A 261,026-nucleotide genomic window follows, 5' to 3' on the forward strand; every position below is an offset into this window, starting at 1 on the left:
GGGCACAAGAGAGCAGAGGGTAAAATAGCCAAATGAACCCAGGCATCAAAATCTAAGTTGATACTGAAAGCCAAACGGAGGCAACAAGTTATAAGCAGATCAGACCAAGATCAGGTGGAACTGGAGCAAGGGAGGATGGGAGGTAACATTGGGGCAGAATGAAGCTCAAGGATACTGAGATGGGGGACAATGTAGGCCAAAGAAATGTTACTGTGGGGGCATAATCTAAAGGGATTCACTACGTAAATGGTAGAACTCTAGTTAAATGCAGTGGTAGCCTATGTCATTGTTTGACATTATTCCGTGTTCCTTTTTAGGAAGGACTATATACCTCTCAACCTATTAAATTCAGATGTGGCCATGAGATTTGGCAGTTTAAAGCCATTTGGTAGAGTTTAAGAGCTTAAGAGCTAGCATATGCTCTTCCATGATCTCTTTTTTCTTTACCCCAATATCTGCTAGATATTGGCCTCTCTGTCTGGGTCTTAGAATGAGTATAATGAAGACATTGGAACAGAATTTCCAAATAATCCTCAATAAACCTGTACCAAGAAATACATTTATGTTATTTTCTGCCACTGACATTTTTTTTTTTAATCACAGCATTATTTAGCCTATCTTGACTGATACGAATGAAAATACTGGTTGGAAGCTAATAATTAATGGTGGTGTCTGGTTATACTTATTTTAATATGACAGGTAAAGTATGGCAATGCTGTTGCAAGAGAAAACAACTAGAAAAAAATATGACTTCAGTGTTTATTTAGGATGATTTGTAATAGAGAGTCAAGTCTTCAGGTAAATTTGTTACATATGATAATATCATGGCCAGTCAAGTGAAAAACAAATGAATAGGAGACCCAGCTTCCTTTATTCTCATACAGCACAACAGAAACTCAGTAAAATCAAACACACACACACACACACACACACACACACACACACACGCACACTTTCACTGTATTAAAAGCATGTAAAAGGGTCCTTTTCTTGTCATTTAAGAGTTCAAAGTCTAAGAACACCAAACATACCAAGTTGATGAGTTTTATAATTGTGATGTATTGTTATCCTAACTATCTTCATCATTATTATCATCATCATCATCATCTTACTGTTGCTTGTGTGGTTTTAGATATTAGACACAAAGAGTGGCTGTTGATTTGAGTTGCAAAAAATATGTGTCATTGTTTTTTGTCATATTTAGTTTTCTGAGCCATATATGTAGCCTTTAAAGGGAGAAAGGTGGTAATTTATTATTTTACATATACAAATGGCTTAGGAAAAGTGGTTTTGAAGTGATGGAACTACAGAATGAGGAAGGTTTAGAAAAAAGGACTCCACCCTTAGAGGAAACTCAAGACAGAGCGCAGGAGCTAGCAAGAGCTCATCTCAGATCCCAGAGGCAAATTCTCAAAAGCAGGCCCAGGGAAGGGGTGACACTGTTAGAGACGAATGGACCCTTCAGCCATTCTGACTTGGCCTAGGAATGTGGGCCTGTACAGAGGACAATACAGAGATTTTTCTTCATTGTTTTTCCATTTGCAAACACAGCTTCTCATAGCTTCCACATTAGTAATTCACTGAATATTGTATTGGCATTTGACCCAAGCCCTTCACCATATCCATGAGATGCAACACCAATTGCCGGGCTGTTGGCAACACTAACTGTTCATTTTTCTCAATTGATCACACATCTACTTTTGAATTAAGAAAAATGCTGAGAACAAAGGCAAGGAGCCTTTCTCAAAGTAATGCTGAAGGGCATTCTTAAGATGAAAGCAAATGTGAAACTTAGCAAATACATGCTCTGGCTTAGGTTATTTTAAAGGTGCTATTCTTGAGCATTTTATTTTACTTTTTATTTTATTTTATTGTTAATCCTCACCTGAGGACATATTTCCATTGATTTTTAGGGAGAGTGGTAGAGAGAGGGAAAGAGAGAGAAATGTTAATGTGAGAGAAACACACTGATTATTTGCTTCCTGCATGCGGCCTCTCTTTGGCTGGGGAGGAGTCTGCAATCAAGGTATGCATCCTTGACTGAATCGAACTCAGGACCCTTTGGTCCACAGGTCTATCCAATGAGCCAAACTGGCTAGGAGCTATTCTTGAGCATTGTAAATGAAGAGTTGTCTTTCTCACAAGCTCTTTGAAAAATTTTCCTGAATTGTATTCAGTGCCTACTAATTTACCATGCAGATTTTCACCTTTGTGTTAACTATGTACATTGAATATACTTGGGTGTATGCTATTATGTTTGTTTGCAAAATAAAGTTTATAAAAGACATAGGTACTTTTTTAGATTAAATAAGTTATCTACTGCTTCAGCTAAACCACCATTCTAAAAAGAGTTTATTCTTCAAATACCAAAAAGTACATCCAGCCTTTTATCAATTAGCAAAAGGAAAATTCATTGAATACATAATAGAAATGATATTCTGCTCCTGCTAGTTCATAACTTTCTTCAAACATTTCTGAAATGTAATGGGGTATAAGTACATACTCATAAATAAATAATTAAATAGAAGTTGGCTATAAAAATTAATAAATAGCCTGACCTGTGTAGCTCAGTTGGTTGGAGAATGGTCCCATATACCAAAACATCATGGGTTATATACCTAGATCATGGATTCAATCCATGTCAGGGTGCATAAGGAGGCAACTGATTGATGTTTTTCTCTCACATTGATGTTTCTTCTCTCTCTCTCAAAAATCAATAAGCCTATCTTCAGGTGAGGACTAAAAAAATGAATAAATATAAAACACATAAAATAATAGATGATGTTTGCATAATGTGGGAACACTAAGGCAATAGTCTAGATTTTATTGCACTATATGCAGTTATAAAAAATCATATTTTAAGTGTGGTAAGATATTTGAGGAGTCCAGAGAAGGATTAGCTTTACTTACATATAGAAAAGACCACAGCCCTTGAGGGGATTCTGGGTATTTGAGGAAGTTTCTATTCTCAAAAAATTAACCAGGCATTTCCTAGTAGTATCTAGGATGTCATCAGAAGAGACTCCTTTCCTGGATTTCAAGCAAGGTTTTCTTTCTGTCTTCCTTCCTTTCTTTCTTTCTTTTTCTTTCTTTCTTACTAATAAAAAATTGAATTTACTTAGAAGCATTTAGAATGTCAACAAAATAGCTGCAGCTTTTTTGAAATTACAGAGTGGTATTCAGTTAACAGAACAACAATTATTTAATATAAGCTGCATCAGAAACAACTGAAGATGAAAAAACTACCATTCCCAAAGATAACTAATTTGTGCTGTGCACCAACAAGGACCTGCTTTAAATTTCCATGCCAATTTACAACCCCCATACTGTAACAGGCAAGGTTAGTGGCTCTTGAAAATACCACCAGGACAGAGCTATCTAAAGACACATTCGGTAGTGTGTTAACCGCAAACAAAGACACTGTACAGTTGAAAAACAAATCTTACACAGCCTTACATTTCAATTTTTTTCTTTAAAAGGAGTGAGTTGTATACAGGGAGCGTTAAATGCTTTATAGACAAGAAAAAAAAAACTGCGCTAGAACCAACTTATTCATCATCATCATCTTCATCTTTCTCCTCACCTTCTTCTTCATCTTCCTCATCTTCCTCATCTTCTTCCTCTTTCTTTTTTTTCTTGCTTTTTCAGCCTTGACAGCTTCCTTTTTGGCAGTATCAGGCTTTCCTTTAGCCCGGTATGCAGCAATATCCTTTTCATATTTCTCCTTCAGCTTAGCAACCTTCTTTTCATAAGGCTGCTTGTCATCTGCAGCATTTTCATTTTACATTTCTCCCAGCTTCTTTGCAACATCACCAATGGTCAGGCTGGAATGCTCTCCTTTGATTTTTGGGTGATACTCAGAACAAAACAAGAAAAAGGCCGAAGGAGGCCTCTTGGGTGCATTGGGATCCTTGAATTTCTTTTTTGTTTCCCCTTTAGGGGGAATATATGTTTTCATTTCTCTCTCATAATGAGCCTTGTCTGCCTTTGCCATGTCTTCAAATTTTCCTTTCTCCTTAGCAGAAATGGTCCTCCACCTCTCTGAGCACTTCTTAGAAAACTCTGAGAAGCTGACTGAAGCATCTGCATGCTTTTTCTTGTGTTCCTCCCGGCAAGTTTGCACAAAGAAAGCATACAATGACATTTTGCCTCTCAGCTGCTTAGGGTCTCCTTTGCCCATGTTTCATTCCTTTCCCTCAGTGAGCGCATAGTCACCCAGTGCCCGGCCGGCTCTCACTTGCCCCAGCGCTGTCTCTATGGAGCTCAGTGTACTGCAATTTTCTTTATTTTTTAATCGTTTACTTTTACTAACTACACTGATAATTTTTACAAAGTGAAATTTCACACAGTTAAGCATTATGCACATGGTTAAACAATCAAATTGCTTGGAAGGGATTTTAATGAAAAGTGGCAGCTCTGTGCACTGCACCTCATCTCTCAGGTCTAACCCGAGGGAGAATAAAGTTTTGACAGTTGCTCTTTTTAGTTCTCTTGTTATTTTCTTATTAACAATTTGACCCCATCTCTTGTCCATTCCATCAGTGCTGACATTCTCTCTTCTCTTCCTGCTATCAGAAGTGGTAATTTTAGCGCAATCTTCACCACCACCACCCCTGCTAATAGTTGTTACATCAGATTCCTGGCCAACTGGTTAGTTGTACAACCTTGAAAGGCAGTCAGGTCAGTCATTTGTCCCCAGGCCTCCCACTTCTTCCTACTTCTTATCCTGACCTTAGTCTTCCCTGGCAGACAGTCACCCCCTTGTAGCTGTCACTGCCTTAGTAGCTGTTGCCCCCTCTGCATGCCTTCTAACCTCTGCATCACTATCAGCACTCCTCCATCCACCTTCCTCTCCCAGGGATAGACATGTTTCTCTCTGCCTCTTGTTCTCTATTATCCTTATCACCCTGGGCTTTTATTCTGGTCCTTGTTTGCTACAACATTAATGCGAGGTCAGAAGGGGAGGACAAAAGGCAGGGAAGAAGAGAAGATGCATGAATTTTAAGTAGGAATTCCAGGTAGCTGTTCTCAAAGCAGGGTATATGCAATTTCTAATGATGGGTCGATAGATTGCACCAGTTTTTCAAAGAGGTCTCTGATACCCCAAAATTTAAGCATAAGGCTCTTTAAAAAATATTTTTATTAATTTCAGAGAGGAAGATAGAGTGAGAGAGAGAATAAAACATCATTGATGAGAGAGACTCACTGCTGCCTCCACTTAGCTATATCAACAGGTTCCATACTGGGCATCTTGCCCACAACCCAGGCATGTGTCCCGACCAGGAATTGAACCAGGACCTCTTGGTTCATAGGTTGAAGCTCAACCACTGAGCCATGCCATCAGGCAAGCTTAAGGCTCTTTCTTCACAGAGTTAAAATACCTAAATCATTTCAAAGTGTAGATTTCATATACCCTACATTATTAACCATATAGATTTTTATTCAAAATATAGATTCTTGGCCTTACTGAATTAAATAAGCTGGGCCAAATATGCATCTTTAACAAGCTCCTGAGGTAACTTAATATCCTATATAATGAAGAGGTAATATGAAAATTGGCCATCACTCCAACACAAAGATGTCCACCCCCATGTGGTCAAAGATGGCTGCCACAAGATGGCCAGTAGAGGAGGGCAGTTGTGGTGATCAGGCCAGGAAGGAAGGGAAGCTGGGAGGGACCAGGCCTGCAAGGGAGGTCAGTTGGGGGCAATCAGGCCTGCAGGGGAGGACAGTTGGGGGGGACCAGGCCTACAGGGAAGGGCAGTTAGGGGTGACCAGGCTAGCATGGGAGGGCAGTTGGGGGCAACCAGGTCAGCAGGGGAGGACAGTTAGGAGCAACTAGGCCAGCGGGGAGAGCAGTTAGGGGCAATTTGGCTGGCAGGGGAGCATTTAGGCATCGATCAGGCTGGCAGGGGAGTGGTTAGGGGGTGATCACGCTGTCAGGCAGGCAAGAGATTGAGAGCCAGCAGTCCTGGATTGTGAAAGGGATGTCCGAGATTGGGCTAAGGAACAATTCCCCCATGCACGAATTTTTTTGCATTGGACCTTTTACATATAACAGAAATATAGATGATGTTATTATATATAAATATAAAATATATATATTTAAAGGCAAAATTGTAGATGGGAGGCCACCCCTTTCAGTTTTGAACACAGATTGGAAGAGAAAGATGTACCCTTAAGTCTGCCTTTTTAAAATCATGTGCTATATTACTAGAACTTCTGATTGATCTCGTTGAAATATTTATAAATTTAAAATAAATTTTAAGCAGCAACTTGATTGCATCATTCATAAGATATAGCATTGAGGCAGCTGGAGCAACCATTCAATGATCATATATCATAACTTTTGTTATGACCATTCCACAGCCTCTTTCCCACCTTATCCACAAGCTTAAATATCATAAATGAAGATTGGTTTTCCACAATTTTTTAAACAAGTATTTGTTTTAAACAGCTCCATACGATTAGTTTTGTCCTGTGGTTGTTTTCAGATTGATTTTTCTGTGGCAAGATTTTTAGCTTCCAGAATTCTGTCAGCTATAAAAGGGTCAGTAATTCTTGGGTACATGCTATTTCATTTTCTAAATCATCTTAATATTGTAAGCTGCTTAATCCTCTGTCTACACAGTACAGTTTCTCTTCTAAAATGCAGCCATTGAACAGAAAGAATGGTGCCAAGATGACAGCATAAAAATTTGGAAGGATTTGTATAAAACCTTAATTGGCACTTTCCATGACATTTTAAAGGCATTAAGTATTTCAAAGTCACTTTAAAAAATTGTTGTTACTATACCAGTCATTTAAAAAGAATAAATTTACCCACTAGGCTGTTAACTTCAGTATGAATTTCCTCGGAACAGTGAATAATTCACAGTGATGCTCTTATCCTTTCAAACTACAATTAGAATTAACAACTAAAATTTTGCAGACGCCGATTCTAAATAGAACGACTGTGGGACATTTTGAGAAGTTGCTCCTTCTTAGGAGTGGACATTGGCTTCCTCCTGAGCACAATGCATTCCCCCCCTATGGCTTTCTGATGTTTGACTTAAGAAGAAAGGAATGAACAAACTCGTTAATTTGTAGGGCAACCTGTAATCCTCACAAGTATTACATCCTATCAGTTTTTTCTTTGTTTCGGATACATTTCCACTGAGTTGCAGCATTGTTTTCTCCTCATTTTCATTTCGCATACTTCTCTGTCCAGATTCATCAGCTACTAATTGAGCATTCAACATGTCATAGAAATACATTCCAGAAAAGACCAAACCAGAAGGCTTCCAATTTGCAGTTGGACTTTACCTGGTGGCTTGGTTTTAATAATGTTTGAATATAGATTCTTATGTATAGGCTTGGTGTGACCATTATTAAACCATCCCCACTGTGGCCTGCTGTTTCCCCCACAGGCCCACTGGCCTGTGAAGAAAGCTAAGTGGATAAATATGCTCATACTTAGACCTGGCAAGTCAAAGGGATATTGGAAACTGAACTAATCTTGATGAAAAAAAAACACAACCCTGTAAATTACATGATATTTTTTTAAACAACCAGGAAGACAGAAAAATAAAAACATTGTACATAAACTGACTTTCGCTTCTTTTTTATGAATTAAAAGAAAGAGGTGGAGTCATTAAGGAATATCTTACCCTCAACTTCACATTGACTGCTGGTTACACAAATTACACTTGGCTTTCACCTTGGAAGGCAAACGAGAGACTATGAAGGGAGAAGGCACAAGGGGACACAAGGGAGAGGAGTCTAAGGGCTGAGGTATCAGGTCCTGCCATTCCACCTTCCCAGTGTAGTCGTCTCCTCCTTCTTCTTCAGATAGGAACACTACTTTTATTAATGTGTCAATTCATTGAAATTATGCAGAAAACATTATTAATATAATCAAGACTATCACAGTAATCCTCAGAGGAAAGGGGGGAGGATTAACCAAAGAACTTATATGCATATAGGCATAACCCAGCGTATTCTTTCACTGGACATTCCTTGAAAAGAGTAGTCAGCCATGTCCAATGCTTCCACAAAGAGCAAGGAAGATAAATGCTGAAGGGCTTTTCCTTTTTAGCTTGAGACAATTGGAAGCCACAGTTGACCCTGAGAGTTGAGGACAATTCAGCTGTCTGCTGGTGAGCAGTAAAAGGAGGTAAGGAAGTGGAAAGCAGTGGGGGTGGGCTAATCAAGAAGCTTAGCAACCACTGCTGGAAGTTGAGTGCCACTGGGCCCTTACCAGGGAGCCTTCTGGAATTGCACAACCTGAACAATTATTCTTTGCAATGCCTAACATAGAACATAACTGACACTTAAGTGAATGAACTTAATGTTTCTTGAATATCTGAAAGAAAAAATCTACACAAAGGAAGAAAAGATTTTTACAAAGAATGTAATGATGAAAATGAAATCATAATTGCATTTTGAAGATTATACCAATAATGGATTCAATTTTATTTTGAGAATTGCGCAGAGTCAGAAAGAAAGACAATGCTGATGATAATAATAACACTGCCTGTAATGGCATAAATCTGGGTGACTCATGAAGCCTTTTTCATATTCATTGTCTATTTCTTCATGGAAAAGTGCAGTGTAGGACATTTAGGAAAGAACTGTAACCTAAAGCACATGACAGGTGAGACTTGAAATTAGAATGTAGGGAAAATTCCTAAAATAGATTTCTAACTAGCTGAAGTCATGATGCTGTGTGGTTAAAAAGAAAGACTGAATTAACACACAGGAATAACACGAGATCAGAATGGGTAAGAGAAGCATAACAGGTATAACCTGTGAGATCATCCCATTTCATCACAATTCCACGTTAGTCTGAGCTTTATACAGCTCTGTGTAGCAGTCTAGGCTCTCCATTTAAAAACTGGGCCAGAGGGCAAAAATTTAAGGAAGAATTCACTAAAGATTATTAAAGACTAAAGAAATAGGAGCTACTATGAAATAGTCAAAGAACTAGTCTTTCCCAAATCCTTAGTCATTGTTTCAGAATTCATGATGATTCACGTAATGTAATTCCATGGGGGAAGGGCTGATTCCAATAATCCAATTACAATTATTTTATAAAAGAAATGTCCAAACTCAGCTGTACATCTTGGTATCAGCAGATCTTTGCCCAAGGCTTTTTGGTTTGCCTGGTTCAGTTTCCTTTGGGGAAGAGCATTCTAACAAGATTTTGTGGGGGTGAATGACTGTGGGGGTTTTGCAGCGAGGGTAGAATAAAATGAAAATAGGTTTATTTAGACTAAGTAAGCAATGGAGAAGTTAGTTTAAACAGAAGTTGTCAGAGGGGGTTGTGGAGCCTACTTCTCTGGAGAGTTTAAAAATAGGCCAAGCACTCATCTCTCTGGGATGGTTTCAGCCTGCAGAGAAGCTAGAGGACAGCCACAGCCCTCTCGTGTTCCCTTCCACCTCTCTGAAAACAGTATCTGAGGAGGCCTCCTGGGCAGGGTCAGTTGTTCCTAACTAGAGTACTTTTTGGCCATGTGGAATGATCAGTGACTAAGCGAGAGTGGGGTCAGAATGTTCCCTGAACCGCACTCTGTTGGCATTACCGAGACAAGGTCTTCCACCTACCAGCACCATCTGCCGAGAAGCACAGAGGATGCCAGTTAGTATTAAATGATACTGCTCTGTCGGCTTTATTTGTCCCACTGTAGTGTGAGTGAGTGTGTGTGTGTGTGTGAAAATTCAGTAAGAAAAACTAATTGGAAAGGAAACTCAGTTAAAAATCCAGAAAACAGACCAGTGGGTGTGGCTCAGTGGTTGAGCATTGACTTATGAACCAGGAGGTATATTGTAGTTTACTTCCCAGTCAGAGCGCATGCCCAGCTTGCAGCTCAATCCCCAGTGTGGGACGTGCAGGAGGCAGCTAATCAATGATTCTCATCATTGATGTTTCTAACTCTCTCTCCCTCTCCCTTCCTCTCTGAAATATATATATATATATATATATATATATCCAGAAAACATAAACGTGGAAAAGACCTTCATGTCCTTTTGAGGTTAGGGTCTAATGTCAAGCATTAGATTCTGACTTTAAAGCCTAACATTCAGTATTTGAATTTCCTTGGGTTTGAGGTCTGTCTAGGACTGTTTTCTGTTGCCAGCACAGGGGGGTTTCCTCTTAGAAAATGAGCTGTGTCCCAGTCCCCGAAGGCTGTTGGGTAATGGCTTCACTCGCACCAGCTGAAGAGGCAGCAGAGCCACAGGCACAGAGTTAGCTTTAAGTATCATGTACCCCCTCATTTGGTGGGTGGGTGTTGTCGCGAACCACACTTCCACCTCAACAAAGAAAGTGGTGAGTTGCCAAAAAACAAGGATGTTCCAACTTAAGGATTATGCTGAATTCTTTCTAGGGGGACCACTTTTTATAAAAAGATAAGTTTTATCCTAAAACATTTCCTAAATTTACTTAGGTACTCTATCCAAGGAAAATAGTTTAAGTATTGCAGCATGTAACTACTATCTGCAGAAATGGAACAACTTTCTCTCAACAAAGGTCTATCTTTATTCACCGAGTGGTCTCAGACGGCCTGTGTGGGGTGGGGGACCTGCCAAGGTCACAATTATGCAGGTTGACCCAAGGAGACACTGGACAGGCACCCTGCAGCCTGGCAAATTTATAAACAGGTGGTGAAAATATGATTTTGTTCTTTTTAAGTTGTTCTTGTTGCTTCCCATAATTGCTGCTTTTTCTGAAAGGTCAGTTTTGTTTCTTTTAGGAAAAGGAGACTTTTTTTTTTCCCATCTCCCAAATGCTAAGTTGTGCCCTTCCCTAGAAGTCTTCCCATTAATTAAGTTGGCCTGAAGGTCATACCAGTAAACCATAATCAATATGGAGGCTGGTGGCTGCAAGGTGCTTGCTCACTGACATCCCCAAAAAGGGAGAGTGTCCACAATCAATAGGGAAGAGCAGGACCCTGGTAGATTTATGGCTTTGATTTTGAAAAAGGGATGGGAATGCCCTGTGATGCTCCCCCTCCACCCCTGCACTCCTTCTGAATGTTAATGCTTTCTTGGGGATGATTTCAGACACACTGCTAGGATACTGCCTCTACTCACTGAAGCAGAATCCTCGGAGGAGTTGCTGAGGCAGAACTGAAATCATGGCTCGCCTCCGAGGAGCAGCCGTGGTGGCCGCTAATGACGCCTCACTCAGAAAGACGATGCTCCTTTAACTCGAGGCTTTGAATGGGAAGTTTCTAAGCCTGAAACAACCGCGGTAGATCTGGGGTGTGCCGCCAGCTGCGTGCGGCTCCCACTGTCTCCTGCTTTCACACAGCCGGGTCGGGGAGAATGGAAACTAAAGAAGCTTGTAACTACCTGTAACTGTTCCACCAGGAAATGGACCGAGTGTTTGCTCAGCCAGACTCAGGTACCTGACCCAAACTGTGTCTGTGACAGGCTAGTTAAACGCTTCTCTCTAACTTTGTGCATGGGCAAGAATTGCATCGATGCCTTTTGGATCTCAGTTCTGAATTCAGAGCTCGCTGTCAGATAAAGTGTAATTAAACAGCTGCGAGGTGAAGTTAATGTGGGGGCGGCGGCGAAATGTAACGATGCCTTTATTTTTAAAGCATGCTTTAAGTTTATAATGTTACTGACACTGGGTAACGGAGCAGTAAAATAGACTTATTTCTTGGTTAAGCTGCAGTAAATTATTCTTGAAAGCTATTTGGCCACGGCAGTATTTTCCCCTCCTTTACCTAAAATATCCTGTCTTCCAAAATGTCATGGGGATGTTTTAATTTGTTTACAAAGGTTTGCAACTCAACAACTCGTAATGGCAGTGCTGACTGTCCCTGGGGTCCCCGGGTGAGGAGCAGCCTCAGCCCTTCCAGTGTCAGCACGTAAGGAAAACTGGGTAGCCTAGTCATGTGTGTGGCTTGAAGTTAAAAGTTCCAGTTTGCTAAGGGTGCCCTTTGCTACCCCCGGTTACTGACCGAGGCTAGGTGGTATTTTCCTGATGTTCTCAGCGAGGCTGCCGGCTTGCCCTTCTGTCCCTTTAAGACTCTTCAAGCAGATGGTAGGAAGAAGAGGAAGATAGAGAAGAAGGAAAGCTGAGGTTGGGGCTCAGGCTGAAGAGAAAGGTCTCCTGCGGACTCAGAGCTGGCAGGGTCCACTCCCAAACCCAAGCCGACCTGCCTGCGGGCTGACTTTGCAGAGGCGCCTGGCCGGCGGGCCGGAGGGACTAGACCTCCCCTGCAGCAGCAGGGGCTGCCAACAGTTCCCAAACTGCCTGTTGACATTTGTAGCTGACCACAGTCACATGCCTTTCAAGGCACCGTTTGCGGGCTTCCTAGTAGCCTGGGGTCTGTGATCGGAGTGTGTAAACTAACGTTCACTCTTAGCCGTCCTGTGAATTCTAAAGCACCAGGGCTATTGTAATGGAACAGGGGAGCTGTATTTGGAAAAAGAGGAATAGGGAAGTTGCCCTGTATTTATGTGTAAAAAAAAAAAAAATGCACGAAGTACCTGGAAAGAGGCAGGAAATCTTTCCCGGAAGTTCTTGGCTGGTCACCAAGAGGGCCACACATTGCATGAATGTATAGGAAACATTTGTATGCATCTCCTGGAAGGCAAGTTACTATTCACAGGGCTCACACACAGAATTGCTGCCGGAGTCATAGGTGTCCACAAGATTCATTTGCTTCGAAGTGATTTGATCGCCTTAGATGATGATGAGGTGGATTTTGTGGAGAGCTCACAACTGTGGGGAAAGAGGCACAATAGCCTTGCCTGGGATGTTCACATGTCTTGTGGCGGGGAATGGAGGGGGTGGACCTCCTGAGGCGCCAGTTATGTAAACGGCAATGCAGCCGAGGCTTCTTTTAGCTCTGAACGTAGAGAACAACTCTATTGAGCATCAGTCTCAGGACATGTATTATTTTCATCACCGAAATGTTAACATTTCAACAGTGAGCTTCAGAGCCGTGGCGGAATAATGCTGCATTTTGAGTAAGGCTGTCTCTGCCAGTTGTTGCAAATTTAGTCCTGCTCACCTAGTCAGTTCCCTGCCTGCAGCAGCCCAAGGCAGGGCTCACTCCTCGGCTGGGTAAACATAACTGAGGCACCCAGGGTGTCTTTGCAGGACAAAGCGTCCTGTCTGTCACATGGGAGAGTAAACCGGACAAGCCTGCGAGTGCTCTTGCTCAATGGGCGGACTGTTTTTACACCTACTTTTGAAAACATGTCAAGTCACATAACTAGGTTTCTGGCCTAGAAGTTTTAAAAAAAAATCAGGAACAGCAATTATGTGGTTGAGGAGTACTTGAATGCATGCTGTTAGCGGCCCAGAGAGTTCGCGGCTCGAGAGATGACGACTTTCTATTTGCTCCAACGTGCCACAGAGAAACTTGCAAACCAGCAACCTTAGGCCGATGCTGCTCTTTTGGTAACGGATGTTTCTTTTTATGTGGGGCAACTGACTTAGAATCTCTCTTGCTTTGTGTGCTTACTTACTTGCATAACAGAAGTCAGAAATAAATCTTATTTTGCACAATAATGGTCTAAAGAGACTACAATCATTTGTCTTCCCCTGTTTATGGATCACTCACTATACCAGGCAGGACTGCACATGCGTTGCATCTGCCGCAACTATTATTGCAACCGACTGCAGGAGGGCTGGCACTCAGGCCGATGACCACAAACGTGAGATGGCGGAATGAAATGCCAGTGTGTCTGCCAAACGCACTCAACGATTCTACTGCTGTCACTTCAAAAATGAAAAGAAACATGTCACTGCTTTAAGGATATGTTTTCTTCAGATAACGTATGTCTCCTTACTGTGAGATTGTTTCTTGAGATGCTAATGAAATGAAATGGCCGAAGGAAGGACCCAAGCTGGAGAAGGTACATGTTGACATTTATAGTTTCCATGTTAGACATTTGCGCTGGAGATGTTTTAAAATGGCTGCCCTTCCAGACCAGAGAAGCAGAGCAGGGTGGAAAGGGCTGACCCCTTACATAGAGGGAAACGGCTTATCTCCAGTCGATTTCTATATTCCAGACCCCACCGATCAACACTGAGGCCAAGGACAATTTAAAGGGCCGAACAACTGCTTTTCAAATCATGAGATCTGTGACTATGAAAGTGCCATTGTGGCTCAGACTACCTGTGATTCTTGGAAACAACCTCTGACATCTTACTTTTACCCCCTGTCTGTGCCAGCCGGACCCTGAAGTTTGAATCCAGTTCCCTGGGCTGTCCGGGGCTAGAGATTTGAGTCAGCCTTTACTGAAAGAGGCAGAGACCCCAGAGCAGCAAGGGTTCCTCAAGGGCCTGCTTTTGACGAAGGGGAAGGAGGTGAACCCCGGGGAGACTTGTCCTGTAGCAGGTGCTGCCGCAGAGACGCGGGTGAAGTGCTCCTGGAGGTCAAGGGCCAGATGTGGGTTCCACTGAGGAGGTGGTGTTTGGGGTGGCCCCAGGGAGAGAGGAGAGACCGCAGGTGGGAAGAGGCAAGGAGGAGAGCATCTCGACTGGAAGCTCACCTCGAAGGTGGGAAACGGAGGGGCTCCAGCCCCAGCAGGTGCTGGAGAAGCTGCAGGGCAGGCCACCGAGGCTCTCTCCCCAGGTGTCTGCAGATTCAATTACATGTCGGTTTGTTCTTATCAACACATTGGTCATTTCACTCAAAGCCAATGTGATTTGATGTTGGCTCCTTTTTTTTATTGTGAAAATAAATTAATATCTTAGAATCAGAATGTGACCTGATTTGTGATCCAAAAAACAGGGGTATCAGGTCCAAAAGGGGGTTATAATGGGTGAATTAGGGTCTTGGCCATTGGAGGACAGAGGCTTTCGGAAGGGAGGAGAGGTAAGATCCGAGCACAGAAAGATGAATCCTGATGTGGGGATGGAGAAGGATGGGAAGGAGAGAGCCTCTTTGCAAATCACCCTGAAGTGCGTGGGTAATGGAGAGAACAGCTGCGGCTAAGTGGACGGCTCACAAGGGTCTCCGTAAGTAATTGAAGGTATTTTACACTTTGTGAATATCAGGGTCCGGGAAGCCTGGCTTGAGAAAAGAGATATATTATAGGTTTTTTTTTAATGGCATGTTTTAATTAAGGTTTCCTTGGCCCCATATTAAAACTAGACATTATTTCCCGAGCACACACAGACGGATTAGCAAAGGGAAGACACGGAGGCACTGAGGGAGGGGGAAGCCAGTCAGGATTAAAGTGCTGCTGCAAGTAACCGCTCCTGCTTATCCCGAAATAACTGCCTTTGTTATTATTAACACAGGAAGGCTGCGTCAGAATCTTCGGCAGTAATTTACTCGCCCAGATTCCACTATTTATCTAAAAGGAGATTTCAGTATTCCGCAAAAAGCAATTGTGAACATTTCCTAAGAACCATTTGTACCGAAAAGGGACATTTTAGTCCAAGATGGACGTTTTTTAAAGTGCACGTTTTTAAAAAAAAAAAAAAATGTTTTTGTATTGTGACTACATGTAATTCTTTCTGTGCATCTTATTATATCTGATGATGTTTCCTTTAACTTAAAACATGCTGCTGAACTTTCCATACTTGTACATTATTGATTAGCTGGTTTGGGGATTTTGGAAAGAAAAACAGCCTCTTCCAAAGGATTTCAATCAGACCTGGGCAACACTATGAAATAGCTGGCATTTCTTTCCGGATCTCTGTGTCCTTAAATCCCTTTAAACCGTTTCCTATTTTCCCATCTGTACCCGTCATCTCCATCCTCCCCGGGGCTCTGCAGCTGGGCCACCCGCTCCCCCCCAGCCCTCTCCAGCAGCTCCACTCCCAGCAAGATCTTCCATCCCCTTTCTGTCACCCATTTCCCTATCCTTCAGGTTTTCACAGACAAATCCCTACTGTGCTAATGTGTCACTTTCCTTGGTAAACTATTACAATCCAATACCCTTTAGTGGTTTGACCGAATGAAGTAATTTTAAAAGGAACTTGGGCGCCGCAGTTTCCTGGAAGGGAAGAGACTTGTAATGTATAAAGAATGATGGAATCGTCAGGACACATAGTCTGGCTGCGAAGAGAGTTAAGCATATCCTTGCATCAGCCTTTCAATCAGAATAAGGTGGTAAAACTGCAAATTAAAACTGATTTTTTAAATCATTCCCATCAGAATCAGATGACGAGGTTATTTGCTGGTGCTTCCTGGGATGGTGGTCCATCACCGAAGCCCCCAAGTGAATAGCGCATCAGCTCTAAAACCGGAATTGTGGGAGAAGCCTGGGAAGTATGAGATGTTGCAATAGGAGAAAAGAATTTAGCATTTGCCTTGTACTAAGGACAACGCTTGGGGAAAACTGCACCTGGGTGTCAACATGGCTCTTAACAGGTGGAGGTGAGGGGTGGGAAGGGAGGGGCTGCACAAGGTATCACTATCCTTGTCAGCCAGCCCATGGATCGGGAGTAATTATCACAGGCCCAGAAGGCCCTATGCCCCATTCTTTACTTTGAATTCCACAAATCTGGGAATATATTTTGTACATTTATCCGGGGGTGGGGAACATCCAGCCAGCAGGCCGTATAAGGCCCATGAAATCATTTGGTCTGGCCCTGCCAAGGAGTTAGGGGTGAATTAATTAAATGTTTGACCAAATGCAACAAGTTAATTTTTAAGTTAATAATTCTGTATGGCCCGTGAATTATATAAATATCCAAATGGCCTTTGACAGGAAACAAGTTCCCAACCCCTGATGTGCACAGTGAATGATCTTTATTTTTTCCCCCTATATTTCCTTTTTTATTTATGGAGTGTTCTCATAAGGATTTTCTGAAAATGCATACCTGTATTGAGAATAGACAAAGAAGGTCTCTGCCCTCATTTGGGAAAACGGACCTAGACTAGGTCCTAGTAAGTGGGCGGGAGGGCAGGGATGGAGGTACAAGGATCCCCAGAAGGACATGGAAAGGCGAGAGGGAACGTAGCTAGGACATCTATTCTTCTGCCACGACATGGCTTTCTCTCGACCCAGCCCTGGGAGTAAGTCTGAGTAAGTCCAGCCTGGGCACTGGGGGAGAGGACAGGTGGCCCAGGCAGAAGCAGTAAGGGGAGCTGTCTGGGAGGCGCTGGCCACATTTCCTGCCCCCTCCCCACAGCCTCAGTTACCTAGCGATTAGCATCCAAGCAAACCAAAACCAAGCCCAACCCATGAACATCCTCGATAGTCCTAAGGAGCTTATTTTTTAAAAATACAGTCAAATTTTATCCCAGTCTTACTTCAAACTAAAAATGAAGCATAAGTGAATCCATTGTAACTATTTCGGTCTGAATTAAAAAAAAAAAAAAAATTCAGTCATGGAACTGCAAAATAGTCTTTCCCCCCAAACTGGTAACTCCTCCCACGTACTGCTTGTCATTCCCTTTATAAGCTGGCTTTTAAAACTGTGATTTTTATTAACTCTGAAGTGTCAACAGTCATGCAAACTGCCGTGATAACTACTGCCATACTTCAATGTAATGATTATAAGTTAGCTAAAGAAATATCGCATTAATGCCTTAGGTCATCATTTCTAGTTCTATTTAGTTGCTTCTTTTCATTGAGCATAATTTTTTGAATCCATGTTAATTTTCATACCTGACTACTCTGCTATGCAATTTTTCCAATAGACAGATTTATAAATCAATGCATCATATGATTTTTCTACAGAGTAGTGTGTAATAGAGATGCTCTTCTTTACACAATTTGAGTTAAATAGATTGAGTTCAATATCTGGAGCTTTTGCAGTCCTTGTGTACACTTCAATTTGTCTTGCAAGATGAACAGTAATACCCATAATCCTTAATTTTACTCCCCACCAGTAAAATGTCCTACTCTCTTCTCTCCACCTAATGGTCTTGCACAGTAGGAAGCCACTGTAAGCTTTAACAATAATGGAGTCAATCAATTCCTTTTTCCTAGCTCAGTTCTCTGAGTGCTTTCCAGGGTCGGGTACTGAGCCTGGCCTGGGCTTTCTGCAGAGAAAAAGCAGCAGCAGGAGCGTGATGGGTTGGAAGTGTGAGGTGCCTTCTTTCTCTCTTGGCTCAGGCAAGGGAAAGCGAAGAAGCACCGCAGCTCTTAGTCATGTCCTCAGTGAAGCAACACTTTGCTGTTCTTCTCTGTGTGCTTTTCAGAGGCATTCATCCTCATTATAGCAACTGGAGACACACAGGCACTTCTTCCATCCTCACAGTTTGGCGACCTCTCCAAGGTCCCACACTTACTTAGCAATAAAGTTGAGGACAGAGGCTAGCGCCTAGGGCCTAGAAATAATTTGTTATCTATTTCCTTTTCCCCCTCTTTCTTTTTTTCCTGCAGAGAACTCAGCCTCTCCCAGGTGCAAACACCATGCTCTCCGCAGACTGACGATGGAAGGAGAGGACGCTGGGCGATCCTGCACTCGGGTTTCCCTGGACCATGGATGGAGGGCAGCCTGCCCCTTCGCCCCCAGTGCCCTTCGGGAACACGTTGTCAGATGCTAGCATGTCTCTGGAGCAGAAAACCACATTTGCTTTTGTGATTCTGCTGTTTATTTTCTTGGGCGTCCTCATCGTCAGGTGCTTCCGGATTCTTCTGGACCCGTATCGGAGCATGCCAACCTCGACCTGGGCTGACGGACTGGAAGGCCTGGAGAAAGGGCAGTTTGACCATGCCCTGGCTTAGCAGGGCGGGAGCAGGACCCCCTACGGAGGAGGAGAACTGCTTCGTGTCTTGGCAAGGAACTCTCTATCGTCAATGTTCTCAGCAAATAATCAAGTTTTAGTGACATCTGGTCCTAAGACCACAGCTCAGTCAACATGCTGTTGGGTTAAGATATTTGAGCATATTGGAAATGGAGACTAATATTACTAACCCAGAATACAGAGGTTTCAATTTCTGTGTTTACTCCCTGAATGAATGTTGAAAAATGTGGGATGATGAAACCAAGAGCATCGATGCTGACATGAACTTGGCCATAAAATGAAGCACTATCTGACCTGATTAGAGACTAAAGACTAGGAAAGGTCGGACCTGAATCTGGTGACAGGGCCAAGAAGAGAGAGACTTCCTTGCTTTAATCGTGCCCCTCACATTATTTTATTTCCATGGACATCTGGGTCCCAGGTAGAGAGTGAAGAAGATTATGCTGAGTGGACCAAAGGCAGGTACTTGTTTTTGCCTAAAGCAAGGAGTATGGGCAAGCCATGGGAGGGCTGAGAAGACCTGGTTCCATCCTGAGAAAATGTTGAGGATTATATTTTATTTTTAAAATAAAACTGAGTTCAAAGGCTTATAGAGGTTTAAAACTATTTACCAGGCCAGGTACATTCTATATATTCATATAAATAACAAGTATAGAGGTAGCTATACATAACCTGAATTTACTTTCTTTATACAAACAACTGAAATAATAAGCTAGAAGGGAAGCTTCAAGTTGTATTTTTGTGTTTTGTTTTTTTTAATGTGTGTGTGTACTTTTTTTAAATAAAAAGTTAAGTGTTTAGAGGAGGAGACTTTTACAGTCTCAAGAGAACTGTGTGTTTATGACTGAATATAGAAACCAAATAAAACTCTTCAAGGCACAGAAGTGTCTCTTCTTTTATTTCTCTGAGACTACGTGCCTGGAGGCCATGTGGTATATCCAATGCTGAGTGTCTGAGTGTTCTGAGAGTGAGAGGAAAAGCAAAGACCATGAAAGGTCATTGGATTCATCCCTCTGCCCTTTCAGGAAAGGCTCCGGCAAATGGTCTTGAACCTATAAAACCTATTTAAGCACTATTTAATTCCACCAAAAAGAGAGATGTAAAAACCTCTTATTCTGACTTCCCTTGGTGAGAAAAACCTTGTGTTTAAACTAAACCCCTCAGGCTGTATTTATAGTCTATGTCTTCTAATTTTCTCCTCAGCTAGCCATCATTTTTTAAATAAAAAAATTCAAAAGATAATTATGCCTAAAAAGGCAGCCCTTAGTAAAATTGCTTTTTTTTCTTCTTTTTTTTAAAAAAACATTCTTTGGGGATTCTGCTGCCTAGATTTCTCCTTCCCCATGTTCCCTTGATTTTCTTCTTTTACTTAAAGAAAATAGCTTTATTGCAATATAATTTGCATACCATAACATTTACCTTTTTAAATTCTATAATTCAGGCCCTGGCCACTGTGGCTCAGTTGGGTGGAGCATCGTTCCATGTACCAGAGGTCATGGATTCATACCTAGTCAGGGCACATGCCTAGGTTGCAGGTTGGATTCCTAGTCTAGGCACATATGGAAGATAACCAATGTCTTTCTCTCTCTCTCTCTCTCTCTCTCTCTCTCTCTCTCTCTCGCTCTCGCTCTCGCTCTCGCTCTCGCTCTCGCTCTCGCTCTCCCTTCCTCCCTTTCTCCCTCCCTTTCTAAAAATCAATTTTAAAACATTTAAAGTATACAATTCAGGTCTTTTATTATATTCACAGAATTGTGCAATTATCACCACTAATTCCTGAATTCAGAATTCTATATCTACTAGCAGTCACATCCCCCTTCCTCACAGCCCCTAGCAATCTCTAATTCGCTTTCTGTCTCCATGGATTTGCAAATTCTGGATATTTCATACAAATGAAGTTGTAGAATATGCAGCGTTTGTATCCGGTTTCTTTCACTAGCATGTCTTCAAGGTAAGTTAATTTATATTGTACATGCTCAGTATTTCTTTCCTCTTTATGGCCAAATAATATTCCATCGTTTGGCTATACCATGTTTTGTTTATTCATTGGCTATCCGGTTTATTCATTGACTAGTGTGAAGAATGCTGCTATGAACATTTCTGCACATTTCTGTATGGATATGTATGTTCAATTCTTTTGTCTATTCCTAGGAGTGGATTTGCTGGGTGATAAGCTAACTCTGTGTTTAACTTTTTGAAGAACTGTGAGACTATTTCTCAAAGTGGCTGCATCATTTTACATTCCCGTCAGGAAGGTAGGAGAGTTTTGATTCATTTCTAATCTCTCTCCAACTACTCAAATTTCTTAGAATTTTGCTGTAGAATTATAATTGAACACATTGCTTCAAGAATGAGCCCAATGAAAAAGAGCAAACCACCTCGTGGGTTTCTACGTGCTAAAAGTTGAGTGATGCCTTCCAAGATCCTTTGCTTCTAGATCTAAAGCAAAACACTGATGCTGATGTGTGGTCATCCTGTGGTTGATTAAGCCACCTGAGTATTTTTGGTGTCTTAACAATACATAGTTCCTTAACCCACTAATTATACCGTTTTCTTCCCCCGCCCCTTCAAATGTACCAAGCCATGTATGTCCTTATTAATTATTTTCTTATTTTATTGGGGGGGGTCAAATCAAACCCAATCACATATTTACTGAGCACCTGCTTTGAGCCTGGCATTTCTAGCCCTGGAGAGAGAGAAAAAGCAGGGGGCTAGTTCTTGCTCTTGAGTACCTCTCTACCTTGTTGAAGAGCTAAAAAGAAGGTATGTGCTTGAATCATGGTTCAAATGATTAAGATGGATCTATGGCTGTCGTATCATTAGAATCATTTGGGAATTATATATATCTCCATAAACTAATTTTTATTTTACAAGTTGTACACTGTCATGGTAAAAAAAAAAAAAAAAAAAAAGGTAGAAACAATACGGAAAAATAGCAAGTAAATGGCAACAGTCAAAATTTGCTTCCTTAGGTCACTCCTGGGTTTCTCCCAGGGAGCTTGGTGGAAATGTAGATTACTACAGCCTCCCATCCCTAGAGGTTGATTCTAGTAGAATCAGGTCAGTGAACAAATGGAATATGGGAAAGATGGATGTAGGCTAAGACAGGCAAGGAACTGTTGTGGCTTGGATATGACAGTCCATATTTAAGTGTTTGGTATAAAGCTTTATGCCTATGCAAGTTATCATTATGGAAAAAAAATATTTTGACCTAGGAGATGGAGATGTTTCAGGTATGTGCAAAGGAAGAATGGAGGTAAAACCAAAGAATAAGGAAAAGGAGGTTAGGTTTACAGTGTAACTAGAGAGCATGGTAGGAGGCATAGCTGGAGCTCATGTGGGAAGGATAAAGTGAAGCTGAACATCAGATGCAAAATAAAGTGTGGGAGTCGCTGTAGATTCCTGAGAAAGAACATGACATGAAGCGTGGTTGTCAACTCCAGTTTCCACCCTTCCTCAGGGCAGCACTAGAATCCACGTCTATAATGGGAACACACTGAAATAGCCGCCCGCCCTCTATGAGGCCTCTGAGCACAGGACCGCCAACAAGGGCCATAAGGCCTCCTAAAGCCTGCTCTTCTTTCTTTCCTCCCTTTAGTCCCCACTCTATTTTTGTTTGTCCTTCTCCAATTACTGCTCCTTGTTCAACCTCCCCTCACTGGGTCTGTCTCCACCCCTCCCTTGTCCAGATCAAGAGTACCATCACAAGAGAGAAAAGGCTTTTGGCTATTCAGAGTAAACCGATCCCTCCTGTGTGAAGTGCTAACACTATTTTAATTACTCAGGGCTTCTTGGGGTGAACAGAATATTCTGGAAAGGTCACATAAGCTGTCTCTGTCCTGGCTGTCTGGCTACAGGAGTTACAGTACAGTGTTTTGCCTACCTTACAAGATATTTATAACGAGGACAGCTGCCCTCTACCGTTTATATCTGCATGCCAGGATGAAAAAAAAAAAAGTACTTTCCCAAGGTTACTCTGGAAGACAGCTGCCTTTTGATTCAGAAAAAATGTGGCAAACTCATTCTCAGTCTGAGTCCTGGACTGGTTTATGCCCCCAAGGGACCCCAAGTTCTAGGTCAACAGTGCTCTCTCCAAGAGAGCTTTTTAAAATACCTTAAATATGGAGTAAAGTAAGTCTAACACGAGGTGTGAAAGAGATTAACTTGACTCCTGCTGTTAAACTAATGAACATTCCAAGCCAGATCATTCTCTCACTATGTCCAAGGGTTAAAGCTGAAACAAAATAAGCAACCGTTTTAGGAGGCAGATGTTAGAACAGATGCTTATAAATACATAAGAAAGAAAATGCATTCAAGTTCCTTTTTATTGGACTCATTACATCATCTTTTACTGAAACACTGAGGCTTTTGTATTGTAAGTATATTGATAAATTTGATGTGATGAGAAATTCTGCTGGTCCACCATAAATCATCTTTTAAAAACTTTGTAGTGTCAAGATGTCGTCTTTCAGAATTGACATGTAGAATACACTGAAACACAATTATTTTTAAAAAATACTTTAAGCCCCTAAGTATTGAGTAAATTGTGAGACATGATCTGTGGCATCTGTGATGTGTGTCTTCTGAGACAAACTGTGCAAGAGGAGTCCCTCAATTACTGATTAATCACAAAGTTGTAGAGGACCGACATGATCTCCAGAAAAAGTACCCAAATTACTATATGTGCACATGCAATCTGAGAGCAAGCTGGCCTGTGTCAGAAGAGGTTGTTTGTTTTGAGATGCAAAAGAAGGACCCTGTAAACTTTGTATCTCCTGTTTCTTAAAGGAATAAATGAATTCTTTTCAGAGAGATGTCTACCTCTTCAGAAGCAAAGCATCCCCATCCTACAAGGCCCAACACGTCAGCCGGTCTGGGGCCTGTTCCAAGGGGCTTTTTATTTTGTTTTGTTTTCAAGAATAGGATTCCCTGTGGGATTTAATATACAGTGAAAATTTTGTTTCTTGTTTCATTTCCTGACATAAATTGCACTCATGCCTTGTACTAAGCCACTGCAAGAAACTCTATATCCCCCCATCCCACACAGCCTTTCCCAGTAGCCTGATGGATGTTCCTATGCTTTAGGATAAGAGAGATTCCTTTTAAACCATAATTTCCATCCGTATTTTCTCCGAAGCCCTGTTACCTACATCCCTATTGCTCCAAATTTATGGCAGCTTTTAAGAAAAGGTAAGTCTTGCTAGATCCTTTGGAGTTTGAAAAGCTGGAAAGAAACACTGCTATCATCTATTTCAACTCCTTTACTTTACATATTAAAAAAATAGAGAAGCAAAGAGGTCAAATGGCATGCCCACAGTCTCATCACCACCTATTTGTTATAGTTGCATCATTTATATAGGTGCTATACAGTTGTCTTTAAAGAGCATGAGTAGTTAATGAATCCATGAAGTGAAAAATGTACATTTTCTAATTGACAGGACAGTTATTCTTAAATCATATCACTCTTTCTCTGTTTTTTATTTATTTATTTATTTATTTATTTATTTATTTATTTATTTATTGGGGGGGGGGGGCACAAATGTGTTTTGTTTCCTTAAAATATCCCTATGAGAAATCTATTTTCTTTTGAGATATTTCCAAACTTTGGTTTAAGTATCTAGATTACCAGAAGTATTTCCAAGTAACTATAAAGAATTCCTTAGCAAAGATTCTATTTCTCAACTCCTAGGATAATCAATCTAGAATAAAGCTTCAGACTTCCTTTATTTTCAAATAGAACTTTGAGCTTTTTATCTTTTTTAACTGAAGAGGCCTGACAAAGGAGATGACAGCATGAAGTTCAGAAAGGCTATGGATGCTGCTCTGTGTCTAGTTTATCAAAGAGATGTCTGGATCCTCTTGGGACACAGATAGAGCATCGGAAGACTGACAATAAAGTATTTAAAGTTTGGAAGAAGCCCTTTTTCTTTTCTGTCGTGCATTTTTTCCTAGTTACTTCATTTCTTTCTTCCTTCTATTTTCTGAAAAGTGGAGTGCTGGAAGAAGCTTAATATAAATTTAAATGCAGGATTTCTTTGGCATGTGTCTACTTTCTCAAGTCACAACAAATGGCTGCCTGACTTCTACCTGAACATGTCTAGCTTCTGAAGGAGTCCATCCCATTCTGAGTTTGTTCTTTTTTTTTTTTTTTTAAATATATTTTATTGATTTTGTACAGAGAGGAAGGGAGAGAGATAGAGCGTTAGAAACATCAATGAGAGAGAGTCATTGATCAGCTGCCTCTTGCACACCCCCTACTGAGGATGTGCCCGCAACCAAGGTACGTGCCCTTGACCAGAATCGAACCCGGGACCCTTCAGTCCCCAAGCCGACGCTCTATCCATTGAGCCAAACCGGTTTCGGCTGTTCTGTTTTTAATAAACTACTAGAGTCCCAGTGCACGAAATTCATGCATGGGGGAGGGGCAGTTCCCTTAGCCCAGTCTGCACCCTCTGCAATCCAGGACTCCTTGGGGGATGTCTAACTGCCGGTTCCAAAGGATTGAGCCTAAACCCTAAACTGGCAGTCAGACATCCCTCTCACAATTCAAGACTGCTGGCTCCTAACTGCTCACCTACCTGCCTAATTGATCTCACTTAACTGCCCCCGCCCTCCCCCCCAGCAGGCATAGCCGTCCCCAACTGCCCTCTTGCCATCTTAGTTGCCCCATATAGCTGGCTGCTCAGTTGTTTGGTTGCCCCTCACCAAACCCTGCTGGCCTGGTTGCCCCACGCAGCCTTCTACTCAATCATTTGGTCACCCCTCACTCACCCACCCCCTACTGGCCTGGTTTCCCCATGCAGCCTTCTGCTTGGTTGTTTGGTCGTCCCTCACTAACCCCTCTACTGACCTGGTCACCCCAGACAGCCCGGTTAGTCATTCTTTCAGTTGTTTTGGATGTAATGGTTGCTTAGCCTTTTATATATATAGATTTCATTATCTGTGCATCTTTCAGTAATTTTCACCAGTTGGCCATTGCGGTTTTTTTTCCCCCCCCTTAAGTGACAGAGTTCTACTACGCTTTAACATCACAACCCTTGAGGTCTTTCCTCTTTTTGCAGGTCTTTTCAGCAGAGGCCCAGATAGCATTTTGTTCTTTTAGACATTTGTTAGAGATAGTAGATCCCTTCCCCTAGGGGGAAAGATTTGATTGCAGCCTGTTAAAAGAAGACTAGAGGCCTGGTGCATGAAAATCATGCAATGGGTGGGTCCTTCAGCCCTGCTAGCACCCTCTCTTAGTACAGGACCCCTTGGGGGATGTCTGCCTGCTCACTTAGGGCTGCTCCCCCTGGGGATCAGGCCTATGCTGACAGTCAGACATCACTCTTGCAGTACAGGACCCCTCACTCCTTACTGCCTGCCTTCACTGCTGCTCACCAGCCATGAGCCCAGCTTCTGGCTGAGCAGCACTTCCCCATGGGAGCACACTGACAACCAGGGGGCAGCTCCTGAATTAAGCATCTGCCTCCTGGTGGTCAGTGCACGTCATAGCGACCGGTTATTCTGCCATTCATTCAATTTTCATATTACCCTTTTATTATATAGGATTGGGATTTCCTAAACTAAGGGTTCCTCTCCACTAATGTAATAAACTGTGTGTACAAGTGTCATCTGGTCTTTCTTGTGTTGTCCTGTGGGTATTGGTGCTTAAGGACCTGCTATATATTTGGGTACTGTGATCACTGTGAGTAATAAACTGTCCTCTGTTTCCAAGTCTTGTGTCTTCCACCAGCATCCATACAATGGTGTCAGGCTAACTTGTCAGCTTGCAAATGTGGTAAAATCTTAGCTCCTTATAGTTCTTGACAGTTATGATTAATCCCCAGGATAAAAAATTCCAGTTCCTTCAACCATACTTTATATTGTCATCGCTTTTGAATCATCTCTTGTTCTTATCAAACACTCTGGATGCTCTTCAATTTAACTTTGCCCCTTCTGCATAGAAAGGAAAATAATAGTCCATATGTGGTCTGACTAAGATGAGTGGAACCAAATGATCATTCATTTTGTTCTGAAAACCACATTTATTTAGTTCTGCAAACCACACTTCAAGATGAAATGCTCTCTTTTACATCCATATTACTGTTAACTCATAAAATTCACAGTCAGCCTAAACTCTTGGGCATTTTTACCTATGCCAAAGTAGAAATTTACCTATGCCAATGTTATGTCAAACACAAGTTCCCATTCTATCCTTGTACAAGTTTACACATTTTGTACTTAAGTCCAGGAATTTAAAATTTGCTTTTCTTAAAATTTCACTGTATTATATTTGGCCCATATTGTAGACTTTTTATGACCTGATTCCCTCATTATCATATTCATTGTGCTCATCATCTTTGCGTCATCCATCAGTTGGCTCAGCAAGCCATCTGTATATTTATCCACATTAATGATAAAACTTTGAACATATCAGAGCCAAGGAGAAAGCCCTGAGCCCGGCTGCAGAGATTTCAATGCATTTAAGGAGTCCGTGGCAGCAGTAATTGTAAGCAACTGTTCCCCACGGGCAACTCCATGGAGATGTTTCGTGGAGATACCACCGAGGGGAAATCCATGAAGCCTGAGGACTCATTTTTGCCGCAAAGCTTCAGGAGACAGGAAAACCACCCAAGTGATGCTTGTGTAACTTTCTGAGCTCTGCTGAAATGGTATGCATCCAAACTGGCAAGTGGGAGTCACACAAATGGTAATGAGGGACTTGATCCACATTTGCTAGAGCTTAAAACGCAAAGGCAGTAAACAGACTTCTGTCCACACCTACCTCTCTGCCCAGCATGTATCTCTGGTTTTACATAAAATAATCATGCAATATCTGCCTGAGGAAAACTTCTGGTGACAGAGATCATCAATCATATACTAATGTACTTCAAAATAGCACGGGGCAATGGGAGAGCACATGCCGGGACTCTGGTAGTGTGGGTTCATTACCAGTTCTGCAAGGAGCTGCTGAGGGGCGTTTTAAAGTCACTTCATTCCTCTGGGTTTCACTTTCTTCACTTGAAAATTGAAATGCTGGGACTAGTTAATCTCCAAAATACCCTTCCTAAAAAAAACCCTTGTAGCTAGAACTTTGGGAATCATTCGCTGAAAAATAACATGAAAGGGACTTGAAGAACTTAGATAATATGCCCCAGATCACATGGCCAGTGTGAGGCAATGTGAGCATTTGAATTCAGTTTGCCATGAATACTTCTCTATCTACAAGATGACAGTAGGTAGAAATCAAGCCAATAGCAAAGACTCTGGCAATAGACATAAGGGTTACTAGACATACTAAATTGAATCAACATTCTGCTGAAGTTTTTGTTGTGATTATTGTTATTTTTAAGACACCACTTGGAAAAGAGGTTTTATGGGCTAAAATGTAGCCTTTGACAGGGCTGTGAGGTTGACTAGATATACTGAGTTTTATTTTGTTTCAGAGACTCAGCTTGTTTACATTTGGCTTCCAACCCTTGCTAATTTTGTGATTGTGGGAAAATGAGCTAATTTTTTATACTTAATTTTTACATCTGTAAAATGGGCATGATATTAATAGCATCTCTCCCACATGGTTGTTTTTTGTTTTTGTTTTGGTTTTTTCACAAGGACTAAATGAGATGAAAATAGCAACTGATTCCCAAGCTTTCAACAAATATTGGCTTAATATTATATTGCAGGAGGGGCCTTTTTAAAAATGCATTTTTATTGATTTCAGAGATGAAGGGAGAGGGAGAGAGAGATAGAAATATCAATGACGGGAGAGCATCATTGATCGGCTGTCTCCTGCATGTCCCACACATGCAACACGGGCATGTGTCCTGACAAGGAATTGAACCATGACCTCCTGGCTCATAGGTTGATGCTCAACCACTGAGCCCTGCTGGCTAGGTGGGGATGGATCTTTTACATGCATACCTCTTTGAGATACTAAGTTATTTATTTATTTACTAGAGGCCAGCTTTCATGCATGGGAGGGAGGAGGGTATGGGGGAGGGGATCAGGCCTAAACCGGCAGTTGGACATCCCTCTCACAATACTGGACCACTGGCTCCTAACCACTCACCTGCATGCCTGCCTGATCATCCCTAACTGTTCCCCCTGCAGCCAGATTATCCCTAAATGCTTCTGCCTTCTGGCCTGATCGTCCCTAGCTGCTCCCCCTCCCAGCCTGATCACCCCTAACTGCCCCCCCTGCTGGCCTGGTTGCCCCTAACCCCCCCCCCCCTCCCCCTGCCAGCCTAGTCACCCCACGTAGCCTGCTGTTCAGTTGTTTGGTCATCCCTCACTGCCCCCCTTGCAGGCTTGGTCACCCCACGTAGCCTCCAGTTCAGTCAAAAGGTTGTTTCAGTCATCATGGTCACTGCCTTTATATATATATTTCAACTCAGAAAGTTCCAGAGGCAATAGAAGGGCTCTTGACACTTAGGGGAGAGAAAGAAAGTCTAAGTTATTTAAATATGTGCCACAGACACAAAATATTGCCATTAAAAATTAGACTGTTAAAATTGTGCTTCTATAATTATTTAAATTGCTTTTTGTTCGATATTAGGATATAATAAGGAAAATGGCCAGCAGAAGTGAAGATTAATTTGAGCTTGGTGGCTAAAATAAAAAAGCTCTATCTTTGCAACTAGTGTAGACCTCTAGGCATCGAGAGACAGGTTTCTCTTTTTCATTCCGAGAAGTGCTCTTTCATCACACAATTGTTTTTCTTTACATGAGCCAAAATATTTCAAAATATTTGGAAGCAGAAAAAATTCACTCTCAGGTTTCTTATCATTGCTCTGCTGCTGACCTTGGTAAAGTCAATTGAATTCCTTCATGTTCTCCATAGAATGGAAATAATAGGACTTCTTAGCAAACAAATCAATTATCTTTTGCATACTGATAAAATATTAATTAGGAAAGTATAAATATTTAAAAATTACTAATTTTTGTTCCTTATTTTTATGCTCCCAAAAGAAAAACTAAGTATACATTTTGTTGATAAAACGAGATACACTGCACATGTGACAAAATGCTACGTCATAGTCCCCGGGTAACATATTCATTGCTAGAACATTGGAGAACTTTCTGTGGACATTCTCTAGCACAGTGTTTTTCAACCTTTTTTTGGGCAAAGGCACACTTGTTTCATGAAAAAAATCACGAGGCACACCACCATTAGAAAATGCTAAAAAATTTAACTCTGTGCCTATATTGACTATATATAAAGTAATTCTCTTGAATAGGAATCAAATAAACACAAAGAAAGTATTTTATAATTACTTTATTATGAAATATTAAGTAAACAAAATAGTGAAAAATTATAAAATTCTTGTCTTGTCTGCACCTACGGCACACCAGGCAACATCTCGCGGCACACTAGTGTGCCGAGGAACAGAGGTTGAAAAACGATGCTCTAGCAGTATCATCCCTGCCTCATGCCAGTCTGCGTCCCCTCTAAGATAAGAACAAGCAGTTGCAGCTATTTTTAGTTTTAAGTTAGTTTTAAATAGAGAAAATATTAATCTTGTAATTACCCTCCTCCTAGAGTTCCAAGCCTGAGCTCCCATGAAGTTCACCCTGTTCCTTTGAGTAATCTGTAACTGAAGTTTCAAAGAATGCCCAGCTACAGGAGTGAGTACAGGAGTAAAACTATGTGTTTATTTAAGTATCTCATCAAGGAGGGTAACATATGAGAATGACATGTCCTCTAACTTCTGTAAAGGAATTCTTGGCAATCAATCTCGTTGATGCTTTAGAATTGGATAGCTCCACTCAGCATGCTGGACTGTTTTTCCAGAGTATCAGATTATTGCCACAGCTTCTGGTAGTGAGGCCTGTGGGGCAAACACCTCTGGGGGGAGATCAACAACTGGTGAGTCCTTCAGGACATCACTGGGGGTTGAATGGAGTCACCCCTGCTGTCAGTAACCTTCTCCCAGCAACTTTTCTCAAAAAATATAGCTTCTCTTTTTTGCCCAGAAGAACACCTGCTTATTTTCTTAGACTCTTATGCTTTACTGAGACATTCTCTATTTGTGCTTACTTTTCTGGATAAAAGAAGTAAAAGTTGCTAAATGCTGCAAAGCATCAATTCATTCATTCATCCACATACATTATTCAGTGCCTGTGGGTATCAGGCATTGTACTAGGCCCTCGTTAGGTTCACAGAAATAAAAACAGAGGACCTCCTCTTGGGGAGTATATATTCTACCGGGAAAGCAGGAAAAGCTTCAGCTTCTGACTATTTACTACTTAGTAATTTTTGAAGAAGCTACCATTTTGATAAAATTTTGCTCAAGATGCCCTTTAAGTTTGATTTGTGTTTTCACTTACCTCCTAGAAACAAAATTATTCTCCAGTAGTTTTTCAGTAAATATAATTTTAAAGCATTTCATAAAACATAATACATGAGTAAATATTATTGAAATGTAAAAATATCTAAAATGAGGTCTTTTCCTTTTGTCAACCCTCACCTGAGGATATGTTTTTATTGATTTGAGAGAGAGAGAGAAAGGGGGAGAGAGAAAGAGAAAGAGAGAGAGAAACATCAATGTGAGAAACATTGACTGGTTGGTTACCTCGTATGTACACTCTAACTGGGGATTGAACCCTCAATCTAGGCATGTTACCTGACCAGGACTGGGACCCACAACCTTTTAGTGTACAGGACGATGCTCCAACCAGCTGAGCAATGAGGCCAGGCCTTAAATGAGATCTTTAGATCCCAGAACTATCCAATGTTTCATTCCCGGAAATGTCTTTTAAGATAAATTTAAAGAAAACCCTTGGATTTAAGCCAAATGAAGAACCATAGTTCTAGGAAGCTAAGTTAAGTCAGTTAGATGGTGACAACAAAGACTCACCCAGGTAATTCAGAGCCCTTCCCCCTCAGGAATCACTGCTAAAATCTATATGGGGACGGAGCTGTTATTCAGGTCAGCTGATGTATAAACAGTATCCACACTGCGTGAAACCCCTGGTTAATCTGAGGATATGAATTAGTTGTAATCATCTTTATTTACACTGACTAAGATATAAGGATTATTCATTAATTATCTGTCCCATATCATAGAAGTAAATTTAATTAAGTGCCCAAATATCTTCTGATAAACTTGCATACTCCAGATTTGTAGGTCAAAACGTGGGAAGCCTGTCACTGCCTTTTTCTTTCTTTCTCTTCACCCCTGTCGTAGGGCCTCTGTGAGAAGGTCTTGATTTTCACATGGGGATTTTCCTCAGGCCTAATTTTCACTTGGGAATAAGTTTTACTTTCTAACTACACCGTAAACCCCATGTAAACAACATTTTAAAATAGAAATAAATTGATGGTTTTGTTTCTTTTAACCCAATCTTATATGAAATTTCTGCTTTTTAGAAGTCACCCCCTCACTCTAGTTTGAGGTAGAATTTAGTATAATAAACATTTACTTAATAAGTACACCAGGGCAGAGGAACTGGGGTGATGGATGATCTCACAGTTAAACATCCACTGGCAAAAGCTAACCCACTCTTTTTCAGTTTAACTTGCCTGAGTATTTTTGGCCGGCAGCCTTTCTACACTCAGCTAACTGGCACTCTTCATATTTTAAAGAGACACATGGATTTCCAAACCGAATCTTTAAATCCCTAATAACTTGGTCTCTGCCATAATTCACTAATTCCCCCCTGCTATTGTTCTATTGAAGGGAAAGGCATAAAGAGTAGGTATGAAATTATTTTTTTAAATCAATAACAAACCTTGAAATGAATGTGGAGGCTTTTTTGTTCAAGGAGATGAAAACACATTACATTATGGCTTATAGTTTTTTACATTTCCATGCATCCATTTTCTCATATGACAGATTGAGTAGCCAAGGCTCCGAGTTGCTATGTTGCTTTCCTTTGTTCAATTGTTTACTTGATGAAAATGCATGGAGAGTGTCCTATGTAGAAGGCATTTTAGAGGATGTACATTGTGTCAGATAGCATCATGGCTTCCATATGTTTAAAATCCAAGAAGGGCGCCAAGGATCACAACATTCAGCAAGTTACAGGCTGAGTGTGGGCAAAGAAGGATGGGTCTCTGTTGGTTAATCACAACAAAGGAGCTGCCATTTATCTTAGATCTTGAAGAACAGGTGAGACTTCAACATACAAAACCAGAAGAAAGAGGAACAAGGAACGATACAATGTAAAAGGCACAGGACTAGGAAGTGGCAGATCTGTCCGGGTTCTGGCCACTGTGAGAAATTCACTTCATGAGCTCCAGGACCTCAGGGTCTTTATTTGTAAAACTAGAAATTGGGTTAGCTGAACTCCAACTTCCTTTCTAACTCTACCATTCTGTGGCCTTGAATGGTCTGGAAGGAGCAGTAATCAAGATGAGCTGGTAAAGGAAAAAGTGGTAGGTTTTGGTCTTGGAAATCAAACTGAATCAATTACCTTAAACATAATAATAACAGAGTCCACTATTAAAATGGTATTAGATTTTAGTTTAGAAGAACAAAAACTTTTGAGTCTGCTCCAACCATCACTGGGCATTCAAAAAATAGTACAGAATAGTCAGATATTTGCATGAAGTTTTGTCACTCTCGCCTTTGTACTTCCAGTTGCTCCAATTAATTGTTTAAGAAAAGTTGGGTTATTTCTTGCTCTTCTTAGAGAGGAACCAGTCCCACTGGTGAGTAAAATTTAGAAATTTTGGACCTTCAAGACACAAGGTTATCAATTTTGGCATCTCCAAGGAGGATCCAAGCCCCTTTAGTGGCATCAGGAATCTCTCCTTCTATGCTGTTTTTATAAAAGTTGCTGGTTTTTGTGAACAGGTTGGTGGCTTGGGAAACTCATGGAAGAAAACATTATTTCAGCTTATAAAATATTTACAAAAGAAAAATTTCTCTGAGCCAAGTTAAAGTCATTGACCAGCCCTTGTGGAGATGCCAGTGAATCGCTCCCCCCATCTCACTCCCGCCCAGTTGGAAAAAAAAAGTCTTCAAGCTAAGCAGAGCTCCATCTTGCCTTGTATTACCTTGTTATTCCAAGGCATCACAGCTAATATGTGAAAGAGCAACAAGCTGGGGGCTATATTTGAGGACAGAGAGAAGCAATTGGTTTGTATTTTTTAGTAGGAAATGGTTTGATTTGAACCTTTCATTAGGAAGATGGATTTGGAGCCTGCATGAGCATGGATGAGGACGCTGGAGGAGAGAGACTGTGCAGGCAGAGAAACCTGCAAGATGTACTATAAAAAGCTGGAACAGACATTGGTATAAGACTGAAATGGAAGAGATCCAAAATATGTTGTGAAGGAAGACGCTACCCAATCCTACCTAATAAAAGAGTAATGTGTAAATTAACCATCACTCCGCTACACCCATAAGCCATGCCCACCAGCCACGACCACCAGCCAATCAGGGCAAGTATGCAAATAAACCCAATCAAGATGGCTACAGCCACAGAGAGCAAGAGGGAGGCTTGGGTTTCCCAGGCGACAGTGGAAGCCAACCTTTCCCCCTGCCCTTGCCAGCCTAGGCTTCCACTCAAGGTTACAAAGTTTCAATTATAGAAGGTAAACAAATCCAAACAGAAATGGCTGCCACCACTGAGTGAGAAGGAGGTTTGGCTCCGCTCCAGGTTACAAAGTTTCAATTGTAGAAGGTAAATAAATTCCAGATACCAGGGCCTCTGCTTGGATTGCCAGGGGGTTTGGCCGGCCTGCAAACCACCACAGGACCCTCACTCAGGCTGCCCATACCCCAAAGGAACCCCTATCCTGATCTGGGACACCCTTCAGGGCAAACCAGCTGGCCCCCACCCATGCACCAGGCCTCTATCCTATCTAATAAAAGAGTAATATGCAGATTGACCATCACTCCAACACACAAGATGGCTGCCCCAATGTGGTCAAAGATGGCTGCCCCCATGTGGACACAAGATGGCCATCACAAAGTGGCCAGCAGAGCAGGGCAGTTGGGGGGAGAGGGGCGTCCAGGCCTGCAAAAAAGAGCAGTTGGGGGCAATCAAGCCTGCAGGGGAGGGCAGTTAGGGGTGACCAGGCTGACAAAGGAAGGAAGTTGGGGGCAAACAGGCTGGCAGGGGAGCAGTTAGACATCAATCAGGCTGGCATGGGAGTGGTTAGGGGGTGATCAGGCTGGCAGGCAGAAGCAGTTAGGGGCAATCAGGAAGGCAGACCAGTGAGCAGTTGGGAGCCAGCAGTCCTAGATTGTGAGAAGGATGTCCGACTGCTGGGATTGGGCCTAAATGGGCAGTCAGACATTCCTCGAGGGGTCCAGATTGGAGAGGGTGCAGGCTGGGCTGAGGAACACGCCTCCCCCCCCCCCCCCCCCGCACTGGGCCTCTATTCCTATATAATAAAAGCCTAATATGCAAATCGACCAAATGACAGAACAACCAGAGGACTGACTGGTTTCTATGATGCCCCTTGGCCACCAGAGGACAGACGCTAATGCAGGAGCTGCCCCAGCCCTCAGACCCCAAGCCAGCCAAGGTGGGTGCCAGCAGGAGCCCCCCAATCATCCTGCCGTTTGCCCCACAGATAGGCCCTGATAACAGCCCAGGCATAGGGACCCTACCCATGCATGATTTTCGTACAGCAGGCCTCTAGTAAAATAATAAAAGGTAACACATATTACTTGGTTCCTCTTCTAGGTGGCAAACACTGTGCTAAGAGCTTTATAAACATTGTCTTATTTAGCTTTCACAAAGGCCTTATGAAATACATTTTAGGGGTTATGCTGTGACATGGCACTATTAGATGATGATATGGCCAAGGGACCCATTTACAACTTATCCTGGACAACTTTCCTCTGAATAAGGCTCTCAATTAGCAGACAGTAACACATGAGATATGACAAATAGCAGATTCATAAATTTGTGAATTTGTTATATAAATACACATATATAGAGTGTCCCCCCAAAATGTATACATACTTAATAGCTGATAGCTCAATTGATGTTTCTTTCTTTTCAGATTTAATCCATTGGAATTAATCATTATTAAAAATGTATATACATTTTGGGGGGAACATCCTATATATTTTATCCCCTCCCTGTAAAAATAAACACCATTCTATCAGCTTAGCTACATGCTTTCTTAGGCTATTAGGCATATTAACCCCCTAACACCAAGTTATTATATTTGGGTTGCTGCTGAAATCAACTTTGCCATACTGATTTGGTCTAAACTCTCTTAGGTAAATGTCTAGGCCTGAGGAAATGAATGCCATTTTAGGCTTTTGGTACAGGCTAACATTGATCATTCTTGCCTTGTGTTTGACATAAACTTCCTATGATTAATTCAGACATCTCTTCCCCATATCCTATTAAATAGATTATTTATATTCTAGAAACTGAACATAAAATAATATTGTTTTGTTCAAATCAGTAATAGCCGACTTTATGCAAGTTGCCAATCTATATATATAAAAAGCTAATATGCAAATTGTCCCTGTGGGATTTTGACTGAAAGACCGATCACTCACTATGATGTGTGCTGACCACTAGGGGGCAGCACAGAATGAAGGAAGGCCCTGGCCGGCAGCTGGGGAAGGGAGGCCCGGACTGGCAGCCAGCAGCCGGGGAAGGGAGGACCCTGCCGGCAGTCAGAAGGAAAGCTCTGGTGGGCAGCTGGAAGGCCTTGATCGGCCCTGATTGCTGGCCAGGCCTAGGGACCCTACCCAGGCATGAATTTCATACACTGGGCCTTTAGTTTATAAATAAATAAATAAATAAATAAATAAAAACAACACATGACTTTCATTCAACCATGGCAAAATAGTCGGCATCTACTGAGTGCTTTCTTTTTTTCTTTTTCTTTAAAAAAAAAAAATAAATAATATATATATATATATATATATATATATATATATATATATATATATATATTATTGATTTTTTTACAGAGAGATAGAGAGTTAGAAACATCGATGAGAGAGAGTCATCAATCAGCTGCCTCTTGCACAACCCCTACTGGGGACATGCCCGAAACCAAGATATGCTTGACCGGAATCGAACCGGGACCCTTTAGTCCGCAGGCTGACACTCTGTCCACTAAGCCAAACTGGTTTTGGCTGAGTGCTTTCTATGTACCACATATTCTCTATGCTTAGTGTGAATTATTTTGTTTAATTATCCCATGATTCTGTGAGTTAGATGCTCTCATTATCCCTTTTTTATAAAGCAAGTCTAGGCAGATGACATTTATATTACTTGCTCAAGATCAAACAATTAATAAATTGGAGAGCTGGGATTCAAAAATAGTGAGGCTTTAACCACTAAACTATATTGTATTTCAAATTAAGAACATGGGTGTCTGAAATGAATAGAAACATTCTAAAAAGTATAGGCCCCAATATAAGAACCAATTATAATTACTTAATCAAAATTACAAGCTCGTCAGAATTTTGTTATTTTATTACATCGATGCTCATTTATTTAGCACCCATGACTCAGCATAGCAACAGAGGATGTGACAATGCATAATAACAATACTAAGTGCTTGCCCTGGAGTCATCTATGATCTGGCTGTGGAGACAAAACTGACACATAGGACATTCATAGAGCAATCAACGCGTGTAGTTAAATGCTAAGTCATGTGTCATATTAAATTGTATATTAGCAGGGCATCAAGAAGAGGAAGAATGCAGAGGGCCAGTGTGGGTTGGAAAATACTTGCAAAGGATCTTAATGATTGAGAGAAGCTGGATGAGGAGAGGGAGTAGAAGGATACACCTGTCAAGAAGAGCAGGATGAAGACAAATGGAAGCTCAGAGAGAGAAATGAGCATGGTATGCTGGTTTCTATGCTTCACTCCTTCCTTTCCCTCTCCACCCCCCTCCTCTGCTCTGTACACACACATACAGAGTGGGATAAAAGTAGGTTTACAGTTGTTTTTATGGAAAATAATACAACAATTAATAAATAATACAAGAATAGCCTCTGTGTTTTGCACTCACAACTAAAAGCCTACTTTTCCCCACCCTGTATATACACATGCTTTTGGCTGTATATGAGTGTGCATATATATATATATATATATATATATATATATATATATATACACATAGATTTACCTCCAAATAATATTTGCCTTCCTTACACCAGTGTCAAAATGTTTCTGATAAACTCAGAAATATGATTAGTTGCTGGAGATAATAATTTCTAATTCTTAAATCTGCAATAGCTCACGCATAAATTAAGAGGATAAGAGAGAGAAATGAGGTATTAGTTACCCTTGACTATATTTAGCAAAACCATCCTCCTTTTGGAAATTGAGGGCAGGTCAATACTCATACCAGGAAGATATTTTTACTAAAAAAATAACTCTTTATATGGCACATTTAATTGTTTTTTGATTGACACTCTTATGTATACACATTTTGGGTTTATTGTTAATATGGGAAATAAAGAGAAAATTGTTCTGTAATATTATTCCTCTGTGTTTAATAATAAAATTCAAGAAAAATGAAATATTCCTCCAGTACAGTGAGTTGGGTGACTAAGATGAAAACCCTGAGTTTTATAAGTTGAAGTAGAGTTCTGAGTCACGGCTGTTGTTACCAAAAAAAGCTAAGTTTCTAAGACCAGGATAAGCAATTCTTATATAAATCAATGTTTTTGCTATCTCAATTTTATAAAACAAAGGAACCAAAATTCTGGTTTTTAATTTTGAGACATAAGGAATCGGATTTGTTTTCTATAGGATGTTTACAATTGGTAAAAATATGCTACTTCATATTTAACTGAAAATAATTATAATTCAAAGATAGGACTTAGAAGTTATCTATTCTCATGTCAATTGAATATAATATTTTTGTTTTATTATTATATGTTTAACGATCTTCCATGAGCAATTTGTGGAGGAATAGTCACATCTGTATTCTGTAGACATACTCAACCAGGCCAATTCTGTTTGGGCACCATCATATCTGGGAGTTCACTCATATAGTAGAACCAAGTGGCAAAATTGATTCTCCCCTCTTATTTTTTACAAAACCCACCATGAACTTACAGATGTGATCAAAAGCGTTAGTAGTAGCATTGATTCTGATTTCATCAACAGAAGGTGTATCTGAATGTGAATCTCTGTGTCTGGGTGTGTACCCAAGACCTTCACCTCTCAGTTTTGATTTCCCAAGCCACTTTTTCTTTAATATTTAACAAAAAGTTCATGACTCTTCTTCTCATATATTGTTGGAAACCCAGCATATTTTCCAATAGCTACAATGACATCTGTTGGGTTGATTAGTAAGAGATGTCACTTATATTTTTATGCTGACTTTTGACTTCTGGTTAGTTCTTGCTGCATTAAATTCTCGATCTTTTCTCTGCCCTTCACTTGCTATCTCTCAGGCCTCTTTCCTGCACTACTTTGCTCTGCTTTTCATGGTTTTAATTATTGTACTACTAAAATGACATTGTCTAGGTTATATGTAGAACAGGGTTGTTGGTTTTTTGTTTTTTTTCTGAAAAACTTGGGGACTAAAGAAGAGTTATATAAAATATGCAGCATATTTGATGAAATCTAACCTCCAAGGTTAGACAGGCTTGTTCTTAAATGTGATCATTCCCATACAGACCCATGAAACTAAAGATCGAACTTATCTGCTCCTCACACACTCAACACACACTAGTGGAATGGTCATGGGATAACCATTATAAACATTACTGGTCAAAAAAGGGGGGAAATAGGAGCCATAAAGGAGGCTTTGATACATAGCAGTTCTGAAATCTAAGCAGAAAATGTTGAAATGTCCTAATTAGGTTCAGCGATCATTCTTTTGGCTCAGCCCTCTGGGCGTGTATTAATTGGCTCAGACTGCCATAACAGTCCTACAGACTGGGTGATTAAGTAACAGAATGTATTTTTTAGCACTTCTGGAAGCCAGTGTCCAACATGTCTGCTGAGACCTGACTTCCTGGTGTGCAGATGGCGCCTTCATGCTGTGTCCTCACCTGGCCTTTCCTCTGTGCTCATGTAGTGAGAGAGAGAGAGAGAGAGAGAGAGAGAGAGAGAGAGAGAGAGAAAGAGAGAGAAAGAGAGAGAGAGAGAGATTTGGTGTTGCTCCCACTTTTTAGGAAGATGCCAGTCCTATCTAATTAAGCCTTTTTTTTATGACCACATTAAACTTTAATTACCTTCTTAAAAGTCCTATCACCATATTGAGAGCTAGGGCTTCATATAAATTTGGGGGACACAATTCAGTCCATAACAGTGCTCTTCTTGGTTCTGCCTGAGTCACCTTCCCTTCTCATGAAAGACATCACTTTTGCCAAGGACTAGTTTTCCCAGGCTACTTTCTGATATTTTGGGGGATCCAATTGCCTCCTTGTTCAGCTACTTTTCAACTTAAGGTGGCAGTGGCACACCTTTACTTTCAAAGGAAGGGCCTTTTGTATGACTGAAGAGTTCTCTGAGGTCTTAAGGAAAGATTTTGCAGTCACACCCTTGGCTTCATCTCTAGACGAAGGGCACAATATCATGTCTTTGATATTTTTTGCCAGACATGTGCAACTGTATTTAATCATGAGGAAACATCAGACAGTCTCAAAGTGAGAGATATTCTATAAAACAACTAGCCAATACTCTTCAAGAAGGTAAGGTCATGAAAGATAAGAGAGACAAAATATATGTGACAACTGAATAAAACATGGGGTCTAGATTGGATTCTACACTAGAAAATTGTCCAAGGAATGTGTAATCTCAAATTCAGTTTAGGTTTGTGCTGTTATTCAATGTTACTCACCAATCTGATGAGTCTGAAAAAGGGGGTGGGGGGCATTTCTAGATAGTCCTGATTCAAAATCGGAGTCATAGTAGGGGTTAGATCAATGTAAACTATCCAGTTTAGCCAACTGGGAGAGCACGGTACATGACTGTGTTATTTCCTGGTGGATAATAATTAACTTAAAAAGGGTAGGCAGGGGGTAATGAAGTATAGAATAATCATTAGAACAATTTTATTATCAAATTTGGTTATGCCCCTTTTGGATATGACCTTTGGAATGATAACTATTAATTTTCTTTAAAACAAAAACAAAAAAACAAAACAAGCCATTTAATTGTGTGGTATTCTCAACGAGTTCAGAAGGGTCAGAACTCAGAGGTGTTCGAGGAAGAGCACTTTTGGAATTCACGCATTCCATTTAGCAATTTTGCAAACTGCCAGAAACAGACCCTAAGAGTCTTTTGAGTTGCGAAAAATTCAACTCCTGGTTTTACAGATAAAAGAACGAAGAGCACCAAAAATGTGGTTTACTTTTGTCACACAATCTGAAGCCTGAGCTGTCATGATCCTAGTTCATAGTGTCTATGCTGCAGTTTAGGTAGGAGATCAGTCCCTCTCTCCATTCACTTCCACGTAATGTCACCGCAAGAGTGACCTGGGGCGAAGAGCTCTTATCAATACAGCTTTCTAACACAAGCACTTAAATGAAAAGAACCCTCTGGTGGCACACAAGTTAGTTTATAAGATTTTAATTTACTAATTAAAAAGTTACATGTTTTATTGTTTCTTTTTTTTCTCTTATTTCTTTATGCCACTCTTTCTCTTTCTCTTTGTCATCTTTTCTATCCTTTATGCTCTCTTCTTTTTCCTGCCATTCTTTCTTCTCTACATCCCGGTTGGCAATCTTGTTGATGAGGTTGTGCAGGGCTACCACTGAATGGATCAGGGAGGCCAAACACACCACAACCATCTGGTCATTGGTCTTTAGGTAAAAGGCCTTGACAAACTCCTGCAGACTAATGTCTGACAGCAGGCTGAAGACATCCTGCAGCTGGTAGATGATTTGGTGGTTGATGGGAAGCTTGCCTGTAGCCACTTTCTCCAGGTAGCCTTTGATACCCAAAAGTTTGGAGTTCAGTCCCTTCACACCATGCACCTGGTTTGTGATCACAGTAGTGTCTTTGATGTCTCTTAACAAGTGTTCAACGCCAACTTCTTCAGCTTCCTCTGCTCCAATTTCACTGGAGTGTTTTTGAGGTTGGAGTTCCATCATGAACTTCTTCCACTGAAATATATGCTTGTGTGGGCAGTCCCAGGTCCTTTGGTTTCACAATAGTTATGGCAGTATCTTTTCATGAGTTCATTGATGGCTATGTCATTCTTGTGTAGTTTAGGGCCTGTGTGGTACCATCTAACTATTCTATCTTTTGGCATTGACCTTCTTAAACATTCCATACATGTTTTCCAAATAATCATGGTCTAAAAGCCAGATGGAATCATTTTTGTCATCTTCATTAAAAGGGACTGCAAAACTGTTGGGTACATCCAGTACTTTCTTTTGCCATGACCCCAAAAGCACACCAACAACACGCTTCTGGTTTTCAACCTTGCCTATTTGGTTAAAATGATCCACCACACTGAGCAGCACCAGAGGTGGACCACCACCTTCTGTACTGCCAGCTCCAGCATCGTGAAACCCTGCCAGCCAGGTTCTGCTCTCTGCAACTTGCAAACACGGCAGCCACAGCGGCAGGGACACTCCTGGCAACTATTAATTATGATCCTTAGCTTTAGCATAATAAAACCTACCTCAAAATGTTGTACAGATTAAATGAAGAGTTGCATATTAAGAGCGTGAAACATAGTAAGCATTCAATTAAGGACAGGCTTTGTTTATAGCATGCTGATGCTGATAGTGATGGAAGGCCACCTGGAAGCAGACTAGTATTTTGGACAGAGGTAACACACAAAGACACTAGATAACAGTACAGATAAAAGGAAAAAGTCAAAAGGATTTTCATGACAATTTGTGAATATTCTAGGAGTTAAGGGCAAGAGTTTTAGGCTGATGACCTTGGATGTTTCAGGGTTCCATTCTGACAATACAGATATTTGGCTGGATCCAGAAAGACTATTTCTGGTCTCTCCACCCACAGGTAGAAATGGAACTAATAGGCTCATTTTATCACTCAGGAAATGAAGAGAAATTAGCTACAGCAGGGTTTCTCAACAGCAGCACTATTGATATTTTGGGTTAGATAACTCTGAGCCCTGGTCCCCTGAAGGGTGTGTGGGTAGAGAAAGCCAAAGGGGAGCATGGAGTCACCAGCAATTGAGGGGCCTTGAAGATGAATTTAGCAGGCTTGCTTTTCAAGGGCATGGACTGAAGTTATAAAATGTAACACTATTTTCTATAATCAAAATACATTTTCTGGCTCAAACATAATCATAATTTAGTCTAGGTATATTCTGTGAAAATATGTAATTTATCAGGCACTCTTAGTTTATAATCAGGACACATTTTGGATGAAACTTTATCTTTGGCTTTTCTCCCTGGATTTGAGTCTAAATTGGAGGAATGGGATAGGCTGTTAAAGAATCTTGCTCAAAAGCCATTCAATAGGATTGGGAAAGAAGCCAGTTGCTTCTTATCTTGATGTGTTTGATCCTATGCAGATATCGTTGAGCATTAACAAATCTGCTTTGATTTTCAGGCACACATCATGTTTTTCACCTAACAAAATGTTAATCAGAGTTTGGCCATCAGCATCTCCCCAGGGTTTACCTATTTAGAAGTTTGTGAGTTGCCATGTTTGTTCTTTGGTTGTCATGCTGCATTTTCATTGGTCCAACCTTTTGGTCTCCTTTTCCATGTCCTAGTTACCTCCCCACATCTCCAGATTCAGGGTTCAGGGATGCTGAAAGGATCTCACTGTGTCCCTAACACTGTCTCTTATCCATCTCTGCTCTGTTATCAGCAATTCTATGTTCATGAAGAACATTGGCTTGATCACTAACCGGAGTTTAGACTGAACCAGTGAGGTATTTTGTTTCATCATGATGGTGCCAGGGACTTCCCTAGGAAGGTTGCTCTTTCATTGAGTCTCACCCAGGGTGGGAGAGATGTGTCTATTTTATTATCAGAAACCAAAATTTAAATGACAATTCTATTGTATCCTTCTCCACCTTTGCTGTGGGGAGAATGATGGAGAGTCAGGGCCAGGGCACAAAGGAAAAATCTATAGGTTCTTGATTCTCTTCCAAATTTGCTCCCATTTCCTACACAGCTTAAATGGTTTTGTGGTCTGACAACTGGGGTAGAAGTATGGATATATTTTGCCATATTGCTTTTTCTTTCAAATCTGTTTGAAATCATACTGCACTTGCATTGAAGCTTTTGAATTTAGAAGTCAAGAATTCAGAGTCTTTGCTCTCCAGCTCATCAGAGAACTGGTCCTAGGTGAATGACAGCCCATATGTCAAGACCCATAATGGGCACAGAAGGAAAGAAAAAAATTAATATTTCAAATTACTTCCCTGATAAGTGAATGTTGTTAAGGTTTAACTTGGCTTCCAATAGAAATCTTTCCTTTTGTTCACAACTCTGCTAACAATAAATAGATGATAGCATGCTCTAAAAGGAGTTCCAGTATCCCATGCACCTTTCTGATAAAGCACCACCAGTTCTCCCTGGGCCAGTATTCTTATTTCACTCATGCCATATGCATTCCCCTCTCTGTTGTTAAGTTCCTTCTGTCTAATGTGCCAGACCTCTTTTCATTTTCTTGGATCATATCCATAAGACATAAAGTCAGATTCAACCACCTCATGACATCTTTCCCAAGCATCTTCTACCCCCCCTAATTAGCTAAGACTTAATTCCTTCCATTTTGAGTTGAATTTTTTGCATAATTGTCAGTTACATTATTTTTGCCCTATAAGAAATATATTACCTGAATATACTCTACATACTGTGAAGTATTTAGCATGGTACATAGTAGATGATAAATATTGATTCATTGTTCTACACTGGTTTAAAAAATATGAAAGTTTAAGAACTATTCTAAATTATTTTCTGAGTTTTTACATCAGTTTAACTTCTGTTTCTAGAGACATAAAAGGCTTTTGAAAAATAAAAATTAATAAACCTAATTTTCTAAATTTTCATCATATAATTTACAATGAAATAATGATCATAGATAGGACAAGTTTTAAAATTGCCAAGCAAACAGTCTGGTTTGCTTTGTGCATTTGCCATTGCTATTTTTCAGCATGTTATGTCATTTTCAGAGTCAGTTGTCCTCACCATTATAAAGTTCTCTTTAACAGAGATGAGTCTGAAAATATGTTTAATAAAGAAAAAAAAGGCCAGTACAGATCAAATACAGAGATTAGAAAAATAATTAGCTATATTATCAATATCAACCATAATAGTTTCCTAGAATATCTTTCTTGTAAAGATAAAATCACTAAAAATTTACTAGATAAATAAAAAATCATGTTTAATTATAAAAAGAATTATATAATTGTATTATTATTTTATTATTTATATCTTACTAATAAGACTTTGATTTCATCAATATTCCATTCTTCTATTAATCCACTCAACAAATGAATATTAACTTACTACTTGTTGGGTATTAAAGTTACAATGATCCCTGTTTTCACTGAACTTACAAATTTCAGTTCTTAATTCTATAAAGTGATTTAATTTTATGTAAAAAAGAACTATAATTGAAATAAGAACTTTTTCAGGCATCTTATAGACCCTCTGAATTAGGGGTGTCGAACTCAATCAGAGAAGGGGCCAAAATCTAAAATCCAGCCTAAATCGCGGGCCGAATGGTTTACTGAACAGTCATAAACTGACAATGTCATAAACTGACAGCGGAGTGCAGTGATGACAGCGCGGTGCGGGCCACATTGCAAGGCCTGGCGGGCTGGATTTGGCCCGCGGGCCTTGTGTTTGACACATGTGCTCTAAATGGTTTCATTTTTGTACATATTTTTAAAATCTTATTATTTTTTAATTTTAAAAATATTTCATAATCATGCCTAAAAATTAAAAGGACAATAGATATATAAATATATTTTATTTTAATTTTTAATATATTTTATCTTTTACTTCTGGCCAGGAAGACACTTGTGATTTATGTTGAAAAAGTAGCACAGTGGTTTGTAAGGTAATTTCCCTTATAGAAGACTTGAGAAGAAGAGACATGCTCAGAAACCTCCTGGCTCACTGTTGCCTGAATCAAGAGCTTCGGTTGAATATTAGCACTCGGAAAATAAACACTAACCTCCAAGAGACGTGATGTTCACTGGATATCATCTGACTCCACGTGAGAGGACAGAGAAACTACTCAAATGTTGACAAGCAGTAGAAAACAAACATTTATACTAGAAATGTATGCACTTACTATCATAATATCATCCCTACTCCTCTGCCCTGGTAGGTAAATAGAGATTTTTAGATTCCTCCCAGAAATATCATTCGTAGGATTTAAACTTAAATAGCTTTAATATCTAATAATTCTTTGGATAACTTAACAGAGCCTCACCCAACATTCCTCATGGCCAGAGACTGGCATTTGACCGGGCGAGACTATCCCCAGCACCTCTGTTCTTGTCAGCATGCTCTGCTCTGCTAATGTCTGGCACACAGGGTGCTCTGCTGACCTGGGAGAGTATTACTAAATACTGGGAGTGACTTGCTACCCTACATTCATTTTGACAAATAAAACACAGTCCTAGAGGAAAGAACTGCTCTCCCGCAGTCCCATCATCTGGGCCATTACTGAGTGCCGAATCCCTCTTTTCCCTTTGCTACAATCTCACATAAATTGTTAATCTCCCTTCTAAAATTCTAAAGTGATCCAACAACTAAAATGTATCTCTGTTTAAAAAGTGTTAGAGCCTAATTGCTCAGCTTTTTTCTTTTTTCTTCAAAGCTGAACTATGTGTTTTTACATAGTGTTCTCATTAGAGGATTTTTTTTTTGTAAACTTGCTTTGATGCTTGCCTTTGATTCTCTGGATACTCAGTTGGGCCCCTGGTCGAGATATTTTAGTTCATTTAGCAAAGCCCACATAATGATGTTCTCAGTGTAGGTAACGAGTTCTAGTTAACTAATCACATCCATGAATTGCATGCATCGCAATTACTTTTGAGATGTGACGTGCTAATAACAATTCGTTTTTAGAACCACATTAAATGGGTCATGAATGAATGTTATACCACCTGATACAGGACTATGCGAAGGAGGAAAATATGCCACAGGAAGGTGGCTAAAGAATAGAGACATTTTTCTTGAATTTATGAATACTGGTTGGATTCTTTGGTGGGAAGTATTAAATATCAAGTTGCAGGAGCCTTAATATGGCCAACACTCTTCCCCTCACTGCAGCCACAGAAGAACAAAGGACGGATCCCCAATTCACCTGAGAGGTGGTCTGCATTTCTCATCGCATTTGAATGGAACCACAGGTAATTTCTTTCAATCAAGTCTTCACTTTGCCAGATATCTTAGAATGGAAAAACAAAACAAAACTGCCATACAAGTCAGGGAAAAGGAAACATTAGTTTCTCATTGTATAGGTTGTGATGAGATCCTCTGTTTTTATCATAAATGCTACGTAACCTAAAATGACTGGAAGACAAATTACCAAATGTCTCAGAAGCCCATTTGAGAAAATATAAAATGAGAAAAAGCTTTTTGAAACCTCTCCTAATGTATCTCTTAGGACTAAAAGAACTATAACTGTTTTAGGCCTGCCCTTCTGACCCCACTTTCCTTCTAGCAAGTCAACGGAATTCAATAATCACATGCTTCAAAGGATGCCAGGAGGTCTGACATCATTCCCAGGGACGGTTATTGCAGTTGCTTCTGGGGAGAGACAGAAACCAGAGGTGTGTCTTGGTTGCATCTAGGTCTGACTCAAAACCAGAGGAAAACCATAAAAGCATTAGGCCAAGAAGACAAATGTATGTTTGACCTTCCTGTGGAGACAATGGTAGAACTATTAAGCTTCCACATTTTAAAGCAAGTCTCTGGATTTTATTTCCCAGAAATTCCATTTCTGAGACTTTCAGAGCAGCACACCTTCAAGGACAAGATGCCGTGAAAAAAATACAAGATTTAATTAGGAACTCAGGAGGTGGTGAAGATTTAGTATTATGCAATCAAATTAAATATTCTTCCACAGCGTTTTGTTTTCTTAGCAACTTAGGAAAGTTACTTAGAATTTAATAAATCCAATGAAGAATGAAACCAAGCAATTAAATCAATAATGGCAAACCTTTTCAGAGAATACTTGGTTTTCCATTTTTGCATGGATCCATTCCAAGATGAAATAATGTGGAAAATTATTTGATCCAGTGTGTAAAACTCAGGGTTTTGTCAGAAAGAATGAAATTATGCCTTTATGTCTGAGAATTTAGTGAGCACCATTTCAGTGAGTTAACCTTTAAAAGTTTTAAGTGTCCACTGTTGAGTAACTAGGAAAGCTCTGGGATCGAGTTCTGACTTCGTTCATTAATTTGTTTATTCACTCATTCATTCGTTCACTCACCCACTCACACTACTGTGTGCCAGTCACAGAGCTAGGCACCAGTGATACCATGTTGATAAAAACAGACAGCCTTGCCGAAACCGGTTTGACTCAGTGGTAGAGCATCGGAATACGGACTGAAAGGTCCCGGGTTCGATTCCGGTCAAGGGCATGTACATTGGTTACGGGCACATCCCCGGTAGGGGGTGTGCAAGAGACAGCTGGTCGATGTATCGATGTTTCTAGCTCTCTATCTCTCTCCCTTCTTCTCTGTAAAAAATCAATAAGATATATTTTAAAAAATAATAAATAAAATAAAAACAGACAGCCTTTGTCCTTCAGATTTTGTCAGTCTAATGAAGAGAGAACATGTGCTACCAAATGATTACTATATTATAAATTTCTTTAAAGGAACATGAGACTGGAGACCTCAACCAGTCTGGGCACCGATAGGTTTCCTTGAAGAAGTAAGATTTAAGCTGAGATCTGAAGAATGAGTAAGAAGAGTTCACTGTAGGGGGGAGGGAAGAATGTTCTAGGTAGAGGGAACAATGTATACAAAAGCCTTAGGCCGGAGAGAGCATGTGTTTTGGAAAAGTTAAAAAAAAAAAAAAAAAAGCCCAGTGTGATTGAAAGCAGGAACAACCCTAAAAGTGTATGGATCTTGGTTTCTAAATACCATTTTTCACTAACAAAAAACAGGACTCTCTGGAAAAATGGCCAGTTCCAGGGCTGGGGAAGAGAAAGGACACAATGAACCCAGGACATTTTGCTGTGTCATAAAGTAAGAAAGTGCTCAGAGAATAGAAGGTATTATCAAAATAATGCTGAGGCAAAGCCAGCATTTCGAAGTTCCCTTTGACCAAATTCCTGGCAACTGGAATATTAAAATAAATAATGAAAATAGCATATTACAAAGCATTGAGTAACACAGGAAACAAGTCCATACTGATATAGATGCATGAATAAATTGAAAGTTTGGTGAGGAATGAGATATTTACATAGTTTCTTACTTTCCAACAAAGTATTTGTTAATTACAAAGGGAAAAAGAACACTTTATAATGGAGAACCTTGGCAGACACCAACTTAAATAATCAAAGTTAACATGATTAGTAATCATAAAAATTGAAATTACGTGCTATTTTATAGTAATCAATGAGAACACAATATTATTTCTTTAGTATTTTTGCCAACATGAACAACTATCATACTTACAGACCAATCTAAATTGAGGGACATTATCCAAAATAACTGGCCTGTAATCCTCAAGTTTCAAGATGATGAAAGCCAAGGAGAGAATGATAAATAGTTCCAAGTGGAAGGAGATTAAAGAGGCCTGACAACTAAACCCAATATATAGCTCCAAACTGCATCTCCTGCTCTAAAGGAAATTGTCTGGATACTTTGTGAAAATGGAATGGGATCTGAGAGAGGAACTGACAATGCAGTTCCTGATTTCAATGACTATATTGTAAGTATGCAGGGGAATGTCTTTGTTTATAAGAACCGCACTAAAGTATCATTGGGCAACACGTTAGCAATATATGTACCCACATGGTTAAGAAAAAAAACAACAACACACCTTCCAACTTCATTACAAGTTTGAGATTGTTTAAAACTAAAAAAATTATTCAATTAATCAAAAAAGGAAAAAAGCCACTAGTACTAGAAATCGTGGCCCTCTATTTCACCATGTGGACAATAAGGAGGGAAGTTGAAATCTATGGATCTCAGTTAAAGTGACACTGTATTGTATTAACTAGTTCCCAGGAATAACATACAAATGAAAAATTCCTGTGTAACCAATGAGCACAAGCTTTAAATAATATTCTTTTATTACCTCACAGTTCTCTAATCCATAAATCTAGATGGCATGACTAGGTTCTCTGCTGATGGCTAAAATCAAGGTGGCAGCTCTTTATTCACACCTGAAGCGTGGGGTGCTCTCTTACAAGCTCATTCCTGTACTGTTGGCCGAATTCAGTTCCCTGAGGATGTAGGACTGAAGTCCCATTTTCTTGCGAGACTGCTCTCGGCTCCTAGAGAATGCTCTGAGGTCCTTGCCCCATGGCGCCTTCTATTTCAGCAACGGAGAGCCTTTCTCTCTCACGTTTGGAATCTCTCTCACATTCTGAATCTCTTGGACTTTCTCTTCTGTGACTATCTGAAGAAATATGTTCTGCTTTTAAAGGGTTTATGCTGATTAGGTTAGGCTATCCAGATCATTTTTCTATCTTGAAGTCAATAAATTAGAATAACCTTAACTACATCTGCAAAATTCCTTTTATAACAAAACACAATCATGGGAGTAACATCAGGGGGCAAAAGTGTGAGATTATCTGAGAATTCTGCCTACTACAAGATGGAAGAAAGAAATGTGTTTGAGTTTGTTGTTAGAAAATATATATAGGTAAAGACGGGAAAGTAAAAATCTACTTCCTGATTCATAAATCAGGGGTTGGGGAGTTCTGGACTTTGAAGACATCTTCCCCAGTGAATTCTTTGCTTTGTGGTTATGAGGCTGTAGGAGCAGGCACAGTGTGTTTCTGATTTACTATTGCATTCCCAGCACTGATACATAGTAGATACTAAAAATATGTTGAGGGTATGAAGAATAAGTGATGAGTGAATAATTAGCTGTAGCAGCCAAAGATTTATTTTCTTATTTAACTCATCAAAATCATAATTCCTGATCCCTCGGTGAGTTATTCTTCCAGAATAGCCAGGATAAGGACAAACCTGACAGTTAATTTCTAGTTCCCTTTTGATTGATGGTATTTGTGTATAGAGAATTTGAGATGTGTGTGTGTGTGTGTGTTTTTTTAAGTAAGTATATGTTTCCAAGAAGCTTGGAACATATTCACGTATCAACAGTAGTAGCTGTGACATTCAGAATGAAAGGATCTCATGATGCTATGTGGTTTTGATTAACATATGATAAAAGCTTAGGACATTTATATATGGGGGTATAGGAGGAAAATGTATTAAATATTATGTTGAAAACAGTCCTATTGCTTTGTTTCATTATACAATGTAAATATGTTCAAAGTAAAAATACAGGGAAGTATGAAAAAGAAAATAAAGATTATCCATAACCCCACAACTAAAAGATAAACACTATTAATATTTTGATCGATATCCTTTCAGGTTTTTTCCCTGTGCCACAATGGGCGACACCAGCACACTCATATATAGTTCTACATAAATAATTCTGCCTGTCACAGGATGGAAGAGTTTTTATAATCTGCCTTTTTTTTTTTTAGAAATACATCATCATAGACATAGTTCCATGATTATAAATTAAATATGAACCACTTTTAACAGTTGCAATATATCTTATTATGTGGGTGTATTAACATGTTTTATTTAGCTGATCATTCCTGATGGACTTTTAAATCATCTCCATTATTTTTTTAGAAGTATATAGATCACTGCAACAAACAGCCCGGTACATAAATCTTTATACATTGGCTTCATGATTTCTGTAAAATAAGTACCCAGGAGTACTATCGATAAGTCAAAAGGTATGCAAATCTTGATGTTACCAGATTGCCCTGAGCTGTATTTAATCTCACAGGCAGATTATATAGTATCTGTTTATCCTTGCCCATGAGAATTATCAATTAAATATTTAATCTTTTTAAGCTTGACACATAGAGATAATTTATTGTTTCAAATGCATATCATTTTTATATAGCTTCTTTACATCTTTATTTTTCTTTGGAGTTTTAGAATATATTTTAAGGTGAGGTTGTTAAAATGGCTATTAGGCATTATTTTTCTTATTCTTTGTCAATCGTATATTTTTTACCTCTGTAAATATTTAAGTCATTATCTAGGTGATTTTTGAAATGCATTAGTATGTTAGGCAGCCCATAGGATGGTCTTCAATGATCCCAGCATCTGATATTCACAACCTTCTGAAATTTTCTCAGTTTGAGTGTGAGCTAGCCCTGTGACTCTCTTCTTTGTCCTGCCAATAAAATATGGCAAACGGGGCCGGAGGAGGGATTCCACTTCCATGATTAGGTTATTAAACACCGAGACTTCCATCTTGTGAGCAGATTCTTCCTATTACCTCTGGGCTGCCTGATTGGATGAAACAAGCTGCCGAGCTGTAGAGACCTACCTGGCAAGGAGCCAAGGGGACACTCTGGCCAAGAGCCAACAAAGAGCTGATGCTGAGGAAGTGAATCCTATCAACAACCGAGTGGGCTTGGGGGCAGATCTTCTCCCAGGTGCGTCTTCGGATGAGACCACAGGCCTGACGGACACTTTGACTACACCCGTAGCTGTACCACTTCCGTTGTACTCAACTGTCTCACAAGGAGACTCCCTCTGTGGCATGTTCTCTCTCCTTACTTTACAATGTAGACTTTTCAGTGTATAGAAATGTAACTTTAACATGCTGTATCTTAAAGCACAGAGATCAAATATTGATTTTGGAATTCCTATGTAATATTATCATATACTGTATGGCAACATGGGGATTTTAGAATGCCAAAAGGAAACTTGGTCTCAGGTTTGTTTATTTTTGACAAAGAAGAATGATGACAGCTCTTGTATCTGTGCTTGTTATTTTAAAGAATTTAAAATATTATCAATTAAATAGTTAATCTTTTTAAGTGCTTGTTATTTTCCTTTAGCACCAGGATTCTTAAGGATGCTCCTCTGGTTTGATTTCACAAATAAGGATTAGAAATTCTATACCAACTTATTTGCATGTACTTGTAAAGATTTAAGGACCTCCTTATATATGTCCTGGCTTGTGTAGATTCTCTGATAGATAAAAAGAAATAAATATCTTACTTCTTGATGCTGGGATGCACGATCCCACTAGGAAATGTTTCTTAGGGCAGGCTGGGTGTTGTATAAGGCACACGCATTCCGCCTCCAGAGGATCTGAGGGCGCCTCTGATTCCTCCTCTAGAATAACAATACTCATTCACCAATTCTGTGTTAATGTGGGTGAAAGATTAAAAACTTTAAGGCTTTTCCTAACCTAATGCAAGGAATTGATCCACAAATGTCTCATTTGGCCCTTTGCTTATGAGGCATCATCAGGGATCTAGAAATTGTCATTTTGGGGAAAAGAAAGTTTCTGTTCCCATTCCACATTGCCTTCACCTCCTTGACTCCTTGACATCTGCCTTCTCCACGTTAAATGCCATCTTAACAGATTCCTCTGGAAGGAGGATAGCATTATTTTCTTCCACTTATTTAAATGTGTTTTATTATGTGAGTTAGAGGAAACATTTAATAACACCCTCTAGGGATTTTATTTACATATTCATTAAGTTTAGTAAGGCACCATATTTTCACAAAAACAATGAATTCAAGTAGTGAACAAGTTAATGCTTTTATCAAACAAATATTATTTTCTTAAACAAAGGAATGTGACAACACAAGAATTTGAAGGTGAGAGTTAGGGGATGGAGGAAGATCCCAGATTGGGGAGATGGATGGAAAAGGGGGAACATACCACCTCATTTGCAACATTACCCTGGTCAAGGCACATTTCAGTGACAGCTACACATTCTGTTTTTTTGTTTTCTTTTTAAACAACAACAAAAAACAGAGCAGTTGCTTTGCCTTCTGCCCCAAGTCTGATTCCCTATTCATATGATCAATTTTTACCATCTTATTTTGATTAAGAGAAGTCCAGAAATATCTGTGAAAGGCTAAGAGTGTTCCCAGCCTTGGAAATTAAAAAATAAATAAATAAAACTTAATGATGCCTCCTATGGAGGAGTTGATAGATTATTTTACTTCTAGACATGAGCCACAAGTACGAGGGGACTGAGTGTTGTCGTGGAAAGTTCAACAGAATTACACCTCATAGAAGGCTGGGGACCGGCCCACTGAGAGTAGCTCCCGTCCTCATTCAGAGCATTTAAGTGGTAAGACAATCATTCCACATAAGAGAAAAGCTGTCCAGGGTTTCCCCTGAGGAGTGATGCAGATCTAAGTAGGGGCAATCAGAGTTTTACCTTTTCTTTCTCCATTTGGTGACTTTCAGAATGACCAGATATGCCATGCAATACAGGGAGAGAGAGGATATAACTTGGAATCAGAATTCTTAGATTCCACCCAGTACTTCTACCTGGTGAGCAAGTCACTGAATCTCTTTAAACCTCAGTTTCCTCGTTAGTTATACCCTCACCAGGTTGTTTAATAATCCATTGAGTTAAAAGGTGTGAAACATATTGTCCTACAGATTATGCTTTTGATTTTTACTGCTACATGTGTGTACAAACTCCAGAAGATTCCAAGAGAAGGAGCATGACTTAGCTGTCCAAACACAGACGCTATCACAGAAATGTAACACTGCCACTCATAAGCAACATGAAGGAATTAAATCTTCACTCCCTTCCTTTAGGATGCATCCAAAGATGTGCCTGGCACACAGGATCCCTGGGAGGTTTTTTTAGTTGACATGAAAGAAAGTCTTTCAGGTTCACTATGTAAATTTTTTAAAAAAAGGAATTTAACTAAAATAATCTTCCTTAAAGTGTATTTATTTAATTCTACAACACACACACACACACACACACACACACACACACACACACACACTCCAAACAAACACAAATAAATCTGACCAGTTGTTTACCTAAATGACAACTCTTTTTGATGACATAAATTTTAAGAGAAACCTAATCTGGAATTAAGTTGCCATGCCTTTTGCCTCCAACAGAAAGTAAGTGGGGGAAAAAAAAAAAAAAGATACGTGAGGTCATACGTGCTAATATTTGTTCCTGAAAAGATGTGAGGGGGTGGATTGGAGGGAAGGAAAATAAAACCCGCTTCTCCGGTTCCAGAAGAATATATGTACTGTGATTATCAGGCCTCTGATTAAATATTCAGTAGATGAATTTGAGTACTCCATCACCTACAATATCTGCAGTAATATTTTGAGTGATGGAGGGCTGTAGGAAATGCTTAATAGCAGAGTGATGAAGAGTATGGATTTTAGTTCCACATGTGGTATATCGGAATTTCAGGCCCTTTAGTTACTAGCTATAAGATCTTAGGTGAATAGTTCAACTTCTGCAGGTCTTGGTTTCTTCATGATAATGGGAAATAATTGTAATGATCATCACAATAGTTTCAAGATTTAAAATGAAATACTATAAATAGGGGTAGGAAATGTTTTTTCTGCCTTGGGCCATACAAAATTATCAACTTAAAAATTAGGCTGCTACATTTGCTCAAACATTTAATTAACTCACCCCTAATGCCTTGTGGGGGCCTTATACAGCCCGTGGGCCAGATGTTCCCCACCCCTGCTATAGATAGAACTAAGTCTGGCATATTATATATTGTAAGATCTCAGTAGCTCTGCTTATATTGCCATCTTCTATGCACCAGTAAGAATTATGTTTAAAAATAAGATGTTGTAATATATTTTAATGATGTTCCGAATGTTTTGAGTTCATTTGTTCTCATAATCAACGCACGTATATATATTTTTTCATTTTATAGCAGCATTTTTTTTTATGTAAGTATACTCTGTTTTGCAAAACAAATCAACATTTTGTAAATTATATTTGATGATGAGGGGTGGATATTACACTAAAGAAACATAATTCTTAAACTTTATTGAAACATATAATCTCTTTAAAATCCGATGACAACAATGTATACTCTATCTGGCCAAATGTACAAATCTTCATGTGCAAAAAGTTTGTGAATAATTAAAAGGGAACATGGACCTCCCTGGAAAAAGCTGAGATTTTTAAGGACATGAATAAACTTTCAATACTGCAAATAAACCAATCCTTAATTTAGCTGTTGTATAAATTCAAATTTCTATAAAGTAGCTTTTAATGAAGTATCTTATATAGATTATCAATGTTTAATGTGGCCTGAAACATAGTTATATGCCACTATGTTTGCTACATAAAGTTATTTTCAACCCAGGCTTATTGAGTATGCTGTACTTAGCAGTTTGTACATAGTGAAAAGTCACTGATAAACCATTAATATTAGTGTCAGGTTGTAATATTGAATTACACCATATGGATGAATGCTTTTTTTTTTTAATGGTTTTTCTGTATCAAAGAACCAGCAAACACAGTGATTGCTTTTCCAGAATAGTTTTTTTTTTACTTTATATTTTCAATCAGTATCTTTTAGAAATTCATATAAAGTACTTATTTCCCTAGCATTTCAATATCTAATGGGAGTAATTGAACATTTGAGTCATAAAATCAATCAGGAAAGTGACAAGTTTACCATTAGATTCCTGGCTTTGCTCCTGCGCTCAATACTATCTTAATGTAATGCAGTGTTTCAATTATTTTAAAACAACAAATGGTTAATAGATCCTGAAGAATTCCCTGCCAGCATAATTTGATGTTTCTGCTAATAAAATAAAATAATAATATCTTCTAAATAAATGTTTAAAGATAAGTTTCAAACGATGTGAAAAAAAAGTCTTGAGAAAATATAATTTAGCTATTAAGCAGTCCAGAAAAAAAATTTATTTCTGAAGTTTTAAATTAACCAGAAAAATGACTTACTTTGATGAGAGGTTATCAATTTGGGATAACCTACATTATCATCTCATTTGTGATTTTGATCTCTTTTATATCTCCCAACTTCAACTAATGGAATGCTGGTTATTTGTTCATATTTTTTTTATAAGTTATGGGATTTTCGTAATCCATTAATGGTGTTTTTTTTGTTTGTTTTTAATATTAGGCAAATCAAGAGGCAAGTGCAAGCAGTTCCTGTAGAGGCAGTGAGAAACGACCTCCACCAGCAGAGTTTTGTCTGGTTGCTGATCGGCCGCATCTGCTGTGTGTGAAATGACAGACGGATTATTCAGGAAATTCTATACACCCACAGAGAGAAGCCAAACATGACAGCTTATTTTGGGAACCATTCTATCATGAGGACACATTTGTTCTTGGAGCAGCCTCAGAAAGCCTCCCTTTCATCGAACTAGGTCTTGATTAAGGGGACTGCTGATGCCTGCTACATAGAGAATGATTTTCTCTTGACAAAGTTGTCTCATTTTAATCATTTTTTTTAAACTATTGTAAGGAAGATGTTTCATTGTTAAATATTTGGTGATTGTTTCCAGTAGCGCAGAGTGGAAGATGATTCCTGGAAGGCCATAGCCATCATCTGATAAATGACACATAGTAAATCTTTTTAATAATGTTATGGCATTTTTTTCCTGTAAATATGCTTCTGAAGGGCGCATGGCAATGTAATTGCTATATGTTTATATATATTTTTTAAATATATTTTATTGATTTTTTTTTACAGAGAAGAAGAGAAAGGGATAGAGAGTTAGAAACATCGATGAGAGAGAGAGTCATCAATCAGCTGCCTCTTGCACACCTTCAACTGGGGATGTGCCCTCAACCAAGGTACATGCCCTTGACTGGAATCAAACCCGGGACCTTTCAGTCTGCAGGCAGACACTCTATCCACTGAGCCAAATCGGTTTCGGCAGTATGTTTATATTTTTATTTGTAATCTTTATACAGTTGTAATATAGTCCATAAACATTTATTTAGTTACTAAAATTTAGAAATCAATTCAGAAGCTATTGTGTTTTTACCAGGACATTTATATAACAGCAAATAATAAATAGTATGTTAGTTGTAGCTAAAAATTAAGAATGATGTCTGTTAAGGCACTTAATCATGCTTTTTGCATCTTTCATTCTCTTAAATGGTTTTCTTTCTTTTACCTCAAATTGCTGCTCAGTCTTGGGATTTATTGGTCATGTAACTTTTGCTAATGCAGGTCAGGATGGCCCAAATAATTCTTTGTAAATTATAGCAAATGTGAAATATTTGAAGTAGGTATGTCGCTCTATCTTACCAGTTTCTGGGACTCACACTTGCTGAATTGCTTTCAAATTCAGCAAGCATCTCACAAACCTCACTGAATCATAAATAATAATCAACATCTTACAAGCACAGCAATAATTCATTGCATTGAGATGTGTTGGTAGGTTGTGAGCATAATGAACACTAAGAACACTGACAAAAGCACTTGCCTTCTTGAGTTGGTCTATTTAAAACCCTTTTCCTGGTGTTTGACTTGCCACACATGAAACCTTTCCAGGGATCAAATTTCTTCTCCTTTGCCTGTGTTTCAATTAATAATTCTCTTCTTCCCTAAAATTAAAGCTACAAATACAACTGTTCTCAACACTTTTTTAGTTATTTCCATTTTCCTGACTTTTGAATAATTTCCATATGTTGTCTATGAAGCAAATTCTGTCTGTCCTGTGCTGAAATGGGCAGATTCTAAGAAGAATCTTTTTCTCCATCAGGCTGATGGCTCAGAATGATTAATACTTTTAGAATAGCGAACAAAACGTTCCCGCATTGAGGACATACAGATGGTGCTGATTGTCTTTCCTGCCTGTCATTTACTTTCCACTCACATTCACATCAGGTCCTGGAGTGCTGTCGTCTTGGTGGAGGATAATGGTGAGGATGTGACTTCTGGGTAAGGAAGCAACTTGTTGGTCGTGTTTAGACTGGTATTTGGAGTTGAGAACTCAGCAGCCTAGCATTAGCACTTTTGTAAGGGACATACCGATACGTGTACTTTTTTTTTTTTTAATCACATATCTATTCTCTCCTGATTCTGAATTTTCTAATCTCTCCTTTAATGTTCTATGCATTTTAGCAAGGGTATAGGAACTCTCAAAATCCATGTCCATCTATGCAAGCAACACACACACACACACACACACACACACACACACACACACACTCAGTATCTAACAGAGTGCCTGGCACAGAGTCAGTATTCAATCAAGGGAATAAAGTCAATGAATGTTGGAAAAAATAAATGAATAACTAATGAAATAAACTACATTGAAATCTGAAGAAACATTTCAGTGAAATTTTGAATTGATCTAGATGTTTCATTTTGTTGCTGGTTCTATGAAGGTAAAGAAAAAGACTCAAAATTCTTTGCAAAAGAGAGATTAAAGTTAATCATTTTTAAGTTAAATAAACACATCATTAGACATAAAAATATTAAATTCATTTCTAAACTATTAAAAAATATTAAATTCATTTCTAAACTACATTGATTTGTAATTTCATAAACATAATAAGATTAGTGAGTATAAAGTATTTTAATGATAATATTATATTCTGAAAATAAAGTATATGTAAGCTACTATTAGTTACTGATTATTGACTTTATAGTTTTGTATAACACAGAGATTCTCAAATTATATTTCAGATAACAATTGTAAGTGTCCTTCTCACCCTTTCTTTAACATTTTGTTTCCCTTTACAGCATATACCTTATTAAGAAAGAATAAAAATACAGAAACAGGGAAATAATGACCTATGAGTTTTAATAATAAATTAATCTTATTGAATATTTTCCTAGTCTATATAATATGAAAAATATGTAAAGCACTTAAATGATAACACCCTAAATTAGTAAGACATGATCGCTATTATTTCTATCATTAAATAATCAAATAAGAAATACGTATGTGAATTATACACAGATTATATATGCAAATGTACACCTGCATTGGATGGTGTTGGAGACTCCTTAATATATTTCATCCTTCCCCACTATGTAGTAGCCACAGAATTTGAATGGAATCCATCCCACCCCCAGTTCTAATCCTTTTCCATTGCCACAGTGTTTGGTTTGGGTGTGGGCATATATTTCAAATTTAAGTCAATTAACATTTGCCAGGTGTACTTATCCAGCTATTTAGAATCACCCGATTAGAATAAAACATATGACTTTTGTTCCAAGGTTATGGAAGGCAACCCTCTTTCTCTATCTTTAGTCACGAACAAAGTCACCTCCAGTCTCAGTTACCACTGGCAGCCATTCTATGCCCACGAGGAAAGCAAGCCTTCAGAAGAAGCCAATCCTGTTGACAGAGGAATGGCAAGATGGAAAGATACTGTGTGTGCTGATAACATCACTGATTAACTCTGAAGAACCTTGAAACTTCTGGACCGTCTGGTCCCATGAGCCAGCATTACTTATAACTTAACTACTATGAGTTGCTCTTTCTGTCACCTGTGAAATATCTTTCACAGCACAGTATACATCAAAACATGTTCATTCATTTGGCTGTGAGCCACGAGAAAATCCTAGTAGAGATGACTTTTCTGAAAATGGCTTAAGATTCCCTACCATCACCTTGTTAAGTTTTATTTATTTGACACTAGATTTTATACTAGGATTTTTAGTAAAGAAATAAAAATATAATACTTGGGTAAATTATAGTATTTAACACTATGGTTAATGAATCTCTAAGAAATTTTAATAGTGACATAAAGAGCATAGATCCTATTGAGCTTAGAGTAGCAAAGCATTAGGGGAAAAAACCACGTAGGATATTTTAAAATATAGTAACAATAGAAACAACCTAAAAGAGAAATTTCTCAATAGTATACCAGTCTAACAAATATGTCTAGGAACTATGGCTTTTATTATTATTATTATTATTATTATTATTATTATTATTATTGATTTCAGAGATGAAGCGAGAGGGAGAGGGAAACATCAATGATGAGAATCATTAATCATCAATGATGAGAATCATTAATCAGCTGCTTCCTGCACGCCCCGTACTGGGGATCGAGCCTGCAACCTGGGCATGTGCCCTGGACAAGAATAGAACCTGTGACCTTTCAGTCCACAGGCCAATGCTCTATCCACTGAGCCAAACTGGCGAGGGCTAGTAACTATGACTTTTAAAAATTATACCAATATCTAGCATTCTGATAGGCTCATCCATACTAGTTAATACTTTTAAATGAATAAATCTCAAGAAGTGAAGAAGTGTAAGAAAGCACTTGAGAGTGAGAATCATTGATTGGTTACGTCCTACACTGGGAACTGAGCCCACAACCCTGGCATGTGCCTTAACCAGGAAGCAAACCAGGACCGCTTGGTTCATAGGTCGACACTCTACCACTGAGTCACATTAGCTGGTGAAGGTTGCCTTTTGTTACTGCTACTTAGCATGTTTTTATGACATTGGCACTGAACCACTGGCTAGAACACTCTTCCCTGCAAAAGTTCCTGGGCTGCTTCCTTCCCATGCTTCATGTCTTAGTTCTTTTTATAGCTTGCTCCTAGTTGTGTACCCTTGTATTTTTTGTACAGAACTAGTCCCTGTCTGAAATCACCTGTACTTGTTTTATTGCCTCCGTGGACTAGAGTATGAAATTTACAGTCTGGCAGCTTTGTCTTGTTTACCACTGTACCAGCATCGAGAGTAGTACCTGTCACGCAGCCAAGCCTCACTAAGCATTTGTCAGGTAAATAAATAAGCAAACGATAGCTAGAAATTCAACTGTTTCATCCATTCTTCTCTCTTATTTGAGACCCAAAGTCCTGGGATCAAGTTGCTAAGTAGCCAAGTTCAGATGCTGTGCAGTCCTTTGTCTGGACAGGGATTTTCCTTCCTTGGGTTATAGAGTGGGGCAAAAGTAGATCTACAGTTGTTCTTATGGAAAATAATACAATAATTAATACATAATAGTACAAGAATAAACACTGTGTATATGAATTTACTGTTCTTTCAAAGCAGAATATGTATCGGGAGAGGCAATTCCCTCGGGGAAATTGAGATTTCCTGTGCTCACTGTAGTACACACTGTAAGGAGGGAGAAGGACGGTATTTCTTCTTGCCATTAAAAATGCCATAGATGAAAAGTTTGCATTCCTGCCCACCAATTAACAGCTTTCAATTTCATTCCTTTGCTTCCTGAAGACAGCCTTTAGGACCTGGGCTAGGTAAGTCTCTCTGCTCACCCTGATAAACACTCCTCTCCATTAAAACAGGCAGGAAGCCTGGAGGTAATTGGACCCTCCTGTGTCAAGCAATCAGCAGCACAGGGAAGAGGTCACAAATAAACAATGATAAAGGAGCTGGCTAATTCTTGAGAGAAACAGAAGGAAAACCCCTGCAATCAGCTGAAAAGTGTCCTGGTTGCTGTGGTTCATAGACTGATCTGTTATTTGTATAATGTAACTTTGGTTTCTGTCTCACCATCACCATCTTTTCTTGTCCTCCTCCAGCAAAGACACATCCAGACACCCAGGCATAGGCATAGTCATCCTATGTCCATCACAAAAAAAGCATAGTGAACTTCCCTCAATCAAGCAGTCACTTACCTCCACAAGAGGAACACCTATGAGGTATTTCTTTTTGCTTTTATTTCTTTACTAGAGGCCCAGTGCATGCATTTGTGCACTGATGGGGTCCCTCAGCCTGGCCTGCACCCTCTCACAATCCAGGACACCTCGGAGATGTAGCAGTGCACGAAGCAGCAGGTGGTCAAGGAGGAGCCCAAGCCGGGGCAGGTGCCACACAGCTCCCGCTCATCCCAGCCCCACTGCACCTACTGCTGACTTCTCTCAGTAGTGCTGCTGTGGAGGCAGGAGAGCCGCTGCACCTGCACTCTCCAGCCATGAGTGCAGCTTCTGGCTGAGCAGCGCTCCTGCTATGGGAGCACACTGACCACCAGGGGGCAGCTCCTGTTTGGTCATTTGGTCGTTTGGTTATTGGGTTGCTTAGGCTTTTATATATAGAGACTAGAGGCCTGGTGCACGAATTCATGCACAGGTGGGGTCCTTCAGCCTGGCCAGCGATTGAGACCTGTTAGGGGGATGGGTGGTTGGGGAGAGGGACCACAGGAGTTTGGCTGGCTGCCCCCCCCACCCCCCCGTTGGGGCCAAATGGGGAAGCTGGCCAGGGGGAGAGAGGAGGGGCCGAAGGAGGTTGAGCATCTGCCCCTTGTGGTCAGTGTGCATCACAGCAACTGGTAGACTGGTCATTCCTGTTGTTTAGTTGTAACAGTTGCTTAGGCTTTTAAATTATAGATAGCTTCTTTTCAATGCTTGGGGTATGTCAAGTTTAAAGAGCCCTTCAAAAATCCAAGTCCTGCTTCCTTTATTCTTTTTTCAATAGAACATTCATGGCTACTAGAATGATAACCTTGATACAAATATCAGCTCCACAAAATCAGGGACAATAAGGTTTTATTCATGCCTAGCACCATGCTCTAGGAGGCAATGAGTTTTCAGTAAACATTTTGTAAATATGTGCATAAACAATGGAAAGCCAGTGGACAGATGAAGGCCACAGGGCTATTTCCCAAGCAGAGATTCTATAGACCTCCACTTTGGCTTTCTCTTCTCTCCTCAGCCCCACATCTTTATTGCAAATCTGCGGTTGGTCTGTCTTGATCTTTCCTCAATGCTATTTTTTTTCTACCTTCCTTTCTGGTCTTACTAATACTTTGTCACCCAACTTTGACAAAGAATCCTGATAAACATTAGCATAAGAGCATACCAAGTATGCATATTCCTTGAGATTTTTTTCTTGTTATATGCACATATATGATTTCTGATTCCAAGAAAAGATGCATTTTTGAAAAACCACAAAGTAAGTGTTTAACTTGTGCAGAGTAGTCTACAAGAGACCCAAAGAATCCAGTCTTTTTAATTTAAAGTACTGTTAATGGTGGAAGTGCCAATAATTTTTATGTATTTCTAGAAGTGTTTTCTTTTAATCCTCACTGAGGATATGTTTTTATTGATTTTTTTTTTTTTGAGAGAGAGAGAGGGGGGAAGAGAATGAAACATTGATTTGAGAAAAACACATCAATCTATTGCATCCCATACATGCCCCATGAGGGATTAAATTTACAACCTAGGTATGTGTCCTAGGAATCAAACCCACAATCTTTTGGTGTGTGGGATGATGCTCTAACCAACTGAGCCACCCAGTCAGGGCTATTTCTAATTTTGTTATAATATCCCTGTTTACATTAGAGTTAAAGGGAAAAAATATAGTTTTTCTTAAAATTCAGTTCCAGTTTTAAAAATAAGACCATTCAGTGACTTTCATTCATAAGTAAGTACTTTTTCTTAACTTGATCATAAAATAAGTTATTGTTAAATTTTATTATTTAGCCTCCTCAGCCAAGAATTCTATAGACCAATATGTCTACGATAAACCTAATTAGTTCACCACCTTCTGAAATCATTCGCCCATAGCATTCATTTAAGGAGAGGTAACAATGGAAAAGTCACTCTATTTTTTTTTCAAGGACTTTTTGAAAGTCTATGTTGGTGTCAGCCAATCTCCCCACCTCTCCTTTTGATTAGTGAGATGTAAGATAAGAGCAATAACCATTATAAATAATTAGTGCCTACACTACCTTTCACCAACCATTACTGAGATGACCTTCCTTTCATAAACTATTATGAACCAAATGCCTGGTGAACATCTGCACATTCTTCTATCACATACTAAAGAGTAATCAACTCTGGGGCTGTTTTAATAAGATGGGCTACTAGGGAACAGAACAGAATGTTCAAGCTGGAAGAAATGACAGAAACAGCTCAAGTGAGACTTTTATAAATAAGAAAACTAAGGCCTAGACAGGGAGCTGACTTTCTGAATTCTACACTGGCTGCTAACTGGGTGCAGCACCGCAGTCCTTATCTTTCTACACCTACCTAATTGTCTGATTTTTCCAGTCATACACCAACTGCTCAAGGTTCATAACTTTACTCCTAGGATTGTTCTACCAAGGGGCTGGTGACTTAAAGTTCCTTTGGAGAAGTAACTGCTAATTACACTCTTTACTAATAATTGGTCAGTTCTAACTATACCCATTACTAGTGTGGTTATTTGATCTATATGCTCTATCCCCAGAAACAAATTCTGTGATTTAAAAAACTGCTAACCAAGCCAGTTTATTTTGGTTTGGGCTGTGTGACTAGGTTTGGGTGAGCTCAGGAGATAAGGGAGTGATTTTCACCCATAGACTGCAGAGCTCACACATGTACTTCCTGCCAGAGCAGGAAGTGAAGTGACTATAGACTGACCTGGATCCACACGTGTGTCGGGGAAGAGATGTAGCAAAAGGCTGGGAGCACGTGGCTGCTGTCTTCAGATGAACAATAGGGCAGTGGCTGCAGATGCGTTGTGATAGGGAGCAGAAGTCCAGCTAATCGGGCATAATGCAGCACCTCTGCAATGCTGTGTTAAGAAAGAAGTTTTAATTAGGACATGGCCAGGTAGGGTTTCTGTCTGGGGCCAATGGGTCCCAGGGAAAATCATCACAATTAGGGATCTGTGGCAAAAACCACTGTCAATAAGCCTGTCATTCAGTCCATTTCCGTATCTGCACCTTGCTCTAACAAGCAGTATGACCATTTCCTTAGCACCAGTCCTGGAGGTAGCAGACTAAGGTTTGAGCACAAAACCACTGCTGCTGGCCACTCTGAATGCTTTTTTCATAAATAATGAGGCAGTGATGCCTCATCTATAGTCATATCTGTGTCTGATTGGTGAGGGGTTTCTGAGGCTTTGCGATTGGGATTTTTTTTTTTTTTTTTTTTTTTTCCTTTGAGAAGTTAACTGTCTTTTCCACAACCATTCTGGTCGCCTAGCAACAGAGGACAGCAGAGCAGTGACAGGGATTCTAAAACTCTAGGGAATGGAGATAGTTGATGTCTGTCCCACTGACAGGTTACCCCCGTGGGTCAGACTTGAGATGGGACAATGTTATGGTAGGAGATCTGTGGCCCCAGAGTCTGAAACCCCAGAGAGAATCAGGTGAGTCCACAGCTCTTCCTTTCCCAAAATAATTTATAGGATTTTGAGATAAAGTAGTTTTTTGCTCAGTGCTTCCAGGAAAACCTTTCTGTAGAACCTGGGGGAAAACATTAGACAGACTTTTTGTCCTTTCTTGGGGAATGACCCCATTATGTGAACCAGGCTGTCTTCCCAGGTCATAGGGCAGGACTTGAACACACAGTAGGTGTTCAACAAATATTTGTCAGATAAATAAGCTGTCTCTCCCTTGCTCTTCTCAAAACCACATCCTCACCCCAACCATTTTACTGGTGAGGGAAGGGAGGTGTGTGTGTGTGCGGGGAGCTAGGCGTAGGCCTTTTTTAGAGCCACACCAATAAAATGTCACCTTCACTGCTCTGTTGACAGGAGATATACACAAAAGAAGACAGGTCATTCCAACACTCCCCAAGTAAAAGCCCAAACCAAATCTAGCTACAAATATGGAAACACAGTTCACCTCTATAATTGGTCTATGGTTAATCACTGGGAAAGTTTCACGTTGGCACCATATTCATTTCCCCTTCAAACATGGAAATAGCTTTCATTTTGAATTTTCTTACACACCTTGGATGAGAGCTGGACCCAGAAGGGCAGTATCCTGTGTGTTATGGTCACATCCACCATATCTGCTTTGTAAAGCTTTAAAATGTATTTTTTTATTATATGAAATTGTGGGTCTTGTTTTGTATTTTTACCCTTGAGTCTGCCATCTGTGGGCAATGTGGGAAATTCACAAAGCTCCCCAAATTTTATGTGGAATGTTTCCATGTGCAAAGGAGTGCATGAACCTCAAAAAATTAACCTTCTTGGAGAGGGAGGAAATTTTGTCTGTTTAAGAAAATGAATTTAGCAAGCACTCATATTCTTTAAATTTCCCTGGACATTGCACCTAAAGAGAGAAAATGTCAATGTGCTGACAATTGGAGAGGTGAGCATGTTACCACATGGAAGAAAAAACGCCCTGTGATTAACAACTTCGAAATGAATAGCCCAGTGTTCAGCCAGCTGGGCAGCCAGGTGGAGAGTCCAACTTAGCTCTCACTGCAGACATCACTGGTATTTTTGTTTACTGGTATATGGAGCTCAGTGTTCTGTGCAAGGAGAGAGCAGGGCTTTGAGGCAGGAGACCGTGGATCACGCTACCTTGGTTAACCTTTAGGTAGGCTCAGTTCAGCTCCTTCACTTCTAAGCAGGAATAAGCGGGTCCCATTATCTACTTGCCTGCCCCACTTTCTTTCCCCTCTTCCTTTCTTCTCATGCCCTTGAGACAAACCTTCTTCAACATTTATACAAACCAAATGGGAACTTGCTTCTAAGTTGTCAACATAAGGGAAGGGAAGGGAAGGCCTGGGATGCAATTAACCTAGAGAATAAAAAAAAAAAAAAAAAAAAAAAAAAAAGGCATCTTCCCACGAAACTCTTTCCTATAAAAATTGGGTACTCAATCGTTATATTTTAAAATTTTATTAAAATCATTTATTCAGAGGGACTCCATGGTGACTGATTACCAACTTCAACTCAGCACTAAAACCATAAGGTCAAAGGATTGGAAAACAGAAAGATTTCACTTAAAGGGAGGAATAATGTTTATGTTTGTATCAAACGTGAGAAAAAGAACTGTAAGGTTTGCTTACAAGTCATATTATTATCCCCTTACAGTAGAAATTTAAATAAGTTTTTTTCAGTTTTCCCTTGAACAGTGAAGAAAACATTGCAATAAAAACAAGCTTTGTAATATATTTGTTAGTTTTAATTTTTCTCTCAGGCTAATAGGCTTTACAAAGCTTTCCTCCCCCCTACCCCCCGCCCCCTAATTATGGTACAACATGACTTGTACTGTGTATGCTATGCTGCTATGGATACTCTGAGGCCATGACTCATGACCTTTAAATATTATTGTCAGGAAGCCAAAGGTCTCTCTTCTTCTTCTTCTTCTTCTTCTTCTTCTTCTTCTTCTTCTTTTTTTTTTTCTCTCTCACTTTTAAACCAGCTGTTTTGTTTCAGGCCCTATTAAGAGAAGGCTGTATCAAATAGTTTTCTCTTGTATATTTGTAGCACACCTGAATATGAATATGCACATAAGGGTTTTGTACTCAAATGTTTTGTTTTGTTTGGCTTCATTTAGACATACTATGAATTTCTTGTTTGGAATGTCATTGGGTCGCAAAAAATATAAACAAGGTATAGTCCTCATATTCCTATGAAGGTGTCACTGAGAAATGCAAAGACATAAACAGACAAATAATTATATTCATGGTGAAATTTAATAAGGGATAATAAAACACAAACATCCAAAAACTACAGAGACAAGAAATACATCTGATTGGTAGGGTCAAAGAGGCAGCTTTTGAAAGTTATGGTGTGAAGAATGGATAAGGTTTTGACAAGCAGAGAAGAGAGCTTGACCATTCTAGTTGGAAAAAACAACCTGAGAAAAGGATAAATACATACTCTGGAACTACTGGATAGAGTTTGGTGAAAGTATCAGTTTTGTGAGATGCACTTACTGATAGAAGATAAAATTAGTCAGAAGGCAAGAGGGGTCAGCCTAGTAAGGTCTTTCCATTTGTTGTGTTATCCAGCAACTGTGATAACTCTTTATCCACTTCATGATAAAGAGTTACTGTCAAGTAGAAAGCACCAAAATACTGTTTTTGTTTTTTTTAATTTAGGTATAGTGCAAGAAAAGTAATCACAGCTATCAGAACCCCAGTGTGTCCTTTCACTAAGTGGGGATTTCATTAATTTTGTTTAGTAGTCACTGATTACTTTGTGAACATTTTTAAATGAATTTAATTTATTTTTTGAAAAGTGAGAGGCATGCACAGAAATATAGAAATAAAATAATACATTTATTAGGGAGATAGTAGAATAGATAGTAGAATAGAATAGTAGAATAAAAGTACCCCTGATCTTTAAAGTAAGGCTTATTGGTTGGCTAAAGTAGAATGAGATTTATTAAGATTTAAGACTTATTAAATCATTTATTTATTCATTCATTGAACAAATATTTATAGACCTTCTTAGTCCTCTTCAGGATGCTAAGAAAAAAAATTCTATTTTCAAGGAGTTTACATTTTCAGTAGGGAGGACACACAATAAATCTAATAAATAAGCAAAAGATATAGCATGTCAGAAGGTTTTAAGTACTTCAGGAAAAAAATAAGCAAAATGATGAGGATGGATATTTCAATTTTCAATGAGGTGCATATGGCAGGCCTCACTGAAAAAGTGATATTTGAGCAAAGAGATGAATAAAGTAGGAAAGAACCAAGTAGACAGGTGTGGAGAAAGTATTTCTGGCAAAGGAATTTGAGATGGGAATCTATATGGGTGACTGAGGAAGAGTGAGGAGGCCCATGTAACTTGCAGGGGAGGGGCTGAGAAGGAGAATATTATATAAGGTTAAGAGGGATTGGGATGGGGCCCTATGGTGGATGGGAAGGATGAATGGCAGAGACATCTGTAGAACCTTGTAGACCACATGTGTCAAACACAAGGCCCGCGGGCCAAATCCAGCCCGCCAGGCCTTGCAATGTGGCCCGCACCGCGCTGTCATCACTGCACTCCACTGTCAGTTTATGACATTGTCAGTTTATGACTGTTCAGTAAACCATTCGGCCCACGATTTAGGCTGGATTTTAGATTTTGGCCCCTTCTCTGATTGAGTTCGACACCCCTATTGTAGACCATTATATGGACTTTGGATTTTATTCTGAGTGACATGAAATCTCTCGTTTGAAGGTTCTGAGCACAGGAGTGAAATGATTTTCCTTATGGTTGATATATGGAAAACAGAATGTAGGGGGCAAAGGTGGAAGCAGAGAGAGCCATTTAGGAGGTTAATTCAATAGCCCAGGCAAGAACTAATGGCAGCTTGAACCAGGGTGTTAACAGTGCCAATGGTGAGAATGATTGGTTATTGAACATATTTTGATGGTAGAGCCAAGAATTTCCTGATGGATTGGATATGGGTTCTGAGACAAAAACAGGAGTCAATATTTTAGCCTAAGCAATGATGTCATCAGCTGAAATGGGGAAGACAGGTAGAGAAGATTTGGGATTAGGGATCAGGAGTTAGGTTTTAGAAATGTTAAAATTAAGCTATCTGTTCTTATCTAAAAAATAAGATGTGAGCTGTCTAGAAGACAACTGAATGAGTAAATCTGGAATTCAAGGAAGAAGTCTGGACTAGATATATGTATTTGGGAGTGATCAGCATATTGATGATATTGAAAGCCAAGAGGTTGAATGAGATCACCAAGGGAGTGAATGTAACTAGAGAGCAGAGGACGTTCTAGAGCCCGCCAAAGTCCAGTGCTCAGGGAGATGGGAAAGGACCATCAAAGGAGACAGGAGAGCACAGGAAAGAAACCTAGGACTTTAGGGTGTCCTGGAGCCAAGTGAAGGAAGTATTTCCAGGAGGGAGTGATGAATCATGTCAAAACTCTGAAGTGAGGTGAGTTGTGATAAATGACCCTTGACCCTTGAATGTATATAGTAATGTGGAGATCACTGGTGAATTCAGTAAGTGCAATTTCTTTTTTTCTAAATATATAATATTTTATTGATTTTTGTACAGAGAGGAAGGGAGAGAGATAGAGAGTTAGAAACATTGATGAGAGAGAGTCATTGATCAGCTGCCTCCTGCATACTCCCCACTGGGGATATGCCCGCAACCAAGGTACATGCCCTTGACCGGAATCGAACCCGGGACCCTTCAGTCCCCAAGCCGATGCTCTATCCATTGAGCCAAACCGGTTTCGGCAGTAAGTGAGATTTCTATGGATTATTTTAACAAACTGAATTGAGTGGCTTTAACAAAAATTAGAAGGAAAGAAATCGGAGACAGTGAGCATATAGTTTTGCTATAAAGGCGGGGGGAATATTCAGGCAAAGACTAAAAGGTTAAGGGGGTTTAAGATGCAAAGAATAACGGTATGTTTGGAAACTATTACAAATTATCTGAAAGAAAGAGAGATAGAGATAGAGAGAGAGAGAAAGAAAGAGAGAGAGAGAGAGAGAGAGAGAGAGAGAGAGAGAGAGATTCCCCAAGCGTGCTATTTCATAGAATAATATGCTTCCTTCCCTTTACTTCTTTTTTTAGAGGAAAGACGAGATTTCGCAGGTTTACAGAACAGATTGTACTGTTTGGACTGCTTATTCTCAAGAGAACTTTTAAAGACTATTTATCTTCTCTGAGTAAAGTTTACATTCCATAGTTTTGACTTCCTTTGGAAATGTTCAAAAATTGACATTTGGAGGAAATACTTTAGGAAATTTATCTTCAATATTACAGTATAAAAACCTATTTGATGTGGTGTGTGTGTGTGTGTGTGTGTGTGTGTGTGTGTGTGTATACAAGTGCATAAGCTCCTGAAATAAAATGTTGAAATTAAAACTCTTTATTTCAGCATCACATCTGGAAGTTCTAAGTCAGAGAAACAACAAAGAAATAAACTATCGGTAAGAAATAAAGTTTGTATAAACTATTTTTAAAAATATTAAAGTTAATAATACTGTAACTTCCTTAATTAATGTTGAGATTTTCCTATGTTTCATTTTCATATTTTACTAAGGGAAGATTTAAAAAAATAAAACATGGAATTTTCTTTCTCAAGAAAAACAAGGTAAAGTGGGCAGGTGCCAACTAAGGGATGTTATTGGGCAGCAGGGAAAGCTGGGATGTGTGGTGTGGCCTTTCCCATTTTCACTTGGTCTTGGTGGCCCTATGATGTCACAGACATCCTGGGTTACTTCAAAATATTTTCTTGTATATGAGGTAATCCTAGAATTCAGACATGATACAGGTAGGGTAAATTACATTATTTGAGTTTAAATCACAGTCTACCCCAGAGAGTTTCAGCTCATGCTTTTTCAACTTAGCTGATGACATGCCTAGTTCTGACCTCTGAGGTCTTCTCTCTTCCTGAGACAACTGGGTCCTTTCTACCTGAGCCTCATCCAGACCCTCCTTAGGCCTCAGGTAACAACTGTGGAGGTTGCTGATAAGTATTCAAGCTGAGTGATTGCTACATGAGGCTCATTATATAGTTCTCTACTTTTAAGTTTGAGAGTTTCTCTTACCAAAAAATAAAATAAAATAAAATAAAATAAAATAATAATAATAATAATAATAATAATAATAATAAAAAGCTATCTGTTCACTGTGGATTCAGCTTTGGTAAGGATCCCCTAGACTCCAACCATAGACAATTCTGAAACAACCCTTTCAACTCTAATGTGGAGGCAGTGTGATATAGAAGAATAATTGTAGGACTAGGAAGTAGGCCCAAATCAGCTACCTCCAAGCTGTGTCATGATAGCCAAGCTAGTTAAACTCTCTGAGCTATTCTTCATCCATAGAATGAGGATTATGAGACTTTAATAGTCTCCAGCGATACCTTGGAGATACTGCAGCTTTGGTTCCAGACCACCACAATAGTAAAGTGAGTCACATGAAATTTTTGGCTTCCTAGTGCATACAAAGTTATGTTCACACGCTACTATAATCTAGTAAGTGTACAATAGCACTATGTCTAAAAAATGTACATACTCTAATTTAAAACTACATTATTGGTAAATGATAAACATTATGTGAGTTTTTGGTGAGTTTAATCTTTTTGCTGGTGGTGGGTCTTGCCTTGATGTTGATGGCTCCTGACTGTTTAGGTGGTGGTTGCTGAAGGTTCGGGAGGTGCAGCAATTTCTTAAAATAAAACAACAATCAAGCTTGCCACATCCATGGATTTTTTTCATGAAGGATTTCGCGATAGCATGGTATGCTGTTTGATAACAGTTGGCCCCCAGTAGCAATTTTTTCCCCTCAAAATTGGAGTCACTCCTTTCAAACCCTGCTGCTGTTTTGTCAACTAAGTTTATGTAATTTTCTAAATCCTTTGCCATTTTAACAATCTCCACAGCATCTTCACTAGAAATAGATTCCATCTTAAGAAAGCACTTTCTTTGCTCTTTCATAAGAAGTTTAAGTTTCTTAAACTTCATTGGTTAAGGCTTTATCATGGGATTGCAGCAGTTAAAGTCACAGCTTCAGGCCCCACCTCTAATCCCGGTTCACCACATCTGCAGTTACTCCTCCACCGAAGTCTTGGACCCTCAGACTCGCCCTTGAGGGTTGAAGGCAACTTCTTCCAAACTCCCGTGACCTCTTCCCATGAGTCACGAATGTCCTTAATGGCATCTAGAATGGTGACTCCTTTCCAGGTCTTCAATTTGCTTTGCTCAGATCTATCAGAGGAATCACTATCTATAGACTAATAATGAATTTCTTAAATAATAAGACAAAAGTCAAAACTGCTTCTGATCCAGGGGCTGCGGAATGGATGCTGTGTTAGCACATGAAAGCAACAATAATCTTATGGTGCATCTCCCTCAGAGCTCTTGGGTGACCAGGTGCATTGTCAGTGAGCAGTAACATTTGTAAGAAAATGTTTTTCCTAAGTTATAGGTCTCAATACTGGACTTAAGATATTCAGTAAACCATGTTGTAAAGAAATGTGCTGTCATCCAGGCTTTGTTGTTCCATTGTTACAGAGACACTTCTTTCCTTAAACTTCATGAACCTACCTCTGCTAGCCTCAAACTTGTCTTCTGCAGCTTCCTCACTTCTCTCAGCCTTCACAGAACTGAAGAGATTAAGGCCTTGCTCTGGATTAAGTGTTGGTTTAAGGCAGTGGTTGGCAAACTGCGGCTCGAGAGCCACATGCAGCTCTTTGGCCCCTTGAGTGTGGCTCTTCCATGAAATACCACGTGCGGGTGTGCACGTACAGTGCGATTGAAACTTTGTGGCCCATGCACAGAAGTCGTTTTTTGGCTCTCAAAAGAAATTTCAATCATTGTACTTTTGATATTTGGCTCTGTTGACTAATGAGTTTGCCGACCACTGTCTTAAGGGAATGTTGAGACTGGTTTGATCTTCTACCCAGACCACTAAAACTCTATCAGCAATAGGACTGTTTCACTGGAGTAGCACTTTTCATTTCCTTCAGGAACTTTTCCTTTGTACACACAAGTTGTTTGCACAAGCGGCCTAGCTTTTGGCCTGCCTCAGCTTTTGACCTGCCTTCCTCAGTGAATTAATCATTTCCAGCTTCTGATTTAAAGTGAGAGCATGTGACTCTTCCTTTCTCTTGAACATTTAACCATTGCAGGGTTACTAATTGGCCTAATTTTAGTACTGTTGTGTCTCAGGGAATAGGGAGACCAGAGGAGATGGAAAGAGATGGGAATGGTGGGTTAATGGAGCAGTCAGAACACACATTTATTACTTAAGTTTGTCATCTTATACGGGTGCTGTTTGGGGAGACTCAAAACAATTACAATAGGAACATCAGAGATCACTGGTCACAGGTCACCATAAAAATATAATAACAATGGAAAAGTGAAATATTGTGAGAATTATCAAAATGTGACACAGAGACAGAGACTGAGCAATGCTGTCAAAAAAAGGACACTGATAGATTTGCTTGATGCAAGGTTGCCACAGACATTCAATTTGTAAAAAGTGCAGTATCTCCAAAGCTCAATAAAGCAATCTGCAATAAGATGAGGTATGCCTGTACCGCAAATGAGATATTTGGAATGTGAAAGTTATTGGTGAAGGACCGAAAGTGGAAAGGAGTACAGGAGTATAGTTATTGGAAATCTATAGCGTTCAAATGGGCTCTCTTGTGGGCCAAAGGACCTTGCTCTTTGAACACTCTGCTTCTCTCTGGATTCAGCAGTTCTGTGCTCCCAGCATCACCAGCCAAGAACAACAGATCTAGTGAGGTGCATATCCAGAACCTCACTTCTGAGCAATTATTTTGTTTATAAAATGTTAACATCTCTTTCTAGGTATAGTTCATTTAATCTGACCCCAGAGAGAATGGATATACCTTTCAAATCCACCATCATTTTCAGAAGGAGGGCTTTTAGATATTAAATAAAAGTCCATTAGATTAGTAAAATATGACTAATTAAAAATGTATTTTCTAACTTGGAAGGTAAGTTTAATCTTAGATTGCTTTTATTTTTCAGTTATCAAAAGAAAACTTAATGAGTTTTTATTTTATGTAGTGGACCTTCTTATGATCCCATTGCTCAAAGAAGGAATATCCCCTCACTGGTGGGGCATGAAACATTGATCTCTGGTTAGAACCCTTGGGCTAGCAGTTGAATTGGGGTTTTGGAAATGGGAGACTTTAGCTCTCCCATCTGGTACTGCCTTTTCCTCTAACAATGCTAATCAATTAGCATCTAGAGATACCCTGTCACTGAAAAGGACCAGGTGCCAACCACCACACTGAGGATTTTTGCCTAAGGCCCCCAATTAGCTTCCAGAGTTCAGAATCTATTTCCTTTCAATTTACATTTAACATAGTTGGGAGCCCTGGGGCTTGAAGTGGCAGGTTCTGCTTTAGTTACTGTATTTTTATATTTCTAAAGGAACACATTTAGCTAAAGGAAGCTAGGATTAAAGGCCTCAAGACCATAGGATGTCCACAATTAGTGCTGTTCCCTCATTGCACAATCCTCTTTAAATTTTGGAACTCATAGAAGGATCACTCAGCAGAACCTATTCTGCTCTGTGCCATGAAGAACCAAGTTGCAGGTGGACCTCAGATGCCTCTTTTAAATAGTTCTAGTTAGCTTTGGTAGGGAGGATTGAGAGGAAGGGTGAAATTTGTTCAGTGCTGTAAAGAAGTCTTGAAAACTCACACACAATGAATCACACTCTACCTGTGGCACCACTGTCTGGAGACCTTGGTTCCTTATTTTCCTTTTCAGCACTGGTCTCAGAACACTGTTTTATCTTTTGGACTCCCCTGGTAAACAGTGCATTCTTAGAATGAGGACTGGTCTTCACTCATCTCTGTGTTCCTGGGACAAAGTTTCTGATACTAACAGCACTTAATGAGTATGGTTTGAAATAGAACAAATGCATTGCAGTAGGTGATTGACAGATACCATCCCTCTGAATGCTTATACCAACAGACAGGGGTGATTTCCAGAATCATCAGCTATTATATTGATACATTTCTTCTAATTATTATTAACATGTTAGAAATTAAGTAATTGAGATACAGAGACATTGAGGGAGATTTCAGCTGTTGAATGATCAATGAACATGTGTTCACTATACAGTATAGTAGGAATAATATGGGACAATCCAGTGAGAGTTAGTTTATTTATATCCACTTCTTGAGTCCCAGGTTGTCCATGTTTATCTGGACCTTATTCCTTTGGGCCTGTTGAAGGATTAGAATTTTATTTGAACTGTTGCCTTTGCCCCATTTTAACATCCTTTGACAGAAAACAGCCAGTGCATGTAGATAAAGCATGTCAAACTTGTGGCCCGCGGACCGCATACCTCATTTATTTGACCCATGTTAGCCTTTGAGTTTGACATGCTTGATGTAGATTGTTTCATTTGAAACTGTTTAGGAAATAAAAATTCTATTGCAAGGAGGCATGGCCTCAACAAGATAGCTGGCTCAGGATTTCTCCCCCTGAACTATTCCTGAGGACTGTGATGCATAGAAGTGAACAATGTAAAACACATGATGTCACTGGCCTTAGGAATGGCACACAGTGAGAATGAGGGTATGAGTTCATTAATACTAGAGTATGTTAGAGTACTTCACTCATTGTGCCATTTAGCTTTCCAGTTATAATTTAGTGATGACTTCATTTTAAAAATCATTATGTTAAGTGACAAATATATGAAAGCACTTTCAAATATTTTAATTTGTAAGTCAAATTCATAACACACCGTATAGGGAGTCAGCATTACAAAATGACCTTCAAGTAGCTAAAACATTTTACATTTGATAAACTGGGGAAGGCAAGGCAATGCCTTCAATTGTGTCAATTTTTATAAATTCTGTTCTTCTTTTAGTACTTGGTATAATATTATACAACATTATTTTTTAGGAAGCATATATTTGATAATATTTCTCACATTTCTAAAATTTAGCGTTCTAAAGTGGCTTTTAGAAGATTTCTCCTTTTGATGAGCAAACTCTCAAATCATTAATGAATCACAGTTAGTGTATCACTTGTGCTTTCAATTGAACATTTCAAGTGGTTTAAGATGACATTCCTATTTATACGTAACATGAGGCCAACATAGAACTTTATTTCTGTATATATTCAAATACAAAGATTTGCTGTTGTTATAGGAAATAGTTTATTTATTTACTTATTTTGCCATTCTGATAGGTGAGAAGTATCTCAAAACTTATTGTTTTGGATCATTTTTCCTACCTTTCTTCTCCCCTCCCCTTCCCTCTCCCCTTTCCTGAAGCATTCTTGGCAAATTTAAAGTGTACAAGTTAATGAGCTTTGACATATGTTTACACACCCTAGTCAATCAAGGTAATGAAACTATCCATCGCCCCCAGAAGTTTCTCATTTTAATAACATTAGCTCTAGAACTTCTCATTTTAATAATAAGGTCTATTTAATTTGTGAGCAGGGACCATAAAAAAGACCTTAGCAGCTTAAAATGAGGCTGGCCAAAAACTAAAAAGTGTCCTTTAGAAAATGATCCTTTGCAAGCAACCAGCAAGATGACTTATTTTGTTTTTAACTTCTATAATAAGGTTAATGAATAAGTAACAAAAGGTCCTGTTTTCACATGCAGATGTGTTCCTTTATACTTTTTAAATGTCAACAGACAAATAAATTTAGAAAGCATGGGCATTGAAGCAGATTGTTTACAGATAGGACATTTTGCAGAATTTCCCCAATAGGCTTGGGTGGCACAAAGGACCTCCATTAACTGAAGCATTTGAGTGTCTGCAGATTTGTTTAATCAAATGCCCATGACATTTTTTCTCCATTTGGCTCCTTCCAATGGTAAATATTTCCAGACAACAGGCATTATTTGGGAAAAGCATGCTAATTTGTGCTGTGTAGTGCTGACATGTTTCATTTTCTGTGCTGGTGAACATGTTAGTTGAGAAGTTTGGGTGTAGACAAGGAAAGGAAGTGATGAGATGTAAAAAGGCGACAGAAGTCAAATGTGCTGTATACATTTAGATACATAAAAGTTAAATATATATAGTTAGTTGAATTTAAGGATTACTCTGAACTAATATTCTGGATAAATTCAAAAGTTTCCCATACAATTTTCTCATCTTCTGAAACCTGAGTGAGTAGATCAGAGCAAGGGGGAAGTATGTTTTGGGGACCATCTGATCAATCAGTCTTTTACAGAACACATCAATTGCTGTCGTCTGAAGAAAAATACTTTCCCACACTTGCAAGTGTCCTTGGGAGAGAATATCCTCCAAAAGGCCTAGGCAATTATTCAATCTAGTCTTTCCCCAGGGAGTCAATCTCCCCCGGGAGGTGCTCTTTGGATGCCTGGAGAGAAGGGAGAGCCTGGGGTGACCTTGGTGTGAGGAGCTCACGGATGCAGGCTCTGAGGTTAGAACCGGCCCCTGGCTGCCTTCGTCTCATCAGGCAGATTGGATAACACAGACTTCATTTGTTTTGATAGTTTTGTTAAACTAAAATTTGCTGCTGGAATAATAGCCCCAAGTCATCATGTCAGTAGTTGAGCTGTTTGTGTTAGATCAGGTATCAGAGTCAGTCAGTTATTTCAAAATATTTCTAAAAATTTGAATCATTGTGGTGTGATATCTGTACTTAAGGAGGTCTAGAGAAATGGAATATTTCTCCAAGTTTTGGCTAGAGTTTGCTTCCTGCAAAAGTTGACTTTCTTCTCAAATAAAAGTGTGCATTAATGCACAGAGATGAAAATATAATTTAGTCCTGAAAATTCTATACTTCATAAGAAAACTTACACTTACCACTATTTCAACCCATTTAAGAAGTATTTAATATTCAAAATACGTAATAGAAAATATTTGTAACATTTATTACAATATGATATTTTTAATATACTAAGTTCTCATAAAAATCAATGAGGAAAAGATTTACCCTTAAATAAATAAAAAATTTTAAAAAAGGAATGGCTGAGTGTTGACCTATGAACCAGGTCATTGTTCAATTCCTGGTCAGGGCACATGCCCAGGTTGTGGGCTTGTTCCCCAGTGGGGGGCATGCAGGAGGTAGTCAATCAATGATTCTCTCATCACTGATGTTTTTATCTCTCTTTTCCTATCCTTTCCTCTTTGAAATCAATAAAAAAAATTTTTTAATGGACAAAGGACACAAATCATAATTTACAAAAGACATATAAATATCCAATAAGATGTTCAAACTTGCGTTTACCAAATAAGATGTCCAAACTTAATAGAAGACAAAGATATTTAAAAAAATTTAAACTTAGATGTCATATTTAACTGTAATTTTGGCAGCTATACAAACAGCCCATAGATATATGGAAAGATGTTCAACCTCACTGGCAATTACAGAAATGCAAATAAAAACTACAATGAGATACCACCTCAGACCTGACAGAGTGGCCATTATCAACAAGACAAGCATTGGAGAGGTGGTGAAAAAAGGGAACCTTCCTTTCCTACTGGTGGGAATATAAACTGGTATACAACCACTATGGAAATCAGTCTGGCAATTTCTCAAAAAAAAAAAAAAATGAGAACAGAGCTACCATATGGCCCAGCAATCATCCTGGGTATATACTGAAAAACTTTGTTTAAAATATATTTTATTGATTTTTTACAGAGAGGAAGGGAGAGAGATAGAGAGCTAGAAACATCAATGAGAGAGAAACATCGACCAGCTGCCTTCTGCACACCCCCCACTGGGGATGTACCCGCTGATTTCTGAAGGAGAGAGCCCACTGATTTCTTCTCATAAAGACATGCCCTTGACCCAGGACCCTTCAATCCACAGACCTACGCTCTACCACTGAGCCAAACTGGTTTCGGCTATACTGAAAAACTTTGAATGCATTTGCAAAGATATATGCACCTCTATGTTCACTGCAGCATTATTCATGGTGGCCAAGACATGGAAACAGCCAAAGTGCCTGGTGATAGAGGACTGGATAAAGAAGATAGGGTGCAAATATACAATGGAATACTATTCAGCCATAAGAAAGGATGAAATAGTGTCATTGCAACAACATGGTTGGACCTTAAGAACATTATGCTAAGTGAAAAAAGTCAAAGAAAGCTAATAACTATGTGATTTCACTCATATGTGGGATATAAAACTGAAACTCATGAACACAAATAGCAGTGTGGTGGTTGTCAGAGGAAAGGGGTGAGGGGAGAAAAAGATGCTAATATATGGTGATGGAAGTAGATTTGACTTTGGGTGGTGGCCACAAAGTGCAATATACAGATCTTGTAACATAGAAACCCATACCTGAAACCTATATGACCATGTTTATCAATGTCACCCAAATAAATATAATTTTTAAAAATAAATAAAATTACTTTTTAAAAAATATTGAAAATATTATTATAGGAAAATGTATAAGAAAACTATGATCCTCAAATAGTATTGGTGGGAGTATTTTGGAGATGCAATCATAAATGTGTATCAAGATTATATTGATAACCGCTTTTTTATATGTACTAAATAAGGAAGCAAATTGATAGATATGTATAAATATGCTTATTATAGGGTTGTCTAATAGTAGGGAAACTGATTTGTATCCAGTAAAATTTATTGGGAACATAAAAAATTATGGTAATTTTTAAAGTTAAAAATTATAGAAAATGATATCTATCATCATTCACATATAGATTGTATCTATGATATATTGTTCATTAAAATTATAATTTAATCAGATATAACCATGTATAGTATGAATCAATGTTTTATATGTTGTGCATCTTTCAGGCACACACATACACACAGGGAAGTCTATAGAATAAATGCACCAATTGTAGGCTTAGTCAGCTCAGGCTGCACTAACAAAATACCACAGACCGGGTGGCTTAAACAACAGACACTTATGCATTTCTCATAATCCTGAAGTCAGAGATTAGGGTACTACCCTGTTTCACCGAAAATAAGACAGTGTCTTATATTAATTTTTTCTCCCAAAGTCGCGCTAGGGGATGTCTTATCTTTCCATGCGCTAGGTCTTATTTTCAGAGGATGTCTTATTTTCGGGGAAACACGGTAGCATGAGTGGGTCCTGACTTGCAGATGGTTGCCTTGTTGCTTTATCTCACATGGGGGGTAGGGTGGGAGGCATTGGAAGAGAGAGAAGGTAACAGAAGGAGAGAGCCCACTGATTTCTTCTCATAAAGACATCATGAAGACACCACCCTGTTGACCTCATCCAAACTGAATGACTTCTCAGAGGCCCCAACTTCTAATATTATCACATCAGGAATCAGGGCTTCAACATGTGAATGTGAGGCAGCAGGTGACACAAACATATTACTTCTAAGTCTCTGTCATCTCAACCTCAGAAAAAGGATGATTCTCTCAACTGGACCGTTTCTACTTGGCATTTGTTCCATATCCCTTCCTTCCATACTCAAGTCTCAGGCTGGTGTGTCTGATTGGTGGAGACACATGTTGTAAGAGGGAGTTCTTAGCTTATACTTTGGGGAGATGGGCTACATGAAATGGGAAATTTTTCAGACAGGGAAAGACTCTGGACTGTCAAAATGGAATGGCAAATGCCGACCAAGAGAGCAAGATGAGTGAGCTATAACAGGCCCACTGAGTAGCTAATGTCGGGCACACTGCACCACCTTCTCTGATAACCTGGCCCTGCCTCTTAGTAGTATTTTGACTGTGAGACCTTAAAAAAAGTGGAAATTCACAGCAAAAGAGAGCTCTCTCCCATCTGTTCTCTGCTTACCTTATCATGTTGGAATGCACTATGGAAATTGTTGCTAAACTTTTATCTGATTTAAAAGAATGCCTAACACATTTCTTCCTTCATCATATCTTGGTAAAGAAGGGAGTCTGTGCAAATGCCAGGCTGGGTCACAGGGGAGAGGTGTCTCATGGAAAAGGTTTCTCATGAAACATCAAGTTCATCAAGTTCAATTAAGGATTCCCTTGGTAGGTTTTGAGAACAACATGATTAGAGTACGAAATTTCTTATCATTGCAGTTAAATTTCTTAGATCTTTTATTTTAAGTTTTCTTATTTAGAGCCTAAATTTTACTGGCAGAAATATTACCTTCATTCTGAATATTGTTAATTATAAAATATTTGATATTGGTTATACACAGTTTAATAATAATTTATTCATAAAGCTAAGTTGAAAAGCCTGGGTTAAGGTGGGTAGTAAAATTCTACCCCTTTACTTTTTAAATGACCTAAAAATCCTAGAGGCATATACATTTCCTAAAACATTGGGATTCAAGGGGAGGATGGAAACATTGTTGTCAATACATCTAGGTACTCAAAACCTAAACTTACCTAAGATGTGTGAAAAAATAAATAATGCTGTCACAAAGTACTAAACTAGTCAGAACACTGTCTTTACAAATGGGAAAAGTATTTGCATTATGATATGCTCCACTACTAATAAACCAAAATTTTATTTAGCACAAATAGTAGTTTTTGATTGTTTTCTTTATCAAAGGATTCAAAATTCTTCCTTCAGTAAGAGTACCTTATTATTTTTTTCTTTATAATGTTTTATTTTATAGTTCTTAGTATGTTCAATCTTCTTGTTTTATTTTGTTCGCACAACTATCCTGTGAAGTAGGTAAAGAATAGTTTAATTAATTTTAAAACATTGGTTAATTCCTTCACCCTGTAATTTGCCTGCTTTATATTTATGTTTTTTAATGTGGTAAAATACTTATAACATAAAATTGACTATTTTAACCATTTTAAGTGTGTGATTCAGTAGTATGAAGCATGTTCACATTTTTTGTGCTACTAATCTCCATAATGTTTGCATCTTGCAAAACTAAAACACTGTATTTATTAAATAATAACTTCTCATTTCCCTCTTTCCTAATTTTTTAAAGAAATCAAGTCTTTTCTTAATAAATTGGAATGCTCTGAACTGAATTAAAATAAGAGTTGGCCTTTTCAGAGTTTTGGGTAAGCCATTATTTATAGTTATTTATGAAGCTATCAAATGTCACGCAGTCATTCCTCTTTCATTTCTACGCCAAGGATCTTTTTATAGGTTAAAATCTGGGTCAACAATTTCTTTCCAATACATGTTTCCTTTTTTTTTTTTTTTTATTAGTGATGCTATAGAAATGGAAAAGTAGTTAAATCTTTTGTGAAAGTCTGACCATTGGAAACTTGTTTTTTCCTGGAAAAATAGTATCTTGGAATCTTATTAAAGTAACTTGATAATTAATACAGGTCCATCTTGAACTTGAGGAATATAGGAACCATAGTTCTGGAAAGACCACCTGATAAGACACTCAGTTCATTATTTAACAGATGACTTTAGAGGGTCTCTATACTTTCAGATTTTACAAACCCATAAGAATTTTTATCCCCCAAATAATTAGGATTAGGCTAATGGGACTGCCAACTTTTCCACTTTAACTCTAAAACACAATAATTTCCATATACCATCATCATTATTTTTGTTAAATAAGCATCCTTTTAACACCAAAATATGTAGGATGATCAAAATTCCAGAATAAAGGACAGTTCTCTAAATGGAATAAATTGGGCTTCATGAAAACTTCAAGTTAGTCTTTTTAAATCTTCAGTTTTGTCTTTTTCTTGCTAACTGGTGAAAATGTTATCATAATCCAACACTGATCTATGGGCTGGCATTTGGGATCCACTAATATAATTAAACCCCTTCGGCCTGAGGTGTCCATTTTCCCTTCCAGATTCATTTTCTACACTTCCACCTCCACCTCCCTCCACCCCCCAGCCTCCTATTCCCCCTCTCTCCCACTTTCCCACCCCCACCCTCCGAATATTTTCTAGGGAAGCTGGTCCTTTGGACTTGTCATTCAGGCTCTCTTGTCCTCTGGCTTCTTGTTGGATACAGACAGAACAGAGGGTGAGAGATGAGGTGGGGCTATTTATTCCACTGATCCACCCACTGCTACTGCCTGGGCCAGGGTGGCAGGGGCTATATCCTCTACCAAAGGCTCAGCTCATATGGGGTCCTCTCTGCAGGCTCCATCCTGTAATAATGCTCCCCCCTTACCTCTTCCCCTACCTCTTTAAGGTAAGGCAAATAGTACCTTCATTTCTAGGGGCTGCCTCACCATTCTTTGTTGGTGTCCTTAACTGTGTCCATACCTTTGTGCATAGTCCCTTCATCAAATTCCCCTCAGTGATGCCACTGGAATGGCCATCTGTTTCCCACTGGGACCTGACCAATACATCCATCATTTAAAGATGAAAAACTGAGGTTCCAAGAAGTGCAGCCCAAAAGTCACATAGTTCAAGTGAAACGCACAGCGAAGTCCAGAATGTGGCCGTCTGGAGTCCAGGGTTCTCCTTAGTCAGTGCTCATCTCTGTCACCCGATGGCCATCTCCTTCAGTCACATTGATGAGCACTTTCTAGAATCTTCTTTTTACTAGGCTTTGACAAAAGTTGTAGTTTGTTCAAGTTTTGAATTAAAAAAATACCTCATTAGGTAACTACCTAGGCAACCCCAAGCACAGAGGAAGACTGTTTTCACTAGCACAAACTGACATCTGGAAAACTGAGTTTTTAAATTGTTGCTTAGATAGAAATTGAAAATTTAGCCTAAGAAGCTATTGCAAAAGGTAAGCACAAAAGGGCAAGAGGCTGATGAAAATTCTACTCTAACATCAATTCTGATCACCAAAGGTGGGGGAAAGCATGACAGCAATCTGCCCGGGGTAAGAGGCTGAGCCAGGGCCCTGGGGGAAGACTTTAACCTGTGTGAGAAATAGAAACTGGTTGCAGAAGAGTAAAGAATTTTAGAGCCTCCGGTGCCTGTCAAGCAGGGGGAGGGAGCAATAGACTTTGGTGGTGAGTAGAAGCTTGACCATTGCAAAGTGTGGTGAAGGCCTGTGTTATCTGGCAGGAAGTGACTGCATTACTGAGCAGGGGCTGCTGGAGCCCCGGACACTGGAACTTCAGAGGGCTGGAAACATTTCACTGGAGCAAGCTGACCCATGTCAAATGCTCTTCTGTAAAGGTGAAATTGCCTGTAACCACATCTGTATTTAGCAATCTTGCCTTTAAATGACTACACACATTTAACCTATTAACTTTGTTCTGACTGCATACTTGACTGGATTTCCCACTGCTGTTGTTTGATCGTTTGCTGTTACAAAAGTGTCTCCCTGGGGAATTTCTTTTACTGGGGTTTAAAAAATAAGCTAGCAAGTTTTAATGTTAAATTATTCTCTTTAAAGGAGCTAAGATGATGGAATTATTGATAACAACATGAATTGAACACTGCACCTGTCTAAGCAGTTACCTGCTTTACCTCATTTAATCCTTACAACAACCCTGTCATCATCACCCAACTTCTTGCTCTCTGCTGCCCTGTCTTGCACCTGGCCTTGGCAAGCAGAATTTCCCAGGCTCAGAACCCTGTCAGTGGCCCAGGCTGATGCATGGAAAATATTTCTCATAGACATAGCTATGATAGCTTCTCCACATGACTGCTCCTTCTGGTGCAACTACCTTTTTGACTGCTGAGCCTTTAATCAAGAACAGCTATTTTTTAAGATCCTAGCAGATACTCAGTGCAGTGCTCAGGGGCCTTTATGAGTGTCACACAAGGATTCAGAGGAGGGTGGAGGATGTGGATCAATTAGAAACCATGAACCAGTCTCAGTGGGTAAAAGGGGTTTGTATAGCTGAGAAAGGAGAGCAAAGTCATTGTAAGACAAAGAAACACTAATGGGAGATATCTACAATATAAATATATTTTAAAAAAGACAAACACTAGGTTAAAAGTAAGGAAGGGTATTTGACACTGGGTGGTAAACACACAATACAATACACAGATTATGTACTTATAGACTTGTGCACTTGAAACCTATGCAATTTTATTAATCAATGTCACCCCAATAAATTTAAAAAATAAGAAGGGGAACAATGAAAAGATACTGACATGGGTTAGAGAAATCAAGGAAACTTAGAAGGAAGAAAAAGAGGTTTTCCTTCAAATTCTCAAATGGAGAACCTGTGCAGCCAAAAGATAATCTACTCCTACAATCTTGTATAAGATTTGTCAATTTGTAGACTGTCAACTTTAATACACATACTGTGATCAAAGAGTTTATCGAATTAATACTCTGTAGTAGTCATTTAGTTTGATCATCTTGATTATCTTAGCTGCATGCTACCCGGATTACCAGCTTGATATTTAGGTAGAAAATTTTAAGACAAAGAGTAGAAGTTAAAAACTAAAACTTCCATTGAATTGCTGGGATTTAACGTTTCAAAATGCAGACACAGGCTCAATCCCCACACACCTGTGTATATCATCTATTTTCAACATGTGATGTCATGTTGAATATAATTTATTCATTGATTATTTTAACCACCAAGACAGATTCATGTTGATAATAGACACAGATTGCTTTATGTAGGGTGTGTCCCCATGTGCCTGAAGCAGAATGAACTTAATGGTATCAGTCCCGCCCTTCTGCTCATCTGCCATTGCATCCCGCAAAATTGGGACAATGACTTCACCTAACTTTTTGAAGATCCTTGAAACCACACATCTACCTCCAAGACTCCTAGCCCCAAGTGTTTACTTTTTTCTAAAATTATTCTTAATTTAACTTTAATGCCTTTGTTTGGCTAAAGGGAGTTTCCCCCTCCTGTTAAAAAGCACTTACCTTTGTATAAGACATTTTTACCTCGGTGAAGATGCATTTACGGACCTTTCCCTTAAGGGACAAGAAGGCAAGTCAGAGGGGGAGAGTGATAGCTTGCAGCTGGGTAAAGAAGACCGACTGCATTCTTCACTGTTTGCTCGACTCTCTCTGTTGTACAACACATGACAATTTCTTAACTCTACCTGTACAAAAAGTCCTGTTATTTCGTAACAGCCTCCAGTCAAGTCTGTTTCCTTTGGCATTATATACAATGCTTGTCTCACTGGAAATGGTAGTCTTTGGCCAGGGAAATTTGAGGTGTTTGGAGAAAAAAGACCTAGAGAAACAAATTAGCCGATCTTACTTGGTCTACTCACAAAATATTTTTAAACTTTCTCCAAAGACCCGACACAATACCAGAAGATTCTTCTTGAAAACAGTAGCCTACCTCTGGGATTCCCAATCTTTTTGGACAAATTTGGCCTCTTGACAATTTCCCCTTTCTGCATATAATGTTTTTATAGCATGAACTACCTGTAAGTGTAAAGAACTTTGCATTGAGGCTAGTTTGTTGTTGTTGTTTTTTTTTTATAATTTCTTTAATGACTTCAAATTATTGGAGTCATCATGGCATGATGAGGATCATCGGTTCATCCCAAGTATCACCATTCTAGCACGAAATTCTAGCCAACTTTTGTAGATTTGCAGCCACTGGGAGCCAGGCTGTTTGAGAGCTACTCCTTTGTCCCTGATCTCATAAGTATCATTTATACCTGAGGCCTGTGGCATGGCCGACCGGTCAGAGTGCTACAAGAACAACTATAAGAACTGAATGAATGCTCTATTTTCATGGCTGGTTCCATTTGCCACCAGATGGCTCTATTGTATCATCAGGAAATGCACATACATAAAGTTGGTGGGTTCCTAAAGCAAAGGGAAAAAAACAGAGGAGCAAGTTTTCCGTTTTAACTTTTCATGTTGTGCGTAACTTTAATTAATTATCTCGGTAGCCACCGAGCAGGCAGTAAGCACTCCAGTCTCAGTGGGGCCAGCAACTGCTATGTCCATACCAATTTTGCATACTCTTCTGCTTTTAAATGAGAAAAAGCAACTTTGGGACCATTTTACACATCTGCTGATTTGAGCCGTTATTAGCTGTGTTCTGGGAAAGGATGGTCTGATTCTAAACAGGGTGGTATATTTCCTTCAGTGAAACCTCTGATAAGAAAATGACAGGAAACAAGAGCGTCTCTCAAGATAGGTGAATGTTTAAAGTTGTAAGCGTCCTTGGTGACATCTCTTATTAGGAATGTAAAATTTTGGTTGTAACCTCGTTGTTTGGTTGGTTTTGTTTGTTTGTTATTTGTTTTCTTGTATCAAGAATAAAAGTTGCCAAACGACCCAATTCCAACATGAGAAATTTTATTTAAACTTTTAAAAACTATTCATTGTTATACTTCAATATGTATTTTTACCCTTCCTTTAGAAACTAAAGGCTATTGCTTTTGTAATGTTTCATGGTTCTATTACTGTGTTGATGAAGAAAAAGAGATGATGTGTATGAGTTTATGAAGCTTATTTTTGTCCATAAAGTTGTTGGAGACATGCTCAGGGAATTATCCATGTCAAAAAGTAATACTTGGTTGTTATTTTAAAGAAAGAGTCCCTGGAAACTGGACAGATGACGTTTACTTTGGCACATCTCAAGTCCTTGGAGGTCTGCCTGAAGGAAGCGGAAGAAAAGGCTAAAGCTTTATCTGAGCAGGTAATGCCTATCAATGGTGATGGAAAGATGTGTTTCTCAGTGTTCAGTACAGCAAGTGTCAATCTAGACACGTGCTGTAACCTCTGCAATTATTCACACACTCGCGCACACGTGCACACACAATCATAAAGCATTTCATTCATTTTACATAAGCAATAATTACTTTAAGGACCTTTTCACCCTTTACAAGTCCTTTTACAATTATATTTTAATTTTTGTTCACCACAGCCCATGAGTTAGGCAAGTGGTCTTGAAGCAAGTGGTTTTCCTGAATAAGTGAAGCATTTTTGCATTATAAACAGATAAGCCCAAAGGTAAAATAAAAACCTATAGAAACCACGGGGAAGAAATTTTCTCAAATTATTTAAGGAAGGAGAATTTTCCAAAATCTGACTTCCCTCTTGATCTTTAGAAACTCACAGAAGCCAGGCAGGTCCTAGGAGGAGCCCGCTCATGCTGGGCAGCCTGGGTACTTTATAGGGGACCTGCGTACACAGCAGGCCTCTGACGTCAGACACGGGGAGTGTGGGTATCAATAAAGCTCAGCCCAGGGCCTGGACCATTTCCCAATAGGATTACACTTTGCAACAGCACAGTGTGGTGCAAATCCCACGATTACTGTTGTCCTTTCTCCTGGGCAGGGAGCTCAGCTCCAGAGAACAAAGCTACCTAGAGCCTGAGGCCTTCAGAGCCCACTGCTCACTTCTGGTGACAGGCAGTGGAGGAAAATGGGCAACAGACACTCTGACATGTTATAAACGTCTGTAGACTTATCGTGGATTGATATGTTTTAATAATATATTCTTAGAAATTTTTGAAAAACAATGTTGAGTTGCTTTTGTTTTTCATAACCAAGGTTTGCCCAGCAAAATTTGATTGCATGACATTTTACAAGAATTTTTGCAGAAACTAGGCGGAAAGATGCTTGTGTTGTGAGAAAAATAAGTATAATTAACATGGAAGGTAGTGGTACACACACATATGGCCTCTGTTTTCTTTTTCAATTTACCAAAAGAGTGCATATCTTCATTTGGGGTGTGTTTTTGTGTGTGCGTCTATTTTCATTTATTTTATTTATTGATTTTAGAGAAAGAGGAAAGAAGAGAGTGGAACATTGATTTGTTGTTCCAATTATTTATGCTTTTATTGGTTAATTGTATGTGCCCTAACCAGGGATCTAACTCACAACTTCAGCAAATTGGGATGATGCTCTAACCAACTGAGGTGCCTGGCCAGGGCCAGGATATGTGTATTGTTTACTGACTAAACGTGATTGATGCAAAGGGTCATGGGGACTTACATCATTTAGTGAAAGGTGCTGCCCTATGCCCAGAGCCATTTGGGAAAGTTTCCATATCAGCAGCAAGCCGTTATAACCCTGGCTTGCCAACTGGTCTTTTCTCTAAAGTAAATAAAAACAAACCTTAAAACTGTGGCAATATTATGAAAAAAATAATAATAATGAACATAGGCACCATTTCAAAGTGGGGGGAAAAAACCTAAGAATTTCTTAACCTCCATACTGGAAGAAATTTTGAATGGCTAACTAAAAGAGGGCACCCCAGCTGGTATTAACTTTTGCACTAAGATATATGTTTATTGTGTAATTGAATGTCTTTTAATTATTTCTCATTTAAATCAGTAAAATTCAATTCACCTATAAAGTACTCAATCCTCTTATTCTTTATACAATATTTTATTCAATACAAAGAGCCCCTAATATTTAAGATACTTAACTTAATGATCCCTTTATGTAACATCAAAAAATTGGATCCATTTTTTTTTTTAGCATTTAGAAGATTCAATATATGAAGTGGAAATTGGATTTTATTTACCTTCTTTATACCTAGCATGAGTAAGATGCTAGTTAGGTGTTTCAGGAAGGATGATATATACTTGGGGCTTCTCTACCCAAGAGGTTCACAACCAAAACAATCAATGAAAGATGTAGAGACTAAAAATCAGCATTTGTATGGCTCCCAGATAAACTGCACAATATCATTAAGTTTCAGAATTTATATTATTTCCCTGAAGTATTGTCCTTGGAGTTGCCAATTTGCATAACCAAGTGAATCTGATTGAAAGTTGGCAATGTTTTGAGAAAAAGGAGGGTATAATGTGTAAAAAAACAAAAGCACATGGCAAGCATTTTCAATATTACATTTTTAATTAAAAGTTGAGTATTTTACTAGGTTTGGCTGTCTCCACTGTTACTGTTGAAATGGGTTAATCAAATATAGACACTGTTCTCAGATGAGTTAATCCTGAAATTGTTGCTTCTTCCAGTGTTTTCAATTAGTCTTATTTTTTAAAATATATTTTATTGAATTTTTTACAGAAAGGGAGAGGGATAGAAAGCCAAAAACATCGATGAGAGACATCAATCAGCTGCCAACTGCACATTCCCTACTGGGTATGTGCCTGCAACCAAGGTACATGACATTGACCAGAATCAAACCTGGGACCCTTGAGTCCACAGGCCAACACTATCCACTGAGCCAAACCAGTTAGGGCAGATTAATCTTATTCTTGAAAAGGTAAGAATTCTAAAAATATCCCACCCCCTCCCCATATTTAAAAATTCAGTAGATATTTTTAAAAATGGGAAGACAGAAGGATAGTGAAAGGGAAGGAGAGCAACTGACACTTCTTAAGGTTAAGATACAAGAATATTTCAGCATGTAACACCTGTCTCAGTCAAACATTTGTCCACTGGGTGCCACTGTCTTCCTTAGCAGGCTATATCACTAAGTGGTTACAGAAAGAGAAATTGTCTTTAGTATTCAAGACAATGATGTGTGTGTGTGTGTGTGTGTGTGTGTGTGTGTGTGTAGAAATACTTATGCCTGAATACATGTATACATCTTCAGGCTTCTTTTAAATATTATGATTTGTCACAAAGACGATGAGAATGCTAGCTGGCTATCACCGGTAATAAAAATTGCCAGCCCTGTGGCTGAGCACAGGCCGGATACGCCAGCCTAGTGGGCTAGAAATGGTGGGTAGAGGAGAGCAGAGGAAACGATGGGAACAAAGATTTGTGCTGTAATTAGGGAGTTGGAAGCTCATGGTGTGGTCAACCAGTGGATTCTGCCTTTGACAAAAGGGAAATCCCACTATCAGCCACAATGTTACCCCTGGCTTTGCCTCTTAGAGAACAGAAAATTAACTCTGAATAAAAGTATAGAAGCGTGAGGTTTCATCTACAATAATCTGTTGGTCCTGGGCCTCAAGACCAACATTAAACCTTTCTAAGGTAACTTTTAGCAATGTCTCTTGTTTCACTATGATTTTTTTTAAAAAAGGAAGAAAGACGCTTAGAAATAATGAGACAATAAAGAGATTATGAGGTCACATAGTAAACAGAACTCCTGTTGGCTCCCCTCTAGCTAACAATTATTCTTTATTTCTCTGCAGTCATGTCACCATTGTCAAACAGAAAAGAAATATGAGATCAGGATAATTTGCAATTATGGATTATAATCTGGGCTATTCATAGCTATAATAAGCGAGTTTTCAGCAATTTAGTTGGACATAGTAAAAAAGGGTCATAAAAATCCAATTCTTGTCCTGGGTTACAATAGTAAAGAACACAAAACATTCCCAAGCTTTGCTAAAGAAAATACTTGATTGTATTTTTTATCAGAGGCCTAGTGCACGAAATTCGTGCGGGGGTGGGGGGGAGGGGGAGAGGGGGGGAGGGGGGGAGAGTGGGGAGAGGAGGGTTCCCTCAGCCCAGCCGGCACCCTCTCCAATCTGAGACTCCTTGGGGGATATCTGACTGCCAGTTTAGGCCTCATCCCCGGGACATCCCTCATAATCCTGGACCCCTGACTTCTACCTGCTCACCTGCCTGCCTGCCTAATTGCCTCTCACTGACCATTCCTCGCCCCCTCCCCCCCCCCAAGCCTGGTCATCCCTAACTGCCCCCCTGCTGACCTGATCACCCCTAACTGCTTCTGCTTGCTGACCTGATCATCCCCAACTGCCCCCACCCCCCCCTTTTCCACCGGCCTGGTTGCCCCATGCAGCTTGCTACTCAGTGGTTTGGTCATCCCGCACTAGCACCCCTGCCAGACTGGTTTCCCCACTCAGTCTGTTCGGCCGCTCATTCAATTACAATGGTCACTTAGGCTTTTATATAGATAGATAGTTTAAGATCAGTGAAAGGAAATGCCTGGAAATGAGTAGTAGATAAAGAACTTGAGTGGGAGGAGGTAGTAAAAAGGGAATAGTGTTAAGGAAGAGAAGGAAAGAAGAGTAAAAAGGTTTTTGGAACAACTCATAGCAGTGGTTTTTGCATGTGTGCTGGCATTTATCACCTGTGCAATGGAGGGACAAAGTCTCACTGGTGGGCTGCATTTTCAGCCTTACACAAACAAACATCCCACAGCTTTTGTGCTGGGAAAATGTCAGGAAAATCCCACGTTTCACAATGGAACAGAGATGCAGAGACACTCCAGTGCACACAAGGCGCGGGTGAGATAGTTCCTGGGGTGCTTCCGGTTCCCAGCTTCCAGCCGCAGGCCCCAAAGAGCACAGGCTTTGTTCCTACTCCATCTCATGCTAGCTTTATGCCTTGGACAATTCACGTAATTTCTCTGAGTCACGGCTGTTTTATCTGGAAGGGGATAAACTTACTGGTTTCATAGGGCAGTTGTGAGGATTAAATAAGTGTATCTGGCTCTCAGTAGGTTCTCAATTCAGGTTCACTTTTCTGTACTCATGACAGTGGTCATAATGAAACTGTGTGATTCTTCATGTCATGGGCAGGTGTATGTGAATGTAAGACATTTCTTTTTTTTTAATTTTTATTAATGTCTCTCAAAGTGTTTGAAAGCTACCCAAACATAACACAACAATTCTTCCCCAGCCTTCACAATCTTACAGTCTTTCAAATAAGGAAAGTCACCCTCCCTACCCCAGCTCCCTTGCCTTGATTCTCTAACCACCTACTCTCTCTTCTTTTTCTCAGCTTTTCACTTGGAAAAGGGACTTACGTAGCTAATCTTGTTCTTTTCTGCATCATCTTTGGCCTTTTGTTTGTTTTTCCCATTCTCTGATTTTGCCCAGCCTGGGAGCTGAATGGGCAGTGCTTGTGTCTGGTCACTGCAGGGTTTTCTTAAGGAAATTAGAGAATGGGGGAATCTGTGATCATCCCCCACCAAGGAGGTGAGTCCAATAACAACTATGTCGTCAGAATTAGCTTCAAGCATCTTCTAGATACCATACCCATCAAAATAACAGTTACATATTTATATGAGAAAGGAATGTCATGATTTGACACAAAAGCTAGGAAGTGGAATGTTTGGGGGAAGGGGGATTTGAACTTGACCTAGCCTTTTATTTTCAGGTAGGAATGAGGCAAGACACGGCAAGGAGAACCTTTATGACCTTGGGAGCACAAAAAATAATGTTGCCCCTTTTGTTGTCATAAAGAGAGATGTATTAATGAAACCCAAAACACAAAGAAATTTCAATGGAGATGACTGTGATCGTTTTATTTCCCAATTTTGGGAAAAACACCTATGAACCTTTTTCTTACTTCTTAGTAATAGCTTATATGGCAGTGCAGTATAATGTTTTTCCTTACCTGGTGAGGAACGTTGCCAAAGGCCAAAAATAAAACTTGTAACAGCGCCTTCCTGTATCCTCACTCTGTAGTGAACTTGACCATTTATGTAACATTCGAAGAAGATTTTTTTTTTCTTATCCTCCCTTCCCCCTGCCCCCATCTCCCTACCTAAGGTTCACCTCCATTTTAAAGAATAATAGGAGCAATAATGAGGACAAAGAGTGAAAGGGGATGCAGTGAGGGGGAGTCTAAGCTCGGATCCTGCAGGAATGTGAGCCTGCTATGCACCATAAATCATAGACAGTAAGTGAAGCAACTGACATTTATTAAGCATTTACAGTGTCCCAGGTACTCTGCTGAGATTTAAAGATATTCCATGTGATCCACACAATAACCCTCTGAGGGGCTCTATTATTATAACCCCAGGAAGAAAATGAGACTTAAAAAAATTAAGTCATTTGCCCAAGCCATACAGGTAATAAGCAGTGAAGCTGATGTTAGAACCTAAGTATTTTTAAAATTCAGTGCCCCTATTCTTAAGAACATGTGGTCACAGGCCAAAGCCATTGAAAAAGAAGTTTCCTACTCAAGCCATTCTGAACAACAAGAACTTACCTCGATTCCCAAACTGGAACCTGGAGGGCTTGCTAGACTGGGCTCTATTCCCAGAGTTTCTGACTCAGGAGATCTGGGGTGGGGGGTCAGGAATTTTCATTTCTAGCAAGTTTCCACTCCAAAGTTGAAGCTACGTTCCAGCCCTAACACAATCCTACAGGCCCAGGTTCCTCTTCACCCTCACCCTGAGCCCCACAAACACAGGGATTGATGAATTAGGTAGGGTTAATCTTGGGTACATAAAGCAAACAACTCAAATAAAAATGGCCTGAACAAGGAGACGTCTATTTTTCACTCATATAAAGTCAGTCTAGACACAGGCAGCTAAGGACAGGCGTGGTGGCCCCGCAATGCTCAGAGGCCTGGGCCGTGTCTCCTCAGGTATTCACAGACAAGGCTCCCAGCCTCAAAGTCCAAGATGCAGCTGAGGCTGCAGCCATTCTAGTCACATGTCAGGCAGCATGAAGAAGGAAAAGGCAAGTGCAGAGAGAGACAGCTGAGCAGCCCCTGGTAGAGCTTTTCTCAAAAACTCCCTTAGCAAATTTTGATATATCCCTGACCACTGCTATTCCCGTGGACTAAAAAAATGTGGATATTTGCTGGGACACACTGCCATTCCAAGAGCATAGGGATTGTTTTATTATGAAGAGCCTGGCAAGTTGCAGTCTCTGCCTGGCTCATTCAATCCCTTGACCATACTGTTGTACATAGTGCTTTGTCCTGGTAACTTCAATGTTCTTTGGCATGTGGATATCCAGTTTTCCCAGAACCATTTGTGGAAGAGATAATTCTCTCCCATTGTAGGGTCTTAGCAGGCTCATCAAAACTCAATTGTCTATAGATATATTATAACAGGTTAGACTCTCGGTTCTATTCCATTGCTCCATAATGATGACTTTCATGAGGCATTCTTGTTTGGAAACCCCAGGTAAATTTTTGAGGTGGAACTTATATTCAGTCTCCCAGGTCCTTTACCCACACCTTTCTTAGCGTGAGAATCACAATGAACCTCTCCTACTTATGCAATAGCTGGGGTTTGAATAAATCTTCAAACTGATTGTTTACCTTTAGCACTCAGTATAATAAGCAAGCAAACACAAAGACAAAAGACTAGTATGTTTGGCTCTAATAACCAAAAGTTATTCATCATTTTATACCTAAGACTCTAAAACAAACTCCCATTATTTGCCTCTCCATATTCAATCTATACTTTCTTTTTAAAATTTTATTTTTATTGTTGAAAGTATTACAGATGCCCTTCTTTTTCTCCCTTTGCACTGATACACCTCACTTCTGCCCCCCTGCAACCCCCCCCCCCCCCCAACGCCGGCCTTCACCACACTCTGCTCTGGTCTGTGTTCATAGGCCTATCTATGCATATAAGTTCTTTAGCTAATCTCTTCCTACCCCTCTACCCCCAACCCTTCCCTCTGAGATTTATCAGTCTGTATTTCCTTAAGTTTAAGAACAGAAAGAATATAGATCTCCAGCAAATTTTTAGACTTTTGAATATGTGTATAAGTGGCTCAAAGAGATTTGCTGCATTTGATTTGAGATTGTCCACCCCACACAATCCCCCAAAAATGTCCTGGTTCTTTTTCATTGTTTAAGTGCAACAGTGGATCTGTTGATGTCAAGTTTGTTTGAAATAAGTACTGTGCCCTTGGTAGGAGTATTCATTTCTGCAAATGCTCAGAAATTATGCTTGATATGCCAATCTGAAATCATGAGTTTTTGTGAATGAGTTTTTGTTTTCCAATCTATTTGGAAGTCTACTTCAATGCCATAAAATCACAAGCCATTTGTTTGACCTGGCATGGGTTTCCTTATCACCATAAAAATGTAGTTATTGGTAATTTCGTTAAATAATTTAATTCTGATTAATGTTACAGCAGAAGAGTTTCATTTTAAAACGTGTGTGTGTGTACACACACACACACACACACACACACACACACACTCCTATTTAAGCAGATGTCAATCTTCACCCCCTACTGATTGCCAGACATCAATTGGCAGCCTCAGAGAATGTAAGGGAAAAAATCCAAGCTAGTGAAGAGCTGTGTTGTTTTGAGTAGAGTCAGGCACAATGACAAATGGGCTTCTGTTGTTATTGTTGTTACAGGCGGGATGCACGGACTGCTGGTTTGTTACATAACTAAAGACTTCCTTTTGCTTGTAAATGTCAAGATCAGAGGTTAGTTTAAAATAGCTGACTGGGTGCTAATAAATGTGACTTTGTTGTCTAAGAAAAAGCAAAAGGCCTTGTCCCTTATGAGTCATGGCTCTGTTGATAAAAGTAGGGATCATTTTGCATGGGCATTACCTGTATTTTCTTCACAAAATTTTTTCAAAGATTAAGCAAACTTCCTTTTACTTTGCTTAATCTCTACAAGGAAATTAGTAAATTAGGTATATGCTTTGGTTCAATTATTCACATATTCATTCAATAACTATTTATTGAGCCTGTACTATGAACTAAGCATTCTGCTTTGTCAGTTATGCATTTCTCCTAAAATTCCTGGAAAATAGTGTCCCTATTACGACCCTGATGTCTGTTCTTTCTATACATTCTTCCTTAGAGACCTGCCTTTAGGGCATACAATCTGTTGAGAAGAACCAAGTCGTCATCATTAGTCTGATCTTCTTCCTGACCCCATACTCTGCCTACTAAATATCTCCACCAAGGTCACAGTCAATTCAAGCTCCACCTGCGCCTTAGCTTCCTGCCCCAGATCTGTTCCTCTCGCATTTCCCCTAGGCCAGGGATAGGTGCCACCAGCCACCCTGTGGCTCATATTAGAAATCTGTGCTGCTTTGATCCTTTTCTCTTCCTCACCCGACACATCCAATCAAGTCTACAGGGAGGTTTTCCAAATGTCACATGAAAGATCAAATACTGAGCAGGTATGAGACTCCAGCATACAGACATTAAGGAGGCTTAAGTAGAGAGACCCCTGAGAGAAACTCAAGGATAGTAGAATACATTTCCTGAGTCAACCCTGAGAGTCCTACCAACAGGGTAAGTCTGTGCCCTATCCCAAAAAAAGTGCTCTGAGAATGTGCTGCAATTAGAGGGTCTGGCTACACTATTTGAATGGATCCCAGGCCCTTGCAATTGTTGGCTTCAATTTCTCAGAATCTGACATTTATTGCTTTTGGACGTTTATATCCCAGCACTTAACCTTTACATCAAAGCCAATGATTAATTGCCTCACGTTTTCCCATGTCTCATTTCTCTCTGGTATTCTTATCTATTCATAAGGCCCAAAGAATATCTTTTGAAGATTAAAGGAATCTTAAGACTCTCTATACATGGGCCCTGCCACTATATTTCAATTACAGGCATATCTTATTTTATTGTGCTTTTCTTTGTTGTACTTTATAGATATTACATTTTTTTACAAATTGAAGGTGTGTGACTACCCTATATCAATCATCTATTGGTGCTGTTTTTCTAGCAACATTTGTTCACTTTGTGTTTCTGTGTCACATTTTGGTAATTCTTATAATATGTAAAAATTTTTATTATTATTACATTAGTTATGGGATCTGTGACCAGTTATCTCTGATGATACAATTGTAATTGTTTGGGGTAGAATATCACAAATCTTGCCCATATAAAACAGCAAATTTATTTGACAAATGTTGTACATGTTCTGACTACTCCACCAGGCCCTCTCTCTCTCCCTCTTCTTGGGCTTTCCTATTCCCTGAGACATAAAAATATTAAAATTAGACCAAGTAATAACCTTAAAATGGCCTCTAAGTATTCAAATGAAGGGAAGTGTTGCAGGTTTCTCACTTGAAATCAAAAGCTAGAAATGATTAACTCAATGAGTAAGGCATGTCAAAAGCTGAAATAGGCCAAAAGCTAGGCCTCTCATGCCAAACAGTGAGCCAAGTTGTGAACGCAAAGGAAAAGTTCTTGAAGGAAATTAAAAGTGCTACTCCAGTGATTACACTAATGATAAGAAAGTGAAACAACCTTATTGAAACAGGAAAAAAGTTTTAGTGGTCTGGAGAGTAGATGAAGCCAGCTACAACATTGCCTTAAGCCAACACCTAATCCAATTCTGAGAAGGCTGAGAGAAGTGAGGAAGCTGCAGAAGACAAGTTTTGAAGCTAGAAGAGGTTGGTTTGTGAGTTCTAAGGAAGGAAGCCATCTTCAGACACAAAACTTGAAGGTGAAGCAGCAAGTGCTGATGTGGAAGCTGTAGCAAGTTATCCAGAAGACCTAGCTAAGATAATGAAGGTGGCTACAATAAACAAGGGCTTTTCAATGTAGACAAACAGCCTTATATTCGAAGAAGATGCTGTCTAGGACTTTCATAGCTAGAGAGAAGTACATGCCTGGCTTCAAAGCTTCAAAGGACAGTCTGACTCTCTTGTTAGGGGGTAATGCAGCTGGGGACTTTTAAGTTGAAGCCAATGCTCATGTACCATTGCAAAACTCTTATGGCTCTGAAGAGTTATATTAAATCTAATCTGCCTGTGCTCTATAGAAGGAACATCAAAGCCTGGATGACAGCACATTTCTTTACAACATAATTTACTGTATATCTTAAATCCAGTGTAGAGACTTACACTCAAGGAAAAAAAAATTTTTTTAAAATATTACTGCTCACTGATAATACACCTATTCACCCAGAGTTCTGAGGGAGATGTATAATAAGATTAGTGTTATACAGCCCATGGATCAGAAGTTTTAACTGTTAAGACTTATTATTTAAGAAATACATTTTGTAAGGCTATAGCTGCCACAGATAGTGATTCCTCTGATGCACTGAAAATCTGAAAAGTAAGTTGAAAATCTGGAAAGGAGTCACCATTCTAGATGCCATTAAGGACATCATGATTCATGGGAAGAGGTCAAAATATGAGCATTAACAGGAGTTTGGAAGAAGTTCATTCCAACCCTTATTGATAACTTTGAGTTGAAGAGTTGTGCCATGCCAGCATGGCCAAGGGTGAACCTGAGGAGAGGCAGTGAAGGATTGAAGACAGACAAGAGAATACCGCTGGGGCTTGGTAGATCTCCCATGTCTGGATGAAGACACAAAAGACCCAGCCTACAAGCCAATGCTTTATTTCATAGTCTGATTAAAACAAGGGTGGATTAACATGTATACAAATGCTCTTGTTTTGGCAACACTTGCTGCACCTCCCACAGCCCATTTGCTACGTAGGAAGAAATTAGGGAGGGCTACAAGGTCAGGCTTAATTATAGTAGGAGAGCTCTGCCCTCTGGGCTGGGACTTGTTTGTGGCTCTGCCACAGGCCAGCCTGAGGCTTGACCCTAGAACCGCTCCCTACAAGAGTAACTGCAGATGTGGTGGAAATAGCAAGAGAACCAGAATTAGAAGGGAGCCCGAAGCTGTGGCTGTATTGCTGCAATCTCATGATAAAGCCTTAACCCAGTGGTCGGCAAACTCATTAGTCAACAGAGCCAAAAATCAATAGTAGAACGATTAAAATTTCTTTTGAGAGCCAAATTTTTAAAACTTAAACTTCTTCTAATGCCACTTCTTGTCAACATCAAGACAAGACCATCCACCAGCAAAATAGACTCGTCCAGGCCATGGTATTTTGTGGAAGAGCCACACTCAAGGGGCCAAAGAGCTGTATGTGGCTCACAAGCCACAGTTTGCCAACCACAGCCTTAAAACAATGAGGAGCTGCTTCTTATGGATGAGCAAAGAAAGTGGTTTCTTGAGATGAATGAAGATGCTGTGAAGATTGTTGAAATGACAACAAAAGATTTAGAAAATTGCATAAACTTAGTTGGTAGGGTATTGTAAGGATTGACTGCAAATTGAAAAGTTTTACTGTGGGTAAAATGCTATCAAGTGGCATTGCATGCTATACAGAAGTCATTTGTGAAAGGAAGAGTTGATCAAACAGCAAACTTCATTGCTGTCTTATTTTAAGAAATTGCTGCAGCCACCTAGTCTCAGGCACCCACCACACCCATTAAAAGCAGCCATCAACATTATGTCAACATCAAGACAAGACCCTCCACCAGCGAAAAGATTTCAACTCACTGAAGGCTCACATGATGGTTGGCAATATTTCTTTTAGCAATAAAGTATTTTTAAATTAAGATCTGTACATTTTTTAAGACACAATGCTATTGCACACTTAATAGATTACAATATAGTATAAACATAACTTTTATAAGTACTAGGAAAACCAAACATTTGTGTGACCCCCATTATTATGATACTCACTTTATTGCAGTGGTCTGGAACCGAACCCAGAACATCTCTGAGGTATGCCTATATTTACAGACCTCTCATTAAATATTTCTCTCAGTTTTCACTGAGAGCTCAAATATTCCTTCATTATCTTCTACAATTAGGGGTGTTATGGGTTCAATTCTGTCCCCTTCAAATTCAATCTCAGAATATGACTTTATCTGAAAATGGGGTTGTTGCAGATGTAATTCATTTAGATGAGGACATATGAGAGTAAGATGGGCCTCCAATCTACGATAGTAGGGCTGTTGTCCTCATTAAAGTTGGAGATTTGGACACTGAAATACAGAGAGCCATGTGAAGATGAAGGAAGACGAGGGTCATGCTTCTACAAGCCAAGGAACACCGATCCCCAGAAAACCACCAGCAGCTAGAGGAGGGACAGAGAAGAGATTCTTTTACACAGCCCTCATAAGAGACCAACCATCCTGACACCTTGATCGTAGACTTCTGGTCTCCAGAACTATGAAACAATAAAGTTATTTTGCTTACACCACCCAGTTTGTGGCGCTCTTTTACAGCAGCCATAGCAAACTAATCCAGGTAGTAACTATGCTTCTAAATTATAGGCATTTGGAGGTCTATTTTAAGATATTCATGAACCTCAAAATGGCTGGAAATAACTTTCTAAAGGCAGAAATATTAATAAATGTAAAAGTTTGCTCTGTCCAGGATTGGGGTAGGATGAGGAATCTGTTGTTTGTTTTTAGCTGTAAAATTAAAATGAGACCAAACCAGTTCTGTGAACTAAGTGTGTATCTTCAGCGCAAGAGGTTCCTGCCCATTCCACAGATAGGTTAGGTCATTTTTAAAGTGCTGGCTTCTGTTATTTATTGCCAAAGAATGTCATAGTTTGTAGTACTAGTCTAAGTCAGCTCGTGAAGCACTTAGCACAAGGGAAGGCTTTGTTTTTAAATGAAGTCACTCTTTTCTCTGTAGAGCTCCAAAAAGGTTTGCCAACTCAGTTTGTTTTTGAGTGGTTTCTGAGTGACACCAGAAACCTATTCTGCAGTATTAATTGCTGTTTATGGGTGTGGGTTTAGAGGAGTACAAGCAATGAAAGGAGATGAACATAAAAATTTACATTACTTAATGGTGAGGTTTTAATCATTGTACTCTGTGATCATCTGGATGGATGGTGAGAGAAAGAGAAGTTTCAGCTATATTGTGGTTTAAATAGATATGTATGGATGGGTGGTTATACTTCTTGAGAGAGAGAAATTTGGGGAAGATATATGGTATGAGTTCATTTTGAATACAATAATTTTTAGATGCCTAGTATACATTCAAGTGACAATATTACTTGTGTGTGTGTGTGTGTGTGTGTGTGTGTGTCTGACACTATGTAAAAAAATTGAGTCATAAACATGTGACTAACATTTAAATCATGGCATGTAATGAAATCAGCTAGAGAATTAGTGCAGATAAGGGAGAGAGTTGGGCTAAGGGCCAAACTCTCAGATTTCGATATTTAGAGGATTGGAAGAAATGGGACATCTAGCCAAGGAAACTGAGAATCAGGAAGAAATCCAGAGAATCATATCCTGGAAGCAAAAAGAAGAGAGTGTTTCAAGAGGCATGGGACGCTCAAATGTAATATTTTACTGGGAGGTTAAAAAAGATGACCAGAAATCTGTCCATTACATTTGGTAAAATGAGGATTATTAGTTACTTTAACAAGATTAGTTGCAGTAGAGTCGTGGAGGACAGAAGCCAACTGAAGAAGTTAGGAGAGAAATATAATTCAGGGTAGCTCTCTTCCTGGACACTAGAAACTTTTTTCTGGAGAGAGAGAGAGAGAGAGGCCAATGATGGTAGAGCAAGAAAATTCTGAGAATCTAATTTGAGATTCAGAATCAACTGTGCCTCTACTTCCTAGCTAAATGGCCCAATAGTTCTCTCTTTCATCTAAGGCAATGTATACTGTGTTTCTGTAACATAACTGAGATGGTCCTGACAAATAGAGGAATTAATGACATACCAAAATCCAAACTTAGTACAACCCCCACCAAAGGAATGCCCTCTAGCCTGTTTCTTGATCATGGCCATAGAAGGAAAGGCTCCCTGAGGTCAGCAACAGAATCAAACATCAGAAACCTCTGTCACTGCACTGCCCGGACAGGCTCTATTATCTCTGACTAGTGGAATATGGTGCTAGCAACAGCCTGCCACTAATGTAAGTTGTTTCCCTTGCCTTTTCCTGAAGGGGAATTTTAGACATATTAGGGAGATACACTTTCTATTTAATCTTTAGGTGCCATGTGATGATGAGACTCATTGGATTTCAGTCAGGGAGTATCACACAGAATTTGGAGATCTAAATGTGAAGGTAGATGCAGTAACTTGAGATGACTTTGGGTTGTGTCCTTTCAGGAGGAGGTGAGTGCATTTTGGATTACGTGCGATAGATGCACCATATTATGCGGGAGCATTTTAAGAACTGAATATACTTATGGACATAAAGGTGTAATTGTGCTAAAGTGATATTTAACTGGCCTCTGTTTTTATGTCTACATTGACTGAAGAATTGCTCCTCCTGGCTTCAATCTTGTAATAATTCTGTGACAATCAACCACAGTGTTCCTGACTAGAAGGAATGATCTTTGAGCATATGACATAGGCCCATTCAATACGATATTCCATTTTCCTGACCATAAATATTGACCCAGGAGAGGTCCTACAAACAGGCATGGGCCAAACCAAGTTCTTTTTCAATTTGTTACTGGAGGGCAAATTGTCTGACACGTGAGGTCATGAACCGGGAAGGCCATGGGTAACGTTTCCCACTGTGTGAAGGAAGTTTATCTGCACTGGGAAATAATGAGGCCAACATATAGGAGCAGAACCAAGATACAGAGTTAAAAAAGAGATGATACTATGAGTTCTTTGGAGTTTGTGAAATCTAGTTGTGAGTTAAACAAAAATCTATTTCTGACTTCCCAGTTATATAAGCAATATTCTTAAAGAAAAAGAGTGAGAGTATGTAAGAAACTGTGGAGAGGCAAACATTTTAAGAAGTTTGAGTGGGAAAAGGAGCATAGAAATTGAATGATTAGAGATGGCGATGCGGAGAGTTCAACGGACAGCTTTCATACCTCATGAGACTTGCTGTAACAGAATCATCCAGAAAGAGTGGAATAGATAAATGCAGAAATGGATTGAGGGAGCAAGGTGAAAATTCTAGAAGCAAAGGTGTTGTGACAAATGAGATGGGATTCAAAACCACTTGGAAGGATTGGCCTTTTATAGTCAGAACTCCTTCTCCATTTGTTCAATAAAGGTGTTTTCCCCTTCCAGTAACAGAAGCCAATGTAGTGTCAGAAAGACAGCTATCCTCTCACAAAAGAATAAGCCTGGAGGTGAGGCAGTTCCAGGGCTGGTTAATTCAGTGGCTCAAGAATGTCACCAAGAGCACAGGTGTTGGCCATCCTTGGCTCTGCCATCCTCAGTGTTGACTGTGACATACTTGTAAGACATCTGCAGTGGTTTTAAGCATTATATTCAGTCAAAACATCCTGAGGGAAGGGATGTGCTTCCTCCTGTGTGTCTTTTTTACAAATCTGATAAAATTCGTCTCCTCAAGCTCCAAGGATGACAGGCCCGTGCTTAAAATACTCTTTTGCTAGTGTACCCGGGAATGAGACCAACATGGCTGGCTTAGTTCATTGTGATTCATTCCCTGAGGTTAGACAAAGCCAAGTTCCTCTAAACACATGGCCGCTCGCTAATCCAAATCTACTGTCTGGTAGCAAGGGATAAATGGGAAACAACTCTTGGGAAACAGATTAGCAGTGTCTGCTGCAGCAAGGTTTATATACTGGTTGGTGGGAAGGTGAGGGTGTAGCCAGCCATCTGGCAGCTTCAATTTTTTCTGTGAATTATTGATGAGGTGGTCCTCGGGGTGAGGGGTGAAGTGGAATTTTGAAGACAAAGTATGAAATGACATTAGATAAGAGTAGAGAGTAATAGTTATCTCAGGGAAAGTTAGTTTACTAGGAGAAAAACAATTATATTTTTATTACAGAGCATCGTTGACTGCCTGAGATTTGTGTTCATTAATTTAAAATGAAACCAGTCAATTCAATTTTGTTATTTTTTTCTAATAACATTCAATAAATGGATGTAATGCTAACATTTTTCTTGACCACTGAGAGCTAATTAGTAAGTCATTTTCTTTTATTTTTATGGAGATTAAGTTCACATAATGTACAATTAACCATTTTGAAGGATGCAATTCAGTGGCATTGAGAGCCTTCAAATGTTGTGCAACCAACACCTCTCAAAAGTTTCAGCACTTTGTCACCTCCAGAACACTTTGTACCCATTAAATAAACATCCCCCACTCCCTTCCTCCCATTCCCTGACAACCACTAATCTGCTTTATGTCTCTATGGGTTACCTATTCTGGATATTTCATATGAAAGGAATAACACAATGTGTGACCTTTTGTGCCTGGCTTCTTTCACTTAGCATAATTTTTTTGAGGTTCATCCAAGTTATAGCAAGTGTCAGTACTTCATTCCCCTTTGTGTCTGAGTAATATTCCATTGTATGTATAAGACACAATTTGTTTATCATTCATCTGTTGATGAACATTGGATTTCCACCTTTAGGCATTATAAATAATGCTGCTATAAACATTTGTATACAAGTTTCTGTGTGAATATATGTTTTTATTTCTCTTGGATACATACCTAGGAATGGAATTGTTAGACTATATGGTAATTCTATTTTTAACTTTTTAATGACCCACCAACCTGTTTCCCACCAGCAATGGACAAGGGTTTTTATTTCTTCATATCTTCACCAACTTCTTTTAGTTTTCCTTTTTTTTTTTTTTTTTTTTTAATTTCCAGCCATCATTTTGACTGTGAAATGGAATCTCATTGTGATTTTGATTTGCATTTCTTTAATTAATGACCAAAGATGTTGACTTTTTTAAATTAAGAAACATTTCCACTAACCACTACACTGAATTCCTGAAACTAATAAAATAATATTGAATATAAACTGTAATTGAAAAAAAAAATTTAAAGAAACATTTCCAATTCTATTCATAAATTATTAATGAAAATGGGTTTATATAGTTACATATTAATAACAAAATGGGAAGGAAATGAAAGATTCCAGAGATATATTGCAAAATTAAACTTCATCGCGACATCTACTGGGCATTGGGAAGGCTCTTGAACATCTTTCCATGTGCTTTTGGCCATTTATTTAACTTCTTTGGAGAAATGTTTATTCAAGTTCTCCCCCCACTTTTTTATTGGATTGTCTTTTGTTGTTGGATTATAAAAGTTCTTTGTATAGTCTGGAACATAAATCCTTATCAGCTATATGATTTTCAAATATATTCTTTCATGCTATAGGTTTACTTTTACTATCTTAATAATGTCCTTTGCTGTACAAAATTTTGAAATTTTGATGAAGTTCAATTTAACTTTTTATTTTGTTGCTTGTGCTTTTTTGATATATATTTTAGAGAAAGAGGAAGGATGTGGGATAGATAGAAACATCCATGAGAGAGAAACATCTATCAGCTGTCTCCTGCACGACCTCCACTGGGGATCGAGCCACAACCTGGGCATGTGCCCTGATCAGAAATTGAACCGGAGACCTCTTGGCTCACAATGGGTACTCAACCACTGAGCCACACTGGCAGGGCTTTTAGTGCCAAATAAAAAGCTGTGCTTTTAGTGTCAAATAATCCACTGCCAAATCTGAGAGCTTAAAGACTTTTTCCTGCTTTCTTCTAAAAGTCTTTTGGGTTTGCTCTTAAAATTAGATTCATGTTAGTTAAAATTTGTTTATGGAGTGAGGTAGGGTACATCTTCAGTATTTTGCATGTGGTTATCCAGTTGTTCCAGCAGCATTTATTGAAGAAACTCTTCTTTGCCTATTGAATGGTCTTCGCACTATTGTTGAAACTTAGTCAGTCATAAATATTTGGATTTCTTTCTGTAATCTCAATTCTATTTCATTGGTCTGCATGACTATCTTTATGCCTAGTAAGACACCGTTTTGATTACTGTAGCTTGGCAGTAGTGCATTTTGAAATTGGGAAGTGTGAGTCCTCCAACTTCGTTGTTCTTTAACAAGATTGTTTTGGCAATTCTGGGTCTTTGAGATTCCATATGAATTTGAGGGTTGGCTTTCCATTTCTGCAAAGAAAGCCATTGTAATTTTAATAGGGGCTGTATTAACTCTGTAGTTTGCTATGGGAAGTATGGCCATCTTAACAACATTAACTTTTGCAATTCAGGAACATGGAATATCTTTCCATTTATTTAGATCTTCATTAATTCCTTCAACAATGTTTTATAGTTTTCACTATATCACTCTTACACCTCTTTGGTTATTTATTACTTGGTAATTTATTACTTGGTAATTTATTCTTTTGGGTGCTATTGGGGATAGAATTGCTTTCTTTATAGTCATATCATTTTATTGTGCTTTGCTTTACTGCATTTCACTGATACTTTTTTTTTTTTTTTTTTTTTTTTTTTACAAATTGAAAGTTTGTGGCAACCCTACATCAAACAAGTCTGTTGGCACTATTTTCCAACAGTATTTGTTTACTTTGTGTCTCTGTCATATTTTGGTTATTTTTATAATATTTTAACCTTTTCATTATTATTAGATTTGTTTTGGTGATCTATGATTAGTGATTTTTGATGTTACGAATGTAATTTTCTGAGTCACCATGAACCATGCCCATTTAAGATGGCAAAGTTAATCAACAAATATGTGTGTTCTGACTGCCTTGCCATCTGGCTATTCCTCATCATTCCCCTTTTTTGGGGGCCTCCCTATGCCCTAAGACACAATAATATTGAAATTAAGACAATTAATAACACCACAGTGGCCTCTTAGTGTTCCAATGAAAGGAAGAGTCACAGATTTGCTCCTGATGAAAATGCTATAAAGACTTGAAATGACAACAAAGGATTTAGAATATTACATAAACTTAGTTGATAAAACAGCAGCAATTTACTCAAAATCTGAAAGAATTTCTACTGTGGGTAAAATGCTATCATATAGCATAACATGCTATAGAGAAATCTTCATAAAAGGAAGAGTCAATCAACACAGCAACTTTCATTGCTGTTTTATTTCAAGAAATTGCCACAGCCACCCATCCTTCAGCAACCATCCAACATTGATGCAAACATATTACAACTCACTGAAGGCTCACACAATAGTTAGCATTTTTAGCAGCATGCTTTAATTAAGGTACATACATTGTTGTTACTGATTTCTAGTTTCATTTCACTGTAGTCAGGGAAGTTACTTTTCAATCCTTTTAAATTTATTGAGAATTATTTTATGGCCTAACATATGGTTTATCCTGGAGAATGTTTCATGTACAATTGAGAAGTATGTATATTATGATGTTGTTTGGTGGATTGTCTTTCATATATTTACTACATCTAGTTGGTTTGTAGTATTGTCCACATATATTTCCTTATTGATTTTCTGTCTAGATGTTCTAGCTTTTATTAAAAGTTGGTATTAAAGTCTCTATTACTATTTATTACTATCTATTTCTTCTTTAAATTCTGTCAATAATCATTTCATATATTCTGGGGATCTGTTGTTTGATGCATATATGTTAATAATTATAGTGAATTAACCCTTTTATCAATGGTGTTTTGTAATGATTTTGATTTATTATCTATTTTGTTTAGTATTAGTATAGTCTCTCCAGCTCTTTTTTTTTTTTTTTTTTTTTGGTTACTACGTAGTTGCATGGAATATGTTTTTTCAACTTTTCACTTTCAACCTATTTGTTTCTTTGAATCTCAAGTTAGTCTCTTGTAAGCAGCATATTTAAATCATGCTTTTTATCCATTCTTCTAGAACATCTTTTTTAAATTGATTTAAAGAGTGGGAAACATTGACTCACTGTCCCACTTATTTATTCATTCACTGGTTGATTCTTATGTGTGCTCTTTGGGGGATCAAACCCACAACCTTGCTGTCCTGAGATAATACTCTAATCAAATGAGCTGCCTGACCAGGGCCTACTCTGTGTTTTTGTTTGTTTGTTTGTTTGTTTGTTTTAATTGGTCAGTCTAATCCACTTACTTTTAATGTACTGCTGATAATGAAACACATACTTCTTTTCCTTTGCTATTTGTTTTCTCTGGGTAATTTTATCAACTCCTCCAATGCTGCTTCTTTTGTGTTTGATTTTTTTTTCTAGTATACCATTTTGATTAGCTTTTACTTTTCTGTATCTTATTAAATTACTTTTAGTTCTATAATATATATGTTAATATGCTTTGTAGTATCCCATAGGTCCCTTAGGCTCTGTTCATTTCCCTTAATTCTTTTTTTTCTTTCTGCTCCTCAGACTGGGTAATTTCAGCTATCATATCTTCAAGTTTGCTGGTTCTTTCATCTGCCTGCTTATATATGCTAATGAACCCTTCTAATTAATTTTTTTATTTCAACTATTTTTCTTTTCAACTCCAGAATTTCTACTTGGTTTCCATAACTTCTATCTCTTTATTCCTATCCCCCTACTTGCTCATACACCATTCTTCTTATTTGTTTTACTTCTTTGCCTGTGGTTTACTTCAGCCCTTTGAGCATATTTAAGGTAGTTAAAGTATTTGTTCAGAAATCCAAAAGTTCAGTGTCTGGATTTCCTAAAAAAATAATTGTTTATCTCTTTCTTTCTTTTTGTAAACAGGTAATACTTGGCTTGGTAAGAATTATAATTTTTTGTTGAGAATTAGAAATTTTAAATGTTGTAATGTGGTAACTCTGTAAATCAGATTCTCTTCCCCGAGAATTGCTATTATTGCTTACTGAGGGCTGCAGTTATATATTTGTTATTTTTCTAAAGTAATTTTGCAATTGCTTATCATGTGTGGTCACTAAAGTTTCCTGTTCCATTATCTCTATAGTTAGCCAGTGACCTGATAGAGGTTTCCTTGCTTGCCAGTCTCTTTACTCATAAAATTCTTCCCTGAATGCTACAACTATTCTCCTAGACTCTAGAGTTCTGAAATGGTTAGTTCTGACAGTTCTTGTCAGCTCAATAGTTGTTTAAGTGGAGGGATCAATTTCTGCAGCTTCCTACTCTGCCATCCTCTGTGAAGTTCAATCATTTTGTCTTAACTATTATCTTGAGTACAATTTTAAAATATATCAATACCCTTTCTTGACTTTATCAATACATTGTACAGCAGATAAAATTTATCTTCTTTTGGTTTTAACTGTATTGCAATCTATATATATAAAACCCTAATATGCAAATAGACCAAACGGCGGAACAACCGAACAACCGATCGCTATGATGTGTGCTGACCACCAGGGGGCATGCAAAGAACATGTCAGGTGTCAGTAGCAGGCAGCAGAGTGTGAAACATGGTGAGCATCGTTGTGGTTGGATGGTGGAGCAGGTGAGCGAGGGTGCCAAACCAAGGTGGGGCACCAGTCACTGTCACTGGGATGAGCCTCTGGTTACTGAAATTCTTTACTCCCACAGGCCATGGTCCCACCAGGCAACTTGCACCTGCCACCGGCACCAACGCGTTCATACCCACTGCCGGCACCTGGCACTGGCTCTGATAGCTTGGTGCTGTCAGCAAGGTGCTGGAGCCGCTGTTCACACACACTGCCACCACCCCACCCTGCTTGCACCTGCAGCCAGTGCCAGAGCCACTACTTGCACCTGCTGCTGGCACCTGGCACTCGATGCTGTCAGCGGGTACGAGCAATGGCTGCTAGCCCCAATCGCCCCTGAGGGCTTTTCCACCTCCCTCTGCTCCTGAGAGACAATCTGGGCATCAGCCATGGCCACTTACACCTGCTGACGGTGCTAGCCCTGCTTGCAAGCACTGCTGGCACCAGCCCCAATCACTCTGTGCCATCAGTGGGTGTGAGTGGGGCCAGCACTATCAACATGGGAGCGGCAGCAGTAGGGGCTGTTGGCAGACAGGGGACTAGGGGCCACGGTGGGAGGGGCCAGGCAGAGGCACAGAGAATGAGCTGAGATCCTCCCTTGTACCCACTGCAGGCTCATGGCTCACAGTTCCATTCAAGGTGCACTGGGCCCCTAGTATTCTATAGTGATCTTTATTGAACATTGAGGTATATATTGAAAGTTGAAATTTTTTTTTATGAATTTGCACAGCTTCAAGTATATAATATGAAGTTATCTATTTTACACAATTCTTAAGACAAATGTTGTTATGCTTTCTTAAATCACCTCTTCACTCCATAGTTGTTAGGATCATGAACAGAGGGGAAGGGGTCCTTGTCTTCAAAAGGAGAGAAAGGTAGAATATTCTCTTCCCAGCATCATGTTAACTGTCTGTTCCAGCAAAACTGGCTAAGTAGGATATATAAAAAACTATCCCTTCAAAACTAGGAGAATTTCTACTCTTTCTGTAAGCAGATACTTGATTCTAAGTTGGACTGAGCTTTTATTTCTATGCTCTTTCAAAACTGTTACTCTATAAAACAAAGTAGTTCTTATGGAAAAAGTAAAAAAGAACAGGAAAGAAAAAAAGAAAGGAAACAATGCCCAAGGTCTCCAGAGTTTTAAAGTTCAATTGTGATATCTTGTCGCTTCTAACTTGAATTTCCTCTTACTTACTTTGATGCTTTGTTTTCTATCCCATAATCTGAATTTAAATTTAGGCATAGATCTTAAGGGTTTCCTGAATTGAAAATTAGACTTTGAAAAGTTCTAAACCCCCATCAAAACAATGAAGTGAATTCAAAGTTTTGGCAGCTAGCATTGTGACTTAAGGTAAAGCACAATCTTTTACGCAGTGCTTACATTTTAAAAAAAAAAATTAAATGTGTACCTTTAATTTTATTTTCCTCTCGTCTCTTTCCTTTTGGACTATCAGGTTTATTTAATGGGCCGTTTTTTCAAAGGGACTGGGGAAGTACCAATTTTCCTATGCTGATAAACAGTTTCACTATTATGTAATGTAATCCAACAGTAAATTACTAGTTCTTGCTCCAACATTACTATTCTTGCCCCACATGAAGAGGACACAATATCCCTTTACCCTGCTTTTGTGAGGTGATGATACATTTGCAAATTAAGACTCATAGTTTAAAAGTTAATAAATGGAACAATTTTAGCAAAAATTGTTCCTGGCCAATTTGATTATGTCTCGTTGTAAGTCTTAACTGAACTCTCCATTCAACCTTCTAGAAAATTTACAATCTAGTTTGAATACATATGACTAGCATGTAAAAATATTGAAAGGTAGCACAGTAAAACCTTATTATGGTACCAAGGTCATGGTGTCAGTGAATTGTTGGGGGGAAGGCTAAAACATAGCTCTCCTGACTCCAAGTCTAGATGCTTTAGAGCTAAGCTGAACTGGAAATAAATGTGTCTGAGTCAGAGAGATATGAAGGCAGAAGTTCCTGACAGGTGGAGAGGAATGAGATGGGGTTGGTATCCATATAAAAAGGAAGTAAGATGACAGGTCAGAATTCTCAAGCCTTAAAAACAAAATTGATTTTCTTCAGGTAAATAAGGAAACAAACATGTGAGAAACAATGCTGAAGGCCACATAGTAAGAGGGATGGGGAGAATCACAGGCCTCAGAATTAGGGTTTGAATATAATATAGAACCCAGAGGTAGAAGCAAACCAATCTGTATCCAAATCAACCTCTTCTTATTAGCTATGGGCAAGTTAATTCATCACTAAAAGCATCTAGTCTCTCAATCTTTAAATAATGATAATAAGAACAAATACAAATAAAAGTTCTTCTAGGGTTTTGAGCAATAGAATAAGGTAGCACGTATATAAATAGCACATATATAAGTAGCTACCGAATAAATGTAGTTATTGCTGTTTTTCTATGGATTTTACTGACTTGTTGTCAAGAGCATGGAATTTTGGAATCAGACATCGAGTATTCTATTAGTAGAATGCAATAGAAAACTCAACTCCTACACAATAAGGAAATGTATTATCTCATTAAGTATAAGTCTCAAGATAGGACATTCTTCAAGATTGCTTGATAAAATATTTCAGTAATGGTGAACCAGACCAGATTTTTTCCATTCTTCCATTTAGAGTGTGGTTCTATCACATAACTGCCTTCCTGATATTAATAGGATGGCTACAGTAGCATTCATATCTGATGGATAAGAGAGAGTACTTCTCCAGATCATCAAAGTTCCTCCTGTGTAGTGAGTGGTCCAAGTCAGATCGCATCTCCTTATACGAGGTTAACTGTTGCCAAAGAAAAGCAAGGCTCTGATTGCTTTAGGCTTTGATTCCTGAACCAATCAACAGCAATGAGAACAGGATTGTTGTGATTATCACGCCCCTCGTCTTGAGCTGGGGTCAAATTTGGGTTTAGAGTATCAGACCCAATGTCCACTACCACAAGCTTGGGTTCTAACATTTACTTGATACTTCCTTGGGCAAGTTATACAACCAAATTGAACTTCTTGATTTTTTTTCTCATCTGAAGTCTTTGGATAAAAGACTTGGCAGAATGCCTGAGATGTACCCAGTAAATGTTAATTATGATTATTACTTACCTATACACTTTTATCTTATATAATAGTTTTTAAAATATTTGGTACAGTGTGATGTATTTGAAAATATGAACATCAGGTGTTTGTTTGTTTTTTTACATTTTTTACCTCCAAAGTCTTACATATAATAAATGTCCCACATATATCCTTAACAAATGTCCCACATATATCCTTAACAAATGACTGAATAAATGAATATCTATTGAGTGAATGAATAAAAGCCTAAAGCAATAAAGAATAGATAGACAACCAAATAGTGACTAGAGGAATTACAGGATCAGGAGAAATATGGAAACAAAATAGGCCAGACTGAGAAAGAATATATTGTGAAAAAAATATACTAGACCTAGAGACTTTTCCCCCTGATGTCTTGAATGGTTGCAGGAAGTAAACAAAGCAAATACAATTTGAGTTTAGGGTAACCAGCTCATTGAGGCTGTGAAGTCTTCAGATAATTTTGTTTTATAATTAGACTAGAAGCCCAGTGGACAAAATTCACGCATGTGTGGGATCCCTAGAGGTTGCTGGCTGTCAGCCAGGGCCTCTCTTCACACCTGCCTTGGCCTGCCACCACCCACTCACCTGCTCCACCATCCCACCGTGGTCCCACTCTCATCGGGGCTCATCAGGGCCAGCAGTGCCTCCACTGCCGCCTGCCGCCAGCGCCACATGGCCAACACCCACAATGTTCTGCGACACCCCCTGGTGATCAGCCCACATCTAACTCCCAGTCTGTTGAACTTCCGTCCATAGAGACAATTTGCATGTTAGCCTTTTATCATATAGGATAACTAATAAATATTTGGATAAAACCCATTTGAGTGCTTACTGCAATCTAGAGGAAGCAGCTGAAATAATAATAGCTACTGGGTACTTTATGTTCCAGACATTTTTAGTGCTTCCCTATATAAACTCAAATAATCCTCAAAGCAAACCCATAAGATGAGTACAATTTTTTCATCCCCGTTCCCATGTACAGATAAGAAAATCAAGCCCAGAGAGATGAACAACTTGCCCAAATCACATAGATAGCAAGAAGCAAACAGATTTTTACCCAAAGGGTCTGACTCAAGCGTCTGTATGCTAAGCTGTTACTCTAAACTGTGTAATCAGGTAGGGTGCTCAGAGAAACTAGATTACATTCCCAAACCATCATGCACCCAAGAGTTAAATGTGTTAGTGCCCCCACGGTGCACCACAGGCCCCCTAAGTCACCGAGAGTAGAAAGGCATGGCCAGTAGTACATGACATACATGGTCCTTACATTTTGCTTTCGTAATCCCTAGCTGCCGGGGCTGACCAGCAGCCCCTGAAGGGTGGATGAACAGATTACTCGGACACAGTTTCAGTGGTGGTGGTGGTGGGGGAGGAGGAAGGATAGGGCTAAGGGACGGCCTGCTGAAGGAGCCAGGCCACCTTGATTACCTGCCTCATTGGCCTTTTATTGTAGTTCTTATCTTTAGATACCATCAGTAGGGTGAGCAATCTTGGGAGGACACATGTGCTTACATTGTCCTCTAGGCAAGGGCATCGAGGGATTAAGCATAAGGATTCCAGTAAACACCCGGGGGTCTGCACACGTATAGACTTGTTTGGAAAGGTCGAGGAATAATTAGGGGCACCGCCTTCCACACTCCCCTAAGTCTCCCCTAAGCTGGAACTCCGATAAACAGGGCAGGCGGCCTTCCACACACTTCCCTTTTCTCAGAATGTCCACCTTACAACTTCCCCACCAAGTCTCAGGTGCTCCCAACACCCAGCATATAACATAATGGCTGCGGAGAGAGCCAACGAGACAAACATTTAAGTGGATGATTTGTGTCGATGGATGGATGGATGCCAGTTCCCGCCTGATTTCCAGAGCAGACCAACCTCTTCATGTTTGGTACATTGTCATTAAATACTGGCTGCACTTTTCGAGATAAGACAATATGATTCACAATAATGCTTAGAGGAATATGAAAGCGGCATGCATCCTCTGAGACGCCTCCCCCCCACCCCCCCAGGGGTTACGCTGCACCTGGAATGAATGCAAGGCTGTGTGTCCCTTCCCAGGCACTCACAGTTGTTGCTGACCTACGGGGAGGAAACGCACAGCAAGCTGCCTGGATGAAAGGAAAAGCTGGTCCAGGCTCTCCAAGGGAATCAAGGGACTAGGGACTATCAAACTACCACTTTCCCAAGAAGAATCTACAAACAAAGGCAGTCACTTCTAGACTTGGTTGTTGTTGTTAAGTTTAGCATAGACTAGCCTTTGATCAGACTTCAACTTGAAATTCCTGCATGTTTTCCCTTTAGCCCCATCTACCCAGCTGCTTATATGGTAATCATTTAAGGGGGTCAGACCTCCTCCACTTTCTAGAGAGCTGTAGTCCCCCAAGAGTTCCCTTTCAAGAGCCACGTGGAAAGCACAGTGCAGATTTCAGATACAGCTGTACAAATAAAGTGACCTTGAAACATAATAAAGATGATGGTTGAGATGACTGCATCAGAAATCTCTCTGCCTGCTATAACTATTGATCTCATCTCTTGCCCAAAAAATCTTTATTATGAAAAAATAAATAAAAGCAATGTTATTTTCCTCTCTATGATGTTGTTTCACCTGCCATCAATGAGGAATATTCAAGAAGCCATTTTCATATTTAATAGATATTGGTGGAGGTAATTAGTTTACATATTGGACTTTTAAGAAGAAGCTTTTTAAAAAGTCACTGTGCCAGTATACCCTTACAAGCAAATGTCTTTAGCTTTCAGCCTCTGAAGAAACAAAGACAAAACTGCTGGAGCAAATTTCCTGGCTGGAGGCAAAACTAAAGGCTCTGGACCACAAGGAACACAGTGGGGGACCGTACGAGAAAATGGTTCTTGAAAAAGACGAGGTATGTAGAAGAAAGATCACCTTCATTTTAAAAGTTACCTGCATTGATATGAACTGACAATTCTGCTGTCCTTACTGGTTGAGTTGGAAGTTTGGGTTTAAGTTCAAGATGGCAAATAATATTTGTATTTGCTAAACATACTAGTAATTGTACTCCCTGATAAATATTTACATAGTAATATTTTTAAAGTTTGTTTGACATGTATCCCTTTTAAATGTCTTATCTTAATACTTTATTTAGTAAATGGTATTGACTATACAAATATTTCTTAGTTTTCAAGGTTTCAAGGTTTCAATCAAGGAATAGTTTCTATATAATATAACAGTACATCAGAAGATTTGGCAAATGCTTTTAATCAATTTCTTTATAAGAAGTTATTATCCTCTGTATCTCTGGACATTTATATATGATTATTATATAAATTTATTATATATATTAATATATATTCTTAGAAAAACATATCCATATATATAAAATCTATTTGGCCTCATATATATGTATATAGAATATAAGGTAGGTTAGCATTACCTACAGTATATGAGCAGGTATTATTTTTTCCAGTCAACTCTTAACAAACTCATGTATAATACTTTATCATTGTGCTCTTCTATAGGATGGAAAAGAAATAGGGATAGATGCAATAATTTTTTAATGAAAATTTTCAAAACCACTAGCTGAGATAATGCTATTCAGTGACTTGAGACCTCATACATATTTATATTTGGAATACTTTGAATATGTAAAAAAGAATAGTTATATACTTAGTTTCTAAACTTTTCTCCATTTCAGTACATTGAGAAATTACAAGCTGAAGTGAAAGCTTCCCAGGAGCAACTCACAGCCCATGTAAGCACTTTTTTCCCTTTTTCATCTCTTAATTTATACTATTGTTATCCTGGACGTGAGCAGAAAATTTTCAGAAGTTTTAACTGTGGTCATTCAAGCCCTGTCTGGGTAGTTCAGTTAGTTAGAATGTTGTCCCAATATGCCAAGGTTGTGGGTTCAATCCCCAGTGAGGGCACATACAAGAATCAACCAATGAATGCATAAGTAAGGAGAACAAGAAATCAATGTTTATCTCTCTCTCTCTTTCTCTCCATCTCTCTCTCAAAATCAATATATAAAAATAAATACATAAATAATAAAAAATGGTGTTTTTATTGCAAACCAAATCACAAAACTAAGAATCAGTATTTTTATAGAGTTGCATAAAAGAATTCTGATTTATGTGGATGCTAAGACATAAAATTGAGTTCCTATATAACCAGGTGGTCTGATCAGGTGCCACCAGGATAAAACAACTGGAAACAAAAAGTTGAAAGACAAGGAAAGCAGGCCAGTTTAGTGAGTTACAGGAAAGTAGAAATTTTCGACACATTGAATATAGGTCTACAACAGTTCTTCTTAAATCTTAGTATAGCAAGAATTATTTGGAAAACTTTTATTTTTCTATTAATTTATTTTTAATGTAGAAGATTCTTAAAAGCACATTGCCTAGAAAGTCTGTTTCCTGTATACCTGGAGTGGAACCTGAGGCTTTGTACTGCTAGGTGATACTAGATTCAGGCAATGCTGAAACTGCCAGTCTTTCAACACTATTTCAAGCAGCACTGTTGACTGTTCTATATATATATTCATTCTGCCCCAATCTTATGATTTTTAGCTGATCATAAAAACAAATCTGATACAGAATTGTCTATCTTAAACAGCAAGTGCATCCCTGAGAGAAACCCTATGACTTTCTAGGGTGGATTTCATTTATATTTTAGCTAGGTTTACTCAGAGAACAACTAATGAGCATCTCTTGCCACAATACCCTTGCATATGCATGCACACAAATCAGCCATCACCCTGACGCTATCCCTTCCCAAGGATCTGAACAACTTTGATGCCCTAAGCGCTTCCTCAAAGACCTCCTTAATGACCTCCTCTGTCTATATCTTGAGTGTCATGGGATGGCTTCTCAATTAAGGACATTGGCCAGTCAAGTTAAGTGGCCAATATGAACAACAAACCCCTCGGGGGACTGAGTGAGACCTGAGAGGCTGCAGTCCATGAGTCCTACAGGGGAAAAACAAACAAACAAACAACAAAAAAAAAAACCCTACAAAATAATAAATTCTAGTCACCATCCCTTTGGGATTTGAAATGAGCTGATCCAGATAAAACCACAGTAATTGTCCCAGTTTTGTGCTGGGATGGAGAAGAGCTAACTAGCTGTGGCAGTTAGCAGAGCTTTTAACTCTAAATTCACAATCTTATTTGACCTTGTATACTCATTGACCAATATTGAAAGTGACTGAGGCTGCTTTTGTGCCACTGTGACATCTTCAGACAGACAGAAGCCTATCTCATTAGTCCAAGGTTCTGTCCCCCAGGCTCCCTCCCCTGGCCTGCCCCTGAGGATGCTGGATAATAGCTCTTATCAGAGGATGTCTCCTCTGGCCTGATTGATACCTACAGCCAAATGCCCAGTGGGGGTTTAGCTAGAATATTTTAGGGAGAGCAAATAATTCACTAGGATTGAATATTAGTTTCCAACATCTCTTCATGAAAAACTGATGAAAAAAACATAGTCATGGGTGCCTTAGAAATTCCTGTGGTGTCTTCTTCCCTCGCCTAGTTCCTGTGGATGTTATTCCTGGCCCCCGCTGTTCCTGTCCCAGGCTTGTCTGAACTGGGATTGCTTCCTTGTTTGAGGGTATTGATATCAATGACTGAGATTTCTCCTACATGGTTGTTCCAACATTCAGATTCAATAAAGCAATGTGGTCATAAAAATTTTGCTTCAATTCAACAACAATACTTAAATACAGATAATATGAATAACACTGATTATTGAGAGTGGATTATGTGTATACTATGCGGTAGGTGCTTCATATATTCTATTTTAAATCTCAGCACAACCCATCAAGGTAGGCGTTATTTTTCAGATAAGAAAACTTAGATTTAGAGATTAGATCACTTCTCACACGTGTTAATCCTGAAACCCATACTTTTTCTCTCACAATTTGGTGCCTCTCCAAATTATATTCATACATGCCATTTGCAGCATCAATGAGTGTTTATAAAGATTTTTATCTCCAATCTTCTTTCTCTCTGGGTGTCTCCCCAGTCATAAAGCTTCAATTCTCACTTCTATGCAAATAACCCCCTCCACCCCTTCCAAGTTCTTCCTATTTTAATCATCCCATGATTACAGCTCCTTGGTGCTCCAATAAGCATTTTTAAAACATGGTTCCTGGGGAAAAAAAAAAATTCCAAGTGATGTTAATAGATATTTTGGGGAAAATATGGGAAAGGCATTGGAAATTAAGTTAAATGGGTATTTTCCTACAGGACTTACCAGTGTATAATCAATCTTCAAGAAAGGACCAAAGCGTAATATTTGTCTTTGGTGTTTGACCATAAATGGCATTTTAAACACACAGGTTTGGAGACTGCTGGTCTATTACATCCAATTAAAGCACTATGCTTGCTAAATATCACCTATCTTGCTGACATTCCAAGCTCAGCATATATAAAGTCAAAATTATCATCTTCTATTCCGATCTCTTAAATATGCTCCTCTGTATTCCCTGCTCATGGTGAATAATACCACACTGCTGGCATTTATTCTAGATGGAAAAAGCAGTATTAGAACCCTACCTCCCTCTGTCTCCATGGCCAATTTAGCCTCTCGCTGTGCCCTCCCCTCCCAATCACAATGTAGCCCACTCGCTTTCACATCACCAAGCCCTGGCTGCAGAGGAGAGAAAGGCTAAAATCACCATGGAAAGATTTGGGATGGGGCAGAAAACTAAACAGAGCCAAGAATTAGCACTCACAGGGAGAATGGGTGTCCCATGGGAGTAGCAGGAAGGAGAAAGGGGATTAAGGAACCAAGGCGGTGGGAATGGAACCCCATAGATGGAATGAAAGCTCTTTTGGGAGACTGAAAGGCTCCTGGTAATAAAACAGGATGCTAACTGGATGCTTGAGATTAGGAAATAACGGAGAATATTAATAAAAGTGTCAGGCAGTATGTGTAGTGTGTAAAGTTTGGAATTCCCATTTGGGCCATGCCTCCTAAATGTAACACTACTGTAGGCCTTGACCACTCTAGTAGTCTCCTTGTTTCCTTGACTCCACTCTGAGTGGTGTTTCCAAAAGACCATCCCTACCCCTCACCTCCCTCTTCTCACTCACTCCCCTCTCTCTGACTCATGCTGAACAGGCCAGTAAAATGGACCTGCTGTCTTTACACATCCCATGTCAGCTGGTGCTTGTGACATTGCTCTCTCTCTTCTCTTGGTCTAGACTATCTTTCCCTCTCCTCTTTATACAAGTAATTCTTACTCTTCTTGCATGGCTCACATCAGGGATCAACTTCTCCCTTCTCCCCCGAGGTACCTTCTGTACGCTGCCATAGTCTCCTGTACATACATCTCTATTAGCTCAAAATATGTTTTATTGATGTTATCTGTTTATACATCCATCTCCCCCTAGACTTGAAGGTCATTATGGGCAGCACCAAGAATATGTTTCTTATTCACTACCCCAAGTGCTGAATTGAACTGAATTTTACTCTGACTTTGTCGTTTCCGGTTTCAAAGCCTAGAGTAAGAAAACCTTTGCCCATTATCCCAGAATAAAGTCCAACCTCCTGAAAATGAGGGCCTGACTCCTTTTCCTGCCTCTTCTCCATCACACATTTGTGACCCCCCAAGTACACCCATGCAATCCTGTCCTGGAGACTTGGCTCTTGGTATATTTTTCTCTTGGAATATCTGTTCCCACCATTGTGTTTTCCAGAGTTTTCTTATTCTTCACTGAGATTGTTCCTTCCAGGAAGTTTTCCCTCACCATCAAAGTAGAATTAATATCTCCTTCCTTGGTCTTCTCATAGATCTTCTCTGTCCCTCTCTTCTGTCACGCATCACACTATGACCCCCAATAGATTGTTTGATGTGGCCTAGCTCTTCCCCAAGACTGTGAGCCCCTGAAGAATAGGAGCGAGTATGCTTATCTTTACTTCTCTCACCGTGTCTGGCTCAGGGCCCTGTACAGATTTCATTGAAAGGAAGTGTTAAAATGGCTAAATTAAAAGTAATGTTATTTTGGCATTTAAAAATCTGAGAAAATTACTTTATGATATTTTATTCCTTAAAAATACCAGTTACATAAACCATTACTTTCATCTGAAATTGATATTTTGAAAATATAACATGAAAGAAAAACAGGGAATGATCTCTTAGAACAGAAATAAAAAGAAAGATAACACAGAAAGAAAACACAGTTGTGGGAAACCCCTCTTTCAGCAGCAGTAAGAATATCTAAAGGAAACTGTGGTCTTAACATGAAAATGGTACTGACTTACTTTACTAAGAGTTCACTTTTCTAAAATCCAGTAATTGAATTACATTATTGTATAATTAAATTGAGAGCTGTGGAATGAAGAGGAAATACAAGCCTAAACATTTCAGAGTTGTCACTGCTAATATTTTGATGATTAAATTTTCTTTCCATTACCTTTGCTTATATTTTCAGAAGATTACAAAGGGTTGCCCTTCCCAACGCATACATGGGTGCTCACTCTGAGCCACCCACAGGGCTAACCTGCCTGGGTGTTTTTATAACTCCCTCCCACATGATTACTTATCTGCTTAGAGACCTAGAAAGCTTAAACAGTATTTGGAGTGAATGTTTACAATCACTTAAAGATAATTGTCTTTGTCGGGGCAATTTGAGTCAGGACTAGGAATTTTTTTTTTTTGGGGGGGGGGGGGCGGCGGGGGAATTCTTTTAAAATAAATGCCTTCCAAATTGTTAAATCCATTGCTTGCCTATTTTTAACATTTTGGGGGTATAAATACTCAGCCCTGTCCCTCCACTCCATCATTGATAATCTTATTATCTGCAGTAGTCCAGAGGTTTGCCTTCCAATTCTCACTTCCATCCCAATGGCCAGCTACCCCCAAAACCTGACCAGTGCCGAAATTCCTATAATATTTGATGAGAAATCTGGGTAAGTTGGGTGGTAGACCCCGAGTGTTATGTTATTCTCTACACCTTTCTGTATCCTTAAATATTTCATAACAAACTAAAATTTTGAAATGTCCTGAAGAAGGAACCCTTCCAGTGAATAATACAGCGTGCTTCAACACAGGGTAGATGAGTGTGTCTTTGAAGTGAGAAGCTCCTGGCCTGCAGTTCCCGAGGACATATCATACTTAGACTTGGTAGCAATGGTCCTGAAGCCCAGCATCAGGAATGGAGGAGCTACCAGGAAGACCCCAGAGGGTTGGTTTGACTTCTTCCTTTCCTTCTCAAAGGAAGTTCTCAGCTGTCATTTTGCTTTCTAAGTCAAGCATCTATAAGAGCACCCAATTTAGATCAAATGCAGACTTCTGTCCTCTAGAATTCCCAGCCCTCTGCTAATTGGTCTTTTCCTACTATGACAGAGGAGATGGGCTTTCTTTGCTGTTTTTGGTTGCTACGTATCCACTTGCACGTTTAGCAACATTACTCTGATATTCTTTTCAGTGGCATCTCTCCTGTTCTACACAGCCTTAGAGGGCCTGTCCTTCAAAGTGTCCTGTCAGCCCTAAGTCAATTGGACTCTAAATATTAATTTAGACAAAGCAAGAAAGGAAAAACAGTGGTATATGTTAACAGTGATGCCCTGGCATTATGACAAAGGAGTGGTGCTGCTCTAGTTCCTATTGTAAGGTTTGAGGTGGAGGGAACTGGAGTCAGAGACCACCAAGATATATTAAAAGAAGGTTTATTCCACAGTAATGATCAAGATTCATTACGGAGGTAGAGAAATCAGGATTAGAGGAGGAGGGGGAGAAGGAGGGAGACCTCAGCCGGATTGCCAGAAGCGGAAGCGACAGTGACACGTGGAAGTATGGAGAGGGCTTTTCAGGGAAGGAAGAGGAAGGGGTTGGGCCCAGGGTGGAACTTGAGGGGTGGGCCCCAGGGCAGGCACTGATTAGTGGTTCGATGTCTTGGGGATGTCTAGGCAGCAGATGCCGGAAAAGTCATAACTCTGCCCACCAGTTGGGGGGAGGAAGGATCTCACACCTCTCTATATCTAAATCAGATTCCTGTCCTTTTAGGAACCACCCAATCACCCTAGTTGGCTTGAAGAAAATTCCCTTTTTCTTTAAGCTAGCAAAATCAGATTCAGTTGTTTACTGCTGAGCGATATAATTCTTAGGGAGAGAAAAAAAACAATGAGAGAGAATCATTGATTGGCTGCATCCTCTATGCCCTTAACTGGGGATGTAGCCCACAAACCGGGCATGTGCCCTTGACTGGAATTGAACTGCAGGCTGACATTCTAGCCACTGAGCCAAACCAGCTAGGGCTCTTATGCTATCTATTTAAGTTGTTCTCAAAGTGTGGCCCCTGGATCAGAAACATTGGAGTCACCTGGGATTTGTTTGAAATGCAAATTCTGAGGCCCTGACATATACCTCCAGAACCAGAAACTCTGCAAGTGGGGTCCAGCAATATGTGTTCTTAAACTCCTCCAGGTTATTCTGATCATGGCTAATGTCTGAGACGCACGGCACTGTCCAATAAAGTCCCCACCAATTTCAACCTAAACCCTTTGTTCTCACCAGAATCATTGTGCCTGGCCAGCATCTCGCTATTGGGAGCCAGCCTCTCTGCCCTCGTGCTCCTGGCTCTGGGAAATCTCCAGGCCTGATTTTTAGTGCAACTATCTGGGATCACAGCGTATAGGACATGTTTCTTCAACTCCTGAGCCAAATAGGAATAATCGTCTTCCTCCTTTCCCTTTACTCCCACACTTCTGTGTGCTCTAGAAGCATCACTTCGTTCCCAAAGCTTGGCATGACTAATTCCAAGGTCATGGAATAACACCTTATTGTCATATAATAATTTACAGTTTCCTAAATGCTCCCACCCACATTGCATCATTTATTTTTCACAATAATCCTGTGAGGCAGGTATAGCTCCTCCTCTATCAGATAAAGAAAGTGAGAGTCAAGAGAGACAGTAAGAAGCCTGCCTATTCACTGCAAACAACTAGTAGGTAGAAAAGAAAAGAGTCGATTGTAGCTATCCTGACTATAGGTCCCGTGTTTCATAAGCTTGATTTTACTCTTAATTCAGATATTTTGTTGAATGTACACACCAGTATACCTGCTGTTTGTGTCAATTATGTTTTATGATCTTTTAACTTTATTGTAATCTGCAGACCTAGTGGCAAAGCTAATGAGCCTGAGAGACTTTGGTAGTAGAATTTAATTGAGCATTATCAGGAGTCAATGAGGAATAAGGAAATTCCTTGCCAACGGGCCATTCTTTTAGAGCCAGACATGTCAATCTAAATGGAAAATTCCTCAATGATTATTTATGAACAGAACCCATTGGTACTGGTCAGCAGCACTTGGGATAAATCTCAGAAATATTTCCACAGTGTTAGTTGGTTATATTACAGATAACTCCTCTCTGCATTCCACCCTCACAGGTTGGATTATCTGGACTGGATGACTATTTGCTTCTTTACTTTAACCCTTTAGGTCAGTGGTTCTCAGTCTGTCTAATGCCGTGACCCTTTAATACAGTTCCTCATGTTGTCGTGACCCCCAACCATAAAATTATTTTTGTTGCTACCTCATAACTGTAATTTTGCTACTGTTAATGAATCATAATGTAAATATCTGTGTTTTTTTATATTCTTTATATTAGTTGTTATTAATGGAATGGGAAAATTACAGTTATAAAGTAGCAACAAAAATAACTTTATGGTTGGGGGTCACCACATGAGGAACTGTATCAAAGGGTTGCGGCATTAGAAAGGTTGAGAACCACTGTTTTAAGTAGCTATTCCATGGCTCACCTCCCACATGCTTGACCTGGAGAGGCTAAGGCTTTCAAATCCCATTGTGATTGTTGCTGCCAAGCATCTCTGTGAGCTTAGAGGGGAAGGGGTCCAAGCTCTCACTCCACACAAGCGAGTTGCTCATAACCCAGAGCCAGTTTTCTTGGAGCTGCTGGCATGAAACACATCCTGCCTGGTAAGGTGTGGCTAAATAGCTAATCTCTAGCACATTGATGAGCAATATTAAAACTTTGGAGCTTTACCAGGATCTTATCTTATTTAATTAATTCTTTCTTTCTCTCTCTCTCTCTCTCTCTCTCTCTCTCTCTCTCTCTCTCTCTCTCTCTCTCTCTTCTTTAAAAAACGAAGGCATATAAATTGCTGTGGGACCCACTAAATCTTAGCTGTAGGATCAACCAGTAAAGGCAAATTGAGGGGCAGGGACCCAAAGCATCAGTTTGGTTAGCACATCACCCAAGCCTGGATTCTGGCTCACATTTTTCCCCTTTCTGACCAGATTTGAGTCTGTTTTCTTTATTTTCTATAGATGACATATGAATTCAAGCTGAACAAGTACTCAAGGACAATTCTTGTTGCCCCAGCGACTTTAGAACCAATTCATGTGTCTGAAATTTGTTTAGCCACCTGATTGCACAGGTGGTATAATCTTTCCACTTTTTAAATTAAGTACTTATTAACTAACTATGCGTGTGTTGTTTTTTTTTTCAAATATATATTTCAGTTTATTGCTTTATATACTTGGACTTCTCAAACCAACATCCTTTATAAAGAATATAAATAATTTATTCCCAGTGGGCATGGCTCAGTAGTTGAGCATCAATCTATGAACCAGGAGATGCTGGATCAATTCTTGGTCAGGGCACATGCCCGGGTTGCCAGCTCCATCCCTAGTGAGGAGCATGCAGAAGGCAGCCGATCAATGATTCTCTCTCATCATTGATGTTTCTGTCTCTGTCTCTCTGTCTGTCTCTCTCCCTCTCTCTCTTCCTCTCTGAAATCAATAAAAAAATATATAGTTTTAAAAGAAAGAATATACGCAGTTTAGAGGCCCAAACATTCCAATACAGGTTTTTGGTATAATCTCTACTTGTCAAAAAAATCAGGTGGAAATAATGTAATATTGTTCACAGCATTTTTTCCATTTGCTAATTTATATAAATTTGCAGCTATTAGTGCTCACAGAGAACTCACCCTATACTATCACTACAGCATCTATCAGAAATCATGTTTTTATTATTTGTTTTCTTAATAAATGAAATCACTTTAAGATGAGTGAGTTATACCCTTTCATTATGGAGAATACAAAGATAAACTATTTATATAATCATGAGGGGTTTTTAAAGACCATTGGTCCTGTTCCCCAGTTATCACCAGAGAGGAGAGACATGGAGAGCCAGGCACTGGGCTTGAGCCTCAGGACCTATAATGGTTACTAAAGTTCCATTCCTCTTATCTGTGGAAAGAAGCTAATTAATATCATAACTTCATCTCATAGGGTGATCTGGAGGGTACAAAAACTTGTGAAATGGGCTAATACATATGAAATAGAGCATCTGATATATACTAACTATAGTTCAAAACCTTTATTAACAGTTGTTCCAGAATGAACGGTTTCAGTAACTGTCCCACAATATTTATGGGGTTGTGGTTAATGATCTGCTAGCATAAAGAACCTTAATTCAGGCTGCCAGTTTATTTTATAGGAGAAGCTAGGAAATTGAGTAATCAAAGACTCAAAACTACTTTCTGAGAAGAATCTTGTCATGTCTTATCAGTACTTCCTCAGCTCATTTCTTCTCTTGGAGAATGTCTTTTTATGCCTTTGATAGAACTATCTCCTTATATTTGTCATTTTACTTGTCTTTATCCCCCATTAGGTAAGTTTCTTTGGAGTAGAGCTTTGGTCTAATTTATGGTGTCTGCCATGTAGTAGGTTCTCAGTATGTATTTGTTGAATGAATGAATGACTCAATCAATCAATGAGTCAGTGGGGTAATGAAGTGAGCAGCCTTTCAATTCAAGAAGTATCATTTCAGGCCCCACAGTTTCTAAAAGAGGAAGTCACTTCCCACCCAACCAGCTGACCATTTCTACCAGAGAGCTTTGTGCTTAAATGTACTTGGGGGCTAACAGAAGTATGATCTTTGGCTCATAGTTAGCTTTCTAAAGCTTGAATGGAAGTACCCATACCACAGAGAAGTAACTGAAATACAGTTCTTTTTTGTTTTTCAAATAGATACCCCCAAATCATTCCTAACTAAGTGAGGTCAGCAGGAGCCACATTTCTAGACTGCATCAAGTTTCCCTAGAACTGGTTTTATTGAATGTGGGGGGGGGGGGGGGGAGGGTTGGTTTGGCATGATGCTAATGACTTGGTTTAGGGATATATTATAAGAAACTGTTCTCTGGAGTTTATTACAGTTTTTGTTGTTAGATTGCTATTGAAAACACTTATTATTATATCAGAGAGTGTGCCTTTCTGCATCAGGAATATTGGTACTTCAACTGTGCACTGGGCTTGCTTTTACCCCATGGGTTCTATGTTTTTATGAATGGTTATTCTGACTATCAGAAAACCTAGAGTCAAGTTCTCTGTGCCTTACCTCTAACAAGTGGATACATAGGATGTCAGGGCATGTATTGTTTGAATCAACCTTCCCACTTGCTTCCCTTAAATTCCCTTTCAAGTTTCTATGTTAGTGGCTTCTAACTCGTTATATACATATCTTTTAAACTACCCTAAATTCTTTCTGAAACATGTCAGTACCAAATTAAATCAATGAATCATAAGTGAAATAACCAGACTATCTCCCTAAAAGCCCTGGGCAGTTCTTCAGAGCTGGTTCCATGTTCCCCTTGTTCAGCAGTTTTCAACCAGTGTGCCACAAGCATTTTGAAAACATTCAATACCTGACCATTGAGCTAGGGCACTGACCTCTTTTCCTTTAGGTTGTCAAATAAAAAAGTTGACAACAGCCAACACAACAATAGCTTATCTTAAATCATAAATATATAGGTCTTATAATAGAGTTGCCTCTTATTGGTTACATTGCATAATACAGTTGTGCCTGATTAGTTAATTTTTGGTACCAGAAATTCTTATATACAAGTATATGTACCTGATTTTTAAAAAGTCACAAGTGTATTAGTGGTGTGGATTTTTTGTTTTTTGATAAAGCAATCAAAGTTATACCTTTTTTTGTGTCAGACCAGTAAAAAAATCATTTTTTGGTGTGCTGCAGAATTTTAATAATTAGTTTATATGTGCCAGGAGATGAAAAAGGTTGCAAATCACTACTATATTTTATAGTAAATCATCCAGAAAAGACACCAAGAAATTACTTATTTGTAATTTTATCCAACTTTCAAAAGAGAAGAAACAAAATTAAATAAAAATTTGTGTCTTAAATGGATGTAGACTGGCATTTTATGAATAAACTTTGTTTTCTTACTATAATTGTATACTGTTATTTAACATTAAAATTTAACCATACTTATTTATTTATACTCTAATTTCACAAAGAATTTTAGGTATCCCATAAGAAATGCAAGTATGAAATTGTCAAGTTGAACTTCTGAAAGTATATAAGTAATAATTGAGAATACATATATTGAAACAACATAGCAATAAAAGGAGAAAACTAGATATACATGTTTAAATCATACCTTCCCATAGACTGTAGTAGAAACAGAAATAAACTTTGATCTTCCTAATAGTCAAAAGGCAAAATAGGAAAAATAATCAGATAAATAGTGCCCATCATACTAGGTGAAGGAGAGGTTAGCAATTATTTTCTAATGAGTTAATTCTGAAATGAGATTTTATGTTGGGTTTTATAGAGAGAATATTGAAAAATACAGGGGAGGGGGACATAAAAAATATCAGATCAGCAAATGCAATAGTGGGTTTTATATGCAGCCAAAGGCAAACCATGTAAATAGTGAAAGTAATCTTTTCTTACTGTAATTATAGTCTAGTTGGTATTGCATAGTTTTTTTAATCCCCAACTATTTATGATAACCTAGCTGGCAAATTCAGCTGCATTCAAAGGCTGTGTAAGTAATGCAGAAGAGGGAGGAGGTCAGAACAAGTCAGAGAGGGAAGAGGTCAGAACAAGTCATATGGGTCTGGAGAGTGCATGACTTACATAAAACAGAATAAAGTCCAAGTTGGCCAGATTAGCCTGTTTTTCAGAAGATGAAAATCCATATTTTTGTGTGAAATTTCCTCATTTATAAATATTGGCAACTAATTCAAATAAAATAGAACTCTCTGTGTGGTAAACAAGACACATTTATAAGAAGCCTAACTGTGAACTTTATACTGGATTTTAGGCTTAGAATGCTATTTTCTTACATCTTTGACATAAAGATTCAGTTGGCCAAAAAAGAAGAGATAATGGAGGCATATGCCTAGGAGGTTTCTAATGGGGTATATCTAGAAGTGGTACCTTACTTCTGCACACATTCCATTGTCTAGAACTCAGACATGAGGCCACATTAATTGCAAGGAATGTTGGGAAAGGTGTTCCAGCTATGGACCCATGAAGAAGAGGGGAGCATAGATTTTGACTGTCATTCATCTTCTCTTGGATCTATAAATATTGACAATTTATCCTCAGAGAGAAGGACCTTAGAAATTGTTTTATTATTATTATTCCTGTGAAATCTAGGATTAAAATGTATGCCATAAATAACAATCAAATGTTATGACAGAATTACATAATATCCCTTCATGTCTTGCTCCATGATATTTAATGGACAAAAATATCACATTCCTTTCTTTTTAAATAAATCAAATCTTATGTTATTGTTAGTAGGAAATTTGGCCTCAGTTATTTGGTGGAAACAATGGCCTTCTCTCCTCCCCAGGGTTCGTCATCCAAAAGTTGAGGAACATTATTTTCAAGTCAGTTGTAGCTGCCTTTTCCTCTGCTCTGTGCCCATGCTGATGAGCCCATTCAAAGACCTGTGGCTCCATTTTAGATCAGTGCTACGTCTTAACAGATTTGTAGGAGCTATCGGTCTATATACATAGCACACAGAGTCCAACCATTTCTCTGAACACCTGCCTATTTGAGGTCTTGCTACCCAAGAGACCTGGGTAGAAGTGAAGTACGGTCACTACTATCTGAAGAACCCCCAATACTTCATTTTCTTTATTTTGGATGAACCAACTTCCTCAACCTTAAGGCTGTTTATTTTCTTTCCCTTCTCAAAGCACCAGACCTTCCTACTTGAGGTATTTTTAGATTTTATTAATGAGACCAGGCCTCTCAACCAAAGGCTTTCCAGGTACTCAAGATTACATAAATGAATGTTAATTTCTTCTTCTTGAATGGGAGTCAGAGGTGGTGTCACTGATGAAGTAGGGGCAATTTCTCTTTGAAGTTTCCAGATTGATTTATTTGAGATGTAAGGGATTGTCTACTACTAACTAAAGAGTTATGTAGAAATGTATGTCTGGGTTGTTGAGTAGAAATATAATGTATCTTGTATTTTATTTCATTGATAAATAAGTATTAAAATTATTAAGTGAAATAAAATCTGAGCTGTTAACTTAGCCAGTAGCCTTGAGATTGATTTTTGATTGTTTACTTACATATTAGATAGCTTCTAAACACCAATGATCAGGTCTATTATCCTTACTAGGTTTATTAGGTGGTAACATCTTAAAGAGGAAATGTGAGTTTTTACCCAGTAATCATGAAGTATAATAGTGTCACTGACAAGTTCTGAGAAGAAGAGAGACAGGATAAACACCTCTCCTTTCCCTCCTTCTTCTTTACAATACCCCCACATTCCACACACACACACCCCTTCCCACCCAGTAAACCAGGGAAGTTGACTAAATTTAAGAAATATTTGAGCATCAACTGTATAAGACATTTTCCTCTCTGAGCATTCACAACAGACTGCCCGGGGTTAAAGCCCCACATTACTAGCTTACTAGTAGTGTGGTCTTGGGTTAGTTGCTCCATCTCCTTGAAACGCAACTTCTACATCTTCAAAATGATGATCATAAATGTATCTTGCTAACAGAGTTGTCATGAGGATTAAATGGGTTAATATAAAGTCTTAGATCACTACCTGCCACTTCTTAAAACTTATATAGGTGCTTGCTAACTAATAAAACAAAAAACAAAAAACAACAACAAAAAGCCAGCAAACATTCCTATGGTGAAAAAACGCTCTGAAAATTTAGCATCACGATTATCTGTAAAACAGGATAATCATAGAACCTGCCTCAGTAGAGTTGTTGTGAGGATTAAATGAGATGATCCAGGTAAAGGGCTTAAAATTCTGCCTGGGACATAGCAAACGCTCATTAATATTGAGGTTAAATAAATTGCTGCTGCTGCTGTTACTGCTTTTGTTTTATCCTGGTTATCATTTGAAATACATGCTTTGGCATGTATCTAACAGTTTAAAAGCATAAATTTTCAGTACCAGACTCCATTTTGTTGAGCTTAACTCTTTTTTTTTTTTTTTTTTTTTTTTTTTTTGGTTTTTTTCCCCACTTATTCATGCATTTATTGGTTGATTCTTGCATGTGCCCTGACCAGGGTTTGAACCTACAACCTTGGCATATCAGGCTGATGCTCTAACCAACAGAGCTATCTGGCCAGGACTTGAGCTTAACTCTCAAGTACTTTACTGTATTCACAATAAATACATGTCCCTGTGAAAGCCAAAGATTTACTAATTCTTATAAGCACTAATTCTTAAAAGCACTTATTCTTTCTGCCCACGAGAAGAGTGTGCAGGAGACTGACTGCACCTGCCAAGGGAGGCCCAGAGGAACTAATACTGGCGTCTTTGCTTACCCTCACCTGAATAAGAACACTGTGATTGTGCTAGGCAGCTGTTGATGCCACAGGGAATGGAAAACTACTGCTGAGGAGTTTTCCAAGGGAAAGAGATTATCTTTGATGCTTAGAGGTAATTCTGAACACACTTTGTCCCTCCACCTTTGCCTCCCTAGTTTTTAATATCTCAGGCCCCCTGAAAAATGTCTTTCTGCCTCATTCTCTCTAGTTCTTGCTTGACCCCATAAACAAGCATCCCTACTGGGAGTTCTGGGGATGCATATTCCCCCTGTTGGAAATACAATGCAGCTAGCTGACTTGGCTAGAGTTTCTTTGACATTCATTTTTTGAATGCACATTTCTGGAAACTTGAGTGCATCTTTCATGGGGGAGCCAGGAGAGGGAAGAGGAGTTTGGCTGGCAGGTACTTTCCAAGAGATCTTTTTGATGCTATTCTTCACTTTCCTAATTTCAGTGCCTAAAATAGGGCTTAAACTGTCCCTATTGTATTCGTCTGTCCCTTTTCTGCTTTGGCTTTCCCATTCTCAAATACTCTGTCAGGAATTTCTCTAGAGTAGAAGCTCCTTTAATTGAATTGAATGAGGAACTTCAGAATTGTGGAGAATTTACTTTTAAACAAGTAAATTTTAATATCCTTTCCTAGGATGTCAATCTTCTGTTTTGAAAAATAAAAGAGGGAAGTTGTTTCTAATTTGAAATGTTAATTTGAGTAACTGCTTATATGCAGATGTTTATCACATGTAGTGTTTCAAATATAAATAATTCTATCTTTTGCCCAATCTCTTCCCTTTGTTTTAAGTGCCCTTTATTGAGAGCTGACATAAACCCCACTGAGAGCCTGCAGGGAGAAAGAAGGGATCCCGGAGCTTTCTCTTGAACATTTATAACTGAGAAGGTATTACCATCACTTTGGAACTTTACAGCAATCAGCAGTCAAATGAATAAATGATTTAGACAGGCTTGTTTAAATGGGTATGGTTTCTCAGAGAATAATCAGGCCGAGTGTTGTCAAATGGTTTAGGAATCAGTTATCTTAAAAATAAAGAAGATCTAAAAAAGAATAATTTCACACCTTTTAAGCTTTTTTCATTAAATGCTGTGGCAATAATGTCATGCAGGAACTAAGGAGGACTTGAGCTTCTCATAGAAAGGATACAAGTCAGTCACAGGATTCCAGGACAAGGCCAAGGAATGCAAAACCAAAGGAAATAGTTATTAATTGTTCTCTCTTCAACTATTTTTGCTGATCCTAACAAGCCAGTCTCTTATCCTTTAGGCTTAATAGGTGCAGGGAGGCTTGGTTGTGAGTTGTTATTGTCAATCCTCATGGAAGAACCAGTGAAGAGGAAGGATTCAAGGAGAAGTGGGAGGAGGCGGCTTGGCGGTCACACAGAGAGACTGCTGCCAGCCTAGGGGAGAATGCAGAGCACCCCAGGGTGGGAGTAGGAGCAGGAACAATGCAACCAGTCAGACTGGAAGTTCAGAAGAAGGAATAGGCGGAAATGAGAATAGGAGGCATTATTCTGCTTTGTGGAATTGCTCATGAGAATACAGCTACGTGTTTACATTAAGCATTAAAACAAGTTATGTCCAGTTTGAGCTCATGAAAATGTTTCCCCTCAACACTCTTCCAGCCCTGAAACACACCCATCCCCAGAAATAGGGTTCATGAGGTAAACAAAGGAATTAGAGCTCTATCAGAGTAACCCTTAAAAGGCCACAGTGTTCAGCTAGTCATTGTAGACAGAAATTACATTAGATGGAAACCTAGGATTGAAGAGTTCAGCCTGAACAACTAGCATGTCCAATGCTCATAAATGTAGTTTTTGGTATGTTGGAATAGTTCAAAGTAGGACTGGGGAGACACCCAGTTATATACTGAGGATAGTTCCAGGACCATTGCCTAGGGTGCTCACTTTGCCTTTGGCCACAGACTTATCTAATTAAGATAATTCTATCTTTTGCCCAATCTCTTCCCTTTGTTTTAAGTGCCCTTTATTGAGAGCTGACTTAAACCCCACTGGGAGCCTGCAGGGAGAATGGCTCATGGAAGATAGTTGAAGAGGTTTGCTAGGAAGTTTGCTAGGAAGAGGAACCCTAGAAAGAAGGGTTCATGAAATAACCAAAGGAATTAGAGCTCTATCAGAGTAACCCTTAAAAGGCCGCAGTGTTCAGCTAGTCACTGTAGACAGAAATTACATTAAATGGAAACCTAGGATTGAAGAGTTCAGCCTGAACAACTAGCATGTCCAATGCTCATAAATGACTTCCTAGCAAACCAATCTCTTGCCAGTCAGTTTCAAGTCTAACCCCAATGAAATGACATGGCTTCTTGACTATCACTGATCTCTCCATCATGTCTTATGTATGTGCATTGTATTAGATAATTGTATTCAAAAACTGCCTTTCGGTATGGCAGATTGAATTAAATTGAGAGCTTTAAGAAAAAAAATACTAAATCCTGGTTCCCATCCCCCAGAGACCCTTATTTCACTGGTCTAGAACGCAGACAGGGCATCTGGACTTTAAAAATCTCCTTAGATCAATCTAACGTGCAACCAAAATTTAGAACCACTGCTATAAAGAAAATATTAATTATGAGTAGGTTGAATTACATATTATACCAGATGGTATATTGGCAGTAATCAAAAAATTATTATGAGAACTCAGAGTTGGGGATGGGGATTGCTCAGGGAAGCCTCCAGGTGTGGGGTTTTACATGAGCTGAGTATTAAATTATGTACAGTAATCAGCCAAGTAAAGAGGAGTATGAGAGAGATCTAGGCAGAGGAATCGACCTTCAAAGGCAGGGAGAAATGAAAGAAAGGACCTAAATGAAAGCCCAACAGACATGCCCTATAGTCTATAGCTGGCTGCAGCCATTGGACGTTTCTTCAGAAATCCACTTGAGTTGGCAACACTGGTATTTTCAGGTCATAGCATCTTCTTACTTTCTTACATCTGAGGAAGGGCAGCAATATCCTAGCACTCTGTATTATGGACTCTCAGTGGAAAAAGAAAATCTAGCAGTGTTGGCCTTTTCCAGTGAAGTTAATAGCTGTTGAAATGTATCCCAGAGTTATTTGTTTTGTATGGTGTGTAATACATGTCAACTCATATCAGTCACAGAGTCACTTTTCTAGAAGTGCTTGAGCCCATCATCCCAAGTAAAGATCCCCTACTGTCCCTAAATTAAGTAACTTTGAACAGCAGGGAGGGCACAAACTAGGCAAATACTAGGAAACAAACTGAAAAAGAACTTCCTTATAGAGGAAGAGGGGCCTACTTCTTACTTATCTGACAAGAACTTTGGTGTTGGATTGCACCACCTAATTATGTAAACAGACCCTGTTTTAGGTTCCCAGCCCTGTATTCTTTACTATCTTTCAAGTGTGATTGCCATACAAATACAGGTGGTTCTCAGGTAAGATAAACAATCTAAGTGTTATCTCCAGAGGAATATTTGAGATTGTAGAAAGATTGTCTTTACCTGATGTGATGGAGTCACTGATATGACAACCTATGTTCTCTTATACTGAGTCTGGGTGGTCACTTCTGTAATGTGACTTTAGAGATCTGGAATGGAAGAAACTTTATATCTTGGCAAATGTTTAACACCACAGTGAAAGTTAGCATAGAAGGCAGGTCTTCTGATGTTGTTTTTTTTTTTTTCCTTTTTAGAAATCTATATAAAATGTATATATTATATATATAGCATCATGGCTTCTGATGTCCTTTCACAAAAAAAGTTTCCTCTTTGCTTGGGTACTCCCAATTTATAAAGAGTCAACACCTGGTCCAAGGTTGAAGAATCATTGGTGTCATACTTAGAATAGGCAGAAGGACAATTAGGCTCCAGCTCCTCAGAATAAATGAATAGTCCATTGTTTATAATGTGCTTGAGCTTGGTCAGGCAGCCTTAGTCTCCACTTTTTGGGATTCTTCTATCCTTTTTGGTTTTTATGAAATATTTTAAGATTTGCATTTTAAACTTAAGCTTAGCATTTTATGTACAATCATCTACATATTTTTATTTATTTGTATGACATGCAAACAGTCATAAAAAGTTCAGCTCAGAACCTACTGTCTTCAGCATCTGGAATTCAGAATTATCGAGAAGAAAACTTTGGAGATCAACTACCTTCTCAGTGATGTTTGATTAACTTTGCTAATGGATGACTATTTTCTCCATGACTATAACTGCCATAAAAACCTTCAAACACAAGATGATAACTCAGAAACCATGGGACAGGAGGGCTAACATAAAATGCAATTGGTTATGAATCTTTCTAAAAAATTTAATTTTAAGGTAACTATAAATATTTCCCAAGCTCTATCAACTCCCTTCGTTTCAGAAACTTAAATCAGTAAAGGGAAGATTTAAAGAAATTTAAATATAGAGAAAAGTCAACAACTATTGGATTCTGATGTTTTCTAGGGCCACGTTTGAATTTGTTGTCCTGATTCTTTTTCCCTAAGGACAGGAACTTGCCCTTGCCACTCCAGGGATAATATTCAGGGTCAGTAGGACCCTGTGTTGAGAAACCTAGTCAGGAAACACTGAAAACTGCTTGCCATTCTGAGAGTAAAGAAGCTTTCCCTTTTCTTCTTGGGTACATTGATTAGCCTTGGGACTTGTCCCATTCAGGTAACATCTTTTTTTTTTTTAAAGCCTTTTGTGTCGTTTGCCTTGGGGTCTGAACTGCCCATGGATCTGAGAAAACTGAGATCAGACAGAGTAAAAAGCTTTACTTAAGGACTCATTCATTCCTTTCACAAATATTTACAGGATGCCCATGGTGAAATATAGCAGTAAACAAAATGGGCAAAATCCCTGCTTTTATGGGACGTACATTCTAAAAGGGCAAGAAAGATGATAAGCAAATAAACTAGCAAGAATATAAAGTATCAGATGGTGAGAAGGCTCAAGAGACCAATAGAATATGGAAAGGGGATAATAATCCTAGGTAGGGGAGCTATGTTATATAGTGATAGGGAAAGCCTAAGAGGTGGCACCCGGTGAAAGTGAGAGCTCTGGGAATGTCTGGGGGAGGGCATTCCACCAGAGGTTCCAGGAAGGGCAAAGGCCACATGCTTTGCTTCAGAGCACAGATCTCTGCATATGAAGAGTTCCCCAAGAAATGCACGTAGCTTCAGGGTTAGACTACTTCTGTGTTGCAATCTGGATAGTTCAAGGTGACATGCCTGAAGGCAAGATTTCCAGGAAGAGAAGTAGTGTGTGTTCCTCAACACTCCTCATGAAGTGCCTGAAATCCAGCAAAATACCTGCCTATCAGCTCTTCATTGCAAGAGGAAAATTCAGGCAAACCTTCCCTTCTCCTAAAGATGACTATTATGGCATTTGGTTGATTTGTGGCTGTCCTTTGAGTAATTACTGACAATAGTGCAGATGGTAATTTGATCATACCCACACTTTGTGTGGGTAAAGTCTGTCTTTTCAAGTCTGTGGGTACAGTTGATGTTGACAAAGCCTGGGGCTGTTTGCAACCACACCTCTTTCCTCTACCATCTGCTCAGTCCTTTGGTCAGAAAGACTCTGCTTTTTATTATCAGGTGCCAGGTTAATATATGCCCTTGGGATAGTCCAGAAGTCTCCATTATGCCACATTATTGGAATACACATTTTAGTATGTCCATAACATATTCCTCCCCTTTCTCTACTGATTTTCCCAATTCAATTCCCCACAATGAACATTATTTTACTAGTGAACTGGCTTCTCTCTACCTTATGGGTTAAAGGCTGCAAAGCAATATGGGGCAAAATTTCCCTCTAGTTAGCCAATACATTCTATCCTCAAGCCTTGCTGAGATCTTTACCTTACTTCTAAAACAGTTGATGAGAAAAATAGAAACTGCTCTCATTGGAAAAAGCCATCACCAAAGCTCCATTCCTTGTCTGACCTCTAGGGTCACCCTGAAAGTCCTTCTTATATGTTCCAAAACGGTGATAGGGTTTCCCCCAGAGCCTCCTTACAATCATGTTTTAGAGGTTTTATTAAAATTGGTGAAAGGCTTTCTGTTCCAAATGTGTCCATACAAAAGGATCATTATTGATTTGACCTTAGTTGCCAACTAGCCAGTTTTTTTCTTTGTTAATGAAAATCTTGGGCATTTCCAAAATGTTCATTCCTCAGGTCACCCAGCACACCAGGCCAACCAGGTTGTCACATCAGCCGTGCGCACTTCACCCAACAGCAAGACTCCTAGCCAGGAGCATACTCCGGAAAGAGGTGAGAGCAAACAAATGGAAGACTACCTTCTGAGAAATGGTAATAACACCAAGGAGAGCTGATCTTCAAGGGCATGACCAAGGCCAAAAGCTCTGCTTCACTTAAGAAAAAAGTGAGCAGCTATAGTTTTCTTTGAAACATTAACAATAATATCAACAACTTCTTTCCTAGCTTCTTGGAAGGAAAAGATAGAGAGAATAATGTGACCTTTAGTTTTCATTGAGGAAGGTAACAGAATTGCTCAATGTCCCATGAAATTCATTTGAATGGATCCTGTTTAAATGTGCCAGCTGGAGGAAATATTATTTATCAAAGCAAACAACCAAAATTCAGTAAGGAAGTGGAACCTGTGAAATAATATGGAAAATTTTCCCCCCAAAAAAACTCCTGTTAATGCTTTCCTCAATGGGGGTTTATATAAAATGAATTGACTTTATTTGTTTCCAAAACTCTCCAAATCTTTTTTTTTTTTTTTTTTTTTTTTTAATGGAGCTCTTTTTGAGGATTTTTCTCATGGAATTTCACAGACCTAAGGACAAAGTCACAGTTGCCTAGAGTTTGAATAACATTTGATCTCAACATTGTCTTAGTTGAGGGTGTAATCAGAATGTGAATTAAAAAGTCAATTGTGATTCATGGAGATGAGTGCCTGTGTGTTACGGGGTTACTACATAACTCACCTACCTCTTCTCCTGCCCCCGAGGTCATGCTGTCCTCCAGTCAGGGTCACTCCCTTTTGGAAGAGGGAAGTTCAGGAAGTCACAGAGCTCCTTATGAAGCAGCCTCTCTTTTCACCACCTATGTGAAGATAAGTGAAAGTTGTATTGGTGCCAAATATTTCAACCCAAACATACTTGTTTCAAGAGAAACAATGGAAGTTCTTATCAAAGTTTTAATATGGGAAAGCACATGAGCTGATCTTTAAGATAATCTGGATATTTTGACAGGAATACCACAATAAACCTGTCCAGCTCTTTGACCAGATTTTTTAATATTATTTTTTTTTAAATTTTTTTTATTGATTTCAGAAAGAAAGGGAGAGAGCAATAGAAACATTGATGATGAGAGAGAATCATTAATCAACTGACTCCTGCACGCCCCTACCAGGTATTAAGTCTGCAACTTGGGCATGTGCCCTAACCTGGGATCAAAGCATAACCTCCTGGTTCATAAGTTAATGCTCAACTTCTGAGCCACACTGGCTGGGCTGGATTTAATACTCATAAAACTAAAAATGCAGTTATTTTCATTAAATGTTTGCTTCAAGAGGCTTGTGGAGGATCGACTAAGAAGAGACAATCACTTGGCAAGGGATAGCTAATAGCACTTCAGTTTCCTCTATTAAAACTCATTCCCAATTTACGAAGAATATAAAAATTTTACCCAAAATGACATCAGAGAACAGTTCAGGGACAGAGAGACCAGAAGCCAGCAAATCCATTAGCGGCATCTCTCTCTAGAACGTAAGTGAACTTTGAAATACAATGAACTTCAGTGATGGGGGATAGAGGAAAGTGGGCCAAGATTTAAAAAAAATAGCAATAAAGTAGAAGAACCACTGCTTTAAATCACAACATACCCTGAAATGTATTAAAATCAGAGAGATGTGAACATTAGGGGTTTTTTGGGGGTAGAAGGGTTGTTTTTGCTTTTACTAGGGACAGTGTTGGCTTGCCAAAGAAACCATTTTAGCCCAGGTGAAACTAAATGAGTGACAAAATTATCATCTTGTTTTGACTGTCCTATGCCCAACCTGAGTGTTTTCTGAACCACAGATAAAATGAACCGTCCATTACTCTTTTAAGAGTATTTCGAAACTTTAATAACTAGGAGTTGGCTTCAAGTAAATCTAGAAGCTATGTCTTCAGAGACAACTCTCTTCACTTCTCCCGAGATTTACTAGTAAACCTGGTTGCTCTTTTCCTTGCTGAGTTTTGGCCCATAATGATTTTGAAGTAAGTTCTATAATGAGCTGAGAAATAAGTGCCTTTTACTGGAGAATAATGACTTCTCCAGTTTTTCTACCTCCAATGTTCTGATGACAACTTGATGATTGCTTTAATAAAGTAATTTTTTTAAAAGAACCATGTTTTGATCAGTGTCATTTTCTACAATCAAATATTAAAACATTTATACTCATTTTTAAAATACGAAAAATCAAGATAAAATGGAAATGCGGAATAAACCACTATTTGTAAAGTGGATGAAGTAAGTCACCTATGTTGTCTCTCCAAGGCCAGCGTCCCAAGACCCTGGTGGTAGTAGAAGCCATGTGTGTGTAGGGATGGGCAGGTTCCTCCAAGTAGCCGTGAAAACTCCCCAGGTGCAGAGCCTTTCCAGAAAAGTCCGTTTGTTCCTTCGTTTCTTCAAGAAAAGTAAAAGGAGCACAGGTGTCTCTGTGGACACCAAATACTAATTTGGTTTGACAAAGCACTTCCTGGTAGCAAACTTCAAAGGGTGACTTCTAGTTCTTTCTTTTATCATTTGTTTTTCTGGGCCCCACATCACGTTACATCTACTCTGTAAGGAAGAAAAACGATGCCCTGGAGTTCTTTCCACTTCAAATGCTCTTTTTAATGTTTTTAAAATGCATGAAGATGTTATTATACACTGTTTATAATAGTGAATCATGGGGGAAAATTAAATTTCTGTCAGAAGGAATCTGATTAAACAACTAGTGCTGCATCCCTAACAAGGATACTATACAGATGCAATAAAGAATAATATTAAAGAATCCAAATAAGCTAAATGCATCAGTGCAAATATAGAATGTTCTCCATGATATATCAGGGGTGGGCAAAAGTAGGCTTACAGTTGCTCATGTGGAAAATTAATGCAATAATTAATATATAAGAGTATAAGAGTAAACTGTGTTTTGGGAACTCAAAACCATAAACCTACATTTGCCCTACGCTGTATTCAGTGGCAAAGCAAAAACAGTTATTAAAATATGAAAATACTATGTTTACTTGCATATATACCTAGACTATGCCTGGAGGACACACGAGAAAGTGGTTCCTGACAGCTGGCTCTGCCAGTCAGATGTTCTTGATGGCAGCATCTAAAAAACTCAGGTTCCACTTTAAAAAATTTGTTTATTTTTATTATTATAATGGTGAATGATTAGCCTAAAGTCTTAGAGATGTTTGACATTTGAAAACTTTTCGATTTAGACTGGCACAGTTCACTGCGTCGTCAAACACAGAACCTTTCTCTCCCTAAATATTTAATCAGTGTAAAAGAATTAGGCGCGGTCAGCAGAAGAACTCCTTGTGCCGCTGGTTGTCATTAATGCTGGCAAGCGTCCCCAGCACTGGCCACAGCTGTGCAACGTACAAAGACTGACCCAACACACTGGAACAACATATAAATGTCAAAACAATAAAGAAACGATTGCCTTCAACTTATCTTTCTGTCCAATAATAACTTCCCACTCGTTTGGATTATTCCCAGTGTGCCAGGACAGAAAAACAAGAGGTGCATATTATGACTACCTGACATTTGTAGATAAATTAGCTATAATTTCACGCTGAAGTTGCTAGAGCGCCAGACCATTATAAATAGGGAAGCAGGTTGTTTACCAAGACAGTATAAGTGGTTATTTTTCTGGTGGGGGCAGTGTTATGGGTTGGGGCATGTCTTCCTGGCATGATTTGGGCCCTTTAATTCATGTGGAACAATGTCTGAATAGCACAACACACCTAAGTATCATTGCTGATCAAGTTCATCCTATCATGATGATGGCGTATCCCAATGGGGATGCTTCTTCCAACAACACAATGCGCAATGCCATGGTGCTTGTATTGTGCAGGAGTGGTTTCAAGAACACGAGGGATTGCTTTTGTGGCCCCCAAAATCACCACATCTCAATCCAACTGAGCATTTGTGAGACCAAGTTAAAGGAGCCATCAGGCAGCTGGTTCCACAACCATCAAATCTCACAGAACTGGACAGTGCTATTCATCGGGCATGGCGTCAGATTCCTTGCTTCACCTTTCAACATCTTGTGCAGTCAATGCCAAGAAGAATCACCGCAGAATTGAAGGCAAAAAGTGACCCAACGAAGTACTGATGGGGTGGTCATGATAATCTGACCACTCGGTGTATATGTGGACTCTCTCTATAAAATTCTTAACCAAGGTTGCCAATTTCCCATACTTTTATTTGCTAAGAATTTTCAGGCTTGACTCTTCAACTCATTTTTTAAATCTCTATTCAATTTTTTTCAAAAAAAATATTAAAGTATCTTTCACCTTCTACACATGTATTCTGGGGGGGGGGGGAGGCTAGATTTCTCTTAATTAGAAACTATTAGGGAAAATACATTGCACTTGAGAGGAGCAGTGAGTCATGGCACTTATTTATTTGCTCTATTATTAAGTCACAGAAATGGCCTAATGAGTCAACATTCTGATCCACTTGGAATCAGTGCCACTTAACTTTTCTTCCCTGCCATCACACTGTCCTTGAGAAAAAAGATCAAGGTTCCTTTAAGGTGACTTCTGGATTTTCAAGCACATTTGTGTGCTCTGTTATATGACTAAAACATCCTAACAGAAAGACAAAATCAGGGGTCCATCAGAAATAGCATAATCTTTGTCTACTAATTACTTTTTATTTATTTGTTCATTTAATAAATACTTATTAGTCATCTATTATGTGCCAGGCTCTGTGCACATACATCAGTGAGCAACATAAAGATTAGATTGCCTCTGTCTTCAGGCACGTTCAGACTGGTGGAAGACACAATCAAGGCAGAAGACATTTGCAATGTCGTACGAAATGACATAGACATGGAGACATGAAGCATGCATAGCAGCAGAGGGGTATAATGTTCCTTTCTTCAAGGAGGAGCATGGGCATTTTCTGGAACAGTAATGTATCCAGAGATAAGGCTGGAGACGTAGGCATTACCAAGAGTAGTGGTAGCCACTGGGCAGTTTTGGATAAAATCAGATTGATATTTTGAAATGTCAAACTGGCAGCAATGTGGAAAGTGGCATGAAGAAGATGGGCCAAGGGAACCTACTGCAGCGACCTGGGTGGGAGGGGGTGACTTCCCTGGGACAGAGAAAGGAAGCAGCACAGCTGGGACCCCAGGAGACTGAAGATGTGCAGAGGGAGTGGGGGTTTGGGCAAGAGGTTAAAGGTGGTGCTACTCACTGAACAAAGGAACTGTTGAGGAACAGGTGGGGAGGGCAACGGAATTAATTTGATTTTTGTACACAGTGTCTTTGATTTGCTGATGGGGCATGAAAATTACACATGGTCAGAAGTAAGTTGAAAATGCAGATCTGAAGTGAAAAGTGGAAACAGGGCTGAAAACGGTTTTAAATACAAGTCAAGTAAACAACAACAAAGAAATTTAGATCCTCTTTTGTGTTTTTTTCTAGAATTATTTTGGGGATAGTTAACCGTACTCTTTCACCTTTGTCCTTCAAATACGTGTGACAGCGCCATAATTTCTAATTATTTTATTTGTTTATTTTTTTTACATTATTGCTGGTGACCAAAGAGAAAATATAGCAATAAATCCAGCCGGTGTGGCTCAGTGATTGAGCATTGACCCAGGAACCAAGAGGTCACTGGCTCAATTCGGTCAGGACACATGCCCAGGTTGTGGGCTCAATTCCTAGTAGGGGGCATGCAGGAGGCAGCAAATCAATCAATGATGTTTCTCCTTCGTCAGTGTTTCTATCTCACTATTCTTCTCTCTTCCTCTCTCTCTAAAAATAAACAAAAACATATTTTTAAAATTTTTTTTAAAAAGATAACAATAAGACAAAAGAAATTGCTACAGGATGAGTTGAGTGAAGAACAGTTTTGTATTTCTTTAAATACAAAACATGAAATATTCTAATTTCATAAAATTGTTGCAATGAAAGTGAGATACATTACACTTGAAACCTATATAATTTTATTAACCAATGTCACCTCAATAATTTTAATAAAAATAAAAATTTTAAAAAATTAGATGCATGAAGAAGTACAATATTTTACTGGGTTTTTACTTTTCAGTTCTTTAAAAGTTATATTACTTCTCAGATTAATAATGTTCAGAATTAGTGCTTTGTGTCTATTGATTTCTATGGAGGCAATGAAATACACAAATATGCAAGATAAAATCATTGCATTTAGTTATAATGGTATTAGAATAAGCTGTATAAAAGCAATTAAATTTCATTATTTGTCTCTCAGGCGATTTCTTAATTTCTAACCAAGACAGAGACCTTGAACATCTTCATCACACACACACACACACACACACACACACACTTACCCATATTTTACAATGCATCCAAATTTAAGAGAAAATTAGAGATGAAGTCAAGAAAATGAAAATCACAATAACAAAAAGTGACACTTTAATATCACTTGTTACAGTACTTAAACAAATGTTACTAGCATAAACCATACAAATTTGTTCTATACTGTAACATGTTTTAATCATAGCATCTTTGCAGGCAAAGATTCAAATTGAAAAATAAATCCAAATTCACCACCAGCAGAATTTTTTTTTTTTTTTTAATGAGCTCTCCAATGAAGGTAAAACAGCTATGGGTGTCTTGAACCTATAACAATAACACTGCCTAATGAGTGAAGAAAATGTGTTTGCACAAAAATAAAATGGGGTAAATGTGGTGTTCTGTGCTCCAGTAGCTTAAAGTGCCTAGTATTTACTGACTTTTAAGAAGTAGAGGGAGGAATATTTTAAATTACTGGTAAACTTGATATAAAAAAGCAAAAACCACATAGTTTCAACATTTCTCTATCTCTTCAGCCAAAGTCTACCAACTGCACCTTGAGGAAGGAAATAAAAATCATGATCATGACTTTAAATCCTCTTTAAACTAACATGATTGTTTCTCAAGTTAAGCTTAGTTCTTCCTACTGGTTTCTATAGTATGTATTAGGTAGGCATACACCTCATCTTATTTCACAAGAAATTCAGATGGATTCTGAAATAAGTAGCATGTTTCCTGAAATTGAAATATGAGAGGGAAAACTGGTCTCATGTACATATCAGGAAATGTTCCATATTACTCAAGCAGCCAATCCAGAATCTTCAGAGTTGCCCAAATTCACTCTGATATTTTCCTTTTTGGAGTCTTTTCTCATCATGTTCCCTTTGCCAATTTTTGAGGGATAAATTTGTAATAGGCTGTCATAGTCAGATTCCCAGTGAGCCCCCCGTTTTTCCTCCCTTTTGAATGTTGGATCTCTCCCATTGCCCTCTTCTGGTGATGCCCATGTTTTGGTGATTGTAGAGAAATCTCTCTCCCCTCATTGGAACGTGCATGCTTTGTGCAGAGCAATTAGGCTTTATCTCTGCGTAAGAGCCACCCCGAAGAGTGGCATCCATTAGTCTCCAAACAACTATTCATTATTTGATAATAAATTAAAAAATTAGGCCAGAGTCTAATTTAAAAAAAAAAAGTTTTAAAATGTGAACTCTAGAAACTATTAGTAATACAAATAAATTTTATCTGACTTTTACCCCTGTATACATAAAGCAACTCAATTCATTCTTGTTTTATCTCCCTGATCCTGAATAAACTCTCAAACTTAGCTCAGGATAGCCTCTGGGAAAGCAATCTTTGGACTTGGTGGTCCGTAGAGCACCTAGCACAGTGGCACACATATAGTTTGTATCGACGAGGACAAAACAGTTACAGATAATGGGGTACACTTCAGTTTCACTTAGAAAAAGTTCTGGTTATTTACAGAATTCTAGATTGTTTAATTAAAAATTAAAAGATGTTACTAAAAACTTTTAATGCGGGGTACTGGGAAAATATCCCTTAGTTTTCAAGAGACATTCATTTTCAAGACACATTTTAATCACAACAGTAAACATGAATGTACCCAGGAAATAAAGACCACAATTGCTAGAGGTTATTTTCTGAAGGCGGAAATATGTACAAATGTCTTTCTGGTGATTAGTGGATGGTGGTCAGGAATGTGCAGTCAGTCACCCTATGGGACCTCGTAAACCTCCCTTTCTTAAAATTGAATTTATTGGGGTGACATTGGTTTGCAAAGTCATACAGGTTTCAAGTATACACCTCAATAAAACATCGTCTGCCCTCTGCATCATGATCCTATTGCCCCAAGCAAAGTATCTCTCTGTCCCCATTTCCCCCCACTTTATCCACCTCTACCTAGGCTCTACCCTCCTTTCCCTCTGGTTATCACCACACTATGGTCTGTATTTATGTGTTATGTTGGTTTTTTGCTTAATCCCTTCACTTTTTTAAATATCTTCATTGTTGAAACTATTATATATGTTCCCCCATTGACCTCTTCTAGCCCGCCTCATTTTCTTTCATCCAGTCCCCAACTCTCCTCCTCTCTGATAGCTGTCAATCTGTTCCATGTATTTGTGCCTCTATTTTGTTTATCAGTTTATTTTGTTCATTAGATTACACATATAAGTGAGATCGTTTGGTGCTTGCCTTTCTCTGACTGGCTTACTTCATTTAGTTTAATAATCTCCTGGTCTATCTATGCTGTCCCAAAAGGTAACATTTCCCTTTTTTACAATCAAGTAAGTACTGCCTTGTGTAATGTACCACCACCTTATTTATCCACTTCTCTACTGATGGGCACTTGGGCTTTCCAGTTTACTGTGATCTTTTTTAAGACTCAGTTTTGCTGTGATGATTACTTGCTGAGTTTTCCTCTCTCCTATCAGTACTGAGAAGAGGTAGAAAGAAAATAAGACTAAGAAAGTGAAAAGCTCTGAAGGTGTTTAGATCAGATTTCCTAGCCTACAATTTCCATATCCACTGTTTCTATACACCCTGCGTTCTGTAACACATCATTGGAAAGCAGTATGCTGTCCTCAAATGATGTGACCAGAACTTGTATGGAGCAAAGACCTGTTGCTATGCTAACTCAACCTCAAACACACTGACTGCCGGGGCCTTTTCTAATGAGGATAAAATCCCCTCCTAAAGATGCTGAACAATGCCAAGTAGCAACTTCCTGGGAATCTACTGATGTTCTCTTTAGGAAATGTTTCCCATCTGAGCTCTTGATTTGGCAGAGACTTCTTCTATGGAGGAAGCACAAAAAAGTTTGAGATTGAGTGGCTGAAGTATTGTAGTTATTCTACTGATAAGCTGAGAAGAACATGATAATTTAAAAAGAAGTAAAACAGGTTTTGGAACCCTCAGGCAATGATAAGACAGTGTATTGCATGTACTCATAGTGAAACCTGACAGCAATCTAAGTGTTCAATTGTAGTACACCTCTACAATAATAAATGAGACAATCATTTAAAGTCTTGTGTTCATAGAGCATGTAATAATGCTGGGAAATGCTCATCACATAATACCAAATGAAAAACAGAGGAATGCAACTGTATCACTGGTATGTTGCCAATGCTATAAATATATTTGAATGTGCAAAAGAGGAAGGAAAGCCAGGGAGAAATATCCCAAAATGTTGGCAATAGTAATAGCTTAGTAAGATTCAAGTCGATTTACTTTCTTCCCTAAATTTTCTGCTTTGACAGTGACTGTGTATTAACTTTTAAATCACAAAATGAAAATAATCATTAGGGTTTTTTAATTGATACATTTAAATATAATCAAAAAGAGGAAATTACAGAGAAAAAAATAGCAGGGCTGTGGTCAAGAGCTTGCGCTCTGGAATAAGACTGTATGGCTTCATGTCCTTAGGCTAACTGCTCTGAGCTTGTGTTTCCTTATCAGTTGGGTGGGGATATATATAATCAAATCTAAGAATCCATGGATTGTAACATGTACATACCATCATTTTATGGGCCAATAAGGTTTTTAAAATACTGCCAATATTCTATATTGAGTCGCATTCCTATTTCAGAAATGTGAAATAAAAAATGTCCCAGAGAATCAATGAAATATCATATTTGTAACTACTTCATAAGCTTTTGTAAAGAATGAGTAAAGTAGTATACATAAAGTTCTTGGAAAAGTCTATGACAATCAATGCTTAATAACTGTGAGCCATTACGGCAGACTCATCTAAGAGGGCTAAGACAAACCCAGAAGGTGAAGGCAGAGATTTCGGTTTGAGAGGTCTGAGGATGGCAGGTAGACTGACATGGGAAAAGGTTGACGATATCTGAGCACTAGAGAAGAGTGTCTAGTCATGAAGACCAGAAGCCAGAGCATCCTACCCTTGCTCAATTGGATGTGATAACCACCAGTAGAAAATAGAGCCATGGTTTTAAAAAGCAATATTACATGGAGTCCCAAAACTTGAAATTGTCATATAACTGGGTAAGAAGTTAAATGCTGAGAGTTGAAGTGAGAAAAAGAGGAAGAGAAAAAAAGTTTGAGATTGAGTGGCTGAAGTATTGTAGTCATCATATTATCTATCTCATTCATCCACAGAGTAACCACAAAACACTGAGCTCCCTGCAGTTGCATGGGTGTAGGGAGATAAAATTCAAGGAAAAACATATTCAGTGTTTTTGAGGACTTTCCTAACAAGTGAACAAAATGAAAAAATTCATATAAGAATACGTGCAATTTGCATGCTTGTGATAGTACTAAGCATAAATTACAGAACTGAATAAAGATAACTGCAAAACTGGAGACATGCTAAAAAATATTTTCACATTTCCTAAGCTACAACAAGGCTCTAGGAAATCAATGCTTTTCTTCAAGCACAAAAAAATAAATAAATAAATAAAAATTAAAAAATGACCTACTGTAATCAGAAATCAAGTATTCATGATTATCTTGGCTTAAAAGCAACACAATGAACAAGAATTATTAAAAGCACTAAAAAGCAATATGTTTCATCATATTGGTCACTCAAAGAGTAGATCTGTTACGTTTTTATTTACTCATGTATAAATTAATTACCAAATATTTACCATGTGGTTGCTTAAGTTAGATGAGTGTAAAAGTGCTGGCACCAGGCGCAGCTAGGAAATGAGGTAAAGAATGTTGACCAAGAGGGAGAAATCTAGCAGAATGAGTCAACCAGAACCCTGACCATTGAACCTTTTCAGGTTTCGTATAGAACAAATCTTGTATAGAAACAAGACCTGGCCTGGAGATGGCCCAGAAAACTAAAATACTCTGTCGTGCCAGGAACTGCAATGAGGTCAAACAAAGGGAAAAGGAAAGTGTTGACAGAAAGATATTTTTATGTGTGCTTAGCAGGCAAGTCCATTTTAGAGCACAGAACAGCAGCCATAGTGGGGTCCGTAATAAACTTCAAGCTGATAGTGAATTTTGAGGCTCAAGAGAACGAAGCACATGATTTTGGAATATACGAGCATTCAGGAAGAGCTAAACTCTTCATATATATCCTCTAACTTCCCTAAGAGCATGATGTTCATTTGTTTGTTGTTTGTTTGTTTGTTTTCAGGAGAGAACTTCATCAGAGTACATCAGATGGGGGTCAAAGGGAATGACTGATACTCAACACTTTGCATAGGTGTTGATTTTAAAAGAGTAATTTTAAAACTAGCCTTGGTGCTTGCCAATTTTATGTTTTGTTTTAGTTTTTAGGGCAGAATCTTTCAAGTTTTCATAAAATGGTAGACTTTTTTGAATGCTACCTAGAGTGAGTATGCTTCGTTCATCTTCCAGTATTGCATTATTCCATGTAATTTCCCTGGGGAAGGAAAGGTATATTGAGGTCATGGTGGAAGGAGACCCCTATGAGTCGTGCTGAGATAATTTAACATATGCTCACCCTCCTTCCTGGATTTAGAACAAAAGAAAAAAAAAGTGTCCAATCTGTGTGTGGTGACTCACTTTCAATTAGCAATAAAAGCCTTGTAGTGGGTCACTGCCTCCAATATCTTTGTATGGTCAGTTTTAACCATAGACCAGAAGGCACAAACTCACATCCCTACAGGGACCAGACAAGTCATATAAATAAGCTCAGCAGGTCAGAGTGAAAAAAACTCAATTGAGCAAGTACAGTGATGAACGCTGACTGACATTGCCTTAATGTAGGAGATAGAGAGAGTGACTAAAGGGGTAGCCACCACTCTGCTCCCATTTATTGCTATCAGAAATGTGGGCCCAAGGCCAGCTCCTCTGAATTTTCAACTGATGCTGACTTCATGGGCATGCCACTTGTGCAGTCATGCCAGACACGCACTTAGAAGGGCCCACACTTGCTTTGATGCTTCACTGTCATGAAATCATTAATAATTTTTAAAAATATATATTTTTTATTTTTAGAAAGAGGGAGAGAGAGAAACATCACTCAGCTGACTCCTACATGGCCCCCTGAATGGGAATTGAACTGACAACCTTTTGGTGCCCAACCTACTGAGCAACACCAACCAGGGCCTTAATAATTTTTGAACAGGAGTGTCTGCATTTTTGTTTCACACTTGACTCCCAAAATGATGTAGCCAGTCCTATTTTAAGAGAATCTGCATCTATAATTTCTTAAAATATATTCTAATTTTTAAATATTGGCAATTACTTCATATTTTAAAATGTAATGAATATTATACATTTGCAAGGTGAGCAGTCTAGGAGCAGGCATATTCTAGAATTTTGGAACTTGGAGCTGTGAGATCTTCAATGCAACCTGGTCAATCCCCTGGTCCTGCAGATGAGGGAAGAGACACTAGTGATGAAAACAGAAACAGGCTGTTATATATAACACCCACTATATAGGCCTGCTGGAAGCAACTTTTCCTGAACATCCTTCCCAGACACAAGGAATCTGGGTTATATGGCATCTTGGACAGTATACTCTCTCAGTTTCGTCACTTTAATTTTTTTGGATGGTGATTTTACTAAGAAAGATTCTTTCATTTTTGGGTGACATACTTTTTCCCAGTGATTTTATTATGACTTACATAATAAATGCCCAAATAATATCTCTTGACTTAGCACATTTTTAGGGCCAATCTACTGCAAGAAGTACACTACTAGATCCTACCTGAGAACTGCAGGTTTTTATGTGAGCAATTATTTCCTTTTCTTTTTAAAAAAATATGTTTTTATTTATTTCAGAGAGAGGAAGGAAGAGAAAGAGATAAAAACATCAATAATGAGAGATCTTAATTGATCGGCTGCCTCCTGTACACCTCCTACTGGGGATTGAGCCCAAAACCTGGGCATGTGCCTTGATCAGGAATCAAACTGTGACCTCCAGGTTCATAGGTCAATGCTCAGCCATTGAGTCACACCAGCTGGACTGTGAGCAATTCTTTTCTTTAGTCCTCTCTGAATGCCACTGGTTTTGGTAACATACTATGTGATATAAGAAGGAGGGAAAGCCAAAACCGGTTTGGCTCAGTGGTAGAGTGTCAGTCTGTGGACTGAAAGGTCCCAGGTTCGATTCCAGTCAAGGGCACATACCTGGGTTGAGGGCATGGCCCCAGTAGGGGATGTGCAAGGGGCAGCTGATCAATGATTCTCTCTCAATGTTTCTAACTCTCTATCTCTTTCTCTTCCTCTCTGGAAAAAATCAATTTTATATATATATATATATATATATATATATATATATATATATATATATATATTTTTTTTTTTTTTTAAAGGAGGGAAAATAGCATGCATAGATGCATAATCATATTCTGCCATGACTTTTAATTTCCTTTATTACTGGAACATTAGAAATGCGCTCATTACTGAATAACTAGATATTACATAATTGCTATCTTTATAAATTTTCATTTTTTGTTAGATTCAGCCCTGTTTTTTAAGAATGTGAAATAAACAACAATCTCTTTCAAGAGTTCCCTTTTATACTTCTTTGCTTTATGCTCCCATTTCTGTATCTTTCTCCCAGCCCTGCTCTATGGCATCCTATTCCTAAGCAAACTCTGGTGGGCTATCACTAAATGAATATGAGTTTTGACAGATCCTGGCATGAGCAATGATTATATTTCTAATAGTGACATTTTACTGTATACCTGAAGCCACTGGTATAATCATTTCAGCACCATGTGCCTCAAAGTCTCATTTTCAAAGTAGATTAAACTTTTTAATGAAGTAGTAGGACTTAGAGACAACTTAATTAAAAGATACTGTGTTAGATCAGACAGGAGTTTTCAGGAATGGATTTGACAGACCTCAAAGTACAATGTCAAAAACAAATAACCTGTGCCTTGAATAGAATAGAGCCCTAGTCCCTGCCAGATGAAGGGTGTTATTTAATTGAAACAGTTTTTCTTTGGAATGCTCACCCTGCCTGTGAGGGTCTCTGTGCCTCCCCAGGTCACCCTGAGGGATCCAATGGACCTTTTACACCCAGTGCTAGACTGGAGTTCCCTCTCTCAGAGACAGAGGTGGGCGGAAAGGCTGTGCAGCAGACAAGCGAGATGTTTTGGGGACACAGCAGGATGTAGATGGGGTGGCTGCTCTTTGTTCATTCATGGTCGCAGCCCGCCGGGCAGCCTGGCCAACAGTGCCCTGTGTTTGCTCCTTTGTTGTTCCGTGCCATGTGGTGCCAGCAATATCCTGGCAGCTGATACCGTCAGCAGGTGCCCCCAAAGTACCCAGTAGCCCTGGGAAGACAGGAGGAAATAAAGCTTGTGGCCACACAGGGCCATGTGCCACCATTTCACAGGAACTTGGCTTCTGTTGTTTGTTTATTATTTTTAAGCCAAAGGGCGCCACCCTTCTCTTTGTGGTTCTTTGAAGACAGCAAAACTTCACTGCTTTCCTCTGTTTCTAAGAAGGGTCATGTATGCAAGATAAATAACCCCAAGATAATGAGAGGGAGCTGGACAGACTTGAAAAGGCCACGTTTGGAATAAAACAAGTGAATAGCGCTGTCCAAGCAAAGCAGGAAAGATAAGTTTTCATTTTAACAAATAGCCGCTATCATTTAAAAACATGAAGTGATGTGTGTAGTTCTGGGTGTGTGCAGTGTGCCACTCTTCAAGGATGTATGATGTTCACAGACAGACTATAAGAAAGGCTGCATTCAGGATCCGGCCACAATAAGCACACCCAAGTCATTGAGCACATGCATGACTAGCAAACTCTTCCTATTTACCTACATGGTTTGGCCTTGTTTTATCAGTGAAAACTACTGTAGTTCATAATAAGAGTACCTTCGGGCATACCTGTGACAGGTAGTGACTTCTTCTGGAAGATAATGACTTGAGGTTGAAAGCAATTTCAACCATCCTTGGTTTAATCCCATCTCCGCATTCACTTCTATGGAATGGAGTCATCTTTCAATCAAACTCTGGTCTATCAAAGGATAGCATTTCTTTTTTCCTCTAAATTTCATTAAGTGATTGGTTCTGAGAGAAAAGATTCTTTACATCAAAAGAATGTAATCAAGTATTTAGGATGACTGACCCAATGTCAATCGTCCCCAAGGAAGAACGATGCTCTTCTATACTTATGGAAAAACCTTATTAATCTTACAAATTATCTAAAATATGAAAGTCACCTGGGATATTTGATTTCATTCAAGCAGTCACTCAACACCTTTGGATCAGTTGAGGAAACTGGAGCCATTCTGGGGAGGGTTGAGGGGTGAGTGGGAGATGACAAGTGGAAATAGTGAGAGTTGACAACTTTCAAAAAGTTTGGTTTTGAAAGGATAGCTAGAAGGAGATGGAGGATGAGCACAGCAGTTCATTTGTTAGTTTGTTTTTAAAACAGGGAAGTCTTATGCATATTTGGTAGGTGTTAAGAATAAACCTAGAGAGGGACTCTTTGAAGCTATGGAAGCAAGGATGATCAGAAGGGAAAAGTCGGGCGGTAAACACACAATACAATATACAGATGCTGTATTATAAAATTGTACACCTGCTATGCCATCCCACTATAGCCAACACCCACCATATTCCACACACATCATGGTGACTGGTTGTTCGGTTGTTCTGGTTGTTCTGCTGTTTGGTCTATTTGCATATTAGCCTTTTATTATATCAGATGTCACCCCAATAAATTTAATTTTTTTTAAAGGAAAACGTCCCTTTGAAAGTAGGAGACGGGACCCAGAGCATCTAAGGACAATGGGAGGGATGAGCCACATGCAGATGGAAGGCACCTCTCCCACTACAAGGCCAGGAGGAAAGGCTGGCGCCGAGGCAAATAACTCTGTGGACTTTGTGACCTGAACTGGAGGGAGCTTTTGTCTGAGTTGTTTACCTAAGTGGGTTTTTGTTTTGTTTTTTTCCCTTTCTCTGTGTAGGTGAGGAAAGTCATCTGTAGAGAATGAAAGGAGATTGATCAGTTTAGGATATTTGTGAATAGTATTGATGGCCTGACCTGGCCACTGTTAAAATCAGAACAAGCTGCAAGAATTGCTGGCCCACTTTGAGAAGTCAGTTGAAATTAGAAACCAATACTACACATTGTCATTAAAGTGCAAGATTGTGAGATTTTTTTCCCCACAGAACTCAGCAGCACCAATGTGATAAAAATCAAGGGAAGCACCAGGGATGGAGGACAATTGAGGCTGATATTGAGAAGAGTTGAAGTAACAAGACAAAGAAACCACACTGGACTTGACTTAGCTAAGGGAGGTGGCGTTTGAGGTCATTTGCACAATCTCCTTAGTTAACAAAAAAGGAAACGAAAGCTTAGGGAGGTATGTTTAACCACCAATTTTTCTGAAGACTTTGTCATAAATCAAATCATTATAATATTATTTCCCAGTTTCCAATATGACTTTGTAATAAATGAGGATGCCATTGCTGAGTTAAACCTTGGCTTCACGTAGGTAAACAGAAACAGCAGTATGTAATAAAAGAAAACTATAAATCTTCATAAAATTTTGATATACAAAAATTATGCTAAGTCAAGAGAGACATATATGTGCTATCCATATTGATTGTACAAAAGGCTTCCATGAACTTTAATAATCCCAGGGAGTAAAATGTACTTCTTATGAATCTGAAATTAATATTCTAGCTACTTTCACGTAGGATATAACTTCTGTAAAAGCCAGGACTTTGTCTTACCTATAACAGTATCCCCAAAACCTATAATAGAACAGCACCTGAGTAGGAAGTTAATATTTGTTGAATGAATAAATATGTTAAACAAGCTGACTCTTCCCCTTAACCCCTTATCGGTACCTTACAGACAAAATTGGACGTATGTTGTACCCTTGCTCACCCCACACACCCTTAACCCACAAAACAATCTGATCTTTTTCTGTGTTACTTATTACAGTTAAAGGAGTTTCTATCCACCTTAATAAAAAAGCAAAAAACAGGGAAACATCAGGGATTCCTCCCTTATTCCCTAAGGGGACTAGCTGGTTCCCATAGTCTGTCAATTCTATCTTGGGAAACATCTAATCAATACTTTCCCCTCAGAGCATTCCCTCAGTCCTGCTCTGTGCAGGCTTTATTGTTTCTCAATTTGATTATTAAATTGATTCTATATTTATGACCCATTTTTTTCCATCATTGGTCCAGAATTATTTTCAAATTCCCATCCACTGGATAAAAATATGGTCCATCACTATTTTCTATGGATTAAATTTCCTTTGTGTGCCCTTTAAAGATGCATAATCAAGTCCCTTGCTATGCTTTGGGTTTTGTCTACTTCATACTGTTGCCATTCAGTATTTGTCAATAGTTTTATAATTCTATTCCCTTTCTCAGGCTGGCTTCCTCTGTTCAAGATACTTTTGCTTCCTAGTCCATCTGATAAAAATCAAAATTATTCTTTACATTTTCCCTCCATTATTAATGCATATTTCAATGAGCTACTTCCCTTGAAATGTATGTAGTGATTACTCAATTACATTTTTGCTACTAATATTTCTAAAAAAATACTATTTTAAAAAGATATAAAATATTAGTGATATATTAAGAGTAAAATGGCCATTTTAACCTAATATTTAAACCCAATATTACAATGGACATAAACATAAAGAGATAAGACTTTTTACTCTGTATTATTAGATTAAAATAAGTCAATAACTATAAATAGGATGTCATTTTGTTAGTTGGAAAAATTTTAAAAATTTGATTTTTAAAACAGGATAGGCTAGGAGATAGGCACTCTAAATACATTGTGAGATTGTAAATTGATAACACTTTTCCCAAAGGAAATTTAACACCCTTCAAATTTTTAAATGCAGGCACCAACTGAATTTAAGATATTCTTTCTTTTGTAGACCTGTTTGTTTTTAACTTCCTTATTGCCCCATTTTTTTCCCCTTCTCATTAGAAATGGAGATTCAGACAGAAGGAGCATCCTAATGGGTACATGTAGGTGCTTCAGTGAATAAATCTTGGTTCACTTTGGTTGCGTGCCAGAAATTTTCTCCCCAAACAATGTAGTTTGTGTTTCTAAAAAAAAATAAATAAATAAATAAATAAAAAAATAAAAGAGCTCCCATTACGGTTCAAGTGAACAAGCTAACCAGAGCCAGAAGATATAGAACGTCTGGCCAGGAACTGTGAAACAGGATTTGTCTTCAGACAACATGCATTAATACATATATGCTCTTCATATCTGAGAAGATTTGAAGAAAGTGGTTAGGAGACTGAAGACATTCCTTTTGCAGTGTTCATATCCGTGAAAGCAGCAAAGGGTAGCTTAGAGAGTAAAGATCCCTCACCCCCCAAACCACCCGTGATAAAAACAGGAGCTAACCTAAACCCTTGTGCTTTCACCAGTGCCCTGGCCACACCCTTCCATCTGGATAAGAAGTTCCAAAGCCTCATCTAGAAATTCTGGAGCCACTAAGACCTGAGCTGACTCCTCTAAAAACATCACTGGAGGATCAAATCAGTCACCAGAAGTGATGGAGGGAGGTCTGAACTTTTTTACTGTCTTATTTTTAGTCTGATGTGAACAAAACACAGGAATTTTAACTTGGGAAAACATACATCCTTTAATGTCTAATTTATTTTCCTTTAATAAGTCCACTGTAAAAAAAAAAAAAAAAAAAAAAAAAAAATCCTTTCATTCTTTTCTATTTTGATTTTTTTTTTTTTCTATATATTTGATGACCAAACTATTGAGTGACTGCTGGGGTTTTGTTTTTGTTTTTGTTTTTGTTTTTTTTAATCTTTGCTGGTTCTTTCTTGTGGTTACCTTTTAGGAAGCATTTCTGCATCCTCCTAGAAGCGTTCTATAGTAAACCCTCAAACCATACTCTCACTCTTCTTATTCTGAGGGTCATAAAACAATTTCACAGCAGATGGACCTTGGAGGAGTTCAGCCATTGTCAAACTTGAGAGCTAATTCTGAAAGCCCTAGTTCCCTGAATCAATTTCCATTTCCATATCTTCCTCGTTTGGGCCCACGTTTGCCTCACATCCCTTGGATATCCAATACTTGACCTTATGTACGCCTTCACCTTTTCTTCCTGGAAAGCCTGGGTTGCTCTTCTTCCTAGAGCCAGTCTGTCACAGCAATTAAAAGCCTAAACCTGGAGCCAGCATTCTATACTTGAAAACCCATCTCTGCCACTTAGTAAGTGTGGTCTTTTACTTAAACTCTGCAACTCGCTTTGGCCAGTCTTCTGTACCTCAGTTTCCTCAACTACAAAATAAGGATGCTAATGAGTTTCCGCCATGTCGAATTCTTATGAGGTTCTCATGAGTTAATACGTGTAAAGTGATTAATGCAGTACCTGACATAGAGAAAACACTAAGTAGGTGTCAACTTTTGTTACTTCAAAGACCCTTAGTTCATTCTGGGAAGAAAGGTGGTACCTATTGTTTATATAGGAAATTTCACTTGGAAGATAGAACACACAATAGGAGCAAGCCACTACCTACCCTGACATAAAGGCTTCTATATAAGCTTTAGATGTACTTATCTACCTCTTACCTTAAATTTACTTGAAATTAATAAATATAATTGTTTGATTATGCCCTAATACTATAGCCAGAATTTCCACCTACAATTCCCCTTCATGGCACTCCCAGCCCAGCCACAGCCCTCAACCCACAGGACGGGGTGCTGATGGCAGCTGGCTCATTGCTAGGGGCACCCTGTGATCTAGGGCAGTCACAGGTCCAGCCAGCCCTGGCTCATCTCCATTCTAGAGAGTTTCCAGAAGACTGGTAGCCTCAGCAACCCAAGATGTAGAAAAAGCTGACTTTCCTGTGATGTGGCAGTGATTCCATTGGCCCTGAGAGAATTTTTTCTGTTTCCTACTAGTAGCTTAGGCTTCTATAGCTTATCAAAGTAAAAATGCCATCAAATTGCTGAAACCAGTTTGGCTCAGTGGATAGAGTGTCGGCCTGGGGACTGAAAGGTCCCAGATTCGATTCCAGTCAAGGGCATGTACCTTGGTTGCGGGCACGTCCCCAGTAGAGGGTGTGCAAGAGGCAGCTGATCAATGATTCTCTCTCATCGATGTTTCTAACTCTCTATCCCTCTCTCTTCCTCTCTGTAAAAAATCAATGAAATATATTGAAAAAATAAAAATTTTAAAAAATGCTACCAAATGATTAATTTATACCTGGCTCGGGTTGGAGACACATAGACTCCTGTGAGGTGGGGAGAGGTACAAGATAGACAGAAAGGAAACAAATCTTCAATTTCTCAGCAATACATTTTCCTAAAACCAGGCCTGTTTCCTAGACTGACTCAAGACCGACAGCTTGGATTTTTTTAGGCTAAGAAAAATTCCTTGTGAAGAGGAATCTCTCTAGACAGGACTCATAAAATACCTTCAAATCTTGAGTCAAAATAAGATTACTTGAATTTATCATACTTGGCCAGACTTTTGCACTTGCTCTGATAAGGACATGGATAATAACAATAAAAGACGTGAAAAGGGGAGTTTATTTGCCTTTTCTGATAACATCTGGCAATTGACTATGGAGCAATATTTTATGGCTTTAAGGCTGATTGTAAAATAAAGGACTTCTGAATTATAGAATTTGGGATCAGAGCTGCCGCCTAAATCTGCCACTTGTGTGCATGTGGTTTTATGATCACATTTAATCCCCTTATCTTTGGCAGGTGCACAGCCATCAGGAACACTGTATATAATTGGATAGGTTATAGCATGAATAAGGATGCCCAGCTGAGGGGCAAGGTGTTGGGGTATGGGGTGGGTGGAGAGCAGGGAGCTAATATCCAGCTGCATTCTGCTTGCCTAGCTGAGCTCCTTGACTGAGGGAAAGATTCCCATAGAGGAAAGGGTACTTTAAAAATTCTCTCAAAGGTATTCCAATGGCTAATGCACAAAATGCATCTACCTCCATGGGACATCTTTTAATAATGCAAATGAAAGTGCTCCAGGAGATGCAGCAGTCTTGGTGGACAATTTTAGCAACCTAAACTCCTTACCTATGATGGAGGAACTCTCCATCATCTAGCTCTTCAAGAGAAGCAGGGCCCACCCTGAAAACCAAACAGACCAGGCCACTTTCTGGCTTCCTTTGCAGCCACAGTGAAAGATCATGACCAATCACATATACATTCCCTGGATGGGGACTGGAGAATTGGAGCTGCTCAAAGGGGCATGGAGAGTCCCTTGGGGCAGCCTCAAATTCCAGTTTCCAAAGCAGCAGAGGCGGGGGCAGTAGGAGCTGTAGAAAGCATCCCCCACCCAGTGCCGCAGGGAAGACTTTGCAAGCTGAGCTGCTTGTTCTGTCAGGTTTGGTTGTTGTCTGGCCACTGCATTGCATTCCCTTATGTCCAGCCTGTTTCCAGTCTGATACTCAAATTTCCCAGCAGTAAATTATTTTTGTATTTAAATTTTGGTCTCGGTGGTTTACAAATGGGAACACTGAGTGCTTTGATGCTGATACCTCTATCATTTAAAGCTAAATGATAGTATCAGAGAGCTCTTCACTTTCCTACTACCACACATACAAGTGTACCTACTTCTTCTGGGCCAACACTCACCTAGCTGGGGATCCAATTCTCTCCCATCATCTCAGGAATCTTAGAATAACAACTAATTATTTATTTCTTGTATATTTAAACCCCTCCTCTCAACTAGATCCTTTCTATCAATACTTAAATATGACCACATAGCTCCCAGCTTAATAAAATGACTTGCCTTGAGCCCACAAGTCTAACTATATTGTTCTAGCTCACCGTTTACCAACTGAAGTGCCAGAGTACTGTATGTTCCAAGACCGGGTTATAGGTGTACCATTAGATAATGAAGATTGTAAATATTTATGGTAACAAATATTTGGTGAATTAGAATTTCTAGGAGTAAGGCCCAAGGTGCCCATTTTAAACTTTTCTTGCTAGAACTCAATGAAATTTTTAAGTCTGAGGAGTTACATTTTCCTTCACTTCTGGAAATTTCTGTTCAAAATTTGCCTTTCCCTCATTCTATTTTCTTCCTTTCCACAAAGCATGTTAGGCTTGCAATGGAGATTCCCCTCTCTATTTTATGTCTTTTAAATGTTCTTCCACATTTTCCATCTTTTTTTTTTTTTCATTTCTATAGGTTCTCATGATTTTCCCCAAATTGTCTACCAATGCCTTGAGTCTCTTGTCTGCTATACTTATTCTACTTTTTAGCACAGATACTTTTCAATGATTATATATTTTATTTTCAAATGTTTATTTGATTCTTCTTCATACTTGTTTTTCTCCCATAATGCTGTATTCTTGCCACATGATTTTCAAAATTATTTTGAACATTAAGAATCCTTCGGGATTATTAGTAGTTCCTGGGTATGAGTTCTTCTATTTGTTATGTATGCTGACACTCCCTCTCAATGCAGTGTCAGCTTTCGTGCTTTTGTCATTTTAGTCTGAGAGTTTATCTTTCAAGGAGGATTATTTCCATGGGTGCTCATAATACTCAGTTCTAAGGGTACCTCTCCAAGAACCCTCAAGTTTCATTATTTCTGAACAATTTTTTTTTTGCTCATGGTTTCTGTACAGCAAGATACAAATGAACCACAACCACAAACCATACACTATGTGGATTTGGGATTCAAAATTCTCCAGGATGTCTTCTTTGCTATTCATTTCCCACTTTCCTGTGATATTTTTGAGTGAGTGGGTAGTGTATTTTTTTTTAAACCATTTTTCCCAATGGGGAAGCCTCTTCCTATCTCAAGTTTATGTACAGGGGAAAAACAGCCCCACCCTATTCTCTTACTATGCACAAGGCCTCCACAGTTTGACTTCCATTCCGGACAGACCATTACAAACTATAAAGTTAATATCTGCTCACAATGTTCCTGCTTCATTTCCATTTGTGTCCAAAATTCCATTCTTGCTTGGAGTTCCTATTGCACTTTAAATATCCAGACATTTTACTTTTCTGCTTTGCAGCTTTTTATTTTATTTTTTATTTGTCAAGGTCATTTTTTCCCATTGATTTTTAGAGTAGAAGGGAGGGAGAGAGACAGAGAGAGCAACATTACCGGTAGTTGCCTCCCTGCAACTGAGGTACACGCCCTTGACCAGAATCAAACCCGATATCCTTCAGCCTGCAAGCCAATGCTCTATCCACTGAGCCAAACTGGATAGCTTTTTACGTTTTAAAATCTGTAATGTATTTTTCTGTGTTATCATATAAATTGTCATTTTAATCAACAGTGTGGACATTTTTAACCAATTTACTAAGTAATCCTTACAGACGCTAACATTTGTAAATCATACATAAAAGTTTGAAAATCACTGCCTTTAGGAATTCAATACTTGTTTTTTTCACCACGACTCATTTTTCACCACTCCACAAAAACCTACAGCTGATCACCCAAATTCAATGTTAGTTCCTAAATATTCTTGTCTTCCCACTACTCCTCAATTCACTTGAACTACTGAAATCCTTTCATAACTGAAATCCATACATCTAGACTTTCTTAAAATTCCACCTCATACTGTCAGAGTGATCTATCTATAGCATGCATTTGTTCAAGCCTAAAATTCCTTCTATTCCCTGCAAGAAAAGCCCAGATTTCTAGAATTATACAAAAGTTTATCCATGATCCTGCCTTTATCCCTCCTGCTTTTTATCTTAATATCTTGAACTTGGCCTCATGAGGTTTTCTACATAGACAATGTTTATGAACTTTCAGTCTTATGCATGCTGAAATGACCTTATCTCTGTACCTGTTTCTTCCTAAACTATTGAATTCCTATTCATGTTTCAAGATTCAGCTCAGGGCCTGGCCAGTTTGGCTCAGAGGATAGGGCATCGGCCTGCAGACTGAAGGGACCCAGGTTTGATTCCGGTCAAGAGCGTGTACCTCAATTGCAGGCTCCTCCCTGGCCTGGGCCCTGATCTGAGCTGGTGCAGGAAGAAACAAATCAATGTGCTTCTCTCACATTGATGTTTCTCTCCATCTTTCCCTCTCTCACTCTCCCTAAAAATCAATGAAAAAATATCCTCAGGTGAGGATTAAAAAAAACAAAATGATTCAGCTCAGCAATATCCCCTCTAGGAAACTTTCTCTGAAGATATGGAAGCAAGCTAAGTGCTCATCAATAGAAGACTGAATAAAGAAGATATGTTACACATATACAAAGAAATATTACTTTGCCATAAAAAGGAATGAAATCATATCATTTGCAACAACATGGTTGGACATAGAGCATACTATGCTAAGTGAAATAAGTCACAGAAAATAATAAATACTATATGATTTCATTTATATGTGGGACAAAAGAATAAAATAAATGAACAAATAAAACAAAAACAGACTCATAAATCCAGAGAACAAACTGATGGTTCCCAGAGATGAGGAGCATTGGGGGACTGGGTGAAAAGGTGAAGGGATTAAGTACAGATTAGTAGTTACAAAGCAGTCAATGGGGATGTAAAGTACAGCATAGGGAAGATAGTCAATATTGTAATAACTATGTATGGTGGCTTATTGGGGGGATCACTTCATAAATTATATGTCTAACCACTATTCTATACACCTGAAACTATTATAAAATAATATTTAATGTCAACTGTAATTGAAATATATATTTCAATTATATATATACATATATATAATTGAAATATATATATGCAAAGAAACCTTATTTGGTCCTCTAGGCAGTGCTAAGGGCCCTTCCTCTGTGCTCCCAGGGGACCTATATCTCCTGTGCCATAGAACATTATATTGAAAATTTATCTCTGTCTCTTTCAAAAGACAAGAGCTTCCAAAGGCAAGGGATTATGCATTATCTTTGTATTCCCAGCATGTAGTTCAGAGGCTGGAACACAGTAGATAATGTTTGTTGAACTGAACTAAATTATTGGGAATCTCAGAAAACCAGCTCTCTCTGAGCTGGATTCTCTTTTAAAATTTTATCTGTTTTGGAATGTTTGACCTGGTCAGAAAAACATATCCGAAAAAGCCCTAGACTAAAAAGATTTTCAGTAGATTATGTGCTTGGAAACTTGGGATGAGTCTAGTAGAAACGTTCAACCCTTCTTGATATGCTCACTTGGCTCTCACAGGTCAATATAAATACCACTTCTAGTATAATTCTTAACTAATTTACAGAACCTTTCCCATTTGCTCCATCATAGAAGATAGTAATAACAGTCTTGTTGATAGATGAAGAGACTGAAAAAAGTAATATAGAAGCAATTAGATACGATATTTTCTTGCGTTAAAAATATGCTTGTATGACTCCAGCTTTGGATAGAAAAAATAAATAGAAACAATAGAAATTTGGTTACTACCAAAGCCTGGATAGTAACTATACACCACATTAAACCTCTTCAGATGGCTTAATAGTCTTTCTTTTCATATATTGGAATACCTTGGAGTATTTTGCGGTCTCATATATTTTTCCCTCTATGATAGACAAAAATTAGACTAGCTCTCTTTAAGGTATTTTATGCCACAAAAATAGAATTTTTTTTTTCTTTTCTGGGATGTGTGTGTTAAGTGCACATGGAGATTATCAATGGATTTAATAAATTTGAAAAGTAGGAGTTGCTTTTAAAAAAATCTTAAGTTACATTTAAATAAAGAAAAAAATACAATTTTAAGGCTAAAAAATGATTTTTTTCAAGAAGCCTTTTCATTGTCTGTGTTCTCTACCTCACTTTGAACATTTGAAGCTCAAAGCATTTAATCAGGATGAGTTTATTCATTCATGTGTAAACCCTGAGGTGGTTTTAAAAAATTCCACTTGTCATTAGAGAAAGTGAACATCAAGCCACTTGCCTCAGATTCGTGTGTTGTTGACAAAGTTGCAAACAGGATTTAGAATTTTCCTGCTAGATTTCCTTGGAACTATGAAAGTCATTGAAATAACTTCGAACAATGTAATGAATTTGAAAGCAGGTATGGGAATTTTTCTTAGCAATTATAACCTACAAAGAGTTCCAAGGAAGTTCTGGGTGGGAAATAACAATTGGGCTGGGATTTTTTTTCCAGGTAAGAGCCAGAGTCCCGAATGTCTTGGTACAGTATGGTGCTTTAGTTACTGTCTCTTCATACTTACCCTTATAAAGAAAGCTAATGAGGCCCACAAATTCCTTAACTGTATTCCTATACTGTAGTTTAATTTCCAAAACCCGAGATTCCTTTGCTCCAACTAATTCTTTTTTTTCTTACAGCTGTAATTGGCCATCTACCTTTAAAAACGCAAACATGTTACATGAACCAACTCCCACAGACATCTCCCCCATTTCTGGAGTTGCTGTGTCCACACTTGCCCAAAGCACACCCCTACCCGCCTAAGTGCCCTCTTATACACACGCATGCACAAGTCCACAGGACACTCATACTGCCTTTGTGGCCAGCACCTGGCTCTTGTCTACTGATATTCCTCCAATCGACCTTTACAGATGTGCACATCAGAACCTACTGGAAGACTTTAAAACAGATTACAGTCCCACGCCCAAACTCTCCCAAATTCTGATTGAGTAGCACTAAAAAGACACTTGAGCTGATGTATTTTTTAAAAGCTCCACTGATGGATCTGATGCACAAACTATAGAGCAGGAGGAAACCTTTAACAGACCCATTCTGAAAGGGTAGATGAAAGAGAGAAAGAGGCTCCTCATGGAATCAGCTTGTCTGATAATAATCACCTATGAGTTATTTTCTAACATTTATTAAAATTTACCTATTTCACCCTGACTGGTGTGGCTCAGTGGATTGGGCATAGTCCTATGCACTGAGAGGTTGATGGTTCAAATTCCTGGTCTGGGCACATGCCTAGGTTTCGGACTCCATAGTGAGGACATGCAGGAGGCAGCCAATCAATGTTCTGCTCCACATGGATGTTTCTCTCTCTCTCCTTCTCCTTTCCTCTATCTCTAAAAATAAATTTAGAAAATAATATATTTCCTTGGAGCTATTTTTTTTTCCCTTGAAGCTTTTTTTTTAATTTACCTTGGGATATTGCTGTCTTGAGTAATTTTTGCTTCATAAACCCAAGCCTGTTTACCAATGGGATTTTTGCATTTCCTATTGACAGTAGTATAGACTTCTTCTTTATAAAAAAAGGAGGCCCTATGTAAGACATGACAGGAATGCCTAATTTAGGAATCTATAATAGAAACTATCCTATAAAATTATTTAATAAGACCTGAGATAGCTTCTAAATGTCTTCCCACTTTGAAACCAATGCACTTGGTTGACAACAAGAAGTAAACATTTTTCAGAAAATGAAAATGCAATTGGTAACTAAAACCCAAAAGTTTTAGTTCATCTAAGACAGGTAAGTATTTTACACTAAATTATTATACCACTCGGATCATATTTCAAGAAATATCTTCTGCACAGTCGCCAAGAGATAGAAGCAACTCATATGTTCATCAATGGATAAATAGACAAACAAATGTGATATATACATTTGTTGGAGCCTTAAAAAAGGAAGCACATTCTGACACATGCTAACCTTTAGAAGAACCTTGAGGCCATTGTGATAAGTGAAAAAGCCAATTTATAAAAAAGGACAAATACTGTATGATTCCATCTACATGAGGTACTAGAGTAGTCAAATTCATAGAAGCAGAAGGTAGAATTGTGATTTTGAGGAGCTGAAAGGAGGGGGAAATGGTGAGTTGTTATTTAATGGGTATAGAGTCTGTTTTCCAAGGTAAAAATGTTCTCGGGCTTGGTTGTACAAATATGTACATTTACTTAACACTACTGAACTCTACACTTCGAAATGGTTGTGATGGTAAATTTCATGTCATGTGTTTTTTACCACAACTTAAAAGGAAAAAATAATGTCTTCCAGTTTAAAAGCCAAGTGCCATGCATTTGTGACTCTGCAATTCAAATTGTCAGTTTAGATAGATCACTATAGGATTGCAATTACAGCCAGTAGAAGTCAGCTTTGACTTTGACACAGGATATTTGAGAAAAATTAGGGAGCTTTATTATTCAACTATTCATTATTTTAGACTGTCAAAAAGTATTTATTTGTTGTGCATTTTCTGAGCTTTAGTTTCATAGAAGCTTGAATGGATTGGAATCAGCCTAATTCTTATCTAGGAGGGATCAGATTCAGGCCAGGGTGTCTCAAGGATATATTTCTAGATCTGGTTAGTCTCCTATCAGGTCAATGTTGTTCCCACTATTATTAAGGATGCCCTAGAAATTTGACTCTGAAGCATAACTCATCAAATACGGCACCAATGGGTTTTCTGGGTCAGGACCAGAATCAGCAATTCACCATTTGTCAAACTTGAGATATCTTTAACTTATTCCTGATGAATAACTCACCTGATTATCCCTATATCTTATAATCTCAGACGCTGGGAAGTTGTGACACCACAAGTCACTAGCAAGAGATGAGGCAAGTGGCTTTAAGCCCAATCCACATGTCCCCACCCTACTTGTTATCCTTGCATATCTTAGAGATATTGATGGAAACAGGGTTAAAGGTCTACCTTTGAAATCTACTTAAAGATTCCGTTTGGGAATTCAAATTTATGTGTTATCTTTTCACTGCCAGCTTTCTTAATGGAATTAGAGAAAGCACCTTACAAAAAAATGAAATAAGACAGATTCTTGAGCACAACAAAACCAGGTAACAATCATATTTGATGACTTGTTTTGTAGCAAGCACATTTGTCTAAACTTGTTAAAATATGCAATCTGAAACTTGCTAATAGCAAAAGTTCACATCCCCACCACACCTTTTCCTCCTCTCTCACTTTTGCATGCTACTTACAAGTGACAAATGCTTCTTTTATTGGGTTATACCTTTGCAACCCCATCTTTTTATTTTTTATTTTATAATATATTTTATTGATTTTTACAGAGAGGAAGGAAGAAGGATAGAGAGCTAGAAACGTCAATGAGAGAGAAACAAAGACCAGCTGCCTCTTGCACACCCCCTACTGGGGATGTGCCCGCAGCCAAGGTACATGCCCTTGACCGGAATCGAACCCGGGACCCTTCAGTCCACAGGCTGACGCTCTATCCATTGAGCCAAACCGGTTTCGGCTGCAACCCCATCTTACATGCCTATAATCCAGTTCACATACAGATTCTGAAATTGAGTATAGGAATAAAATTGATTTTAGGTTGCAAATGCTGCTTAATGTTCACCCATTTCCCCAAGTGCTAAACCATCCCCACAGAGCAGGACTGACACCTTTTAGTAAGAAAGTTCTCAGGTGTGGCAAATTGTGGCTATAAAACTATCATCTTTAAAGGTTTCTGGTATAGGTTGCCCCAGTAATGAAGAACATAACTGCAGTAAAGCCAGGAGTGAGACTTAGATAGGAATTTTCAACTTTTTTTTTCATTTCATGACATACATAGACTACTAAAATTCTAATTACGCCAAAAAACTAATTACACCAAGAAATATATTACCAACCTGACAAGAAATGTAATTTTGATTCCTTCACACCAGATGGCTATTGGATTGCCTGTTGTCATTTTTTTTATTTGACAATCTTAAGGGGAAAAAAGTGGTCAATGCCCCTGACTAAATACATAGTCAGGTACTGCATGTTTTAAAATTATTGCCACACTCTGGTTGAAAATCACTGGACTAAGCTAATGATTGTCAGATTGTAAGATTTTAGCTAAGAAAAGCAAGGGTTTATTTGTTACAGTATTTGCAACATGATTTACTTGTCATTGAGTGGACACAGATTACAATGTCACCAAGCTATATATATAAAAAGCTAATATGCAAATTGTCCCCTCGGGAGTTTGACTGGGAGTTCAATTGCCGCTATGCTGTGCACTGACCACCAGGGAGCAGCCGGGAATGAAGAAGGCCCTGGCTGGCAGCTGGAAGCCAGGGAAGGAAGGCCCCAGTTGGCAGCCAAAAGGCCCCAATCAGCTCTGATTGCCAGCCAAACCTAGGGACCCTTCCTGTGTATGAATTTTGTGCATCAGGCCTCTATCCTATCTAATAAAAGAGTAATATGCACATTGATCATCACACCAAGACACAAAATGGCCACCCCCATGTAGTCAAAGATGGTTGCCCCATGTGGACACAAGATGGCTGCCACAAGATAGCCTGCAGGGAAGGGCTGTTGTGGGAAGTTAGGGGTGAGCAGGCCTGCAGGGGAAGACAGTTGGGGGGGTGACCAGGCCTGCAGGGGAGGGCAATTGCGGGGAGGGCCAGGCCTGCAGGGAGGGCAGTTGGGAGCCAGCAATCCTGGATTGTGAGAGTGGGATTGGGCCTTAATGGGCCGTTGGATATCCCTCAAGGGGTCCCAGATTATAGAGGGTGCAGGCTGGGCTGAGGGTGCAGGCTGCCCCCCGCCCCATGCACAAATTTTGTGCACCTGGCCTCTAGTTACTCTATAAAATGTCATCTATCATCAGTAGCACACATTAATAAGAAAGCATGAATGTGAACAAAATTGGGAGAGGGTTACAAAATGTCCTTGCAATTAGACTTCCAAAGTGACCTTGCCTTGTAGCTCTTGGGCAAATGAACTTTATGATGGTTCGCTTTTGATCGTTGGGTTATATCTAGTATAGTCACAAAGACTGTATGTTTGCTTTGTACCTCTAGCATCTTGAGAAACTTGATTTGAATAATTGAAGGCCAATACGCAGTTTTAGTGGCACTTGCTGTCTTCTGTGAGTCTTTTTTGCAATATGATTTCCTCTTTAGTACAGTGGATAGCTGAGAAGGAACGGAGAAGGGGAAAATCAAGAAAAGAGAATATTTAGGGGAGCCATAACAACTGAACTGGTAATATCTGAGGTCCAAAAGAACTTCGTCCCCGCATATGCACACTTTATATCTGTGGCTCAGTGGTGCTAGATAGTTGTGACTTCCCACCAGCTGCTTCACTAACTTACTCTGTCCACTTTAATTTATATTGCTCAATTAGTTCAATAGTCAAGTGAATCCTCCCTTTCAAGTATGAGTCAAAAGGGGCAATCACTTCTTGATCTGGGTGCTTGGAGCCAAGCTTGATGCTTTACCAGTAATTTCTAGTGGTTTCTCCATATGCATTTCACTGTCCTTAATCAAATTAATTGTCAAACATTGCTTGCAATGAACCTGATTAGAAATTTTTAATTTCTTAGGGGGAACTTAACTTGAGATTCTTGCTACTAATAAAACTTTGTTTCCAGGCACATAGCAGGTTACAGCAACAGAGATATTAAAGAATTGACAAATTACTCATTTAATTGCAGCTTATAATATTCAACTAATAAATATTACTGTAAAGTCCTATGTTTGATAATTCATTGCCAAGAACCACTGTCTCAGAAGTTTCACTTATAAAGAATAAAAGTCCTAAAATAATAGTAACAACATAAACTAATATGATGCCACTCACCAATTCACAAAACATTTGTCTAATACACTCACTCTTACTTTTTATTGAATTTAGAGAGGAAGAGAGACCTAAAAACATCAATAATGAAAGAGAACCATTGATTGGCTGCCTCCTGCACGCCCCACAATGGGAAGCGAGCTCGCAATCCAGGCATGTGCCCTTGACCAGAATCAAACCCAGGACACTTCAAGTCTGTAGGCCGACACTGTCCACTGAGCCAAACCAGCCCGGGCTTGCTCTTACTTTTAACATTGTAAATACTTTTAAAATATGTAAATACTTTTAAAATATTTCTCTTTAAACAAATTTCTGCTATAAAATTGTTTCAACTTTGCATTAAGAAAGCAGCAGTTTTTAAAGCATTATTTCACGGGAAAATAATACATTATCATAGAAAACTTTCCATTTTGCTGCTTCCTCTAATTTCTCTGTATGCTATCCAAAGCTATTTCATGCCATATGAGAAACATTTCTCCTATTCCTTGTCTCTACTTACATTTCTTTATGGTTTAAGTTATTTTAAGGGCACTATTGTACTCAATGAGCCTGTGTCCCCTTTCATTTCTCTGCTTTCAGGGAAGAGTGGAGTTTCTGAAAGAGAGCAGTATTTATTGGGAAGGTTAACTTCCTTAGGCTTCCTTTACCATAGAAAGCCCTTCAAAGTGACTTAAGCACCTTGGTGCTTCAGAATCTCAATTTTTCAGTTCTCGAACACCTGCCTTCACTTTATGATTCGAGATAAGTCACAGGAGGCTCATTTCCTCCCAGAAGGCAGCGTCAGTCAAGTTCAAAAGGAGTGGCATAGGCATAGGCACAATAACAAATGTCTGCCTAATCAAAAAGTTCTCCTGAAGGAAAATCCCTTCATTATTATTATAATCACATTAGAGAAACTTAGCAGCACTTTTACACGGCAGATACGGCAATACTTTGTACCACCTGTATGTTCTGTCCTCTCTAGTTTCTGTTTTCTTCCACCCACATCTTGCTCTGGCTGTTTGCCAACGATACCAACAGGGTTGAGGTGGGGCTGAGAAACTGAAATTGCTTCATATTCAGCGTTGGCCCTTTGGGCTCTCTCTATCCCCCAGGGGGATTGGACTGGAAAACAGCTTCCTACCGGAGCCGATAGGTGTGACAATGTGCTTCTCTCCCTGTTCTCCGGGTGTGATTTGAGATTGTAAGACCAAAGAGCAGATTTGGCTTTAGCAGGCATTGACTATATTTTCTTTTCAGAAGACTTACTGAACACTCGTTTTTGTTCTGTGCCGAGCTCAGCCAGTAATATAAAAACTCATTGGCTGCACTGTAGGTCTTTTCTTTCTCAAAAAGTCTGGTTGCCAGTCTGGTAAATGACTATTCGATAAGAATGATGAGGTCGAGTTACACTTACCCTCAAAAAGAGAACGCAGCAGTATCCCTTAGTCTCAGAAATGGGTTAGTTTGACTGAGTTCAGACATTCTAATGCTACATGAAGGCAAGTTGGCTAGTGGACATTGGTCCAGCTTATTTCTCTAAAGTTAGCAGGATCTCAGTTATTCTTTATTCTTTCAAATGTAACGCCAATGTGTACTACATTGAATGACCTGAGGCCAGTCTTTCTTGGTTCTCTGTGTGAGAAGGGCTTTAAGAGAAGGCTGCCTGCCTCAATAACTAACTGCTAAGGTTCCTGTGACCTTAGACCTGAGGGACCCCAGCTACTGCTCCAGGTTTCAATCATGTATTCATTCCTCTGCCCTTCAACTCTGATGGCCAAGGAGTAACATGATACAGTGGAAAAAAACACTGGGATGGGAGAGTCAGAAATTCTGGCTTGGAGTCCTGCTTATTGCAGTTTTATTAGCTGTGGCTTTGGGCAAATCATGACTTTTTTTTTTATTCTCTCTGCTTCCAGATTTGACTTTCTCAAATGCCATGGCTGAACAATTTGGTTTCAAAGGTTGCACCCAATTTCTGTGTCATCAAGATTTGGTGGTTCTATTTGATTTCCTAATTTGTACTAAGAGGGTAAGCCCCTGGCTTTAAACTTCATGATCAGAAATCAGACACTTCCTGCTTTAAGAAGTGGCTTTACAGAACAGGAAATGTCATCTTATCCAAACTCTCCAAAATGTAGGACACTGGGTAGGATGAGGTATGTGTAGCCCAGTGCTGGAAGGCACGGGCTGAAGCCAGATTGCTCAGATTTGAATTGAGTCACTCTTTGATTTCGGGAAAGTTACTCAAACCTCTCTGTGCTTCAGTATTTGCATCAAAAAAATGGGATTATTAAAAGTCCTCTTTCATCAGGTTGCTATAAAAGTGAAGTGAACTAGTACATATAAAATTTTTAACTAATACATAACACTTAGTATGTTATAGGTGGTAAGGGTTAACTTCTCTCTGGATTTCCCTCAGTAATAGTCCATATATCATATTCAAATAAGAGCAGGCAACTTACTGTCCTTTAAGGCAACAAATTCAAACTTTGGACCATTTTATTGTTAGAAGGTTCTACCTTAGAATTAGAATTCATTCCTAAATAAAGGTTATCTCTTTATCTTATATTAATTTGTAACATCTCTTGCATAAACACTATACAGGCATTTCTGGGAACTAAGACACATACTGGCAAACTCTACCTCTGTCTCTAATAACTGTTTATCCCATAGAGGGAAAGAATAGAGACTTGGCTCCAAATACTAGTAAACTCTTCCCCTGGAGTGAGTCAAGACATTTGTCTAATTACTGGGATTTTGTTTTATTTTTATTAGGAATTCCAAACCTTCTGGGTGTAGGGATTAGAATTAAAATTATTTTTATAGCAAGTTATAACATAAAATAAGTTACTCAGAAGGGAAGGATACACCAAAGAACTGAACAGTGTCAGCTGTAATTTCTAAAGTCTGATTCTGGCCATTAAGAATCAACAATGGTCTTGTGGGGCCTCGTTCTTGGTCAAAACTGTGATGAGGATTTGTGTATCAAGTAATTCCCCTACAACTTCATTAAACAAAACTAAGGATTTGTGTATCAAGTAATTCCCCTACAACTTCATTAAATAAAATAAGACTAAACTATATTTTGTGATTTGTCTTTCATTCAAGAAATTTTATTTTTTATTTCTTTAATCCTCACCTAAGGATATGTTTTTATTGATTTTAAAGAGAGGAAGGGGAGGGGGAGAGAGAGAGAGGTCTATCAATTGCTTCCCATATTGCCCCAACCAGGAATTAAACCTGAAACCTAGGTATGTTCCTTGAACGGAAATCAAACCCACAACCTTCTGGTGTACTGGACGATGTCCCAGTCAACTGAGCCACCTGGCCAGGGCCATTCAAGGCATTTTACAAGAAAGATTCACCTTTTCCACTCTGTCACTTTAGATGAATCAGCTAACTAGAATGGTCACAATCATCAGGATCAGTTCAGGATCCTCTGATCAATGACACTAAGATGGTTCAGAACAACATCTGGCACAGCTAGCTTTTAGCTGAGTTCATCAAATCTTTCCTTTTTTTCCTAGGTTCTCTAACGATATCATGGTAACCCATATTATAAATGCCCTGCCACCAGACTTCAACGGTACTCTTTTAAAACCAAGTCTGTTACTAGTATATTGCCTTTCTACTTCTGCTAATTAGAGCTATTTACACTTTAACATCAAAGGTTATCTTTAAATAACTATCAAATTAATGAGACTTGTGTTACTTTAAAAAGAAAAATCAGCATCTGGAATCTAAAGAACTTTGTTCAAATCAATTTAGCTCTTACTAAGAATCTATGATTAAATCTACTCAAGTGTTCTGGGGCCTCAGCTCTCTCACCTACAAAATAGACACACTGCCCTGGCCAGTGTGGTTCAGTTGGCTGAGTATTGTCCTGTGTACCAAAAAGTCACTGGTTTGATTCCTGGTCAAGCCACATGCCCATGTTGCTGGTTTAATCCCTGGTCAGGATGCATATGGGAGGAAACCAATCAATGTTTCTCACATCAATGTTTCTCTCTTTCCCCTCCCTCTCCCTTACATTCTCTCTAAAACCAATAAACATAAACACATATAAAAATAAAATAAAATAAAATAAAATAAAATAAAATAAAATAGAGACAACTAACAAAGATAACAATTAGGCTTCATCAATGAGTGGCTTCTGGGAGGGTAGGTTAAGGACTCTGAAGCCAGGTGTGCACTCAGGATGAAAGAATCTCCAAATCAAAGGTCTTCCATGAAGAAAGAATGAAACACATGGCACATATATGCTATCCCTGGATTTTTAAAATATTCACCTGAGGATTGTATAAATATAAAACAAAAGATAATAAGTTGATCTTTGAAGCCAAGTTGTATCCAAATACTACTATCAGATTTATTAGTTTTACTAGAGGCCTGGTGCACAAAATTCATGCACTGGGGGAAGGGGGGGGCGCGTGTCCCTCAGCCCAGCCTGCACCCTCTCTAATCTGGGATGCCTTGGGGGATCCGACTGCTGGCTTAGGCCCAATCCCTCTCACAATCCGGGACTGCTGGCTCCCAATTGCTCACCTGCCTGCCAGCCTGATTACCCCTAACCACTCCCCTGCCAGCCTTATTGACGCCTAACTGCTCCCCTGCCAGCCAAGCCGCCCCCAACTGCCCTCCCCTGCAGTTCCAGTCACCCCCAACTGCCTTTTCCTGCAGGCCCGTTCCTCCCCAACTGCTCTCCCTCCCCTGGTCGCCCCCAACTACCCTCCCCTGCCAGCCATCTTGTGATGGCCATCTTTTACCACATGGGGCAGCCATCTTGTGAGAGGGTGTGAGGGTCAATTTGCTATTACCTCTTTATTATATATTGTAGTATTGCTAATGATAGGCTGTTAAAAGAGAAATGAAAGGAGATAGCTGCCTATACCTTCTGTATTCAAATCAAATTATTTGTATGGTAGCATTATCAGTGGCCCTCTAGAGATAAAACCTTTGTTCTATATGCTCTCTAAGTGAATGAAGGTGGGGTGAATGGGGTAAATTTCAGACAAAGTGGAGAAAAACTATGCACTGGCAGGCCCAAGATAAAGATGCTATGGGAAGAGAGAGGCAGGGCCTCAGAGTGCTCCTCACATTATTCCATCTTGGCAGCCAACTACTTTGCCTAGGCATTGGGCCAGCTCTGGCAGGAGATTGGATCAAGGCTATTTGCATCTCTGTTTTCAGGACCTTAAGTTTTGTCTACCCATATAAAACGAGGAGGAAATCAATGCAATCATGCAGAGAACTTAATTCAGGAGGCGGAGGTGAAGGAAAAGAAGACAGATTGCTTGCTTTCAATGAAGTACAAATTTTATTGCCTATAAAGTAGGACAAAGACATCTTTAGAAAATATACTTCAGTGTTTTCGTGTTTCAAGAGATAATGACAAAAATAGAAACAGATATCTGCTACATTGCAAACATAGTACTGGATACTGCATTTCTGTGTTATGTCATTTAATCCCCATCAGCTCTATAAAATGGAATCTAGGGCCTGGAGATGTCATGTATCTGACCCAATTTCCCAGGGCCAAAACTGACCAAGCCCAGCCTTAGAATCTTAGGCCCTGATGCAAAGTATGTGGGAAGAACAAGAAAGTTTAAACAGTGCTGGCCACTCTGTATTGAAACTCTTCTATAAATAGTTCCCTGATTATTTCTAATTCCCATTGACTTGGTATAATGAAAGCTATTCAGCAATGTAATACAAATAGATATTTCCTTTTAAAAATATTGCACAAATACATGATTTCCTGCTTCTGTCCACCCTGTAGGAGAAGTAGGAAAAGAGCAAGGTAATAGGAATTTACCTCCAAGCTATAAAACCTTCCTATTCTTTTAGTAATCAGAAAAAGGGGAACTCCTAGTTACCAAGGAGACCATAATATACTCCATTAGAGTCAAGTACAACACTTGGGTTGCCCGGCTAGAGAATGCCAAAAGAGCAAAGGAAAATATTATCATTGCTGAAATCATTTGATGTCTATGACTAATAAAAAAACATGTTGGCAAATTGAATTTTTAGAAGGGCCCAAAGGTCTTGGTTAAAGCTGTGAATGAATAGTATACAGTAGTTCTGTCTGGAGAAAAGAGGTGGATGGGTGGAAGATGATGTTAAACTATTTTTAAAAGTATCCGAATAACAAAAGGGTCCAACAGAAATCTTAAACAACCAATCTAGGTCCTTTATTCAATTTTTAAAATTTTAGATTACCCTTCTCCTTTTCCTTACAGCTAACTAGCAAAGTTGGTTCATGTTGAGTCACATTATCCTTGAATTCTAAAGGACCCACAGGCCTTGTTGGCCTTCTAACATCTCACAAATACCGGATTTATCCTTAAAGAATCCCTGACAACTGTACCTACCTTAGAGACTGTGTGGGCTGAGATGTCTATTCATGTATGTGCTGTGTCCCTTGGGAGTTAGTGGAAGCCAGAGGGAAAGAGTTGGGGGTAAGCCAGACCTCTAATTACCTCTTAACCCAGGACCCAGAGGTTGCAATGGGCCTGCCTGAAGATGTTCATCCAGTCTCTGCTTGATCATTCCCAGAGCAGGCGGGCTTTGCCAGGACCTATCCTATCTTGTTATGCGTGGACACAGCTCTGATTGTTGGAGGGTGCTCTCTCTCACTGTGCCAAAATCTGCTTCCTGGTGTTTTCTAAGCATTGTTCCTCATGGTATCTCTAGAACAATGCTGTTTGACTCAACTTCCTCCCCTCTGGAATAGTCCCCTAGATAACTGAAGTCAACTGTCTTGACTCCCAGGTATACTGTCTTCTCTGGACTAAATATCCTTAGCTTCTTTCTCAGATCATAAGTCAAATATACAACAGTTATAACAATATTAAGAGGCAGAACATATCACTATAAGAGAAAGGCAAAGCCTGAAAAATTAGAATTTTTTTTAAAAAAGAGTTAAATATTTTAACTGAAAAGCTACAATTTTTAACTGATAATTGAGAAACACTGTCTTTCCACTGAGTTCCTCCATGATATCTATCAAGTCATCCTGTCAAAACAGAAATGTAGCTTGATAAGAAATGTAGCTTTTTCTTACTAATACCACACCAGCAACAAATGACCATTCATCAGTTCTCACCAAGTTGCATTTATTTTTTGCCTTTGTTTACCATTAATGCCTACCTTGAGAAAAGGTTCTGGAAAAGTACTTATTTGCATAGGAATGTTTGTGGCATGATTTCAAAATTTAAATACTAACTAATATTAAGAATTAAGGGAAGGGCAATGCAAGAATACTCAATTTTTTAGTTCTTTTCCCCAATATTTTATTTTGAAAAATTCCAAATATACAGAAAAGATGAGATAAATTTATAGTTAACACCACTATATTTAATACTGGATACTACAATTATCTTTTTGCTATCTTGAATTTGTTGCATATCTATCAGTTTCTTCATCCATCCATCAACCAGTCTCACTTTTATTCACAGAGCAGCGGAAGCTGCCTTCATCAGCATACCTAATCCCTAAAACTTCAGCATGAATATCATTATGAGTTCTCTTTTGATAATTTTAATTAGCTTTCTGTTTTGAACCCCTCTTGCTCTTCTTTTCTTCACTCCCTCCACTTTCTCAATTTTTATTTCTGCACCCTTCCTCCCACTTTCTATACCCAAAATTCTAAGCTTCAAAAAGGAAAGTATGAAAAATATGAGCCTGGAGAGGTCTTGAAGGGGCATCAGAAAAGGTCACCAATGATCACACAGGGCCCCACAGCTATTATCAACACAGACCAGGGACGGACAAGACCCTCATGAACAAGCTAATGCAAACCAGCTTACAACAGAGCAGGGTGTAGATTAGCATACCCACTTAATAATTTACTACAAGAAACCCAGCCATCAAATACATAGTCTCCCCCTGAACTAACCCACATAACAGATCAAACTGTGAAGGGTTTTGGTGAATAGACTCAGAAGTAGAAAATTAGTTAGACGGTCCTAGTGGCATGAAGCGGAGACCTTATCCTCGTTGATGTTTTGACAGCTGGCTTGCACAGGACCTGACACCAAAGGGATGTTTCAGAAATCAGTACAATGAAGACATGAGTAGGTGAACACTAACTACCACTGCCACACAACCAGGCACCTCTCACCTGGACTGTGCTGGCTAAACCCAATTTCACCCCTCCAACTCCCTTAAGAGAACTTCTGTGACTGCCATTCCCCTTTGAGTAACACATTTTCTTTTAGCCATGTGTATGCCATTAATTAAGCTTTCATTAAGTCCTGATCTTCCTCCTTTGGTATGGAAAACAACCCGTCTTTAACATGGGAGGTCTGAGTCTTTTTAATCCCATCTTTGATTGTACTAGTGTTACTCTCATAAAAAGGGCGTGATCCCTTACTGCCCAAGTGTACTCCTTTCAAAGACCAGGGAACATCATCTTCCGTGGTTTGCGAGCAAAAAAACATTCCTTTCCCTATCTTGAGATTTATGTCTGATAAGAAATGTTAGTGATTTCTTTTCTGGGCTTCCTAATTACCAGACCACAGAGACTTGGCAAAGGGAGCTCCTCAGTGGAAAGGCAGGACACAAAAGTGCAAAAGTAGGACTTTTCACAATAATTAGCTTCTCCATAGTTGCAGGTAAATCCAATTTTAACAAATTAAATCCATTTTGAAATCCATAAAAGGATCTTCCCAGCTATAAAGTCTCAAGGTAAATAACTTCCTAATGTAGTTCTTTCAAAGGTTTTGGATGTCATAAATCATATTATTTTACTAGTACCCCAGTGCACAGATTTGTGCACATTGAAAGGAAATTAATTAGAAGGTGGCTCGCAGGGCAGGACTGGGCAAGACAGCCAGACACACCCTGGAGCCAATCCCCCTCTGTCCCTCCCTGTCTGGCTGCACCTGGGGCAGCGCCATGGCTCGAATGGTGTCTGCGGAGCAAGGTCCCTCCTGCAGGTGGGGTCCCTCGGCCTGGCCTGCAGGGATAGGGCCAAAACCCGGCTCTTCGACATCCCCCAAGGGATCCTAGATTACAAGAGGATGGTTCTCAGGTGACACACCCCAGAATCGGGTTCCTTCCACTCTGGTTCCGGGGTGCATCACCTGAGAACCGCCACTGCCAAGTCACCGCAGCTTGGCAGCTCCTGCGTTGAGCATCTGCCCCCTGTTGGTCAGTGCACATCATACCTACCAGCTAGTCAGACAGTCACTTAGCCTGATAGATAGATAGATAGATAGATAGATAGATAGATAGATAGCAAGGAATTCCTGTTCTCTATTACCTAAAAACCATTCCTTCCCCAACCACTTTCCCTATATAAATACCATAGTAAATATCTGTTAATATCAGCATTTCATGGTAGCTTCACATCCTTTTGAATGTATTTAAATGCAAGCCATTATGGGATTAGGAAAATGACTCAGAATCAAAGCTTTGGCTCTTTCATGTGAATGTTTACTTACAGATTGAGAAAAAAATCCAATACTTTTAGGCATTGGCACCTCAGTGGTAAAATCCCAACTGACAATGAGAGATCTTCTCTAATTCTATCTCTTATAAGCAACCAAAATACAAGGTTCAGATCCAGATAAAAACCCTTCAAGAAGATAAAAGAGCCCAGCCAGAGTGGCTCAGTGGTTGAGCTTCAACCTATGACTCAGCAGCCAGGTTGGATTCCCCATCAGGGCACATGCCTGGGTTGCAGGCTTGATCCCCAGTAAGAGGTGTGCAGGAGACAGCAATCAACGATTCTCTCTCATCATTGATATTTCTCTCTCTCTCTCTCTCCCTCTCCTTTCCTCTCTGAAGTCAATAAAAACATATTTAAAACAAAATAAGGTAAAAAATACCATGATGCAGAGTAGGCTTTGATTGTTGGTGACTCAGGCTCTCTGACAGCAGCACACGCTGTCTCACAGCCTCAAACGGGACTCAACCCAAACAAACGGAGCATTTCATCTAAGCCAGGCTTCAAAGGCCAAGTTTGTTCAGACATCATTAGTTCTTCTTATTCCTTTGATGTATCTGTCCCTAGTGACGGAAACTTTTTTTTTTTTTTTTTTTTTTTTTAAGAAACTAAAGCACAAAAGGAAACTGAAAAAGCTACAAACTGATTTGGCAACAGCTAAGCAGGAGGCTGCCATCACAGTCTTGGAGCTCAAGGAGAAGATAAGGGCTCTATGTGAAGGAAAGCCAGCCCCTAGAGGTCAGTATCACCACGTGACAGTCACTGGCCCACGGTCCCGGGTGGTGTATATAGTTTTATTGGCAACCAGGCAAGAAGCAAGGCCACAGTGCCAGGCGCACCCTGGCCCGGCAGCATGCTGACCTGGCCTGACCTCCATTCGGCATGAATGGCGCTATCACAGGAACTACTCGCTCCAGACGAGGTTCCTTTCACCATAAGAGAAGCAGAGGATGAATGAATAAGCGGTTCTTTAAAGGAAAGTCTCTGAAGCCGACGAGCTGGACTGAAATAGATCTGATACAGGTCTTTGCACACGCTGGGGGCAGGGAGGGAGAGGCAGGGCCTAAGAAGGGAGACCCAAGGCCCCCAAGAGAGGGGGCTCCGGAGCTGGGCAAGGAGAGGGGCTCATCTGAAAGTGTACATAGGTTTATAGACGAAGAAGGCACAGGGAAGGAAAGAAATCAGTGCTTTAACAATAGGCAAATGAGCCCGAAACAAGTAGGGAAGGCTGGTTGGGGATAAAATCTGGGTGGTTCAGGAAAATGTTAATAGCCACTTTGTTTTGGAATTTTTGGTGGTGTTATTGTTGTATATATATTTTTATTTTATTTAGTATTCTCTAAGAGACTATAAACACACATGGGGGGGGGGGGGAGAATACCCAAAACCTCAGATTGTCATGAACAATAATACAAGTTAACATTTAATATCATGTGCTAGGCATTTTGCTAGGTATTTCATGTGTATTTAATTTTCAGAAGTCAGTACATCTGTGGATTCTACAAGAATAAGCAGAGGCTTAGAGATGCCCTTTCCCTTGCCCCAGGTTAGATGTGTCTGAGCAACACCTGGGCACTGGGCCTCCAGACAGAGCCTCACCGAGCCCAGGTGCCTGTGCAGCTCGAGGCCAGTCGGGCCTTTCCTGCCTGCTGGATCTCTTGCAAAACTGTGATTCCCTGGGATAAATGTCTTCCTTTGATGTGTGGCACTCTTGTAAAGCCAAAAACATGCCATTGTTCTTACTCTGGCTTCCTTTATTACTCATAAGTAATCCTGGAAAAAGAGGAGGAGCGTGGAAATAAACGGGAGGAGGAGGGGATAGGCAATGTGGTGGCTCCAGAAAGTGAGACACTCCCAGCATCCTGACCACATTGTAAAGCTTCTAATATGGAGTTGGTTTTAATTTTCAGTTTTGAATAGCCCTTTCCCAGGGTGGAAATGGCATGTAACAGCCACCTTGAATCATACACTGAAGGTCAATTTGTTTTGCTCTTTCCACAGAAAATAGTGTATGAATTTGCTTTTACCATCATGAAACCTAAAAGAATAAAATCTGTCAGAGAATCCCATCCATTTAAAGCTCTTTGTTCTAAGGCATCACAACCAGATTTCAACTCGGCTACATAAGAAGAAGCTGAGCGTGGCTGTGCAGCACACTGGAGAAAGCTCTCCAGCTCACTCGAGAGAAGCTTCCAACTTCTCCACTATATTTTTAATCTAGTGGGGAAAAAATATATATTATTTCAAGGTAGCTAATTCTCATTAGTCGCTTTTTGACAAAAATAATATCATTTGCTGCCTAATGATAATTTTGTCCCTTTAATATTTTGATAGGTCAAAATTAAAATAATACAGAGGTACCAGGACTCCCATGCTTTGGGAGAGAATGGAAAACATTAAATCCCACCTTTTCTTCTTTGCCCATTATTTTCTATATTTCTGTTTAAAAAACAAATTTATAGTATGGGGGGCAGGGAAAATACTGTATTATGAACAGATACAAATGTCAATAAAGCCAGGTCTTCCACGTTCAATTATGGTTGAAAACAGGACTTCCTTTTGTGCCTACATGTTGCTTCTCTGATTTGGTGGTGGGAAAAACTGAGTCTGTGGACTGACATATAGGACAAAAGTCTTAAGTTAAATATTTGTACATTCTTATTCTCCCAGAGGCCCCAAGAAGCCCCACCATGACAGAAGACTGCCAAGGCCATTGTGGCCCCAGATTAATATTAGCTCTTATTCTCAGAGACTTTGGTCACCCTGCCCTACCTATCAATTCACTTCAAAGTAAAGTCCGGAATGATGTTGGTAACTCTCACGTATAATGACCCCCCACTTAACCATAGAATGATTAGAGCTGACCCACCTCCCATACACATTCCTCAACCAGAACACCACCCTTCCCCTAGTTATCTTCTGTCCTTTTATAAAGTGTTTGTTTTCAGTTCTCAGACCTTTGTTTGCCAATGACAGATGCCCCAGTCATAACAGCTTAAGGAGAAAGGGTGATTTATTGGCACAGGTGTAAACAAACTGAGCAAGGGCATGCCATTAGTCTTGGAGTCTGATAGGTTCAGGGTCTCCAATATCACTCTGTGTCTCTCATCGCTGCTTCTCTCTGCATCGGGACTCCATTCTCTCAAGCAGGATGTCAGAAGAGACTAGAAACATGGCTCAGAGTGGTGATGGGCTGTCCTCTTTACCTGTCCTCCAGAGAGGAGAGAAAGCATCCCCCTTTCCCCCCCAGCAGCTCCAGTTAGAAAAAAAAAAAAGTATAAGAAAGAACTCTGTCCTGGCATGGGTTGGGTACCCCTGAGGGTTTATGAATAATCTTTGCGGCCAGGGTAGGGAACTATGGTTGGACAAGCTTCGGTCAGGCACTGGCCACTAGATGATAGAGGGAAACAGGGTGGGGAAGGGGAGTGTTCTGACTGATTGTTACTACAGGGCTAGATTGGGAGAAAAGCACTTCCTTAGAGGAAGGGATATCTCATTATTGAAAAGAAAGAATGAAGGGCCAAAACAACCTGTCCAATACATTCTCATTAGTGGTCAGATTAAAATGTAATGCTTAATGAGTCACCCATCCTTGAGTATTTGTATTTCTTAAGTAGATTCTTTTTTGGTGAACAAAAGAACTTAATGATCCAAGAAATAAATATCCAATGGTATAATTTCAGACCCCATAATAGATTGAGAGTGAACCACTTTGGGGAAGGAGTCCCCTTCCAGTCTCAATCAAGTGACATCATAGTCGCCTACTCCAAAAGCCTGTCTTATTGTAACATGGAACTGCAAGAGGGGAAAACAATGCTGATTCTAAATGGCATGTTAACTGGATTAACATAAAGCTACTTCTCTGTTATAGTTACAAACTGATGCCTACAGTTCTAACAAGCAATTTAATGAGATATTTCTAAATAAATTAGAATTTCTTTTTACCCAAATATGCACTTTTTTTTTTTTTCTGGATGTTCCAGAACACTAGGAATACTTTTAAACATAATCAAATTGATGAAACAGGGAGCTACCAAACTTTGTTCTTAATACATAAACACAGTAAACTATTGCATTTGCTCTAAAGAAATAAATGATTTAAGTCAATGGAAAGTTCAACTGAAAAGAAAAACACCTTTATTATAAAACTGGCACAGCAGGAAACTTACTTACAGCCTCAGTGTTGTTTGTTGATTTTACTTGGTTCAAATAATCACAGCCCAGGGCAGATTCCTTCCGTCATTTCCACAGTCTGCACCTGAGGTGCTTACAGCTTTATTTACTAGCAGAATTCAGTGAAATGCCCATTGTATCCTTGCAAAACATGAGTCCATCTTTTGCTAAATCTTAGTGTGCAGGAACCTAAGGTTAAATTTCAAAACAATCTTTGCTTCCTTTGGCTTAGGAGGACAAAATTACTTTGCAAAAGACCTCATTGACTACGTCCTTTTGTTGGCACAGGAGCAGTAAGTCACTTGCTCTGATGAAAGCGCCTATGTTTGACCAGAACATCAGGGTCCAGGTTTATAGACTTCAAGCTATGGTACTAAAGGGAATGCACTCATCTGGATTTTTCTTTTCCTTTTAATTCCTTCCTCTTAATATGCACAACGTAGTGTCTAATTCTCACTTGCACGTTCCCACCCTCCTGGTGAAAGCCACATCAACTCTTAAGTCATCTCTTTGTTTGAAGAGATACTCCAAGGTGGTGCAAGTGTATTCTGGGTCAGGCTGATCCAGGACTCAATGTCTGAATAGAGCCAGACACATTTTGAGGGGAGGCTTGACATCATTGATCTTTTAGTGACACAAGACTGTTTTTAAACACTACACCGTTAATTTTAAGAATCAGACTATTGCTGTCCTATAATTCTTAAAAGAGTTAGGAGCAATATCTCTTTGTCAACACCCAGAGCCAACTTTTAATCAACATTTTAAAGAGGACCTTTTATCATGATGTTCGCCTCCAGGCACTCAGCCCAAACCTTCTGTTCCTCTTTTTATCTCTCCTCCAGCAAACTTCCTTAAGATTAAAGCTTCCATGGCTTCTAGGTGTTAAGAAAACAGTGATTTGAAGGTGTTGAAACATTCTGGAATTAGATAGTGAAATTGGTTGCATAAGAATGTTACTACAGTAAAACTAGTGAACTGTACACTTTAAATTGGTTAACATGGAAAATTTTACGTTTTAAAATTTTATCTCAATTAGAAAAAAAGTTATTAAAACAATCCTCACTAAATGTAGCTACCCTGTCACGTGTAAGTATATTTTAATAAGTGCTTTGGGCCTAAATAAAATAATGACTTGGAAGAATTCCAAGCATTTAGAGAGAGGAAATATTAATATTTATTGGAGTAAGGCTAGTCTTGAGTAGTTGTCCATTTGTGTCTAGGTTTTTTGAACAATTCCATCCTTTGCTCTTTCTGCTTTCTGTCAGCCCGGCTCTTTGAAAGGTTGCTAGTCCCCAGACTAGGAACCAACTACCTGACCAATAGTTCTGCATGCACTGAACACACATATTTCTTTCACTAATCTACCTAGCGTTTCCTAAGAAAGTAAGGAGGAAGATCTTGGGATCTCACTGTTTCAACTCCTGGGACTTTGTCCAAAAGCACCTCTCACCACTCAGGTCATCAGACTGCACGGGGCTCAGTCTGCTATTTTGTCAAAGCACAAGCACGCAGCCTGTTCTTCCTCCTGCTGCCAAGAGTGTTATTGCCTTGACAGAAAGTGACAAGAATTTGAGGAAAGCAAAAGGTGGAGATTCCCCATCCACACACATTATTCTCCCAACATTTGCAGAAAAGGGTTTTCTTTTAAGCATTTATTAAATCCTCAGAGACGGAAACTATTCCAAGGTGGAATACTTTACATTTGAACCAATAAATACCAGCAATGAATATTAGGGAAAATGAGAGAAGATAGAAGTGATAATAACTTCAAGGGGTGCTTTGTAAGTTTACAAGTCCCTAAGGAAATAGAAATAATTATATTTGTCCTTATAATATCTAGGTTCATTCAGAGATTGCCTATCAGGCTATCTTTTCCTTTGTCCACTGAAGTCTCCTGAAATAGAGCTGCTTTCTGAAATGGAACCCCAAAGCCAAAGGTCTTTTCACTACTTCAGGAATCCCCTCAAGGATAAGCAAATATACCAGGAGTCCCTGAAAAACTTAGGGATTTACTGCACAAAGAATACCAAGAAATGCTATGTATTCAATAAGTACAAATGTAGAGTGATTCTAATTTTCAAAAGGACATTCTAGAGACCTCTCGGTCTAAAAATCACTAGTATAAAAACTAGGCGTTTTTCAGGAATGTGTTAGCTGCAAGTTGCAGAAACCAAAAGGAAACTATTGATAGTTCAAGCAAAAAAGAAATTGACTAGCTCCTGAGGCTGGCGGGAAGACTGAGCACAGGGTTTTTGGGTTGCTCATTTGGCTCTTGTTTCCCTGGTGGCCCCATCTGAGCTATTGCAGGCCTGGATCAGGAAAGATCCCCTGGCTGCCCTGGCTTTAGGGGCTTAATCACAAGGAACTGCCTGTAATTATTGGAATCCAGTCTATTTAGTCAACAGAGCGGCAAACCGTGGCTCTCTAGCCGCTGTTTGCTGACCACTGATCTAATGTGTACGTAGGAATACATATCTAACCCTATCCTGCTGGCCAACAATAAATCCAGTGCCTTCAAACAGAACGTACCTACTTGCGCAGAAGAATCTTGTGCTATGCATCCTCTCTAAAGCCCTCCAAAACTATCCATATGACCAATGCAGTTATTCTCTAACTTCAACACCCATCAGGAAACATTGAGTCATTAAATAAAATAATGTTGAGGTTTCTAGGGGAATATAGGAGAGAACATCATTGATTTTTTTTCTACTTTGGCATGAAGATATTTGTACCAGGAATAGCTACAAAGGTCCTGACAGCTGGCTGACAACTGTTTGCGACCGGGAATTCTCCAATTTGTTTTATGTGGACAAATATTCGTGCATCTGCCAATGTTTGACAAAGAGCACCCATTACTTCTCTGCAAGTTTCCTGAAAGGAAGCATCTTCCTTCTCATCCAGGTTATGTAATAGCATTCTCACACAGCACGTGCTCTTCTGGAAGTCAAAGCAGGCTCCATGCTTAAGGAGGAAACCTTTAAATCGATCAAGCTCCATTTCTCATGTGCCTTGTCTGACATTTAGCTGGGGCTTGCCCTTTCATCCAACCTCTCTGGATACAGAAGTCACTAGACTTTTTTTTTTTTTTTTTTTAACCCATTCCTTAGGAATGGACAGAAGGAAGGGAACACCATTTCCTGATAATTGTATAATTCCAAAATTAGTCTTACAAACAAAGGAGGGAGGGGACCTTGACATTATTGAATTCCCACAGCTGGAATAGCTAGCAAATGCTGGACCCTAACCAAAAATTTCAGAATGGATCTTCTTATCCTTTGTTAATTATAAAATAAATAGATTTCCAGACCTTTTGCAAAGGAACAGCCTAAATATGCAGGTTTAAAAAAAAGGGGTTGGGGGGCAGATTTGGTATTTTCCTGACAAGATAAAAGGGGTTTTCAGCTCATGGCTGTCTTCTCCAAGTCTGTGAGGTTTAACTAAAATAGATTTAAGGGAACAGTGAGAGGTATTTTTTGTCTTCTCTCCAGAAAAATTTCCCTTCGATTATCTGAAAACTTGCCCTTGCCCTTGGCCTCTGGCACATGACCCAGGTGAGGGCCATGATAATATCCCATTCCCTTGGCCACAGTGATTGATCCATAGGTAAGAATGTGATACCAGTAGGATCATTCAAATTCCTTCCTTGAGATTTCTGTATAGGTTCCATGAGAAAGAAGTTCTATTCCCTGGAGCTAGAATAAATTAAGATTCTGTGGCTACAAGTATTATAAGCCAATGCTGTCTACTATAAGAGAAAGAAAGAAAGAAAGAAAGAAAGAAAGAAAGAAAGAAAGAAAGAAAGAAAGAAAGAAAGAAAGAAAGGAAGAAAGGAAGAGAGAGAGAGAGGAGAGAGGAGAGAGGAGAGAGGAGAGAGGAGAGAGGAGAGAGAGAGAGAGAGAGAGAGAGAGAGAGAGAGAGAGAGAGAGAGAGAGAGAGAGAGAAGGAAGGAAGGAAGGGAGAAAGAAAAGAAGTTTATTGGAAAGATATAAGGTAGCTCTTGGTATTGAAGGAAAGCTTAACAACCAGACTTGGTAAAGGCAGTCTTAGGGATATGATATCAAAAGCAATAGACAACTTCTTCAGGGGTCAAGACCCAAGTTCCAGGATGAATCAGCTCATCTCTTTCTGCCCTCTTTCACTCAACTCAGCTCAAGATTCAAGATTCTGGAAAAGAGCAAGTGTGGTTGGCTCTGCTAGTCACAGCCTTCCCCTGAGTCAGAGGGAAAACACACACCATGATCACAGTCCCACAGGACTGCAGAGGATGGGAGAGGAACACTTCTCTAAAGGAAAATCATGCTTCCGTTAAAAACCAGGGGAAATGGCTGTGAGCACGCAGAAACAGATGTTACCCTAGACCAGTGGTCGGCAAACTGCAGCTCACGAGCCAAGGTTTGCCACTCTGTTGACTAATGAGTTTGTCAACAACTGCATTAGATAATACCACTATGTGCATTATAGTAGCCTGCAAGAATATTTGTTTTTGAAGACACACTTCCTTGGAACAGATTACCCTCCCATGTCTCTAAATTCCTCAATCAAATCAAACCACATTTTGATATTGGACAAAGAACTTATAACTAAGAAGAAATAAAGAGAAAACATAAGAGAAAAAAATAATAGCATTATTCCTAATTTGTTTAATATGCAGATGGGTCCTAAAGACGTGTCTTAATGGTGCTGGCATAATAATTGGTGCCTACAAGATCCAAAAACATTATTGCTCTTCTGAAGATGCTTTCTTAAATCCCAGAAATTATGGCTGTAAACATTGTTCTGATTTTCCAGGAAGACCTGGAAGTCCCGCCATGCCAAGCTGTTATCTCAATCCGGGTGTACTGTTACATCTGCTTCACAAGGATGCTCTAAGCATGCTCAGGGCCACTTTTCCCTTGGCCATACCTAGTGAATAAGGAGGGAGCTCTGTTCCTATTTCAGGGAATTTGGAGTAGAATTTGTCAAAAAGAGAAGGGAACAGCTCTCCGCCACAAACTAAAAAATATATTTTTTAAATTACTCGAAGTTTTGAGAACTCTTTTAAAATGCACTTTATGTTTCCAGGTTTTAAAATCTCATATATCTATAAGTGATCATATTATTAGAACTAAAAATCAAAACATAGCCTGACATTGTTCTAACATATAAAATTATAATTATACTAAAAAATATTGGAAATCAGGAGTATGCTACAGAATCCTAGATATACTATTACTATATTTATAGTTCAAATAGGGTTGCATAAGAGAGTGGAAATACCACATTTATTTGGCTGATTTTACTTGTGATCTTAGCAGCTAAGAGTCTTGTGGGGTCTTCCATGTGAAGGTTAGTAGAATGTATCAATCCACAAACCCAACAGACTATCGGGAATCATTAAAAAAAAACAGAGAGCTGACAACACTGAAAGTGAGAATTGGTGCTTATCTTCACTAATTGTATCAGAAGAAAAAATATTAGAATCAGACCTTATAGAACCCACCTATCTTAATGCTATAAATAACATACAGATGCAAGTGCCTGATTGTTTCTTTTTCATAGCCATAACTTTTCTGTATGAGTCCCAAGAGAAGGTAATTGAACTTGAGAAAAGATATCCTTCTTTTGAGGTTGCTTTTGATCTGAAGCCAAAGGGAAGTAATTTAAAGCTGTAGGTTCTAAACAATGTCTATGTGGTAATATTGGCAAACAAAATTAAATATACCTTAATTTATTTGTCAATAAAGCAGTACCACGATGCTAAGAAGTCTCTTCAGGATAAATTCTTAAGGAAATGGAGACTGGTTGAGGTTTTCTTTTTTCCTTCCACAATAACATAGGCTCATAAGCACTCTGACTTATATTCTATTAAAAGGTTTTGGACCTTCAAAACTTTTCTGAAAAATACTGATCAACCTACCAGTCTTTTATTGCCTCATTTGCATAAGCTTTTCTTTTGGTTAATTTAATCTAAGGCAATAAACAAACACTCTTACTCTTTTTTAAATACTGATTTTACACGTGTATTTCTATTTTGGTAAGATATGTATTATTCCTGGATAGATTACATGTATGTATTATTTTGGTCTTAGAAAGCTAAGCAAGAAAGAAAAAAATCTTAATTGAACTTTAAATCAAGGAAGGGAAAGAACAAAAAATAAAGATTATACTAGAGAAATAAAATCCACATGAAATGAGTAAAATCCAAACCTAATTGAAATGATATAGCGATATGCGCTGGGAATTTCCCCCAAAAACACCACTGGGTAACTGAAAACTTTGTACCAGTTATTTCCTCTTTCTAAGCTGCCTTAACTCTTTACCCCTGTCTGCACCCCTGCCCCATTTTTCCTTCTTATTCTTCTTCAGAGTGTCCTTTGGAACTACCTCCATCGCCACTACCATCTCTCTACCTACTCCCTGGCCTTCCCATGAGTTATGTATGCATCCATAAGCCTTGTGCACACTGCGGCCATAACACTTATTATTAATATCTCTTTGATTAACTCTCTTTACAAATAGACTATAGATTTCTTGAAGAGAAACAGATGACATCTTTTTCTTTGTATCCATAGCCTAACACAGTACCTGATTCTTAATGGTCATGTAATGCTGAATGGACGGATTCAGAATAAAATAATGTATTCTGTCCTGGCGCTCTATTGTTTAATATGTTTATGAATTATTAGGTGATGGAGAGAGTTTGCTGATTAGATTAAAATTTTAACATCAACCTGAGTGGCAGATTTGCTAGAGTGTAATTTTAGATTGCCAATAATGCCCATGAGATATCAGCACAGCCTACTGGCTCCCAGGTTGAAGGAGATGATCAAATCCTAAAATTGATTGGAAGTATTCCTAGTTCTTCTGCACTGTATTGCAATAAGCTGACTTTGAGTTATTGCTAACTGTGTTATTTTTATGAATTTTCATGTTACCATTTCAACTCAATAGTGTCATGTACTCAGGGTTCAAATCAGAGCTTTGTCATTACTTTGGCCGATCCTGTAAAACTAAACTGAACATTAGTTCCAAAGTCTTATCTAAACTACTTTTAAATTTGCTGGCCTCCCTGCACTATTTAGCACTCTGGGCCAGCACCTAGCAAGCTTGCATTGGCCATGGTCTATGCCTTGAGCCACACTGACACTGCCCATTGTATATACCACTTCCTGATCTCCTCTGGCCCTATCATTAAGTTGACAATTTTATGATTATTTATTTGGTTCCAAAACTCAAGGTGACTTCTTGGGTTCTTACTAACTCTGATTAATGGATATGTCCCCTGGCATATTTCTGCTTCCAGCTTTTAGGTAATATCTTGCCTAATCCTAAAGCCTTTAGGATTCTCTCTTGTAGCCTGGTGTTCCATTCAAGTTGGTCTGGTTCTCATAAATACCAAGATCTGTTAGGAATTTAACCTTGTATGGTCTGGCTGAAGTCAACTGTTGCTTATTTTCACTTAGATCTTGATTACCTAACCTCTGTTCCTTCACAAACAGTCTTGTTGTTTCTTAATCATCTCAGTGATTTACACTAAAGGCAGGTAAATTAATCAGGAGCACAGGTTTGGTAAACTTACTTTCATAGTCAGAAACACTTCGATGGCTTCCCATTGCCTGCGAAGTTTATATTTTTAGCTTGGCGTTAATCACCCTCCATGAACTGTTTTCTACATATCTTTCTAGATTGATTTTCTAAAACTTCCTTTTACACACTCATATTACTTCTCTCCATCAAAACATCTGGTAGAAGTCCTCTATCTCTTTGTCCACTCCTGCCTGTTTTCATTTTGTAGCAAGACAATAGACCTCAGAGGAGCATTTAACTTTGCCCAGAAAAGCAGCCATGATTTTTTTACTAGAAGGTTGCTTTCTCATTCTCCAAGACAACTATTCTGTACGTTCATATCTCTTCCCGGACTTCTTTCCCCTCCTCCACACTTACACCCAGCTGATGACCTCACCTATAATTTGCTGAGAATACACAGGTCGTCACTTGGGGACTCTCTCATCTTTCCAACAAATCTAAATTCTTGCTTCATGTTGTCACCTGTGTTCTCCCGGCTGACTTTTGTTTGTGTTCCTCTCCCATTCAAGGCTCTATCTTTACTAGTGCTCCAGAATGGTTCTCACCTTCCTAGGTATGTCACTTATTTACCCTGTTTCACGCTTGCATCATATATTCCTCTTTACAAGCTCATTCCTATCTGCATAGTTACATGTTAGCACTTTACATCTCTGCCAAAACTTTGATTTCTCATCACTCTTATTCCCACTCTTATTCTAAGATAAACAACCCTACACAATGTCTTCACTTCCTCACATTTGCTATTTAATCCACCTCAGTCTTGTTCTCTCCACCCCGTTTAGATGAGGGTATTTGACTGAAAGTCTTCTCTTCAAGGTCCCCAAAAATCTTCATGATGACAGACCTTAGTGTAAATTCTTCTGTATTCATCTCATCTGAACTCAGAGCATCATACAACACAGAAGACCACTGCTTTCTTCTTGATACATTTCCAGTCTTGGTCTGTGTCAAACCACATGGTCCTGGTTTTTCTTCTTCCTTATTAATTACTTCTCTAATGTGTTGAATTCTACTTTATAAAATAGACATCTTCAGGACCTAGTGCCACATCCTCTCTTCTTCTGAATCTTCTATTATTCCTCGATTATCTCATTCATTCTCATGGCTTTAAATATCACCTCCAGACTAATAATTCCTAAATTTGTATCTCTAGTCCAACTTTCTTCCTTTTAATTCCAAATCCATATGTTTTCAGATGGACTTTATATTTCTTGTTGTTTAGCTAACCTTCCAACCTTATCCTGTTTCATACATATCTTTCCCTATCTTCTCCCATCATAGGCAACGGCACCTCCAAACAAATTGGTAAAAAGAAAAGTTATAAATTTGGCTCAGTGTGGTGAAGAAAATAGAGTTCTATGACATAAAATATAGGTTGAAGTACATGTGGAGAACACACTGGTCAGCTAAAACCTCTTTAAGAAGGACATGCATTTCAACTGGACCATGAAATATGAGAAGAAATCATGCCTATTGAAAGGCAGAGGAAGAGCAAGTATAAAACTGTTTTAAGGAAACAGTTCAGTGTATTTTTATAATAGTTACAAATAGAATATCCCAGGAGTGAAGTAAATAAGATGAAAGTAGCAGGGAATGAGTATGTAATGATAGGGTCTGGATCAAATGTGAGATCAATAGTCCAGGTGCTGGTTTGGACCAGAAAAGCAGAATTGGAGAGAATGAATTTAAATTCTTTAAAATTTTTAAAAATTATTTTGAAAGTTTTATTGTGGTATAAACACATAAAGTGTTTATCATTTTAACCGTTTGTAGGTGTACAACTCAATGGCATTGAATACATTCACAGTGCTATGTAACTATCACCACTACTGATATCCAAAACTTTTTCATCATCACCAACAAAAACTCTATACCATTAAACAAACTCTATACCATTAAACAAACTCTATACCATTAAACAAAGTCTATACCATTAAACAAACTCTATACCCCATCTTCCTTGCAGCCCCTAGCAATCTCTATTCTACCATCTGTCCCTATGAATTTGTCCAGTATAGGACTTTATATAAGTGAAATCATATTGTGTTTATCCTCCTGTGGTTGGCTTATTTCACTAAGCTATGCATGTTTTCAAGGTTCATCTGTGATGTAGCACATATTATTAAAAGTGTATCCCTTTTTATGGCTTAATATATCCCATTTTATGTATGTGTCACATTTTTTTAAATTTTAAATTGATTTTATCTTTTTGGGGGAATCAGAATGAGTGAGACGTGATGATGAACTGGATGTGGGGAAGAAGGAAATGAAGGTAACAAGGATGATTCCTAGGACTCTAGCTTGTGAAAACAAGAGGCAAGAGATAAGTGGGCTTCCATAAGATGGCCAGAAGTGGGGGGGGGGGGGGGGGGGCAGTTGAGGAGGACCAGGCTTGCAGAGGAGGGCAATTGGGGACAACTGGGCTGGCAGGTGAGGGCAGGGGAGGGCAGGGGAAGGCAGTTGGGGGTGACCAGGCTGGCAGGGGAGGGCTGCTGGAGGCAATTGGGCCAGCAGGGGAGCAGTTAGGCATGGATCAGGCTTGCAGGGGAGTGTTTGGGGGTGATCAGGCTGGCACGCAGGCGAGCGGTTGGGAGCCAGCAGTCCCAGATTGTGAGAGGGATGTCTCAGATTGGAGAGAGTACAGGCTGGGCTGGGGGACACTGCCTCCCCCCACCCCCAAATGCACAAATTTAATACCCCAGACCTCTAGTTCTAAATAAGAGCCTGGCCAGTGTGGCTCAGTAGTTGAGTATTGACCTATGAACCAGGAGGTCACTGGTTCAATTCCCAGTCAGGGCACATGCCTGGGCTGTGGGCTCAATCCATAGCAGGGGGCATGCAATAGGCAACTGATCAATGATTCTCTCCCATCATTGATGTTTCTATCTCTCTCCCTCGCCCATCCTTTCTGAAATAAATAAAAAAATATATATATTTTTTTAAAAATTCTAAACAAGAATATGTAAAAAAAAAAATATGGAAAATAAAACAAAAGAAACATTCAATATACATCCTAATTTTTAAGAAAGAAGATGCCAAGTGGTGCAGTAACTATAGGACCATTGCTCTAATTTCCCATGCAAGCAAAATGATCCTCAAGGTGAGACAACAAAGGTTTGTATCTTATATGGAGCAAGAAATGCTGGATGTTACAACTGGATTCAGAAAAGGAAGAGGTACTTGAGACCTAATTGTGAGTATTCATTGGATACTGAAGTGCTCCAAAGAATTTTAAAAAAGATTAGTGTATGTTTTACAGACTACAGTAAAGCTTCTGGCTGTATAGCTCATGGAAATCTATGGGTTGCTCTAAAAGAAATGGGTGTGCCTCAGCACCTGATCGTCCTGATCAGTAACCTTTATTGTGGACAGGAAGGCACTGTCAGGACAGAATATGGAGGGGCAGAATGGTTTCTTATCGGCAAAGGTGTCAGATAAGGGCGCATCTTACCTATTTGTATAATCTGTATGCAGAATTTCTCATAGGAAAAACTGGGCTAGATTCAAAGAAAGGAGGAGTAAAAACTGGTGGAAGAAATATCGGTAAATTAAGATACATAGATGACACCACCTTACTGACAAAAAGTAACAATTATTTGAAACAACTTCTGAGGAAATTGAAAGTAGAAAGTGCCAAAGCAGGACTGCCATTGGAACCTCCAGACAAAAATCATAATGACAGAAGAAATATACAACTTTAACATAGATGATGAAGACATCAAAATTGTTAAAGATTTTGCTTACCTTGGTTAAATGGAGATTGCAGCCAAGACATTAAGACTGAGACTTAGAAGAGCAGCAATGGAAGAATTAGGAGAGACTACCAGGAGCAAAGATGTGTCATCAGAGACCAAGACTAAGATCACCCATATTCTCCTGTTCCCAATTTGTATGCATGGTTGCAAAAGTTGGGCAGTGAAGAAGGCTAATAGGAACCAAATGGATTCATTTGAAATGTGGTGTTGGAGAAGGGTTCTGTGGATAACCTGGACTGCTGGTCCTAACCTGAACAAGTGGGACCTGGAGCAAACTAAGCCTGAAATATCACTGGAAGCAAAAATAACAAAACTGAAGCTGTCCTACCTCAGGCACATCAGGAGAAGGCAGAACTCTTTGGAAAAAGATAATCATGCTGGGAAAATGGAAGGCAGCAGGATAAAAGTAAGGCCAAACAGGAAGTGGACTGACCTTGTAAAAGAAGCACAGAGCTGTTGAGGACAAGATACTGTGAACATCACTCATTCTTGGGTCGCCAGGAGTCTGAGCAGACCTAACAGCATGTAACACACACACAACTCTAATAGTTTACGTGGCAACTAGCAGTGTGTCCTGACATCATCTTATCATTGTCTAGTTTTATAAAAATGTGGCATTGTTTATATGACATTCTAAGAAAAAGCCTAGATAATTATAGCTTTTAAAGAAGGATTTAGAAATCACTATTATAGTCAAATGTGGGGGGGGGGGGGGAGTTAACAATCTGGTTAAATACACACCCATGGTTCAGGGTTAGAAAAAGAAACAGTATAGAGTAGGTTTATGTGAAAGTAAAATAAGAGAGAAAATAATGCTCTCCATTGTTTAGATGGACAAAGAAGTGGCAGAAATCCAAATACCACAGGAGACAAGATTAATATTAAGTATATCTGTCAACATCCTGTTGGAAAATCCAAGCCAGGATCTGAGGTATCTAAAAACATCCAGAGGGGTTTCTCCTAAGAATGACTCACACTATCTGCAGCAGAAAGCCCTAAAATAGGATGTTAGAAGTCAAACGGACCTAAATGACCATCTTGTCCAACTCCCATGTTTTATAGATGAGAAAACTAGCGCCCACAAAACCCTCTTTCCACTCTGCAGCTCTGGGAGGCACCAGGAAGTAATCGACAGAATACAGACTTTGGAACCATACAGAAGTAAATTCAGATCCCAGCTCAGTTGCTCAGACAAGTCCTTTACTATCTCCGAGCCTCAATTTTCTCAAGTGATATATGGGAATAGCTACTTTTTCAAGGTGGTTGTGAGGTTAGGAATAATGTAGATAAAGCATTTGGCACATAGAGAATCAACAAATGCTAGTTCCTATTACCCAAAATGCTGGGGTTTGTGGCACAACAAGGACGCCCACCTCAAGCCAAGCGTGTCCTCATACACCTTTAGAAATCCCAGTCAGCAGATCTCTTTCCAAAACAAGGGTAAGCAGAGAGGGTGGTACACTCTTCTATAAATACTTAGACCTTTAATCTGGAAATATCAAATGAGTCAGTATTGTATAAAATGCCAGATGGAACTTCCAAATTTTTCCAGGACTTCCACAAAGCAAAGAATAGTTCAACACAAAGGGGCAAAACCTAATAACTTTGGGAAAACACTTCTAAATACAACTGAAGGAATCTTTCTAAACCAGATCTTTCATACTTATGTATATGTGGGGGTGGGGTATCAGTGTTGCATATATGTATGCCAAAGTAGGTTTTGTAAATTACACGATGGATCTTTTTTTTTTATTCAGAAAAATTGCATTAGATTTATCTAACATTTACAGCAGGGCAAAAAAGAAAAGAAAAAATCCAAACCTTCAAAGACTGAATGAGTTATACAGAAAGCCAGATTCCTGAAGCCTTTATAACACAGTGAGGCACAGCTAAAATATTCATTTGTCCTAATTAGCTATCTTATCTCCACTGTAAATGTACATGCCATGGAAATATAGGCCCTGCCATGTTCAGGATAAACATAACGAATCACAGGCATTCTGACTGCTCAGACCTGTTAGTCCTATCTAATTCTAACCCACTGGTATAACATAGTCATTATCCATGTAAAATGAGGATGGATAATTTAAGTTTCTACAACTAGGCATCTGCTCTGCTGAATACCTTCTTAGGATCATCCCTTTAAAACTAATATGAGTGTTTTACATGGAAGCGGGATTACATCTACTAGTATAAGGAAACACCTTGTAACTAGCTTCTCTAGTTACTAGTTAGGTTGTCTCAGGTGCCTAGAGTTGCCAATATGGTAATGTAGACCTGGATAGCTGAGAAAGGTAGGAGATATTTAGGATTTTGGAAATAGAAGAGGATCTTAACAAGGCCAAAAATTAGCCTACAGGCTAAATCTAGCCATCTGGAGTGTTTTAGTTGTTCTTTAAACTATTAGCCCATGCTATGTGTTATTTTGCGTTAGCTGCAACCATTAAACAATCAGATTTCTCATTGCAAGCAGGATCTCCAGTTTGCTTTGAAAAGTTGGACACTGGCAATCGTGCATCTGAATTCTTTCCTTTCAACATTGGGTTAGAGCAGAACAGTGGTGGCACCCTTAAGTGCATGACCTCTCTCCAATAGCCCCATCTCCCATCACTCCTGTGAGTTACCCAGGCCAGTTCCACTTACTTCCCAGCTCCTGATCCAGTCCACACCCATATTTGATAAAAGAGAAAAACCACAGCCAGAGAAAGCAGAAGATGGAAGCTAACTTCAGAACCCAGATCTCCTAGTCAACCACGCCTTTGCCCATTTTAGAAAGTCTTTAATGAGTATTAGTTCACTGGCTACCTCCGAGGAGTTGAACACAAAATACAACATAAAATACAACTTAGAGAAACAGTTATAAGGAATGAAATTCTTAGGTAATAATTAGTGCTGCCTCACACAAATTATTGATTACTAGTTGCTATGTAGCTTGATCTTAGGGTATAAACATATTCTTAGAAGGTGGCCTAATTGGCTCTGTACAATTTTTTTATTTGGATTTCAAATGTTAACATACATAAGAGTCTTGGAAAATTAGTGACATTTAAATTCCTGGGCCCTTTTAAAAGATGTTCTAATGTAGTATACCTGTGTTGAAATGTAAAAATTTGCATCTTTGATGAGTTTCAAAGGTGATTTATTACATTTACTCATCAGAGTCAGAGGTCACTTTGACTTCTTCAGTTCTGATCTTGAGTTTCAAACCTTAACCATAGTATTCTGTACCCCCTTCATTCATGGAACAGAAGTAACCTGTAGTCCAAGCAGGCCAAACTCACTGCCCATGAGCCATGTGCCTCGTTTATTTGGCCTGTGTTAGCCAATGAGTTTGACATGCTTGTTGTAGTTCCTGACTCTTTTTCTGTGTTCTCTACTTTGTAGTTTATGAAAGAAAATATCATGACTGGTACAGTATGAAGAATCCAAATGTAATTACCTAAGTGTAATTGTTCAATCTGAATGTTTTTTCTATGGTGATTAGGTTACTAGTATGCAATATCTCCTACCCACTCTACTGACTTTGCTCCTTTTTCTAAAGAAAGGTTCCTTTGAATTGGAAAAATAATTCTATTAAATTGGAAAACAAAAATTTCCTTTATTTTTATTTTTATTTATATATATATATATATATATATATATATATATATATATATATATATTATTGATTTCAGAGAGGAAAGGAGAGGGAGGGGAGGAGAAAGGGATAGAAACATAAATGATGATAGAGAATCATTGATTGGCTGCCTTCTGCATGCCCCACACTGGGGATTGAGCCTGCAACTGGGCATGTGCCCTGACCAGGAATCAAACCATGACCTCCTGGTTCATAGGTGGATGCTCAACCACTGAACCACACTAACCAGGCAAATTTTTTTTTTATTTTTAAAGAACCAAGTTTAACTATAAGCTTTGTACAACTTTAGTTGAAAACACAGGTCAACTTGGTTTGCGTTTCTTCCCTAAAACTTTTCTTCTTTAAAGACTTTATCTTCTATAGCTTTTAAACAGACTTTTAATATGTCCAAACAAGAAAAATAAATACTAGTACTGTAACACAGCAGGTCCCTCACATGGTACCATTATTTGATTCCACCAAATTGAACTACATCTCATATGCTATATTATATTAGAATCCTTTTAAGTTTATCTCATTGAAAGCAATTTTTAAGAGAAAAAGTCTATATTCGGTACAAAAAAGGTTTTAAAAAAAGTTTCTTAGAAGAACAAGGTTGCCAAAAAGGGATATGATCTCAGTCCCCAATCAATCCATATTGAAACACTGCAGAAGTAACACCACATTACACAAGATAAAGAAAAACTTCATCAAAGCATTGAGTTGAATTCCCAGTAGGATAATTCTGAATGTGAACATTAAGGTTCTCAGGTTATGAGTGCTTACAATGGAGTAATTCTTGATGTGAAAGCTGGCATAGTTAATCAGGCCACTCTTTTAAGAACAGGTAAGGCCTTGGAGAATATTTAACATCATTTATGGAAATCAAACTTACGTGTGTGTTAAATAATATAATTTTAGAAGCTGGGAATATGCTGTATAGTGCTCTCTTTTTCAGTTTCTCTCCTAGGGATTATCCTTTAGAAAATTGTCTCATTCCTTTTTATCTGTCAAAATTTTGCATTTGAATCAGGTGTTCTATCTCATAAAAGCACCTTTTAAAAAAACCATTCGAGGATGTGAAACTATTTAAGACCCAGCTTCTATAGTATTTTATTTCAAAAGTAATTTTTATCATACTAGAGCATAGGATAACGTGCTACAGAAGTGATCAGTTGACATGGCTCTATCTAGTAATTAAGACCCTCCTTCATATCAAACGAGAAGTTTAATGTATGGGGTCATATAACAGTTAGATCTTGAGTTAACTTCAGCTTTATCATTAACACAGGAATTTGGGAACTAGATAGCTTAAAAACATGCCAAAGAATATCTTAATAGCCCGAAAGGATTCCTAATATTGTCCAAATATTAGTTAACTAGAGGCTGGTGCATGAAATTCATGCACGGGGATAGGGGGTCCTCAGCCTGGCCTGCACCCTCTCCATTACAGGACCATTCAGGGGAGGTCCGACTGCCAGTGTGGGATTGGGCCTAAAGCGGCAGACGGACACGCCTCTTGCAATCCGGGACCACTGGCTCCTAACCGCTTGCCTGCCTGCCTGATCACTCCTAACTCCTCTAACTGCCTGATCACCCCTTACCACCTCTGCTTGCCTGCCTGATCACCCCTAACTGCTCCCCTGCTGGCCTAATATCCTCTAACTGCTCCCCTGCTGGCCTGATAGCCCCTAACTGCCTCTGCCTTGGCCCTGCACCCAGGACCCAGGATTCCCTCCTCTGGCCAGCCACAGGCACCTGGGACCCAAGCCGGCTTCGCCCAGGCTGGCCACAGCCACAGGGGTCATGGGCAGGTGGCTTCTCCTGGACCTGGCTTTGTCAGGAAGGACAGCTGGTCTAATTAGCATATTACCCTTTTGCTAGTATAGACTATTGGCCCAGTGCACAAAATTCGTGCACAGGGTGGGGGTGTCCCTCAGTCTGGCCTGCACCCTCTCCAATCTGGGACTCTTTGGGGAATGTCTCCTAAACACTCACCTGCCTGCCTGCCTGATCATCTCTAACCACCCCTGCCTGCCTGATCACCCTAACCACTCTGCCTGCTGGCCTGATTGCCCCCAACTGCTCCCCCGCCCCCGCTAGCCTGCTCTCTCCCAACTGCCCCCCCCCCCCTCCAAACTGCCCATCCCAAACTTCCCTCTCCTCCTGATCTGATTGCCCCTAACCACCTCTGCCTCTGCCCTGCCACCATGGCTTTGTCTAGTAGGACATCCGGAAAGTCTCCCAGAGAGGTCTCCTGGTCTAATTAGCATAATACCCTTTTATTAGTTTAGGTAGAGGAGGAGAGCTGGGTTAGTTACTTGATCTAGAGTTCCCTACATAACAGTGTGATCAATTATACATGCAATAATTTTTAAATAGAAGAGGGGGCTAAAATCATGTCCTATTTTAGGCAGTAGCGGTCCTGTTTTGCAGGAATGAGGAGGAAGCAGAGGACAAGCAGGACAGAGAGGGAAGAGGTGGGAATGAACACAGCACAGAGCAAGAAGGTTGTTTGACCCATGAAATGCTGATGAGATGGAAGGTCCAGCCTTCCGGCTTCGAGCTCTGCATAGAGCACCCCTTCCTCAGCATTGGCCTGACTGAAATGGTTCCAGGGCAAATCTGTACTTTGGGCAGAATTATGATTCTCTAAATAAGCCTGTGGCCCTGGAATGTATCTGAGGACAGATTTTCATTTGAGCAAAGGTTCCGGGCCTCAGTTGTGCGCTCTCTGTGTTGTCTGTTATGGATTCCAGGGCAGTGATAAAAGCCAGAGCATGGATTTCTTAGAGTTGACTCACTTTTTAGGAAAAATATAAGAACTTTATAAGGAAGGAGTCACAGGCAAGCTTTGAAATGTAATTCCAAATGTTATAGAATGCTAATATTTTTAAACTCCAAAGTAAAAGATAGAATTATGTCTTTATTTCTGCACTTTGGGGTGGGGTGGGGGGTGTGATTCTTTCCAGCAAAACAAAGAAATGCTTTACACAGAAATGAAAAAGAAGACCAAAAAGCAATCTTTCTAAGTAGACATTTGCCTAAGGAGAGGAATGTATAGGACAAACAATAGAAAGATGAAGGCACCTTTAGAAGCAGAAACCCAGGCCCTGCACCCAGGTTGAGCCCCCTCAAGCATACAATTTGCAGGAGAAGGAACAGTTGGAGAGAGAGTTTCTAGACAACAGGGGAGCTGGCTTAGTCATAAAGCTTCTCTGTCAACAAGCCCAGGGTCTGCTCCTGAAGTTAAAGGATGTAAGTACAGCCTCTCAGCTGCCATGCATAAATGCGAAATGTTGTCATTCACACACACACACACACACACACACACACACACACACACACACATAAGAATGAGAAAAAGGAGCCTTAAACTGCAAGCTATTATGACCTAATCATCCAACAGAGAATCTGAGGACTCATAGCTCATCTCGGGCTTGGGGGAAGTCAGCTGAAAGACTCAGGCAGGATTTTGATTTTGTAGGACCAGACTCACAATTTGCAGTGTTTTCAAAAATTGTAAGTTATCAAAACAACCTGCACATTTATCTTCAAATATTTACCCAATACCCTGAATGTGTGCATGTCCCATAGGAATAACAATGGTATAATAAGGGGACACAGGTCTGAATTCTGTGTGGGACCACAGGTATCCTCAGTCGTTACTCTCAAGTTCATGTTTCCATTGACACTTGAGTAATGGCTTCAGATCCCTAGAGAAAACAATTCCAGAAAGCATCTGCATTCACAGGTATTTAACATAATAAGATTTATCTGTTCTTTCTCAGAGGCATTTTAACATTTACCTCGAATATATAGTTCTCAGGAGAAAGAGTGGAGAGAAGCAGAAAAGCTGGGATCCAGATCCCAATTCTGCTAATCCGAATATGTGCTGTGCCTCAGTTTCTTCATTGCTACAAAACTAGATTCGTGTGGCAAGATTTTGTTGGCAAAAACAAAACATGGAAACTCCTGTACCATTCCTTAGCTCCTTCCTTTTTCTGGAAGTGTCTATTTCCTTCCAGAGATGCTACGCATATAATGCAGGATTGCATAATTCAACTCATCCTAAATTCGAATGTCCAAGTAAAATGGAATTATGGTTATTCTATTAGTTATAAAAGAGTACTAAGGCCAGTCCAGATTCAAGGGATGGGGAACCAGATGTCATCTCTTAAAAGAGTTTGACCAGTTCACATTTTAGAAAGGCATGTGGGGCAGACATACTGTTGTGGACATCTTTGGAAAATATGGTCCACCACACATGGTTTGCTGCATAACCCAATTTTGAAGGTCAAAAGCTGAGTATAGCCTGTTGGTATTTTCTTTGTAACCAATTCCAATTTCTCCTCAGGCAGACGTTGCTTACAGTGGACTAGTACAAAGGATTTGGGGATTCAGGAAGACAAAAGAGAAAAGCATGTTAAATATTATAAAACATTGTCACAGATGCACCTATGACTCATAAATTGACAAGCAGGACCTCAGGGGCAGAACTGCTTGGCTTCCTACTGACTTAGCTAACAAGTGAGGGGGGTAGAGAAAATGCTTATATTTAGTTAGGTTTTCTTTTAAAATTATTTTTTATTAAAGCAGTACTGTATAAAAGCTGATGTTGCTTTGTGGCTCAAGTCTTACTAAATAGTTGATCACTCTTCTGAAAAAGGACTGATTTGAGAAAAATCTTTAACTTCTGGGTTCAGAATAAAACTTTTTTCACAGAGTACACATCATTTGGTTAAAAAAATGCTTAAGTCTGTACATGTTAGTTTTTAAGCAGAAATATAAACTAGGCTAAATAATGAAACATGATTTTGTACAGTGAACCCATCAACAAAAGAAAAAGACACCTACTGATTGCCAATGACACACTGATAAGAGGCTGATATCCACAAGGAACTCTTACAACTTAACATCAAAAAAGCAAACAATATGCCGAAACTGGTTTGGCTCAGTGGATAGAGCGTCGGTCTGCGGACTGAAAGGTCCCAGGTTCAATTCTGGTCAAGGGCATGTACATTGGTTGTGGGCACATTCCCGGTAGGGGGTGTGCAAGAGGCAGCTGGTCAATGTTTCTCTCTCATCGACGTTCCTAAATCTCTCTCCCTCTTCCTTCCTCTCTGTAAAAAAATCAATAAAATATATTTTAAAAAAAAAGCAAACAATATGATTTAAAAATTGGTAGAGGATTTGAATAGACTTTTCCAAAGAGGATGTACAAATGGCCAATAAATGAGAAGAAGGGGAAAAGGGGGGAAGGGTTGGGAGATACCATTAACAATAAAAAATATTTTTTTAAATGGCCAATAGACATATGAAAATATGCTCAACATCACTAACCATCATAGAAATGCAAATTAAAACCATAATGAGATGTTGCCTCACACCTGCCAGAATGGCTATCATCAAAAAATCAACATCAAACAAGTATTGGCAAGGTTGTGAAGAAAAGGGAACCCTCATGCACTGCTGGTGGGCATGCAGACTGGGACAACCACTGTGAAAAACTGTATCGAGGTTTCTCAAAGAATTAAAAAATGAACTATCATATGGCCCAGCAATCTCACTTCTGGGTATCTATCCAAACAAATCCAAAACACTGATTTGAAAAGATATATGCACCCCTATGTTCATTGCAGCATCCTACCTAATGAAAGATTAATATGCAAATTGACCATTCCTCCGCTATACCCATAAGCCACATTCACCAGCCAACCAGGAGCTAGTATGCAAATTAACCCACCCAAGATGGCTGTGGCCATGGAGCTGCAGCAAGCAGGAGGCTTGAGTTTCCACAGCAATGGAGAAAGCTAAGCTTCCTGCACACCCTGGTGGGCCCAGATCTCCACTCAAGGCTACAAAGTTTCAATTGTAGAAGATAAATAAATACCAACAAAAATGATGGCAACCATGGAGCTGAAGAGAGCAGGAGGCTTGAGTTGCCCCAGGCGATGGAGGAAGCCAAGTTTCTGCAGCCCTGGCCTGCCTTGGCCTCTGCTTAAGGCTACAAAGTTTCAATTATAGAAGATAAATAAATTCCAGATACCAGAGCCTCCACTTGGGTCACCGGGAGGTGTGGCCAGCCTGCAAACCACCACAGGCCCCTCGTGCAGGCCGCCCCATGCCCCAAGGGAACCCCCCACCCTGATCTGGGACACCCTTCAGGGCAAACCAGCTGGCCCTCACTCATGCACCAGGCCTCTATCCTATCTAATCAGGCCCAAGGCTCAGGTAAGCCTCGGATGGCGGCTGCCCGGCTGCCCAGGGCTGCCCAAGGCTCAGGTAACCAGGGCCAGCCGTGGCTTGTGCTGCTGGCAGTAACAGCAGCAGAGGTGTGATGGGGCATCACCTTCCCCTGATTGTCAGGTCGCCTCCCGCCCGAGGGCTCCCAGACTGTGAAAGAGGCAGGCTGGGCTGAGGGACCCCCCTCCAGTGCATGAATTTTAATGCACCAGGCCTCTAGTTGACAAATAATAGTCTTAAAAGATTTAGGGCAAGGTGGTCAGGGAGCTGGCAGATAGTTTACTTATCAACTAGATGAATGCTAATGCAGGGGGGGCAGGGGGATGAGCTTTTCCTCTTAGGTTTAGTGACTAGAGCCTGCAAATTAAACTGACAGAAGAGATGAACAGGGCAAAAAGTATAAACATATATTTGATGTTAATATTTTTACATGGCACAGGTGTTTTCATAGGAAAGAAATAAAAACTTCAAAGACCCGGTTAGGCCTGACAGTGTATATACAATTTTAAGAAAGGATGCTGCATTAAAGACAAAGGGAAAGGAGTTTGCTCTGTAGGGTGGGAAATTGAGGGGAAGTAAATATATAGGGAAACTAATAGATGATAAGGGTCATTTAGTAAGGTGTGTTTGTATGGAGCAATCCTAGAATCTATCCCCTGACTCCAGTGATAATAATGGGAGGGGGGCACCTTTCTCATTGGAAATTTATGCTCTGCTTTTAGGCAAAAAAGGGGAGAAGGAAGAGTATCCTTCTGACACCTGCTATTTCTCAACCTCCTTCAGCTCAAAGAAACCCATATGTGCAAGCTGCATATTTTGAGGTGTCATGTTCTGACCCCCTCAATACCTAGCAGTTAAAACCTGAAAAATTCTGTCCAGTGTCATTTAATATCTTTTAAGAGTGTTTTTCAAAGAATGATCCTGGGATCATCTGCATCAAAATGAGATATGTTTGACACAATAAATAGCAATAATTTTTTTTTTTAAACGATGAAAGACACAAATTCAGAATCACGGGCCTATCCCAGACCAGCAGAATGAGAATATCTGGGGTAGAATCCATGTTTAATGCGTTTCCAGGTGGTTCTCAGGCGCTTGCTTTCTTTGTGCACAGGGCTATTCCATGCACAGGGATGGCTAGAGCCGGGTGGCAGCCTCTTTTTCTTGGGGCATATGTGGCCAAGCTCACGCCCATCTTCACCAGCCCCCTTCACTCCCTCACATTCACCTGAGTGGCCAGACCAGGAATTTACATATTCAAAAGCCTTCTGGGTTTTGTGATGAGGAAGGACCAGCAGCCTCTGAAATAACAGACTTGCTAACAGATGTTTCTGGAGATCTCTCCTGCCTAATTTACTTCAGTGCAGAAAAAAAAATCAAGTTAGAAAAGCAGCAAAGCTACTATGGCAGATGGCTACGTTTTGCCTCCTGGGACCTGGGGAAAGCTTATGGCCTTTCTCTCTAAGGACACCTAAGAGCTGTCAGCAAGCTGTCCAGGAACTGATTTCCAGAGCTTTGTCCACATCTGATGGCTGGAACCAGGGGATCAATACAAAACATCTTTACGTCACTGCTTTACACAGCTGCTGAGAAGCCATTAGAGAATTCAAGAGGCAAAACCAGGACAGTTTCTCAAGACCATGTTAATGCTGACCCGTGGGAACAGAGGTCAGGGGAAAATGTCAGAGGAGTAAGAGGAAGGCGATGCTGCTGGAGAGTTAATGACTGCTGCAACCCAGTGACTCACAAAGAAACTGCTCATACATGCACATGAGCAGAGCATTTCGAGATCAACATTCTCACATATAAGCTGATTATTATAGTTTTATCTCGACCAAAAATACAGTACTTAACAAATGTTCCATTAAAAATATTAACAATTGCCCTAACTGGTTTGGCTCAGTGGATAGAGTATCGGCCTGTGGCCCGAAATGTCCCTGGTTTGATTCCAGTCAAGGGCACATACCTTGGCTGCATGCTCCTCCCCAGCCCAGGCCCTGGTTAGAGCTCATGCAGGAGGCAGACAATAGATGAGCTTCTCTCATATCAATATTTTTCTATTTCCCTTTTTTTTCCACTCTAAAAATCAATGGAAAAATATCTTGGGTGAGGATTAAAAAAATATATAAATTTTTTAAGCAAGATAAAAATTACCCATAATCTTACTGCCCCAACATTTTTATATTAGCTCTTTGCACATAAGTAATTTTATAATCAAAATATTATATTTTGTGTTCTGCTATTTTAATAAGATTTTTTCTATTTTAGCACTGTCAGGATAGATCCTAACCATGATGAATAAATTGTATATATAAGTGAATAATTATTGAGGAATATAAATCTTCAAAGATAGCCAAATAATCTAGAAAGAACATGACAGCAGGAAGTTATAAAAAAAGTGTGTTTTTTCCATTCTTAGATCTGGGTCCTGACATTCACAGTGTGCTTGCTAAAAAAAAAAAAAAAAAGAAAAGAAAAAAAAAAAGAACACTTCCTGCCCTCATTCAACATTTATTAAATGCTCTTCAATGTGCTTTCATAAAGGTTCCTTTTTTGGTCATCACCCCAGTTTTTATATACCTCCTCTCCGTGTGCATTCATGGAACATATATCATACTTGGCAGTGAATGTCAAATGATGTACCTGCTGTTGGACTGGTCTTCAGCATAGCATTCGACACCCTGCACAACTAAGAAGTTTGAGATATATACCTACAAGCTTGCTGCCTGCTGTGGCTGTAAATGATTTTCTGGGTTGATGTGGCATCATAAGGGGAGTAATATACTGGGCAAGTATGAGAGAATAGGAGTATTTTTTATAAATGACACCAGGTATTCTAGGCAGGTAGAACCTCTGAAGTACTCTTGTGCCTCCACAGTGATTTGAGCATGGGGGTCAAAATTCTTGCGCACCTACAGTTGTGCATATGAGTTTAACTTTATTACCTCTATTTCACTCTCTTGCCTCTGTCAGTCATGCCTCATATGGTTGCAAGTGTCAGGAAGCCAAATTAAAGTTGCTTAAACAAAAAGGAGAATGTATACACTTTTGAGATAAACATGGCAGGCATGGCTAGATCCAGATGCTTGGATGATGTCAATGGGGGCCAAGGCTCTGTCTGGTCCTCTATCCCTGCTCTCCTCTGCAGTGGGCTCATCCTCAGGTGTGCTGTCCCTCTGCAGAGAGGTGTACACCAGCAGCTCCACAGCTGCATGTACATGCCTAACAACCCCAGTGGGATAAGAACTCCTCCTTTAGACAATCTTGTCAAGTCCTACAATTCACTGTCTTGTGGGAATTTTTTAAATGAATCATTGTGGTTGCATGATGTGAAATTTGGGATGGGCCAGCGGAGCCCTGTGTAAGGTCAGTAGCACCCAAATCATACAACCCTAGAACAGAAAAGGAAGATTTCCCAAACAAAATTGGGATGACATTACTAAAAATAGCACTACCTGACAGAAACACAAAACAATAGTTCTCCGCTACTAATAGAAATGCTAAAAACTTGGTCTCAAGTCTGGTCTTATGTGACCAAATTATAAACCAATAGTTTGTAAAAGACATTTTTAAAAAAAACACAGTTTTGCTCTAAAGTGGCAGCCCATTATTAACATTATATTTTTAAAATCAGATTTCATCATAATGAAAAGTAGCTGCGATAGGTAGAATAATTACCCTCACCCCATCATCACCAAAGATATCCCCATCCCAAACCCTGGAACCCGTGACTATGTTACTTGGCAGAGGGGCTGTGTTACATGGCTTTGTCGATGTGATTAATGCTGAGGACCCGGACATGGGTAGAGTATCCTAGATTGTCCACATGGGCCCAATGTGACCACAAGTCCTTAAAAGCAGAGAACTTTGGCTCTGACCAGAAGGATATGTGATCGTGAAGATGAGTCAAAGAGATGCCAAGTCACTGGCTTTCAAAAGAGAGAAAGGGAACCAGGAACCAAGGGATGCGGACAGCCTCGGGAAAATGGAAAACACTAGAGAGAGATTCTCTCCTCCAGCTTCCAGAAGGGAGCAGCCTAGCATCTCCATGGCATTAACCCACTGAGACCTATGTTGGACTTCGGACCTACATACGGGCTAAGCTGCTGTTTGTGGTCCTTTGTTAGAGCAGCAAAGGGAAACTAATATAGCAGCTATTGGGCACTTTCATACATCTTGTGGCCTAAATTCTGAGGACATGGCTCAGACTGAATTCTGAGGACATGGCTCAGACTGAATAACCTTGTTTTGGCAGAGACATTTAATGCCTGCTGAATACACACGTTGTCTACCTTTCCTAGTCCCTGTGCAGTTAGGTAGGCTCGTGTGCTTTTCTCTGGCCAATGGACAGTGAGTTTAAGTAAACATGACATCTCCCAGGCTGAGACAGGAAAGGCCTCTGCACATGCTCCACCTGGGCAAGCTGGAAGGCTCATGTTGAGATGGTGGTGAACAGAAGCAAACATCCTGGATCCCTGAGACATTGCAGAAAACAAGCTGCCAGAACCACTGGACTTGCAGACGATTTTGCATGAGTGAAAAATCAACTTTTCTGTTTTAAGTTACTAAAGTTCTCAGAGTTATTTGTTTCTGTAGAATAATCAAGTCTATTCAGAGTAGTAGTACACATACTTAGAGTAAGACTATCCCAGGAGACAAAGGACCCAACCTACCAAGTTTAACATAGAAACTATTTTCTAATTTTATCCCTTTTATTAATCTAGTAAATTGCATCTTTTATGGTTCAGTTTCCCTGAACATACAATTTGGAGGAATGTAATTTTACATAGCAATTGGAAAAATATTGAATATTATATCAATGAATATTTCACTTATTTGTGTTGCTTATAATATATAATAATTTCAGTTTAGAAAATAAAAGTTTTTCATTTTATTATGAAATTTTTTTCTGTCGTTGGCTGCTAATAATAATGTAGATACTAAGCTTTCATTAAAGTTTACATGATGAAATTTCATATTTAAATGATGAATTATGCTTTTTTAAGTCAATATTTTACATTTAAGACATTTGCCAAGATATTAACAAATGGTAGCAAAACAGCATGCTTATGGGCATCAAAAGGTGCAGCTGACAAGGAAAAGTACACTCAGAGTCTGTAATGCTTTCCTAAGAGAACTGGAATGCACAAAAGTAAACCAAAAGTATAGTCTATTTTAAATAGTCATGGCTTAATATTTTCCATTTAATGATCCAAGGTGATAATAACAGCTCAAGGAGAGCCAGAGATTACCCACTTCCTCTTCTTCATCTGATGGAAGAGAAAATTGAGAACCACAGAAATTGAGTAGTAATTTCTTCCAAGAAGCCAATAGGGAGAGAATACCTGAAAGCAAATCTGAGTGCAAGTAGAAAGCAGCTGTTTTGCTAAGGGAGAGTTGGATATGCATGATCAAAAATCACATTTATTAATTATGGCAAAATATACATAACATAAAATTCATCATTTCAACCATTTTTATATGTACAATTTGGTGGCATTACATCGAGTCACATTGTTGTGCAATCATCACCACGACCATCCATCTCCAGACCTTTGCCCTCATCCCAAAATGAAATTATGTACCCATTAAGTAACTCCTCTCCCCCAGCCCTCAGTAACCATTGTTCTATTTTTGGTATCTATAATTTGACTATTTTAAATACCTCCTCTAGGTGGAATTGTATAGTATTTGTCTGTTTGTGACTAGTTTATATCAGCATAATGTCTTCAAGGTTCATCAATGTTGTACCATGTATCAGTATATTCTTCCTTTCTTAGGTAATATTCCATGTGTGCATATATCAAATTTTGGTTCACCATTCACGTCAGTGAACATTAGGGTTGTTTCCATGTTTTGGCTTCAGCGATTAATGCTGCTATGACCAGGGGTGCACAAAAATATCTGTTTAAGTTCCTTCTTTCAGTTCTTTTGGATATGTAACTAGGAGTGGAACTGTTGGTTCATATGGTAATTTTGTTTCCTTTTCTGAGGAACTGCCATACTACCTTCCACAGACGCTGCACCATATTACAGTCCCACCAGCAAGGTGCAAGGGCCTCACTCTCCATAACCATGCCAGCCTTTCTGGGACTTTGGGGGGACTATTTTTGTTTTGTTTTGATAATAGCTACCTTAATGGATATGATGTGTTACATCAATGTCATTTTTTGGGGGGAGAGGAGGATCACATCTTTTTACCACTGAGAAGTCTTAGCCCTGCCACTTTTAAAAAAATGTCATTCTTTATGAATTTGAAAATGTCTGACTTGCCACTTACAAGAGAAATCACACCAATAAACAAAGTCCAACTAACGCACAAGTTAGCAATCATTTAAATCCTTTTAAATTAACAAAAGCAACCTTCCTGGTGTTGCTCAGTGGTTGAGCATCAACCCCTGAACCAGGAGGTCACGGTTGATTCCCAGTCAGGGAACCTGGAATTTCAAGCTCAGTACCCAGTAGGAGGCATACAGGAGACAGCCAATCAATGATCCTCTCTCATCCTGGATATTTCTATCTCTCTCTACCTCTCCCTTCCTCTCTGAAATCAATAAAAATGTATTTTTCTTAAAAGCAACATTTTTTAAGCAACCTATTTTTAAAAAATTAACAAAAGCAAATAAAATAATTCCCTTGTTTGGGGGCTAACTTTTTCAAATGTTCTCTGAGAATAAATTTAAACTCGAATTCACCAAACTTAAAACCTCTAATTTAGATTATAAATTTATATCAAGTCATTTAAATTATTATATTATGTACTTGAACATTTTTTGCATATTATATTTTTAGCTATTATCATTCAGTATCACAGTAGTTTCAAATATGACAAAAGCGATTAGTTTCTCTTTAGAGACAGCTATAGATAGATGTTAAAGTCTGACAACTATTTTAAATTTTCACTTTATATTGGGTTTATCTTAATCATCTATTTTAAGTCATTAAAAATAATTTATCAAAAATCTTTGGTGTGACTCTGACTCTCCTCTAAATGGCACAGCCAAGGTAACCTCTAAGAATCCTGAACCCTTCTATAATACAATCAGTGGGATTAAAATAAAGTGCTGAGGCAGATATTTGATTGGGTAACCCATAGCATTCTGCCTTTCTGGACACAAAAGGAACCGTTTATCAGCTCTGCAGATAGGATAGTCAGGTTGTAATAAATAAGAAGTATATTGGTGAAGGGATGCAGGAAATTATTGTCTATTAAAGGTTAGTACTTTCTAAGACTATCATCATGAAAGAGCTATCATTTTGCTCTTTTGTGAGAGTCATGCCAGCTGATGCCCCATCTTATACACACACTGACTTCACACATTTGCTGTTCAAGTGTAGAGACCTTGAATCTGAGGCTTAATTCTCAGGATAGGGCAGAGTAGCAACTGTATGATACAATGAATAATTAACTCTGGCATTAAAACTGAAATTTTAAAATTCCATAGAGAGATCATCAGGCTTTAAGGAGAAAGAATAGTTTTCTCAAATTCTCAAAATCATATTTTAATAGCTTACATCACAACCTATAAAATATCCAACCATTTTTGAGTCACAAAAAAAAATGAATTTTATTATTATTAAACCTATAATATATATCAAGAACCCAAGCTTGGAAAATTGGCCCTAGATTATATCATAGAGAAGGAAGGTCAATGTGAAGAAAATCCTTACATTACTAGTGCTCAGAGAAGCCAAAAAGAGAAGATAGAACAGTTCTGTGAAGACTGTGGGAGAAAACAATGAGCAGGGGTATTAACACCCAGTTAGACTGTGGGCTGAGTCTCTGCTTTCCCACACAAAGCCTGAGGACTGTGCCCTTCAAGACACCCCAGGCTCCCTGGCCAGAGTAGGAGCTCTCTGGCTCCCCATGTCTCACACACAGTCAAGGATATACAGTTCCCATGTGCCTCTACTCCAGAGGCAAAAGAGCTGAGACCTGAAGTGGTCCAGGATTGGGACAAGGAGATGGCATTGAGACCTAGAGAAGATGTGCTACTCAGAAACCAGGGCCTTTGGCGTCCAGTTCCAGCAAAAGATCAGAAAAGCAGGGGAAAGCAGTCATAGCTCAACAGACACCCATCAGCAAAGGACTCAGAAGAGCCCTGGGAAAGTACTCAACACAGGAGGACTTCACAAGTATCAAGCATCTTCCTGGTACACTAGCAATGTGGCATATGAACTTCTGAAAGACTTTATCATGGAAAAGTCCAGGAGAAGGTGGGTCCTCAGAATGACTGACCTAGATCCTATAGGGACTGGGAAGCAAGTGTTGTAAACTGTAAGGACATAGTTAACCTGAGTTGGCAAGTTCAAGTTCACTCTTTCTCCCTGTCACCATGTGAGAACTGACCAATATAAAGAAATCAATTGAATTCTGAGGTATACCACACTAGATTTAGATAAACATGTTCTTTGAAATGGTTTGCAATTAGGAAAAGTTTGCAACTTTTAAATTTGTTGCCAAATCTGCAATCTTAGTATATGATGGTCCCAATCTCTACAGCTATAAAGCTGTAAAGTTAAACAATTTGTCCACTGTCATTAGCTAGCTACTGAAAGAAGTAGAAGCAACACTCATATTTTCTGACACCTGGTCCAGGGTGCTTTTCCTGATAGTGTTTGTTTGTCTGGTATATATACACCATATTAAAAATGAATTTTATAGATTTTTGAGAAGGAGGGAGGGAGGGAGGGAGGGAGAGAGAGAGAGAGAGAGAGAGAGAGAGAGAGAGAGAGAGAGAGAGAGAGGGAGAGAGAAATATCAATTGTGAGAGAGAATCATTAATTGGCTGCCTCCTGCATGCCCCACATTGGGGATCAAGCCCACAACCTGGGCATGTGCCCTGACCAGGAATTGAACCGAACCATAACCCCCTTGTTCATAGTCAACGTTCAACCACTGAGCCACACCAGCCAGGCTGTTTTACTTATAAAGTGCTAAGACAAAGATGCCCTGAAGTTTACTAAACTAATAACAAATGTTTGTGTGTGTTTTTCTGGTCAAGAAAGAGAAATAGAAAAATTCAAAAGACTTGATAGAATAATCTATATACACATTTTACTTCTTAGAGATGACCAGAATCTCAGTTCATCTCTAAGATGGTTTTTATTATCTCTCCTATGAAAAATAGTCAATGCAAAGATCAAATGTCAGTACTTTCAAATGTGCTCATTTTAATTTGACACAGATTTTTCACTTCCACTGTGTCTGCCAAGACAAGTACCTGCATGAAAGGCTGTCAAACTGAAACAAAACAGAGGGTGTACATGTAAGAAGAATGTGACGAAGAAAAGTTGACCTTTCTGAGGCTCCAAATCCTCAAAGACCTCACTCAGATCTGCATCTTCTGCCTGAAGCTAGGGGCTAGACCCTTCCTGTCTTGTTTGCACATCTGCAAAATTATATATCTTTATAGCTTTCAAGGTGATATATTATAAAACCTTCTGTTTATCTTTAAGCTGGATCACTATGTAGTGAGTCCCAAGAAGCCTTTGGCATCCTCACTTAAATAGAAAATGCAAAAGCTCAGCAGATAAGAATGGATGACTGCTTTACAATGGCCTTCTAAGTAATCATAAAGAATTCATGTGCAAACGAAACCAATTCTCTACCTTTCTCAGATTTGTTAATGTTTCCATTTTTATTAGCTATTGATTGGTACACAATGGTGCAATATAAAAGAAAAGTTCAGCTGTGCATCTGAATGGTTGTGTGTATAATGGGAAAATCCAGACAACATTAAACGCCCAGTGTTGAACTAGTTTGAATAGTTGTATGGAGTACAATTGCCCCACCATTCCCGTTGTTGCCATTGCAATAAACCTGGGGGGTTCTTTTCCCATGCAGGAGCCATAAAAAAGCTAGTATCCAGGAGGAAACAGTGGCCCATTGACTGTCCACATCACAGTATTTCACATGACCCCGGATACAGGCGAAGAGTAGTGTCCTGCCAAACCGTAGTCTATGGGGAATAGGCCTCTGAGGTTGTTTAAAAGTGGCAGACTGTGAGAGAGAAGACTATTTCCTTTCTTAGAGCCTAATTTAGCTGGAAAACAAAGATAGACAGAATGTGAGTTTCCTGTAGCTTCATGCGTGTGTAATTTTATTAGACATAAAAAAAACTTGCTCCAAATGACTTGTCCTAGCCAACTGGTATGTTTACTTTCATGTAAAATGTGACCTTCAAGCTATATATAGAGAGAACACTATCCAATAAGAACACAAAATAGCTCCCAATGATGCTCCTTCACAGTCTCATTATCAGATCCTAACAAGGCACATGTTGAGTCCCACGATCTTTCAAAAATGTCAGCACACATTTGTAGAACACACATTGTGGGCCACGTAATTCAGTGAGACCTGGAAATAAGAAGTCAAGGGGTTTACGTGCCAGAGGAGGAGACAGAAATGTAAGCAGGCAAATACTAACACTGGCCCAGGGTGACCTGATGGATGAAGAGAAGCTGGAATAATCCTGCTGCTGTTGTGTTCTAAATGCATGTATTCTACATCCTCGCCTATAAATTGGTCATGGGAAGCTAAAAATGCATGCACTGTATATGCCCAAACATCACAAGTAGATGTGATCCTCAATTTATATGTATTTATTGATAGATATGGGTGCATAGAGAATTTTTTCTTCTAGATCCACAGAGGGGGTGACCATCCTAGCTTTGTCATTGTGGCAACAAGGCAAGTGTTCCACCCCGGCCACAGATGACCTCTGGGCAGCAAGCACAGAGCAGCCAGAGGGGGGGAGGGGGGAATGCTTGCGTCATCACTCCAGTGATGAGGCAAGCATTCTGTGCCCAGCGGTGGATTGGTCTCTGGCCAGGCTGGGGCGAGAAATGCTTGCGTCGTTGCCCCAGCAACAAGGCAAGCGTTCCACACCCGATGGCAGATGGGCCTCTTGGCCACAGAGAGCCTCTGGGCAGTGGGTGCAGAGAGCTACTGGTGCATGGATTCGTGCGCAGGACTACTAGTGCACAATAAATGAGAAAGAAGAAGAGAATTAATACCACAATTCTCTATTTTTGCCTTAAGTCATTTAACCATTTATTTTAGGTCCTTTACCCACTTTTCTCTTCCCCCATACCTCTCACCAAAAAGTTTTTGTCAGGAAACAACATCAAGTAAAGAAATGCCAGTCTCAAGACAGTGCCTCCAGGAGGCCCTCCCAGCAGCCTCCCCTGAAAGCAGAAATGGTGCACCCACTGGGTTATAACGATGTTTACCTGTGATTGCCAATGAGAACAAGTTCCTGGGTTTAGAAGAAAAGAAAGAAGCTGTGCTTTACATTTTATTTGGTGTGGTATTTAGAGATTACACCAGGGGTCTTCAAACTACGGCCCGCGGGCCACATGCGGCCCGCAGAGGAGTCTGATCCGGCCCGCCAGGTTTTTTGGGCAGTGAGCGCAGCCGAGGTGTTACAGTAGGAATTAGTAGTTCATATAGTCCGGCCCTCCAGCTCTCTGAGGGACCGTGATCTGGCCCCCACTTTAAAAAGTTTGAGGACCCCTGGATTACACCAAAGACACTGTAACTTCAAGTATTCCAGGAAGCCAAGGGCTTCTGTGCTTGCAGCCAACACAGGAGGAAACCAGCTCCTAGATCCTGGGAGGCTTCTGGTATGGGCTGTGACCTCTCTATTTTGAACCCTTTTGGTGATAAGAAGGTATTCACTGGCATTCTCAAGTCTCAGACACTCAGGCTTTCTCAGGAAGAGGAATTCTATTCTCTAGATTTTTTTAAAAAATCTTTGTTGTTCAGATTATTACAGATGTCTCTCTTTTTTCCCAGCATAGCTCCACTCCACCCAGATACCACCCCACCCCAGGCCCTCACCACCCCACTGTCCACGTCCATAGGTACTGCATACATGCATATAAGATCTTTATCCAATCTCTTCCCGCACCCCCCCACACTCCCTTACCCCTGAGAATTGTCATTCTGTTCCATTTTTATGCCCCTGATTCTATTACATTCACCAGTTTATTCTGTTCCTCAGATTTTTTATTCATTTGATTTTTAGATTCACTTGTGGATAGATATGTATTTGTGGTCACTTTATTGTTCATAATTTTTTATCTCTACCTTTTTCTTCTTCTTTCTCTTCTTAAACAATACCCTTCAGCATTTCATATAATACTGGTTTAGTTGTGATGAACTCCTTAAGTTTTTTCTTGTCTATGAAACTCTTTATCTGACCGTTAATTCTAAATGATAGCTTTGCTGGGTAGAGTAATCTTGGTTGTAGGTTCTTGCTATTCATCACTTTGAATATTTCTTGCCACTCCCTTCTGGCCTGCATAGTTTCTGTTGAGAAATCAGCTGATAGTCATATGGGTACTCCCTTGTAAGTAACTAACTGTTTTTTTCTTGCTGCTTTTAAGATTCTCTCTTTGTCTTTTGCCCTTGGCACTTTCATTATGATGTGTCTTGGTGAAGTCCTCTTTGTATTCCTTTTTTTGGGGTTCTCTGCGCTTCCTGAACTTGAAAGTCTATTTCCTTCAATAGATAGAAGTTTTCTGTCATTATTTCTTCAAATAGATTTTCAATATCTTGCTTTCTCCCTTCTTTTGGCACCCCCATAATTTGGATGTTGGTACACTTGAAGTTGTCCCTGAGGCTCCTTACACTATCTTCAGATTTTTTTTATTCTTTTTTCCTTTTGCTCTTCTAGTTAGGTGTTTTTTGCTTCTTCATATTTCAAATCTATGACTTGATTCTTGGGATCCTTTAACCTGTTGAATCTCTATATTGTTCTTTATTTCAGTCAGTGTATACTTAATTTTTTACTGGTCCTTTACTTTTTTTTTTTTTGTATTCTCACTAAGATCCTTGAAGGTCTCACTAAGTTCCTTGGAGGTTTCTAGAAGATTATTGAGTAACCTTATAACTATGGCTTTGAACTCTATATCCAGTAGTTTGCTTTCTTCCATTTCTTTCATTTGTGACATGTTTCTTTGTCTCCACATTTTGGCTGCTTCCCTGTGTTTGTTTCTATGTACTAAGTAGTTGCTAAGTCTCCTTGAGTTGATAGAGTAGCCTTGTGTAGTATGTGTCCTATAGGGACCAGAGGCTCAGCCTCCCCAATCACCTGAGGTGGACACTCTTGGTGCACCCATTTGTGGGCTGTGTGCACAGCTTTGTTGCAGTTGATCCTTTATTGCTGTTGGTATTACTGAGAGGAATTGACCTCTAGACCAATTGGCTATGAGGACCAACTATGTCTACAATGGAAGAGCTGCTGTACAGGAGACACCCTTATGGGGCAGGACTTGCTTCAGTGGGGCTTTGGTGCTAAGTCTGCCCCTTGAGAGTGTCACTTATGGATGTGAAGAGTTGTAATCTGGTACAGTCTCACACTGACCACTGGGTACACTGACTCTTGGATGTCCAAAGAGATGCAAAGTCAGCAACTGCCTGGATCACCCAGCAGGAGCTACAGAGAGATTTGCAGATTGCTCCTCTTTGTATCAAGTTTGGAAGTACCCAGATGAGGCCCAGCAGTGAAGCAAGGCAGGCTGGTGTTGGTGTGGCCTTGAGCCTTCTTTTGATAGCTTTGGGGCTCCCTGAGCTGCAGCTTTTTTGACAGGTTTTAGGCTGAGAAAGGATAGGCCATTCATATGCAAAAGCCACTGCACACAGCTTGGGTGGGGTTGTAAATTGGATGGGTTGGGGTCTCAGGTAATCACCAGGATGGAGCAAATAGCAATGGCTGTCAGTCATCCCTGCACCAGGGAGGTCCCAGCACAGGAACAATGACTGTTGCAAGCACCTCCTTCTGGAAGAAAGCTGCCCCCATGTTCCTGCCTTGATGCCAAATAGTCCAGTTTCTCCCTGTATGTGTCTGAGTCCCCCCGAATCTTGCCAGGCACTGCAGCTCAGAGCTAGTGGGAGCTTGTATCTCCCTCCCAATTAAAAAAGCAGCACACCTGGTTGCCAGCCTGTTCCGAGCCGCTGCACCTCCTACCAGTCTCAATGCACTTTCTTCTTTCCCTCTCTAGTTGTAGAACTTCCACTCAGCCAGCTTTCCTGCTGTTCTGGGATGGTAGTTGTTATGTATTTTAGTTGTAATTTTGATGTGGTTATGAGAGATAGCAAGTACAGGTGTTTACCTATGCTGCTATCTTGGTTCTCCTCTAAATTTTTTTTTTAAGCAACAGAAATTTCTGCTGTCATTTCTCCTTTTCTGCTCAGCTATCAGTGAGCTCCATGATAATGCCAATAATATTTTTTAATGCTTGTTATGTGGTTCTTCTCACCACAGAAGAACCACAGCCCGCTTCAGATTGCCCCTCCTGCCACCCTGCTATTTACTAGTAGGTCAAAGGAAGTCTTTTCCATTTAACATCGCAGCTGTGCTCTGCATGGAGCCCTGACCAACACTAGGTCCCATCATCAAAAGTTAAACCGTCCAAAATCTCTTCATCACTATGGTAGTAGCTAGCCATGTCTGTTCAGAGCAGAGAGAATATTCTGTTTTACATGTGAACTTTCTAGAGTCATCATGACACAAGGTCAAATTCAGTGTTTTTGGAATCAAACAGATATACATCTGAATTCCAGATCAGTCATTTTCTGCTGTGACCTGGGGTAATTCTGCTAAAGGCATTACGATACCTATGGTACTGACTGAGAAAATGAAGCCCAGATAAATTAAGTGGTTTGCTCCAAGGCACACAATGAGTAATGGCCCAGGGAGAATTCCAATGTGCTTTACCATATTTCCTTCACAAGGGGATCTTCACCTCACTGGGGCTGGAAAGCTCTACCTGTTTGGATTAGTATCTGCTATAAACATATATCTACCTCTTCCTGTTGGCCACGTTGGTAAGTAAGTAGTTCTACATCTTGAAGCCTGCCTGGCCACAAAAGAGAAAGAAAACATCCTGAGTACCCTGGAAAAGAGATTTTCAGGATCATTTCTACCTAGACTGCTGCTTTCTATTAGTAAAACCCAACTGTGTTTCTGTGGTTAAAGATGATGTGGAGATTAAGTCTATTTGGAGAATTTTTAAACACATGACTTTAGCCTCCCTGGAGTTAAAGAGGAAGGAGTCTTAGAAGAATTTTTCCCCCAGACATCTCTGGAAATCTTAGGGTTCTTTAATAAGAATAGGTATTTTAGATTGGGATCTACTGTCAACTTCCTGAAATAAAACCAGATGGACAGTCTGGAAACTAGACAGTCCTTCTAACCGGTGGTGCAGGCATCATAGAGACAAAAATTCCTTGACTTATCCCAGGTGGGGAAAGTGGGGAAAAGTAATCAAGAACACCCAACAATTTGAGTTTCTTTTGACCTGTCCTTGATGGTGTATTTATGTGAATGTGGTTGGAGATTGGGAGGGAAGGGGTATGTCATTAAAATAATTGCAGGAGAGTTAGAATTATTATAACTTGATAAATGTTCCAAAACTAAAATAACTGCTTCTTGAAAATTATAGTAGTGGGAACAAGTAGGAGGAGAGATTGACATAGTGATAATAAATACCATGGGGGAAACAAGTTTCATATTTTTTGGATTTGGAGAGCTGATTGGTTCAGGATGTTTAAAGAAACTTACATTCTTGCTTTAATAAATCTTATTAGAGCCACAGATGGAAATGTCTTCTATACTGTCTACCCTGACTAGTATAGGTCTATAATTTCTTATCTGAAAATTGGGGGCTAAATATATTTCAGAATGCAGAATTTTTCATATTTAAAAGGGTCTGGGACAATATTACATTACCAAATATATCAATATTTATACTGAATGAGATGTATAAATTCCATAAATAGCTTCCCATTAGTTCAGATCAGATTTTGCTGCCAATAAATTAAGATCAGGTCAGGTCAGATTTTGCCACCAGATGAACCATGAAAAACTCATTTTGCAGAGCATTTGGGATTTTAGAAATAAAGCTATGGAACTGTGAACTGTACTGTATAAATGGAAATTTCTACTTGACCATTCTACTGAAAAGAAACATGAGTTGATTTACAGGAATATGGGGAATTTAGATTTGGGGAATGTGCTTAGAAATCGTAGTTAAACAATAAAAATAATATAGTCAACATTTCTTGAGCAATTATTATCTTCCAGGCATTATTCTAAGAGCTTAACATACACTAACCCATGTATGTCTCTTATAATACTGCAAGGTACTGTATTTATGTATTGATAGACCTATTTACAGATGAACAAACTGAAGTATATAGCAAGTGATTATATATAGATAGATACCTATATATGTGCTGTGTAATTATACCTTACATATGTGCACAGATTGATATCTTTCCTGAACAATAATACTTCAGTTTTATGTTTTTTACAAAGAAACCAGTTCTTATATATAATTCTACTCACATTCCTTTTAACTATAGGAAGCTAAGGGATACATTTTACATTTAAAGTTATTATATATTTCTCAAGATGCTTGCTTTCTTCAGGGAATGTCTTTCGAATTAGAAAACACATGCAATTCTTCATCTTGAAATTAGGCTGATTAACAGATTATAGACACAAACAAACATATTATAAAAATATAAGGAGAGGGGGAAAAAACAAAAAAAAAACAAGATGGCAGCCTAGGTAAGTGCCCAAACTACCGCCTAACACAACAATTTCAAAACAACAACTAAAAGACAGAACAGACATCATCCAAAACCACAGAAAAACTGGCTGAGTGGGAAATCTACAACTAGAAACAAGGAGAGAGGCTCACGGATCAGGGGAGCTACAAAGCGCTGAGGTAGGAGATGTGCGCAGAGAGAAAGGCGGCAGAGTGCCTGGCTGGCGGGAGGGGAAAGGAAGCCCCTGATTGCACTGCACCCCAGTTCCAATGGCACTGAACCCCAACCCCTGCCGAAACCCTGTGAACCCAGGCTTATATGGGTGGAGTCTGGACTATAGAGAAAGGCACCTGGAGACTCAGAGACTGGGAGACTCGGGGGAGCCGGGAGCCGCAGCAGGCAGGGTCTAGAGTCGCACACCAGTGAGTGGGCACAGAGAGGTCTGACCACGGAGGTTACTGCAGCCGCTCCATAGCAAAGGGAGTTGGAAGGTCCTGACTGCACTGAGCACTGAAACCCAGTTCAGGCCAAGCCCCTGGAGCACCCACACTCTTACAAGGGGAATCTGGACTGTCAGGCAAAAACTCAGGGGATCCATGAAAGGCAGAGGTCTGATAGGAAGGGCAGGGCTGACAGGAAGCCAAGACTGTTGGCTCAGTCCTGAGACTCCACCCCATCCAAGCTGAGCACAGAGGCTTTTGCAATTTTGCAAGTCTGATCCTATAAGACTGCCTTCAGTACAGAAGGTATCCCGGCATAGACACAGCTGATACCACGTTTCCCCGAAAATAAGACATCCTCCAAAAATAAGACCTAGCGCATGGAAAGATAAGACATCCCCTGAAAATAAGACCTAGTGCAACTTTGGGGAAAAAATTAATATAAGACACTGTCTTATTTTGGGGGAAACAGGGTATATCCAATTGGCATGGAGGTCAATTCCTCCCAGTGATACCAACAACCATCAAGATTTAATTCAACAAGGCTGTACACACCATCCACAAGGGGGAGCACCAAGAGTGTCCACCTCAGGTAACTGGGGAGGCTGACTCACCAGCCCATATAAGACACCAAACACACAAAGCCACCCTACCAACTCAGGGAAGCAGTGAAAATAGGAAGACAAGGAAACATATCTCAAATGAAAGAAATGGAGGAGAACAAAAGGTTGGATATAGAGTTCAAAACCATGGTTATAAGGTTTTTCAAGAATTTCCTAGAAAAGGCCAATAAACTTAATGAGTCCCTCGAGGATATGAAAAAGGACCAACTGGAAATTAAACATACACTGACTGAAATAAAAAATATTATACAGAGACCCAACAGCAGACTGGAGAAACACAAGAATCAAGTCAGAGATTTGGAATACAAACAGGCAAAGGACACTCCTCTGGAGAAGCAAGAAGAGTAGAGAACCCAGAAAGTTGAAGATAGTGTAAGGAGCCTCTGGGATAACTTTAAGCGTACCAACGTCAGAATTATGGGGGTGCCAGAAGAAGAGAGAGAACAAGATACTGAAAACCTATTTGAAGAAATAAGGACAGAAAACTTCCCCCACCTGGTGAAAGAAATAGACTTACAATCCCAGGCAGCGCACAGAACCCCAAACAAAAGGAATCCAAAGAGGACCACACCAAGACACATCATAATTAAAATGCCAAGGGCAAAAGACAAAGAGAGAATCTTAGAAGCAGCAAGAGAAAAACAGTTAGTTACCTATGAGGGAGCACCCATATGATTGTCAGTTGATTTCTCAACAGAAACTATGCAGGCCAGATGGGAGTAGCAAGAAATATTCAAAGTGATGAATAGCAAGAACCTACAACCAAGATTACTGTATCCAGTAAAGTTATCATTCAGAATTGAAGGGCACATAAAGAGCTTCACAGATAAAAAAAAAAAAAAAAAAAAAAAAAGTTAAAGGAGTTCATCACCACCAAACCAGTATTATATGAAATGCTGAAAGATTTTCTTTAAGGAGAGGAAGAAAAAAGTAAAGATAAAAATTATGATAAACAAATACATATCTATCAACAAGTGAATTTAAAAATCAAGCGAATTAAAAATCTGAGGAACAGAATAAACTGGTGAATATAATAGAATCAGGGGCAAAGAAAGGGAGTGGATTGATAATTATCAGGGGGAAAGGTGTGGGAGGTGCAGGAAGAGACTGGACTAAAATTGTACACCTATGGATGAGGACCAGGGAGGGGGATGGTAAGGGCAGAGGGTGGGGTGGGAACCGGGTGGAAGGGAGCTATGGGGGGAAAAGGAGAAACAATTGTAATAATCTGAGCAATAAATATTTATTAAATTAAAAATATATATATATATATATACACACACACACATATATATACATATATATGAAGAATTGAGCATTAGAGTATTTCCTTAAGGGTTGAGACTGGCTTAGAATCACTGTTTTATCCCCGAGGACTTAGATGCTTGTGTATAATAGACACTTCGTGGGATAAATGAGTGAGTCCAAATCTCAAAAAAAAAAAAAAAAAAAAAAATGAGTCCCATTAAAAAATGTGAATTTATTTTATCTTTCTTACTTACTTTTTTATCTTAGTTGATGCTAATCCTTAGACTTTTTTTTTTTTATGAAACCAAGCTTTTATGTTGGCTTTTATATAAAAGTATAGTATTCTTGATGTAGGAGTGGTTGACAACTTTGTATTTCCTTGAATATATTATTTTAGCTAGTCTCTACTGGCTCTGGTCATGCTTATATGTATGTGACCTGGGGTAATTCTGGTTGTGGGAGAATTATGCATATGGAATGTGTGACACAGCCAGATAGGATCAGGCTTATTCAAGCAGCACTTGGAAAATGATGCTGCTTATCCAGTTTTACCACTCCAGGTACTTGATTGCTAGGGTCAGATGCTTCCACCTGGTTCCCATGTCTATCTCCAACAAGATCTGAAGGCTTTTTTGACTAAGAACTTTGTAAAGATGAGTGGATTGATAAGGCCTGAAACCATACTATAAAACACACTGTATACAGTTTTCTAAATTTACCTTAAGCAAACCATGTAATTCTCATATTAACATCCAATCCTACTCATCAACAAATTTATAGATAAACACCAGCTCCTTTCTGATCCTGTTTATATATTGCATCATTGCCATGGTTCTGCAGGATTCGCTGTTCTCGCCTGTCCTGCACTGTCCGTTTCAGATTGTATATGGCAGAGTCACTCTTTTGTATCAGGGCTTCTGTACTCAAAGCAGAGAATTCTCCGTCTATCAGCAGTTGTTCAAAATTCTCCCTTAAAGCATAACGTTTTTCTCACTGAAATTAGACATAGGATTCTACATTACAACTGCTAAGACAGTGCTGGGAGTCACTTTTTCAAAGCATCCTCGTAAAATTGCGCAAGGATTGCTCATTCCTGTAGCTTTTCCCTCAACGCCGCCTCACTACATCTCCTTCTCCCCCTCTCCCTCTTTCTCTCTGTTCCTTTGTTTCTTCTATCCTGTGCTGCAGGAGCAGGGTGGGCCATTTTGACAGAGTGCAACTTTCAGGTGGAGTAAGTTCACGTAAAGGATTTCCCATTGAATCCTTTATCTGGACTTACCCTCTGTTACTTTCTGTGTCACATTACCTACTTCCTCTCTGGATATTCTTGGACCCTACAGACAACATTTACACATGCAGAGACCCACACACCTGCACACCTATACCATCCTTCCAGATAGATGATGATTTGAGGATTTATGGTATCTTATTGGCTTTTCAAACATTTATTATACCAATTATTAACATTAAACCAATTGTACGAATCTTCTTTTTAATTCTAATTAAAATTTCTACTTGAGAATTTCATCATGTGCAAATATGTAACTTAGTGGTTTACCATCAATAGGGCTCATAGTTTCCAGGAAGCTAATAAAGCCTACAAAGTATTAACCAAGTTATTTCTGCCCATCTTCTGTCCTTTTTTGATTGTTTTCTGATATTTGGGGTCATAGTGACATTAGATGGATACTCAGTAAACTGTTCACTCCTACCTCTCATTTGCTGAAGAAGACAGAGTCTCAATCATCATCATTGTCTCCAATTTAACTCAGCAAGAATCCAGCATTTATTATGAACCCACTACTAGGCAATATAAATGTCTAATGGGTTGTTATATATCAGGTATATAAAGCTTAAGTGCCAACATGTAAACTAACAATACAATACAGTATGTTAAGTAACAAAATAGTTTAGAATATATGCCCAGAAGTTCAAAGTCCCTAGTACAATTATAGAATGATAGAGCCAAGAAAATTTTTCATTGATTACATAGGTTCATATTTTTATTTTATAAATAAAGAGGCTGACACACAGAGGGGCTGATTTGTCCTAGACTTTAGGAAATTATTGTAGTGGCCATCCATGTACGTGTAGGCCCTGAACCTTCCTCTTGCATCTTTTGGAAGCTGCCCTTTCTTCTCATACTGAATCATATAATTCACTTCCTGGCTCTTAGGTACTATTAATTATATATATAATTTTACTTTGTGATGTATACAGTAGCCATTTTGGAAATGTTGACTTTCTGGCATTAAACATCACTGTGCACTAAACAATACATGCTTTTAAAAATATTTCTTCTTAGTTAGATTTAAAGAGTCTCTTCAAATGAAAAACAAATATCAGAGCCAAATTTGAACCTAAACTAATTGAACTCTGTTCTTTAGGGGGGGAAAATTAATTCAATTTCCCTAATATCAAAATGTCACAATAAATAACTTCTTAATATTGTTCAAAACCAATAAATGGTATTCAAAATCATCATCTCCTTATTCCGCTAGAATTTTTATATTGGTGTAGCTTTTATTACATGTTTCCTATATATTTGATTCTTATTATTTGCTTTACATTAAGCAATCTTCTAGACAAGAATTATTCCATTTATTGAAACTCTTATTAGCAAAATGGCTACAATATGAAATTCATAATAATTGGAAGAGATCTTTCTTTATTCATTATTCATTCATTCATTCATTCATTCACTTCTCTTCATGACTTCCTTTCACTTATGTCAGAAAATTATTGTTATACAGACAAAATAGAAACACTGGCTTGGCTCAGTGGATAGAGCGTCAGCCTGCAGACTTAAAGGTCCCAGGTTCAATTCCGATCAAGGGCATGTATCTTGGCTGCGGGCACATCCCCAGAAGGGGGTGTGCAGGAGGCAGCTGATCAATGATTCTCTCTCATCGATGTTTCTAAAGCTCTCTATCCCTCTCTCTTCCTCTCTGTAAAAAATCAATAAAATATATATTTTTTTTTAAAAAAAGAAACAGACTTATAGATACAGAGAACAGACTGACAGCTGCCAGAGAGGAAGTGATGAAAAAGGGTGAAGGGATTAAGTGATGGGGGTTGAGGAAAGAGGGAAGGAACAAAAGAAAAACCTCAGACACTGATAAGAGTATTGTGATTATCAGAGGGAAAAGGGGATGAGGGGAGGTAGGAGAGGGTAAAGAGGAGATGAATGGTGATGAAAGGAAACTTGTCTTGGGGTGGTGAACACACAATATAATATACAGATGATGTATTATAGGATTGTACCCCTGAAACCTATATAATTTTATTAAAGTCACCCCAATAAATTCAACAAAAATAAATATATAAAATAATAAAATTACTGTTTAAATGCATTACAATGTTATAAGTTTCAACATCAATTGCATATCCCAACCATTGGTTCAGAGATTAGTTTATAATCTAATATAATCTGCCTCACCTATCCCAGAATGTTAATATGTATTAGTCTTAACCAATCATGGTTACTCTATTTCTTTGTCTAGAGCCAATGGACTGTGGGGGATATTTATGGAAGCTTATGGGAAAGAAAAGCCTCCTATTTTTTTTCTGTAGTGGATATTTAAGGATATTCTTCGACACTAGATAGAAAGAAGGAAGTTTATCCCTGGAAGACAGTGGCATCATCTGGCTACCAGAATAGTGCCAGTCTTAGAAAGAAGCTGCCATTGTAAAGAAAGAGCAGAGAGACCAAAAAAAACCTTCAGTTATTTAACTGGGCCTACTGGTTCAAGTCTTGCCTGAAACTAGTCCTATCTCAATACGTTCTCTTTATTACTTAGGCCATTTAGAGTTGGGCTTCCAGGTTTTTTTGGCAACAAAAATGGTAGTGAATGACCCTCTCTTATTGGCATTTTGTGTGAAATCAGTTTCGTTCACAATGGCAGACTGTTAGTCACCTACACAAAAGACACTATTCTTTTTAATAAGAACCCCAATTTTATTCATAATTTAGTCATATAATGTATTTCAAGCATCCTCCCATCCACCCCAGAATGTTAATGTTTATTGGTTTTAACCAATCATGTGATTCTATTACCTTGTCAAGGGCTGCTTTAGAAATATATATATATTATATATATATATATATATATATATATATTTTTTATTTATATATATATTTCTGCTGTGATCATCATAGAAGCTTTCCTAAATCTTTAAAAATAAATAAATAAATAAATAAAAAGGTCATGGGGAGATAAGACAAAACTTTCTCTTTCAACTTTTAGACAATGCTCTGTGAAGAATATAGCCACCTCAACAAATAGAGAAAATCAAGAGAACTTAACAAAGCCAACCTGGCTTTCTTTTTCTTTTCTTTCTTTTTTTTTCAACCTGGCTTTCTTGAGCCACAGAATGAGCTAAGCCTGGAATTCCCCCGACTTCACCCTGTGCAATAATAGACTCCCTATTGTCTAAGTTGCTGATAGTCATTTGTCCTGTTAAGTGGAATTGAAATCACCCTGACTGACATAGTCACAAATGATGTTGATTCTTTGAGGCCAACTGCAAGTAAAAGTTCACCTTATTTGATTGACTAAACCCAATCTGAATCTTTAAAAAAAAAATACACAAATAACAGATACTTTAACAATTTTAGGCATACTTTCTTATTTGAAGGTTTAAGTGGTTGAAAGAATAGAATTGACCAATTAATAGATAATACAGATTAAATTTAAACAATTACTATATCTTAAACCAAAGACAAAGCTGAAACCTTGGCCTGCTGGATATTACTGTATCCCTAAGCCTTTGTTTATCCAGGTGGCTAGAACCAGAAACATTGGGAGGATCATCTTGGAAAGTAGCCAGAACAAATGCCACAAGTCTTAATGGTAATCCTGCTGCCAATTCTTAAGATTCCTATTACCTTAGCGTTTTCTAGCTCAAAAATTAATAATAGTTAGAAACAAAAAAGAATGAGACACTGAACCTGTTGTTTTATTCAGGAATATTTCATAAACAATTGAGAAATACTTAGAATATGACCCCCATTGATATGCTATAACCCAAGACCAGGAGAATATGTTGATGCAACAAAAATTACATGGGCTTACGTGGATACCTGACTCTAGGGAGGGGGTGATATGAAGTTGAAAAGCAGCCTACACATTTCAGACCCCCTGTTTTAAAAATAATACATTTTTATTGATTTCAGAGAGGAAGGAAGAGGGAGAGAGAGAGAGAAACATCAATGATGGGAAAGAATCATTGATTGGCTGCCTCCTGCATTCCCCCTACTGGGGATCAAGTCTACAACCCGGGCATGTGCCCTGACTGGGAATCAAACCATGACCTCCTGTTTCAAAGATCAATGCTCAACCATGCTCAACTATGCTCAACCACTGAGCCAAGTTGGTCAGGTCAGACCCACTCTTATGTAAGAATTTGTGTACTATTGGTCATAATAATAGATATATGATATAAACATTTACTCTGCTTTGGTGTGATTGCTAAACAAGTTCTTAGTAAAATGTCTTAAAGTTGGAGCTCTGTAAGTATTCATTTCTTTCCTCACTTCCTTTTCTTCTATTCTTTACCTCTTGTCTTATGATTATAACTAGAGGCCCAGTGCATGAATTCATGCACAGGTGGGGTCCCCCGGCCAGGCCAGTGATCAGGGTCATCATGGGGGCTGGCTGGGGAGAAGAGGCCATGGGAGATTGGCTATGGGAGCACACTGCCCACTAGGGGGCAGCTTCTGCATTGAGTGTCTTCCCTCTGGTGGTCAGTGCGTATCATAGCGAATAGTCCACAGGTCATTCCAGACATGACAATCACTTAGGCTTTTATATATATAGATTACAAAGAGGCGGGGGGAGCCATAGAGAAAGAAAAGCCATAGTTATAGAAGTTCTTTGACAACTCTAAAATTATATATATTTTTCTCATATTTTTGTATAATATGTTCAAAATACATACAATGGAACTTCCCAGAATAAGCCTGGAAGCCTTTTGCTGAATATTGTACTTAATCTCCTAGACCAGCAGTCACCAACCTTTCAGACCTCAGAGACCATCAGTGGTCCACGGACCACTGGTTGGCAACTGCTGTCCTAGACAATATTTTGTGCTTCTCTAAAGTGCATTAGATTTCAGCTCAACCGGAAAAGAACTTCCTTACCATTAGCTTTAACAATGTTCTTGAGGCATATAATTTATGTGGCCAAGTATGTCACTAATGGGAAACCATCTATGAAAATTAATGCTTGCACCAAATATTAGAAGACTTTCTACATAAAGAAAAGCTTGTTTGCATTCCCTCGTAGGAAATTTCTCCATCACTTTTGAATTATCTTTTGAATTACATGTTGAAATTTCAAAAAACATATAATCAACTGATAAAATTGGAATGGCATTCCACTGGGAGGAGGAATTGAAAGGACTGTGTTCCGTAGGCTGTCTTCGAGAACAGGGCACTTATATGCTGCCCATTTAGCAACGTAGCAGAGACATCCCTGGCCCTCATCCATTTCTGAGTCAGTTTTTACTGTTGTCTCATTACTACAAAATGTAAAGTAACAGCAAGTTGCACAAAATAAAAGGGAAAGAGTTAATTTTTAAAAAGTTAGATATGATTACCTATAGAGAAGGCAACATTGATAAGTAGTGTCTCCTTCTCTACAACCTACTTCCTCTTGATCTCTTCTGAATTGAACCCTGTATGTCCAAGTGCTCAAATGGGCCATTCTAAAGCCCATTTGTGTCATCTGATAAGTGGTCTGCACCAGCTTGTTAGTTTCTTATGAAAAATTACTATTTTTATAATGTGACTAAATGTGAGAAGGAAATAATGGAGTTTGAGAAACTCCTTAATAAAATAGTAACCCAGCCCTGGCCAGTTTTCTCAGTGGTTAGAGCATAAGCCCACAGACTGAGATCTCAGGTTTGATTCTGGGTCAAGGACACCTACCTGGGTTTCAGATTTGATCCCTGACTCTGGTTAGGACATGTACAGGAGGCAACAAAACAATGTGTGTCTCACATGGATGTTTCTCTTTCTCTCTCTCTTTCTTTCCCCCCTTCCCTCCATTCCACTCTCTCTAAAAATCAAATGAAAAAAATATCCTCAGGTGAGGATTAACAACAACAACAACAATAGTACCCTAGAAAGATAAAGGATGTAATTTTTGAATGAAAATTATAAATCACAGAGGTGAAGGATTTTGCAGGAGTCTGACCTAATGAGTGGACCCTATTAGATAAAGTTAGGGGTTTAAATCAACAGGACTCTGTAATAAGATGGATGGAAGAGCAAAGGAGGAAATGTAAATCTCAGATATGATGTTAGCACAAAGATGCACTATGATGCCATTTTACTCACTAGTGAACGCTGGAAGGAGATCAATTTTGGAAGTTAGATAGTGAGTCCAGTCTTGAACATATTGCATCTGAGATGTTTATGAGTCCAGAGCTCTCAGATCTAACCTAGAGTGGTAAGTGTGGGCCTCATTCACACAAATAGACTACAACCAAGGCCACATTCTCTCTATGGAGAGAATGAAGAAAGTTTAAGACCAGGAATATAGGGATCTCCATATAGTAATTGCTCTGAGAAGGAGCCCATAAAATGAGACTATAGGAGTATCACAAAGTTTGGAGGAAGAGTGTCATATTACAGAAGTGAAGGGACGGGTGTTTTAAGGGGACCTGTCAACAGTGACAAATATTCAGAGGTCGTTCAAGATGATCTTGCTTTCCAAGCCTCCCTATTTCTCAAGTACTCTGACAAGCTTGCTGAGAATTATGGATGGAGCCTTAAGAGTTTCCACTTCTTGATGTTTTACATAAGTAAAACTGTCAGTAATGAATTTCAGCAAGATCATTCTCAAATGACGGAGTGTTCAACACTTGGAGAATTTGTTCTGGGTGATGTGAAGATCCCACTTAGCAGGAGTTGATTTCATCATTTTAAATGTTCCAGGGCAAAATAAATGAACAACCCAAATAAATTCTTATGATCCTTCAGCTGCTATCTTTAAAGAAATCATTATTCTGACACTTGTTAAAATGGTAAGGATGATTATATTCAGGACAAATGGGATAGACTATCACATTAGCGAAGAGAGGTTGGCTCAACTCTGAATATAACAAGGAAAAGTGGGGATTTGTAGCCAAAGAGCAAAGTGGAGGGGTGCACAGATAGAAGATGGCTAAGAGGAGAAGGAAAGTGGGCCACAATGATTAGTTATCACCTGAAAGGTTAGTGGAAGAGGAGAAATTGCACCAGATATTGAGAATGATCAGATACCAAGGATGAGAGGGGATGGGAGGTTTCTCTCTAAAATGACTTAGCAAGGTTCTTGCTACAACTGGGCTCTTGAGGATTAGTCAAGACAAGGCTCAGAGGAACCTGATTAAAGTTTGGTGAAGGAGAAAGTCTTTGTCCTTATAGTATTATTTGCAATTTATTACATCTTATGCATTGACCCCTTAACTCCAGCCTAGACCTAGAACTCTATCTGGAGAACTCATAAAATTCAATGTTGCTATCACTATTGTCCTAAAGCTACTCAAAAGGAAGAAAATGAGAAAGGTTTAAGGAAGAGAGGGAGCCATGTATTGTGAGGTTTAGTTGTCCATGTCACTCAAAATTTTGTATACAAAAATGAGTGTATCCAAGTGTCCTGCTGTCAGGAATATTTAAGAGCAGTGTCAAGTCAGCAAAATCAAAATGACTTGTTATCCCTCTTCACAAACCACGTTCCCTTGCATAGTTTAAACAAGCAAATCCTGACCAACAAAAATGATGAATCCTCTATCCCATCTTTCAGCACACATGCACCCAGAACAACCAATTTTCATTGTCATTATAAAAAAAAAAAAATAACTAACCCTGACAATACTTTTATTACTAGAGCATTATTTTATTTCTCAATGCCACACAACAGAGAAACTGTGACATCTTTTGAAAATTAATACAAATAAACTAAATTGGCATTTCTCATTTTATCTGTGCATCAGGAAGAAATACAGGGGAAAGTCTCACTGTTAGATGCTCAACATGCAGTCCAAATAATGTTACATAACCTCTATTCATACTCCTCTGATTGACCTGAGTCCATACTAATCCCACGTCAGATAAGCACGGAAACAGTCCTCATCTTTTCTCTCCTTTTCCTTCCTTTCACACAATCTCTTAGGTCTCTCTCTCTCTCTCTCTCTCTCTCTCTCTCTCTCTCTCTCTCTCTCTCTCTCTCTCTGTCTCTTTCTCTCTTTCTCTTTCTCTCTCTCTCTTGAATTTCCTATTCTCCTATCAGGATCCATTTTTCCTAGTTGGCCTCTTGCCAGGCTGTCAGTCATTGGGCTCATTCATTATTCTATTTAAAGGAAAAGGTAGAAGAGCTACCCTCACCCTTACCCCCCCCCCCCAAAAAAAGAAAAACCACACACACACAAAAAAAACCCACACACATTTATTCTGCTTAGATTGATTTTTCTCTTGCCATACCTCAGGTGAATTGTTATAACAATGTCTGTGTCATTTCTCAACCTTGTCAAAGAACTCCTGTAGAATAACCTGATGTGATTCAAGACCCTGGAGGGGCGGGAAGGAACCCTGTCCAGAAAGGGAGCTATTAGGCCAAGTTACCCTGTGCTGTTCTACCCTCACCGAGTAAACCATTTCACCCCAGTGGTGTAGATTGAAGGTGGAAAACAGCACTGCCATCTGCCCAGCAGGCAGTGTGTAGCCACTGTTCCATATACAAGCCTATATTCATTTACTAATATTTCTTTTAATATTCCTTTTTAAACATCCTCGCTTGCTTTTCCACACCTTGCCTCTCCCAGCCTCCTGCACTACCGCCAAGATTTCACACAGCCTTCGGTGATAATGTTCTTATCAGTCCTCTTGGACACAGTAGCTAGTAGCTGATTCTAGCATGCTCCAGGCAGAAAACCCTTAACTCAGAGCTGCAGAAAGGGATTCTCTTTCTCCCTGTGTGGCAGAGGTAGCTGTGAGCCTCTTGGAAGCAGGGGAGCCACTGTGCTTCCGCCCGAAGGCGGGATCTCTCCCTTCCCCACCCACTCCTTGTGAGGAAGAAAAGAGAGACTCCTCCCCAGAGCACTCCTGAGGAAAGGCGTCCATCCTTTCCCTGGGAAGCAGAACCAGAAGCCAAAACAGAAACAAACCCTAAAGCATTCCTCTTTTTCTCTGGGTATTCTGGAAACAATTCCGGAAGTTAGGACTGACAAGGTGCTGCTGAGCTTTAAGCTAATGAGAGGAGGAGTGGATGCCAGAAGGACCATGGATGCATTTGGTGAGCGAGTAACATTTGCAGGCTGAGCCATGTCAGATGACAGAGCAGAGGCACAAGGAGTGTATTGGAGGTGCTCTCTCTCCTCTCACTGTGGGGCTGGCAGTCTTGTCAAGAAGAGACTTGCCTGAGAGATTTCTGGCCTACCTTTTAGGATTTAACCACAAGCTTAGTTCATCATGTCTTGTTGCAGGTCAGCAGAAATCAAACTGCAAAAACCCGGCTGATCATCAGAATTACCTGGAGAGCTTCATAAAGATATAGATTCCCAGACACCCTCCTGGATTCACTCAGCAGAATTTCAGCAGCAAGGCAGGATTCTCCGCATAAATGAAGCTTTCAGCTGCCGGCTTGGAGAACCATTTTTATAGGTCATAGAATCTAAGTCAGATCTGGGAGAGATCTACTCTAACTTTTCCATTTTTTTAATTAAAAAAACAACAACTCAGAGTTGTTAAGCGCAATGTTGTACAATAATGACAATTTATTATCAGGAAAAAAATATGCAGTTATGAAAAACTGTGTGTGGAAAAAATATATATGTGCCTGGTGAGGAAATGTAGGAACCAAACTAATGATACACCAATTAAAACCTTTGGGCCAGCCATTGCTATCAAATATGCACTTAACTTTTATTCATTTATTCACTTAAAAAATGACAATAGCCCTAGCTGGTTTGGCTCAGTGGATAGAGTGTCAGCCTGCTGGCTGACGGGTTCAATTCTGGTCAAGATCACATGCCTGGGTTGTGGGCTCCATCCCCAGTAGGGGGTGTGCAGGAGGCAACTGATCGATGATTCGCTCTGGTCATTGATGTTTCTCTCTCTCTCTCTCCCTCTTCCTTCCTCTCTGAAATCAATAAAAAAATATATTTTTTTAAAATGACAAAAAGCTCTGCCCTCATGGAGCTTTCATCCTAGCATGGGATGAGACACTATCAACAAGGGAGAAATAAAGTATAGAATAGTCAGAAACAGCATGTCAGTGAAAACAAACCAGGAAACAGGGATTTGACATGTTTAGCAATCAGAGTCAGGTTGAAATTGTAGGCTAGATGGCCAAGGAAGGGTTTCATTGTGTGTAGGTTACTTTGGAAAGGAAGGACCTGAAGGAGCTGAGAGCTAACCATGTATGTATCAGGGGTACAATTATCCAGGCAGAGGAAATAGCAAATACGAAGGCCCTGGGGTAGGAACACACCTGGTCTATTAGGGCTGAGGACAGTGGGAATGTAGCAGAATGACTGCGGAGAGGAGGAATAGAAGTGTCAGAGAGGTAAGGGGGCCGGGGGGGGGGGGGGGTAAATGATCATATAGGACCTTGCAGGGTAAGCACTTGGGTTTTTAGTCTTACCTGAGATGAAAAATCAGTAGAGGATTTTGGACACAAGAGTGTCCAGACCCAACGTATATTTGAATGAGACCTCTCCGAGCAGAGTTACAACCAGACTGAAGAGGCAGTAACAGAAGTAGGGTGGCCAGAGATGAAGCAACTGTGATACTTTAACTGCATGTGCTGGGCAAGAGAATTAGCATATGCCTCAGAGTGACACAGGAAGGAGGCCAGGAGTCTGCAGTTCCCTCCGTCTGCTTAGCTCCCGCACATCCTGCCACGAGAGCATTCTGCCACCACCGGAGTGATGCTAGCAGTTACCGGTGACTGATTATCTTCCGCCCTGGTCTGCAAACACCAAACACGTCCTCAAAGCATCCACATCAGCCAGACCCCTTGTGCTGGTTCTGGGGACAGGTGAGGGCACAGCACCAGCGTCTGTTTGCGGCCCTATGAACTTGAGGCAACAAGTGCGTCCTACAGTCTCTCTGTGCTTCTTGTTTTTCCCAAGTGTTTTTGCACCAAGTGTTCTACAAGTTCTCTGATCTCATTGCTCCCAGAGAAACTACTCCATGTAATTAGGGCTGCAGCCTTTCCATCATTGTTGCGACTAAGTATCTTGTCCCCTCCCAAACACTTAACAAAACAGATAATTTTAAGCTTTTAGATATGGAGCTGTTGGACTGTTTATAGGTGGAAATATATATTTGCTCCAGTCTGCCACTGCACTTCAAATTTTTCTTCTAAAGCATAACCCTGTAATATGAATGGTTATCAGCTCAGTGGCCAGAGCATCTTCCCACACACCGAAGAGTTGCAAGTTCAATTCCTGGTCAAGGGAAAGTACCTGGGTTGTAGGTTCAATCCACAATGCCCCAGTTGGGGTGTGGACAGGAGGAAACTAATCAGTAGGTGTCTCTCACGTCTATGTTTCTCTCTCTCTCTCTCTCTCTCTCTCTCTCTCTCTCTCTCTCTCTCTCTCTCTCTCTCATCCCTCCTTCCTTCCCTCCCACTCTCTCTAAAAAATCAACAGAAAAAATATCCTTAGGTGAGGATTAACAACAACAAATAGAATGGCTATCATTATGAAATGGAAAGTTTTGTAATACATATGGAAAATTCCTAGCAAATATCACACTGTATTTTAATCCTTTTAACTGACCATACTTATTTGCCAGTCAAATCTGTTCTTATAATGCTGCTTGTTTTTCCCAAATCCACAAACACCTGCCAACTTCAGATGCATTTTAAGTGTTCACAGCATTAGTGAAAAGATATCGAAAACCCTTCCAACTCTATCATTTGCCACTAGAGAGACTGGTCTCTAGACAAATAAAAAACAGTGAAGGGGGAAGGTAGAAAAATATTCAAGAAGTATAACTAATCTGATTTCCAAGAAGTAAAATATTTGTGTAAAAACTAAGTGAATAATTTATTCCAGAGAATTACCATTGTCAAGTGTTCACTGTAAAAGTCTAGAAAAGGATAGAAAACTAGGAAGGTTTTTATTGTCATTTTGCTTTTTGGGCAAGCACTGAGAGGAATGTCTTGACAAGGATGTGCCAGTTTTCAGGTCCAAGTATGACAATAGTTGAAACTGGACTCCCTTGTGGTTACTGAGAAATATACATAGCTTTCAAAACCAACATGTAGGTGATTCAGAGTGACGGGCATTTGTACAGAGGAGGAAGCTGACATAGTCTTTCAGGCCAAACAGTAAACCTGGGTGGCTCTGGCAGAATGAGGTATTTAATCACCTCACCCTTAAGAGTCTTTCTTCTTGAGTAAATAGCTGGCAGCCTTGGTCATTAGCTTGAAAGGAAGAGAGAAAAGGGTTCACAGAAAAGAGTACCCAGCAGAGGTGTTTGTTTAGGCTAAATCCTAAATGTCCTGTGGGGCCTAACACAGTGCAGCCTCTTCCCTGCACAACTGTGAGGGTAGGAGCCATCGCATCGGATTCGTTCTCTATGTGCCCCTGTGTCCAATTACTGAGTAAATGAGAGAAGATGACCATGGAGGATACTTGAGACCCAACTGGGAACATGTGTGCTTCCCATTGCTAGAGATAGTTGAATCAGAAACTAGATCAGCATTTCTCTGTTCAATGAAGGGATCAAACGGGGAACACCCTTTTTTTTTTTAGAAATATTTAGGAAAATCTGAAAAGAGTTCTCCAACCATTCACTGGACCACCGTCATCAACTGTATCACTGTTTACACTGAACTATCAACTTCCTGGATTCCCCAAGCAATGCTTTCCAGCACCATAGGTTCTTGGACCTGCCTCTCCACCACATCTCCTTTCTCAAATTAGCAAGTTGTAGCTGGCTTCCCCCCCCCCCCCCCCCCCCCCCGCCCATGACCCTCTCAGTCGGATATCTCAGTAGCAGTGGGTAGCTGCATGATGACAAAACACAAATTTTATTCATTGGTTCCAATTGGCAGATGACTCTGAAGAGCTGGAGGGACACCAGTGTCTGAGAGCCACTCACTTAGAAAATAATCAGCTGGGGATGTTGGTAGAAAAAAACTCCTAAACAGGTGGGACCACATCGCTCACGAAATGCACATTCCAATTCTCAGTGTCTAAGATCCTCCTTAAACTATAATTTGTTCTGCTATGAACTGGTTAGTCATTTTGACAGAATTCTCACGTGGCACTTTGCTAAGCATATTGAGAGTATGAAGAATGAGAAGTTGGAAATGGTCAAAGGCAAATGTCACAATTTCTTTTGGGCCTTTTTTTCTTTCAAGGCTGACATTCCGGAACTAAGCATAGCCTGGCCCAGCTGTGGGCAGAGGGTTCAATTATCTATCCTCTTTCTGCACCTTTCTGAACCTGTGCAACTACATCACCCCTTCTATCTCCTCTTTGCTATGCCCGAAAGCCCTCATTCTCACTCTTGGAGGCAGAAAGAGAAGAATTCATGAAAAACGGGGTGTGCTTGTGAAAACCTCCACAACAGTAGCAATTTTAATGAGTTCATATCCTGACTGTGGCTAATCAGATTCGCCCCCTCTCTTAGACAGATGAGAAACATTTCTCTGTCTCCAGTTCTCCTTGAGCCTCTGGTATGGGTTACACCTAAGATTATCTGCTCAGATGACAAAACCTCACACTGCAGGTTAGCCATGGCCTTGGCAAGGCTACTGAGCTGCCCAGGAAAGCCTAGGAGAGACTACAGGTGTTTGAGATTTGGGGACATGCATGTATTATAACACTGCCACGACCTTCGGGTCACACATCCCTTCCAGATTAGGGAGCCTCAACTAGGAAATAGCAAGTCATGAGAAGGTGAGTGGTAGAGTCTGGAAAACTGTGGCCTTGGGTCATTTCCACTTTGTTGAAGAGCTTAGAACACTTTTGATATTTGTAATGTGCTTAGAAACAGACAAAAATATTTTTGTTTTGTGTGTAAAGAGGTTATTTAGTAGTAAAATACACTTGTTATGAGAAATTGCTTTCTTGGTGTGTATATTCTTTAACTTATCACATCATCATTTTCATTTAATACACAAAAACGGTGCAGTAGGAATCAAAGGCCTCATGTCATCTCTCCTTTTCTTACCTTCATGTTCCTTCTCTACTCCTTTTGCAAGTGTCTCTACCCTGTGCTACAGTCTGAATGTGCCTGCCCCCATACTCATGTGTTGTATCCCTAACCCTTCTAGTAGTAGGAGTTGGTGCCTTTGGAAATTAATCAGGTTTAAATGAGGTCAGGAGGATGAGGCTCTCTTACTAAGATTAGTGCCCCTATAAGAAGAAACATCGAAGAGCTTGTGTTTTCTCTCTCTACCAGGTGAGGACACACAGAAAGGTGACTATCTGCACACCAGTAAGGGAGTTTTCACCAGACTTCAATCATGCTGGAACCATGATCTTGGACATCCAGCCTCTAGAACTGACAAAACAAATTTCTATTGATTAAGTCCCCAGTCTATGGTATTTGTTATGGGAGCCTGAGCTGACCAAGACACCGGGCCTCCCTTTCTCTACTACTCTCTTCTGGGAGGGCAGAGACAGAAATGTAGACCTACTGACAACAATGCCTATGGAATGCCACCTGCTGCATGTTTGCCCCTTTATCATGAGAATTAGGTGAACAAACTATTCTACCTACATTGCAAACTATTCTACCCTTTTGACCAGATTGCCTTCTGGAGTGACAGATAGTAAACCCTTTCTTCATTGTGCCAATTGGTAGAGATAACTTTTTCTGAAAGGAAGGGGGAAACCGGGAGGCAAAAAACTTGGAGGAATCTGGCCAGTATGGCTCAGTGGTTGAGAGTTGACCCAGAAACCAAGAGGTCACTGATTTGATCCCCAGTTAGGGCACATGCCCAGGTTGCAGGCTCCAATTTCAATAGGGGTGCACGTAGGAGGCAGCCAATCACAGATGTTTCTATCTCTCTATTCCTCTCCCTTCCTCTCTCTCTCTAAAAAATTAATTAAAAAAAAAAAAAAAAAAAAAAAAAACATTTAAAAAAAGAAAAGATTGGCCGGGACTGGTTTGGCTCAGTGGATAGAGCGTCGGTCTGCGGACTGAAAGGTCCCAGGTTTGATTCCGGTCAAGGGCATGTACCTTGGTTGCAGGCACATCCCCAGTGAGGGGTGTGCAAGAGGCAGCTGGTCGGTGTTTCTCTCTCATCGACATTTCTAACTCTCTGTCCCTCTCAATTCCTCTCTGTGTAAAATCAATAAAATATTTTTTTTAAAAAAAAAGAAAAGAAAAGAAAAGAAAAGAAAAGAAAAGAAAAGAAAAGAAAAGAAAAGAAAAGAAAAGAAAAGAAAAAAGATTGAAGGAGAGGTCAGAGAGAAGGTGGCAGGCCCATATAAGGAAGAGGCTCCAGATGCACCCCTCCATTCCTAAGCCTCACTGAGGCCCAGGTTTCCCCGTCCTGTCTGTCATTCCTTCCCTTCCCATGTTCCCATTGCCTTTTGCTGCCACTCCCATCTTTTCTCTTTTCTCTCCTGTTGAAATTCACTGTAACACATAAGAACCCATTCTCTGAAGCCCAAATTCACATGCCTCTGAGGAGGAAATTGGTCTTGCAAGGTGTGTTAGACCATAAAACTGTGAACAACGCCCTGCCCTGGGGGGGACGGGGAGGGAGAAGGATAGTTATTAATGGACCCAGGGCAGATCATCAGATACGAACTGGGGAGCCCCAACACCTAAGGGCCTTCCTGTAAACCCACAAAAGAGGGTGGAACCATAGCCTTCTGCTTGTCTCTTCACTCTGATTTGGAATTTATTCCTGGAGTCCACTAGTATTAATAAACTCCCTTTCTCTAGGAAGCATGTTTGGTATTTCTTTGGTCTTCTGTGACACCGCTACCCTCTGGGGTAACAGAAAGGCCATCTATGAATGTGCCAAGAGTTGAGGACCAACCCTTGTCCCTCCCAAAGAACAACTGTACACATTAACTAGAGCCATGTATAAGGAACACATTCACCTGGGCCTTCGAGAGTACTCGTCCAAAAGGAAACTGGATGTAAAAGGTGAAGAGATTGAGAAGTACCACTTGGTAGTTACAAAATATTCTTGTGAATGTAAAGTACAGGATGGGGAATATAGTCAATAATACTGTAATAACTATGTAAGATGCCTAGTTGGTACTGGAAATATCAGGGGGAACTAGTGAGTAATATATAATTACCTAACCACTTTGCTATACACCTGAAATTAATACAAAATAATATGAATGAAAATTGTAATTTAAAAAAATTGTTTAATAAGAATAAAAGGAAACTATTCAATAGAAAGTCACTATTCAATAAAAAAATGATGAGCCACAAATATTTCAAATTTTTTAGTAGCCACGTTTTTAAAAAAGTAAAAACAAATGAGTGAAATTAATCTTTGAAATGAATTTTAACACAACAGATCCCAAATATTATCATTTAAACACATAATCCTTAAAATTTAATGAGTTATTTCACATTTTTTAAAACTAAGTCTTTTTTAAATGTTTTTTTTTTTAATTAATTTTAGAGAGGAAGGGAAAGGGAGAGAGAGATAGAAACATCAATGATGAAAGAGAATCATTGATTGGCTGCCTCCTCCATGCCCCACCCAGGGGATAGAGCCACAACTCAGAATGTGTCCCAACCTATAATGGAACCATAACCTCCTGGTCCATTGGTTGACACTTAACCACTGGGCAACACTGGCCAAGCTAAATTAAGTCTTTTCAATCAAATGTGCATCTCAATTATAGCATGTCTCAACTCAGACTAGCCACATTCAGTTGGTTAATGGCCATATCTGATTAGTGGCTATCCTACTGGACAGCACAGGCCTGGCAGGTAAAAGGAAAGGTGACGCCCTGGCCTATTGCCCTATGGACTCCCATCTGGGCATAAAAACACAGACCTTTTGCAGAGGCAACAAACTAAATGCTCCTTTGAGATCTGAGATTTTTCATGGCTTTTAAAGAAAGGTAATAAAAGAAAAATATATTTCTTAAATATTATTGTTAGAATTTCAAATGTTCAGAACAAAGATTTCTCCATGGTTCCTTGAAAGCTCATATATTGCTAATAGTAATTTATAGGAGCAGAGACAGTCTGATCTCTCCTCCCATCAGTTTTATGGGGCCAAAAGCACCCTGCCCACTGTGTAATTCAGTGCACAAGCTTTCACCCTGGGCACCCTCAGGAAAGTGAGGGATTAGTCCTATTTGCTGAGAAATGGGTGATTAACTGCCTTCATGACTTCCACAGCGAAGCTGCCTCAGCAGGCTTTTTTATTCTCAATTAGAAGTGCAGCTATGGGGCTTGTTCTCACTGGTGATTGAGTGAATGCTGAACCTTCTACTGTAACAAATAGTATCAAGAACATCAGATTCATTGATATGCTCCTGGCTCTATTATTCCTATAACTGTACCCAAATGTTGGTGTCTCTTCCTATTTCTGAAATCAGCCTTTTTATATAATGCAAGAAATAATTTTAATGGTTTTTGGAAATTTCAGGATGAGAGTGGTGTTGTTGTTTTTTTTTTGTTTCTTTGTTTTTTAATATATTTTATTGATTTTACACAGAGAGGAATTGAGAGGGACAGAGAGTTAGAAACGTCGATGAGAGAGAAACACTGACCAGCTGCCTCTTGCACACCCACCAGTGGGGATGTGCCCGCAACCAAGGTACATGCCCTTGACTGGAATCGAACCCGGGACCAGGCCGACGCTCTATCCACTGAGCCAAACCAGTCCTGGCAGGATGAGAGTGTTAAAGAAGATGTTGCTAAAGTCTAATGGGATGAGGTTTGCTTTCAGCAGCTAAACTTTTTTGATGGTCTAGTGAGATTTCTTTTCAAGAATTTCCTGCTGCCAGCCACTAATCTTTCACCGATTTATTGGAGCCTTTCCCTCCTTACTCAGGGTTTTGTCCTTATCTGAGGAGTTAAAATGATAGAAATTGATAAAGTATGTTTTTATGTCCAGGAAGTATTTGTGATTTTCATTAAGAAATGCTCAGAAGCCTTCAGACCTAAAAGAAACGAATCTCTATGGGAGATCCCATGCTAATAGAGTTTTTCTAGATCAGCTCAAGTTATGCTCTGCCAATGCTAAAGAAACTAATCTTTTCTCATTACCACTTCTCCCAGAAGGGGCAATGACCTTCTTCCCCTCCTCCCCCATCCTCAACCTCCATTCCCAATGAATTAAAATTCAAATTGAAGCATATCTCTACTGGAATGTAACTTTTGTGAAAAATCTTAGGAAAGAGTAACATGCAACTTGAGATGGCTTTTGTTTTTAGATTGGATTTTCAAGGACTACCCATTCCCAGGGTTAATTAGAAGTTAAATGCGCATCAGAGAGAGTTGGCAAAGACTGAGTCTGCTCCCTCTCCTGGGGCTTCCAAGTTCTTTTTTCATGAGCACCCAGAGTCTCTCCCCGTCAGTGGGATCCAGATTCTATTCTCAGTATCTTTGACCAGATGATGCAACATCTGTGTTGTCTTTTAAGAACGTGAGAAAAGAAGCTTTTCATCTTCCCTCGCTTTGAGTTCTGGGAAATTCAATTAAAACTGCTCAGACTTTCCTTTTCCTGTTTGTTTTAGAGGACAGCTCACCGGAAGAGTACTGTGGCAGCCTCCCGCCTGTGGAAGAAGGTGATAGAAGAATGAGCCTGATTTTGGAGTTGTCAACCCAGATTTCCCTTCAGACTGAGAAGATCACTCAGCTGGAAGAAGTGTTAGAGGAAAAGGAGAGGAAGATTCAGCAGCTGGAAGCCGAGAGGGGGGCTCATCCTGCCCAAGAGGTCCAGGACTCTCCAGAAGGCTTACAAGAAGCCCCAAATGTATTTAATAATAGCATCATTTCTATGGTCTCTGATAAGGATATGTAAAGATTCCCAGTAAAATAAATAGATAAATAAAAGTTTATTGTTATCAAGGTAAAGTCCAGAACCCAAGCAGACTCCTCATTGGCAAGCTCAAGTTCAAATTCATGGGTTTCGGTACATCTTATAATGTTCACATTAGAAGGAAACAAACAAACAAACAAACAAAAGTATTCAGAAGCAAACACTGACTGTTTCCTCTGTAGGCATCTGTAGTCATGTAATCCATACTACATTCTCAGGCATTTCTGGTAACAGTGGGAGAGGGGGGAAAATCACAAAATTAGACAGAGTCAAAGAATTTAGCATCATCCTCTGATGAGAGGTTTGTCACACTGCAAGGGAGGAGTGCCACCAATCCCATTTTAGTATACAGCTCAATTGTGAACGGACTGTGTCATGGAGGGCAAGCCTCAAACAAATGGCCAGGTCTATCCTTTCTTGTCCTCTAGAATGTATTTGTTTGCGGCATTCAGTGTTTTATTAACACTTAGCAAGGGTAGAAATGAAATAAAACCAAAGCAATCCAAAGAAAGAACGGATGGATGGATGATGAGTCAGAGCTGCAGTCCTTTGGGAAAAGTGTCCTAGGACAGCATCTCCTTCGGGAAACACAAAAACACTGACTTTTCCCTCAGGAACAAGACCAAGAGCAGAGCAAAATATAGTGCTCTGTTCTGATTGTACCAAGAAGTTGTGAACAGCACACACACAAAAAAAAACAGAAAATAAAGGATGGGCAAAGGAAAGCTACCTTGTAATCAGTGGAATAGAATGAGTCATATTTCTTCTCCATGTATCCCCCTCAAATGAACCATTTTTCATCCAAAAGGAGCAGTTAGGCACTAACTTTAAGGAAGACTTTGGTACCTAATTCTTACTGTCCTAATACAGCATGACTTGGGCTACAGCTCTAGTTCTTCTATTATTCTGACTGTATTTCCTACCTCTCTATTTCATTCATCCAGTCCAACAAATACTCATTAAAACTCTTCTATCCCCAGGCATAACAATAGATGCCAGAAAAAACACAGCAAACATGAGTGTCACAACTTTTATCATTCAGGAGTTCATAGAAACACAAGAGTCTCCTTAAATGTAGGGGTGATTGTAATGAGAGATGGAAAATGGAGAAGAGAATGTGGGGGTGACTGTGGGTAAACCTGATTAGCACAACTTTATTAGAGGTTCTCAAATTTATAAGCATGGCTGATCATTAAGAATGCATAATCCTGGGCTTACGTGTACAGCCTGGGAGTATGCATTTTAACAAGCACTTGTGGCATTCCGATAAATGTATTTCAGGAATTACATTTTATTTTTATTTTTTAAATTCTTTTCTTTTTTTCCCCACCGTTTATCTTTCCTATACCTTCTTCTACCTCTGCCCCCGTCCTAGTCACTATGCTATTGTCCATGTCTGTGAGTTCTTTCTCTCTTCTTTGCTCAATCCTTACACACACACACACACACACACACACACACACACACACATACGTGAGTTCTTTCTCTCTTCTTTGCTCAATCCCTACACACACACACACACACACACACACACACACACACACACCAAGAATTACCTTTTAAAACACACTGGTTTATGGCTGGCTTTAAGCCAAGCTGTCACTTGTTTGCTCCCAGATTGAAAGACTATCCCCCCATCCCCACCCCAAGGAGAACCATTCCATGCAAACCAGGGTGAGTAGTCTTCTACCATATTTAACTAGTTTATAATCCAATTACAATGTATCCTGACTAGCTGCAAAACAAAGTTTCTAAACTTGACCTTTTCCTTAAGGATGTAATTGAGTTTGGGACTCAAAATAGTTTTGCAACATTGGCTCTAGAGTTTCACTTACACAAACAAGCAAACATGAGTTTGACCAGTAGGTTCTGTTTTCATACAAAGCTAGAATCTGCCTATATTTGTTTATAACCTCAGAGTTTCACCTGAAAGGTCTGAAAGTATGCATAGGCACAGACCATCGTCAGAAATGGAATCAATGTGCAACTTCCAGTTCATGAGTACAACCTCGCCCAAAAAGTGACTCAAATGGAATCTACTTTGACCCTTACAGAATCCACTTCAGAAATCCCTTCTCTCTGGCTCCTCCTTTTTATCTCCTTAAATTCTAGGACCTCCTTTCTCCCAATTCCAGGCCTGACGTTTTGCCTATTGCTGCTAACACCATGGTGAGGCCGAAGGTTGGCATGTCCTTACTGTGAGAAGGCTTTAAATCTCTGTTAAGAGTGGACTGTCACCGAAACCGGTTTGGCTCAATGGATAGAGCGTCGGCTTGGGGACTGAAGGATCCTGGGTTCGATTCCTGTCAAGGGCATGTACCTTGGTTACAGGCATATCCCCAGTAAGGGGTGTGCAAGAGGCAGCTGATCGATGACTCTCTCTCATCAATGTTTCTAACTCTCTATCTCTCTCCCTTCCTCTCTGTACAAAATCAATTAAAAAAATAAAAATAAAAGTGTTAGATAAATAGAATAATACAGTATGGAATCTTTAAAAAAAAAAAAAAAAAAAAAAAGACTGGACTGTCTCCAAGACAAACTATCACCTCTGCCATTTTGATATGTTATGATAATCAACGCTCCATCACTTTATTTTACTAGTCATTGTCTCAATCCCATAAAATACCTAGTGTAAATGGAAAGGGAGGGAGAGAAAAAGAAAATCCTATTACTTCCCAGACAGGGTGCTGGTACTTCTAGATCAACTTCCCCTGGCTCATGCCCTAGCTGGAAAGCAGCAGAGATAAAATAACAGGCAGAGCTGAAACTGCTGTTAATAATTAATTGAGCCTGTCATCTCTCAATAGGCAAGGACCAGCCAACGAAGAAGAAAGCCTCCAGGGTCATATTACCCTGCAGAGTTATCTTTACAAGAAGCTGATCTTGACTGAGGTCTAGCTTCAAATCAGAAGTGGGAAGGAGATTTGGCCGAATGATGAATTATCTAATCTCTATTAGTGACACCTTGGTAAAAAGAATTCTTTAAATATCCAGGTTTTATTGAGGTATGGAGGTGGTAAGAAATAGTGTTACTGGACTCTAAGGCGTTTTTAAGTAAAAAATTTCACATCCCCAATGGAACATTTATTCCATTGTATGCCCCCAAAGTTTATTTTTTTTATTTTCTACCATTTTTCTCCCCAGGGATTTGAGGAGTAAGCTTCCATTTGTTCTATAGGCCTGATTCAGACAAACTAAAAATCAGATTATAGCCCATATTATAAGTCAAAATCTCACTTTCTCCCCTGGCCAGTGTAGCTCAGTGATTGAGCATCATCCTATGAATCAGGAGGTCACAGTTTGATTCCTGCTCAGGGCACATGCCCCAGTTACAGGACTGATCCCCTGGAGGGGGCTTGCAGGAGGCAGCCAATCAATGATTCTCTCTCATCATTGACATTTCAATCTCTCCATTCTCCTCTGAAATCAATATATGTATGTGTGTGTTTTTAAGTTTCATTTTCTTAGGAATAATCTGGGTTGTTGAAATGGTCTACTGGTCTTTAAAATACCTGGGGTAAATAGCACAAAGCAATTAGCATAATGATGAACCTATTTCTTACCGAAAATTTGACAAATCATCAGGTTATCTGGTTTGAAAATAACTAGGATATCCAGAAAAATATTTAACAAGTAACTTAAGCCATTCTCAAATATTTGCAAAACATTTAAATAAATATATACATCATTTTAATCTTCCTTTTTTACTATTCATTAACTTTTCTCAGAAAGTTAAATTGAATGTGTGATATGTATAATTTAAATAAATGTTGAAGTTAACAACTTAGTTTCTCTATTATGTACATGGTAAGCTGAAATCATAACAACACGCTTTTTAAAGTTTAGCAGAAAAGCAAGTCATTGAAGAAAAAATGCCCAGAATTCTGGAGGCAGGGGTTGGGGGAGCAAAGTTTAGCAAAAGCAAAGAAATTCTAATATCGATACTTTATGTCTAAATGCATTTCTGGGAAAGAATGATTCAGTCAAGTTATAATTATCTCCTAAATGCTGTGCGTATACCAAAACACAATCATTTGTTTTTACATTACACTGAAGTAAAGAATTTTTCCTTTAATGCGACAAGTAGAGAAGTGTTGATGAATGTTGCAGGCCTACGTTAAAATAATATTTACTTGACAATTATCAAGTATAGGGATTACAGAGATAGTTTCAAAAAATATAAGAAAACACTTTGAAGGACTCAGAAAATCAGAAGTCTGAGATTCAAAAAGTCTGGCTCTCATAATTTGAAAAATTCAGACAAAAACCAAAAAATAATACATTGTAAAGAATAAGTTATTAGTATAAGTTTCCCCTGCTATTACAATGAAATCTTTTCTTAATATTTCCCAAAGAGAAAAAATATATTTCCTAGATTTCACAGACACAAGAGAGCTTTTTTGCTAATAGAGGAGAATCAAGTTCAAATAGGAAATAACCTTTTTTTAAAAATAAAAGTACTTGTACACTCAGACAAAGTTCACAGCAACAGACCGAGCTGGCCATGAGGTTTCTCATACCTAACAAAACTGGGACTTTTATGAAATAAAACAAAACCAAAAATAGTTCTTATTCCCAGCTTCCCAGAGAAATTGACCATCTGGAGTCAGATACTCAATACATTTCCAATAATATGAGCCTGTGGCAAAATGACCATTTTCATCTATGAGGTGTGTGTGTGTGTGTGTGTGTGTGTGTGTGTGTGTGTGTGTGTTTTAATGGTTCTTGCTGCTCAAATTCAATAATACCCAATTCTTTGTTTTTGTATGCAAAAATCATACAGCATACAGTCTAATAATTCTCTTAAATCCATTTTCCTAAATGTCACAAGTCATATTTGCCAAGAGTTTATTATCTGATGTCACCTTTTTCATAGGATGAAATCACAGCTAAAGAATGAAACCAAAAAGAGAAAGAATGTATCCAGAACAAGTTTTTTGTCATATGAGGTCCAAATCATGACAACAATGAGTTCTAGTTAAAAGAAAAAGCTGATAATATCTTTGGCCTTATAGTAAAAGGTATACCTTACTGATTAACTATTTCAATGAAGTTGATATGATTATGGTGAAAGAGAGAAGCAGCTACAGTGGATGCCTTGTAATCTTGTTAGGGACCAGCATTTACTGGCCATCAGTTTTTGTTTTGGGGGTGTAGCAGACCCTCAGTGGGATCATCCACATTGAACATGAGACAGATGAATTCTGAGGCCCAGGGGCCCAGGCCCTGCTAACAGTCCCACCCCCATGTGTGGCTTGGATAAAACCAAGCAGCAGACCTAAGGGGACCAAGCTGACTAGGAAGATAAGGGACTCAACTTCTCAGAGGACAAAAGGGTCTCAGAATCAAGATTCCTGGCATGAAGCCAGTGAGAGAAGAGACCCAGAATGACTGAGGTCAAACTTGCTGCCCCCCTGGTGAGACAGGGACTCCAAGTCCATATTTAGATAATTCATAGAAAATAAAGAAAAAGAATTCGTGCAGATTTGAGTTTGCAGATTGAGATTCACATGAGCCACACTATTACAAGTCTCCATCAAAAGTGAAAATCACAAAGACTCTACACTTCCATCCAGAAATTCCTGCTGGGTCCAACTTTCTGTTAAGTTCTGCTTCCCAAAAAATGTAAGGAAATCCCACTGTGTGGGTGACCCAACACCTCAGTCTGCCATTCTCACCCTGACCCACTGCAGCTTGAGGGGGCAGTCTCCTGCCATGTTCTCACTGAACACCCCATGTCCCCACGCTTTCCTTCTGGTACCCTGATGAGCTCAAGATACCATTAGAAGCATCTTCCTTAACTCCCTGAAGCATAACCAAGCCATGCCATGGTATTTAACAAGACTTTATTAAGTGCTTGGGAATAATCAAGATACAGTGCAAAAAATCACACAGTTAATTTAATTTACTCATAGTCCTGAACTTAAGATCACAAGTTCTTGCTTTGTTCTCAGTAAACACCAGCTCATCTATTACCCTTGTAATATCATTACAGATACCCTAACTCTTCCTCCAGAGAGAGGAACAGGTCTCCACTTCCCCTAGCCCAAAACTGTTCATTCTGAATCCCAGAATGACTAATTACCAAAATACTCTTCTTCAGGAGAAAACTCCACCCTGTCCACAGGGTGGGGTCTGACTTTATAAACTCCAACCATATGTCCTAGAACCTGGGTTATTCAAGCTTAAGTAACACCCACTGTGGGATACCAATGGTCCTATAAATATCTATGCTTTGGGGGAAGTATTCTCAATATATACTATTTTACAGAGGTGCTAAGAATCAGCCTGCGCATCTCCAATCATATATGTGGCCACTTCATTCTCAAGAAGGAAACATGGGTACTTGCTTTACATTTCTGTAATTAAATGAGCATTTCTGTCATTTTTCTAACATAAAGGCAGGCATCCTCCGAGACGAATTAAAATCATGACTCTAGAAATCCAACTTACTGATTTCTAGAGCTCTTGTGTTCAAATAAATAAAGTCACTTTATCTGCCATACCATCCTCTACCATTCCAAGGACTATGCAGAGCAGCACTACTACAAATCAATGTAGCCATCTTTTCACCACAATGCCATTTCCGGTAAAAGTTCCCATTTCCTTTAAAAGAAAGGAAGACCCAGGCCGAAATCAGTTTGGCTCAGTGGTAGAGTGTCGGTCTGTGGACTGAAAGGTCCCAGGCTCGATTCTGGTCAAGGGCATGTACATTGGTTGCGGGCACATCCCCAGTAGGGGTGTGCAGGAGGTAGCTGGTCGATGTTTCTCTCTCATCGACGTTTCTGGCTCTCTATCTCTCTCCCTTCCTCTCTGTAAAAAATCAATAAAACATATTTTAAAAGAAAGTAAGACCCAGAGTATATGTTCTGTCATTCACTCAACAAATACTTAGTGAGTACTTATTATGTGCTTGTGCTTAGTAAATGTTCTATCAGTCATGTCAAATGTCTAGATTTAGCTCAAATTTACACATACAATAATAGAATGTTTATTATTGCCTCAGATGTTTACTCTAACATTTAAGTTTGTTAAATAGTAAGTTCAAGAAATGTCTGGCAAAAAAAAAAAAAAAAAAAAAATCAGGAGAGAAGCTTTCTACACCACAATTCCTTTTATAAACACATTTGGGATTGAACAGAGGGATTTTTTCTTAACTCTCCATGGGCTTTCTTGAGTGGATGAATGCAGTGAACAACCTTCACAGAGTCAGGTTGTATACGATCTGCTGCAGACTGCAGATTGAGACACCTGGAGGAAGGTCTAGGGATAGAGAAGGCTGTGACTCTTTGTTTTCCATTTTACCTCCAACCTAGCAAAGATGCTGAGATTTAAATTAACCTGAATATACTCTGGGAGTTGCTCAATCTTAGTATTTTACCAAAGAAACTTAAACCCATTCCGTGAGCTTTTTCACTAGATTGAATCTTGCTAAGAACTTGAATAAACTGAGATCCTTAAGAGAAAGAGTATTTTTCCATCTTGTTTACTCCACAATTTCTAAGCACAGCAGTTATCACCTAAAATGTCAGAGAGCCTGAGAATCAGGAGCTCAGGCTATAATGGTAGGAGTTGTTTGCAGCATCAGCCCACTGACAGATCCCTAAAACCTAATCAAATATGGAAATTGAATAGGCCCCTAGAGTGATATATAATTTCACGGAACACATTCCCATCTGCTATTTTTTTTTTTTTTTTTAAGAACTGGAAAGCTCAATGCATATTGAGAAAACAGAATTAGACTTAAAAAGAAAGCCTGTGTTTATGTTGAAACTTCTTTTCTTTAGTAATTAAAATCAGAAAATAAAATACTTGTATTTCAAAACAAAGATATGGAAAACTCTTCTGGAGATTAAAGCCCAAGAAACCCCATCTGTTGCACTGCTTCACTAAACTCTCTGGAGGAGCTATAAATCACTTTTTAAAATTTGTATTGAATTTATTGGGGGCAGATTGGTTAATAAAATTATAAATGTTTCAGGTGTACAATTCTATAATATATCATCTGTGTATTGCATTTGTATATACTTCCCCAAGTCAAGTCTCTTTCCATCACTGTTTATCCTCTCTTTACCCTTTTCTACATCACTCCATCCCCCTTTCCTTCAAGTAATCACCATTCTGTTGTCTCTGCCTAAGAGGTTGTTTTTCTCTTAATTCCTTTACTTTTTAAGTATATTTTTATTGATTTCATAGAGGAAGGGAAAGGGGAAGAGTAATAGAAACATTAATGATGAGAGAGAATCATTGGCTGGCTGCCTCTTGCACACCTCCCACTAGGCATTGATCCCACAACCCGGGCATGTGCCCGGCCCTAACCTGGAATCCAACTGTGACCTCCTCGTTCCTAGGTTGACATTTAACCACTGAGTCACACAGCTTTTTTACCCACTTATCTACTGCCGGGCACTTGGACTGCTTCCAAATCTTGTCTATTATAAATAATGCTACAATGAAAATAGGGGTGCATATTTCCTTCCAAGTAGTGTTTTAGTTTCTTTAGATATAGTCACAGAAAAGAAATTGCTGGGTCATCAGGCAGTTCCATTATTTTTTTCAGATAACTCCATACTGCTTTCCACAGTGGCTACATCAATCTGTATTCCCCTCTATAGTGCGTAAGGGTTCCCTTTTCTCCACACCCTTGCCAACACTTGTTGTTTGTTGATTTATTGATAATAGTCATTCTGACAGTTGTGAGATGATATCTCATTGTGGTTTTCACTTGTATCTCTCTGATGATTAGGGATGTTGAACATCTTTTCATTTGTCTGTTGGTCATCTGTATGTCTATTGGAGAAGTATCTATTCAGGTCCTTGACCCATTTTTTAATTTATTTTATTTATTTTTTTTGGTGTTGAGTTGTATAAGTTCTTAATAAATTTTGGATATTAATTCCTTACCAGATGTATCATTGGTAAATATGTTCTTTCATTCAATGGGTTGTCTTTTCGCTTTGTTGATAGTTTCCTTTGCTGTACAAAAACTTTCCAGTTTTATGTAGTCTCATTTGTTTATATTTTCTTTTGTTTCTCTTGTCCAAGGAGATATACCAGTATCAGAAAAATATTGCTATGAGAAATGTCTGAGATTTCACTGCCTATGTTTTCTTCTAGGATTTTTATAGTTTTGAATCTAACATTTGTCTTTGGTCCATTTTGGGTGTGTTCTTGTGTATGGTGGAAGTAGTCTAGTTTCATTATTTTGCACATATCTGTCCAATTTTCCCAACACCAGTTATTAACTAGACTGTCATTCCTCCCATTGTATGTTCTTGCCTCCTTTTTCAAACATTAATTGACCATAAAATTGTGGGTTTATTTCTGGACTCTATCTGTTCCATTGATCTATGTATTTGTCATTATACCAGTGACATACTGTTTTGATTACTATGGCCTTGTAGTATAGTTTGACATCAGGTATTATAACACCTCCAACTTTGTTCTTCTTTCTCAAGATTTCTGTGGCTATTTGGGATTTTTTGTAGTACCATATACATTTTTGAAATATTTGTTCTAGTTCTGTGAAATATGCCATTAATATCTTGATAGGAATTGCATTAAATCTATAGACTACTTTGGGTAATATGAATATTTTAATGATTTTAATTCTTCAGATCCTTGAACACAGTATATGCTTCCACTTATTTGTATCTTCTTCAATTTCTTCCTTCAGTGTCTTATAATCTTTTGAATGCAAGTCTTTTACATCTTTGATTACATTTATTATTAGATATTTTGTTTTTTTAAGCAATTGTGAATTGGATTATTTAGTTTCCTTTTTTGATAGCTCATTATTGATGTATAAAAATATGCCCAATTTCTGTATATTTATTTTGGATCATGCTATCTTACTGAATTCATTTATCAGTTCTAGTAGTTTATTGGTGCAGTCTTTAGGGTTCTCTATATAAGCATCATTTCATCTGAAAGAATAATAAATCTTTAAATGAAATGGAAAATAAAGACAATTTTTCTTGATATACTACAGTTTGGACTTTATGTTTTATTAAATCATGGTCATTCCATCTGTCTTGAGCTTGATTAAATTACAGTTGTTCAATTAGATTATGGTTGTTCCAGATGAGATTTGAGTAGACACAATTAATTATGATAGCTAAAGAAAGAACAGGGAACTGCCGATTTGAACTTCTCAGCACTTCTCAGATATAGGAAAACACAGTGTTTAATGTGTTTGCATTATTTCCAACAAACACTAATGACAGTGAGGTTTGTTATAAGATGGACTGGGGGGAATTTTCCTCAGAGTAAAGTTGATTAAAATTTTCCCTAGAGAGAAACAACTTGGAAAAGCACATGTCTTACATCTAGTAGATACCCAGAGATGCTTCTTCATTCTTCCTGTTGACCTAAGTCATGTTGTACTAAAAGGAGTGTTGTGGCAACTTTATAAAATAAACAACTTAATTTTCCTCCCTGTTGGAGAGTACTTCATGATACTTTTCATTCTATTACATTTCTTTGAAGAATCTTACAGCATCAGAGTGGGGTTGGATCATGAAATGGCACTAATATACATTTCACCTTAAAAATAACCCACACAGCCCTAGCTGGTTTGGCTCAGAGGATAAAGTGTCAGCCTACAGATTGAAGGGTCCTGGGTTCGATTCCAGTCAAGGGCACATGCCTGGTTTGTTGGCTCGATCCCTGGTAGGGGATGTGCTGGAGGCAGCCGACCAATGATTCTCTCATTGATGTTTCTATGTCTCTCTCTCTTTGCCTTTCTCTCTGAAATCAATAAAAAAAAATATTTAAAAAAATAAAAATAACCCACACATGATTAAGAGAATAATCACTTAAAATATACTTGATAAACAAGTGGGACTACATCAACTTAAAAGCTTCTACACAGCCAAGGAAACCACTAACAAAATGAAAAGGCAACCTACTGAACAGAAGAAAATATTTGCAAATCATGTATTTGATAATGGGCTAATATCCAAAATACATAAAGGACTCATGAGTCAATAGCAAAAAGAGAGAAAAAAAAAACAAAACAGTTTAGTTTAAAAATGGGCAGAGGAGGATCTCAATAGACATTTTTTAAAATAAGATATACAGATGGCCAACAAGTACATGAAAAGATGCTCAACATCGTTAATCACCAGGGAAATGAAAATCAAAATCACAATGAGATAGCACCTCACACCAGTTATAATGGCTATTATCAAAAAGACAAGAAATAATAATAAGTGTTTGTGAGGATATGGAGCAAAGGGAACCATTGTGCACTGTTGGTTAGAATGTAAATTGGTACAGATGCTTTTAAATTTGATGTGGTGGGTGGTCGTGGGGTAATTTAAGGAATTGGCTCATGTGATTACAGAGCCTGGCAAGTCCAAAATCTGCTGGGTAAGCTGGCAGTCTGGAGACTCAGGGAGAAGTTAATGTTGCAGTTTAATTTCAAGGACTTTCTGCTGACAGGATTCTCTTCCTTCATGGAAGGTCAGTCTTTTTCTATGAAGACCTTTAGCAGCTTGGATGAGGGCCACCCATACTATGGAGGGTAATCTGCTTTAAATGTTAATCTCATTTAAAATATACTTTCACAGAAACATCTAGAATGATGTTTGACCAAATGTCTGGGTTCTATAGACTAGCCAAGTTGAAACATAAAATTAACCACTGCAAGAAAGGAACACTTTCCAACTCAAGTTATAAAGTTATAGTATTACCTCAATGTCAAAATCAGACAAAGAACACTAAGACCAATATTTGCCATGATTACAATAAAAGATCCTTAACAAAATATTAGCAATATAGTATTCAACAAAATTATACATAATGACCTAATGAGGTTATTTCAGGGATGCAAGACTGGTGTGATAGTCAAAACCTAACCAACGTAATCCAGCATATTAATAAGCTAAAACAGAAAAATCACATAACCCTATTAATTAATGTACAGAAAGCATTTGACAAAAATTTAATACCCACTTATGATCAAATACTCTCACAGAAATTGTGATAGAGGGAAATTTATTCAACTTATTCTCTTATGAAGAATTCTCCATTTGTAAATTTTTAGAAAATCCCAAGATCTTAAAAAGGAAAAAAAACAAAAAAAAAAAAAAACTTCTAGAACTAGTAAATAAATTCAGCAAGGTCTCAGGCTACAAAATAAAGATACAAAAATAAAATTAGTTGTTTTTCTCAATAATAGCAATGAACATGTAATAAAACACTGAAATTAAAAAATGCATTACCATTTACATCACTTTATTTTATAATTTAAAAGATTTTCTAGTAAATCTAATCAAACATGTACAGGATTTGTACAATATATAGAAAACTATAAAATGCTAATAAAAGTAATCAAAGAAGACTTAAATAAAGGGAAAGTCATGCCGAAACTGGTTTGGCTCAGTGTATATGTGCTGCCGAAGCGAGCACTGGTTTGGCTCAGTGGATAGAGCATCGGCCTGGGAACTGAAAAGTCCCAGGTTCGATTCCAGTCAAGGGCATGTACCTTGGTTGCGGGCACATCCTCAGTAGGGGGTGTGCAAGAGGCAGCTGATCAATGTTTCTCTCTCATCGATATTTTTAACTCTCTATCCTTCTCTCTTCCTCTCTGTAAAAAATCAACAAAATATTAAAATAAATAAATAAATAAATAAATAAATAAATAAATAAATAAATGGAAAATCCTATTGTATTCATGGATTGGAAGACTCAACATAGTAAAGATATCAACTCTCCCCAAATGGATATACAGGTTTAACCCAATGCCTACCAAATCTCAGCAATATTTTTTTGGATATATAGAAGAAATTACTCTAAAATTTATACGTAAAGTCAAACTAGAATAGCTAAACAATTTGAAAATATCTAAAGTAAAAATGGCTGAGAACTTTCCTAAATTAATAACAGACACCAAAACAGATCCATGAAGCTCACAGTCTACCAAGGAGAAGAAATGCAACACACACACATGCACACACACACACACACACACACACACACACTTATGCATATTATACTCAGACTCAAAGAACAAACAAAGAGAAAATCTTAAATTAAGCCAAAGGAAAACAACACTTTACCTACAGAGGAATAAGGATAAGAATTCTATTGGATTTGTCACAAACCCAGCAAGCAAGAAGATAGTAAAATGGAATAGTAAATTTAAAGTGTTGAAAGAAAAAGCCACTAATCTATAATTTTATATCAGCAACATTATTCTTCAAAGGTGAAGGAGAAATAAAGAGTTCTCATAAAAGCAAAATTATAGAGATGGAGAACAGATTAGTGGTTGCCAGATGTTAAGGGCTGGAGAGGAGAGTGTGTGTGGCTGTACGCAGGCAACGTGAGGGATCCTGGTGGAGATGGGAATGTTCTGTCAGTGTGCTGGCGGTGATGTCATACTGCAGTTTTGCAAGTTGTTGCCATTGGAGAGACTGGGTAAAGGATATACAGCATCTCTCTTTATTATTTCTGACAACAGCATGTGAATCTAAGTTATCTCAAGTAAAAAAAATTAATAGAAAAAATAAACTCAGTCTGTTTTTCTTTTTAAATAAAGAATATTTCTTACATTGTATAATATAATGAACAACATAAACTGATAAACAAAATAGATCCAGAGACGACGGAGAAGCATCAAACAGAGTGCCAAACCTCAGAGGGAAGGCAGGGGGTGGGGGAGTAGGAGATCAACCAAAGGACTTGTATGCATGAATGTAAGGAACACAAATACTGGGGCGGGGGGTGAGGGCGTGTGTGAGGGGGTGGGAGTAGCTGGAGAGAGGTCAATGGGAGAAAAAGGAAACATATGTAATACTTTAAGTTAAACAATAAGGAATTTTTTTTTTTTTAAAGAATTTTTATTTGTCCTCATCCTCAGGTTGATGCTAATAAACTCTGAGAGGATATAAGCAGATGGCACTCCGTCAGCAGCCAACAGGAGGTGTTTATTTCTGTGTCGGGCCCATGCTGGCCTCTCAGGTGTGACTCACCCTGTCTTATTCCCATGGTACTTGCGGAGACTGCAGACCTTGATCTGGTTCCCACGTTGTACCCTGGGATCTGCAAACATGGAACTATGTGGCCTTGATTTCCTGCTAAAGACGTAACCCTTCATTCCTGCCACAAGATCTGTAGGGCCCAGAAGATCCCCCCGCCCCCCCTGCTTATATCAGTGACCTGCTCTTAGACTTCTGAATGCCTTCGCCCACACCTTCAAATGCACATACAGTTGAGGACACTGTCTCTGGCCCCCTACTGCCTAGATAAACTATGCCACCAGTTCTCAGCGGTACCTACCAGCTGTCACATCAGAACGGCACGGGAGGGAGGGCTCAACTCCCTGGGAACCACTGTTCTATTTTCTGAACTGCACACTTACTCATATCTACATTCTCCCGGCTTGACCACAGGAGAAACTGGTTTTACAAGGATACTTGTGATTTGTTCCATATTTCATTTAAACCGGCAACTTTGAACTCAAGAACCGAGAATATGCTACCTTTGTTATTCAGGTTCCAAAACAACTACCTTACCCGAGGCAATGTGTATCTTATGTCTCATTTACCTGGACTGCCTGCCTGGAAACCTCTTACGGTAAAAAAGGAGAAAGTTAAAGAGCTGGGCAAAAAGGACACAGTACATCAATTAACACACGGGGGACTATGTCTGAAAAGTATCTATTGCGTATGAAGGGCACACATCAGCAATGCTCCCGAAATAACATCTTTCCATAGCCTGCAGGGCTGCAGCGCTAGGCCTCAGCTATGATTGCTGTGCACAATTTATCTTCCAAAGACCATCCACACCTGCTATGGACCTTCAGACTCAAGAGGCTCTTTGGAAAGACTCATTAATGTAAATGTTTTGAGGTTTCTTTTGAAGAAGAAGGAGAAGGAGAAGGAGAAGGAGAAGGAGAAGGAGAAGGAGAAGGAGAAGGAGAAGGAGAAGGAGAAGGAGAAGGAGAAGGAGAAGGAGAAGGAGAAGGAGAAGGAGAAGGAGAAGGAGAAGGAGAAGGAGAAGGAGAAGAAGGAGAAGGAGAAGAAGGAGACGAAGACAACATGGAAGAGAAAAAAGCAAAAGCAGAAAACTTTGAACACAAAACCTGACGGAAATGGACCATTAGCAAAAAACTGTTGTCTTAATTTTATCTTGACAATAAAGCTTTCCTTTTCCTTCCCTCGTGCTGCCCTCCAGCTTCCTGATGCCTTCCACTGAGCTGAGTCTGCTTCCGCACAGGCCCTCCGCGATGCCTTCACTCCGCACACAAAGGCCCTTTTCAGGAACTCTGGCAATATACTTGTTTGCTACTAGCCAGCTGCTTGATAAGTCTCCGCACATCCTGGTGCACAGAGCACTATAGATCATTTAAGTTGTAAATTCCCTGTAAAAATCCAAGCCCATGTTCCTTTGGTCAAAGATTTCAAACACAAGAAAATCCTTTGTGTGAACAGGAAACCGACTTGCGTACTTACTGTTAACTAGACAAACAACTTGTCAGTGAATTGCATTTGTTCTCTTGGCAGCTCTGTTTGTTTAAAGAGGCTTACCTGAAGATTAAGACAAATTCTATCTTAAAATATTGTGCTGTAAAACCGTGCACCTGCTCGGAGTTCAAAGGACTGTAGTTATTTATTACAGATTGCATGAGCATCAGGAAAAATTTACATGGAAAACGGTCCAGAGTGACAAACCTAGACAATCTAAGGCCAAACCAGATCCAAGGTTTCCTGGGCTGGTAAATTGGAAAGACAAAGCCAGACTTACCAGCTTCCTAAGGAAGGCCAGCTAGGCAGATAGTGTGAAGCTTTGAAAACTTCAGAAATGTTGCTGAGAGGAACCGGTGAGTTCTAGAAGGTCGAGAAAACATAAAGCCTCTTTAGGATTCTATAACAAGGATTCTGCTAATTCCGGAATAATGATGGTTTTGGAAAAAACGCTACTTCCCAGCCCATGTCGTGATTACCCTTTATTTACTATCAAAGATAAGTGTGGGCGGAGAGAAACAGTAGGTACTAGGACATGTAGGAGAAGTTTTAGAGAAGCAACAGGATGTTCAAGCTTTCACCAACATTGAAACTTTCTGGAAACTACCCACCCACAAGATAATAGTAATACAGCCCAGGTGTGCAGTGGGTGTTGAAGGGAGAGGTCCATTCATTCAGGTGTTAAGAAAATGCTATTTTTCTTGCTTCCTACAATTTTCAAATGAATGACCTCATGCTGCCCAGGATGAATAGACCACCTCTTAGAGGCTAGTTGGATTTATTTTTTTAACCCAAAGCAGGAAATTGCTCTTTCTGGGCTCTGTCCATCTCCTGAAGCTGCTCCGGGCAGCCTGCCAAGGATTGCTCACCAGGCCCCTATTGTCCTTTTTTTGAGCTCATTCAACCCTTTTGCCTTATGTTCTCACTCCTTTTCCCATTTTTCTCTTTACTGTACCTCCTGCATGTTAGGTAATAAAAGTGACCTGCTTTCCCTGCCTGCCTGCTTAGCACAGGCCAAGATCAGCTGGGCAGATAAAAAAAAAAAAAAAAAAAAAAAAAAATCAGTGGTTGGTTTCGCCTTCAAGATTCTGGGACACATAAAAACCCACTAACGGTGAGACTAAACTGGGCATTCCTGGGGCTCTAGCGTGACTGCTTTTCTTTCGGACGACACAAATGATCCTCGGGAACTTGAGTTATTCCTGTGGCTCCGTCCTGTGGGAGTGCACACAGGTGGGTCACGTGTGGGCTGGATACCAATGAGTCCTCTCCAGGCATTCACAGAGTGCAGCTTTCAGTCACTGGTTGAATATAGAACAAGATACCCAATCTCCTGGTACATGAGGCTCTGTTTATTTCACTGAAAGAATTAGGTCTTAATTACTCACTTTCCAGAGAAACTTTCTTTACATAAGCTCCCAAATTTAAACCTCGTAGCAGCTTCTTGTCAGTTTTAGCAGCAATTTCAAATGAACTGAACTCAGAAACACATTCATTATCCAGTCTCTCTCCCAAGCTCCCCCTCTCTTCAAATGTCTCTTCTGGGTGACTAACATATCTACAGTACTTTTATAACTCCAGCTGAAATCGCCTAAAAATAAAACCTGCAGGGAATTAGCTCAGGTAGGCGGAATGCCACCTGTTGAGTTTACTTTGCTTAGACTCTGGAAGTCAGCACTGTGGGAGCCGTTCGCCAGGAAGCACCTTCTACAGAGCACCATGCTGTCCACTCTTTCATTTCCTGCTACTTCCAAGGGCAGCGGAGCATCATGGTTCAAATCCCCATTATACCACTTTCTAGCCGTGTAACTGTGGGGATTAGTTAGCTCACTCTCTAAGCCTTGGTTCCTGGCTTAGCATCATGCCAAACTGTCTTATCTGGTCTTCCTCTCTGGGTTTTCCCTGGGAGTTCGAGGCCATTTCCACCTAAACTGAAAAAGACAAAGCATTGCCACACAACTAATGAAGAATAGAGGCCTTTCCCTTGACCCTGCCTTTAAAAGATTTCCCCTTTCCTGCTACAGCTGCTAAAATTAGGAATTCACTGACTTGAACAGTTGCTGTTGACTCATTTCTCATCTTCCTGTAATATCCATAACACTTTGTTATATGTCTATGAATGGCTTTTACACTTTGCCGCACTTTGTAATATCAGAATTACACACCAAAATGACCAATTGATGTCACTGAACAGGTTTAGTGTTTGGAACAGGAGTTTTCCTTGGCCCTCAGGTTCTCCTATCAATGTTGTTCAATGATGTACCCAGTGAGGCCTGATTTTCCGGGTTGAAGGAGGTCAGATTGTCTTGTCTGTGTCTTGTCAGATGTTTCCTCATGCCATGTGTCAAAAGCTATTTTTATGCAGACTCAGAAGTCTCGTGTTGCTAAAGAACAAAATCCAACTACTAAATGATTTAGAAAACATTAAAAGCATAAAAACTGGTAACAATAACTATCTCATCTGGTCATGGCAAGGATTAAATGAGGTCATATATGTTATATACCGAGCACAGAGCCCATGCATGGTAAGCTCTCAAGTAAACATTAGCCGTTATTTTTACC

At 39.2% G+C, this 261,026-nt stretch overlaps 2 protein-coding genes and 2 pseudogenes across 6 annotated transcripts; 2 read left to right on the forward strand and 2 right to left on the reverse strand.

Annotated features, from left to right (window-relative positions):
• Positions 1-3,548: 3,548 nt before the first annotated feature.
• Positions 3,549-4,221, reverse strand: LOC311620838 (high mobility group protein B1-like; annotated as a pseudogene). Its single transcript has one exon. The product of its transcript is annotated as a high mobility group protein B1-like (transcript).
• Positions 4,222-11,036: 6,815 nt separating this feature from the next.
• CTXN3 (cortexin 3) lies at positions 11,037-19,252 on the forward strand. 3 transcript variants are annotated; one of them, XM_084880634.1, is made up of 2 exons: positions 11,037-11,386; positions 18,298-19,252. In XM_084880634.1, exon 2 carries the CDS (start codon positions 18,397-18,399, stop codon positions 18,640-18,642), a length of 246 nt encoding a protein of 81 aa, XP_084736760.1. In that variant the 5' UTR covers positions 11,037-11,386; positions 18,298-18,396; the 3' UTR covers positions 18,643-19,252. The 3 variants fall into 3 exon arrangements, 2 of the variants coding, with proteins under 2 accessions (XP_084736760.1, XP_084736761.1); XM_084880635.1 differs by lacking the exon at positions 11,037-11,386 and adding an exon at positions 13,073-13,405; XR_014794767.1 differs by lacking the exon at positions 11,037-11,386 and adding an exon at positions 13,417-14,971 and having other exon boundaries at positions 18,298-18,395.
• A 21,865-nt stretch (positions 19,253-41,117) lies between these two features.
• LOC311621035 (26S proteasome non-ATPase regulatory subunit 7-like) lies at positions 41,118-42,046 on the reverse strand (annotated as a pseudogene). The gene has a single exon. The product of its transcript is annotated as a 26S proteasome non-ATPase regulatory subunit 7-like (transcript).
• A 23,405-nt stretch (positions 42,047-65,451) lies between these two features.
• On the forward strand, positions 65,452-243,019 carry CCDC192 (coiled-coil domain containing 192; the record flags this gene model as incomplete). Its single annotated transcript, XM_084880949.1, has 7 exons — positions 65,452-65,513; positions 70,949-71,000; positions 87,854-87,961; positions 115,692-115,823; positions 116,613-116,669; positions 179,384-179,520; positions 242,697-243,019. 7 exons carry the CDS (start codon positions 65,452-65,454, stop codon positions 242,974-242,976), a joined length of 828 nt encoding a protein of 275 aa, XP_084737075.1. The 3' UTR covers positions 242,977-243,019.
• Between the last annotated feature and the right edge of the window lie 18,007 nt (positions 243,020-261,026).

Source organism: Pipistrellus hanaki (assembly GCF_964339955.1).
Source record: "Pipistrellus hanaki genome assembly, chromosome: 4".
Taxonomy (NCBI): Eukaryota; Metazoa; Chordata; class Mammalia; order Chiroptera; family Vespertilionidae; genus Pipistrellus; species Pipistrellus hanaki.

Excerpts from the sequence above, each read along its gene's own strand:
- CTXN3 (XM_084880634.1), top strand. The coding sequence starts at position 18,397 with ATGGATGGAGGGCAGCCTGCCCCTTCGCCCCCAGTGCCCTTCGGGAAC.